The sequence below is a fragment of the Microcaecilia unicolor genome, chromosome 6, assembly GCF_901765095.1.
Source record: "Microcaecilia unicolor chromosome 6, aMicUni1.1, whole genome shotgun sequence".
Lineage (NCBI taxonomy): Eukaryota > Metazoa > Chordata > Amphibia > Gymnophiona > Siphonopidae > Microcaecilia > Microcaecilia unicolor.
The window spans coordinates 315,856,176-316,060,004 of record NC_044036.1 but is presented as its reverse complement, the minus strand read 5'-3'; the positions used below and the strand labels follow the sequence as shown (position 1 = coordinate 316,060,004).

General features: G+C 44.8%; 2 protein-coding genes across 6 annotated transcripts; both read right to left on the bottom strand.

Moving 5' to 3' along the window:
* Positions 1 to 1,426: 1,426 nt before the first annotated feature.
* On the bottom strand, positions 1,427 to 119,503 carry UNC13D (unc-13 homolog D). 4 transcript variants are annotated; one of them, XM_030208244.1, is made up of 33 exons: positions 119,430 to 119,503; positions 86,158 to 86,202; positions 84,526 to 84,618; positions 81,560 to 81,667; positions 79,428 to 79,487; positions 69,903 to 69,969; positions 69,627 to 69,816; positions 67,894 to 67,938; positions 66,643 to 66,711; positions 64,788 to 64,857; positions 61,560 to 61,664; positions 60,932 to 61,021; positions 59,635 to 59,738; positions 58,294 to 58,411; positions 57,315 to 57,439; positions 56,371 to 56,461; positions 53,004 to 53,060; positions 51,483 to 51,580; positions 49,003 to 49,054; positions 44,603 to 44,733; positions 39,915 to 40,035; positions 38,631 to 38,774; positions 38,443 to 38,538; positions 36,529 to 36,735; positions 34,303 to 34,371; positions 28,669 to 28,748; positions 25,993 to 26,098; positions 24,610 to 24,681; positions 23,940 to 24,023; positions 18,406 to 18,526; positions 12,990 to 13,113; positions 9,677 to 9,879; positions 1,427 to 3,971 (listed from the first exon to the last, which is right to left on the bottom strand). In XM_030208244.1, exons 2-33 carry the CDS (start codon positions 86,200 to 86,202, stop codon positions 3,865 to 3,867), a joined length of 3,252 nt encoding a protein of 1,083 aa, XP_030064104.1. In that variant the 5' UTR covers positions 119,430 to 119,503; the 3' UTR covers positions 1,427 to 3,864. The 4 variants fall into 4 exon arrangements, with proteins under 4 accessions (XP_030064104.1, XP_030064105.1, XP_030064102.1 ...); XM_030208245.1 differs by having other exon boundaries at positions 119,444 to 119,489; XM_030208242.1 differs by lacking the exon at positions 119,430 to 119,503 and adding an exon at positions 107,132 to 107,297.
* Positions 119,504 to 131,493: 11,990 nt separating this feature from the next.
* On the bottom strand, positions 131,494 to 168,668 carry WBP2 (WW domain binding protein 2). Of its 2 annotated transcripts, none has more exons than XM_030208240.1 (8): positions 168,562 to 168,668; positions 164,497 to 164,605; positions 157,752 to 157,887; positions 146,245 to 146,337; positions 145,233 to 145,340; positions 142,544 to 142,669; positions 136,069 to 136,145; positions 131,494 to 135,642 (listed from the first exon to the last, which is right to left on the bottom strand). In XM_030208240.1, exons 1-8 carry the CDS (start codon positions 168,618 to 168,620, stop codon positions 135,589 to 135,591), a joined length of 762 nt encoding a protein of 253 aa, XP_030064100.1. In that variant the 5' UTR covers positions 168,621 to 168,668; the 3' UTR covers positions 131,494 to 135,588. The 2 variants fall into 2 exon arrangements, with proteins under 2 accessions (XP_030064100.1, XP_030064101.1); XM_030208241.1 differs by lacking the exon at positions 168,562 to 168,668 and adding an exon at positions 167,089 to 167,130.
* Positions 168,669 to 203,829: the final 35,161 nt, after the last annotated feature.

Below are 203,829 nucleotides of genomic sequence, written 5' to 3'. Positions count from 1 at the left end.
CCAATGGAAATAACCCTTCCCTGGATACATTCAAGGAATTTTCTCAATATTGGGGGTGCTCAAGCACCCACAGAGCCAGCTCCTATGATGGTAATAACCCAAAGATGATACAATCTTAGAAGTTGTCCTTTTAAGCTAGCCAAGGGTTCTTCTATGGAACAGCTTTTTTTTAGTATGCGGGCAAAGACTGATGTTCAAAGAGCCCATGAGGTTGCAGTATATACCATCTGTATGTGTGGCTAATTCTCTCATTGAAAAGTAGCTGGCATCATGTATGCATGTTAAAAGTACCTGTCGGTAGATAAGGTGATAAGGAGGGGAGGAAAGGAAGGATGTTGTTGAAATAGGATTTTCAAATGTATATTTGTTATCTCATTGAACTGGTTTAATCCCCTAACCTAAATACATCCTTAGCAATGCCTCATTTCAACTGGTTTGTGTGCTCTTTGAACCCCAGTGACTGATGGCCACCAGATGGGTAGCCACCTATCTGGTTGGAGTGTGTGTGTGTGTGTTTAGCAGTTATCAGGTCAGTTAAGCCATAGTGGGGACCAGCTAGCCAAGGGACACATGAAGTGCAGGCCAAATCCTCTCCCCCCCCTCCTTATTAGGACCACAGTAGGAGCCATGCCTACTCCATTTCTGACCAAAGATTATGGAGGCTTAGCCAGGCCTGGACCTCTCTCAGCTGGATAGCTGCAGTCTCGCAACACATAGGGAACCCAGCAGGAGTGCAGGCATGGCCTCTTGAATCATGAAAGTGCCTCCCGCCTCACTTGCTCCACCCCTGTAGACACTAGAGCTGCACACATTTCCAGACTGGGAACCTGTTCTGCTTCCTGAAGAGTGAAGAAGACCCAGCATCAACCTCAAGCAAGGATGGAGGAGAACAAGCTTTGGAGAGTAAGTGGACACAAGAACTTGGGGACTGGCAAGAGGAATGCCAGCCTTAAGCAGAGAGTGAAAAATGAGAACGGGCAGAAGAAAAGGCCTGGCTTGGGATAAGATATCAGGAATGTACGGATTAGAGTGAAAAGGAGAGCAAAGACTAGACAATGGTATGGGATGAGAAAGAGATATCTGGGAATGAAAGAGCTAGAACTCGGACCAGGAGTTCAGTTGGGGTATGGAGAAGGGAGTAGGGAGCAGGGAATAAGGAGTTTAGGACTGAGTAGGAGAATGTAATAACATTGGAAAAAGCAGGTAGGGGGCAAATGAGGGGAAAGCAAGGATGCTGTGATTCAGTAGAGCAACACTTCTCAGCAAATACACCTAGCCAGTCAAGTTTTCGAGATCACCACAGTGAATATGCATTAGAAATTTGCATATATTTGAGACCCACTGTAAGCAAATCTCTCTCATGTATATTCATTGCAATATTTCTGAAAACCCAACTGTCTAGGTGTGCCTCCAGGAGGAGAGGCTTGAGACATATTAGAGTAGAGGGCTGAGAAAGCAGGAATTTGGGAGGACAAGGACAAGACTCCTGAGGAAAGTGATATAAAGAGAATATGATTGATAAACAGAAAACAACAATAAAGCAAAGAAATTTATTTTTATTTTATTGATATGTCAACTTTTGGAAATGTTCATCTTTTATGTTTTTGTACGTTGCACAGTAGGAGATCAAACATTACTCCTGGGAGAATTTGGCACCAAAAATGTAACATTTTAATATTATAATAATGCAACATATAAATTGCTACTTGAATAATTTAATTTAAATGCAATACACTAAAAAGGCATTTGTAAAACTGAAGATTATTTTTGTACAGAATTTGCTAAGAGTACTTTATGGATACAACGTAAGGTCATTCCTTGCACTCTTGCCCCCCCCCCCCCCCCCCAGGGGCTTTACTCGGGTCTATTCCTATCTTCACTCTTCCCCTTTACACCTTACCCAGCCATTTCCAACCCACATTTGCAATCACCTCTGTTTCCCAACTCACCCTAGGCCTGATCCCCCTTCATTCTTTTCTTTTTTTGAGATGTAGTTTGTGGTGTTGCTTTTACTGAAGTAACACCAGAATTTGAATATTTTTATTGTATGATAAGGGGAAACATCCTAATTTTGCTCTGTACCTATTTTTGAGAACGTTTCGATAGAGAAGGGGTCCTCAACTCAGTACCTGGGACACACTTAGCCAGTCAGATTTTCAGGATATCCAAAACGAATATTCATGAGATAAATTTGCATGAACTACCTCCATTCAATACAAATCTATACGAGGCATATCCACGCATAGCCACATGTAGCTCGGGCTCTGAAGGGGCCCAGGTCCCTCCACTTTTGCCTCAGGCCCCTCTAATTCCCCCAGGCCAACCAAGGTTAGCACAAATTTCACTATGGTTAGTGGGGATCCCAAAAGTCCCACTAGCAGAAGAGATCCACCTCAAAATGTCCAGCCAGCATGTCACGCATATTAAACAGCAGACAAAAGAAGTGAGGCAACGAGGATAAAATAAAAAATCTTTAACCCTGTCAGCAAATCCAATCACCTAGTATATAACAGACTCGACACGGCCATGTTTCGGCATATGTGCCTGCGTCAGGAGTCATAATACCTGTCACATTCGCCGATGCAATGGAATTTAGTGTGTAAATATTGAATTTACCTATAACATCCGGCGCTTGATAGCGATAGTGCATGAAAACAAGTAGCGTTTAGCCTGCAGGGAAAAACCGGCACGTTGAACCCAACAGGCGTATGTGGAATATAAAAATAGACAGGACTACACTCCACTGACACGTGAAAAAGCATTCTTTTTCCTACTTTATATTAACTACTTATTGAAGGCTTATACTAGCACTATTTCTAAAACTTTGAAAGGAGGTGTGTTTTGTCGAGATCTTTTATGCAAAGCTTGGAAAACCATGGCGAACTTGTGCAAACAGAATCCTAACTGTAGTGATCGCCAACATGCTACGGGATAGTAGCTCTTTGGGTCAGGTGCTGAGGACCCTTGAAAAAGCTGAAGCGAAACGGGTCCGTCGGGACCTCACTGTGCGGAGCACTCAAACGGAGCAGCAGAACACTGAACAGATAAGTGTTGTTGATGAACGTATTGAGGGTAGACGTTTATGAGAGGTTTTTGTGCCAATGATTACTTTTTCACTGTGGGCTTGAAACTTTTTGTTTGTTTTTTTTCCGGTCAAGACAACCGTGTTAAGCCGCAGTAGTATGAGGTTTTTCCTCTCATCTCCACCAACCATTGCATGCGGATAAACGCAGTGGTTTACAAGTGTGTACGATAGGTGTGTCCCAAAGACTTGGTTGAGAAGCCCGGCCATAAATGATTTAACACTACGTACATTTCTTTGGCATCTTGCTGGTGATATCAAATTCATGACCCTTTACCCCTTTTCCTGTACTATCCCTCAGGCACTGAACATGCCAGGTTGTCTCATTTGCAGTTAAATTAGTTGATGGATTCTCATAGGCTGTTTTGTTCTAGCCTAAGGTTGCAGCAGCTCCCAAACCAATTCTATTGACCTTACAGGCTATCTATAATAAATATGCATGTGTTACATTAGCATACATTTTTTTCCTTCTCTAGCCCTACTGTTTATAAATATTTATAGCCCCATACGTGATCTAAAAGCCAGCGCGTATTGCTGCCGTGGGGGTGCTCTTGAAGTTATGAGATCCAACTTTTGAAAATGATTGGAGGTGCTAAACTCAGCACAAATTTCCCTTGCTGAACACTGTGAAGGAGCTTGCTCAATGGGGAGTGTGGGGAGGGGGGGGGGGGTGTTTGAGCCTACGCAAAACTGACTACTATGCTTGAAAGTCAGTTTGCACTAGGGCCCTTGACCATGTAGTTGAAGATACGGCTATCTGAGTGATTTTCCGCTGGCTGCTATCAATGGGCTTCCTTGGACTGTTTAGCTCGCTGTTTGCGTATTTTCACAAAGGCCTGAGCTTCCCTGTCCCCTTTACGACCCTCCAGAAGCTGCAGGAGCTGGTCCCCTGGAAACAAAAAAAGAAGACAAGAGTTAAAAGAAATAGGTAGGAGCGCTCTACCCAAGGGTATCTCAGAGGTAGGTAGGGATTGGATGCAAAACTAGGGCACACCAGGTTAGTCAGTAACAGCCAAATAGAGAATGACGCGGGGACAAAATTTGTCCCTGCCCCATCCCGGTGAGCTCTGTCCCCATCCCTGCCTTGTCCCCATCCCTGCAAGCTCTGTCCCCATATCTGCCCCTTCCCCGCAAGCTCTATCCTTGTCCCTGCCTAGTCCCCGTGAACTCTGTCCCCGTCCCTGCAAGCTCTGTCCCCATCCCTGCCCCGTCCTCGTGAACTCTGTCCCTGTCTCTGCCCCGTCCCCCGTGAACTCTGTCAGATCCCATCTGCACAAGCCTCGTTCTGATTTTATATTTAAATCATTTTATTAAAGTATAAAAAGAAACAATATTCTGTACAACTGTCGTTTCATAAATCACAAACAATACGGGACAAGGGTCAACAAAATCCCTGTCTCCACTCACAAATATCCCCTCCACTATCAGGAAAACTGAACAAGCCAAATTACTACAGAATGCTACATAGAAAATTCATGCTAACAATACCTCGGTCACAAAAACACTGAACACAAATGCCAAATACATAATAGCTGACCAAAAATGATAAACATAGAAACACGACGGCAGATAAAGGCCATATGACCCATCCAGTCCGCCCATCCTCTGTAACCCCTTCCTTTTCCTAAGCGATCCCACATGCTTATCCCATGCCTTTTTAAATTCTAGAACAGTCCTCGACCCCACAACCTCCACCGGGAGGCCATTCCATGCCTCCACCACCCTTTCTGTGAAATAGTACTTCCTTAGGTTACTCCTAAGCCTATTCCCTCTTAACTTTGTCATATTCCCCCTCATTCCAGAGCTCTCCTTCAGCTGAAAAAGGTTCTCTTCCTATACATAAATGCCCTTGAGATATTTAAACATATATTAGCCTAAAACTACAGGAAGCCACACCACAGAAACATTTCCTCCTATACGGTACAAAATATAAAGATCTCACATGCCACAGATGGTGTTAGGGGGGTGCAACTAGGACATCTGCCCCCTGGCCAGAGATAGCCCTAAGCCTATCCCTATCCCCTCCACCTATGTCCCCTCTGTGTCCCTACGCCTCCCCCCACAAGTCCAGCATCTCCCTTCTGCGTTCCTATTTTCCATGATGTCTAGCATTTTCCCTGTGTGCCCATATACCCGCCTCCCATGCCTATCATTGCCCCTCTGTGTCCTTTCCCCTCCCTTTCTCCCCTGCAGGTCCAGCACCTCTCTCCCTTCCCTCCAGCCTTACCTCCCCCCCCCCCCCATGGGTCCAGCACCTCTCTCTCTCTTCCCTACAGCCAGCCCTCCCTCCAATGGCCCAGCACATTTCTCCCTTCTCTCCAGCTCCCCCTTCGGGTCTAACAGCCCCCTACCTTTCCATGGGTCCACTCCAGCAACCCCCTCCCGCATTTCCAGTGCCCCCTCTCTGTGGGTCCCTATTACCAATCCTTCCAAATGACACTCAGATTACAATTTATAGCAAAATATTACTCTACCTATGAGTTCAATTCCCACCTCCGGCACAGGCAGCTCCTTGTGACTCTGGGCAAGTCACTTAACCCTCCATTGCCCCATGTATGCCGCATTGAGCCTGCCATGAGTGGGAAAGCGCAGGGTACAAAATGTAACAAAAATAAAATAGATACTATTGGAGATTCTACATGGAATGTTGCTACTATTGGAGATTCTACATGGAATGTTGCTATTCCACTAGCAACATTCCATGTAGAAGGCTGCGCAGGCTTCTGTTTCTGTGAGTCTGAGGTCCTGCACGTACAACGTGCAGCGACGTCAGACTCAAAAGAAACTTTCGTCGGCGCCAGCTTCAGTGGAAAAATGAAAGGACCAAAGGCAGCCGGCAGCGGCAGGAGGACGCGGACCTCGGCTGGCGGGGGTTGGGGTCCCCCGCCAGCGAAGGTAGGCGAGCAACGGAGGGGGAGGGTTGGCAGCGGTAGGGGGGTCCAGGGCGAAATCTGCGGGGGCCCAGGCCCCTGAGGCCCCACGCAGATACGCCCCTGCGTCAGACTCACAGAAGCAGAAGCCTGCGCGGCCACATTGGTGATCTGCAAAGGCTGACTTCTACATGGAATTGCTAGTGGAATTTTCCATGTAGAATCTCAAATAGTAGCAACAGTGGAGGAGTGGCCTAGTGGTTAGGGTGGTGGACTTTGGTCCTGGGGAACTGAGTTTGATTCCCACTTCAGGCACAGGCAGCTCCGTATGACTCTGGGCAAGTCACTTAACCCTCCATTGCCCCATGTAAGCCGCATTGAGCCTGCCATGAGTGGGAAAGCGCGGGGTACAAATGTAATTAAAATAAAAAATAAAATAAAAGTTATTCCGTTACTATATACTCCCTCTCTGTGTACATCCATAGGCCACACAAGCCGGCATGTTTGAAAATATAAGTGGGATCAAATAAAAATGATACCAACAATAAAGAACGAGCATGTAGAAGAAATAGCTCACGGGTTTGGCTGATTTGTTTTGAGGTTTCCTACTCCCTGTCCCTGTAGTCAGGTATCTGAGCTCTCTCTCCCTTCCCTCGGGTCCGCCAGCTATCTCTCCTGTTTCCAGCAGTGAGCCGCGGCACAGCCAGCGCTGAAGACAGCTGCTTCCGGCTGCCCCAGTCCATCTCGCTGCTTCATCCCACTCACAAAAAGTTGAAAAGGCGGGATGAAGCAGCGACGGTTTACCGCAGATCCCCGTCCCCGTGTCATTCTCTACAGCCAAAGGTGACCTACTGGGATGAAATGGAAACATTACTAGATGTCATGTATTCGTGGGCGTATGCATTCCAATTGAAACTTAATGCAGAAAAAACACAATGTCTCATACTTACTTCACAACATAACACACGTAAAATCACCACTATAACCACACCAAACTTTTCCCTCCCCGTGTCAGACATCCTGAAAATTCTCGGAGTTACCATTGATCGAAATCTTACACTTGAAAGTCACGTGAAGAATACAACTAAGAAGATGTTCCACTCAACGTGGAAACTTAAAAGAGTAAAACCTTTCTTCCCCCGAGGGTCATCGTTCGCAACCTGGTACAATCAATGGTGCTAAGTCACCTTGACTACTGCAATGCACTCTATGCTGGCTGCAAAGAACAAATCATCAAAAAACTTCAAACAGCCCAGAACACTGCAGCCAGACTCGTATTTGGAAAAAACAAAATACGAAAGTGCAAAACCCCTAAGAGAAAAGCTACACTGGCTGCCACTTAAGGAACGTATCACGTTCAAGATCTGCACATTAGTTCATAAAATCATTCACGGAGATGCCCCGGCCTACATGCTAGACCTTGTTGACTTACCACCCAGGAATGCTAAACGGTCAGCCTGCACATTCCTTAATCTACACTTCCCAAGCTGTAAAAAACTGAAATACAGACTAACACACACGTCCAGCTTTTCATACACGAGCACACAGATGTGGAATGCACTACCACGTAATTTAAAAACAATCTATGAACTAACTAAATTTCGTAAATCTCTGAAGACATATCTCTTCAACAAGGCATACCATAACGTTCAATAATTGTGACTGTAACACATCACCACTCTACCTTTATTTTGACTGGTTCCTTCTATGCCTGTCTGCTTATTTTTATCATGTCAACTCTATTCTCTATGTAACACCAACTGTAATTTCGACTCTGAAATGGTGAATGCCATAACGGAACATTGTAAGCCACATTGAGCCTGCAAATAGGTGGGAAAATGTGAGATACAAATGCAACAAATAAATAAATAAATAAAATAAATGTCCTAGTTTTGTTTTCATGAGTTTAAAAAAATAAAGTTTCCCGGCTTTATTAGTATGTAACTCAGTTTATCCAGTTGAAACATACGTGTGTTGCCTTTAACCCAGATCAGGCACTCAAAATGAAGCCTGCATCGGGTAAATGGTTATTCTAGTAGGAATCATTGTAGGACTCCTAAAGGTGTAGTATCATATCTGTGCTTCTATTGGGCATTATCTTACCCTGGATGGCTAACTGGACATAATTATGACAATTCTTTTTTTTTTTGTGCTGTCCAGCATTCCTGGTAAAGTATCTGGGTACTGGCACTGAGTATCTGCAGTGCCCAGATAACTTTCAGATCTGCCTCCTGACTGTTCTAGCACCAACTGGTAAGGGCTATGACACTATCTGGGTAAGTGGTGCTGAATACCTGGGTTTGGCTTGGTCACTGTGATTTAATCAGGCAGGAGCCTCTCCTGCAACCAAGGATCCTTCTGGCTTTTGCAGTCACCTTTTCTAGATGTTTGGTCACCTTAAGATCATCATGTACGATCACCCCCAAGTCTTGTTCTTCTTTCAAACATGGCCCCTGGATTATTTTATCTTAGTTTTGCATTAAATCTTAGTTGCCCATACGCAAGACCAGTGATTCTCAAACCTGTCCTGGAAGATTACCTGCCAGTTGGGTTTTCAGGAAATTCCCAATGAATATGCAGGAGACAGGTTTGAGAACCACTGCTCGGTCTAGAGTATTCTTCAGTTCACTAGATCCCTCCTCATTCTCCATGACACCTATCACAAGGCTATCTTTCTGATAGCCTTTCCCAGGGAAAAATTATACAAATCAAATTACAAAAATAAAGCTTTTCCACAATAACTTTCAAAAAATGTTGAAAACAACTAAACCTAGTGGCACACCACTGGAAACCCCCATTTCCTCATAATGAACATCTAGTGCTCTTTCCTCCTTTTTTGAGCTTCCAACTCAATTTAAACCTTCACCTATAGACAGTGCCGTAGCGAGGGCAGCTGACACCTGGGGCGGGTCGCTGCTGCGCACCCCCCTCCCCTCCGGAGCGTGTACTTACATAGGAAAGCGGCGAAGGACGGGCGGGAGGGCCGAACCGCCCCAAGTGCATGTCGCTGGGAGCTGCGTCAGCTCTGCTGGCTCTCTGCTCTCTCTGCCCCGGAACAGGAAGTAACCTGTTCCGGAGCAGAGGGAGCAGGGAACCAGCGGAGCCGACACCCCCCCAGCGGCGTGCACCCGGGGCAGACCGCCCCACCGCCCCCCCCCCCCTTCCTACACCACTGCCTATAGGGGCTACAGTCCCTAAAGCTCTGGTGGGCAACTACCCAGAATCTTGGTTCCAGATTCTATCTGCCAACAGTTTTTGAGCTAGGAAGCATGGACAAAGGCTTCACAGTCCTCATAATGGTTGGCATTGATGAGCAATGACTGGGCGTATCACAAGGGCTATGAGAGCGCTGCCATACCCTGACTAACCTGATAAGCAAGAGGCAGGAATTAATCATGCAGTTTCCTGCCTGGAGAACTGCTTCTGTGGTCACTGGGCTGGCCTCTTGTTATGAGTATGACATCATGCAAGGCTAGCCGTTACAAAATAAATACGAGTGTATTTTCAGAGTCAGTAAAAGGGAAGGGTGAAAGAGCTGATGAATGTGTCAGACAGCACATCATCATTCTAGCCTGCATGCTGCCCAACTCTTTTAATGCAAATCTTCCACCCCATTGGGCTGACTCCTTGGTACCAGCTCAACTGTTCACTGCCACAGTCATTGGCTTACAGGTGCTGTGTTGGAAGAACTGATAAAGAGAGGAAGGTAAAGAGACATACATACCGCTGGCTTTGGGGTGGATTAATGGGAGTCGGGTCTGCGTGACTCTGTAGAAATCTATCTGATCTTCTTCCTTCAGTCCCGGGAGGTTGTGCAGTGCTACAAATGCTTCTCCTTCCAGGTCGTCAGATCTCAAAGTGTCATAGTCAAATACTGTGAGCAGGAGGCATGCACCCTCTTGTTTACACTGCTCGGGGGAGACCAAACTGAAAGGACACATAAGACCTATTTCAGTAAGAGATGAGAGGGAGAGAGAGCGAAATGAGTGCCTCCGGGGGGGGGGGGGGGGGGGGGGGGAGAGAGAGAAGAAGGGAGTCTAGAGCGAGGGAAGAGAGGACAGGATTGAAAGGATAGGACTATAACTTTCCACCCATTTTCCCCCTCCTGTACCCCAGACATCCTCAGCATGAGTTCAGTGGTAGTGGCACTCTCAGAAAGTTATGCCTAAGCACCTGAAAGGCAATTCTGTAAATTAAACGCTCATGTGTATGGGCACCAGTGCTTTTTTTTGTAGAAAAAAAGGTGCCGGTACTCATTATGGGCGGGGTCACCACCTATGGCTTCACCCCTATTATAGCCACACCCCTTGTACCAGCCATGGCGCATATAAACAGACATCATTGAAAATATTATACTAGTATAGGAGAAAAAAATTAAGTGATTTTTTTTTCATTATAAATAATTTCTGTAAGCTGTTACAGCTCCAGCATACCCAGTGCAAAATAAGACAGCAGATGTCAAATTGGACCTATTTCCAACACTAAAATGAAAATAACATTATTTTTTTCTACCTTTGTTGTCTGGTGACTTTGTTTTTCTATCCATATTGGTCCCAGTCTCTGATTCTGCTGCTCTCTATCTGTTCTCTTAACTCCGTTTCCAGGGCTTCCTTTCCATTTATTTCTTTATTTTCCTCCTTTCTTCTTCATTTCTTGCCCTACATCCATAAGTAAAAGCTGGGTCCTCTTCCATGGAATTGACTGGAGGAGGTATAACGTGGATCCAACTTTTGCCTATTTTCTCCATCTATGTGCAGTTTTTCTCCTCTCTTCCCTTTCCCTCATCTCCATCCATGTGCATCTTCTTCTTTTTTCTTTTCTCCCCTCCATCCATGTCCAGCATTTCTCCTCTCTCTTCCCTCCCCTGTATCCATATAAAGCAATAATTCTCTCTCCTCTCTCATCCATCCAAGTCGAGCATTTCTCCACTCTCCCCGCCAACACCTCCATCCATCCATGTCCAGCAATTCTCCTCTATCTCCTGCTCTCCTCTCCATCCATGTCCAGCACGTCTCTTCTCTCCCCTGCCCTTCCCTCCCATGTCCAGCGATTCTCCTCTATCCCCTGTCCTCCCCTGCCATCCATGTCCAGCAATTCTCCTCTCTCCCCTTCCCTCCCCTCTCATCCATGTCCAACGATTCTCCTCTCTCCCCTGCCCTCCATGTCCAGTGAATCTCTCTTCGCTGACCTCCCCTCCCATCCATGTCCAGTATATCTCCTCTCTCCCCTGCCCTCCCCTCTCATCCATGTGCAGCGATTCTCCTCTGCCCCTGTTCTCCCCTGCCATCCATGTCCAGCGATTCTCCTCTCCCCTGCCCTCCCATCCATGTCCAGCATGTCTCCTCTGCCCTCCCCTCCCATCCATGTCTAGCGATTCTCCTCTCTACCCTGCCCTTCCCTCCCATCCATGTGCAGCAATTCTCTCTTCCCTGCCTTCCCCTCAAATCCATGTCCAGCGATTCTTCTCTCCTCTGCCCTCCCCTCCCGTCCCCTCCACGTCCAGCGATTCGTTCAAACCCCAGCCCCCCCCTGCCGCCCGCCCTCAGCTCCCCAACTTTCCATTCGTGCACCCATGCTCCCTGGCTTGAAATTTTTAATTTACCCGAAGTCATGGCGAAACAGCAGTAAAAGCAGCAGGCAGGCAGGCACTGGCAGGCAGGCTTGCTTCCTCGTTGCTTCCCTTCCCTCTCAGCGCATCCCACCCTCACGGAAAGGAAATTACATCAGAGGAAGGCGGGACACGCTGAGAGGGAAGGGAAGCGATGAGGAGGCGAGCCAGCCTGCTAGTGCCTGCCTGCCTGCTGCTTTTACCTGCTGGTTTGCCGCGACTTCGGGTAAATTAAAGATTTCAAAGCATGGGTGCACAAACAGAAGGGAGCGGGCAGGTGAGCCGGATCTCACAAAAAAGGTGGCGGTATGCTGTACCGGCACGTACCAGCAAAAAAAAAAGCACTGATGGGCACATTATGTGCATAGAGGTTTAGAATACTGGCATGTGTGTGTACAAATGTACATAAAATGCCACAATTCTGCCTAAGTGCTATTCTGCAAATACCTGCTTAACTTACTCTGGGATCCTTTTACTAAGATGTGGGAAAAAGGGCCCTGGGGTAGCAGTGGGGGCCGTTTTTCCCATGCACCAGGGCCCTTTTTTCCACAGGCGGTAAAAGCCACCCCCCCCCAAAACAAAATGGCCATGCGGTGAGATAACTCTTACCGCGTTGCCATGCGACAGGGAACCCTTACTGCCATCCATTGAGGTGGCCATAAGGGCTCTCACACTAACCCACCAGTAACTGGGCAGCGCATGGCAATGCCTGATTACCGTCGGGTTATTGCTGCACTAGCCATTTCCGTGGGTTTTCTTTTCCCCCCAGAAATAGTGTGCGCTCAGGGCGGGCCTACTGCCGGTGGCCACGTTGGGCAGATGGTAGTCCCAGAAGAGCAAGCGGTAAGCCTGCGGTAAGCAGGGCTCCCACTTATGCATGTAACTTAAGTTATGTGCATCCTTGTCGTACTCAGGCACCCATGCTTACTCCAGCTCTATGGCTGACCTAAGGGCAGGTGCACATACGTTAGGCATGGAGATACCAGGTTATGTTAACATTCTAGAATGGAATCTAGGAACAATGGTTCATTTATTCAATAGGCTCCTACTGCACGGCCTCATGATGTTAAATGGAGACACAGAGTTATACAATTGCGCCTTAATTCCAGTGCAGCTCACACAACATGGGTAAGTACACAAGGCTGTAACCAAAAAAAAAAAAGAGTTAGGAGCAAAATTCGAAGTAGAAAAGTTGTTATTGTTTTATTTTGCCTGTTGTCAATGACAAATATAAAACATGTCCTGACCTGGTTTTAGGTCCCGCCCAGGACAGGTTTCCCCTGGCTGAAGATCTCTCTTTCCCCTCAAAATTGTTTTTCCCATGCACTTCGAATTTTTCTTCCCCCAGAGGCAAGCTATCTGTAATTAACACTGGGCAAAATGCCCAGGACTGAGACGCTCCCACTTTCCTGGGCAATCAGTTACGTACAATTCGAAGACTTCATCAAACAGAGGATGGAGGTCCTTCTTCTTGCACTGTGTCGTCCGTGCCTCCACTGCAGGAAACATGTGGCGTGGCTCCAGCGTTAGCTGAATAAATGGGTCACTAGAACCTGGGGGAAGATGAAAAGTAGAAAAAAAGTCAGCATGGAAAAGCCTGCTGGTGAGGATCGGTGCCAGCCAAAAATGAGAAGGTCTTTGATTTTCCTTGGAACATTGGTCACCAGACTCCATAAGGCTTTTCAGTCTACCTAAGCTGAAATCAATCCTCAGTGTGTGAATAGCACTACAGTGTAGCACTTTACATCGTATCAGGAGGAAAAGCTGTGTTGTACTAAAGGCTTACTTTGTGTTTTGGAACAGTCCACTGAGCTGATTCTATTTAAAAAATAACACTAACATGCAGAAAACTATGGACAAAATGCTACTGTTATTTAAAAATTATTTTTATCTTTTGCAGATGGACTGTTGTATGTTATCACACTCTGGGGATAATTTTATATGAAATGTGAGTGTGTACAATGAGCCATTTCCACACACATACATCCATTTATATTTTATGTGAATAAATGGCATTTTTAATTACCCCCATCCAGGGAAATTGCACAACAAAGTGCCCAGGCTGCACCTATTTTGTAAGTGCATCTGAGCGTCTTTTAACAATTACGCCAGGGGACTTAGATACACACATTTACACCTGCTCCAAGGCACATGTAACTATGTGCTGGGAAGGATCAGTGATCATCACATATTTATTTATTACCTTTTTTGAAGAAATTCACCAAAAGAGTACAGCAAGAATAAATCAAACATAACAAAAATAACAATGCAAGGTATGACATTGTTGGGTTTCTGCCAGGTACTTGTGACCTGGCTTGGCCACTGTTTGGAAAACAGGATTCTGGGCTAGATGGACCACTGGTCTGACCCAGTATGGCTACTCTTATGTTCTTATGACATGGAGGGGCATAATCGAACGCGGACGCCCATCTCCATGGGCGACTATCTCCGAGGACGGGTCCGTGAAGGGGCGGGACAGACCGTATTTTCGAAAAAGATGGGCGTCCATCTTTTGTTTCGATAATACGGTTGGTGCCGAGCAAATGCATCGGATTTGGGCGGATTTGAGCTGGGCAGTATTGGTTTTCAGCGATAATGGAAACTGAAGCCGCCCAGCTCAAAAACGAACAACTCCAAGGCATTTGGTCATGGGAGGGGCCAGGATTCGTAGTGCACTGGTCCCCCTCACATGCCAGGACACCAACTGGGCACCCTAGGGGGCACTTGTACAAAGTAAAACAAAAAATTAAAATACCTCCCAAGTCCATAGCGCCCTTACCTTGGGTGCTGATCCCCCCCAAAACCCACTGCCCACAACTCTACACCATTACCATTGCACTTATGGGTGAAGGGGGGCACCTAGATGTGGGTACAGTGGGTTTTGGGGGGCGGTTTGGAGGGCTCCCATTTACCAGCACAAGTGTAACAGGTGGGGGGGGGGGGGGAATGGGCCTGGGTCCACCTGCCTGAAGTCCACTGCACCCACTAACAACTGCTCCACGGACCTGCATACTGCTGTGATGGAGCTGGATATGACACTTGAGGCTGGCATACAGGCTGGGAAAAAAAAAGTTTTTAAAGTTCTTTTTTGTTAGTGGGAGGGGGTTAGTGACCACTGGGGGAGTCAGGGGGAGGTCATCCCTGATTCCCTCCGGTGGTCATCTGGGCAGTTGGGGCACTTTTTGGGGACTTGTTCGTGAAAAAAAAGGGTCCAAAAAAAGCGGCCCAAATTCTCGCTACTGCCGCCCTTCTTTTTTCCATTATCGGCCGAGGGCACCCAGCTGTCCTCGGCTGATAAGCACACCCCAGTCCCGCCTTTACCACGCCTCTGGCACGTCCCCGTCAACTTTGTTCGTTCCTGCGAAAGACTGCAGTTGGAGGCGCCCAAAATCGGCTTTCAATTATACCGATTTGGGCACCCATGAGAGAAAGGCACCCATCTCCCAATTTGGGTCGAAATATGGGCGTCTTTCTCTTTCGAAAATAAGCTGGATAGTGTGCTACATTACAATGTCAACACAATACACAATAAAACATTTTGCTAGCCAGCATAGGGTGTAAGCAAAGATAGAACATCTAGACAGTGTTGATTCTTGTGCCAATCTCGCCCCCGCACTGTCTATTCCCCGCCCCCAGGAATGCATAAGTGTTTATCATGTAGCAGGAGATCTGGCTTCTCTGTGCCTACTTCTGACGTACATATACACAGAAGACAGTCCTTCATCTGCGCCTCAAAAGATCTTTTGAAAAATTTAAAGCCACTCTTAAGACTTTCCTGTTTCAAGACGCTTTTAACTGATGATCTGTGTGTGTCTTGCTTTCTGTTCTCTATAAAAAAAACTGTATTTGCTTTCTCAATTTGATGCTATTATGTTTTAATTACATCACATTATAAAGGGATTTATAACCCACATTTACTCCAATAGTTCAATGTGGATAACAACAAGAACCTTAGGATAAACCTCCAGGAATTACAGACAAAGTGAACATAACAACATATGGTAAATGAATATAACAAAGGCACCCTGAAAAGCCTCTCAAGGGTGATATATTAAATATGAATAAACTTGGAACTATCTTAGGAAAATTAAGAATTCAGAAGTTGCAGGGAAGAAAAACCTTTAACAATAACCTGCAAAGTCTGTGCGGTTCAGTTAACTGTTCAAGCTTCTCAACCTGCAATTTAATGGTAGATAATTCCACTAACTTATTTATTTGTTTGTTTATTTATTTGGCTTTATTTACCGCCTTTTTGAAGGCATTCACTCAAGGCGGTGTACAGAAAGAATAAGTCAAACATAAGCAATAGACAATTACAGCAGTAAAAATATTCAAACAACAGTACAAAGTATGGCATAGTATACTACTTACAATGCCAACACAATACACAATAAAACATTTTAACAGAGGGCATAGGGTGTAAGCAAAGATGGAACATTTAGATGGATAACATAGGAGTAAGATGATAAGGGACTAGTTAAAGAGAGTTCTAAATGAGGTCAGAAAGGTGCCTGATCATTATCTTGCCTAGGGTAGGAGTGGATAAACATGTATTGTATATAATATGTCCAGCTGTTGTCATTTACCTCTTTATTTAGCCTACAGCTGGGTAACCTTACTTCCTAAGGTATTCACATGTGGTAACAAAAGTTTTCCCACGTCAGCAATTGCTTTTCAAATCAAATCAAGAGTAGCCAGTCTTTCCATTGGCTGCTGGAACCAAGCCTTGTTCTTTCTGTTGAGCCATCTCACCAACACTGCTGACTTTGCATCTCCAGCCAGGCACCAGGCTCCCCAGCCTAACAATTAATGTCTGTCCTCTCACCCCAGCATCCTCTGCATTCAAATGCGCTCTGTGCATACGGGTGGGGAGGAGGTGGAGCTCCAGAATTCAAGCTGAGTGTAATATGGGAGCCCAGCAGTCTCTACACACCCTTTTTTTTTTTTGTTACATTTGCACCCCGCGCTTTCCCACTCATGGCAGGCTCAACGTGGCTTACATGGGGCAATGGAGGGTTAACTGACTTGCCCAGAGTCACAAGGAGCTGCCTGTGCCTGAAGTGGGAATCGAACTCAGTTCCTCAGTTCCCCAGAACCAAAGTCCACTACTCTAACCACTAGGTCACTCCTCCACCCTTCCTCATCTGGAAAAGAATATAGTGGGGCTCAGTGGCGTTCTTAGGGGGCGGACACCCGGGGCGGCGCCCCGCCCCCTGGGTGCATCGCCCCCCCCCCCCCGATGCAGCGCGGACCCCCCCCCCTGGCGAAAGACCCCCCCCTTGAAAGAGCCCCCCCGGGTGCATGCTCATTCGCTGCAGCTCCCTCTGCCCCGGAACAGGAAGTAACCTGTTCCGGGGCAGAGGGAGCTGCAGCGAACGAGAGAAGTTAGCAAACTGTCGCAGCAGGCGCGCGCCGCAGCACCCCCCCAGCGGCGTGCACCCAGGACGGACCGCCCCCCCCCCTCTTGGTACGCCACTGGTGGGGCTGTCATCAGATCCAACCACCCAAGCCCAAGGATGGTTAACAAAAGTCTCCATTGGTCCAAAAGGGGCAGTTGAAACAGGCTGAGAAGTACCTGCCTGTTATCTGCTCTTATTTTACCCATTTCTCATAAAGCAGAAAGAGGAAATCTTGCCGACTCAGATGGGTTTAATCTGTTGCTGCTGTCTTGGAACTTTGGTGGGTTAATGTTTAAAGAAAGTATGAGTGTCCTTTCCCTTTGAAAGCTGGAGTCATTTATACACATACTAGTAAAAAAGCCCCGTTTCTGATGCAAATGAAACGGGGGCTAGCAAGGTTTTCTTCTGTGTGCATGTGGGAGTGTGTGTGTCCCTGCCCTCTGCCCTCTCTCCCCTCCCCCCTCTGAGTCCTTCACTGTTACTGAGCGAGCGATTTGATTTCGTGCTCTAAAAAGCCCCGTTTCTGATGCAAATGAAACGGAGGCTAGCAAGGTTTTCTTCTGTGTGCATGTGGGAGTGTGTGTGTTCCTGCCCTTTCTCCCCTCCCCCCTCTGAGTCCTTCATTGTTACAGAGAGAGCGATTTGATTTCCTGCTTTGCTGTTTTCCTTCACTGTGTTAGAGAGAGAGCGAGGGCGGGGCAGACACTCATGGGGAAACCGGATATCTCTCCCCCTTCACACTTCCGGTTGGAGGCTTCATAGAACGTTGGTGTTGCCTTTTATATAGAGAGATTTGCTGCACATGTTAAGCAGTCTGTTACAGAATTAGTCTTCCTACAACCAAAGGAAGTGCATTACCATAAATGTATCAACCTGCCACTTTGTAACTGTTGCTAGTAGACAAAGGCATTAGAACCCTGGGCCCTGCTTAAATGCTGCAGCCTCCCTGGAGGGAATTTGTCCTGCATTGTGAAGGTAATTCTGTAAAGATCACCGAAAGTTAGGCTCAATGGCTGCTATAAATGCTCATGCCTAAATGTAGGCAGTTAGGTGCATTAATGCTAGTATTGTATAATCTGGGCATGCACGCCCGTGACCCACCCATGCCCCTCGCAGATCCATGCCCCCTTGACGTTGCGCACTTTGGATTTTGTGCGCACAGATTACAGAATACCGACTGTTATTGAGTGCCAATTAAGACCAATTACAGCCAATAATTGGTCATTAATGTCAATTAAGCTATTAAGTTACATACGCAACTGCCCTTATTTTATAACGTTCATGCACAACTTAGCACGCTACGTGTAAAATTGGGCGCAAGCTTACAGAATTAAGGGGTGTCTTCCCTTCATCACAGACTGCGCCAGCACAAGCAAGAACTTTGCCCAAAATCTCTTTCTCCTCATGCATTAACCCCTGGGCTGCTGCTCAGAACGCGACACTCACCATTCGAGTCCAGTGGGATGAGGTTGACCGCGTTGAGGACCTCTACTCGGAGTTTCTGTTCCGAATGGTGATAAACGACTTTCACGGTCACAGCCCCATACTTCTCAGTAGTAGTTCCATGCTAGCCAATGGAAAAACAGAAATTAACATGCAATGGCAACTCTAGTACTGAGGGCCCCATGCACAAAAGTCCCCGGAAACAACTGCTTGCTATTTCCACCTCGGTAAAAATTGCTGAGGTGGAAATAGCAAGTGATTCTCAAAAGAGATCGCATGCACGGACTTTTAGAGTGCGGCTCTGTAGGGAAAGTGCCAGGGCATGCACATAGCAGTGGCTTAACTACGTGGGGCCACGGGGGCCTGGGCCCCCCAAATTTACTCTGGGCCCCTGGTTTGGCTGGCGGGGGTTGGGGACCCCCACCAGCTGAGGCCTTCATCCAGCACTGGTCTCCAGCGCCGCCACATTGCCTGCCCTGCTCTCTCTTCCTCTCATGTCCGGCATGTTCCTTTTAGTGAATTTTCTCAGTTTCACTAAAAGGAGCGTGCCAGACATGAGAGGAAGAGAGAGAGAGCAGCACAGGCAATGCAGTGGCATCAGAGACCAGTGCTAGACGAAGGCTTCAGCTGGCGGGGGTTGGGGACCCCCACCAGCCAAGATATGTTAACAGCGACGGCAGTGGGTGGGGAGGAGCAGGGTGATGAGGCAGCGGAGGGGGGGACAGCGAGGCAGAGGATGGGGGTGGTGGCAGGGCTGAGGACCAAAATGTGCCCCCTGACCTTGGGCTCTGGCCCCCTCCCACCTCGAGGTCTGGCTATGCCCCTGGCACATAGCAGTCAATCGGTAAGTGTGGCGGTTAGCTTGGCACAGTTTAAAAAGGGGTTAGACGGTTTCCTAAAGGACAAGTCCATAAACCACTACTAAATGGACTTGGGAAAAATCTACAATTCCAGGAATAACAAGTATACAATGTTTGTACTTTTAGGAAGCTTGCCAGGTGCTCTTGGCCTGGATTGGCCGCTGTCGTGGACAGGATGCTGGGCTTGATGGACCCTTGTTCTTTTCCCAGTGTGGCATTACTTATGTACTTATATGTGCAAGCCCTTGACAGTGTGTGCAGTGGATGTGGCTCCAAAAATGACTTGCAGTGTTATTACCTACTGACCCGCCAGCTACCACTGACCAGAGAGGAAGTAACAGGCAGCTGTTCCTTTCCACATTCTCATTGGCACAGCAACGCTCCCTTAAACTGGAGAGTCTTTTCTTGTGCAGAAAACTCATTTATTTGCCATTTCTACAGCCACGGCGAGGGAGAAAGAAAACACCCTGACTTAGGAAACCTTCCCCCACTGCCCACAGAAGGCAGGGGTATAGGAAACACTCACCAGCTGCAACTCCCATCTCCAGCAGCTATCTTACTCCATGCACTGCGCACTACTGTAACCCCCGCTAACCGAGCCTGCACTACCGGCGTGTCTGCAGCTTGCCCCCTAGTTTCTCTCTAAGTTCAGCATGGAATTTTAAGGAATCCAGTGGGACACACGCATAACACACACGTGTAAACACAAGCAGACTGCTCCGCTGAGAAGCTACTTTCATGCTACGGCTGCTCTAGACCCCCCGTAAAATTTCTCTCAGTAAAGGTAGGCAGGCCTTTCTGTGCATCGCTTGTAAAGGACTGTGCATTCCTTGGAATGCACATTTGAATACTGAATAGCCCATTTAAATAAATTAGCATGTTATTCCCGTTGTCACTGCTGTGAGCATTAAAAAGCAAGCACAGCACCTTTGTGCATCTCCCACTGAATACCATGCTCACTGAACCGGCTGGAACTGGTCAAAAATGCACATTGCTGGTAAGTTTTGCACATCGGGCCCTGAAACTATTAGGATCCTGTTTAGTGGAACCTCAGAAAATGCAACCAAAACTGTAAAGCCCAATTCCTTGCTGCACCTCACGCCTGGAATAGACTTCCCGAGCCCGTGCGTCTAGCCCCGTCCTTAGCCGTTTTCAAGTCCAAACTTAAAGCCCACCTCTTTACCACTGCTTTTGACCCCTAACCACTACTCACTTGCCCTGTCCTTTATCCTCACCTATTTATTCCCTTACCCTTAATCGTTCTGTCTGTTTACATGTCTTATCTAGATTGTAAGCTCTTTGAGCAGGGACTGTCTTCTGTGTATGGTGTACAGTGCTGTGTATGCCTTGTAGCGCTATAGAAATGATAAATAGTAGTAGTAGTAGTAACAAAGTGATATCATTGAAAAGTAGGGGGTGAAAGAAGAGCAAATGCCTACCTTTAAGGGTATCACTCTTGAAATGGGGGGGGGGGGGGGGGGGGGAAGGTCCGAGACAGAGCTGTCAAGTTACCAAACTCCAGGAGGGAGGTTTTAGGCCAGTCCTTGATTTCTGACAACCCTAGCCTGATGCATTATGTGAGCTGCAGCACTGCTTTCAATGGGTAGAATCAGGGACTACAAATACCACACTCAGACCCACCTTGTCTGGCCTCCAAGATAGTTCAACAGTGGCTGCCTCACTCCCCTCTCTCCCTCTCCTCCACCTCCGGATCTGGTATTTACTTCCCGCTTGCAGCTCCACAGCACCTGCCTTCTCTGTTCTACCTCAGCTGCGATGTATGTCTCTGTCACATTTAGATGCTTTCTTTTGCCCTGCCCTCACTTCCTACCTGGCAGGACGTGGCAGAGGGAAGCCTGCGGGGCTGGCCAGGCAGTGGATGTACATTGCTGTTGTCGAAAGTACTGAGGTATGAGGGTAGTTTCAGAGAGGGGAGAGATGCTGGGCCTCGGGGAGCGGGGAATGCAGGATCTGGGAGTGGAGGAGAAAGATGCAGGACAATAGAGGGGGGATTTGAGAAGGTCCACCCATCCAAATTCCGGGCCCACCCAAAATGAAAGGTCTGGCTACGCCCCTGGTCCTGGAACTGGGTAACTTAGCATCTCTGGGGTGAGGGAGAATCTGTGGCACGAGAGGCTGAGAGTCCTAGCTCAGAGGCAGGAGCCTGCTTTTCAAAGGACTGAGGCTTAGCAGTGGCGTACCAAGGGGGGGGGGGGCGGTCCGCCCCGGGTGCACACCGCTGGGGGGGTGCCATGCGCCTGTCGGCTCCGCTCATTCCGTGCTCCCTCTGCCCTGGAACAGGTTACTTCCTGTTCCGGGGCAGAGGGAGCATGGAACGAGCGAAGCCGACAGGCGCGCGGCACCCCCCCCAGCACGTAAAAATGCACCCGGGAGGGGGGGGTGTCCTTTCGCCGGGGGTGGGTGGGGTCACGCTGCACCCGGGGGGGGGGCGCATCGGCGATCCACCCCGGGTGTCAGCCATCCTAGGAACGCCACTGAGGCTTAGCACTATTCTGAAGGAGAAAAGAGCAGCACAGACTGTGGACCTGAAGCTCCCAGGATAAGTAGCAGGCTTGGGGCTTTTTTTTCTGTCTTACAAGTGCCCAAGATGACACAAAAGAAGAGAGCAAAATTAAAATAAATGGAAGATTATAACCCTGAGAGAACTGCTCAACGACAAGAAGATACTATGTAATTAAATATGCTTTCTCTTTGGCACTGGTGGAATGCTCTACATGCACTAACGGTGTTGGAAGCTAAAGAAGCTAAAACGAGTCAGCAAAGGAAAACACAATTTTGGTTAATATGGGAAAGTTATATCCAAAGTCTATCCTCTAAGGTACAAAGTACGGTGACTAATAATTTAGACCTTTCATAAAAGGTTTAATTCAAACCTACTCTTTAGCCCAACTCTATGAGGGGGGGGGGTGGTAGATGGGGTAGGAACGGGGAAAGGGGACTGAATATTACAGGAAGTAATCAAAGCACAAACCTCTCATGTTTGATCATGTGCATTATTGGTTCTGCATAGGGTGGGGGGGGGGGGGGGGAAGGATAAGATTAGGAAGGAAGAAATGGTAGCTATTAGACCCATACAATATAACCAAAGATATACCTTGATTTATTTTTTGATTTTGCTCACACCTTTTCCAGCAGTAGCTCAAGGTGAGTTACATTCAGGTACTCTGGATATTTCTCTGTCCAAGGAGGGCTCACAGTCTAAGTTTGTACCTGAGGTATATGGAGGGTTAAGTGACTTGCCCAAGATCACAAGGAGCAGCAGTGGGATTTGAACCGGCCACCTCTGTATTGCAAGACTGGTGCTTAACCACTATGGATGGAGCTTTATGTCTTGTTAACACAATGGGCTTAATTGGAATGATTGTGGTGAAATGGGGATGGGGGGGGGAGGGAGAGTCTTGATAGAAATATTATTGTCTAGTAGTATGTGCATTTTAAATGTTTAGTTTAGGGGATACCTCTCTCAATTGGGTTAATATATGGTACAAATTATTATTATTATGGGGATGAAAGCATGAGGGTAGGTGAAGGAAAGGAATGTTATATAAAATGTTAAACAAATAGAAGGTTTGATGCCTGTATGTATCTAATTGATCGTTCAATAACAACGTTTGAATCTAAATATGTTTTCTCTAGGACTCCCTGAATCCTGCTGGGGCTCCCCGTGTGACAGAATAAGGTGATCAAAGAGGGGGAACCGGTGATTTGTTTGATTTCTATTGATAACCTTAAGAGTGGACGGCTACCACACTCCTCTAGGTATTATTAGGAAAGGAATGGAAAACAAAAATGAGGACATTATAATGCCTTTGTATCGCTCCACGGTGCAACCGTACCTCAAATATTGTGTTCAATTCTGGTCACCACATCTCAAAAAAGATATAGTGGAATTAGAAAAGGTGCAGAGAAGGGCAACAAAAATGATAAAGGGGATGGGACAACTTCCATATGAGGAAAGGCTAAAGTGGCTAAGGCACCTCAGCTTGGAGAAACGACAGCTGAGGGGAGATATGATAAAGACCTATAAAATAATGAGTGGAGTCGAATGGGTAGATGTGATTCGTTTGTTTACTCTTTCCAAAAATACTAGGACGAGGAGGCACGCAATGAAGCTACAAAGTAGTAAATTTAAAACAAATTGGAGAAAATAGTTCATCACTCAATGTGTAATTAAACTCTGGAATTTGTTGCCAGAGAATGTAGTAAAAGCAGTTAGCTTGGCGGGGTTTACAAAAAAAGGTTTGGATAGCTTCCTAAAAAAGAAGTCCATAAGCTATTATTAAGATGGACGTGGAAAATCCACTGCTTTTTTCTAGGATAAGCAGCATAAAATGTACTGTTTTGGGATCTTGCCAGGTACTTGTAACCTGGATTGGCCACTGTTGGAAACAGGATGCTGACCTTGCTGGAACTTCAGTCTGTTCCAATATGGCAATGCTTATGTTCTTATGTTCTCAGCCGCCTCCATGGTTCACAACAGATTTGCAGTTTTACAGCCACAAGAGAGAAGTGCAAGTCTAGCACTCTCTAGCTGGAAATGTCTTACCATTCTGACCCCAACCACCTGAAGAGTAGGATGCTACATGTAGCCTTGGAGATCTTGTGTATATCAACCCCCAATTACCAGAAACCTCAGCACTCCTGAGGGTCTTTTACCTGCTGCTGAAGCCTCTTGCTGTAGTACTGCTGGATCAGTTTCCGACTGCTGGAGGAGTAGAGTTCCAGCTCACTCTCTAGGACCTGCAGGTGAAGCACAAATATGGGGAGGTGGGTAGCACTGGTTTTGGCTTAAATTTGTTGACATATTTGAATTTTTAACCTTAAAATCAGACTTTTCTTCAGTATATCCCCAACACTGTGAAAGGCTATTAGGACAGATGTTGCATCTTGGACCCTGTGACTACCAATGCATCTATTTTTTTTTGAGGAGGGGAGAGTGCAATCAGCTTCCTCAGATGGAATTGAGAAGGATGTAGGCTAGAGGGACTAGACTCATCTACTGCTTTCATTCTAAGGCAGAAAATGGCAAGTCACCATCAATAAAAAGAGGTTGGAAACCTACTTAGGATAGAGATACTACCTACTACTATCTACTGTAATTGTAATTGATTCCTGTACATTGTAAGCCACTTTGAGTCTGCTTATTGTGGAAAAAAGTGGGTTATAAATGTTCATAAATAAATAAATAAATACAGCCTGACTGCTTATTGCATGCAGCTGATCAGAAGCATAAAATCCTACAAACTAGACTCGACTGCTGTCATCTACCAGTCAGATGTCCCTTGTCTCCATCATTGATGTTACAGTGCTTTGTACAGGTTCTTACAGTGAAAGCTGCAGTGTGAAGGTCTCCCAGTGGCAATCCACATCCCTCTCCATGAAAGCAAACTTCCAGGCTCTGAGGCATGAGAAAATAAAACATTAGTGCATACAAGGGCGACTCAGCCTGCTCCTCACCTTGAGTTATACCTCCAAAATTCATTCCATTTTCTGGGGTGATCTATCGATTCTGTCGTCCTCCCACATGTCCTTAGAAGGGTAATTTGTATTGAGTTTGGCTTCTAAGGAGGAGAAGGAGGATGTAGGGGCTGAAATGAAAGTGCTCTACGGGACACTTCACATTTTGTGCCACAGTTGAGTCGGGGGGAAGTGGGGGGTGTCTCCCTTTATAGCTGGCTCAACCACTAGGCAGATTAGGTGTCTGCCTGGGGCAGCACAATTTTTTTTGGGGGGTGGGGGGAAGATAGTATGTCTACAAAAGGCCTATCGCTGCCAGCATGGGGCCTTGATCCATGAGTGGATGCTGGTGGTGGTGAGTCTTTTAAACATGCTGGTACCTCAGCAGGGCTGCCTCAGGGAAGGGAAGCCATTTCAACACCTTGGGAGGGAGGGAAGATGGAATAGGGAGGAGGGAATAGAAGATGCTGAACACCTAAGTTGTTGGATGGAGGGGAGAGGTGCTGGACATCTTAGGGCAAGGGCAGGAGCAAGGTGGGAGAGAAGGAGAAAGATGCTGGACACTTTAGGGAGAGGAAGTATGGAAGGAGAGAGATGCTGAATACCTGGGGAGGGAGGGAAGAGGAGATGATGGACATGGGGGGGGGGTGAGCTTTGAGGAACTCCTTGGTGGGGGGGAGGGGCACAAAAAGCTGAAGTTTTGCTTATGGAGTCAGATACCCCTGCTTCTCCTCTCCCAAGAATCTTATGATTTGAAGGAAGTCCTCATGATTTAATGGTGAAAAGGGGAACAGGGTAATGCAGGCAGTTTGCCACATACCTCCCTGGCCTCAGTAGTTGCAGCTATAGGAAACAACTTTTCAAAAATATTGAAGGTACTAAACGCAAAACAAATTACCCCTCCCTTGACACAGCGAAGGAGTTTGCTCAATATTTGGGGGTGCTCAAGTACCCATGGCACCTGGGGTTGCAGCTTGAGTTCAAAAAGAGCAGAATTTCCTCAGCCCCATGCAGGCTATATCAGAGGCCTGGTCCCGGCACCACAACTGTGTTGCAAAAGATGGCTCAATGATGTTACACCCTGCTCTCACCTGGAATTGTAGATCAGACCATAGGGTAGGGCCTTTATTGCCATTGGAGGGGCTACCCCAGCGGGGTGTGGCAGTTGCCTGGATTTACCTCCCCTAACGATGGCCCTGATGGGATGCTGACAGCCATTTCCCTCCCAGAGACACTTGTGAAGACAACTCACCTTCAGGGCAAACTGCAGCCTCTTGTTATACGTGGGTGAGGTCCGCTGCTGTTTGCAGACGTCAGTTAACACAGAGAGAACATGGGCCCACAACAATGTAAGGAGGCTGTGGGATATGGGGACAAAGACAGCAATCACCAACACACCTAAGACTCCAGCAAGATGTGTTTAAAATTTCATATCCACCTCATATTTTTAAAAATCTGTTTCACAACAGCAATAACATTTTTAATTGTAGGCATGAAGCAACCAAGATAAGGACTTCAGCTTAATATTCTAACTGAGGGGTTTAATTCCAGTTCCTAATGGATAAATGTTCCCATGACTCAAAAACAATCAGCTCAATCAAACATATAAACGGCAAGTGACCGACTCACCTGCAAATGCGCAGTAGAGACCCCTCTCTGTCCCGCCCTCGCGTCAAGATGTGATGACGTCAGAGGGCGGAACAGAGAGGGAAACAGAGTCGGAGTCACTGTCGGATGCTGCTGCCTGGAAACGAACATCGCGCGCACCAACCTCCACCCTCCCCCCCACCATCCCCGCTCCCACCCTCCTCCGTATTGGGCCCCCTGCAGAGCGATCTGCTGCTGCCTGCAGCGCTTTCACACGGAGGTGAGAGGCACTGTCAGGCGATCTGCTGCTGCCTGCAGCGCTTTCACACGGAGGTGAGAGGCACTGTCAGGTCAGTGCAGGGGGCCCTGCACGGAGGGGGGAGGGAGCGGCGGCGAGGAGGGTAGTTGGAAATCTCGCCAATTTTAACGGGCTTAACGGCTAGTTTGATATAAATTAGAACCATTGTTGGCAGCCAAAGTAGAGAACCTAAAGATTGCACAGGTCTGGAGACTAAATTACCCCTATGGAGTCCTGAAGGATGCTCCCTTTGGCACACTTGAAATACTAACGCAAGCACTAGTGACAAAGTTTGAGATTGAGATCATACCCATATATCCTGGTTGAAGAGTGAGGTTCATTCCTATTATGATATGTGCAAATCTAACCCTTCTGGAGACAACTTCCCTGTGATTCCTCTAGAGCAGGGTTAGGGCACAAAGGCGGAAAAGTGGAGAATACTTGTCCTATGTCCGTGTTCTTCAATACAAGGCCTAGGGGCCAATGGTGGCTCCTGGAGACCTCTGGGTCAACTCTCATCATCATTCTGGCTATTTTTTTCTGCTACTCTCTGCCTCTCTACCCAGTTCATGGAAGAAATGGGGAAGTGGATGGGAGGAAGAGACACTTGCTTGAAGGAAAAGACATTTCTCAACAGATGAAGAGAACATATTTGGAAATGTTCCTCTCCTTGAGGATATGTAATAAAAAGTCTGAAGGCAAGCTGGTGGGGTGGATGTCATTGACACACAGTGATCAGTTGTGTCATTGCCTCTCATGGGAAGATATTTGGTGGCTCTCCTTCAGCTCATTTGGATCCAAAGTGGCCCCAACTTAAAAATTAACAAAGACCATGGTCCTATGTAGTTTCCAGCCCTCTACAAAAATCCTAGCGAAGGCCAGTCTGATCTTATGGGGCACTGTGAAAACCAGAAAGGGAAAATCTCTACTGCATTGATGGTCAAACTGGTCCTTGCTCCTGCTCTCCCAGCTGATCAGACTTTCATGATATCCCTAATATGAATGATATCCATTTGCACACATTGGAGGTAGGAAGAAAACAAGAAAGGCAGAAGATCTGTGAAGCAAGCATGGCAGAACAAACAGCAGACCAATACATGTAGATAAAAGTAGCAAGGATCTTAACTCTACCAAATAAACTTATGCCTGACGTGGCCACGTTTCGCCAAAGGCTGCATCAGAGGCAAAACTAGAAAGGTAAAGTCAAAAGCATACTTCTCGGGTCTCCACTGGCAGGTTCAACTTAAAGAGACTGTGTTTAGTTGCAGCTAAAGATGTCATTACAGCACTTTAGAAGCAGACCACAGGACCCACACAACTGGACTGGTTGGTGCAGGTGGTTCATCTTCGTGATTTAGTAATTCTTACTGATCGCCTTAAGGGGAGATATGATCCGACTATGGAAGAGTGGATTCACTTGGCTCTGTCATTCTCTACCACAGACTCCCTGAGAATATAGTGAGCAAGAGTGGGGAGGTGGGTATTGGAGGGGGAGGGTTCGGTTATATAGGATGGAGTGTTTGCTTCTCATAAGTGATGGGGGAAGGGGTGGAAGTGGTGGTGGGGGGGGGAGTTTACATAAGTTGTATTTGTATGGTCTTGTTGAGCATTGGGTGAGATGGCTCTGTAAGTTTTCTTTCTGTCTTTTGCACACGTCTCTCTAGAGTAACAGTCTAGGTGAATTAACCTTACAGAAAGTCCTCAAGGGTATCTCCAGCTCTAAGGTTAATTCACCTAGACTATTGCTGTAGAGAGAAGTGTGCTTTTGAATCTGCCTCTGTAGTTTTGCCTCTGATGCAGCCCGAGGTGAAATGTGACCACGTCAGGCATAAGTGTATTTATTCCACATTGGAGGTAGTGCATACAAATTTTTCTTATGCACGTTCGTTAGCAAACTAACTGGCTATGTGGAGCTTGAAGACCAGTTTGAGCACCACTGTTGTCTGATGGGTGCCTGAAAGAGAAAAGGCCACCATTCATACCCGCAAGAGTCAACACTTGTCAGCCATACTGAGAGGGGAAAACTCGGGCACTGCAGCTCACCTTTTGAAATTCTCTTGGACCAAGTTCTCATTCATGTACTGCAGCGAGGCCTCCAGAAATGTCATCAAGGGGACAACGCACTGCCAGGAGAGAGTGACAGTGAGACGACAAATGAGGTGTACAGAAAGAGACAGACATACACAAGAGGAAAAGAGGGAGCGATTGGAGACAAGAAACAAATACAGCAATGGAAAGAAAAAGAATTGTAAATAGAATGAGGAAGAGAAAAATGAAGAGACATAGGATGGTGAAATTAACACAGAACACTTTTAGTAACTAGAGCTGGACATAACACAGTACATAGTTATGTATAAACAAAAGATTTAAGAAAGTACACAGCAACTTTCAAACCCCAATTTGGCTGCTCTGTCTTGGCAATGCTTTGTACGTTGCTGTGTACTTTATTCAATCGTTTTTTCGATCTCTTGTGTTTTTTTTACATTCAGAGGACATAGAGGTGAATATTCAGCTGGCGGTGGTGAGCGTTTTGCTGACCACCAGCAGTGTTATTCCAGGATATTCAATGCCAGGCCATTTCTGGGCTAGAGAGCTGCACGGGGACAGAAATTTCATCTGTCCCGCCCATCCCAACTGGAATCCCCTCCATCCCCACCCGTCCCCTGTACTAAAATAACCCGACTTGTGGTAAAATAACTCCTCTTAATAGTAGCCCATGTTGATAACTTCCCCTCTCAGTGCTTGTGGGGATTTCAATGCTATCAACCATATCCATTATTATTTCTTAGTGCTATTATAATTGCCATGGCGCAAGGAAAGGATAGGTAGGCTGGCCTGGCACTAGACTTCCGTGGGAATCCCGCAGGATCTGCATCCATCCCCGCGGGAGTCCCGTGGACCTGGAGGAGATCCCCACAGGAGTTCTGCTGGAACTGCGGGATTCCCGCTAACCCCATTCCTGTGCAGCTCTCTATTCTAGGCTTCAGCATTGAATATCCAGTTTATGCGGAGCCGGCGAACACATAGCTGGTTAAGTCGATACTCAGCACTAAACCAACCATGGGTTTTCACCAGTGGCATAGCCAAGGGTGGGCTGGGGTGGGCCCAGGCCCACCCACTTTAGGTTCAGGCCCACCAACTAGCAGCACACCTATAATGTGGCTGGCAGGGACCCCAAGCCCCACCAGCCAAAAACTCCCAACAACTGTTTGCTGCCGGTGAAAATCTACTATTTAAAAGGTATACGGGGGAGAGGGGATGTTTGAAAGACCATATGGCATGCAGGCGAGAGAGGGAGAAACCAAATCACTTGTAGAAGAAGGTGGAGTTCTGCCCACCTACCTTGGGTCCAGGCCCACCCAAACTTGAGTGTCTGGCTACGCCCCTGGTTTTCACATAAAGACAGGGCTTTTTTTGAGGGGGTACTTGGGGATACTGAGTACCGGCACCTTTTCCATTGTCTGCTAAAATTAACCCACAGAACCCAAGTTTTATTTATTTTATAGCATTTGTATCCCACATTTTCACACCTAATTGCAGGCTCAATGTAGCTTACATAGTTTTGTTAGCATTGTCATTCCCGGACATCAGATACAGTTAGTATTGTGCAGAGATTAAGTAGGGAAGAGAGAAGAAGGAAGGGAGTGATTAGGGTAGTTATAGAAGGTGAGTTTTCATAGTTGAATGGGTTGGTGAGGTGAATTAGTGAGGTTATCGGTTCTCGGTTCTCATTGTAGGCTTTGTTGAAGAAGTATATCTTCAGAGATTTGCGAAAGATAGTTATTTTTAATGATAGAGCTCAGGTTCTAAACACCAATTATGTCTTGTGATTGCAGATTCTGTGACTGGTTGCAGGAGGCCTGGCTATTATGGGGTGGGTCCCTCAGTGATCACCCTACTCCTGAAGGGTGGCCTAGCATTTGAGTACCGGCACCTTTTTTGCTAGAAAAACCACACCGCATAAAGATAAGGACTGTGCTTTATGTGGTCCCATTTATGCGGTTACTCTGGCCGGTTAAGTGCTTAATATTGGCACTTAACTGGCCAACTGCTGACTCTGCCCCCAGAATGCCTCCAAAATGGCCAGTTTTCACTTGGGCACTAACTGCTAAATTTCTGTGGCGAAAACCAATTAAGTACCATTGAAAATGAGCAGATAGCCCGGAACATACAATTTAATCGGTCAGCGGCCGTTCTGGCCTGTTAAATCATTGTGAATATTGACCAGAGAGTGTCTAGGTTAATTGGGCAGGAAGGTGGCTATTTGTCTTTATCAAATGATGGCACAACTCGGGCAGAAATCACACCTACATTCTAAGCATAGAATCTACCCCTGCTCTGGATCCCACCTAAATGTCAGAGCATACTTTATAAAATACACTAGTAAAAAAAGCCCGTTCCTTATTGAAATGAAACGGGCGCTAGCAAGGTAATAATCTTCTGCCATTCAGGTTTTTAACGGAAGTGTTAGGAGAAATGTGCTCTGATGGTAAAGAGAGACAAATCCAATGGGGAGGGGGGCGGAGGGGTGTGTCTGTCAGAGAGAGAAAGAGAGAGAGAGTGATTAAACATTGCTCTCCCCTTCTGTTCTGTCCACTTGCCTCTTCCTTTGATGTCTGTACCTTGGAGTTCAGTGTGTTTTTCGTGGAGCATTTTTCTCCCCTTCCAGAGTTCAAGTTTCTTGAAAGTGAGAGTCCTGTCAGTTGGTTTGTATGCTTCCCGCCACCCTGGTCCTTTGTTCTCTGGTCACGGGCATTACTATGCAGCCTTCCCTTCCCTCCGAGGGCGGGGCAATGAGAGCGAGTGCGATTGCCTGTGGTTGGTCCTTTCTCCTTCTGACGTCGCGTTAACATGCAGCTTTCCCTGCCCTCGGAGAGCGGGGCACTGAGGGCGATTGCGATTGCTTGTGGTTGGTCCCTTCTCCTTCTGACGTCGTGTTTCTTTGCCTGGTAACTACACAGAGTTCCCTCAAGGGCGGGGCAGTGATCGGGAGTGCAATTATGAACCCTACGAACACTACACGGCTTCACTGCCACACTGCCACGGAGCCAGCTTCAGAACGTTGGAGGTGCAAATTATTATATTAGATATGTAGATCACAACTCTGTCCAAGCCCCGCCCCTGAGCACACCTATGGGCTGGCTTGAATTGCCCATGTTTTTAGGGACAACCCAATGTTATAAGAGGCTCTTTCCATTCATAAGTCTTAAGGATGGAATCTATCTACATCTATATATAAGCAGTATAAAATGTTTTGTACATTTTTGGGATCTTGCCGGGTATTTGTGACCTGGATTGGCCACTGTTGGAAACAGGATGCTGGGCTCGATGGACCTTTGGGCTTTCCCAGTATGGTAATACTTATATGTACTTATTTTTTTCCTATTTCATGCATGGCTCTTAGTCACTTATAGTTACTGATCTGACAGACCATTTTGCAATGATGATCATCACTTGATACAAAGGTTGAGGCTGTGCCGGTTCTTATGAGCAGACTCAGATTGGAGGACACGCGCTCAGAGTTTTTAGAAACTGCACCCACACAGATACGGGGTTCTCCTGATACGCTGCTACCCCAATTATTTGTAAGGTTCACTGCTGTGGGTTTATCCAGTGTGCCAGTGTGCTTTAATAAGAAGTGAGACACCCTACTCATAGGCGCCCAATATAAGAGGCTTGGAGAGGCTAACCAGCTTATAATTGAAAAAGAAAAATGCCTATATTGTGACCCAAATCGGGAGATAGACGTTTATCTCACAAAAACGAATAAAGCGGTATAATCGAAAGCCGAATTTGGACGTTTTCAACTGCACTCCGTCGCGGATGCGGACAAAGTTGATGGGGGCGTGTCAAAGGCGTGGTGAAGGCGGAACTGGGGCGTGGTTATCGGCCGATCAGAGATAGGCACCTTTCGCCGATAATGGAAAAAAAATATGCGTTTTTAGCGAGAATTTAGGGCACTTTTCCTGGACCCTGTTTTTCCATGAATAGGGCCCCAAAAAGTGCCCTAAATGACCAGATGACCACTGGAGGGAGTCGGGGATGACCTCCCCTGACTCCCCCAGTGGTCACAAACCCCCTCCCACCACAAAAATATGCCGTTTCACAACCTTTTATGTTCACCCTCAAATGTCATATCCACCTCCCTGGCAGCAGTATGCAGGTCACTGGAGCAGTTATTAGGGGGTGCAGTGGACTTCAGGCAGGTAGACTCAGGCCCATCCCCCCCACCTGTTACACTTGTGCTGGTAAATGGGAGCCCTCCAAACCGCCCCCAAACCCACTGTACCCACATGTAGGTGCCCCCCTTCACCCCTTAGGGCTATAGTAATGGTGTAGACTTGTGGGCGGTGGGTTTTGAGGGGGATTTGGGGGGCTCAACACCCAAGGGAAGGGTGCTATGCACCTGGGAGCTCTTTTACCTTTTTTTTTGTTTTTGTAAAAGTGCCCCCTAGGGTGCCCGGTTGGTGTCCTGGCATGTGAGGAGGACCAGTGCACTACGACTCCTGGCCCCTCCCACAAACAAATGCCTTGGATTTATCCGTTTTTGAGCTGGGCGCTTTCATTTTCCATTATCGCTGAAAAACAAAAATGCCCAGCTCACAAATTGTCGAATAAAACATGGACATCTATTTTTTTCGAAAATACGGTTCGGTCCGCCCCTTCACGGACCCGTTCTCAGAGATAAACGCCCATGGAGATAGACGTTTTCATTCGATTATGCCCCTCTAAGCCTCCCCTGCTGTGCTCTGAGGGGTTTAAATTGTTGATTTACCTCCATCTTCACAGCAGGAGCTGCAGTGAAAGCCCTCTAGCCTTGTGTAACCAGTTGTAGAAATTGGTTTATGGTTTGTTTACCTTACTGCTGGGAGAGCAAGGGGGGTTGGCTGGAGGTGTCTTGGGTTGCCAGGGAGATATTTGACGAGGATGACTTCCTGACCTGCACTGAGGACAGATAGCAGCAGAATTGGATACTGGGCCAGCATGATCAGAAAAAGTCACCAGGCAACAACGGTAGAAAAGATCATTTTATTTTCATTATAGTGTTTGGAATATGTCCACTTTGAGAATCAAGTGCTCAACATTAAAAGTTTATATTTAATTTACTTATTTATGGCATTTTATCCCACATTAAACATGAATTAGGGTGTTTTGTGGCTCTACATGAGAATTGTGATATTATGATCCTTGTTTCATATTGTTGACGGTCTGCATATTCCGTATGGGTGGTATATTGGTGTATTAGGTTCTGCCCAGTGTAATATTTATGGTACAGTAAGGTTCTGAGTGTGTTTTTGCACAAAGTTGTGCATAGTGTTTTGCAGTTGAGCGATTGTGCTTAGAATATGCTTTGAGCAACCACTTTATTCTTTGACATATGATACATATCTAATATCTAAATTTAATAAAAGGTATTAATTGTGATTATTTTATTTTTATTTATTTTTTCTGTGAGCTATCAGACAATTATGGGTTTAAGCTCCACCCCTGGCCCCACCCCTAACCCCGCCCCCTTTAGCCTCCCCAAACAGTTGGGCCACCGACCGCCTATGACCCTACTTCTCCACTAGGCTAAGAGGCAGAGGACAGTGACAGGACAGGAATGGACAGATCACATCAATTATCCAATTCCACAAGAAAAACGAAGCCAAATGCTTCCTTGAAGCCCTTACTTACATCTGCTGGTTCTCTGGAGTCACTGCAGGCAGACAAACCCCGGATGTGTTTGATGATATCAGCCTCCAGCTGTCAGGACAGAGAACATGGTAAAAGGTTTGGCTAGCCTTTACAGCAGAGCTGTTGGACACTTAACAATAATTCATCTAGCCGAGCATGCTTCTCACATGCACCTGCTGCTTCCTGCCTTCCGCTGCATGTAGGGGGAGGTGTTTCTATTTCGGAAACCTCATCTACCTTGCCAATCCCCCTCTTACAAACCTCTTGCTAAGCTGTTTGTCATCAGAAACCTGAGTGATTACCCCAGACTATCCCAAATGTGAAAACAGCAGACATGAATAAATAATTTGGTAAAAATGTTACAGCTTATGTGTTTGGTTTGGCCTTCCCAGATCAGGTGCCTTCTTTTGTGTCATTTGCCAAATTGTCTCTCTGCATGTATCTTTTCTGTTACTACTACTACTACTATTCAGGGGCGTATCTGCTTGGGGCCTCAGGGGCCTGGGCCCCCGCAGATTTCGCCCTGGACACCCCTACCGCTGCCAACCCTCCCCCTCCGTTGCTGTCGCCTACCTTCGCTGGCGGGGGACCCCAACCCCCGCCAGCCAAGCCGAGGTCCTTTCATTTCTTCCACTAAAGCTGGCGCCGAAAGTTTCTTCTGAGTCTGACGTCGCTGCACGTTGTACGTGCAGGACGTCAGACTCAGAAACAGAATGAGCTTCATTCTGTTTCTGAGTCTGACGTCCTGCACGTACAACGTGCAGCAACGTCAGTCAGACTCAGAAGAAACTTTTGGCGCCAGCTTTAGTGGAAGAAATGAAAGGACCACGGCAGCTCGGCTTGGCTGGCGGGGGTTGGGGGTCCCCCGCCACCTGACGGAATTCTTTTACAGGCAGCCGGCAGCAGCAGGAGGACGTGGACCTCGGCTGGCGGGGGCTGGGGTCCCCCGCCAGCGAAGGTAGGCGACAGCAACGGCGGGGGGAGATTGGCAATGGCAGCGGCTGGGGGGAGGGGGATCGGCAATGGCGGCGGCGGGGGGGGGCTATAATGTGCCCCCTCACTCTGGCCCTGGCCCCCCCTACCGCCGCAGTTCAGATACGCCCCTGCTACTATTTAGCATTTCTATAACACTACAAAAGCGTACGCAGCGCTGCACAAACATAGAAGAAAGACAGTCCCTGCTCAAAGAGCTATGTAATAAAAGTGAGCCAAGTATAGGACAATCAAGCCATTGTGACATCACTGATGAGGTTGGCTCTTATTGGTGGCCTGAGGCATTATGACATCACAATATTAGCTCTGGTTACAAGAGACTACTACTACTACTATTTATCACTTCTATAGCGCTACAAGGAGTACGCAGCGCTGCACAAACATAGAAGAAAGACAGTCCCTGCTCAAAGAGCTTACAATCTAATAGACAAAAAATAAAGTAAGCAAATCAAATCAATTAATGTGTACAGGAAGGAGGAGAGGAGGGTAGGTGGAGGCGAGTGGTTACGAGTCAAAACCAATGTTATCTGTTCTGGATAAATATATTTTTGGAATAGTGGGATATAAGAATGCTGAAATAAATAAAATAAACAGAAACAAGCAAACAGTTAGAGAGTAGTTTTTGTACTGTTAAAACTCAACTAATGCGTCTTTTCTAGGGCTCACCCATAATTTCAAAGCTAAAAATAAAACTGTATTCCCAGTGAGAGCTTTTTAAAAAAAAATGCTACAGAAAAGAATCTGAGTGTAGGGAGAAGACTGGCCCTTTATTCTCGTCTGCTTAACAAATCATGGTGCATTTGTGTTTGGAAAGATGAAAAATGAATTCAAAACTGAAAGGTCCCATACCTCGACCGTAACTGCTCAGGTCCCGTGTATAATAGGCAAGGGTGAAGCTATAGAAAGAATACATGCATGTTCTTTAGGGATATCCTGAAACTGACTGGTTCAGTGGAGCTAGAGCAGGGGGGTCTCAACACAGTACTTGGGACACAACTAGCCGTTCAGGTTTTCAGGATATCCACAATGAATATACATGAGACAGATTTGCATACAATGGTGGCAGCGCATGCAAATCCGTCTCATGCACATTCATGGTGGTAATCCTAAAAACCCAACCGGCAAGGGATGCCTCCAGGAAAAGGTTGGCAAGCACTGAGCAAGAGGACCTGTTTGAGCAAATGGGTGATAGTCTTGCTTGTAACAGAAATGAGGGAAGATAAAGAAAGCTACCTTTTGTGCCAGGGCCTGCACCACATCACGGATCTCGTGGTCCAGGCAGGCCACGACGCTGTCCAGCTGATTGTGCAGTGTGTGCTGAAACTGGTCTGGCCCTACCATGTGGGCCACCTTCTGCTCTAAATGCTCCCAGTCCAGCTGGGATGGAAGATTCAGAAGCACCATACGCAGCTGTTCAATGTTATTCACCACCACACAGAGCTGAGGGGGAAAAAAATCATTATAATTCAATGTTCCAACTTTTGGCTAGCTTTGCCTCCCTACTTGTGGGTATAGAAGATCTGAGAAAAGACCACTATACAAACATCTCCTGATTCATCTGTCTGCTAGTGAAATTTCACTTTTCCTGTGGTCTCATCAGCAGACAGTTCTGAAATGAATTTCATGCTTTCATAAGAGAATTATACTTAAGCCAGAACCATTTACTACTACTACTACTTAACATTTCTAGAGCGCTACTAGGGTTACGCAGCGCTGTACAAATTAACGAATAAGGATGGTCCCTGCTCAGAAGAGCTTACAATCTAAAGGACGAAATGTCAAGTTGGGGTAGATGAGATTTCCTGAGAAGAGATGTAGTGATTAGGTGCCGAAGGCGACATTGAAGAGGTGGGCTTTGAGCAATGATTTGAAGATGGGTAGGGAGGGGGCCCGGCATATGGGCTCAGGGAGTTTGTTCCAAGCATGGGGAGAGGCGAGGCAGAAGGGGCGTGTTCTTCCATGCAAGGCCCAAGGGCCAACGGCAGCCCCTGGAGACCTCTGGGTCAGTTCTCATCATCATTCTGGCTTTTTTTTCTGCTACTCTTTGCCTCTGTACCCAAGCTCATGACAGAAAGGAGAAAGTGGCTGGGAGGAAAAGCTTCATGCTTGAAGGACAAGGCAATTCTCAAAGATGGAGAACGCATTTGGTAATGCCCACCTTCTTGAGGATACTCTCAATAAAAGGTTTGAAGACAGGCTGGCGGGGCAGATGTCATTGACAAGCACTGTTCAGCAGTGTCACAGCCTCACATGGGAAAATAGTTGGCAGTTCTCCTTCAGCTCATTTATTTCCAAGGTGGCCCTGACTTCAAAATGAGTGAAGACCACTGATTTAAGGAGAGAAGTTATCAAGGTGAGATTTTATTGCTCCTTGATTTATCATGGGATTCAGAAACTTGTGGTACCTCAGTACTGTAGGTAGTTGAATCCCATTGTAGAATAATGCTGCTTGTGAGCCAGCTCACAAACAGTGTTATTCTATGCAGTGGCGTGCCTAGGGGCGCTGACACCCGGGGCGGATCGCCGATGCGCCCCGCCCCCCCCCCCCGGGTGCAGCGCCCCCCCCCCCTGTGCAGCGCCCCCCCCCCCCCCCGGTGAAAGGACACCCCCCCACCCCAGCGAAAGAACCCCCTCCCCCCTGGGTGCACGCCGCTGGGGGGGTGCCGCACGCCGGTCAGCGTAGTTCGTTTTCATGCTCCCTCTGCCCTGGAACAGGTTACTTCCTGTTCTGGGGCAGAGGGAGCATGGAAACAAACGACGCTGACCGGCGTGCGGCACCCCCCCAGCGGCGTGCACCCGGGGCGGACTGCCCCCACCGCCCCCCCTTGGTACGCCACTGATTCTATGTGCCCGAGAGTGTTAGGCTTCAAAGCTGTGGCTTGATGCTCTCAGGCCACATCTTACAAGAGCCAGCAGAGCTTCCCCACACCCACAGATGCAACTCCCACTCCCTCAATCAAAGCCCCAACCTCCCCCCCTCCCCCAAAGGACCTACCACTTGATGCCCTGGTTGTCCAGTGGTCATTGGACAGGAGCAATCCCCAGTCGCTCCTGCCCTGTTTGATGCCATATCAAAAATGGCGTCCTTAGTGGTGGTCTCACATTACTAACCCCATGATCAAGGAACAACAGTCTATAATCTCTTACCTTGTTGGCGGTGCTACCTTCATCCTCCTGAATCCCTATCTCCTCAGCCCTCTTCTTGATCAGTGCACAGTAAGTGAGAGCAATCCGGCACATGTCCTGCAAATCAAAAGAACAAGGGAAAGGGTGAATGTGGGAAGCAAAAGGCAGACAGCAACCAACACTCCCTGCTCTAGCTCACATGGTCCTACCTCTGTGAACTTCACCATGATCACGAAGGCTTCCTCAGGTTCTGGCCACTCCAGCTGCAGCCACGTTCTGATGATCTGTGTGTAGCATGTGGAGAGGTCCACAGTGGATGAGCTGTGTTTACGCAGCTCTGTCACAGGCTTCAGCTGAGGGGAAAAATACCAGTGAGGGGACGGAAGGAGGTAGAGATGTCAACTGAATAATATAGCACCAACAAGGGCAAATAATTCAAATTGGTTTTTCAAAAGTGGGTTAAAACATTTACAGCCCCATTTTACATAAGAGTGTGTATATATATACATATATATATATATATATGACATTAGAATGCTTTATATTTATATTATATATTTTGAAATTTGTCAACATGAAGAAGAAGGGTTCTGTTCAAAAGCTAATCAAAAAACGTATTGTTAGTTCAATTAAAAAGCTATCATCTTATTTTCTTTTCTCTGTTTTGTTTACCTTTGAAAGTGGCTACCACACTACTTTATTCAAGATAGAATGTAGAAATCGGAATTGAGACATCCAGGTTGGGACATGTCAAATTCCAGTAGCCTGTTAGAAAAGGATCTGCCAATATAAAACCTTTTCTGAAATATATGCACATGCACTGGCTACGTGCGGTGGGAGCAACCATTTTTCAGCTGTCAACGTCTAAAACATCAATGGGGGCAACTCAGCAACCTAAGCATCTACATGTCAGCGTTTACATACGTGTGTGGGTATTTCAGAACATAGACATGAAAGTACTGACATAAATGTATATTGGAAACCTACACATCTAAATACTCCCAATTAAGTACAGACGCTTAATTATTCAGCAATATCAATTTTGGGAGGGAAAAACTCCCCACAGGGAATTAAAAGGGAACTTCCCTAATCTCTCCTGTAGAGCATTGCTCAAAATGAGCACTTTTACAAAACCTAAATTCTGTTATCAGAGACATGCATTCCCCTCAGAATATAGGTCTGTACTCTTTGGCTCCACCCTAGACCCACCCAAACCCCGCCCCATTTCCATATGCATGTATTGTAGATTTACATGTGTGACATCAAGGTTTTCTAAAATTGGAGTTTCAACATTTATTTGACATACATGTGTAAATGCAGCTATTTAAGGGCTTCTGAAATAAGGGCCCCAATGTTTGACTCATTAAATGCCATTAAAATCCCCTATTCTGTATCACTAAGTAACAGGAAGAACTTTTATAAAAACATATATTCTAGAACTATATTGTGGAAGCAACAGAGTCCCCGATGAGAAGCTGGCAGCTTGCAGTTACCTGGTCCATCTGAACAGCTCTCTGGACTCTCTCTAGAGCGGTGCTGTAGGCTTTCTGGAGCCAGCTGGGCAGGGCATCTTTGAACCACTGGTGGTAATCTTCCAAAGCCAAGTGGACATCCCTGAAACACAACAAAAAGCCCATAGCGCTGCCGCTTGTACAAGGAAACTATCATCTGAAAATGAGCTTATTTGAGGCCAGGGGGAAGAGGGAGATGACTCACCACCTGCCAAAGCTCTGTACTCCCCCCCCCCCCTCACCTGAAGACTGGGTGCTTTGTTCCTAGAATGTCCCCCTCACTCTAGAATCTCAGCACCTAAATGTAAGTGCCATTTGCATGCTAAGGTTACAGAATACGAGCACTTGTGCGCATGTATTTGCACGGGGGCTTATATGTGGGCAAGGCAAAGGAGGGGCATAGACAGGTCCCACGTTTACAGAACATCTAGGCGCCTGCATTTGCATCACAGAGTAGGCGTAACATAAACAAGGGGAGATAAGTAGGTACTTTTTCATGTGAAAATGTCGATTAACGCTCTATTCTATAATGGCATCTGGATTATTGAACAGCACATGTAGGACAATTCTATAAATGGCACTCAAAATTGAGTGCATCTTCCTAATTGCTATCCTATAAAGAGGCACACGCAAATCCTTTAGCAACTGAAAAGGGGCGTGGCCATGGGAGGGTCAGGGGCATTCACTACAGATGTGCGTACTAATACAGCGTTCGGGGAATCTGCGCCTAATTTACAGTGGTGGAAATAAGTATTTGATCCCTTGCTGATTTTGTAAGTGTGCCTACTGACAAAGACATGAGCAGCCCATAATTGAAGGGTAGGTTATTGGTAACAGTGAGAGATAGCACATCACAAATTAAATCCGGAAAATCACATTGTGGAAAGTATATGAATTTATTTGCATTCTGCAGAGGGAAATAAGTATTTGATCCCCCACCAACCAGTAAGAGATCTGGCCCCTACAGACCAGGTAGATGCTCCAAATCAACTCGTTACCTGCATGACAGACAGCTGTCGGCAATGGTCACCTGTATGAAAAACACCTGTCCACAGACTCAGTGAATCAGTCAGACTCTAACCTCTACAAAATGGCCAAGAGCAAGGAGCTGTCTAAGGATGTCAGGGACAAGATCATACACCTGCACAAGGCTGGAATGGGCTACAAAACCATCAGTAAGACGCTGGGCGAGAAGGAGACAACTGTTGGTGCCATAGTAAGAAAATGGAAGAAGTACAAAATGACTGTCAATCGACAAAGATCTGGGGCTCCACGCAAAATCTCACCTCGTGGGGTATCCTTGATCATGAGGAAGGTTAGAAATCAGCCTACAACTACAAGGGGGGAACTTGTCAATGATCTCAAGGCAGCTGGGACCACTGTCACCACGAAAACCATTGGTAACACATTACGACATAACGGATTGCAATCCTGCAGTGCCCGCAAGGTCCCCCTGCTCCGGAAGGCACATGTGACGGCCCGTCTGAAGTTTGCCAGTGAACACCTGGATGATGCCGAGAGTGATTGGGAGAAGGTGCTGTGGTCAGATGAGACAAAAATTGAGCTCTTTGGCATGAACTCAACTCGCCGTGTTTGGAGGAAGAGAAATGCTGCCTATGACCCAAAGAACACCGTCCCCACTGTCAAGCATGGAGGTGGAAATGTTATGTTTTGGGGGTGTTTCTCTGCTAAGGGCACAGGACTACTTCACCGCATCAATGGGAGAATGGATGGGGCCATGTACCGTACAATTCTGAGTGACAACCTCCTTCCCTCCGCCAGGGCCTTAAAAATGGGTCGTGGCTGGGTCTTCCAGCACGACAATGACCCAAAACATACAGCCAAGGCAACAAAGGAGTGGCTCAGGAAGAAGCACATTAGGGTCATGGAGTGGCCTAGCCAGTCACCAGACCTTAATCCCATTGAAAACTTATGGAGGGAGCTGAAGCTGCGAGTTGCCAAGCGACAGCCCAGAACTCTTAATGATTTAGAGATGATCTGCAAACAGGAGTGGACCAAAATTCCTCCTGACATGTGTGCAAACCTCATCATCAACTACAGAAGACGTCTGACCGCTGTGCTTGCCAACAAGGGTTTTGCCACCAAGTATTAGGTCTTGTTTGCCAGAGGGATTAAATACTTATTTCCCTCTGCAGAATGCAAATAAATTCATATACTTTCCACAATGTGATTTTCCGGATTTAATTTGTGATGTGCTATCTCTCACTGTTACCAATAACCTACCCTTCAATTATGGGCTGCTCATGTCTTTGTCAGTGGGCACACTTACAAAATCAGCAAGGGATCAAATACTTATTTCCACCACTGTAGGTAATGGGGATTTACACCGGGGTTCAGCTGGCCATGGATACGGTGCCCAACTCAGGACCCCTTTTACCAAGCTGCAGCAAAAGGGGACCTGTTTTTCATGTGTGCAGAGGCCCCCTTTTACCGCAGCTGGTTAAAGGGAAGTCTCGCTTACCTACAAGAAATGACCGTGCGGCAAGTAAAGCACTTGCCGCGCGGCCATTTCGGAGGGGAAGCCCTTACTGCCACCCATTGAGGGGGGCGGTACGGGCTCCCACGATAACCCGGCGGTAACTGGAAAGCACGTGGCACTGCCCCGTTACTGTCGGGTACACTCTGGTGCTACAGAAATAAATAAATGTTTGGAACACCGGAAATGACGGCGCGCTAGGGGTGGGAAGTACCACCGGGCCTCTACTGTAGCCTGGCGGTACTTTGTGTACAGCGAGCGGTAATCCTGTGTTGGGCTTACCACAGCTTAGTAAAAGGAGCCCTCAGAGCACAGTTTATAGAATAGCAGTCAGTCTGATTTTTTTTCAGTGCCCACATTTGGGTGCCATATACTGACTTTAGTCCTTAATGCCCAGCATTTCACGTACACTTTGGCGCTTATCTTTTGGTGCACTATATTGAACTGCGCTCTGTGCACACGCATAGCCATCCTTACTAATTCTAATCATCTGAAAAATTAGGCTATTAAAAAAGGGGGGGGGGCATGGGAAATGCTATTGATACTGATGAAAAGAGCTATAGCCTAAAACAGATCATTCCACTGAATATCCTTACAGACCACCCCAGCACCACATAGATGTGCCCAGGCAGAGCATGGGTGGGGGCCTTGGCAGGGCTGGAATTTATCTGAATCTGGATAACCTAGGACAGCTAAAAGGTTGCCTTAGTTACTCAGATAAGTTATCCAGATAGTGGATTGAATATTGCTAATATCGGGTTAAATTCCGATACTGCCATACAGTGGCTAAGCCATGGGGGGCCTTGGAGGCCTAGGCCCCCTCCAAACCCTGCATCATTCATCCATTAAAAGGATGGCAGGGATGTTGAGGCCTTGACAGTCAAAAAAAAATTCACTGCCAAGTCGTCCCTGTCCTCCTCTTTCTGCTGCAAGAAACAGGAAGTCAGTGGTGTGACTCCAGCCACCAACTCCAGGACTCCCCAAGCATGTCCAGTTCTTGCACAAACTAAGCATGTGTGAGGAGTCCCAGTGTCAGCAGCTGGAGGCATGCCACCGACTTCCCGTTTCCTGCAACAGCAAAAAGGAGGAGCGGAGTGGCTCAGCAGCAAATTTATTTGGCGGATGGGGCCTCGGCATCCCCGCCATAAAAAGTATTTTTAACATGCACACAGGGGGAGGGGAGGGAATGTGCTGGTCCCCCCCCCCCAGTCCACCACTTGTAGGGTTACCATATGTCCGGATTTACCCGGACATGTCCTCTTTTTGAGGACATGTCAGGGTAGCCGGGCGGGTTTTGCCAATCTGCCCGTTTGTCCGGATTTCTGGACAAACAGGCAGGCTGGTGGGCGGACGGCTCGCCCACCAGCCTGCCCGTTTGTCCAGAAATCCAGACAAACGGGCAGATTGCTAGCCTCCCCTCCCCTTACTTACTACTGCCCTGGTGGTCTAGTGACCTCTTCCGCCTTCGGGCCCCTCTTTCCTGCCCGGCACGCTGCCCTGCATGCATCCTTCCTGTTGCTGATCTTGGCGCCGATTCAAATTGGTCACCGAGAGTTGAAGTGACCTCGCGAGACTTCAACTCTTGGTGGCCATTTTGAATCGGCGCTGAGATTAGCAACAGGAAGGATGCATGCAGGGCAGCGCTCCAGGCAGGAAAGAGGGGGCTCTTTCCTGCTCCAAAGAGGTCACTAGACCACCAGGGCAGTAGTAAGGTAAGGGGAGGGGGGGAGTGACGGGGTGTGTGACAGGGGGAAGGGGAAAATGTGACAGGGGATGGAGCGAGGGTGTGAAAGGGGGCGGAGTGAGGGTGTGAAAGGGGGCGGGCAGGGTGTGAAAGGGGGCAGGGCATGTGCTCCTTTGGGGGGGACAAAATATGGTAACGCTAACCACTTGGCCACCCAAACTCAGAGGGCTGGCTTACTCCCTTGCTGCAATAGCGCCATCCATGTTTAGACAGTGGTACTGAATATCCAGATATTTTTTTGTGTGCCATGGCCACTGAAAGATTTTAATTTCCATTTAAGTATTTTCAGATAGGCCACAAATACTAGTCAAATCCCTGGCTGCAGATTCCTGAAACTCCTCTTTCATCAGCTCCCAGGCTCCACCTCTTCTTCCCTGCTGTATCCTAATGAGTAAGGGTCTTGACTAGTAGTGAATGCGTACATGCTACCTGTTGGGCAGGTTGATGCAGAGGTTATAAAGTTCCTTCAGGTCCATGTAGAGTTGGTAAAGATGCTCAGATGTGGTCTGGGACATGCCTCTATCAATCTGCCCCATTTGCTCCATCACATGCTGTGACACCTGCAGAGGGCAACAAAGGGAGGAGAAATAAACTCTGGATATGGTTAGAACGCATGTGGAGAGGCACACTTGAAGACTTCCCGTGGATGACCTGTCAAAGAAGGGACACAGCAGCCTTTGATATATGTTAGGAAATGAAGGTACTTCCAGGCCAGCCCAGTGGCTGTGCTGTGCATTACCATGTGGAAAGTCTGAGGTTTAGTCCTTGAATCAAACCTTCTACTGTTCAAGTCAGCTGAGGATACTGCAAAGCAGGGCAGAATTTATGCTTATTATGACCCCTAAGTTCCTGCATTCTTGTTTCTTTTATTACTCCGATAATACTCAACTTATTTCTCTCCACCAATACTTTGTAATCCCAATTACTATGTAAACTGCATTGAACCTGCTTTGAGTTGGAAAGCGCGGGGTACAAATGTAATAAATAAATAAATAAATAAACATTTAAGAAGCCCCCTTTGATTAAGTAAGAAGTACATTTTGGGTTCAATATTTTCCATGCTAGTGAAGCATGAGGGCTCTTTTACTTATTTATTGTGATTTAATAACCACCTTTATGAAGGGATTCACCCAAGGCAATGTACAGCAGGTACAGTTTAACATACAATTTACAATTTTGTTAACAGCATAACAATAGTAAAATGACCAAGAATAAACATAAATACAATAAATGAAGTAAACTTGAAAACAGTAAATTGAAACCTAATAATAGAACTACAATGAAACAGTATAAAAAAATACACACATTTAACAGCAGTGGAATTCAAATACCAGAGATATAATACAATGTTAGCATAATACTAATGATAAACCTAATAAGAAGCATTAGAACATTCAACTAATATAGATATGATGCTAAAGATTTTCTACAATACGGCTTACCACATAGCTGAGGGACCAAGAGCAGATATATGATGGGATCAAGATGCATGGTTTTATGAGAAAGTGGGATGTTTGACCAAGGCAAAACAAAACCTGGAGAGATGAATCTCAAGAACACTTGTTTATTGAGGAAAACAAGTGTTCTTGAGATTCATCTCTCCAGGTTTTGTTTTGCCTTGGTCAAACATCCCACTTTCTCATATACCTGTGTTCACCCGTGGGGCGTTTGAGTTCTCCGCTTGACTGCGGATTTGTTTGATCAAGATGCATGGTACAGAGTCAGTTGGGATAATTTGATGGTTAGTTAAACTCAAGGCAAGTTCTTGACTTGCAATGTGAGGCTAAAGTTTATGTAGCTTATATATAAATCCAGCCCCATAAGGCAGCATTCACATTCCCAAAGAATCATTGTCATTGCTTACAGTGATACCTGGTGGCCATATTAAGGGTTCTGGAAGGAGCCTTGGTGCACAATTCCCTGAGTCACATTCACTGCTTATAGATACACCTGGAGGGGCATAATCGAAAGGGATGCCCAAGTTTTGTTCAGGACATCCTCGCAAAATGTCCCGATGGAGGGGCAGGGAAACCCGTATTATCGAAAAAGATGGACGTCCATCTTTCATTTCGATAATACGGTTGGGGACACCCAAATCTTGAAATTTAGGTAGTCCCTAGAGATGGTTGTCCCCTAGACTTGGTCGTTTCTGATTTTCGGCGATAATGGAAACCAAGGACACCCATCTCAGAAACAATCAAATGCAAGCCCTTTGGTCATGGAAGGAGCCAGCATTTGTAGTGCACTGGCCCCCTGACATGCCCTAGGGGGCACTGCAGTGGACTTAATAAATTGCTCCCAGGAACATAGCTCCCTTACCTTGTGTGCTGAGCCCCTCAACCCCCCCCCCCCCAAAACCCACTACCCACAACTGTACACCACTACCATAGCCCTTACGAGTGAAGGGGGGGCGCCTAGATGTGGGTACAGTGGGTTTCTGGTGGATTTTGGAGGGCTCGCTGTTTCCTCCACAAACGTAACAGGTAGGGGGGAATGGGCCTGGGTCCACCTGCCTGAAGTGCACTGCACCCACTAAAACTGCTCCAGGGACCTGCATACTGCTGTCACGGACCTGAGTATAACATCTGAGGCTGGCATAGAGGCTGGCAAAAATATTTTGAAAGATATTTTTTGAGGGTGGGAGGGGGTTAGTGACCACTGGGAGAGTAAGGGGAGGTGATCCCCGATTCTCTCTGGTGGTCATCTGGTCAGTTCGGGCACCTTTTTGTGCCTTGGTCATAAGAAAAACAAGACCAGGTAAAGTCGTCCAAGTGCTTGTCAGGGACGCCCTTTTTTTTCCATTATGGGTTGAGGACGTCCATGTGTTAGGCACGCCCAAGTCCCGCCTTCACTACACCTCCAATGCACCCCCTTGAACTTTGGTCATCCCTGCAACGGAAAGCAGTTGGGAACGCCCAAAATCAGCTTTCGATTATACCGATTTGGATGACCCTGTGAGAAGGACGCCCATCTTCCGATTTGTGTCAAAAGATGGGCATCCTTCTCTTTCGAAAATGAGCCTGCTGGTGGCCATATTCAGGATCTTGAAACTTTTTAGATACTTCCAATGCAAATTTACTGTATAGTTTAAGGTTATCCTGTAAGTTCTTACCTATTTTAATAATAGCCAAGAAAATATCCTTTAATGAAATTTCTTGCAAAACTTGAGGAATATCTAGAAATGAATATGAATGAATAGACTAAGTAACAGGAACAGGTATCTTCACCATCTGAGTCCCAGTTGCTCCTTGCAGATTGTCAGGGTTTCCACTCACAATTAACTCCAAAGGAGGAGGCGTCCCGTTCACTTGCTCCAGAGCAGATGCTAACTCTCCTAAAGGTACAGGTTGTGGAGGTGGGGTATGAACCTCCTGCAAAAGGAAGGTCTCAGAAAGACAGAGAGAGAGATGCTGATTGGAGGTTATTGCCAGACACCAAGAATGCCTTCAGATGTTGATCCATGGGCCCCTTCACAACAGTCGGAGTCTCAAATCTCTTCAAATCACTCTCTCTCTCTCTCTCTCTTCCCCATTGGAGCAGGAAGAATGACAAGCTTCTTACTCCTCAGGCTCCAAAGGGGCTCCTAAGGGATGGGATTTGCTTCTTTGGTCATGCCCCTTTGGGCACACTTTAGCCACATACCGTAGTAGGACCATCTTGATATAGTTGGAAGAGGGCCTCCTCTGATGACACCAGGAGCTTGAAGGCATCCAACAGGTTGCATGCACACTCATGCAAAGGTCCGGGTGATTCTCAAAGAACTTTGCGGTAGGACCGCCTTGATATAGATGGAAAGGGGCCTCCCTGATGACACCGGGAGCCTGAAGGCGTCCAACAGGTTGCCAGCACACTCAAGCAAAGGTTCGGGTGACTCCCGAAGAACTTCATGGTAGGACTGTCTTGATATAGATGGAAAAGGGCCTCCCCTGATGATACAGGGAGCCTGAAGGCGTCCAACAGTTTGCCTGCACACTCACACAAAGGTCCGGGTGACTCTTCTGGAAATAATTCTCAAGAGTGTTCACACAAATCTATATTATTTGATAACATTATATGATATAAATTAATATTAGTATTCATTTTATGTCTAGTTATATATTGTTTGTGCAATGAAGGTATGGTAAAGTATTTGTATACAGTTTTTAATTCAGATTTAATAAAGAAATTATATTGAAGTTTTGAGCACATTTAGGTGGTTTTACTGAGATATTGTTATACAATTTACCACTTTACTAATACATTATATACCCATTTATTTTTTATTTAAAGTTACGATGAATATGCATGAGATTCAATTGCATGTACTGCCCCCGTTGTATGCAACATGGATCTTGCACATATTCATTGGGGAAATCCTGAAAACCTGACTGGGCTGCCCACCCCTGCTCTAGAAAGTGTATAAGATATCAGGCAGTAAAACGGAAATAAGGGTAGGCCAGCGTGTTGAATTTGATGAACTAGTTTAAGGACTTTGTTAGGGATACAAAATGAATCAGGTAAGTCAGGTCATGTGATCCCAACATTTTGCACCTGTTATATTTGCGATAAGCTGTAACCATTTTAATTTGGTGAGATGTATCCCCTGAAAATGAGCATTACAATAGTCTAACTGACTAAGAACCAAAGAATGGAGTAGTAGGGTTGTCATGTAAGTCCCCTTGGATATGTACAAAGAAGAGTCAGTGACTGACCTGACGAAGAGGAATAATTCTCTAAAGTTAATCCATTAAAAAGGCACCATCTGATTCCAGAATTCCAACATAATTTAAAGAAATATTTGCATCTGTCTCCTGCATATGTAAGATCTTTAAAGATGAAGATATGCTCACCAGCCGCTGGAGTTCCATATACGTGATCTTGAAAATGTCCACTTTCACAATGCTGCAGGAAAGGAGGAACCAGCATGAGGAATCACAGAGAAATTGTAAGCAGGACAACTTCACCAACTACACCCAGCTTTTAACTCTGGCAGCCGAGTTCCAGAAAATAATCCCACCTGCTGATGAGGAAGAGAACAGGACAAACTGTCCACAGGTTTATGGGCTACTGAGGCAATACAAGTGGCAACAAGACTAACCAGGCAGTGTTACCTGGGAAAGTGGACAACCAGTGATAGCTGAGTACATGGACAGTGTTCTAGCAAGTATTGCGCGAATAACCCTAGAGGCGTAAGTTACACTGTTTCACCGATTTTCTCTTATACCTTAAAAAGCAACAAAAGCAGCTATCCAGTAATTAATACCTTTCTAACTAGTAAAACAGGCCCGTTTCTGACACAAATGAAACGGGCGCTAGCAAGGTTTTCCTCGCAGTGTGTATGTTTGAGAGAGTGTGTGTGAGAGTGACTCTGTGAGAGAGAGTGAATGTGCGAGTGTGTGTGTGTGTGTGACAGAGAGAGAGTGAGACTGGCTGCGAGTGTGTCTGTGAGAGAGAGAGAGTGTGTGTGTGTGAGCATGAGAGTGTGTGCCAGGGCCCCCCCTCCCTTCCAGTTCCAGGGTCCCCCCTCCCTGCCGCCCTCTGAGTTCCAGGGTTGTCCCCCTCTCCCTCCCTCCGAGTTCCAGGGTTGTTGTCCCCCGCTCCCTCCCTCCCTCCCTCTGAGTTCCAGGGTTGTTGTCCCCCTCCCTCCCTCCGAGTTCCAGGGTCGTCCCCTCCCTCCCTCCCTGCCTAAGAGTTCCAGGGTCGTCCCCTCCCTGCCTCCTTCCGAGTTTCAGGGTCCCCTCCCTCCCCTGCATTATGCTCTCTCTCCCCTGCATTCATCCATATGCAGGCAATGTCCTCTGTGCCCTGCCCCCTCCATCCATCCATGTGCAGCATCTCTCCCCTGCCCCCTCCACCTCCCTCCGAGTTCCAGGCCCCCTCCCGAGTTCCAGTGTCCCCCTCCCTCCCATTTCCAGGGTCCCCCCTCCCTCTGTCCCTCCATCCCACCCTCCCAGTTCCAGGGTCCCATGGAACTGGGAGGGAGGGGGGACGGAGAACGTTGGAGGAGTGACGTCAGCAGGTGGTTACGATCCCAGTGAGACACATTGGAATGTTGGAGGAGCAAATTATTATATTAGAAGATGTGCATTCTTCTAAATCTGATCTCACTTTTCTGTTACATAAAATAAGTATTTTTGGGAGAGAGAAAACCAACATACAAATCTTAGCTTGAAACTAGCTGGAGCATCCCTGCTCTACACTTCCAATCCTTACCCAGGGGCAGACTGATAGTGATCTGAGCCCCCAGGCAGTGAGGGTGATCTGGGCCCCCCCTGCCACTGTCTGCCGCCCCCACCACCACCGCTGTGCTGCTTTCCCACCCTACTGCCGCAGCTGCCACCCTCCTCTCACACACCACAGTCCCCCGAGCCTCAGTGGGCTCTTCCAGGGTCCTACCTTGAAGTTCTTTGGTGGTCTAGTGGCTTCTTTGGGAGCAGGAAAGAACCCCACTCTTTCCTGCCCACTACTGCTATTCTGTCCGGCACCACCATGTTTTCAAAATGGCAGCTGAGACTTCCTGCAGTAGTCTCGTGGGTCTCAGGAAGTCTCGGCAACCATTTTTAAAACATGGCGGCACCGGGCAGAATAGTGGCAGCAGGCAGGAAAGAGTGTTGTTCTTTCTTGCCCCCTGCAGAGGCCACTAGACCACCAGGGACCTTCAAGGTAGGACTGAGGGTGGGGGGGGGGGGTTGTAGAGTGCAGCAGCGGGCAACCAGGCAGAGCCTCTGAGTCCTCGGAAACTGCCAGGTTGCTCGAATGGTCAGTCCAGGGCCGCCGAGAGACTGGGCCAGGCCCGGGACAAGGCCGCCCCCGGAGCTCCCCCTCCACCCGCCACCGGGCCCTCTCTCCACCCTGGGCCCTCTGTACTGACCTTAAGCGCCTCACCTTCGAAAGCGCAGCAAGCAGCGGCAGACCACTCCTTCCTTCTGTGTCCCGCCCTCGCGGAAGTTACATCAGGTGAGGGCGGGACACGGAAGGAAGGAGTGGTCTGCCGCTGCTTGCTGCGCTTTCGAAGGTGAGGCGCTTAAGTTCAATGCCAGGGAGCGATAGTGGGCGGGCGGGCCGGACTGCGGCGGCGCCCGCCCAGAGGCCCGGGCCCGTGGAATTTTGTCCCCCCTGTGCCCCCCTCTCGGCGGCCCTGGGTCAGTCTGCCCCTGCCCTTACCACAGAGATTTTGTTTATTATTGTGTGCAAACAATAGTCAGACAGCCAACAGCAACCTTATTGGTTCTATGAAGTGCTGCCAAACCACCATCCAGCTGGGTCAGTAGACAGGAATAATCAAAGGCCAGATTCTGTTAAGGATAGACACGCTGCCCCGGAGTCTTACTTGACAAAGAACTTGTTCCAGGTTTTGATACAGCTCTGAAGGTCTCCATTCACCTCTGACACCAGGGTCACCAGAGACTTTGTGTTCTCCTCCTTGCTCTGCCAAAGCACAAAGAGAATTTGAGTATGTTCATGATATTTGTTTTATGAAGGTCAGGAGGCGGCAAGATGGGAGAAGAATGAACCAAAGGTGTCAACAGAAAAGGTCAAGATATTAGTATAAATATGCTGATATCAGGTCTGCAAGAAATCTGGTTTCAGTATTATACCATTACTCTTATAATTCCTTAAGTCTGTACATGCAAGATATTTCACATACTTCTTATGTTCCTGCTGTAGAGCTGTGTACAGGCAGGTTAAGGAGACTTCCTGAAGGTCACATCATTAGCGGCGGAATTGAAATTGGAGCTGTGATACACGACCAGCTAATGTTAATAGGACCAGTACAATTACAAGGGCAGACAACACTATCTGATTTAACTCTCTCCTTCCCTAATTAATGCACTATACGTACACTGCATTGAGCGGGAAGAGTACACACAAACACACACGTGCAAGCACAGAGGAGGGATGGTCCTGGGTGCAAGAGCAACTGGTGTTTTGGGACAATGCCAAACTGCAGTTATTTAGCAATGGTGCCGCAGACCAGAGGTCACTGAGATGGGTATCAATAAACAAGGACTGGGGGGTCTGCTTAAACTGGACTCTGATTTTTTTATAGATGCTATTAGCTTTTTATTTTTACAGTCTTTTACTAGAACAGCATAAGAATTGCCATACTGTGAGTCCAAAGATCCATCTACGTGTAGCCCAATATCCTACTTCTAACAATGGCCAATCCAGGTCACGAGTACCCAGCAGAATCCCAAAACGTAGCAAGATACCGTGTTACTAGAAGACTTCAGGTTTCTATATGTCTACTCGCAATTTCCAAATTGTGCCAAATTGCTTTTCTAATAAAATATAAGAGAAGAGACGGCTGAGGGGAGACATGATAGAGGTATATAAAATAATGAGTGTAGTGGAACAGGTGGATGTGAAGCGTCTGTTCATGTTTTCCAAAAATACTAGGACTAGGGGGCATGCGATGAAACTACAGTGTAGTAAATTTAAAACAAATCGGAGAAAATGTTTCTTCACCCAACGTATAATTAAACTCTGGAATTCGTTGCCGGAGAACGTGGTGAAGGCGGTTAGCTTGGCAGAGTTTAAAAAGGGGTTAGACGGTTTCCTAAAGGACAAGCCCATTAACCACTGCTAAATGGACTTGGGAAAAATCCACAATTCCAGGAATAACATGTATAGAATGTTTGTACGTTTGGGAAGCTCGCCAGGTGCCCTTGGCCTGGATTGGCCGCTGTCGTGGACAGGATGCTGGGCTTGATGGACCCTTGGTCTTTTCCCAGTGTGGCATTACTTATGTAGTTATAAAAATAATAACAGCCCACCCGATATTCAAAGTGATTAAACTGGGCAGGAGAGGCCGTTGAGTTCTTTGAAATAAAAAGGTGCTGGGTCCCACCTTCACCATGGGCTGCAGGTGCTGTCTCTTCAGGTCAAACCACTCCTCAGTGCCAAGCTGCAAGAGAAGCAGAGAGAAGATGAAAGGAAAGATATCGTCTTGAATGTATCAGGAAACCCGTTCCAGCAGTTCAGAAACAAACACAAAGAGACCCTTTTGCTAAAATGCGTTAAAATCTGGGTTTAATGCGTTTTAATTCGGCAGTTTCCCACACACTAAGCCCAGATTTAACACATTTGTTATTTGTTATATTTGCATCCCACATTTTCCCACCTATTTGCAGGCTCAATGTGGCTTACATAGTACCGGAGATGCGTTCGCAGACTCCGGTGTGAGCAAATACAAAGTGATGTTGTGGCAAAATAAAGTTCATGTGGAGCAGACAGTGGAAGAGTTGTGTTGTGTCCATTACGTACTTTAGTTTTGTTGTGTTGCAGAGATCAGGGATTTAAGGTGGATCGGTAGGGTATGCCTTTTTAAACAGGTTAGTTTTTAGTGATTTCCGGAAGTTTAGGTGGTCGTACGTTGTTTTCAAGGCTTTTGGTAATGCGTTCCACAGTTGTGTGCTTATGTAGGAAAAACTGGATGCGTAAGTTGATTTGTATTTAAGTCCTTTGCAGCTTGGGTAGTGCAGATTTAGATATGATCGTGTTGATTCGGATATGTTTCTGGTTGGTAGGTCAATGAGGTCCGTCATGTAACCCGGGGCTTCGCCGTAGATAATTTTGTGAACCAGGGTACAGATTTTGAAGGCAATACGTTCTTTGATTGAGAGCCGGTGTAGTTTTTCACGGAGGGGTTTTGCGCTTTCAAATCGCGTTTTTCCAAATATAAGCCTGGCTGCCGTGTTTTGAGCGGTCTGAGGTTTCTTTAAGATTTGTTCTTTGCATCCCGCATAAATTCCATTTCAGTAGTCTACGTGGCTTAGTACCATTGGTTGCATCAGGTTGCGAAATGTTTCCCTCGGGAAGAATGGTTTGACGCGTTTGAGTTTCCACATTGAGTGGAACATTTTCTTTGTTGTGGATTTCAATTGGCTAGTGTTAAGTTACGGTCTATTGTAACGCTGAGGATTTTCAGGCTGTCTGAGATAGGGAGGGTGTAATCTGGAGTGTTAATACTTGTGGGGTTGTCCGTGCTGTGTTGGGATGAGAGGATGAGACAGTGTGTTTTTTTATAGACGCTATTAGCTTTTTATTTTTACAGTCTTTTACTAGAACAGCATAAGAACTGCCATACTGTGAGTCCAAAGATCCATCTACCTATAGCCCAATATCCTACTTCTAACAATGACCAATCCAGGTCACAAGTACACAGTATAAATCAGTATTTAGGGCTTTTTAATTAAAAAAAAATTTTTTTTTGCAGGTCCCATGCTAATTTTTCCATTAGTGTGCGGGACTGACAAAAAGCTTAACACCACAGCACTTACCACTTCCTAAATAGGAGGACCTAACTGCTCCTGTGTTAAGCCTGCATGCGCTAATACAAATGTGCCAGCTGGACAATGCTTCCATGCCCATTCTCACCCATAACACGACCCCTCCTGAGAAAACATTTTTAAAAAAAATAAATAATGCGCGATTTAAGTGTGCAAACTGGCAAATTATTGCAAAACACTTTAACATGTATTAGGACTTATTGCCCTTTAGTAAAGGGGTCCCAAAATGAGCTACTGCCCTCTGCAGTCAATAGCTGACATGATCACCTCGAGCTTTCTTTACGCTGCATGTTCACCAAACCAAGTACAGGCTGGGTTCCTGGATTAAAATTACATCTAAGGGCATTTTTCTAGGTCAGCCAATATTCCTGTGCTCGGGTCAATATCTACTATAATAAAACTCACCCTCAACGTTCTGAAGACAACGTTCTGAAGTCACTCAGTCACTCCCTGAAGGGTTCATGGATTCATGGTGGTGAAGCCACAACACTGACCATGTCTCTCTGCCCCGCCCTCGCATGACGGACCAATCAGAAAAAACACCCTCAACATTCTGAAACACAAAGGACCATCACAACACCGTTCCCAGGCAACACTAGGCAACGTAAGACGGACCAATCAGAGGAAACTACGTGACAATAAGGGAGGAGCATTCCCCAGCAGAATGGCTCATTATCTGTGCAGCACGGAGAGCACAGAACCACCGCTGGAACGAGAGAAGAATATTCCTGCTGTGGGTATGTGCAAAAATAGACCGGGGGGGGGGGATTTTTAAATGCATAATGCCAGTACTGAAGAGTGCCAGCACAGACTATATTTGGGATCGCTTGACATGGAGTCAGAGGAGCCGGAAAACAACGTGCCCGTCACCATCTGGGACGTGGGCGAACAGGACAAGCTGCGGCCCAGCTGGAAGGATTACCCGCGACCCAGCCAGCAGCAAACAGCGACCAAGGACAGCACAGCACATCCCCCAACCCCCAAGCAAAAAACAAAACAAAAAAAAGACACACATCAACACACACACACACACAAAATAACTCTGTGACACATACACACACACACAAAAAAAACCACATGCTAGCGCCCGTTTCATTGGTTTCGGAAACCGGCCTTTTTTACTAGTTTTACATATTACACACGATGAAACCTCTCTCTGTCTACATACTGTGGGCCCAATATTAGCTCAGCTAAACGCGTTGTGATTGGCTCAAGGACTTCCAGGTGTCTCAGCTGAGTGAAGCACTGCCAAAAAAGACATTTTTATTATTGCGGGGGTGGGGGGGGATGACGGCCAAAATGGACATTTTTTTTGGGATGGGCGTCCTCAACTGCACTCTCCTCTGGATCGAGCCACATCGGAGGGGGTGAGCAGCGTGGCGTCTTCAGGGGGGGGGGGAATGACGGCCAAAATGGACTTTTTTTTAATGGGCGTCCTCAACTACACTGTTGAGCCACATTGGAGGGGGTGAGCAGTGTGGCGTCTTTGGGTGGCACAGGGAGGCGTATTTGGCATGCTCAGAACAGCCAGCATAATGCTTGGCTGCTCTGCGCATGCTCGACTGGCCGATTGGCCGACTGTTTAACAATGGAATAGAGAATGCAAGTGAGCAGCTCATTTGCATTCCCGTTCTTTAATGCATGCCCGTTCCTTACCGATTCGCTAAGGGAATCGGTAAGGGAAGGGCTCTAACGATTGTTTAGTGCATCTGGCCCAGAGTCAAAGACTTTGCTGAATCCAGCACATGTCCTTGTCACCCAGTGAAAGAAACCAATCAGATTCATTTGGAACAAAATCTCCTCCCACAATTGCTGTTCTATCCTTCACAACTTCTTCAACGTGTGCTGGCTCTGTAGTGAGATCACTGTCTTCACACAATACTACAGAATCTTTCCTATCAAAGTGGAATGTAGCTAAACCTCTACCTGGATAGCATCGGTCACTTTTTGCTGGAGATCAGGGATCAGAGGGCAGAGTTCTCGGAAAGCTTTCATTTTACACATTTGGGTAAGGATTCTGCAGGAGGAAAATAAAATCAGAAAACAGCAGCTCAATGGCAGGAAGGACCAAACACCGAGAACTGCCTACAGGATACAAGAAGCACCTGCTTGTAAAGCTCTGCTCACGATCTATAAGTGCATCCCACATGTTCTGCACAGGGAATGCTCGCATCCTATGGCCTCTATCCTCACAAGCTGCAACGAATGCCCACTTCTTCACCTCTACACACAACACAGCCACAAATATGTACACGTGCATACAAAGAGTGCCACAGTCTGCTCATATGAAGAACACCTAAAAACAGTGACAAATAAAATAGACCTTGATATTGAGATGTAGAGGATATGAGAATCTGGGGGTGTAGTAGATGGACCAGGCTTCTAGTTTCCTAAAGGGCAGGGGTAGGAACAAATTTACATCTGATGCACTCCTAGGTTCAGTATCTTTAGTGTCTGTTACTAGCTCTCCCCCCCTCCCCCCCCCCCCCCCCTCCCACCAATTCCAACTCCCACTACCTGCTCTGTTATTGTCAGTGGGAGGAAAAGAAGGAAGAGAGGATCATATTGGGTTTGGAGCATATAAACATGAGGTCAAAAGTTGGGAGACCCTCAAAAACTTACTACAGATTTACACTTTAACCCCTGGCATGCTATGCAATGCAGCCTAGGCCATAGGAGCCACATCTGTGGGTGTTCGAGCATCCCCAATATTGAACAAACTCCTTGACTTCCATTGGGTTTAGCACCCCCAATCATTTTCAAAACTTGGCTCCTACGGCCTAGGCATAGGCCTGCTGAGCCTAACAATACACCCAGCCGTAGGTGTGGGATATCCTGCATTAAGAGACTCTGTGTGACGGATCACTGACCTGAGCAGGCCCTGAAGCCGCTCTTTAGATTTGGGAGCAGAGAGGGGGAAGATGATCCGGTACTTCTGCAGGAGAGAGAGTCCGTAATCCAGAAGCGCCTCAAAGGACTCAGCCAACTCCTCCTTCTGCAAATCAAGGAAATAAACATCTCTAGATTACAAAACACTTGATCAATATCTCTTTCAACACTCACCTTCACAATCCTCCCTCCCTCGGGTGTTTTTAGGAGCACGGTGTGCTCTCTGGAAAGTATTATCAGGATTTTCCAGCCTCCTTTCTCCCCACCCTCCTCCGCCTGGTCCCATGCAAGGGCAGTTTATCCCTCCTTCTCTAGCATGGGTTTATTATTTATTTATTTATTATTCGGATTTATTTACTGCCTTTTTGAAGGAGTTCACTCAAGGCGGTGTACGGTAAGAATAGATCAAACATGAGCAATAGGCTTAAAAATATTTGAAAACAATACAAAGTATGGCATGGTATACTACTTGCAATGACAACAGAATTATGTACTAGAACATTATAACTGGTATTGAAGGGTAAGGCAAAGTTGTAAGATATAGATGGGTAAGAAAGTAGGAAGAATTAGAAAGTAAGGTGACTGATTTGAAGAAAGTTGCACATGGAGGAGTGGATAAACATGTCCCGCTGCAGTATATGCAGCCTGAGTACTCCTTGTGTGTGTGAGTGAGACTAACAAGTTGGTTAGTTATCAAAGGCATATCCCTCTCCCTAGCAATGGATTCTCAGGATGCATCACTGCCATCCCCAAGAAAGCCTGTCTCAGGGTAACTGAAAAGTGGGTTCTTAGGAATATCTATCCTGCTCACACAGATCTAGGCCATCTTTGGTGACCTCTCCACCCCATTTCCCATTCCCTAAACCATTTCAAGCACACAATTACCAGAGATATCCCCTGCCCCCTTTCCAGCCCTGGGTTTTGGGTAGCCCATAGCAGCAGTGTTCTTTCTTCTTATACCTGTTTGTCCTGCAGCCTGTTCTGAACCCACTGGTATTCGATGCTGGTAATCTGATGGAGCAGGCAACCGCTGTTGAACTCCAAGATCTGATACAGCTTGCTGTATGCCAGCCACTCTCTGTATCAAAGAGAAAGCAGAGATGCAATGAGGGCAGCTGAACACATTGCTGGGGGTATAAGAGGCTTTCAGCAGCCAGTGTCTTGTTCCCAGGTACTATTATTTTCATTTATTTATTAGGATTTATTTACCGCCTTTTTGAAGGAATTCACTCAAGGCGGCGTACGGTAAGAATAGATCAAACATGAGCAATAGGCGATTACAGCAGTAAAAATATTCAAATAACAATACAAAGCATGGCGTAATATACTACTGACAATGTCAACACAATATGTAATAGAACATTTTAATTGATAGTGAAGGGTAAAGCAAAGATGGAACATATAGATGGGTAAGAGAGTAAGAAGAGTTAGAAAGTAAGGTGCCTAATTTAGAGAAAGTTGCACGTGAGGTCAGAGAGATGGTTAAGTATTAAAGTGAAACCTCAGCTATGCCAGCAGCAGCTGAAAATTCTGAAGGCATTTTCAAATCTGGGTTTCAGCAGGCTTAACTGCAGCGTCCAAAGTTACGCGCGGAATCCGCGCTAAGAAGGTATTCAGCTGAATAGCATCTTAGCGCAGATCTTTCGAGTGCTCTTTACTGAACCTAGCCCTATGCACCAGGGCCGCCGAGAGTCGGGGCCGGGCCCGGGCCCGGGACAAGGCCACCCCCGGGCCCCCACCCAAGGTCGCCACCCACCTGAAGTCTCCGGGCCCCCCCCCCCCACCCGCTACCGGGCCCGGACCTAACCTTAAGCCTCCTTCTTTCACTTCGCGCAAGCAGCAGCAGGGCAGACCTCTCCTCCTTACTTCCGTGCCCCGCCCTCGCGGACGTTACGCCAGGCGAAGGCGGGACACGGAAGGAAGGAGTGGCCTGCCCTGCTGCTGCTTGCGCAAGTGAAAGAAGGAGGCTTAAGGTTAGTTCCGGAGCGAGGCAGGCGGCCGGGCCACACTGCAGCGGTGGCGCCGGGCCCCCCCCGGAGGCCCGGGCCCGGGGACTTTTGTCCCCCCTGTCCCCCCCTCTTGGCAGCCCTGCTATGTGCATAAATGGAAACTCCTCTCCAATCCTGCCCCTAGGAACAACATTCAGCCCGAGTAAAGTTACGTATGTACAGGCTGTACCTGCATAACTTTCTCTGCAAACCCCTGTAGCAGGCCTGGCCCTCTATGGGCAAGGGATGCAGGCATTATGGCGGCTTTGTAGAGGGAAAGGAAGGAATTCTGAGCTGTGTGGATGATACTCACGCCATGCCCTGATGGAATTCAGACAGGTCTTTCTGCGTGGCGTGCAGGAACAGGATGGTGCTGGCATGCTTACTGAGCTCCCCATCCCAGGATGTGCTCCCAGTCTTAGGCAAAGGGGGGGAAAGCAGGTCCATTAACCCTTCATATGCCATTAGAAAAACTGAAAAGTAGCACACTTAATCCCTACTCCTCTTACATTGAATTTCTACTACATTGTAACCCAGTTCATGCCGATGTAAATCATAAAATAAATAAATAAATAATTATTATAGATATCTCTCTATCATATATATTTTTTTTGTTTCAACAATTTTTTATTGATGAGGTCACATGGTATACAATTCCTCTCTATCATATTTTATATACCATTTTACTGAAACGTATTCATTCAACATGGTTTACAGGCATAACAAAACAATAAGCTAGAATAAAAATCAAGAACCAAACAGAAAATAATTGCATTAATAAATCCTAAAATACTACCATCGACAGTCAAAACTTAAATTTAAGCACTAAAACTTCAATTGGAGGTCGGGAGGAAGAAAAGTCTTCAATTCCTTACTGAACAACATCAAATTAGTTTCTGCTTTTAATTAATCTGGGAACTTATTGCCATATTCGGGACCTACAACATTAAAACCTTGTGATCTCGAAGGGGGGGAAGAGGGGGGGCAGGATTAGTGAGGGGAGGGGGGCGGAGAGGGGTAAAACCACAAGGGGAAATACATATAAAAGTTTGGCACTCTTATTTTAATGGAACTGTCACTGTAATGGCCATGTGGTCAGTATTCTTTGGTAATAGTATCCTTTCCTGTATAATATTATGCCAACAAAACAGATTAAAAAAAAAACACCTTGTGATCTCCAGGCTACATTAAAAAAAAAAAAACTGTCCAGACCTGGTGTCTTGAAGATTACCTTGTTGAGATATTAACTAACATTTAGGTACATAATCCAGCAAATTAAATGCCACCAAAGTCAGCATGTTAGCAATAACTGTTGGTCTGAGTAGAGCTTACTACAGTCCTTATACATGCTGTGGTGTCAAAATACAGCTACCAATCCCTGCAAAGAAATGTCCTTGTCTTCCTTCTCTGTACCCCTCCCAATTTCTACTCAGTCCAATGGTTTGAATGACCTATACTGGCCAATAAAGTACCCTATGGCCTGCTCAGTATGGAAACCAGTAGTTACAGAGATCCTGAACGCTGCATGGCTTGGTGCAAACTCTGTCCTATGATATAGTACAAGCTCTTTACTCAGTGTCCCAGGTGCTAAGGTGACTAAACAGCTGTACCTGATGGTGAGTGATCTCATGGTGGACAAACTGCTGCAGCAGCTGGCGATGGACGGTGTAACTTGGCTTTTTGCTCTGGGCCGTTGCTCGCTGAAACGTTGAGGGAAATAAAACAGGTGATGATGGCCAAGGCATTGAGAAGAAGGGAAAACTAACCCCAGCCTCTCTTCATGAGGCTCCATGGGAATCAGAACAGGAGGACAGACATGCCCAGTGCAGATCAATGTAATTAATTCAACTTTAATATGGCACCTATATTCTGCATACAAGGTGAACTACAAACAACAGCATCATATCATTCAACTCATACAAAATAACTTACAATAAAAACCTCCCATACCATAATAAAGTACAATCTCCCAATAAACAAACATAAATCACAAATGATAAAATCATTAAATGACCAGGTTTCACGTAGTAGCATAGTAAATTATGCGAGAGATAGATCGCTATGGCCCATTGAGTTTATGCAGGAAGAATGTTGGAGTTGCAGCTGCCGCACAGTGCGGTTTCGTTTTCCCGTGCCTTTGTTTTGGGGATTGTACATAGAGGCAATTTACAAACTTTGCACATTTCAGTGGAACTAACACAGAGTCACAATGAATTTGGCTGACATAGCTCCTCCTACCTTCTTATGCATTAATAAGAACTGCAGGTGGCACTGCCCTCGATCTGGGTATGTCTCTGTCCGAGGCTCTAGATTGTACCACTGATCCTCCTTACAGCGTAAATCCTTCCAGGAACAGAAAACAAAAAGGGGTCAGAATCGATCACAACTTTTCACTGATCGAGTGAGAGTCGTTTGACAGCACTAGCAGTGTAAGATGTTTTCTACCTTAAAAGAATGTTCTAGGGGAATCCCCCTCCCCCAATAAAGACAGGTTGCATATTCTCTAGAAGGACTGTGGTAAGCAAGAGTTCTGTGGGTTGCCTCATACTGCTCTGAAACTGGTGAGATTGGCCTCCCACGGCTAGTGCCACATTCTAACATGTCATAAAGGTGCCACAAGAATTCACGTCTCTTATGCAAATGACATATGGTGATAACGTGTCAACCAAACTCAGGCTTGAAAAAAGAGACAAGACTGAGGAATGGCAAGAAGGAAAGAGAGAAGGGGAGAAAGAAAAGAATGAGAAGTCCCAGTGTGGAGAGAAGAGAAAGGGTGGAGTAGGCTCGAATTAACAAATTTAATGCTTTCTGTTCTAAAAGATCATAATTGGTGAACCATCCCATCTCAGTCCTACAGGTGTAAGTACCCCCTGGTGTTTGCTCATTTTCAGGAGGCTGGTCTGTGCTATTTCCCAGTTGTGAATATGTGAGGACCTTGTGACTCATCCAGTTTATCCCTCTATCCCTACCCACTGTATCACTGCTGACCCCGCTCCTTCTGCTGTTGTGCCTGGATTGTCATTACCACCACCCACCGTATGAGTCATGTCCATGCCTGAAATCTGTCACTTTTTCTAGGGTACATTGTTATAAAACACTGCAGACTTATTTTGCTTGTCGTACTAAGGTATTCCCTTATATCAACTGTACCTGAATGTCTCACCTTGAGCTACTATTGAAAAAAAGGCGCCAGTCAAATCCAAAATCCCTTCCCTTCTCTCCCTGTGCCAATCAGCTTCTATCTCCTAGTGTAGCACAACTCCGAACACTATATGTGCACCCCCCCTACTCCAATGCAGCAGAACTTCAGACCAGGGGCCTAGCCAGACAACAGATTTTGGGTGGGCCTAGGCAAGAAGTGGGTGGGCACCCAGTGTTCTCCCCTTCACTCACCACCAAAAAAAATCTCAGCTGGCGGGAAAACGCTTCTTTCCACCTTAGCAGTCTGCAGCAGGCACGCGCTGAAACTGAAAACTGAGCATGCGCATGTGCTGATATCCTGGAGAATAGCGTTTTCATTACCATCACGGGGAAGTCTTCTGGTGGCGGAGCTTGGGATCCCCACCTGCTACCACTAATACGTGTGCTGTTGTTGGGTGGCACCACTGCTTCAGACATGCCAAGTCTCACTCATTAGGGTGTATCACACTCATTTGAAAGCTCTCTCATCCTCACACTCTTTGATCACTATTTCTGACTCATCAGAGCTTCAGTACCAGTGCACTGATCATGATTACTGCTTTCATGAGAGGCAAACCTTAGAGAAGTAAGCTGAGTGGTCCAACCAGTAGGAAGACATCTGAGCATACCTTCCTGTCTACTACTTCCCTATGCCCTGTCCTTTTTCCTTTTACTGCCAGTACATGTGCTCTGGAACCAATGTACATAATTTTAACTACTGGGTGGAAGACAATTTTCAGCTTAAAATTTTTACTCAAATTGCTCCCCACTTTGTATTTTTTTCAGAGGCTCCAAAGAAAAGCCAATATCCTTTAATGCTGCCTTGATTCATTTGTACTGGCATGGTTTCGAGGGAGCAGGTCTGTCTCGCCTGCTCCTGTGTGCCAGGACCTGGGTAATTGCATTAATGCGATAACCCGGGTCCCGGCACACAGGATCAGGAGACTACAGCTCGAAAATCACGCAAAATCCACTACAAAAAAATGTTCAACATGATGTGGATACTGAAACGCATAAAACCGTATCTCCCCCTGAAAACATTCCGGAACCTGGTGCAATCCATGGTACTTACCCACGCTGACTACTGTAATAGTATCTTCTTAGGCTGCAAGACCCATATCCTGAAAAAAATTCAGACTGCCCAAAATACAGCAGCAAGACTCATTTTTGGCAAACCACAATTTGAATGCGCAACACCTCTTCGACAAAAACTTCACTGGCTCCCTATCCGAGAACAAATCAACTTCAAGGTCCACACATTAATCCACAAGATTATCCACGGTGAATCTCCAGACTATAAGCTCAATCTGATTGACCTTCCCACAAGAAACATGTCTGAAACCTCGCGAATTTACCTCAATCTACATTACCCCAATTGCAAAGGACTCAAGTACAAAACCTACTATGGATCCAACTTCTCCTTCTTAGACAGCCAACTCTGGAATGCCCTCCCCAGACCTATCCGATCAATCAGGAACTATCTACCCTTCCGGAAATCATTAAAAACCCATCTATTCAAGCACGCCTACCCAAATGAACCAAACTAATCCTATGAACCCATTTACCCAACACTTGCACATCTCTACTCACCTATATCTTCTATTATTCTGCTTTACTTAACTTATATTTTCCCTATCAAGTTTCACTATCAACATTCTGTAATCCCTATTACTATGTAAACCGCATTGAACCTGCTTTGAGTGGGAAAGCGCGGGGTACAAATGTAATAATAAAAATAAATAAATAAAAGGGAAGAGCAGACATAGGAAGGTAAAGGGGTGGGGGCCTGAATATTTGTGTGGGGGGGGGGCACAGCAGGGCCCTGCTGTGTCTCTCAGTGGACCTGCTCTCATGCAGTATAATTTCCACCACTGCATACTCTCAACCAGTGCAGCACAATTCCCACTGCTGCATAAGATCTCCCCCTACTATATAGCACAACTCCCACTGCTGCAACCCCCTCCCCCCCCAAACCATTGTATAGCTTTCTTTCCTTCCACCATCCTGTATATCAACACTTCCACTGCTTGTTTTGCTCTTCCCATTCAGCACAACTCTCATCACTGAACCCCACCCCCCCAATGGAGCACAAATCCCTCCTATGCATGCCCCACCCTCATGCAGCATCACTTGTGGCTGCACACCTCCCCCTAGCATATACCACGTCTCCCACTCCCACACATCTATGGGAGAGTAGTGCTTTTGTAGCCAGCTAGGTTGCAGGAATGGACACCTTCACAGCAGGGCTGGGGAAATGCTCTAGTCCCATTTCATCATTGCACTCACCTGCACTCGGACCACAACGTTACCCAGGAAATCATCCTGTCCTTTGTCTTTCCTTGCATCTTTAAAAATCCTGTTTAAAGCGGAGAGTAACCGAGAAAGAGCAAAGAAAAATATTAAATTAACAAATAAGTACCAGCTAAGATAAAAGCCGACAACCTCCAGCCCTGGATGCAGTAAATCACATCAGCAATAGCAGCTGTAAAGGCGGGAGTCTTGGAGAATATGTATTACAATCTGTAATGGAAACACAATGTGTGAAAAGAGCGATGCAGTCTGTCCTGACAGTTGAGGACAATATGTGTATCCAGCATGCCCTGGTTTAAAGATGAGGTTCATTCCTGTGCAAAGCAAATCTATCAGGAGACTCTCCAGCTTATAATTGAAAAAGAAAAACACCTATATTGCGACCCAAATCGGGAGATAGACGTTTATCTCACAAAAACGAATAAAGCGGTATAATCGAAAGCCGAATTTGGACGTTTTCAACTGCACTCCGTCGCGGATGCGGACAAAGTTGATGGGGGCGTGTCAAAGGCGTGGTGAAGGCGGAACTGGGGCGTGGTTATCGGCCGATCAGAGATAGGCGCCTTTCGCCGATAATGGAAAAAAATATGCGTTTTTAGCGAGAATTTAGGGCACTTTTCCGGCCCCAAAAAGTGCCCTAAATGACCAGATGACCACTGGAGGGAGTTGGGGATGACCTCCCCTGACTCCCCCAGTGGTCACAAACCCCCTCCCACCACAAAAATATGCCGTTTCACAACTTTTTATGTTCACCCTCAAATGTCATACCCACCTCCCTGGCAGCAGTATGCAGGTCACTGGAGCAGTTATTAGGGGGTGCAGTGGACGTCAGGCAGGTAGACCCAGGCCCATCCCCCCCCCCCACCTGTTACACTTGTGCTGGTAAATGGGAGCCCACCACACCACCCCCCAAACCCACTGTACCCACATGTAGGTGCCCCCCTTCACCCCTTAGGGCTATAGTAATGGTGTAGACTTGTGGGCGGTGGGTTTTGAGGGGGATTTGGGGGGCTCAACACCCAAGGGAAGGGTGCTATGCACCTGGGAGCTCTTTTACCTTTTTTTTTTTTTTTTTGTAAAAGTGCCCCCTAGGGTGCCCGGTTGGTGTCCTGGCATGTGCACTACGAATCCTGGCCCCTCCCACGAACAAATGCCTTGGATTTATTCGTTTTTGAGCTGGGCGCTTTCATTTTCCATTATCACTGAAAAACAAAAACGCCCAGCTCACAAATTGTCGAATAAAACATGGACATCTATTTTTTTCGAAAATACGGGTCGGTCCGCCCCTTCACGGACCCGTTCTCGGAGATAAACACCCATGGAGATAAACGTTTTTGTTCAATTATGCCCCTCTCTATCTCCTCCGCCACCAAACCTGTCTAGAGACACCACCTCCTCCCCAACCCAAATCTGTCTGGAGACAGCATCTCTTCCCTCACCAAATCTATTGGGATGCAGCGTCTCCTCCGCCACCAAACCTGTCTAGAGACACCACCTCCTTCTCAACCAAATCTGTCTGGAGACACCACCTCCTCCCCAATCAAATCTATTTGGAGGCAGTACTCTCTCCTCCACCAAGAAAGCAAGACAAATTCTTACACCTGTTGCACGTTTATTTTTTATGATTTTGTGTCAGAGATTAAGATGTGTTTTGATAACCATTTCAATCAAACATTTTCACATTTGTTGGTTTATGATACAGAACAATGAACAAAAAATAAAAATATTCTTATGTTATTGAGTGTGGGGATCTAGTCCCAGACCTCCTTTGGCAGGGTATAGTCTGCATTAAGGCTATAGTCACTTGCCTGTCACAGCCTAGGCTACTGACCTTTTCAGGCTGTGGAGGTCTGTTATGTCTCCAAGTTTTTGTCGAACTGATTCTGTGTCATCTGAGTCCCTGTGATATGAACAAAGATGGAGCGTTGGTCACTTTCTTTCACAGGAAGCATGCACTTTCTTATTTTATAAAATATACAGCTCCCTCACAACTCGGCCCAAATGCCACCCCAGGAACGCCTGCACACAGTCCATATAATACTAAGCACAGTCTCGTTATCTTGTGTATTTTTTCAAAAGTATATCCACACACAGTTTTGTAAGAGCCATTTTCTGTGTACGGAACATGCTTTACTTGGGGAAAATGCTCTAAAAAGTAACCTCCTGAAAGTAGAGTGAGCAAGAACGTATTTTTCAGTTTGGTAACTCAGGGGCGTAGCCAGACACCCAATTTTGGGTGGGCCTGGGCCCAAGATGGGTGGGCAGAAGAACTCCACCCTGTTGCACAAGTGATTTGGTCTCTCCCTCTCTCGCCTGCATGCCATATGGTCTCTCAAACATCCCCCTCCCCCACATACCTTTTAAATAGCAGATTTTCACCTTCAGCGAACAGCAACTAATACAAACCGCATGTTGGCCCCACAGCCTTCCCTCTGATGCAACTTCCTGTTTCTGCATAGGTGGGAATACATCACAGAGAAGGCTTTGGGGCTGGTGCGAGCAGTATGTATCAGTCTCTGCTCTCTGCAAGCGAAGATCTGTTATTTACAAAGTATGCAGGAGGGACAGTTGTTGGGAGTTTTCAGCTGGTGGGGCTCGGGGATCCCTGCCAGCCACATCATAGGTGTGCTGCTACTGGGTGGGCCTAAGCCCAAAGTGGGTGGGCCTGGGCCCACTCAGGCCCACCCTTGGCTATGTAACCTCAGAGCAGGTGATAAAACAGCATCCATCATTAGACTGTCAGGCTCATTTTTTATTTTGCTTTACTATCAGGACCTTCTGGATGCCTGAGACAGGCAATTGGAAGAGTAGCCTAGTAGTTAGAGCAGCAGCCTGAAGACCAGGGAAGCCAGGATTCAAATCCTGTTTCTCCCAATGATGCTCCGTCTGACCTTGGGCAAATCATTCCACCATCTACCTTAGATTAATGTCCCCTGGGCAGCGATAATTCTACAGTAGCTGAAGTATAACTCGCTTTGAGCTCAGATCTGACTGAGAAAGGCAAGGAATGAAAGTTGAAATCACATCTTGGCCTTTCCCAGTAAGAGTTGGGATATTAAGTAAAGAATTAAATTTTACTTACCACATGTCCATGTGAAACCTGGCATTGGCAAGATCCTCAACTTCCCTAGAAGAAAAACCATGAAAAAGAAAAAGCATACACTGTCTTTTGTAAGGGCTTCCTGCTTTAAAGGAGCAACACCAACTAAGAAATCTATGATGCTAATCCAAGAATATCAATGAACCAATGTTTTCTTCCCATCTTCAAGGGATTATGGGTACCCTTAACCCAATGTCCTCTCCATGTGCCTCAGTATCATATCTCCTGCTTCCCCTTAAGTACGGGCTAGAACAAGACTGTGGCCTAGTTCCATCCTGGAGGTGAGTTCACTTTCACCTGTGTTGCTAACACGCACTTTTGGCTCTGCCATACTTCTTTCACATACTTTTCCGAGAAAGACCTGACTGTGGGCTTTTGCTTTTCTCTTTTTTTTTTTTTTTTAGAAACATCTTAAATGGAGAGATTAAAACTTGTACAACACGGCAGGATTTACTCAACTGCACTGAGAAGATAACAATATTACAATTGTTATCATAAGAGAAAGATGGTGCTATTTGCATTTGCGTAAAAGGACATAAAACAACGCATTGAACAACAAGGACAACATAAAGCAATGCAAATGATTAAATCTCCTGCTTAAAGTAAATTAGTTCTTGGCTTCTTTTGGGCAACAAACTGAGAAGATTCCCCCCTTCTTGGCCATTTGACTGAGCTCTGCTGCTCGACTCCACTGAGGTGAGGACGTGGTAGCATAATCTCCAGGGGTCATACTAAACTCAGGGCAGTCAGGAAAATGCTGGTCACTTTGGATTTTTCTATATATGGATATTAAGTGCCAGGATGTACCTGGACGGTGCTTAATAGCACCCACTTTATAAACATTTCCCTCTATCGGAGTATTCACCTCTGAAAATCCAGTTATGACCCAGTGAGTGATAATTATTCATGGAGGAGCTTCTTCTTCTCCGGGAGTTCTCAACCCAGTCATGTTTTCAGGATGTCCACAATGAATATGCACAAGCACTGCCTCCATTGTATGCAAATTTATCTCATGTATATTTATTGTGTATCCTGAATATCTGACTGGCTAGATGTGTCCTAAGGGCTGGGTTGAGAGTCGTGTCCTACCCAGATAAGTCCCGCTGAATATTGAGCCCACCGTTATCAAAATAAAAAGGGTCAAATCTTTTGTTAAAAGGAAAAATCCAGAGCACATACTGGTCATATTTCTACTCACTGTCACCACACCTCACTTCAGCTTCTAGCATATGGATAACACAACAGTCTGTCATTTCCAGTGAGATTAATTTATAGGTTAAACAAGATGGGGGGACATCATTAGGGGAGGAGAGGTATGAGATGAGCTGATAGAAAACAAAGCAGAGGAATGAGGGAAAGAAGCCATTTTTGGGACAGAAATGTTGCTAGTGAATATAGTAAAAGCAAGTAGCTTAGCAGGGTTTTAAAATGGTTTGGACAAATTCCTAAAAGAAAAGGCCATAAAGCATTATGGCATTGGGATAAGCAGCATAAAATCTGTTTTACTCTTTTGGGATCCTGCTTTGGCCACTATTGAAAACAGGATACTGGGCTTGATGGAGCTTCGGTCTATTCCAGTATGGCAAAACTTACGGGAATGAGGTTAAAGCAGCTAGCAGAGAAGAGAGGGAAAAGAAAAGAGAAAAGTGTTGCTGGGAAGGGAACAGAAAAATGGACTAGAGATAGAAGAGGAGAAAGCTGTCCTGCACACGTACAGTATGAAAGTTTCATTCCAGACTGGATTGAGAGTTTGAGCCTTTATGTGGGTCCGATGGGTCTGCTCCTCTGGGATTGTGTTTCTAACCACAGCTTTCTGCCGCCGTTTGTCCTGCTGGGGGCTGCTGTCCTGGGACTGGTCCTCCACCCTGAACTCCAGCCCTAGCAGACAATAGGGGTCACTGTAACCTGCCAGCAGCAAAGAGAAAGGAACCTGTCAGCTCGGATCAACAACCCGTGTTTCCACTAAGGAAAGAAAAGTGATGTCTACTCACCACTGACATCTTTACCCAGAATTCCTTTTGCTTCCTTCACAGTAGCCTTCAGGCAAAGAATTGGACGCTGGAATGAAAGCCAGTGGAAAGAAACGTTTTATTCCAGTACCTGTGAGAAAGCCACTCCAGGGCTGCTGAAGTACAAACATAGTAACTTAGTAACATAGTAGATGACGGCAGAAAAAGACCTGCACGGTCCATCCAGTCTGCCCAAGAAGATAAATTCATATGTGCTACTTTTTTTTATTTGTACTGTCCTCTTCAGTGCACAGACCGTATAAGTCTGGCCAGCCCTATCCCCGCCTCCCAACCACCAGCTCTGGCACAGACCGTATAAGTCTGCCCAGCACTATCCCTGCCACCCACCACCAGCTCTGGCACAGACCGTATAAGTCTGCCCAGCACTATCCCCGCCTCCCAACCACCAACCCCGCCTCCCAACCACCAGCTCTGGCACAGACCGTATAAGTCTGCCCAGCACTATCCCTGCCACCCATCACCGGCTCTGGCACAGACCGTATAAGTCTGCCCAGCACTATCCCCGCCGCCCAACCACCAGCCCCGGCACAGACCGTATAAGTCTGCCCAGCACTAGTCCCGCCTCCCAACCACCAGCCCCAGCACAGACCGTATATGTCTGCCCACACTAGCCCCACCTCCCAACCACCAGCTCTGGCACAGACCGTATAAGTCTGCCCAGCACTATCCCTGCCACCCACCACCAGCTCTGGCACAGACCGTATAAGTCTGCCCAGCACTATCCCCGCCTCCCAACCACCAACCCCGCCTCCCAACCACCAGCTCTGGCACAGACCGTATAAGTCTGCCCAGCACTATCCCTGCCACCCACCACCGGCTCTGGCACAGACCGTATAAGTCTGCCCAGCACTATCCCCGCCGCCCAACCACCAGCCCCGGCACAGACCGTATAAGTCTGCCCAGCACTAGTCCCGCCTCCCAACCACCAGCCCCAGCACAGACCGTATATGTCTGCCCACACTAGCCCCACCTCCCAATCACCAGCTCTGCCACCCATTCTAGGCTAAGCTCCTGAGGATCCCTCAGTGGCTGATAATAGCAAACCTGGACTATGTTATGATACCTATCTTGGGTGCAGTGCTGGAGCAAAGTTTTAGGCACCCTAGGCCAGGGGTGCTTAGTGTAAGTCCTCGAGGTCCACAACCCAGTCAGGTTTTCAGGATTTCCACAATGAATATGCATGAAATCTATCTGCATACAATGGAGGCAGTGCGTGCAAATAGATCTCATGCTTATTCATTGGGGAAATCCTGAAAACCCGATGGGGTTGCAGACCTTAAGAACTGACATTGAACACTCCTGCCCTAGGCCAACCCTCAGCCTTGCACCCCCCCCCCCCCCCACATAATTCATTTTCAGTTCCCCAGGACCCCTCCTTCCTGAGATTGTGAGAGTTAAGCTCAACAGTCATGATCACCCCAATACCACCCGTCTCAGAACAATCCTTTAGGGTGAATCTCTTCATAAATACAGTTAATAAATAAATAATTGCATAACTAGGCTATGTGAATATTTCACTTCCTCCCTGTGGGTAAAACAAAATGCTGATGGCTCTTTGAATTTATTTGGCCATGGGAACCTATTGTTTTGCTTTGACTGTAACAGTTCTTTGCTGCCTCATTGTTGCCTTAGGCGACCTCCTAGTTAGCCTAAAGGCTAAACTGACCCTGCTTGGATGACAGCCAAAACAAAGGAGTGGGGGTGGACCAAGGAATCTCGTCAGCCAATGGAGGATTTGAAGTAACTTTATTCAGCACCAGACTTGTATGTGACTCGACACGAACCGTGTTTCGACGGATTTACTGTCTGCCTCAGGGGTCAAACACTTGTGATGAAAATCACAGAATATAGATACAAAAATAAAGAAGAGTAACTGGTAACAATCGCTCTAATGGCGGGCTTCTCAGCATCCGGTGTTTTGGTACTGCTGGGGGTTATTGCAAAAGCCTGTGTTACCACTGAAGCCTGAACACTTATGGGGAAACAGAGACTGCAGTGGTTAGTGGGTTTTTTTTTTAATGCTGGCCTCAGAAATGTAGCCAGGTTGAGGGCAAGGGGGGAGCAGAGAGCGGACCGCCAATGGTGCCGGCGCATATTTTAAATATGACAGATCACATAAAAAATAGGCACTGACTGAAGTCGCTCCCCTGGCGACCTACCTAGCTCTGGCTGGCCACCACAGGTAACAAAAAAAAAAAACTCTGGATATTCAGCAGCAGTGTCCAGGCAGTGGCTGCCAGTGGCGTACCGCCCCGGGTGCACGCCGCTGGGGGGTGCTGCGGCGCGCGCCTGCTCCTCCGAGTTCGCTAAACTTTGTTCGTTCGCTGCAGCTCCCTCTGCCCCGAAACAGGTTAATTCCTGTTCCGGGGCAGAGGGAGCTGCAGCGAACAAACAAAGTTTAGCGAACTCAGAGGAGCAGGCGCGCGCCTTGGCACCCCCCCCCCCAGTGGCATGCACCCCGGGGGGGTGTCATTTCGCCGGAGGGGGAGAGGTGTCAACTAGCGGGGGGGGGGGTGCTGCACCCGGGGGGGGGCGCATCGGCGCTCCGCCCCGGGTGCCATCGAGTCCAGGAACGCCACTGGTGGCTGCTGCTGAATATCTGGATAGAGCAGCTTGGTGCCGACACTATCTGGACAGCAGTAATATTCAGCCACTCTCTGAATATCTGATCAAAAAAGCCTTTAGGACAGCTTTTTGGCTGTCCTACGATTACCTGGATAGTGGTACTGAAAATCGCCACCAAGGGGTCCTTTTACTAAGGTGTACTGAAAAATGGCTTGCAGTAGTGTAGGTGCGTGTTTTGGTCGCGTGCGGGATCATTTTTCAGCGCACCTGAAAAAAATGCCTTTTTTGGGGGGAGGGCTGAAAATTGGCGTGTGTCCATTTTGGGTCTGAGACCTTACCGCCAGCCATTGATTCAGTGGTAAAGTCTCACGCGTTAACCGGGCAGTAACAGTCAACGTGCGTCAAAATGCCGATTACCGCCCGCATGCCAGAAAATAAAAATATTTTCCGATGCACGTATTGGACGCGAGTGAAAAATGAAATTACCGCCTGGGCCACGCGGTAGCCCGGCGGTAACTCAGAATTGGCGTGCGTTGGGTGTGCGTGGGTGCTTACGTGCCTTAGTAAAAGGACCCCCTATCAGAACAAATTGTGTCTCTGCCTCATCTCCTCCGTTCCCTTTCTCCTTCTGCTCGATTTCCTATAAAGAAATAATTGTATCTTAGGTCTCCTTATGTGGTTTACTCCTTTGCCTTTTCATTTTAAGATTTTATTGGAAACTGCTTAGATTTTCTCATTATTTGCGGTATATCAAATAAAGTTGAAGTGTTGAAAATTATCCAGATAATTCCGAGGTGGTCTGTACAGATACCCAGGAGTAGGTACAAACGTAAAAGACGTTTTCTAAAATCCCAGCTGCATGGTGATGAAACGTGATGGCATATAAAGGGGCGGAGTTCATGTGGAGCATGAGAGGAATTCACAAGTACTCGTGTAGATTAAGAAAATGCAAGTATACTCACATACTCTATATGAAAACATTTGCACCTGCTTATGAGCAACTATAAATGTCCCCACCTGCATTCAAAGCTCCATTTCTACTACTTTTTAATATATTTATAAATGATTTAGAGATGGGAGTAACTAGCGAGGTAATTAAATTTGCTGATGACACAAAGTTATTCAAAGTCGTTAAATCGCGACAGGATTGTGAAAAATTACAAGAGGACATTACGAGACTGGGAGACTGGGCGGCTAAATGGCAGATGACGTTTAATGTGAGCAAGTGCAAGGTGATGCATGTGGGAAAAAAGAACCCGAATTATAGCTACGTCATGCAAGGTTCCACGTTAGGAGTTACGGACCAAGAAAGGGATCTGGGTGTCGTCGTCGATAACACACTGAAACCTTCTGCTCAGTGTGCTGCTGCGGCTAAGAAAGCGAATAGAATGTTGGGTATTATTAGGAAAGGTATGGAAAACAGGTGTGAGGATGTTATAATGCCGTTGTATCGCTCCATGGTGCGACCGCACCTTGAGTATTGTGTTCAATTCTGGTCGCCGCATCTCAAGAAAGATATAGTGGAATTGGAGAAGGGCGACTAAAATGATAGCGGGGATGGGACGACTTCCCTATGAAGAAAGACTAAGGAGGCTAGGGCTATACAGCTTGGAGAAGAGACGGCTGAGGGGAGACGTGATAGAGGTATATAAATAATGAGTGGAGTGGAACAGGTGGATGTGAAGCGTCTGTTCACGCTTTCCAAAAATACTAGGACTAGGGGGCATGCGATGAAACTACAGTGTAGTAAATTTAAAACAAATCGGAGAAAATTTTTCTTCACCCAACGTGTAATTAAACTCTGGAATTCGTTGCCGGAGAAAGTGGTGAAGGCGGTTAGCTTAGCAGAGTTTAAAAAGGGGTTGGACGGTTTCCTAAAGGACAAGTCCATAAACCGCTACTAAATGGACTTGAGGAAAATCCACACTTCCAGGAATAACATGTATAGAATGTTTGTACGTTTGGGAAGCTTGCCAGGTGCCCTTGGCCTGGATTGGCTGCTGTCGTGGACAAGATGCTGGGCTCGATGGACCCTTGGTCTTTTCCCAGTATGGCATTACTTATGTACTTATGTCCTCTACTTGGCTCACTTTTATTACATAGAGCAGTGATTTAACCTATTGTGATGTCATAGTGGCTCATTCCACCAATAAGAGCCAACCTCATTAGTGATGTCACAATGGCTTGATTGTATAGAATGTTTGTACGTTTGGGAAGCTCGCCAGGTGCCCTTGGCCTGGATTGGCCGCTGTCGTGGACAGGATGCTGGGCTCGATGGACCCTTGGTCTTTTCCCAGTATGGCATTACTTATGTACTAGTTTTTTTTTTTTAAGACACGCGGAGAGGTACAATCGAACAGGGTGCCCAAGTTTTCCTGAAGGCATCCTCGCAGGATGTCCCCGCTAAGGGGCGGGGAAACCCGTATTATCGAAACAAGATGGGCGTCCATCTTTCGTTTCGATAATACGGGCAGGGACGCCCAAATCTCAACATTTAAGTCAACCTTAGAGATGGTCGACATAAATGTTGAGATGGTCGACCTTAGAGATGTTCGTCCCCGGTTTTCGGCGATAATGGAAACCGAGGACGCCCATCTCAAAAACGACCAAATCCAACTCATTTGGTCATGGGAGGAGCCAGCATTCTTAGTGCACTGGTCCCCCTGACATGCCAGGACACCAACCGGGCACCCTAGGGGGCACTGCAGTGGACTAACTGATGCACTAACTGAACGGAAAAAGCCCTTCCCTTACCTATCCCTTAGCGATTTGGAAAGGAACGGGCATGCATGACGGAAATCACATGCAAATGAGCTGCTCGCTGTTAGCTCATTTGCACACGATTTCCTTCCTAAGGAGGGCAGGGGCGTATCTGAACTGCGGCGGTAGGGGGGGCCAGGGCCAGAGAGGGGGGGCACATTATAGCCCCCCCCCCCGCCGCCGCCATTGCCGATCCCCCTCCCCCCAGCCGCTGCCATTGCTAACCCTCCCCCTCCGTTGCTCGCCTACCTTCGCTGGCGGGGGACCCCAACCCCCGCCAGCCGAGGTCCGCGTCCTCCTGCCGCTGCCGGTTGCCTTTGGTCCTTTCATTCTTCCATTGAAGCTGGCGCCGACGAAAAAGTTTCTTTTGAATCTGACGTCGCTGCACGTTGCACGTTGTACGTGCAGGACGTCAGACTCAGAAACAATTTCTGAGTCTGACGTCCTGCACGTACAACGTGCAGCGACGTCAGACTCAAAAGAAACTTTCGTCGGCGCCAGCTTCAATGGAAGAATTAAAGGACCAAAGGCAGCCGGCAGCGGCAGGAGGACGCGGACCTCGGCTGGCGGGGGTTGGGGTCCCCCGCCAGCGAAGGTAGGCGAGCAACGGAGGGGGAGGGTTGGCAGCGGTAGGGGGGTCCAGGGCGAAATCTGCGGGGGCCCAGGCCCCTGAGGCCCCACGCAGATACGCCCCTGAAGGAGGGGAAGCCAGTGCAGAGCAGCCAAGGCGTTACGCGTGGCTGCTCTGTACATGCCAAAGACGGCTCCATACACGCAGACAAGCTGCGTGTATAATAGCTGTCTACAACTTTTAAAAAAAATGCAAGTCCAGGTGAAAACATCCAAGTGCTCGTCAGGGATGTCTTTTTTTTAGTATGGGTGAAGGATGTCCAAGTGTTGGGCGCCTTTGCTATGCCTCCGTCCCTGTGGCGGGCAGTTGAGGATGTCCAAAATGTGGATGTTTCTGTGAGAAGGACATCCATGCTTTTTCTATCCTCTGACACCCCCTTTATTTATTTATTTATTTGGATTTTGGATCACAAATAGCAGCAGTGGAATTTGAACCAGCCACTTCTGGATTGCAAGACCAGTGCTCTAACCACTAGGCCACCACTCCACTCCACTCCCTTGAAATTTGGCTGTTCCTGTGGGGGGGGGGGGGGCAGTTCAGGACGTCCAAAATGTTTGAAAGAAGGACGTCCACGCCTTCGCTATGCCTCCGCAGACACACACACATCTCCCCCCCCCCCCCCCCCCCCCCCAGGGACTTGCATACTGCTGCAATGGACCTGAGTATGATATTTGAGGCTGGCAAGAAAAGTTTTTAAAGTTGTTTTTTTCAGGGTGGGAGGGGGGAGTCACCACTGGGGGAGTCAGAGCAGGTCATCCCCGATTCCCTCCGGTGGTCATCTGGTCAGTTCAGGCACCTTTTTGAGGCTTGGTCATAAGAAAAAATGGATCAAGTAAAGTCGACCAAGTGCTCGTCAGGGTCGCCCTTCTTTTTTCTATTATCGCTTGAGGACACCCACCTGTTAGGCATGCCCCAGTCCCGCCTTTGCTACGCTTCCGACACGCCCCCGGGAACTTTGGTCATCCCCGCGATGGGAAGCAGTTGGGGACACCCATAATCGGTTTTTGATTATGCCGATTTGGCCGACCCTGAGAGAAGGATGCCCATCTCCCTATTTGTGTCGAAAGATGGGCGACCTTCTCTTTCGAAAATAAGCCTGATAAGTACTACCTGCCCTTTTAAACCAGGTGCCCTGTTATACAATTACCTTCCATGAAGGCAGTTTCCAAAAACCCTTCACCTGGATGAATGGGCCCTTTGAAAGCTGCAAGCTGACGGTTCTTCAGTTTGTCTGCAAATCAGGTCAGAACCTATTCTTTTACTGCAGCTGCAGCTGCTCTTTGTCACTCCCTGGAAGCTGCCGCCCAGGTTGATCTAATCTGCCTAACACTTAAACCAGCCCTGCATGGAGATGAAGTGCAGTGGGAATAGATTCTGGACATTCAGATGAAATGGGTACAGACTGTACTGTGTTAAATCTGACAAATGACATCACGCACACTGCACGCCCCCCTCGGTCTATGTAATGCACGTGTAGAAAATTTTAGCCAACATGGACTAATAAAGTCACTTCTCAGTTGTGTTTTCTCAGGCACTTATATCAACATGGAAGCTTGGAGGGAGCCATGAAGTGACTTTAAAATGTTTAAAAATGAGGATTTTCACTATTTAAAACTCTAATCATAAAGCCATAGATAGAAAGAAACAAGTCTTAAGTACAAACTTCTAGAGTACATTTTTACCTTGACTAGGTAATTATTTCCACAGGTTTAGGTTTAAGTACCCCCAGCATCAAGCAAACTTTCATTGTATCTAGGGAAGAGTAATTTGTGTTGAGTTTGGCATCCCAATCATTTTGAAAAGATGGGTGTTATGATTATTGCTGCACATTAAGTGAGCTTTTAAAGCACTGCTCTAGGCAGAATGGCTGGCTGTCAGTATATGTCAAGTAATCATTAGCTTAGATGAGTTTCTAAATGCAAGTTCACATCTTATTCAGGGTGATCCTGTAATCTGGGGACAGCCTGCACAAAACAGCAAATTCTTACAAAAACAACAACATAATTTTCTTGCTGTTTTAAAACTTTCTCTTTTCAAATTTCTTTGGAGCCAGCAATATTGACGTTTGGAGGGGCATTTTCAAAAGAAACGTCTAAATCAGAATTTGGACGTTTTACAAAGATGTCCAAATTCCAAACAGGAAAGGTCATTTTCGAAAAAGATGGACGTCTATCTTTTGTGTCAAAAAATACTATGGACCTCCTATGATTTGGACGCCCTTTTTTTTTTTTTGGTCCATTTCCAAACAAAAGACTTCCAAATGCAAGATATCCAAAACAGAGGAGGAGTGGTTTAATGGTTACTAGTGCAGCAGGTTTTGATCCTGGCAACATGGGTTCAATTCCCACTGCTGCTCCTCATGACTTTGGGCAAGTCAAATGCACAAGGGGCCTTTTTGGATATGACATCTAAGTCTGAATTTGGACGTTTTTTGTAAAAGGAAAGGTCATTTTCTACAAAACAAAGTCTATCTTTTCCTTTTGAAAGTGTTGCTTGGAAAAATGTTTTGTGATTTGGGGGACTAAGGGGAGGTGATCTCTGAGTCCCTCCAGTGGTCATCTGGTCATTTGGGGCAGCTCTTGTGTGGAGTAGAGGAGTAGCCTAGTGGTTAGTACAGCAGACCTTGATCCTGGGGAAGTGGGTTCAATTCCCACTGCAGCTATTCATTATAAAAACAGGTCTAGCTCAAAACGTCTAAGTTTTAGTCTTGGATGTCTTTGTTTTGTTCCATTATTGGTGAAAGAGGTCCAAGTCTTAGGAACGCCCAAGTCCCACCTTGAACACACCCTTGGCACGCCCCCTTGAGATTTGGACGTCCAAAAGGAGGTTTTGATAATACTGATTTGGACGTTTCTGTGAGATAAACATCCAAATGCTGACTTATGTCACTTTTTGGACTTCTATCTCTTTTGAAAATGAGCCTGGTAGTGTCACAATACTTGAATCTTCCCTTCCTAGGGGCAGTGAATGTCAAAGACTGTAACTTTTAGTAAATTTCTACACCATGCACTCACCATTTTCCATGTCTGTCTCTCTGAACATTCAGGGCTACCAAGTGATCCAGTTTCTGGAGGGAGATTTTGGGGCTGCTCTGGGTTTAGAACTTACATCATCGTATGTTGCAGGGGAGCAAAATCCCTTGCTCCAACTGGGCTGCCAGACTCACATGGGAACTCTACAGAATTGACCCACACTTTCTGGGTTTCCAAGAGGTTTCCCTTGCCTGATTTAATGCACATTATATATAAGTATGTGAACATTGTGATCGCTTTCACTTGAGAGATACTCGATAAGAAACAGACAGCACATCACATCCAGGTGCATTGTGTAATATTAGCCCTTCCTTGCACCATGTGAAAAACAACATTTACATGAAAAGCTGAGATAACCCAGTACTCCTTAAAGAGAAATTGGCATCTCAGTGGATCAGAAAGACTAACGCTTTCCTCATTATCTGTATTTATGTCCCATCATACCACAAAACAGTCTCTGAAAGTTGGGCACCCAAAAAGTGATGGGATGGGATTTACCTCTAATTCTTGCACTCGTCGCAGGATAGCCTTATGTTCACTCTGCTCCATGTTGAAGGCCTGATATAGTAAAGAATTCAGAAAGACCGAGTAAGCAAAGGTCATGGGTTTCATGTTTACATTGCAGATTGGAGTGGTGTTGGGTGGAGAAGCCTCAGGTGATACCACAGGGACAGAGCTTACAAGCAATTACACTGAAGGACTGAGCTCATTTTGTGCAAGTTTCCATGCTGAAGAAGTCATGGAACCATGCTCCTCTAAAATGTTACATTAAATGTTACTTGTGTTGAAATATATATATATATATATATATATATATATATATATATATATATATATATATATATATATATATATTGATTCTAGATTCTATTCTCCACCAATTACCTATAAGCTAATAAGATTTACAATTGCAAGAATAAAGAGGAATTAAATATGATATTTGTTGAATTACATTAACCTGCACTGCAAGGTTTAAGAACATGGGCTCAGACCATATATATTTAACTTTAAAAAGGTTTATTTACAATATAGGCAATGTAATAATGTTACAAATGAGAGGCAGCTTTAAAGGATCTTGGTTACAGGAGAAATTTGCGACAAGACAACAGATCTGAATCATAAGTTAACTTACAAAGTCTTTGTTGCAGAATTGGTTACTGAAGCCTGGAGAGAAGTCTTGTCAGGATGTGGGTAATGTTCAGCAGAGAGAAGCAGGTCCCAAGAGTAGCAGATCCCTTGAGAGCGAGCTGGGCTGTTCCCAGGCTTTTTATAATGTTCCCAGGGGCACTGAGTCCTGGGCATTGTAGCCTGCAGAGGAGCATGGCAGTAGACCTTCCATGCTAATACTGTTGGCTTCCAGTCCAAAAACGTATTCTACAGTAGCTAATATACCTAATGCCTCCATAGCAGAGACAACAAGCTGAAATATGACCCAACTCAGAGGCACTACAAACTCTGTCCTTCAGCACTGAATTACAATATCTTGGGACAAAGTCCTGTAGGTAAGGTCTTCAGCAAGGGACAGAGGAGTTCTGGAGATCAGAAGTTCCCAAGTCATCATAGGTTGTGATGCCTTTTAAATAACTAACAAAAAATATGTGCATGGATTTTTGAGATTCAAAATCCTCTTCTCCAGCTCCAGAGTCACATCTGAAGAGGAAGCCTACAGCATCTTGAAAGCTCATATGCTACACATCATTTCTGTTAAGTTTCCAAAGACCCATAAGGCTACTAGAGCTCTAATACTACAGTGTGTGACAGAAGCAAAGCCAGAATTTGGTGACACTCAGTGTATCACAGAGGAAGCTTCAATGGTTTGATGGTCTTGAGACAATATCTCCAATGTTGAGGTAGATTGCATGCACCTCCCCCCCCCCCCCAGCTCCCTGTATGACTAGTAGAGTAGACCAGTAATTATAAAACATCTTGTCTCAGTGGACAAATCCAGATTCACATTCATCGTTCACCAAAGAAAACAACTGATTCACTGTATAATTATTAAGATGTACCATTCCTGTCGATAAGCAAGAAACAGTAGAGTACTGGAACCTCTTGCAGATTATGTTCAAAAATATCTTTATTAAAAATTTCTTCTAGAACAACGAGGGAGACCACAAATGCAGATACAGCACCTATCACTGCATTTGTGTCTGAGAGTCTTTTGTATCTTCTTTTCTGAGTGACGATCGAGTGGAGAATTTGTCCTTTGACGACTTATCTAGGAACACGTATTGAATGACAATTTCCTAGACCCCTTGATGCAGGCTGGTTAGGCCGAAACACGAATCATGTTGGGTCTCCCTTGTTGTTCTAGAAGAAATTTTTAATAAAGATATTTTTGAACACCATCTGCGAGAGGTTCCAGTGCTCTACTGTTTCTTTATTGGTGCCTTCCCTTCGGTGGAACAATTTGCCTTCTGTTTGTGACTGTCCATTCGTGTCATTCTATCCTTAATTACATTGCATTCACATAAGTTCTGACTGTATATCTAATGCAACTTGGATTGTTGTTCAATGTTCTACTTTACTGTCTGTGAACCGCATTGAACCTGAACTTGCTTGGGATAATGTGGGATACAAATGTCATAAGTAAATAAATCCTATTCTGTGGTCCAGCACCCTGTGCTTACCTTTTGTACATACCGATACAGTTCATCCACACTGGAAACATGATTCGCTTCTGTTTTTCCTGCTCTGTGCAAGATAGTATAAAGGACTTCCTCGTACAGAAGCTCATGCTGTAGAGAGAGGAACAGGAAGTCACAAGTGATAAATCTCTCCCATCCCAAGAGGACTTAGCCAAGGTTCGCAAATAAAATTCCCAGACACATTAGCTTATCAAGTAGTACCCTCCTACTTCGATCTTTGTGCAGTCACCCCATACTTTTGTGCCTGTCAATAAGCTGCAGTCACAATATTGTTGAACTGTGGCTTCAGAACACCTGCAGGTCCTTCTTTGATTGGCTGCCTCTGCGTGTCATTTATTTGTGAGATTGCACAATGCCCCATATCACATTATGGAAGGACAAAAAAGCAGATCAATAAAAAAATGATTTTATTAAATGACAACCAAATATTCAAATCAGCCCAACACTGGCCGTGTTTCACCCAACTGGGCCGCGTCAGGGGCTATAAAACAAATGACATGACATTTAAAAACCTTTATGATAACATCACAATTAAAAATGACATAACATTTAAAAACTTTTATGTCATTTGTTTTATAGCCCCTAACGCAGTCCAGTTGGGCGAAACATGGCCAGTGTCGGGCTGATTTGAATATTTGGTTGTCATTTAATAAAATCATTTTTTTATTGATCTGCTTTTTTGTCCTTCCATCTTGGAGTTTGCAGATAGTTTGCTCTGCTATTTTCTTGGACCATATCATATTATTCCAAGAGTCAAGTGGAGCATGGAGGGGGACAAAGCCAATATGAAGCTGGGGAAGACAAAAGGGCCGCTATTCAGACCACGGGATTTAGACCGGCTAACTCCTGCGGTCAACGCTAAGCTTTGGATAGTCAATGCCGGGCCGTTTCTGGTGACTGGCATTGAATATCCGGTTTATTTTTGGCTGGTTTAAAGATAACTGGCTAAGTCAATATTCAGCACTAGCTGGCCATCTTTAAACTGGCCAAAGATATCTCACGTTCTCACGCAGCCAAATATGGCTGCTAAACTGGCTTTAAAAATTGGCAGCTAGCCGGTTTGATATAACCAGCTATCTGCTAGCTGCTAACCAGCAATATTCAGCAGGAGATAGTCAGTTATTCCCCACTGTATATCACCGAATAGCTGGCTATGTACCATTTAATCGGCCAGGTGCCATTTCTGACCGGTTAAATGGTTTTGAATATCGGAGGGAAAGAGTTCACTTTGCCCAGGCTTTGGTGATCCTTTAGAGAAAGGAAGAACAGAAGTGATGCCTGGGAATGGGCTAATTAGGCCTGCTGTCTCCCTGCAGGGATCCCATAAAGAATGACCCACTAGAGTTGACAGTAAGGCTCCCAAACCTGGCCCTGAAGGCACATCAGTGCATGCACTGCCTCCACTACATGCAAATCTATCTCATGAATATTCATTGTAGATATCCTGAAAACCTGACTGGCTGGGGTGCCTCCAGGACCAGGTTTGGGAACCTGGATAAGTAGATGGCTTGAGTGGCATAGAGAGAAGGTGATTTTTGAGTGGGCCAATGGGTGGAATGAGTGGGCATGAGGAAATATGCCCTCTGCTCCTCACTCCCTGCCCATCCTGCATTTATTTAACAAATTTATAATCTGCACCATCTACCCTGCAATCATAATCATTTCAACATAAAACAACACATACATAATAAAACCAACGTAAAACAAAATAAACTTACAAATGAACACCAGCATTATACTGCAATTAGGTCCATCTATAAGCATTAAACTGTAGCACAGGCTTAGTGAAATGAAAATGCCTTCAACTATTTCTGAAAGAGAAGGAAATATGATTCACTTCTGTTTCCTCCTCCCCCTCCAAACTAAAAAATGAACACCTTGGCTGGTGGGGATCCCAAGCCCTGCCAGATGAAGACATCCTCAGCCCAAATCCCTCGGCCATCAGTACACCAGCACTGGCATCCCGTGCATGCTCAACTCTCACACATGATCTGAGCACACGTGAGAGTTGAATGTGTGTGGCGTCCTGGCATCAACTGCTACCGATTTCCGTGTTCTTTGGACAGTCAGTCTGGGGGTTCAGGCTGAGGATGTCTTGAGCTAGCTGGCTTGGGAATCCCTAGTAGCTACAGTGATGGTGCACTGGGTGGTGGGTGGGCCTAAGCCAAAAGTAAATAGGCCCACCTGTGGCTATGCCTCTGCTTGTGGATTACAGCTAAACCCAAGTTCTCTGTTTCCAGCATTTAACTCTTGAATCTCTGATCTCATCACCACACCCCGGAGATGGAAGGGACATCCCTTTGTACACCTTAGCTGAACTCTGCGTGTTCATTATCATCTACTGTATATGTTCATGCGTGTATATTATTCAGCCTATTTATTAGTATAAATATATACCCTCGAGGGTTATAGTGAGCACACTGGGAACTTAAAGGTATACCAGGCCTTGGTACCAGTAAATGTATGGTTCCACATTATTTATAATTTATTGCCCTATGGGCATTGCATATAGACATTCATACGAGTCTATGCTTAACCTTTTATATGCAGCTCTCTCACTGAAATCCTGATTCCTGAAATACACATTCACCTCAGCATTGGTTCACAGGTAAAGGAATAGGGTGCCCTATTAGATTACTGATTTCAGGGAGAGCTCCTCTCAGAGGCCTAGCACAGAGGTGGAGTCCACCATTATAGGCCACACCCCTGAGTGGGGCTACAGTCATAATTCATGAATAGACTCCCTTTACAGAAGTTCTGCTCTAACTTTAAAGCAGAAATTCTAGTTACATAATTGTGTCATTAATTATGACAGAGCTTATTAGGAATTACCCTTTTAGCCTGCTTTCCAAAAGGAAGAACGCTTATGAGATAAGCAGCCCTGTTTTAGACACTACACAGTATACACAGAGGTGGAAGACTTGTCTGGAGTTTCATTTGCCCCTCACCTGTATGGAAGATGAAACCTCCTGAGATGGACTCGAGTCTTTGCTAGAATTCTGATGAACAGCTCGTGATGGGGCCGTTCGCCTGTACCTAGCCTGCAAAGAGAAAGAAAGCACAAACATCAAGAAAATGCCTGGAGCTCATCGTGCTCTAAGGGGTCCTTTTACAAAGGCACGCTAGCGTTTTTAGCATACGCTAAAAATAAGCACACGCTAAATGCTAGAGACACCATAGGAATATACGGGTGTCTCTAGTGTTTAGCACGTGCTAAAAACACTAGTGCGCCTTTGTAAAAGACTCCCTAAGTGAACTAGTCCAATTATTTTGTAGCAGGGGAGTAGCCAGTATGGGGCCACGGGGGCCTGGGCCCCCGTAGATTTGCCCCTGGACCCCCCTGACGACGACCTGACGACCCCCCCTCCCGCTGCCGCCTACCTTTGCTGGCGGGGGACCAACCGCCAGCAGAGCCGAGGTCCTCTTCTTCCCAAACCCGTGCAAGGCTTCGTTCTACGTCAGACTAAAATGAAGCCTTGCGCGGGATTGGGAAGAAGAGGACCTCGGCTCGGCTGGCGGGGGTTGGGGTCCCCCGCCAGCAAAGGTAGGTGGCAGCGGGAGGGGGGTCGTCGGGTCGTCGGCAGGGGGGGGTCGGCAATGGCGGGGGGGGTCAAAGTTGGTGGTGGGGGGTTAGCAATGGCGGGGGGGTTGGCAGTGCCGGGGGGGGGCTAAAATGTGCCCCTTACCTCGGGCTCTGGACCCCCCTCCCGCCGAAGTCTGGCTACGCCCCTGTTTTGTAGGATAGTTTCAGGGGGAAATGATTCCAACCTAGCAGTTTATTTGCATCGCAAACATTCTGGGACTCTGATAGTAATAAAATCCCCAAATGCTGTGAGAAATCAAAACTGGTTTCTGGCAGAAAATGGTATGTAGGAGATTGAGAGATGTTAGAAATTGGCATGTTTCTGTTCCAAAAAAGAAGGTTGTAAAAGCACCCAGTGTGCCTGAATGTAACTCATTTTGTGCTACTACTGAAAGAGATGAGCAAAATTCAAAATAAATAAGTACAGATCTATATCAGCTTTCAGTCTGTCATATTTGAAAGGACAAATTGCTTAATAGACCTGGCCTGAACACTGAGATCTCAGAATAAAATACAGCTTTTTCCCTGGTATAGTTTTGTATTGAAATTTGCTGTTTATGATTTTATGGAGGGGGGTGCCTTTGGGAGCGAGGATGGTGTGTACTAAAGGCGCCCCCCATGCGTGGAAGTAAGAGGAGGACATGCAGTGAAAGCCTCCGGCCAGTGTAAGGGAAAAGAAGAGGGTGTGTGTGCTGTAAAGGGCACCCACCCACCCAGACATAAAAGGAAGAAGAGGGTATGCAGTGCCAGGCTTCCCACGTGTGTGAGAGTGAGGAGGGTGTGCACTGCAATCTCCCTGTGCTTTGAAAGTACACACCATCCTCGCTCTTACACGTTGGGGGGGGGACTTTCACTACATGCATACCTTGCTCCCATATATGGGGGGGGGGGTGGCACTCACTGTGCACTCTTTTCTTACTTACACACCAAAAGGGGGTTTTGAAAGTTTGATATTCATAGCTTTTACCATCAGAAATAAAACAGATGTAGCCATTACCTCTCGCCTGGTAAAACGGTGACCAGCAGATGAAGGTGGTTCCATCTGGTGACAGAAAACAAGACAAAGAAAGACTATGACATTTTGGACTCTTGGGAGCTTCTCTTGCTAAGGTACTGTGCACTCCTCCCAGGACGGGCCTGTTTGTCACACCTGCACCAGGCGCAGAAAGTTTTAAAGCAAGCCAGGCTGCAGATTGTAACCTGTGGAGTCTCATATGCGGCAGAACAGCTGCTGGGACTTAGGGTGCTAGAAATTTCAAGGGGATGTTTCAAGCAGTCCACATGGTTACACAGAGTGTGGATGTGTCACTTATCCTTTATAGAATACTAGTGTAACAGGGTATATATGTGAGTATGCACCAAAGTGCAAGCACTTATGTCAACCATAGAGCTGAATGCCTAAGTTCCAGTGTTCTACAAGTAATGTGTGCGACAGTTGCTCCGCCCAGAGTCTGCAAATTGCACACTCACCTGTAACTAGTGTGCAAAGGTCAGAGTTATCCTCTTGTCCCCGGATTCTATATAAAGCGCGGCGAGTAGCATGCATTAATTTGTGTGTGCGGCCAATTTATGTGTTCTTCTCAATTGAGTAATGAGCCAATTAGTCACGATACTTGGCCGATAATCAATTATCATTATTAATTGCCAATAATTGGAATTTGCATGCACTTTTTATTTATTTATTTATTGAATTTGTATCCCACATTTTCCCACCTATTTGCAGGCTCAATGTGGCTTACATGGTACCGTAGTGGCGATCGCCAATTCCGGTAAGAGGAATACAGAGTGGTCTTGCGTTAGAGTTCATAAGTGACAGAGCGGATTGGGTGTTCAGTGAAAAAGAGTTGATTTTAGTCCTGTTCTGGTTTGAGTTTCGATTGTGTTGCAGGGTTCAGATGTTTAGGTTGGATCCTTCTGGTATGCCTTTTTGAACAGGTTGGTTTTTAGTGATTTCCGGAAGTTTGTTATTGTTATAATAACTATGGAAGTGCATTCCATAGTTGTGTGCTTATATAAGAGAAGCTGGATGCATATGTTGATTTATATTTTAGTCCTTTGCAGCTGGGGTAATGTAGATTTAGGTGTGAGCGTGTAGACCTTTTTGTGTTCCTGGTTGGTAAGTCTATAAGGTCTGCCATGTATTGTGGGGCCTCGCCATGAATAATTTTATGTACCAGGGTGCAGATTTTGAACGTAATTCGCTCTTTGATTGGGAGCCAATGTAGTTTTTCTCGTAAGGGTTTGGCACTTTCGTATTTCGTTTTTCCAAATATAAGTCTGGCCGCGGTGTTTTGGGCAGTTTGGAGTTTCTTAATGATTTGTTTTTTGCATCCGGCATAAATTGCATTGCAGTAGTCTAGGTGGCTTAAAACCATTGATTGTACCAGGCTGCGGAATATTTCCCTCAGGGGAAAAAAGGTTTTACTCGTTTGAGTTTCCACATTGAGTGGAGAGGTGTGGTAGCCGTGTTAGTCCACTCTTAAAGGTTATCAATAGAAATCAAACAAAATAAAACATGGAAAAGAAAATAAGATTATGTCCAATAAAAAAGGTATCACTTAATACATTTCTTGATTAACTTTCGAAGGTTGCCCTTCTTCGTCAGATCGGAAATAAGCAAATGTGTTAGCAGATAGTATATATAAGAGAAACATCAAAGCATTACTTTGACAGTCTGACAGAGTGGGAGGGTGGGGGTATGCATGGGGACATCAAAGCATTTCATTGATCTGGGTTTTCTAACCCATTATAAACCATAAAGCTGTATTTCTCTGTTTATTACCCTCCTCTCACCTACCAACACCCATTCTGTTAGAATATCAATGAAATGCTTTGATGTCCCCATGCATACCCCCACCCTCCCACTCTGTCAGACTGTCAAAGTAATGCTTTGATGTTTCTCTTATATATACTATCTGCTACCACATTTGCTTATTTCTGATCTGACAAAGAAGGGCAACCTTGGAAAGCTAATCAAGAAATGTATTAAGTTATGTCCAATAAAAAAGGTTATCATCTTATTTTCTTTTCCATGTTTTATTTTGTTTGATTTCTATTGATACACATTGAGTGGAACATTTTCTTAGTTGTATTTTTATTCTAAAAAGAGGAGTGTGTCAATTCCAACGCACATAGCTGAAAAGGAGGAGTGTAGGCATGTTAAGATGTCAATCACATGGATGCACATTGTTAAAAAATTTGGGGAAATGTGCGTGCATTTAGGCGTGGCTATTTACACCAGGTTTTCAGTGACGTAAATGGCTGTACCCAACTGTACGCACGTTCCCCTGGCCTATGCGCTATTCTTTAAATTATGTCTTACTGTAGACATGGTTTATAGAATAGCGCTATTAGCATTATTCCGATTCACCTACATTTAGGATGCCTTATATAGGATCTGGCCCTTAGTGTGCATCCTTGATGCTATTTTACAAAAAGAAAATATGTGGGCTATTTAAGATATGCCTAGGTAGCTTCTCTTTAAAAATTAGAAAAAAAAAAGAGAATACAGCATATTACAAGTGAGTGAGGGGTCACAGAGAATAATATTAAAATGGCATGCATACTTCTGCAAATGTCACGTCCATGCATTATTTTCCTTCTGACCTAAACATGTCTCCAGGAATTCTTCGCCGTCCTGCTAAAAACACGTAGGCTATGGAAACCCAGGAGCACTTTCAGGTAGGCTGAAGGCATTCTATGCTCATGAATCCAGTTTAATGCAACTAGGTTGCTCTGAAAATAAAAGGGCAATTTTCAAACTGGCCGTATCATGGCTGCAAAGTCCTTTACCAGCAGCCTTTACACCAAAGCTTCAAAGTGAAAGTAGACAGATGTTTTCACTTTTAACCTTCCTACTGGTACAAAGTACCTGCACACACTGCCCCCTTTGTCTACTTGAAAATTTAATATATGAGGACATGAAAGTGCATCAATCCTAATTATGATTTTAATTCTTAATTTATAATGTTTTTATGGATGATTGTGAATCTCGTTGATTGAGTTCATTTCCTGTTATGTTTATCATGTAAACTGTACACTGCTTTGACCCCTACAAAGTAAAGGCAGTATATCAAGTCCCATCTATGCATGCAGCACTCCCCCCTCCCCCTGCACCATTCAGCATTGCCAATGTATCTCTGTCTCCCCAATGCAAATTGTCCTGTTTCTTTCTCTTCTCCATCTAGCATGTTCTCATCTCCCCCCCCCCCCCCCCATGCAGTACTGCCTTTCTCTCTCTTCTGCCCACCAAGCAGCATTGCTTGTGTGGGTGTCTCTCTCCCCATGCCATCCTACATTGCCCAGCTTGTCCGTCTCTCCTTCCCTCCCTCCCAATTCAGCATTGCCCCTGCTTCTTCCCCTCACCAATTGTGCTCTTGTCTCTCTTTTTGCCCCCGCCTGCTCCTGTCTCTCTCTTTCTCTCTGCCCCCCACACTGCTCCCATCTCTCTTCCCCTTGAGCCACCCACCTGCAGTTGGCAGTTTTTGTTCCTTTCTTCCTTACCATCTCTGCCAGTCCTGTGGTAATAATTACACCACAAAGCTGCATGAGACCACAGCTCTGTGTACACTGTGGCTGCTTTTTCCAGGCAGTACCTGCCTCCCCTGATAGAACTTCCTTTTTTGAAGGAGGCAGAGCAGGCCCAGAAGCAGCAGCCCCAGTGTGCACAGAGTTGTGGTCCCACGCAGCTCTGCTGTGTAATAAATACTGTGGGCCTTGCATAGATGGTAAGAAGGAAAGGGAAATGGGACTTGATATACCACCTTTCTGTGGTATTTTGCAACTACATTCAAAGTGGTTTAATATATATACAGGTACTTATTTTGTACCTGGGGCAATGGAGGTTTAAGTGACTTGCCCACAGTCACAAGGAGCTGCAGCGGGAATTGAACTCAGTTCCCCAGGATCAAAGTCCACTGCACTAACCGCTAGGCTACTCCTCCACAAAATCTGTGGAATGCCAGCAGGCAGCTTGGGGGGGGGGGGGGGAAGAGAAAGAAAGAGGCAATGCCGGAAAGGCAGCAGCGGGGAAGTTGCAGTTTGGGTTGGGGAGGCTTATCCTCTCCAAGCCTCTTATACCGGGTGCCTATGCTTTGCTGGCATGGATGCCCAAACCCTGCAAAAGAGATCTGCTGCCCAAGCTGACTGAGCAATGAGGAAGTCAGTAACATGCTTCAAACACCAACACTGGCACTCCAGCGCCTGCTCAGTTCATGCATATGAACTGAGCATGCGCTGGATCACCTGCATCGGTGACTGAAGCATGCTGCTGACTTCCTCACTATTCAGGCGAGGAAGTCAGCAGCAGACCTCTTTGACTGGTGGGGTTTGGGCATCTCTGCAAGCAAGGATATGATTTTTAAATGTGGGGGGGGGGGGGGGGGGGGGGGGAGAAGAGCTGAGAGGAAATTAAATACATAAGTGCATAAGTATTGCCATACTAGGACAGACCGAACGTCCATCATGCCCAGCATCCTATTTCCAACAGTGGCCAAAGCAGGTTACAAGTACCTGGCAAGATCCTAAAACAGTACAATTACAGGGGCGTAGCCAGACACCCAATTTTGGGTGGGCCTGGGCCCAAGATGGGTGGGCAGAAGAACCCCACTTCATCCCACAGATGATGTGGTCTCTCCTTCTCTCACCTGCATGCCATATGGTTTCTCAAATATCCTCCCTCTCCTGCATACCTTTTAAATAGCAGATTTTCACCAGCAACGGGCAACAACTAATACACACTGCTGATGTTGGCTCCATACCCTTCCCTCTGATGCAATTTCCTGTTACCGCCTAGGCAAGAATACATCAGAGCGAAGGCTGTGTGGCCGGTGCGAGCAGTATGCATCAGTCACTGCTCACTACAAGCGAAGATCTGCTATTTACAAGGTATGCAGGAGGGACAGTTGTTGGGAGTTTTCGGCTGGTGGGACTTGGGGATCCCTGCCAGCCACATTATAGCTATGCTGGTACTGGGTGGGCCTGAACCCAAAGTGGGTGGGCCTGGGCCCACCTAAGCCCACCCCTGGCTACGCCACTGGTACAATACATTTTATGCGGCTTATTCTAGAAATAAGCAGTGGATTTTCCCCAAGCCCATTTTAATAATGGTCTATGGACTTTTCCTTTGGGAAGCCATCCAAACCTTTTATAAACCCCACTAAACTAACTCCTTTTACTACATTCTCTAGCAACGAAGTCCAGAGTTTAATTACACGTTGAGTGAAGAAATATTTTCGCCGATTCGTTTTAAATTTGCTACTTTGTAGCTTCGTTGTGTGCCCCTTAGTCCTAGTATTTTTGGAAAGAGTAAACAAGAGATTCACATCTACCCATTCCACTCAACTAATTATTTTATAGACCTTTATCATATCCATCCCTGGGCCTCCCCCTCCCTAAAAATGGGCTTCTGGCTATGCCCCTGATGTACACTCCCTGCAGAACAGAAAACAGCATAACGCAAATAAACATATAAATCCTGCTTTTTTTGTGCACTTACATGTGCAAGATGCACATGTAAACTACATACACCCAGTTATATAACTTCCTTTCACAATTGTAACCCTTCGGGGACAGGAAAATACCTACTGTAACTTGGCTTGAGCTACAACTGACAAAAGGGCATGAGCTAAATCCAAAGCCTTTTACCCTCTTTAAAATATCTGAATATTTATTTACATTTGAGTATGTCTCTCTTGGGAAACTCAAGGCAGGCGCCATCATATTCAAATGTGAAAACAGGTAAATGAGTTTAGTACCACATAGAACTATAATAGGACAGAAAACCCGTCCATTTCCCTTAGTTCTTCAAATACCCTCATTCAAAAGCCAGGGTGAACAGCCTCTGGCACAGTGTTCGTTGTTTAACCATTCTCGGGTCCTGTGGTGTAGCATTCCAAAGCAAATGCCCCGTGTGTGAAAAGGTCAGAATAATAACTGATTCTAAAGCTAATAAGAACATACGAATAGCCATAATGAGTCAGACCAATGGTCCATCTAGCCCAGTATCCTGCTTCCAGCAGTGGCCAATCCAGGTCACAAATACTTGGCAGAAACCCAGTTAGTAGCAACATTCCATGCCACCAATCCTAGGGCAAGCAGTGGTTTCCCCCATGTCCATCTCAATAACAGACTATAGACTTTTCCTCCAGGAACGTGTTCAAACCTTTTTAAAATCCAGATACGTTAACAGCTGTTACTAAATCCTCCAGAAACAAGTTCCAGAGTTTAACTGAGTGAAAAAATATTTCCTCATATTTATTTTAGTATTTCTATGTAATTTCATTGAGTGTCCCCTAGTATTTGTACTTTTTGAAAGAGTAAAAAACCGATTCACTTTTACCCGTTCTACATCACTCAGGATTTTGTAGACCTCAATCATATCCCCCCTCAGACGTCTCTTTTCCTAGCTGAAGAGTCCTAACCTCTTTAGCCTTTCCTCATACGAGAGGAGTTCCATCCCCTTTATCATTTTGGTCGCTCTTCTTTGAACCTTTTCTAATTCCACTATATCTTTTTGAGATACGGCGACCAGAACGGAACGCAATACTCAAGGCTTGACATCAAATAGTGTATAGTGATGAAAAGTTGAACTGGGATTAAATCATCCGTTTATGATTTAACCAACCATAAACAGCCGCTGACCGGTTAAATCGCTTGCTTGGGGCTTATCCACCAATTTTCAGCAACACGTAACCAGTTATCGCTGCTGAAATTTAGTGGTTAGCGCCTACATCAAAGCCAGCTATTTTAGGGGCATTCCGGAGGCAGAGCCAGCTCTTGGCTAGTTAAGAGCCAGTATTCAGCACTTAACCAGCCAGGGTAACCGCATAAAAAACACAGTCCTATCTTTATGCGGCAACCATTGGCCAGTGAAGTTCTGAATATCGACTTAACCAGTTATGTGTCAGTCAGAGCAGCATAAAGGATATTCAGTGTCGAAGCCCGGACATGGCCCAGCACTGAATATCCGGGAATAATGCTGATGGCAGTCAAAAGCGCACCGCTGCCGCCAGCTGAATATTCACCACCTTAAAAACTATCAACTGTCTTGGTGGTGTTTTGCCTCCTCTGGTTCTTAATCCTAAATCTCACTATGGACAGCTGCAGCAGATTGTGACCCACCCAGGCCAGGCCTGTAGTTTCACAGCCTGCTGAGCCAGAGATGAGCCCCACTATGACCTCTCTGTGCTCTCACTACACCATCCACTAAAGCAACACTTCCCCCCTCCATTCAGTAATGGAGCCTAGTCAGCACTCCATCTCTGACACCCCCCCCCCCCAGCTCTACCATTCTGAGTGCTTGAGCTGGGGCAAACAGATATTTGCGCTCCCCAGTCGTGAGTCCCCAAAACTTACCTCTTCTTCCATTGCAAGATTAGCCTTTGCTCGCAGCTGTCTCCTGTACTAAAGCTCCAGCTTCAAAAACAAAATTATGCCAGACACAACAAGATAGGAAGACAGACAGGTTCTCACATGCACATGCGCTGCTGGGACACTTCCTGACAAGTTTCTGGAGCTGATGGAGGTGCTGCTTTAAGCACGGCTGCCTACGTCCAAGAGGCTTTACCACGTTCTTACATGGCCTCTTCTCTTTGTAGCCCTGGGTGACTCGAATGGGGTCAAATGACCCGCACACTGCTGAAAGCTGCAAGCAGGAATTTATTTTATTGAAGGAATAGAGCAACAAAGAGTATCAGTAACCCAAAATTCACATCAAAGGTTAGAAATACCTGAGAAAGCAGTTTTTGATAACATCTTAAACAGTATTCCTTTTTAGAACGCCCTCTCTCACTTCATTCCAGTCGTCCCCACCCCCCCCATCCCAGTTCAATCCCCAAAGAGAGAAAAACATTATTCTATTATTTACAATTCATAAGTACATAAGTACATAAGTAATGCCATACTGGGAAAAGACCAAGGGTCCATCGAGCCCAGCATCCTGTCCACGACAGCGGCCAATCCAGGCCAGGGGCACCTGGCAAGCTTCCCAAACGTACACACATTCTATACATGTTATTCCCAGAATTGTGGATTTTTCCCAAGTCCATTTACTGGCTCATTGATTATCAAACTCCATACTGTCGCAGGCAGGGTCCGAATGTAAATTTCCCAGACGGTCCAGAACAGTTGTTTTCTTTTTAGAGTGAATCAGGCATCCCTGACCTCACACTGCATCAGGGGTGTAGCCAGACAGCAGATTTTGGGTGGGCCTAGTCAAGAAGTGGTGGGCACCAAGTGTTCTCCTCCCCCCCCCCCCCCCCCAATGTGATGAGGCCAGTATCAGCAGCTTAGGCAGCTTAGACTGCTGAAGTGGAAAGCAGTGTTTTCAGCACCATCAGGGGGAGGTCTTCAGCTGGCGGACCTTGGGATCCCCACTAGCTAGCACTAAATATGTGCTGCTGTTGGGTGGGCCTGAGCCCTAAGTGGATGGGCCAAGGCCCACCCAGGCCTACCTGTGGCTACGCCACTGCACTGCACGAGAGAGAAAAAGACATTCCTCCAGTGCCAATGAGAAGAGGGGGGGGGGGGGGGGGTCCCATGTCCAGCATTACAAAATACGTTGTTTTGCTTAAGAGCAGTCTCTCCCCCCTGTGTAAAGGTCCATACAGGTCAGTGCGGTCCAACTTTAGCTCTAAAAGGGACACTGTTATATGTTTCCCCAACAGGGCTTCCAGATAGCGGAGGACTGACACCCAGCAATGTATTTTCGGGCAGGACCACAAAACATGGGAAAATGTAGTTCCCCTTTCTATTTAGAACTTAATTAGCTCCTGTTAGAAGCAAGAGTACAATTTAAGCTACATACTGTAATTTTGAAAAAATGTTTAGGGGGAATTGCCTGCCACAATGTTTTTTCAGTAATTAAATAGAATTTAATTTTGTCACTTATATAGGCTGTTACTTATCAAAATTTGTTTATTTCTGATCTGACAAAGAAGGGCTACCTTCAAAAGCTAATCAAAAAATGTATGAAGTTAGTCCAATAAAAAAGGTATCATCTTATTTTCTTTTCTCTGTTTTATTTTATTCCATTTCTATTGATTACCTTTTAAAGTGGACTAACCTCTCTACTCAGTAATTAAATAGAAATAAGTTTCATAACACCAGAAATCAAATGTTACTTATTTTCCTAATGTAACCTTAGTGGAAACTTAAAAGAGTAAAACCTTTCTTCCCGAGATACATCTTCCGTACCCTGGTACAATCAATGGTAATAAGTCATCTGGACTACTGCAATGCACTATATGCCGGGTGCAAAGAACAGACAATCAAAAAACTCCAAACTGACCAGAATACAGCCGCCAGACTCGTATTTGGAAAAACCAAATATGAAAGCGCAAAACCCCTAAGAGAGAAACTTCACTGGCTTCCACTCAAGGAGCGCATTGCGTTCAAGATCTGCACGATTGTACACAAAATCATTCATGCAGACGCCCCAATCTATATGCTAAACCTTGTGGACCTACCTCCCAGAAATGCCACAAGATCATCCCGCAAATTTCTCAACCTGCACTACCCCAGCTGCAAAGGACTTAAATACAAGCTGATGCACACCACTACCTTCTCTTACAAGAGCACGCAGATATGGAATACATTACCTACAGACCTGAAAGCAATCAAAGAAACAACTATGTTTCGAAAATCTCTGAAAACATTCTTCTTCAACAAGGCCTACAATGAAAACCTATAACTTCACTAAGTCCACTCAACTATGAACGCACACCTTCTATAACTACCTTAACAACTCTCTTACTTCTTCCCTCTCCGCTTCCTTAATCACTACACATAGCTAACTGTATCTGATATCCAGCTATGACAATGTTATCAAAGCTATGTAAGCCACATTGAGCCTGCAAATAAGTGGTGGAATGTGGGATACAAATGCAATAAATAAATAAATAAACCTCATTGAAAATACTTCAATCTTCGCTAATCTATCAGGCAGCTTTAGCATGGAATTCACTTTGAGTTTCTATAAGACTAACAAATGATTATCTCTTTTTTTAGGAGATTATTGAAAACTTTCTTATTTTGGAAATTTTTAAACTTTTAATTTTTATGACTTGATTTGGTTATATTTAATGTAATTCCTGGAGTATGCTCTGGTTTCCTCTATGTAACCCACATTGAATTTTTTGTATATGGGGGTAATATGGCCGCCGAGACCTCCTGTGGCAGTCATCTTAAAGCAGCAGCGCCAATGGGCAGAGCAGCGGGCAGGAAAGAATGGGATTCTTTCCTGCCCCCAAAGAGGCCACTAGACCACCAGAGCTTATTAAGGTAGGTCTGGGGAGGGCCTACTGATGCTTGGGGGGACAGCGGTGGCAGCCTGCGGGAATCCTTCTCCATCAAGGAGGGGGGGTATGTGGGGCCGCATCTTCTGCTGGAGGGGTGGGGGGCAGGCACGACTTTTCGGTTTCTGCTTCGGGTCCAGCCAAAACTGAGATGTAGATTTCAGCCGGAACCAAAACCACCGGTTTCGATCAGCCTCTACTCCACATTGCTACACTTAAGACAGATTCCACTTCCAGTAAGAGCACACCCACCTCTGTGGGCCTGGTGGAAATGAAAACAGTAACAGAATTCAAACATGCGTGGGATAAACATAAAGGAATCCTGTACAGAAGGAATGGATCCTCAGGAGCTTAGCCAAGATTGGGTGGCAGAGCCGGTGGTGGGATGCGGGGCTGGTGGTTGGGAGGCGGGGATAGTGCTGGGCAGACTTATACGGTCTATGCCAGAACCGGTGGTGGGAGGCAGGGATAGTGCTGGGCAAACGTATACGGTCTGTGCCCTGAAGAGGACAGGTACAAATCAAGGTAGGGTATACACAAAAAGTAGCACATATGAGTTTATCTTGTTGGGCAGACTGGATGGACCGTGCAGGTCTTTTTCTGCCGTCATCTACTATGTTACTTGTGAAAAGTATGCTCTTGTAATAGAGCAAAAGTGATAATCCCTCAAGGTTGCACTACACACTATTGATGGGGTCTGTTGAATCAACTGAATGAACTCTGTATTGATTATTCTAATAAAAACTGAATATAAAACACTGGATCCTATTCACTAAAATATTCACAAGTACAGCTTTAAAACTAAATAGTGAACATGATGAAACTTGAAAAACTTTTTTTTGGTTGTTGTATATAATCAAAAAATAGCAGGAAAAGACCTCATCAAACTGGCACAAAATCTATCAGTTACACAAACCTGACTTATGATTACTTTTTGAACTGGCTGCAGTCAAGAGTGAGACACTCATACAGGTTCATGTAACTGATAGATTTTGCGCTAGTTTGATAAGGTCTTTTTCTTCTATTTTTTGATTATATACAAAAAAACGGTTTTCAAGTTCCATCATATTCACTGTTTAGTTTTAAGGCTGTAGTTTTGATTATTCTAATGCCCAGCTCCTTAGTCCATGCCTGAAAAGTAAAGGTATAATATTTGGAAGGGGGGGGGGGGGGGTAGAAGAGTACATTGTGCCTTATGAATACGATAGACATAGATTATGGAGAGCCAGCCCTAAAAAAAAAAAAAATCAGAAATTTTCACAGCAGCTCCTAGGAAATAATTCATTTTACGCAGTGAGAGAGTTGCCAGTATGTGGTCTCTCAAAGGTCTCATGGTTCCTTCATCTGTTAATACCTGATGTAGAAACCTTAGTCCACTTGTAGCCCATCATATAAAGACTGCATAATCCAGGCCTGGCAATAAGTCTGTTTCCTGTAATAGGGAGCAAATCACTGCTATGTGGGTTCTGACCCCAATAACGTATTAAGCTCTCCAAGCCTCTCTCTCAGGGCAGGAAGAAGGAAGGACATGTGTTTTCAAGTGGCATAGGAGTGAGACTCCACATGAAGGAAGCAATTAATGTGGAGGGGGTTCCAAGTACCTGCTCAACAGATAAAGGAGTGAAGTTCTCAGACCCCAGAACCCGATCTTGTAGATACCTCAGCTAACAGACTCGATTATATATCTGCAGATTTGGTAAGACCAACCCCCCCCCCCCCCCCCCCAATTGCCAAGTTCCATATATCTGCCCATAATTTGGATGTCTTATTCTCCCAACAAAATTTGGTGACCAATCTGTTAAGAATGCAAAGGTAGGTTTTGGAGCAGATACAATCACTTTGGAAATAGGGTCATACGGAATAGACTGATTCTCCCACTAAGTGTTAGAGGCAGTATTTTCCATGTTGCCAAATGGGTTTTTATAAACTGAGTGGAGGAGTGGCCTAGTGGTTAGGGTGGTGGACTTTGGTCCTGGGGAACTAAGGAACTGAGTTCAATTCCCACTTCAGGCACAGGCAGCTCCTTGTGACTCTGGGCAAGTCACTTAACCCTCCATTGCCCCATGTAAGCCGCATTGAGCCTGCCATGAGTGGGAAAGCACGGGGTACAAATGTAACAAAAAATAAATCAATCAATCATATAGGGGATATTTGAAACATAACATTGATTTGGGTAAGCTGATAATTGGATACCTCAGTATCTAAAATGGTCCTTAGCCCAACAGAGTGGGAAGGCATAATGAAGCATCAGTGGCCAAGGCCTCCAATTTCAAGTATTTAGCATGAAGCTAGAAAAATCCCCAAACTCTGCATAGCCTGTCTGGGCTCCATTAGAAGCACAAGCAGGTCATCTGTGAATGTTGAGATCTTAAATTCTTCCTCTTCCAGCCTGACTCCTTTAATTTCTGGGTTTACATTGATCTCGAATCAAGGCTGTAGGATGAGCACAAATGGGAGAGGGGACAGCGGACAACCTTGATGAGTTCCTCTCTGTATATGGAAAAATTTGCCACTCATCCCATTAACCATGATATAGGCTACTGGGTCTTGATAATGGGTGCTGAAGAAAATTCCCTGCAATGTCATATTTCCCAAGGACCCCCATACATGAACCCCAGTATAAGCTGTTGAATTTATTTATTTATTACATTTGTAGCCCACATTTTCCCACCTATTTGCAGGCTTAATGTGGCTTACAGAGTTTGGTTATGACATAATCATTCCATGATATCAGATACAATTAGTGATGTACAAATATTGAGTAACGGAAGAGAGAAGGAAGGTGTTAGACAGGATAGAAGGTGGACTTTAGTGATTGGGTGGATTGGTGAGGTAGTTGTGTAAGGCTATGGGTTCTCTTTGTAGGCCTTGTTGAAGAGATGTGTCTTCAAAGATTTGCGGAAGTTAGTTATTTCATCGATCGCTTTCAGGGTTGTAGGTAATGCATTCCACAACTGCGTGCTCATGTAAGAAAAGGTGGTGGCATGTATCAGCTTGTATTTCAGTCCTTTACAGCTTGGGAAGTGCAGATTGAGAAATTTGTGGGATGACCTTTTGGCGTTTCTGGGAGGCAAGTCCACAAGGTTTAGCATGTAGATTGGGGTGTCTGCGTGAATGATTTTGTGTATAATCGTGCAGACCTTGAACGCAATGCGTTCCTTGAGTGGGAGCCAGTGAAGTTTCTCTCTTAGGGTTTTAGCACTTTCATATTTAGTTTTTCCAAATATGAGTCTGGCAGCAGTATTCTGGGCTGTCTGGAGTTTTTTGATAGTCTGTTCTTTGCAGCCAGCATACAATGCGTTACAGTAGTCCAGGTGACTTATTACCATTGACTGTACCAGGGTACGGAAGATAATATCTCGGGAAGAAAGGTTTTACTCTTTTGAGTTTCCACATGGAGTGTAACATCTTTTTTGTTGTGTTCTTCACGTGAGCATCGAGTGTGAGATTTCGGTCAATGGTAACTCCAAGAATTTTTAGATTTTGTGCAACAGGGAGAGAACAGTATGGTGTGGTTATGGTGGAGTAGTTGTTTTTGTTGTGTTGTGAGGTGAGTACAAGACATTGTGTTTTTTTCTGCGCTGAGTTTTAGCTGGAATGCATCCGCCCAGGAGTGCATGATTTGGAGACTTTGGTTGATCTCGTTGGTTATTTCATTTAGATCATGTTTGAATGGAATGTAAATCGTAACATCGTCTGCACCAAAACTGATCAGCAGAGAATGCATTGCTGGTCTCTTGATCTCCTCCAAAGTGGCCAGGAATTTCCTGATGTTTCACACTACGTATCAATAGCAGATGAACTCTGTCTGCAGATCAGTGACAAGTCTTGGTAGCACCTGTGCTAGCCGGTTCGCAATGATTTTCACTAAAAGCTTAGTTTCATAACATAACTATGAGATAGGCCTATAACTTGTTTCAGTGTATCCATCAGGGTTTGAGTACATATCAAGGCATTAAACAGATATGAGTTTGTAAAATTCTGCCCGATAGCCATCAGGTCTCAGGGCTTTCCCGAGAAAGCTTTGCTGTATAGCTCCTGAAAGTTCCTCCACTCTAACAAGTGCGTTAAGTATGAATTGATCTTTCTCAGGCAAGATTGGTAGGTCCAAACCAGACAAATATTCATCATTATCCAGTGTGCTGGTAGTGTCTTTCGCATATAAATTAGCATAGAAACTTTTAAAATTGTCTCCAATATCTGCATCAGTCCTTACTATCCCCCCTTGCTGATCTCTCAAAAACACCCTTGAGGATCCAAGTCATGTTTTAACTAAAATTAGCAAGTAGTTTCTGTTTTTATTTCCAAAACAGTATAACTGGTAAGAGTAGTATTTGACCAACTTTTTCACGCGTTGGTGTCAGAGATCATTGACAGCCACCTGCATCACCAAAAGCCGGGTTCTATTCTGAGGAGGGGGAGACACCTCATTCCACTGCTGCTCTGTTTTTCGCTTCCCCTCCAAGGGGAGGATTTCACAATCCCTAACTTTTTTTTTTTTTAAACTAGAATAGGCTATAACCCTCTCCCAACACCGCCTTTGCAGGCAGGAATTTAAATCTCAGAAGAGCCTCCAAGTACAACAGTCAAAACCCACTGATGTTCTAGGCTTAGAACATAAAAAACAAACAAGTGTACAAGCTATAATTTGGTAGGCCATGCCACCTGAAAGCCACGCCAAGCCATGCACTGCACCAACAGAGGACACGGAGCACCCCATACACACACTCGTCCCTCTTGTTTCCTGCTCCTGAGAAGATGCTTCCAACACTAAAATAAGGAATGACTTTATAAAGAGGGACACTTTCTACTGCTTCTGAAGAGCACTGAGAACGGACGTTTTCTTGCTAATATTTCAGATCGTATGATGTGCCATGCTGGGTCAGACCAGTGGTCCAGTGAGCCCAACAGTGGCCAGTTCAAGTGACCTGGAAGAACCCAGCAAATAATAAAAGTCTATGCCATGATGCCATGTTGCTCACTCTTAGAAGTAAGAGGTAGACGCCCAAGCGTGTCTGCCTAATAAGGGTTAATGGACCTGCTCTGCAGAAATGTATCCAAATCTTTCTTAAATCCATCAATACTATTGACCTTGATGACACTCTCCGAGAATAAATAGCATAGCTTACCTGTAAAACGAGTGAAAAAAATACTTTCTTAAAATTTGTTTTAAATCTGCTACTACTAAGCTTATGGAGCATTTCTTAGTCCTAGTATGAGCTGAAAGGGGAATTAAGCAATTTCCAGTACTCTGTTCCACCCTACTCCCCCCCCCCCCCCCATTATAGGGCCCTAACTCGTTTAATCTTTAATATGTTTAAGCTTTCTTTACAAAGGAACCTTCCCCCACCCCCACACTCCCCTTATTAATTCTATCCCTGTTCTCTGCATTTTGTCATGACCTTTTCCTCAGGGATGGTGTTAGGCTTTGTGGCCCCTCCCCAGTTTCTGTCCATGGCCCCTCCATGTCTATCTTCTGGCTATGCCATCTTCAGATGGAGGCAGGCTTGGGGCCCCTTGTGGTAAGGGAGCCCATTGCAATTGTCTTGGTTGTCACCCCCCCTTGACGCCAACCCTGCTTTCTCCCAGGCTGCATTTCTTTAGTGTGAGCAATGTCTTTGGCTGATACACTCATAGGATGCAAGCTCATTCATTTTGAATTGGAAATGGGAGTGGGTGAGACAGGATAGAAAATGAGTGTGAGAGAAGAGAAAGCGGTCATTTTCTCCTTGCAAAGGTGCACACAGCTCTATGCTTTCGGAAACATATCACACTGCTGGAGCTGAATGGGCAAAAATGTATGCCACTTATCTAGCATTACAGTGTCCTGTTCCAAGGTTGGCATTTTTGTTTGAATCCTTTTATTACAGAAGAATAGAAGTATCAAAAAAAGGTCCACAGTCTGGCTTTTAAAATTCTCCCTAACTCTGCTTTTGCTTGGTTAATGTTTTCTTACCGAAAACCGTGTCAAAAGCTTTGCTAAAATTCAAGAACACCACATCTAGCGCCCCTTCCATATCCAACTGTTTGGTCACCCAGTCAATAAAATTAATCAGATATGTCTGGCAAGACCTGCCTCAGGTCCTGCAGTCCATTTGATTTTAGAAGCCTCAAACATCCTCTGCTTTAGAAGTATTTCCACTGCGCTGCGTAACCCTGGTAGCGCTTTAGAAATGTTAAATAGTAGTAAATGGTAGTAGGTTTACTCACCACTGAGGTCAGACTAACAAGCCTGTAATTCCCAACCTCCTTGCGGAAACAGGAAATGAGGGCGGGACCAGAAGCAAAACTGAGAGCAACGAGAAGGGAAGGCAGGCTGAAGCGCCGACTCGCCGAGCCTGCTTGTGCTCACCTTTCACTACTGCTGCCGCCGGGACCCCGGTAAGATGACTTAAGTTATGGGCGGCATGCAGGAAGGCGAGGGGCAGGCGAAGGACTGTTGTGGGAGTGGGAGAAGAGGTCGGGCAGCGGGCTGGCTCCTGGGGAACTTCCGGTTCTGGCGGGGAAATATTGGGGGTGCTCGAGCACCCACGGAGTCGACGCCAATGGCTGGTACTGATGCTCTAAAATCACAGGGAGAGTCAAAACAGAAAGGAGCTGAACTCCTAGTGGTCAGTTTTCAGACTGGAACAAAAACTCATGGGTACCTTTTATCCACAGACGTTAAATGAGTTTCCAATAGAAAGCATGCACCAAGAGCAGGTCTATTAATGGACCAGCTGGCACCCCAGGAAGTCCTGTAGGAAGTGTCTTCTGCCATAGAAGAGGGTTCAGACCTCTGAGGTTCCAGCCAGACCCCATGCAACAATGCAAATGCAGTCAGGTAAGCGCTAAGCAAAACATCTACTGCTACTGTAGCAGCAGTGGTGACATGAGGCACATTGGCATCCCAGGTAGTTGCCCATCTCACCTGTGTTTTCCAATGGCCCTGTCAACTATACTGTTTGTGCAGATAGTTTTCCTGCAGAAAACGTGTAAACTTGAAATACCATATGTACATGTTACTTCCTATATCCTACCCAAAACACCTTCCTCCCAGAAACGTGTCCCCTGGATGCAGCTACATGTATTTTCAAGCAACGTGCAGACTTTAGACGGTTCGAGTGAGGATCGGGGGGCCGACTCAGGAATAATGTCAGGAAATACTTTTTCACAGAGAGGGTGGTAGATACCTGGAATGCCCTCCTATGGGCGGTGGTGGAGAGGAATACGGTAGCGGAATTCAATAATGTGTGGGATAAAGGCGTGGAACCAAACAAGCTTAGTGGTGATTGGATAGCAATTCCAGTAATTGAGAAGCAAAGCCAGTACTGGGCAGATTTCTACGGTCCGTGCCCTGATTGTGCCTGGACAGACTTGGATGGATTGGAGTGGGGCTTTAAAAACAACTTAAAAATTAGAGAACAAGGCCAGTGCTGGGCAGACTTCTATGGTTGGTGCCCTGGAAATGGCAAGGACAAATCAAGTATGCATATGTAGTATCACATCATAACTTTTGCTGCGAGTTTACCTTGTTGAACAGCCTGGATGGACTGTACAGGTCTTTATCTGCCTTCATCTACTATGTTACTATCCTGCTTATTTTCGAAGGAGAAGGGCGGCCATCTTCCGACACAAATCGGGAGATGGCCGCCCTTCTCTCAGGTGGTGCCAAATCGGCATAATCGAAAGCCGATTTTGGCCGCCCTCAACTGCTTTCCATCGCAGGGCCGGCAAAAGTTTAAGGGGGTGTGTCGGAGGCGTAGCGAAGGCGGGATGGGGCGTGGTTAACACTTGGCCGCCCTCAGCTGATAATGGAAAAAAGAAGGGCGACCCTGACAAGCTTTTGGCCGACTTTACTTGGTCCATTTATTTTCAGGACCAAGCTTTAAAAAAGGTGTCCAAACTGACCAGATGACCATCAAAGGGAATCAGGGATGACCTCCCTGTACTCCCCCAGTGGTCACCAACTCCTTCCCACCCTTAAAAAAAAAAAATTAAAAACATTTATTTGCCAGCCTGAAATGTCATACCCAGCTCCATGATAGCAGTATGCACATCCCTGGAGCAGTTTTAGTGGGTGCAGTGCACTTCAGGCAGGTGGACCCAGGTCCATCTCCCCCCCTACCTGTTACACTTGTGGTGGTAAGTGTTGAGCCCTCCAAATCCCCCCCCCAAACCCACTGTACCCACATGTAGGTGCCCCCTTCACCCATAAGGGCTATGATAGTGGTTTACAATTGTGGGTAGTGGGTTTTGGGGGGGGGGGATTTGGGGGGCTCAGCACCCAAGGGAAGGGAGCTATGTACCTGGGATCAATTAATAAAGTCCACTGCAGTGCCCCCTAGGGTGCCCATTTGGTGTCCTGGCATGTGAGGGGGACCAGTGCACTACAAATGCTGGCTCCTCCCACGACCAAATGCCTTTGATTTGGCTGGGTTTGAGATGGCCGGCCTCGGTTTCCATTATCGGCGAAAACCAAAGCCATCTCTAAGTCCGGCGATCTCAACATTTAGGGTCAACCACCTCTAAGGTTGACCTAAATGTTGAGATTTGGCCGGCCCCAACTGTATTATCGAAACGAAAGATGGCCGCCCATCTTGTTCAATAATACGGTTGGCTCCACCCTTCCTGGGGCCGTCCCTGGAGATGGCCGCCCTTATAGATGGGCGGCCCCGTTCGATTATGCCCCTCCACGTTATGCAGATACTATGTTACACAGAGATCACTATTTACCAGCATATATGGCTGTGAAAATAGTTCTGCCCGTGTGTGTCTTGAACTAAGGAAATGTTAAATGTATAGCATCCTGGTCATATACAATCCTTCCATTGAAAAAATAAGTATTGATTAATTTTCTATAGCGTCTCACAGTCACTGCAGAACAAAATTTCATCATATAATAATCCAGATACAAATTTTAGAAATTCACTTCATGGCCCATAAGTAATCCAATAACCTTACATTTTTTACAATGCAGAAAATATCTATTTAGCTTCAGCTCCTCTGGGAGTATAATCCAACATGCCGGACCCATATGTGAGGAAAAAGTGCTTCCTGAATTCGCTCAGTTTCATATCTGAGGAATCTACTGTAAGTTGTTTTGGGATAAACAAAAGGATCTTGCCAGTCCGTAACTCTGAATGTTTACTGCCAAATTTTAAAGTGCCAGATCATACAAAATCTTAAAAACTTGAAAAGTAAATTCCACTACCAGAACTAAAAACATGCTTTAAGCAGAGTATGCAAAATTGTGTAGCCTTCAGCCAGCCATTACGCTGTCTGTATTCTTCCTGACAGACTGCCTTTGTCGTTGTGGCACCCTACTTACCTCTGCATTTGCATTTGGAAACTACATTTAAAATGTTACTGCTAAATTAAAAATGTTTTACTCTGAGCCCTTCTGAGGCCTTTTTCCTCCCTTGCAGGATATCACTTTGCATCTAGTATTTTGTCCAAGAGAGACCCAAGGAACCTTTAGGTTTTGTTTGTGTTACTATTTGCTCACAAACCACTTTGATAATATTTGATTAGCGGAATATCAAATAAACAAACTTTTGTTATCAGCCGAAGATCTTCTCAATTGCCCACATACAAAGAATTATTACAATAATCTAAATGAGGCCTAAATGCTCAGTAAGGGACAGATCTACCTCCTGCTGCTGCCAGGTAGTGCACGCTTAAATCGGACTGGCACTCCAAGCAGTTTTAAAATACATGGAATGAGAGGGTAAGTACCACATTGGAGGAGTGGCCTAGTGGTTAGGGTGGTGGACTTTGGTTCTGAGGAACTGAGTTCAATTCCCACTTCAGGCACAGGCAGCTCCTTGTGACTCTGGGCAAGTCATTTAACCCTCCATTGCCCCATGTAAGCCACATTGAGCCTGCCATGAGTGGGAAAGTGTGGGGTACAAATGTAACAAAAATAAAATAGATACTATTGGAGATTCTACATGGAATGTTGCTACTAGGAGATTCTACAAGGAATGTTGCTACTATTGGAGATTCTACATGGAATGTTAATGTTGCTATTCCACTAGCAACATTCCATGTAGAAGGCTGCGCAGGCTTCTGTTTCTGTGAGTCTGACGTCCTGCATGTATGCACAGGCAGCTCCTTATGACTCTGGGCAAGTCACTTAACCCTCCATTGCCCCATGTAAGCCGCATTAAGCCTGCCATGAGTGGGAAAGTGCGGGGTACAAATGTAACAAAAATAAAAAAAAATTTATAACCCATCATGACAGTTCAGTAAACCTGAAAGCCACAGGAAATTAAAAAAAAAAAAAAGCACCAATGAATAAGAAGTTAGAACATGTTTGTAAAAAGGTGCCAGCATAACTTTATTGCAAGAACTCCTGCTTTAGAGCATAAACTGTCAAGTAAACATTGTTGTATTAAAGAATTTATTGACTTCAACAGAACAAGCATGGACTGGAAAAGAGTCATTCTGAAAGAGGAAGGACCTCCAGCAGTTAAATGAGGTCCCTTCCTGCCAGGCCCCGTTTACTTTTTCACTTCAGGGTGAGAATCATTTAACATTATAGCCCAAGGCGCTTCTCAATCACTTTCCAAATATTGCCTCAGCAGCCCCTGAATATTTCTGTGAGTCAGTGCATGGTCCTTCCTAGCTTCTACTGTTTGCACCCAGCCAGACATTCACAGTTAAAGCAGACACAAAGAAAGAAGCTTGTCATACTTCATCGCTGTCTCCTGAGGATGGGGAACTGGCCTCATAGGGTAGGGAAATGTCGCTGTCCTCTCCTGGGATCTCAGTGCTGGCTTCCATGTCTCCTGATCAGGCAAGTGCTGGGCAAAGCTGGGCTTGTAGCCGTGGGTACAAAATATTCAGCGCAAAGTGCATTATGGATCTCAGCCCTTCTTTTTTTAATCGTCATCTTTGCAAAGATATACCCCTCCCATTTGTCATTTTTACATGCAGAGAGGAAACCACAAAACTCTTATCTCACTATTTTCACAGTGAGCAGATGTGCTTGGACTCTCACTCTGCACAGCTTTTTTGGGTGAGCTGAAATAGTGGGCTGAGCTTCAATGACATGTCACTTCTTTAGCATTTCTTCACACATGCGTGCAAGAGATAATTAAATAACTCATCTTTGGTCTGTTGTCTATGAGGGTAAGAACAATGGGCTGAGAATCAGGTTCCCTTGGTTCAAGTTTCACAGTGGATCCTTGTGATCTTGGGCAAATTAGTTAACCCTCCACTGCCTCACAGGGGCGTAGCCAGTCAACAGATTTTGGGTGGGCCTAGGCAAGAAGTGGGTGGGCACCAAGTGTTCTTCCCCATCCCAACCACCACCAAAAATATACCTCAGCTGGCTGGGAAATGCTTCTTTCCACCTTGGCAGTCTGCAGCAGGCATGTACTGAAAACAGAGCATGCGCAGGTGCCAGTATCATGGAGAGTAGTGTTTTCATTACCATCAGGGGGAAGTCTTCAGCTGGCCGAGCTTGGGATCACCACCAGCTACCGCTAAACGCGTGCTACTGTTGGGTGGGCCCGAGCCCTAAATGGGTGGGCCCCGGCCCACCCATGCCCACCTGTGGCTACGTCACTGCTGCCTCAGGCATAAACTAAGACAGTGTGAACCCCCAGGGACAAAAAAAACAAAAATATCTACTGTACCTGAATGTTCACCACTTTAAAAGCTTTTGTGTTTGCAAGTGGTATATAAAGAAATAGAATGAAATCCAAGTGTAAGCTATGAACCATGAACTGGCTGGTTAGGACTGAACTTTTAGCTCAGACTGATAACCTGTACAATAGAGGTGTTAATGCCTTGGCATCAAAGGCAGTTATTATTTCTCCAAAGCAGGAGGATTAAACCTCATGCTTTAAAAAAAAAAAAAAATAAAGAAAAAAGCAACAGCCCCCTCCCCCCTTCTCTTCTCTAGGTCTTCTTCATTGAGGGTGGAAAACAGAAAGTGGTTTTGTCTTTCTATACTCTGCTTCCTGAAGACCCCTATCCTCAATTTCTAATCACTGAGGCACCATACCTGAAAATTTAATTGATTTATTAGCAAAAAGGTTATAAGGAATCTTTTTTTAACTCATGTGGTTTTAAAGGATATATTATATTTAGTGCTGCTAAACAGATAGTCAGCAGTGCTCCATCTATGTATTTGCCGCTTATCACTAATCATTATCCATATAGCGGTGATATAAGTGAACATTTACCTTAGGCCTGATGTATGGACAATTTATAGTTCCACCCTTGCTCAGCTCTAAAACTGCCCCAATCCGACATGGATAGTGGTGGAGTGGTTAAAGACAGATTTTCATCTTGCCCTTGTGTATATATGAGCTGAAAATCTATAGCAGCAGATTTAAACAGATACCAGCTGCCGGTATCTCTATAAATCCTTTTGAAAATGTATTTATTTATTGCACTTGTATCCCACATTTTCCCACCTATTTGCAGGCTCAATGTGGCTTACAGAGCACTGTCATGGCATAGCCATGTCAGGTTACATCTCACAATTGGTGTTACAAGAAGTTAAAGAAGGCAAAAGGATTTGTTCAGGCATTAGTAGGAAAGTATATTCTGAGTAAAGTTGTAAAGGTGTTATAGCATAGTTGGATAGGTGTTGTATTTTAGCTAGTTAAAGGTTCTCATGGTAGGCTTTGTTAAAGAGGTAAGTATTCAAGGCTTTGCAGAAGTTTGTTAATTCGTTGATCTTTCTCAGGTGAATTGGGAGTGAATTCAGTGGCATACCAAGGGGGGGCAGTGGGGGGCGGTCCGCCCCGGGTGCACGCCGCTGGGGGGTGCCGCGCGCCTCTCGGCTCTTCGTTTTCATGCTCCCTCTGCCCCGGAACAGGTTACTTCCTGTTCCGGGGCAGAGGGAGCATGGAAACGAAGAGCCAACAGGCGCGCGGCACCCCCCCCCCCAGTGGCGTGCACCTGGGGGGGGGTTCTTTCACCAGGGGGTCGCGCTGCACCTGGGGGATTCTTTCGCCAGGGGGCGGGGCGCTGCACCCGGGGGGGGCGTGGCGCATCGGCGATCCGCCCCGGGTGTCAGCGCCCCTAGGAACGCCACTGAGTGAATTCCATAGCTGCGTGCTCAAGTAGGAGAAGCAGGTCGAGTGAGTTAATTTGTATTTTAGACCTGTGCAGCTGGGGAAGTGTAGGCTGAGATAGGTGCGGGATGATTTCTTAGCATTTCTTGGTGGCAGGTCAATGAGGTCTAGCATGTAGGTCGGGGCATATATTTATAGATTTCACAATATTTTATTTCTTTTTATTTCCTGCATTTGTACCCCACATTTTCCATCCTGATGGTAGGTTCAATGTGGCTTACAATTAACTAGGTGAAAACTTGTTACATGTTAAGGAGCCATGGCTGTGATTATGGCAGGGGTCAGGTCACTTCAAGTTCAGATCAAATTCTAGTTCATGATTATATTGGCTCTATAGCCCCTATACTTTGGAATTCTCTTCCATGGTCCCTGATAGGAGCCTTTTAGGTAATAAACCATAAGAGACCTACAAGAAAAAGTCATGGATGTTATTCTAGGTGAACAGGCTACCGAAACAACCATGTTTTAAAACCTGTCTTAAATGTCTGATAACTTGGCTGTTTAGGCAGACTTTCCACCTAGAATAACATCAATTACTTTTCCTTTTAGATCTCTAATGGCTAATTATCTAAACTAGACCAAATAGTGAGATGTTTTTCCCTTTCTATTTTTGTTGAATGTTTTTGTTTTTTCAGTCCTAGGTTCAATTATTCATAATATTCTACACACCACTTTGAGAATGACCTTGAAAGGTGGTATAATAAAATAATTTGAAATAATGACAGCTTATCTGCAACAATCTTGGGATCCCTGCACCCCCCCCCCCCCCTAATAAAATAATTTGAAATAATGACAACTTATCTGCAACAATCTTGGGATCCCTGCACACACCCCCTAATAAAATAGTTTGAAATAATGACAACTTATCTGCAACAATCTTGAGATCCCTGCACCCCCCCCCCCCCCCCCCCCCAGCATTTCAGAACCAGGAGAAGGGCTCCTCCCTTGCTCAGTATAGTCTTTGACAAGGACTCCTCCCAAGCACTCTGGCTGAAATGTTCAGTGTGGTCCTTCTTGTAAAAGGTTTGGGGACCCTCACTCTACATCTCGTCCTTTAGATTGTAAGCTCCTTTGCGCAGGGACTGTCCTGCTTTGTTAAACTGTACAGCGCTGCGTAACCCTAGTAGCGCTCTAGGAATGTTAAGTAGTAGTAGTAGTATCTTTGCCCTCCAAGATCTAAAAGAGAATGTAGGCAGAGGGAGGAGTGGAGTCCAGAGACCATGTTAATCTATCATTTCTAAATAATTTTGCAATCTTATGTTCACAATATGTTCTTGATCAGATACTGTGACCCCGGATGTTAACCGCTGTCAGCCTTCTTGCTCACTATCTGGATATAAATTTCCCCTGTAAACTGCCAGTAATAATTGTTATGTAATGAAGCCATTTGGTGTATCAGCTGCACTCTAATGTGAATTCCTCTTCAACAGCAACACACCCAGTCATCCACAATAAGCATTCATTTACTATTTGCTCATTTTTAAATAAATAAGTGCCATATGTAATCTGACAGAATGGAATTGGTTACTTGTAATGGGAGTTCAACTTTTTTCTCACAGGTAAGAAGAGAGAGAGTGTGTGACTGAGATGAGAGTTACTGGTGCAGTGCAAGCTCAGGCGGCCATGTTGGGCTTTCCTGAGTTGTAGGAGAGCAGTTATACAATGGGAGTCGCCAAGAATGACATCACCCATTCATGTGACAGCATATTCCCTTATTATCCATAAAGAACTATAATCATGCCATAAATCTTTTTCTCCTGGTGCTTGATTTGTAGATATTATGAAGGGATTACGTAAACTATAGGATTGTCTCTATAATGCAATGTTTTGGAGAAATGGGCTCAGGATTTTGGCACTTATACTATAGAGGACCTTCAAAGGAGCTTACGGACTGGGGTTTCGTCTTAGCAGTGCCGAAGTTTGTGAGCTCCATTATAAGTTTCTTCTATAAATGTATATCCACCTTTCTAGAGCACAAACAATGGGGTACCCCACTGATGGGAACTATCTTAAATGTAAGGAAACAAAAGACACCCTTAAACATTGCATATTGGAGTGTCCAGTGATCCAAGACTTTTGGAACACTATCCCCCAAATTCTATTAAAATCGTGCATGCAAATTTGGGCACATGCCAAATTTACATGTGTTAATTATATGAGCCAATTAGTGCCAATGATTGGCTTTTTAACAATCAGTTATTTGCACTACTTAGATTTAATTAGAACTTATGTGCCTAAATTTTACATGTGGCTGAAGAAAGGGGGCATAGAAATGGGAGGGTCATGAGCATTTCGGGGCAGATTGGGGGTGTGGTTTTCAGTTTCATGCATAATTGTAGAAAATGGGGGCTCTGTACATAAATTTAAGTGTGGGCGTTTGCACCACATTTTCATTTGTGCCACTCCTGGGCATAAGCACTATTCTATAAACCGTGCCTAATTTAAGCATAGTTTATAGAATAGCGTTTTCGGCATATAGAATCTAGCCCTATATGGTCACCTTTGGGCCATACGTATGGCTGACCTTTACAGTTATGCCTCACAGAAGCTTGCTAGACATAACAGATGACAACGTAGAAGGCAGATGGGTGTCCTCCTTATTTCTACGTAAAACCTGCTTAGTGGCTAAATGTTGCACTTTGTCGCAGTGGATATAGGACTTGTCCCCACCTTTATAGCAATGGCATATACAAATGCATGAACTGATGTGCATGGAAAGACTTTCTGTTGATGTGACTAGCATGTGCTCTTAAAAAACCCAAAACATTTTTTTTGAAGCTCTGGTGCCCTTATTTGAGTACCTTATTGAGGCAAGTATGCTCCTCGATGTTACATGATTTGGAGATACGATTTTTTTGAACATTTTGGGGGGGATATTGAAGCAGGATTTTGAGTAGTTTTCCAAAAGGGGTGGGGAGTATACCCCACCTAGGGGGGGTGGGGAGATGATGGGATGGGAGGGAAGGGATTATACCAGTGGTTCTGAATGCTGGAGGCACCCCAGACAGATTTTCAGGATATCCACAATGAATATTCATGAGAGAAATTTGCATACTAAGGAGGCAGTGCCTGTAAATCTCTCTCATGAGTATTCACTGTGGATACCATGGAAACCTGACTGGCTGGGGTGCCTCCAGGATCAGGTTTGGTAACCATTGGATTATACAGTTAAATATTTTTAAGTTGCTTCTAAATTGTATATTGTAGTGATGCCAGTCATAAGATATACTCTTTTGCTATATTTTGCCTGTTTATTGTGCCCATGTATGACTGAATAAATTTTCAGCTTGTGCCACTTCAGCTTCTTATTACTGGGTGCTTTGAATTGCCCCCCCCCCCCCGAATTCTAAACACTCCCTGGGACTAATAGTGACCCATAGTCACAACCCCCTATTCACAGATAAACATAGGCTGCAGTTTAGCATACATTAAATGAAAAGAAATAATTTGTATAAACTGGGCACTAAATCATATTAGCCTTTATTAAATGTTTTTTGTTTGTGCAATAAAAAATATAGGGGCCCTTTTACTAGAGCTGTACAGAATAGCATATTTTACTATTTAGCTGAATACAAATACTGAATATGAATAATAGGCACTGAGCTTTAACATAACAAATAATAAATGAAGCAACATGAAATCAGAGGTCAAGTGTTTATTTCAGTAGGATTTAGCATCGTAGGTCTCTGGCTTATTCATATTTGAATTTAAATCACTATTCAGCTGAATAAACAAATAATGTATTCAGTTCAGGGCCAAATCAAATCAGTACAGCCCTACCTTTTACTAAACTTTAGTGTACCATAAAACAAACAAAACAGAAACAAAATGCAGAGAAGAAAAGAAATAAGAAAAAGCAATTGTACAAACTGAAAAACAAAACAAATGTTTTGGCTGTATATCCCTAGCATTTGTCTGAAGCCAGTGTTGGCTGGGTTGTGACCAAGCATCACAATAAGAACCACAAGAAACTGGAAGAAATGACAAAAGATTTTTCACCACTTTGATTCTGCTTTGACAACATGTGCCAACTGAGGGCTAGACGCAAAGATCTCAGGCTCTGCGGTCTGTTTAAAGGTGGAGCTCTGCTCAGGGACATCAGTCTCAACAGAAATAGAGCACTGTTACATAGTAACATAGTAGATGACGGCAGAAAAAGACCTGCATGGTCCATCCAGTCTGCCCAACAAGATAAACTCATATGTGCTACTTTTTGTGTATACCCTACTTTGATTTGTACATGTCCTCTTCAGGGCACAGACCATATAAGTCTGCCCAGCACTATCCCCACCTCCCAACCACCAGCCCTGCCTCCCACCATCGGCTCTGGCACAGACCGTATAAGTCTGCCCAGCACTATCCCCGTCTCCCAACCACCGGCTCTGGCACAGACCGTATAAGTCTGCCCAGCACTATCCCTGCCTCCCACCACTGGCTCTGGCACAGACTGTATAAGTCTGCCCAGCACTATCCCCGCCTCCCACCACCGGCTCTTCCTGTTTAGATTGCTCTGTGCAGGACAGTGTGGTCCCATCCCAGACCCAGCTCCTGTTTCTTAGGCCATCGGGGGCTCAGGATGCTAATATGAAGGTACTTGTTCACTATATTTGGAAGGAAGACCCAAACATGATATCTACCACTTCGGTCAGGTTCAAGTGGCATGTGTTCTGGAAGTCAGGTCTGTGGCTCTTGGCCAAAACAGTGAAAGAGAAAAGAAATAACTGTTAAAATAAAAAGTGGATAGTGTCTGATTGAATGGAAGCTAGAGATACCATGCCTCAAACATTCAAATGAAATTTATTGTATTTGTATCCCACATTATCCCACCTCTTTGCAGGCTCAATGTGGCTTACAATTCATCATGGATACTGGAAATAGAAGTGAATATATATTTGGTTTACAGAGGGTTTTGTGTTACATGGTGGTGAAATACATGATGGTGTTAAAGCAAAAGACATTATAAGACAGTTCTGGAAGTTTTAAAGATTATACAGTTACACATGTTGATCTTTGTGATATATCTTGTCGAAGAGATAGGTTTTCAATAGTTTGCGGAAATTGGTCAATTCATAGACCGTTTTCAGGTTACGTGGCAACGCGTTCCAGAGCTGCGTGCTCGTATAGGAAAAGGTAGATGCATGCATTAATTTGTATTTCAGACCCCTTACACTTGGGAGGATGAAGATTAAGGAATATGCGAGAAGATTTCTTTGCATTCCTGGGTGGTAGTTCTATTAAGGTCTGACATGTAGGCTGGGGCGTTACCATGGATGATTTTATGGACTAGGGTGCAAAGTTTGAACGTCATGCATTCTTTTAGTGGGAGCCAGTGTAGTTTTTCTCGTAGGGGTTTCACGCTTTCGTATTTTGATGTGCCGAATATTAGTCTGGCTGCCATATTCTGGGCTGTCTGGAGTTTTTTTTTAAGTATTTGCTCTTTGCAGCCAGCTTAGAGTGAGTTACAATAGTCCAGATGACTGAGTACCAATGATTGTACCAGATTGCGGAAGACAGTCCTTGGAAAAAAATGGTCAAACTCTTTTTAGTTTCCACATTGAATGAAACATCTTTTTAGTTATGTTTTTTGCATGGTTCTCAAGTGTTAGGTGTCAATCAATGGTGACTCCAAGGATTTTTAGGGTGTCCGAAACTGGTAGATTTAGTTTAGGTGTGTTGGATGGTGTTAAATTTATTCGTGTTGTATTGCAAGGTGAGTACCAGGCATTGGGTTTTCTCTGCATTGAGTTTCAGCTGAAATGCATCTGCCCAGGAATTCATAATATGTAGGCTTTGCTTGATTTCATTGGAGATTTCCCTTAGATCTTGTTTCAATGGGATGAAGATCGTTACATCATCAGCGTATATATATATATGGGTTTAGGTTCTGATTCGATAGTAGTTTGGCCAAGGGTGTCATCATTAGGTTGAATATGGTCGGTGAGAGGGGGAAATATAAGCTCCCTTTTCTGTTGAAAGAACTTGGGCACGTTCATGTACCTACCATTTACATTCACTTTACTGCAACCATGGCAGGCAGAGAAACGGCTAAGAAGAATATGCAGAAGGAAATACATGGATTACACAACCCAGCAACTTTTGGCTGGTGATTATTGTTATCAGCACAGACTTATGCAGCACATGCTCAGGCACTGAGGGGTGGGAAACAGGTGAAATAAAAGAGAAAAACAACGTTGCTCCCCACAGTCAGCATTAGAGGAGTGCAAACAGTGCAATTGCTCCTATCCGACAGAGCTAACCCCAAGCTAAAGAAGGCACAGTCTGCTAGACGGCTTTGGGCTCCAAGTAAGATGTCTAACACCAGCCCAGTCCTGCTGCTTCTTCTATCTCATGCTTTCTAGGGTTTTAAAACAATGAAGGAGTAGCCTGGTGGTTAGAGCAGGGGCTACAAACCAGGATTCACAACCTACTTATATTCCCTATGCCCTTGAGGAAGTCATTTTAACCTTCCATTGCCACAGGCATAAAATTAGATTATAGTTCCTCCAGGGATAGGGAAATACCTACTGAACCTGAATGTAACTCATCTTCAACTAATCCTGAAAAGGTATAAACTAATACTAATCCTTCCTGCCTCCGAACATATCGCCATCTGACGAAACCACATTGCTTCCTTTTTCCCCATAGTGTGCCCTGGTATTTATTTAGTAACAGACTTTTATTCCACTTATAAAACTAAGCAATCACAAATAAAACATACATAATTTTAAAATATCTAAACACACAAAATACATTTATAAAACTTTATCATGCTGATATACTACCTTTCCTTATAAAGGACCAAAGGTTTGACAACACACTTTCAATGCTTATAGTCCCCAGAATTTATGTCTTTATAGGACTGCATTGATTTATTGATTGAACTAGCCGTTAAGCCCGTTAAAACGGGCGAGATTTGTGTTTTGCAAAATGTAATAATTCTCACCTCCATCCATCCATGTCCAGCAAACCTCCTCTCTCCCCTGCCCTCCCCTCCCCCAATCCATGTCCAGCAACCCTGCTCTCTCCCCTGCCCTCCCCCCCCCCCCCCCGATGTCCAGCAGCCCTCCTGTATCCCCTGGCCTCCCCCCGTCCACCAACCATCCTCTCGCCCCTGCCCTCCCCCCATATCCAGCAACCCTCCTCTTTCCCTTGGCCTCCCCTCCCTCGTCCACCAACCCTGCTCTCTCCTATGCCCTCCTCCCATGTCCAGCAACCCTCCTCTCTCCCCTGCCCTCCCCTCCATCGATCCATGTCAAAGCAGTTTACAATTACTAAATAAATTCTCAATACACTAAATGTACAATTACACTATATATATCCAAATATATTTCCATCATACAAAATAGAAAATATCTGTATCACTAGAGAGATATAACAGGGCCCCAGACTCAGACCTTGTCTTAAAAAAGTCATAGTATCACAGTTCTCAGTTAAATCCAGCTCTAACGTTTTATACATGAAACATTTGGGGGCCATTTTACTAAGCTGCAGTAAAACTGGCCTTAATGTGCTTTTGCACGAGTTTTTCCTGCGCGTAAAGGCCATTTTTACTGCAGCAGTAAAATGGTTGTTTCCATTTTTTGAATTAATGACCATGCGCTAATGTTGCCATTAGCATGCACTATTTTAAAAAAAGCATCACATAAGTACTTACCGCTACCTATTTTATAGGCGGTAAGGAGTCACACGGCAATCCTGTGCTAATTAGCACACGGTAATGTAGATGTGCTGATTAGCACAGGACACATGGAGGGGCACAATCGAACGGGGACGACCATCTCTAAGGGCGCCCATCTCTAAGGACATCTCGGGAAAGGCGCGGGGAAACCACTATTATCGAAACAAGATGGGCGTCCATCTTCTGTTTCGATAATACAGTTGGGGACGCCCAAATCTCAACATTTAGGTCGACCTTAGACTACTACTACTTATCATTTCTAAAGCGCTACTAGACGTTCGCAGCGCTGTACACTTGAACATGAAAAGACAGTCCCTGTTCAACAGAGCTTACAATCTAATTAGGACAAACAAGAGATAGTTGTCCCCGGTTTTCGGTGATAATGGAAACTGAGGACGCCCATCTCAAAAACAACCAAATCCAAGGCGTTTGATCGTGGAAGGAGCCAGCATTCGTAGTGCACTGGTCCCCCTCACGTGCCAGGACACCAACCGGGCACCCTAGGGGGCACTGCAGTGGATTTCAGAAATTGCTCCCAGGTGCATAGCTCCCTTACCTTCGGTGCTGAGCCCCCCAACCCCCCCCCCCAAACCCACTCCACACAACTGTACACCAGTATCATAGCCCTAAGGGGTGAAGGAGGGCACCTAGATGTGAGTACAGTGGGTTTGTGGTGGGTTTTGGAGGGCTCACATTTACCAGCACAAGTGTAACAGGTGGGGGGGGGGGGGATGGGCCTGGGTCCGCCTGCCTGGTGCACTGCAGCTACTAAAACTGCTCCAGTGACCTGCATACTGCTGTCAGGGAGCTGGGTATGACATTTGAGGCAGGCAAAAAAAAATTCTTAAGTTTTTTTTTTTGGGTGGGAGGGGGTTGGTGACCACTGGGAGAGTAAGGGGAGGTCATCCCCAATTCCCTCCGGTGGTCATCTGGTCAGTTTGGGCACCTTTTTGAGACTTGGTCGTGAAAACAAATGGACCAAGTAAAGTTGACCAAATGCTCGTCAGGGACGCCCTTCTTTTTTCCATTATTGGCCGAGGACGCCCATCTCAACCACGCCCCGTCCCGCCTTCGGTACGCTGCCGACACGCCCCCGGGAACTTTGGTCGTCCCTGCAACGGAAAGCAGTTGAGGGCACCCAAAATCGGCTTTCTATTATGCCGATTTGAGCGACCCTGAGAGAATGACGCCCATCTCCCAATTTGTGTCAAAAGATGGGCGCCCTTCTCTTTTGAAAATGCCCCTGATACTCTCCACCCCCCCCCCCCCAGACATGCTCCCTCCATGAAAAAAATTAAAATCCTTTTAGTGTGTGGTTAGTGTACACTAATCAGGCAGTTACAACAGGATGCCTGAGAGCAGCCTGTGATATGCCATTTTAAGTTGTGATAAGCCCACTGTAGCTCGTACTGCAGCTTAGTAAAAGGGCCCCTTGATTTCTTGTTGCCATAAGTTAAGAAATTTTAAAAATATATAAACTTCTAAAACAGAAATACTATTCCAAGGAATAAATCTGGTACCTGAATAGAGAGTGGAGGAGTGGCCTAGTGGTTAGGGTGGTGGACTTTGGTCCTGGGAAACTGAGGAACTGAGTTCAATTCCCACTTCAGGCACAGGCAGCTCCTTGTGACTCTGGGCAAGTCACTTAACCCTCCATTGCCCCATATATGCTGCATTGAGCCTGCCATGAGTGGGAAAGCGCAGGGTACAAATGTAACAAAAATAAAATAGATACTATTGGAGATTCTACATGGAATGTTGCTGCTATTGGAGATTATACAAGCCGCATTGAGCCTGCCATGAGTGGGAAAGCGCGGGGTACAAATGTAACAAAAATAAATTATTTGCACAACCTCTCAACCCCTGCTCCCTTAAAATTTATAAAGCAATGGCAGCCACACACAAAGAAGACTTTTAAGACAATTTGTTCCGAAGCAATAGAATCATTTAGGGTATCTTTTAGCAAGGTGCACACACTAACCACTTAGTCACCCTAAAGTATTCCTAAAATGTTAGTACACCTTTGTAAAAGGGGCCTTTAGTAAGTACTTAGCTTCATTTACAGCGAAGTTAATTTGTTAAAAAATCATGTTCCACTAAAATCTGATAGAGCCTCCTGGAATGGAAACACATCGTATATGTACAGAGAACCTCTCTGCCTGCTGAATATGTTTCATGTAATAAACACTAATACGTCACCGGAAGTTTAGAAGTCTCTTACCTGGCATCACCCACCTCTTTGCCCACTTGTGTATCTTGATCTTTTCACCACGGATAACAAAGTAACAAGCTTTAAAAATTTCAACACCAGTTAAAAAAAAAAAAAAGACGACTTCTCTTTTTTTAAACCTTCGGGGAGTGGAAGATTGGGTCAGATGACTATGCAAACCCTCCTTAGGAAACTAAGCTCACATGCTATTAAAAAGATAATGTTGTATAAGACATTCAAGAGACACGCCCTCCTGTCTCTCTCACAACTTTCCCGAGATCTAGGAATAAATACACTGCTTCCCCCCTTATAGGAGTTGCTCTTAAAACACCCATTCAATGCACTGCAGTCCTTTATGGGGGCAATTTGCAAACTGTACGTATTGGGATTAAGAGCACAAACATTTTTTTTTTAACTTCTGCCGGCTCTGCACCAATTTTCAACCGACAGGATGAATGCGCCTTCATTTTAAAAGCGCCCATACTTTCAATCTGCTTTTTCTGTGCACATGAAGGTTTGAAACTAGTGTGTGTGTGTGATTTTCTCCTCCTAATCTAACAACGTGCCCACGAACGTCTCTTCTCACTGCCACTACAAATACATACGTTGAGCAACACAAACTTAAAATCTGTGCTCAGGCAGCAGATTAAAACGATATTTTTTAGTTCCACATGTGGGTAAAGCAGCAAGTGTTCTGATTATTTTTCGTGTGCAATTTCATTCATTGCAATTTTTGAATAGTAAATACATCGGAGCAAGGAATCGTAGTGGCAACTTGTACCCTGGTGCTTACTCTGACTTTAGTAGGTCAAGTCACTCCATCGTTTCCACTTTAATCAACTGACTCAGCCTAATCGGAAAACGAACGCTAGGCAGAAGTGGGCAGATGGAAAATGAGACACTTGTTCACAGTGGAATTATGACTTTGTACAAATAAACCACCGTGAGCAACACTCTCAGAGACACCAGTACCTTCCCCCTCCCCCCCCCCCCCCCCCCCCCCCCTTATTTTGTTGAGCATAATATTCGGAGAACCACTTTGGAAACCTGCTATCCATAAGAGGCTATGATTTGAAATCCAATGTTTTAAAATTCTGTCCTTTAAAGTTTTTTTTTTTTTAAATTGCAGTAATAGGAACTTGGTTTCTAATGTTACTAGAAGACTTTGTCCTTCCTTCTAAGTTTGAGAAGAGGCTGAACATGTGCGCACAGCCACTGAAGCCCACTTTTGTGCATCCGGAAAAGAAAAAGTCTAAAAATAATAACAACTTACCAGGGACAGCTGGTGCATACTAAGTTGCTGAAATAGTGTCTCCGGCAGCAACTCACAATTTTCAACTGGACTCTGCTCCCCGGCCAGGGGGTTTCTAATTGTTTGCTAAAGGCAGAGGTTCCAGTGGTGTTAAATACCACATATCACATGTTCCCCACCCCCCCCCCTTCCCCCAATGAAACACAGACGATTCCTTCCCCTACTTGCAAACTATATATCAAGGAAAGCTCTGCACTGCAGGATTGACAATAAAGAGCTCTATATATTCAAAGCCAATTTAACTGGGCAGGTGAGGCTCCTGCTAGTTAAATCACAGTGGCTTCTTATGCCAAGTACAACCAAACAGTGACACTGAATATTACTACTGATGACCACAGCACTATCTGGTTAGTGTCAGGACCAAAGGGAAAAAAAACCCGCTACAGCCAACAGCAACAATGTCAAAGAGGAGGGGTGAACCAATGAAGACCTTCCAGCCTTCTCTGCTCATATTCAGCAGATTGCCAAAACCTGTCGTTTCTTTCTCTATAATATTAACAAAATTCACCCTTTCCTCTCCGAGGACGCTACCAGAACCCTTACCCACACCCTTATCACCTCTCGCCTAAACTACTGCAATTTGCTTCTCGCTGGTCTCCCGCTCAGCCATCTCTCTCCTCTTCAATCTGTCCAAAACTCTGCAGCGCATCTTATATTCCGCCAGAGTCGCTATACTCACGTTAGCCCTCTCCTCAAGTCGCTTCACTGGCTCCCTATCCGCTTCCGCATACGGTTCAAACTTCTCCTTTTGACCTACAAGTGCATCCACTCCGCAGCTCCTCAGTACCTTTCCGCTCTCATCTCTCCCTACACTCCTCCCCGTGAACTCCATTCGCTGGGTAAATGTCTCCTGTCGTCCCCCTTCTCCCCCACTGCTAACTCCCGGCTCCGTTCCTTCTATCTCGCTGCTCCCTATGCCTGGAATAGACTCCCTGAGCCAGTACGTCAGGCTCAGTCTCTGGCTGTCTTCAAGTCTAGGCTTAAAGCCCACCTCTTTGCTACTGCTTTCGACTCCTAACCATGACTCTCTTACTCAACACCCTCACTTATCACCCCTACCACTGCAATTTCCCCACCCCTAGCTGTCTGTTCGTCTGTCCAGTTTAGATTGTAAGCTCTGTTGAGCAGGGACTGTCTTTTCATGTTAATTTGTACAGCGCTGCGTTAAGTCTAGTAGCGCTATAGAAATGTTTAATAGTAATAGTAGCCAAATGATGAGCAAACTAGTGATACAAATGTTCATGTGATATATTTTTGTGTGTTACTTGACAGGATAGGAGATCAGGATTTGTCCCATGCCCTAAAAACTGACTGCTAACAGATAATATATAAATCAAGAGAGCAGCTGCTAAAATCCCTGAGAGAGCAGCAGAGGGTGGTAACACTCCTTCAGTCCAGTCAGTAAAGGAGTGTAAGAGATGAAAGATAACAGAGAAATAGAAAAGAGAGCATACTTCAGAAGGGGCTCATTTTCACAACAGAAAAATGCTCAAAAACAACACAAAGTGGCAGGTGGATGTTTTTTCACCAAAAGTCCAAATAGCTATTTTCGAAGCTCATTTTTAAGATGTTTTTCTATGCAGTTTGTCTAAATCTCAAAGGGGCCTGTTTTGGGCAGGACTAGGGTGGGCTTACAGTCGGGATATTTTTCTGCAATAACGGAACATTGCAAAAATGTCCAAAGCAAAAAAACAAAACAAAAAGCCATTGTTGAAGCAGGTCTAGCCAAAAAGGTGCCCAAACTGACCAGATGACCACTGAAAGGATAAAGGCATGACCCTCTCTTTAATCCCCAATGGTCACTGATCTCCTCCCATCCCCTAAGAGGTGAAAGTGACAGTGCATACCAGGCTCCATGACAGCTGCAGATATAATGGCCAGTCCTCTTAGAGCAGCAGGCAGGTCCCTGGAGTAGCCCAATGTTGGTGCAGTGGACTGTAGAGAAGGGGACCCAGGCCTATATCGTACTCCAACTGGTACACTGGCGGTGGAAAGTGTGAGTGCCCCAAAAAAACACAAAATACCTACTGAACTCACACATAGGTCGCAAATTGTATTTCCATCACTCATATCATATTGTAAGCCACACTGAGCCCGCAAAAAGGTGGGAAAATGTGGGATATAAATGCAATAAATAAAAAATAAAATAAAAATCTGCAGGCACAAGGGCTGTTGTACTGGTGGATAGTAGGATACAGTATATTGTATAGCGAAGAAACTTACCTGTAGCAGGTATTCTCAGAGGATAGCAGGCTTTATATTCTCACGTGTGGGTGACACCAATCCGCATCACCCAGTCTGGCATTTACCATAGCTTAAAAAAAAAAAAAAAGCTTTTCATCGCACGTGAGTGCCTTCCTTCCCGTCGCACGGACATGGTCTCTTCAATTTAACACTATAGCAAAAAATAAAAGTAAAAATAACAAAGGAGAGAACTCCAAGGGGTGGTGGGAGGAATTGTGAGAATATAAAGCCTGCTGTCCTCAGAGTACTGCTACAGGTAAGTATCTTTGCTTTTTCTGAGGACAAGCAGGCTTCTGTATTCTCACAAGTGGGGCATCCCTATTATCCAGGCTCACCAAAAGCAAACATTGGTCAAGTCGGCCTCACAATGACGAGGACATAATACAGATTAACCTGAAACTATATACAATCTGAATGAGAGAGAAGCCTGGAACAGAATAAAACAGGCCTAGGAGGGTAGAGTTCGATTATAGACCCCAGATTCTGCAACACTGTCTGCCCGAACCGATTGTCGCATCTGCTCAAGGCAGTGTGATGTGAATGTGTGGACTGAAGACCACATCACAGCCTTGCAAATTTCTTCTGTGGAAGATGACCTCAAATGGGCTACCGACATGGCCATGGCTCTGACTTTATGAGCTGCAACATGACCTTCCAAGGCCAGCCCAGCCTGGGCATAAGTGAAGGAAATGCAATCTGCCAGCCAAATTGAAATGGTGCATTTCCCTATGGCAACTCCCATCCTGTTGGAATCAAAAGAAACAAAAAGCTGGGTGGACTATTTGTGGGGCCTTGTCTGCTCCATGTAGTAGACCAATGCTCTCTTGCAATCAAAGGTGTGCAAGTTGCTTTCGCCAGGATGGGCACGAGGTCAGGGAAAGAATGTAGGAAAGATAATCGACTGGTTCAGATGAAACTCTGACACCACCTTGGTAGGAACTTAGGGTGTGTGCAGAGGACTACGCTATTGTGATGAAGCTTAGTATAAGGTGCATCCACCACTAAGGCCTGAAGCTCACTGACTCTACGAGTTGAAGTAACAGCCACCAAGAAAAAGACCTTCCAGATCAAGTACGATAGCAGGAATTCAGTGGCTCAAAAGCTTTCATCAGCTGGGTAAGAACAACGTTGAAATCCCATGACACTGGTGGAGGTGTGACAGGGGGCTTTGAGAAAAACAAACCTCTCATGAAGCAAACTAGAGGCTGTCCAGAGATGGGCTTACCTTCTACATGATAAGCACTAATTGCACTAAGGTGAACCCTTACGGAGTTGGTCTCGAGACCAGACTCTGATAAATGTAGAAGGTATTCAAGCAGGGTCTGTGTAGGGCAAGTAAGGGGATCTAGGACCTTGCTCTCACACCAGACGGCAAATCTCCTCCATTTAAAAGAGTAGCACCTCTTAGTGCAATCTTTCCTGGAAGCCAGCAAGACTCGGAAGTCACCCTCCAAAAGACCCAAGGAAGCGAATTCTAGGATTTCAACATCCAGGTTGCGAGATCCAGAGACTGGCGGTTGGGATGTAGAAGTGACCCTTTGTTCTGTGTGATGAGGGTCAGAAAACACTCCAATCTCCATGGTTCTTCAGAGCATAATTCCAGAAAAAGAGGGAACCATATCTGCTGTGGCCAGTACAGCATGAACAGAATCATGGTTCCGTGCTCTTGCTTAAGTTTCAACAAAGTTTTTCCCACTAGAGGTATAGTAGGATATGCATACAAAGACCTGTCCCCCAACTGAGGAGTAAAGCATCTGACACGTCTGTCATGGGCCTGAAGCATGGGAGCTTGTGATCTGAGTGGAAAAAGATCCACCGAGGGGGTGCCCCACGCTCGGAAGACCTTGCGGACTATGCCCATATTGAGAAACCACTCATGAGGTTGCATTATCCTGCTCAGTCTGTTGGCCAGGGTATTGTTTTCATCCACCAGGTAAGTGGTTCTAAGGAACATGCCAGGTTGGCGAGCCCAATGCCACATTCGGACAGACTCCTGACACAGAGGGTGTGATCTGGTGCCCCCCCTCCCCCCCCCCCACTTAATGGTGTAATACATTGCAAGCTGATTATCTGTTTGAATGAGAACAATTTGGTGAGAGAGCCAATCTCTGAAAGCCTTTAGAGCAATCCAGATCACCTGAAGCTCCAGGAGGTTGATCTGAAGATTCGTTTCCTGGGAGGGCCAAGCACCTGGAGTGTGAATTCCATCTACATGAGCTTCCCATCCCAGGAGAGATGCATCCATCAGCACTTTTTCTGGCTGAGGAATTTGGAATGGAAGTCCCAGAGTCAAATTGGATGGACCTGTCCACCACTGAAGACAGCGTACAAACTCTGGGGACACTTGGATGACATCTTCCAGACTCTCCTTGGTTTGATACTACTGAGAAGCCAGGGTCCATTGAGCTGATCTCATGTGAACACATGTCATGGGTGTAACGTACACTGTGGAAGCCATATGGCCCAACAATCTCAACATCTGCTGAGCTGTGACCCGCGGAGAGGCATGAACCTTGGACGCAAGTGAGACAAGATTGTCCACTCTCATCTCCAGGACATAGGCTCAAACTGCCTGTGTGCTCCTATGAACTCCAATCGCTGACCAGGGCGGAGATGGGACTTTGGGTACTTGAGCTACTAGGGTTTGTTTTAAACTACTCCAATAGTCATCCGTGTGGACTCCTGAGCAGCCTCCTCCAAGGTGCTCTTTACCAGACAATCTTAGTGATACTGGAACACATGGACTCCCAGTCTGTGTAGCGATGTTGCAACTACCATTATACACTTGGTGAAGACCCTGGGAGCTGATGAGAGGCCAAAAGGCAATACGCGGTACTGAAAGTGATGTGTTCCTATCCAAAATCGAAGTATCTGGATGTGAGTATATGCATCCTTTAAGTCCAGAGAGCATAGCCAATCATTTTTCTGAATCAATGGGAGAAGGGTACCCACAGAACCCATCCTGAACTTTTCTCAAACTAGGAATTTGTTTAGGGCCCTTAGATGGGATATATCCCCCTCCCCCTTCTTCTGCACAAGGAAGTACCTAAAATAGAATCGCCGCCCTTTTCCCCCTGGTGGAATGGGTTTGATCGTATGGACCTTCAGAAGGGTGGCGAGTTCCTCTGCAAGTATCTGCCTGTGCTGAGAGCTGAATGAGCGAGCTCTCGGTGAGTAATTTGGAAGTTTTAGATGCCAATTGAGGGTGTATCCGAGATGGACTATTTGAAGAACCCACCGTTTGGAGGTTATAAGAGGCTACCTTTGGTGAAACAATTTTAGCATCCTCCCGACTGGCAAGTCTTCCGGGACGGACACTTTTACTGCGGCTCTGCTCTGCTGAAGCCAGTCAAAAGCTCGTCCCTTGCTTTGACTGGGGAGCAGCAGGGGCCTTAGGTACATGCTGTTGACGTGAATGAGCATGCTGGGGCTGAGCCTGAGAAGGCTGGCGAGCCGAAGAGTGGTACCTACGCCTAGGATAATAGGATCTGCTCCTTGGCTTGCCAAAAGTCCTCTTACCTGAGGAGGTTGATGCAGAAGGTGCCCGGTGAGAGAGAGAGAAGAGATGGCATCAGTGTGTTTTGATTTGGGTAGCAACCTCCTCAACCTTCTCTCCAAAAGGGTTATCCCCCCAGCAAGGGGCATCTGTCAACCTCTGCTGAACAGAATGTTCCAAGTCAGAAACATGCAGCCATGAGAGTCTGCGCATTGCTATACTTTGAGCACAGATCCTGGATGCCACATCAAAAGTGTCGTAAATGTCCCTGGCCAAAAACTTTCGACAAGGCTTCTGTTGCTTGACCAACTGACAAAAAGGCTTGGCCTGCTCTGGAAGAAACGTCTCAACCAAATCAGACAGCTAACGCACCAAGTTTCGCAAGTAGACACTCGTGAAGAGCTGGTAAGATTGTATACAGGAAATGAGAATTGAAGCCTGGTATACCTTCCTCCCAAAAGAATCCACGGTTTGAGCTTCCCTGTCTGGGGGTGCAGAGACATAGTCCCTGGAATTCCTGGCTCTCTTGACAGCGGACTCCACCACCATGGAATTGTGAGGCAACCAAGGCTTATCAAAACCAGGTGCACTGTGGAGTTGGTATTGGGTGTCAATCTTCTTGGGCATGACAGGGACCGACAGAAGGGACTCCCAGTTCCTGCCGAGGCCTTCCTGGAGTACCTCGTGGAGAGATGCAATCACAGCCTCCTTAGGAGGCTATGTGTAGTCCAGGATCTCGAGCATCTTGGCCCTGGGCTCATCCTCCACTTCCAAAGGAAATGGAATGGCATCAGCCATTTCTTTTACAAAAGATAGAAATGAAAGGCTCTCCAGAGACTTTCTCCTTTCAGGTGGAGGGGAGGGTTGAGAGGGAATACTATAAGACTCGCCCGAGGAAAAGTATCTGAGATTGTCCTCTGAATTCTATTTTATTGGAGAAAAGCCCTTAGAAACCAAAGGGCTGCAATCCTTGGTTGAACACAGTTTCATTTATCAACCAGTGTATAGTTTCTATCATCGGGCTAAAACTCCATATTTTTTTTGTCTTATCAGTTATGGTGCAACAAATTCCTAACATAGCGCCATTTTGAAGTGAAAGTTTTGCAAATGAAAATAATTTCATGTTGACATTTTGCAGCACTTGTTCCTGAAGAAGCCTGACAGGGGTGAAACGGTGGCCCTGTAGAACAATCAAAGTTAAGTGCTGTTCTAACAATGTTCTCAGTGTGAAAAAGTTTGAAATAAGCTGCATTTGAGATTTGGACACTAATTCATAATTAATAGTTAGGAATTTGTTGCTCCATAAGAGGTAACACAAAAAAATATGGAGTTTTAGCCCGATGATAGAAACTAAACACTGGTAAATAAAAGAAATAGTGTTCAACCAAGGATTGCAGCCCTTTGGTTTCTGAGAGCTTTTCTCCAATAAAATAGAATTACAGCTTTCTTTGAATGTTTCATACTAGTGCAATTTGTTGTTAGTATTAGCTTACTCAAATTAAGCATTAGCAATTAGTGCATTTCTCTGGTTTTGTAAGAAAACCTCCTCTGAATCCCATGAGCGCTCTTCTTCAGTGTCAAGACAGTATCTCCCGATGGGATTGTTGAGACTGAACCTGCCTCCGTGCTGAGGAACTATGTCCGTGAGATTGGCATCAAGAAGTCGACTGGCAAAAATTTCTCCACCGTTGTCAAGGGAGTGCCGGCTTGGGTGGTAGTGGCTGCAAGCAGCGCTGGCAGAGGCCGCACCTCAGGTCAAGAACCAGGGGAGGGGCGCAACTGGAGGCAGGGCTAGCACCCCCAATGCACACTGTTGCATAAGGCCATCCAGCAGCTCAGGGAGCAAGGCCCAGATGTGCTCATTGAGGGCAGACACCGGGAAAAGTTGGGGTCGACATGGGAGCTTGATCTCAGCTGCTAGGAGACAGGTGAATTGGTACCTCCTTTATGGAGGGGGAGTGGTCTTCCCGGCGCCGATGCTTCTCGGTGCCGAATTGTGCTATGTTAAAACTGTACCTGCTGTATACTGCCTTGTGTGACTCTCTTCATAAAGGTGATTAATAAATCCCAATAAATAAATAAATATAAGGTGGTTATGATGTGATGTGTATGTGGAACCTTTCATATGAAGTTCACTGCAGCGCCATCTAGGCTGTCCCACTGCTCTGTTGGAATGGTCTGTGTGGCCAGTTTAGTAAAACTGCTGGGCTGCCAGACATCCCAAAGGTCTGTTTTTGTGCATTTTTCCTTTGGATGCTTTGCGTTTGAAAATGGTCCTTAAAGAAAGGTACACCAAGTACAAAAACGTCTAAAACAGGGCAATTTTCAACCCAAAAACTTTTTTCTCGTTCAAAATGACCATGTTTGGCACTGGATTTTTGGATATTTTTTTGCAAAACATCCAAAAATGGATTTGGACTTCATATCGAAAATGCCCAAGTACTGTTAACCCTTTGAACATTTTTGATACGTTTTGCAACTACCTTACCTTGTTTTTATGGACTTTCTGCCTCATCATTTTAACAGTCTGGGAGAGCCTAACGAGAGTTTTATATTATCGCTCAGGTTCCCTCTCATTCTTCAGTGTGACTTTATTGTGCCTGCTCAGATACTAACCGCTCCTTATATAGACAGCCATCATGGGATCCTTATTCTAGTCTGTGTGCTTGGGGGAAGGATTTTGCTAGACACCACTGCCTCTGGGATCACCCTCAACCCCGAGCTGAGAAATCTGTTACACATGCTATAAAGATTTGAAAAACTGAGTAGCTTCACAGTGTAACATGGTGTCAGAATTATTGAGCAGATTGTGCTGAATCAGATACAAATATATATATATATATATATATATATATATATATATATATATATATAGCAATACAAAATTACAGCTTTAAAAATATTTGAAGATGCAACTGGCTTTCATTCCAAAGCCCTCTTCCCCCTCCCTTTGGGAACATTTAAAAGACAAAAGGTACTGCTGCAAGGACCTCACCTCCCCCTTTTCTCCCTCTTTAACAAAAGACTTCTCAAGTAAGAGACTTCCTCAAGGTTAAATTGACTCTCTTCCTCTGATCAAAAAGCCTGGCTGATCAACACAACAAATATCAAAGGTAACCAGTAGAGGCAAGGAGACAGGCAGGTGGGAAAGGTGTGAAATCCAGCTACTAAAGACAAAGGACACCTGCTGGCCACCCCAGACAAATCTTATCAGAGTATCTATCACAGAGATTCAAGCAGGAAACCTTGCACTACATAAACCATTTGTCAGCAAAATCCAGACAGCAAGTCTTGTGATGTCATAAGACATGAGACCAAAATACCACAATGCTTTGCAACTACTCCGGGTCGTGTGCAAACCAGGAAACCAAGACAGAGATTCACGTGGAATGGCTTCCTGCAGCTTGCAAGATATAAAAGATACAAGCTGTTCCAGACAGGCAGATGCTTCCCTTCAACTGCAACACAGATTCTTCTCTGCAGATGCTTCTCTTCAACTGCAACTCATCCATCACTGCAGAAGCCCTGCTCCTGACCAGTGCTCATCACTCTGCTGAATAATAGAACTTTTCCAAAGACTTTCTCTCAGCTTCAACAATCCTACAACAAAGACTGTTCTGTAAGTTATAACTTTTGATCTAGATTTGCTACCTTAAGTACAGATTATCTGTAAAGATCTCTTAAAAGAACTCTCTCTCATTTGTAACCTTATTTATATGATTGCATTAATCATATTATAGCTTAATAAACCTTTTTGAAGTTTATAGTCTCTTTGTTTCCTGGGTGCATAACTTTAAATCTGAAAACGCAGGACACTGCATTTCAACAGAGATAATATTTAATTCATTACAATTGTGATTACTGTTGCTTTAATCAGCAACTGGTGGAGAATATACATATATATTAAAAATTGTAAACATTAGCGAGTGCTCTAGAGCTCTTTCCCCCAAGATAAATCATTTCTTGTAACAACAGTACACATATACACAAACAGTCATGTACGTATACACAGGAGACCAAGATATTAAAGCTCACTGACTTTTAATTCACAGTTCCAGTACATAGTATGCATCCAAGTACTAATTATGTCACATTAACAAATAAAATTAACTTCTTTAAAATAATCTGTTCAAAAGCGTATTTTATATTACTGTAGTTTAAATGACAAATGAGTGCACAGAAGCAAAAATTCTGAAGTAATCAGAAGAAAGGAGGGACCTGGAGTGAATTTCATTATGTGCTAGTAGGCTGCAAGTCACAAGTATCCTCGCCATGCTACAGTACAAAGCTCAAGTCCAGGGAGTGGCACAATAGGCATCCTGGGAAAAGAAACTGCACCCTTACAATGCCTTTGAATTGTCATTAAATAGCTCAGCTGCCATTAAGAGCTAGAAACAACAAAATAATGAAAATCAGAAATCTGAGCAATGAAGGAAAACTTTCAGAATCTGAGGAAATTTGTCCATGTACACTTTCAATCATCAGAAAAAAAAAGTACAATTCATTCAATAAATAACCCATTACAAACTGCAACAATACAGTAACCTCCCATAAGGAATGTTCTCTGAAGTCTTAGCATACCACTTCCAACTTGGGGGGGGGGGGGGTAACAATGAAAAAAACTAACACAGGTAACATCTCATTTTTACCATGAGGTGTATGCAAGCCTGCAATGCAGGAATAAGTTGGCCGCAAAAGTTAGCTTCTGGGGTGTCCATTGGCATACACCATAAATAAATGGTAAACAGGATATCAGCCAGTGGCATACCAAAGGGGGGCGGAGGGGGCGGTCCGCCTCGGGTGCACGCCGCTGGGGGGTGCCGCGGCGCGCGCCTGCTCCTCCGAGTTCGCTAAACTTCGTTCGTTCACTGCAGCTCCCTCTGCCCCGGAACAGGAAGTAACCTGTTCCGGGGCAGAGGGAGCTGCAGCGAACGAACGAAGTTTAGCGAACTCGGAGGAGCAGGCGCGCGCCGCGGCGTGCACCCGGGGGGGGGGTGTCATTTCGCCAGGGGGGGGGGGGGCGCATCGGCACTCTGCCCCGGGTGCCATCCAGGCCAGGAACGCCACCGATATCAGCTAATCTGAACCAATGTAGAAAGGTTTTGAAAGGAGCATGTTAGCACAACACGAGAAAATTACCAGCATAGAAGGGTTGGCTCCCCCTCTGCATGGGCCAGAAAAGCTAATATCTCAGCCCTATCCTCCAAAAAAACATCCCTGATAGTCTGGTGGCCTCCCTCCCTCCAACCCACTCCCCCTGCTCCAGATTAAAAAAAAAAAAAAAAAAGAAATCAGAAATCCCTGGTGTCTAGTGACATCCCTCCCCTGAGAATAAAGAAAAAAAAAATCAGTGTCTAACAGAACCTCCCACCCCAACATCTCCCCTAGACTCTCCAGATCCCCATACCTTTGAAAGAGGCAGGTGGAATGGGCACATGTTTGAAAATGGAAACACTAGACTCCATGAAGTACCAAGTGGAGTAAGTCTGCGAAATAGGAGAATTTTACCTCTATTTAGTAGTGTGGGCACCACCTTTTTATTTTTGGGGGTAAAAGGGGGTGGGTGCCATTAGACACCAGGGGAATCTATTTTGTGGGAGGGGGGATGGAGGAGGGGGATGCCAAGGGAATTTTTTTTATATATGGGGGGCCTGATACAGAATGCCCATGGTATGCTTTTTTCTCTCTCTTTTAAATGTCACCATGTCACCGTCAGTGCTTGAGCCAACCACTGCCCACACACTTACAGGAAGCGTGACATTTTGCAATGGAGATGCAGATTACTGCTGCATTTTTAATGCAGCAGTGATTTACATGCTTATTGCACACCATGGTATTTTTTTCTCGTTAATTTACCACGTGTATTTCTGCATTGAACCTGAAGTGATATTGCTACTGTGCAACTCTCTCAGATCTCCCTTCTCAGCATGTAACTCTGGGCATCTGGCCCTTTTCCACTCCCCTCTGCCCCCCAGCCTGAAACTGTTTGCACTTATTGGGGAAATGGGGGACCTTCAATGACCGCCCCCCCCTTGGGCAGGCCTCCAAAATGGCCCTTGGATCCAAAAATTTGCCTATCCTATATTGCCTTGGAGTCCTCAAAATAGATAAAATCAACTTCAGCAATACCAATGTAATTTTGTTATGTAAATGTTTTAAACATAACCTAGAAGCTGCAACCCAAGTGGAAAAATCTAATTCTGATCATGTTTTGCAGATGTAGGAAAATGCGTTTCAGAATAAGTTTTGTTTTGAATGATGTTTTGGCTCTAAGGCTCATCTTCACTAATGTGTGATAACATACACATTACCTGCATTAACATGAGTTATTTAGTGAATAGGCATCACTGGATAAAATGAGACCTGTGTCCCCTTCAGTAAGGTTATTGTGGGTTACGGCATGTTAGTGAATAAAGGGTCAACAACACGATTAGCTCAGACTGCAGAAGTTTTTTCCTTCCTTTGAGTTACTACTAAAAATCCCAAACGTGGAACCAGTTGAAATCTGATAAACTATGCAAATATGGGAAAGGAAGCATAGTTCAAATCTTACCACTAAAATAAACAGGATTCTAGAAAGATCCACTGGAATCCCATCAATTAAAAGCAGCCCTGCAGTTACTGTTGCAAGACAAGTACATAACTACAGATTCATACCTTGCTGCAGACCTTTACACAGAGAATCTAAGAATAAAGTATCATCAGGTAGTAAGGGGGTAATCAAGGGTATGCATGCACCAAAAGGGCAATGGTGCAAATGATCTTCAGTGCATGTTTCATTGCTTAAACCAGCAGCGCTTATTAGCTGCTAAGACTCTGAAGAGGGCAATTTTAAAAGCTTTTTACCAGCACTAAGCGGAGGGCATTCGCAGGGTGGAGAATGCAACATGTGTAGATTTAAAATAAATACCTGCAGAAATATCTCTGGATACCTTTTCCCCAAATAATATTCAAATCCAAGAGCACACATGTACATATTTTCCTATGTAAAAAAAGTATGCAGGGACATCACCCACAGACCTTTAGAAGCTGGCTCCTCGATGTATGTGCTTCAATTCTTTTGCTTTTAATTGAAAGCTTCCTTTTTTTATCCTAGCATATTTTGTCACATTTTACAAATTTTCAAATAAAACACATACCTTTCATGCCTCCACATCCAGTGGATGGGATCAGTTGTTTAACTACTCTATCAAAAACCAGTGGAACTATATGGACTGATTAACGAGACATGACTTTAAAGGACAAGAGTCCACTTTGTCAGATTCCAACATTTCTTCGTTGTTTTTGTATTAAATGAGGGTGTGAAATATGTATTCGTTTTAAATCAGCTAGGAGCTCTGAAAAATTAAGCACCAACCTCCTGAGTAATCAAAGCCAAAATAAAAAATAATCCTCTTTTTACTAGCTACATTATCTTATTTTGAAGATGTACTTCCAAGATCACATTTCCCTGTGGTGCTCACCAACACCATATAACCACCGCTCTCTATCATCTGTATGACAAGAGACCACAAGTCTCACCAAAGTGTTGGAAATGAGAACTAAAATTTTCTAAGACAGTGAGCTAGCCTGTGGCATCTACCTGCATCAGGAATGTGAACACTTTAGCATAAGCTAAACCCAAATCTGGTTACTATCAAAATAACTCCTATTTCAGTCAATCAAGTGATCCAATAGTCTTGATGTTCTGTACCTTCCAATTAAAAAGAAAAAGAGGACACTTCAAGTGATGTAGTGGTTCTATCACAATTTTGTTCCACCACAACGTTAGCAGCAAAGACATTTCTAGTAGTTAAAATGAACAAAAATACTTCAATCTGAGAATGTCACAAAAAATGCATACCGACACCTGCAAACCATATGCAGAACAATGATGCCAAATCTCCTCATCTCACCACCCAAAAGGATTCTCTTTCCTCCTCCCACCTGAGCATTTCTAGTCCTTCTCATACCCATAAGTGTTCAAGCTTTTAGCCACCTTTCTGCAGTCCCGAGAGAACCTCTAATTCTGTGGCCTAAGTATACCTCCTTCTGTTTCTGGTCCTGTAGTCCCCAGCATTACAAAGCATACGGATGTGACAGAACACCACACCCTCATGTGGCCAGAGCTGCACTAGCATGGGCCCAACAGTTCTGGTTTCTACAGATAGATCACCATTTTCCTGCAGTAGTGTAGCAAGAAGTCCATTTCTGGGTGGGACCACACCAACTATGTGCGCCGCTGCTGGGTGGGCCTAGACCCAAAGTGGATGGGCCCCTGCTTTGTCATGGCTACAGCACTGATTTCCTGTTTTCTGGTTAGAATGCAGTTCACAAACCAGTCACAATGCATGCTATAATTGAGTTCTATGGACCCTTGCAAAGTGTTGTGTGTATAAAAAATGCTTATTTTACAAAAGCAACATAGGAATCTATGCGCCTTTATAAAACGGGATTCTAAGAAGTATCCGAAATAGCACACAAATTTACACCTGCTCAAAGCAGGTATAAATGTGTTCATTTTATAAAGCACATGTGCACATGCTTAAAGCATGCATGCACACTGAAACCCTGTTCTAACTCCATCAAATTACACAACCCAGGAACACCTATGCATAGACTGCAGAAGTAGCCACTATCTTCTGATGTACCTACTCCCGAGCAATTTATAATAACCATTTCCTGCATTTAATACTTCTTTTACCCATAGCAAATGCTTTATAAACTTACCTCCAATGTGTGCATCTTTATGCTATATTTCACTCCTTGAACAATGTCCCCTGCCACTACATTGCTAGACAATGTAAACCTCTACTACAAGTACTTCCAAGCAGATCTTAGTACAGGGAAAATGAGGACAGAAATTGTCTGGACTAGAAGAAAGTTCTCTGTCAATCAATTCAAACAGTTAAGTGTCCATTCTATGATCAGCAGGAAAGGGAGATTATAATGGTATTGTAGGATCTTATAACATGAAAAGGAAGGAGGTGTGTCAGCTCCAACAGGTGGTGATGGAAACAGCAGGAATATCCAAAAACGAATGTCCAAATGGTAACTCAGGAAATGAAAACCAGCTGTAGATCATTCTGTATTCATCCAAGGGAGAATGAGCCATGCCATGGAGGGCACTTTCTCTCAGTTTATTGGGTTTTCTTGTCTTCTGGTGGGAAGTAAGGAGGGGGAGGAGGCTGGCTCTAAAAAGCAGAAAACAAAAGCAAGTTTGTGTCTATGCATTAGCAGTGTCCAACAGCATAGCAATAGCCAAGACCTCTAAATATAATCCTTGCTATTTTTCAGTCTGTGAATGAGAACACACCGTGTCTAGTTAAGCTTGGAAGGGTATATTTCTTTGTGCTTTCTTCTGCATATACAAAAATAACAGTCAAGAAGGAAAGGCACCCAGTTCATTAATAGACAGACAGGTGGAAGACGATCAGTGTGGAGACTCCATCCATTCACAGTCTTCTGCCATCCTAAGACCTTGTAAACTACAGATTCAGCTCATCTGAAACTATCCCTAGTCAACAAACAATAACATAAAAAAAACATAAAAAGCAACCAAGAGTACAGAGCATATTGCACTGCACAGAAAATCAAATCACACAAAATAGTAAACTTACTGTAGGCATGTAGACATTATGAGGGTTAGCTGGGCTGTAATAAGCGCTGGCAGCAGCTTCAGCAGCCTTTGCTTCAGCTATAGATAAAAAAAATAACAAAAAACAAACAAACAGATCACATCCAGCGATGCTGGAACAGAGAGCCATGATCACCCTACTTTATATCACAAAAATAATAATCATCATAGTGATAAAATACAAACCTAACCACCACACCTCTACCCAGGAAATCTAGACTGCCCCAACTTGACATTTCGTTCTTTAGATTGCAAGCTCCTTTGAGCAGGGACCGTCCTTCTTTGTTTAATTTGTACAGCGCTGCGTAACCCTAGTAGCGCTCTAGAAATGTTAAGTAGTAGTAGTAGTAAAAAAGGATGACAGATACCAAAGTTATGCAATGAAGAGCCCTGTGGGTGTGGCACAAAAAAGAGCATGTTAATTCAGCCAGTGTGCCTGCAATCAGATATCCTGATTGCAGGCACACCACATAGGACTATGTGTCTACCACATAGGACATATGGCTTGTATGTGCATGTAAAGTTTAATTAATTCTCGCATTTACTGCTTTCTGGCCACTGCAGAGCTTTGTAACCAGAGGGGATGGACAAGTGATATGACCTTAGGGGCATGATACTGGTCCCTGACTGGGCCATCTAGTCTTAGAAGTCCTCCCCATCCCACCTCCATTTTTTTTTGTAAACAAAGATTTCAGCCTCTTTGAGCACATCAAGCAACATATTTCACAAGTTAATAGCTGGTAACTGGTGCATTCTTTTCAAGGAGTGTCAGTAATGGCTATCTTGGAAAATACTGCACCAGCACCATCCCCCAACCCTCCCTTTGCACATACATTCTTTAAATAGGCCATGAAATCTTGGCACCAGACACAAAAGTAAGGCTTAGACACATCTGGCTTTTCTGTGTGAAAATATAAAAATAGTTGTATTTGCAAAAATACCAGAATCATATTAAGAACCAATAAAAAAATGCTGTTGTAATACAAGAATTTTTGAGAACTCACAGGCCTTTTCTTCAGGATGTTATTGGTATAACAATCTAATGCGATACCCAATATTATCCGTGACCAATATATTTGACCATCTCTGGTAAAAGATAACTAAAATCATCAGAAGCAGAAAAATGAGGTTTTAAAATTCTTTTAGAGCAAACAATCTGTAATACAACAGTCCAAACACCATCCTTTTATGTGGATAAAAAAGTTAAAGGTCAAACATGTCACGTTTGCAGACATGAAAAATCATCCTGTTTCAACATTTCGGATGAGAGACTTTAGTCACGTCTTCCCCAGAGATGGTTACGTATCTAACAGTATATCTGGGTTTAAAAAAGGTTTGGACAAATTCCTAGAGGAAAAGTCCATAGCCTGCTATTGAGACAGACATGGTGAAGTCACTGCTTGCCCTGGGATTGGTAGCATGGAATGTTGCTACTAATCCGATTTCTGTCAGGTACTTGTGACCTGGCTTGGCCACGGTTGGAAACAGGGCCACTGGTCTGTCTCACTATGTTCCAACATAAAATCATTACAATGTTTTTATACGTTAGAACATTGTAAACGGTCAAACTTACAACACAGGGATGCAGTGTGCGGTAACTAACTCATTTGTAGATGTAATAAAACCATCACCCTGAAAGAAATACATCTCTCAAAAAAACTATTTGTACAACTTGGATGTACAAAAGAATCATCATCACACCAAGCTGTAAATACTACTTTATAGTTGTGATTTAAAGAATAGGATTTCCTTAATACAGTGTGATAGAGCTAAGGGTTCATATTTGACCACTTCTGATGCTTGGGTACACCTTGCATTACTACACTTTGTAAGAGTCTGCACGCATCAGATCTCAAACTCACAATGAATACATAAACCAGCCTGAACCAAAGCCAAACAACACAAGTAAATGCACATTTCTTTCATGCAGGATGTGTGGGAGACTAAAAATCTACTGATATAATACTTCCTATTTTCTGCACATTCCTGTCAGTTTGATACAACCCCCTTTTTTTGAGTCTCCCATCACATTAATTTGTACAGTTGGTGTTATCAGGATCTGGCCAGCTCTATTTCCTGCACTGAATGATATTTTGGCATCAATGTATAATACAAGGCTAATGGAATGGATAGAAGATATGGTCAACCTAAAATCCTGTAATTCATAATTTTCATTCAGAAGATGAATATCACCACTATCTCCACCAAGCCATGACACCTCCTATCAGAAGGCAGCCCATCAAATTCTCCTTTCCTCCATCCAGAAAGACTCCCCATCCAATGCTCACCATTCATTTATAAGGCCACCTCATTATCTAAGCTTAATAATTGTATGTCTTATTTTTAAAATGATAGTGTGGTTTTTGCTATAATGGATTCTTTATGTCTTTCTAAACTACTTGAAACCATGGTGATTGGGAAGGATATAACATCTAAAAGTACTGTGACCCAGAGTTCCATGACCATATAGCTGCAAACTTTGACAGCTAATTTTTGCCAGTAGATTTTGCAAACTGAAAGTACGAGTAGTTTCACTGAGAACTTCCTAAAGAAAAAAAAAATTATTTGTATATATCTGTGCTTCCATTTTCTTTGAGTACCTATGTGGACTGGAATAGAACAGGTACTTTTGAAAATACAACCCTTCTTCCTGCAGGAAAGTGTACATGTGCACTTATACCCACATCCAGGGAGGACAATTTTCAAAGAGTCCAGTTCCTGTGGAAACAGTTTTAAAAAATTGTCCACCCCATAAAAATGAAGGCAGAAATACTATGCAGTTGATGGAGACACTTGTTGCATAAGTCTTAAAACAAAAAACACTGAAGCACTTAAACAGGTAACTTTAGCTGTTTAGTCACTAAATGGTAGAAATTATCAATTTAAAACTGGAATAGGATTTGGGGTGGACCAGAGTGGGGCTTTACGTAATCCATTCAGCAGTAAAATAGCCAACTTATGCGTTTTGGTTTGCTGAAAATCAGAATGATTTATCCATTTATTATTTTTTTAATTTTTATTTGTGAATTTATAATCTTTACAAGCGTATTCATCTTGAACAGGAAAATTCAGACAGGAATAATTCTAAACATTAATCCAGTTTAAGCAAATAATATACATCTTGTATTAGACCACCAATAGTAGAGGGGGGGAGCCCAACTCAGGCGATGAGATTTAAAGAAAAAAATCCATAATATAATAGGAAAAGGCTTAACACGATTATCCACTAATATTTAACAAACATCCTCTAATCATGGGTCAAACACATATAAAACCCCGCGGATCTCATAATTTCTTTTGATCAACAAATTGTTTCAAATGTTCTGGAAGAAAGAAAACATATTTAGTTCCCAGATACTTAATATTACATTTGCAGGGATAATTTAAATTAAATGTTGCACCTAAAGCAATAGTCTCCATTCTTAATGCAAGGAAAGCTTTTCTTCTCTCCTGCGTTTGCTTGGTCACGTCTGGGAAAACCCATATTTTCTCTCCATAAAAAGGAGTTTGTAAATTCTTTAAAGCTTGTCTTCTCACTGCCTCAAGATCTTGATCAAAGATAAATGATACCAGTAACGTTTGTCTCTCAGTAACTGAGGTTGTAAATTCTTTAAAGCTAGTCTTCTCACTGCCTCAAGATCTTGATCAAAGATAAATGATACCAGTAACGTTTGTCTCTCAGTAACTGAGGTTAAAGATGTTTCCAGAATATCAGAGATATTCAATTCTCCTTGAGCTTGAGGTAAAGCTCGTAAAACCTCTTTATTCCTTTTATTAGGCAAATAATAAATCTTGTTCAACGGCGGAATGGTTTCAGCGGTAAATTTCAAATTTTCAATTAAGTATCGTTTAAATATTTCAAGAGGGGTATAAACTGGTGTTCGAGGAAAGTTCAACAATCGGAGATTTAACCTACGATTATAGTTTTCAAATTGTTCTATCTTTCGATGTAACAAGGTATTATCCTTAAATCAGTTGTACAGAAGTTTTTCAACTTATTAACATCAGTATTCAGAAGATTTATTTTTTCATTTATTTCTGTTTTCATCGTTACTAGCATTGTAGATAGATCTTGTATGGTACTCACTAAAGTCTCTATTTGGCCCGCGGAGTTCATCACAGTCTGATCCATTTGCTGGCGTTTATGCCAGACAGACTCCAGTGTAACCTCTGTAGTTGTTGGTTTCATCACGGGGAACAACGTTCGCCGGGACTCAGTTAGTTCACCGGCCTCAGGCCCCCGATGTGGTTGACTTCCTTCTCCTTTCTGGGTGGAAGTCCCGCCTCGCTGGTCGGGTCCGATTGGCTGCGGCGGTGGAGAATGAGTCGGAGGGGATAATGTTGTATCCAGTCACAGGGTCTCAGCGTCTCCTTGCGCTAGGGACTCAGCGGGAGATTCTCCGGCTTCTAGTATAGTGGATTGACTCTTTACGTATCTCTCCATGCTTGACTGCGCCGGCAATGAAGTTCTGGCCCACGGGGGACCGACCTTCACGGATCCCTTTCTTTTAGTATGAGGCATAATGTAAATCGAGGAAACAAGTAAGAATATTCCTTGAAAATGCAGTAAGCACAGACAGAACCTTCACGAGGGACTCAAGGTGCCGCCATCTTGCTCCCTTTTTGTCTACAAGCCTGATTTATCCATTTAAACTATACTTTGGCATGATGTATGCAAGTTCTTATTCCAGCTGACAATAAGTAGTAATACATTTTTTGTGTAGAAGAAAACTCAATAGTTAAAGGATCCTTTTACTACACTGCAGTATAAAGTGACCTTAGCACGCCCTTACGCAAGTTTTTCCTACTGCAGCAATCAAATGACCAATTTTCAAATTTGTTCAAAGTTCAAGTTCTGCTTTTTTATTTGATATACTGCCACAGTGTCATGCCATCAAGGTGGTTTACAATTCATAAAATGAAATAACAAAACACACAATAGAAAAGAAATCACAATCTTATAAGAAAAATATAGTACTATAGACAAAACAGTTACTACATAGGTACATACCGTTTATTGATTTATATACTGCTTACCTCACTGACAAATCGAGATGTTAGACTTATACCAACATATTTTGCTTTTAGAAAGGCCTTAAAGATATTTCTGTTTGAGTTACAATCTATCTGAAAATGTCTGAAACAATTTAGAGATGATAGCTTGTAATATACACTTTCTTTATATGTTGTAAGCACATTCTGTTTGTAAACTGCTCTGAATCCTTAGGGAGAGTTGGCCGTATATAAAACACGAATAGAAGTAGAATTTACTAAAAACTTGGAAAAAAAATACATAGGAAAGAAACGCCATTACATAAGACAAGAACAGGCACACAGAGACCATACACCAACACCACAGTGTTCTAAAATTAATCCTTTCATATCAACTATACAGAACATAAGAAGTAAATCAGTCAAACCTAGAGGCAATCTCCCTCCACAGGAACAGACTGCTATCGTCCCAAAAGAAAGTTCAAAAAGGTGAGTCTTCAGGGCTCTACGAAAGGAGGAATAGGAGGTGTCCAGCCAGAGGATGTTGATACCAGAAGCATAGCCAGGTTGTGATGCCAGGGGAAGCGCTGCGCGCACTGTGTAAGCACAACAGACTTCCTAAACAATAGGTGCCAGCGCAAGTCCATTTGGGAGAGCGGTTGCTCCCCTGGTACCCCACCTAGCTACACCTCTGGACTGTAAAGTCACAGGCAGTCATCAGTTTCTCTCAATCTTAATGGGCCTTAACCAAACACTTGTTACAATAAGCGTGTTCCAAGGGATTTGTTCCATTAATGGCATGTGCTAATGTTGTCAATAGCAGGCCACCATTAAAAAAACAAAAACCAGTTACCATGGCAGCACTTACTGACACCTATTTTGTAGGTGGTAAGGGCTCCCATGGTAATCCTATGCTAATCAGTTAGTGCGTGGTTATATGAACATGATAACTGATTAGCACAAAAACGCCCACTCTGCCCCCCGATATGCCCCCTCCATGATAAAATATTTGTTAGCACGTGGACAGCATGTGCAGATTGAGAACTTATTGCAGGACACCTGAGCACATCCTGTGGTAAACCCTTTTAAGCTGAGGTAAGCACACGCTAGTGCTTACTGCAGCTTACAAAAAAGGACCCCTAAATGATCTAATTACATAGATCTTACATTCCTTTGCCTTTTACTTGTGAAGGCAGCTTCATGTTACGTATTCTTAATTAATGAGTTACAATCCAATTCTTAACCTGTTCTTACCCTTTCAAAACGAGAGCCCAAGCTGCTTTTACTAAAGACAGAATAGCTTATGAACAAGAATGTGAGATTTGTGAGGAAAGATCCTGGCTAAGGCAGGTACTTCACTACAGTCTCCAAAGTGATAAAAAGAATGAATATATTACTAAAATGATTCCTTAAACATTTTTGACAAGGCAAACACCCCTTCAGTAATGCCAGAGATGGAAGCTGACCTGCAAGTGTGGAAGGCAGGTCTGGGGCGACGACTGGAGGAGGTTCCATGGGCCCAGGATAGGGAGGTGGTGGAGGGTGTATGTAACCCACAGCACCATTGACCATAGGTGGACCTGGGTAAAAATCTGCGAAAAAAGAAAAGGAACCTATCAGATTTTTAACAATTCAGAGGCAACTCTGGTAGGCACATTAGTAAGACTTATATGGTGTAAAACGTTATACAGTACTGCAGGGGCGTAGCCAGACCTCATGGTGGAAGGGGGCCAGTGCCCGAAGTTGGGGGGGGGGGCACATTTTGAGTGCTGCCCCGCAGCCACGCCTCGCTCCCCCCCTCACACCGCTTCCCCTCACAAATACCTTTGCTGGCGGGGGTCCTCAACCCCCACCAGCTGAAGCTTTCTTCAGTGCCAGTTTCCGGCGCAGCCACGTTCGCTCCCTGCCCCCTGCTCTTCTTGCTCCTCCTGTGCACGCTGAAGCTCAGCGTCAGTTTGCCCAGGAGGAGCAAGAAGAAAGAAGAGCAGGGGGCAGGCAGCGAAAGCGGCTTAGGCTGGCAGGGGTTGGGGATCCCCGCCAGCCAAACCAGGAGCCTGGACGAAATTTGTAGGGTCCCAGGCCCCCGTGGCCCCCCATAGCTACGCCCTTGCAGTACTGGCTAGGAGTCTCTAAAAGCACAACACAAGACAGTAGGAGGGAAGCCTAGTGGTTAGGAGCCAGGGCTCAAATCCCACCGATTATCTATTACGTTAGCTAAATCATTTAAGCCTCCATTTCCTCAGGTACAAATGTGAAAAGCAATTCTATAACGGGGCACACATGTGCAGTTATGTGCAACTTGCAAGAATAATTGCGCACCAAATAGTGTCACTTATGTGACCAAATGCACTATATGCTCTTCTACAAGGTGGCGCTTAAGTGTGAGGGAGCATACACATGGGTGGAGCGTAAGTGTGCCATGGTGTGACAGAGAATACCATAAGATCTTAAACCGACATGATGTTATACAATTGGCACTCAGTGCGCAGCATCAAGGTACTTAACGAGGCACCAAGATATAGAATTGCCCTTTTAGTGTTTGCTTAGTAGACCGACTGCCTAGAGAATGAGGTACCACCATTTTGAATGACAGCAGTGCTGGAGTCAGGAGTGGGTGGGCATTGCTCCCACCTTTTGTTTTTCTGGGTGGGACGGGAATGGAGATCCAGCATGATTTTTTTTTTTAAATGTCCCCAATCCTGTTACTGTATAATCCCAGTGGCGTAGCCACTGGTGGTGGGCAGGGCCCACCCACTTTCACTTCAGGCCCGCTCAGTGGCGACACACATCATTAGTGTAGCTGAAAAGTCCTTTCTAGAGTCCCTGAGCAGTCTCAACCCCACAGCAGTCAGCAGCATGTTTCCAGCTGCTGACGCTGGCACTCCCCCCACCTCCCACACATGCTCAGTTCAATTGGCATCCTTGTGCATGCATGATGGGGACATGCTGGTTGAACAGAGCATGCATTGGGGGGGGGGGGGGGGGTGATGTTGGTGGCTGGAAACACGCTGCTGATTGCCATGGGGATGAGAGCTCTGGAAAGGATTCTTCAGCTGGCAAGGTCTGGGGATCCCTGTCAGCCAAGGTATTCAACTTTACTGCCGGGGAGGGGGGGAGGGTAAGAGAGGAATGCAAGGGTCATGCTCACCTACTCCACCCCCAAGCCCACCCAAAAATTGAGGTCTGGCTAGGCTACTGTTCTGCTCATGCATCGACAGGAAGGGGACATTTTAGCAATAAACCGCAAATTACTGTGGTGGTTTGCGCAGTTTTTTTCCCACGACAGTGCACGCTTTTTATGCAGCAGCATCAGGGTGCTAAACTTTTGCGCTATACTCGACCATTAGCGCATGGTCTAATGCAAGCTTGCTGCATCAAACCCTTAGACTGTAAACCTCTGACACAGGGAAACGCCTACTGTACCTGGATGTAACACGCTTTGAATTATTACTGAAAAGGTGTGAGCTAAATCCAAATAAATAAGAAATCCTATAAACTGACCAAATATTTCTCATTATTAACAAAAATCCCTATAAGCTGTATTGCTGCAATTCACTACCCAAATAAAGAGCAGCACAGCTACATTTGAAAATCAGTTAATAGGTAATTGTAGCGTCTTTGCTTGGTCAATTGGCAGTATTCAGTGACACTGAACACACCACTATTATTATTAAAAAATCTTTTTATTGAATTATTAAAAAAACATAAGTAACAAAATTATACATAACTGAATGGAAGCGTACACATTCTTTCCCCTCTCCTTGGGCAGTACCTAACTGATGTATTATAAAGTCAGAATGTTAGTCTGGGGTCTTTGCTATTATGACTCCCCTCACAAACTAGTGTCATTAAACCAGAACAATTAAACCCCACTCCTCCTCCCCAACCCCAGGAGATCAATGAGTATCAGACATCTTATTTACCTCCTGTAACTGATTCAATACTTGACTATGGGGGGCCTTGGGGGATATCTTTTGTATATACGGATCCCATACAGATAAAAATCCTTTTTAGAGAGAATCTGGCCTCATAAGCTGCACAGCACTCTTTTAAAGTCTGTGAGTGCTGGGTTTCGGGTCTAAGCTGGCCCACAAACAAAGGCCAGACATTACGTTAAATATCCATTATCATTAAAAAAAAATCATAACCACTTACCAGTAGGGGGAAGTGGATATGGTTGGCCAACAGGAGGAGGAAAGGCATAGGCTCCATTTGGTACATAGGGGTAACCATAAGCACCATCAGGAATTTCACCTCTGGAGGCTACATAAAAAGATAAAGACAAGCATTTGAGATCAGATTCTACATTTCAAACATACAGTTGAGATCAATTCTTTTGATCCCCCACCCCACCTCCACTTTATCCCCACTGCAGGCAGTAAGAAAGACTTCCATCAACTATGAAAATTTATTTATCAGTTCTCAGGGTGGTTAATGGGAAAAGGAAATTAAAAATACAGGCAATAGTCAATAGTATTTCATGCTTACATTGGAAACATCAAGTGCAGGTCAGCAACTTTTAAGGAGACAATTCAGCAGGTTAGAGCAGTTTCCCAAACCTGTCCTAGTGACCCCAATGTCAAGTCATCTGATCAAAATATCCCCAATGAATAGGCATTCCTAATTAACATTTCAATGGGCTATTAGACATATACAATGCTCTACATATATACAAATGTATTCTTTGTAGAAATGATCTATTCAAGACTGGACAAATCATAGAATTAAGGAATTTCATATATTATGGGAAAAGGTTAAAAACATCAGAATGAAGAGGAGAAATTCAACAGAAGCCTCAAAAAGGTTGCTTTTTAACCTGGACTTGACTAGATTTGTATTCCAGGAGTATGGCACAGTAAAGTGGAAAGAATGGAGTCCTGAGATGGCGGTAAAAGTGATTTACCTAGTGAGTGGAGTTTATTTTAAAAAAAAAAAAGGAGGGGTGTAGGGAGAGGTAAAAGAAGAAGTAACAAGGAACTGCAGGAGGAACACATTTGTAGGCAGGTAGGCAAGAGAAACCAGAACTACATACAGGAAGTCAATGCACAAGATAAATTAGCATATGTGTAGATGCGTCTCATGTATAATAACAGATACCCTGAAAACCCAAATAGCTGTGGAAATACTAGGACAGTTTGGGATATCTAAGGTTAAAACACCAGAATACCTTGTGATGCTACTTGCATCATACGCTGGCCAAACTCAATAGCTCCTCCCGTCGTGAAGGTTATTTTAAATACTGCAGATGATTCCCACCCACCTGCGAGAGAAGAACCAACCAATTAAGGATAAGCCTTGCTGCAGTCTATGTTCTAAATATCATTTTCTTTAGTTTACCTTAAGATTTATTAGACCACTCTTGCACATCAATAAATATACATCATTGAAGATAAAGCAAATTGTCCAAGGCACGATTATATTACAATTAGATTACTGCAAATGTTTTGCATTTGGGTATTATAAGACTTAACTTCGGAATACTGCTGCCAAATTGATAACTGATGGAAACAAATAGCACATAGCAACTATTACAAAAAAGTACACTGGTTGCTAATATATGCATGTATTTTGTATAAGGTCTTATGTTTTTCTTTTAAAAATTTTGTTTGGGATGGCTTCAGCTTACATGGTTGGGAACTTACACTTTCATCTCCAAAAGTTGAATGTCATAAAGTTAGCTATGACCAGATTTTTATATGTACAGCTCCTCATTGTTGGAACGCACTTACTACTACTACTACTACTACTATTTAGCATTTCTATAGCGCTACAAGGCATACGCAGCGCTGTACAAACATAGAAGAAAGACAGTCCCTGCTCAAAGAGCTTACAATCTAATAGACAAAAAATAAATAAAGTAAGCAAATCAAATCAATTAATGTGAACGGGAAGGAAGAGAGGAGGGGGTAGGTGGAGGCGAGTGGTTACAAGTGGTTACGAGTCAAAAGCAATGTCAAAGAGGTGGGTTTTCAGTCTAGATTTAAAGGTGGCCAAGGATGGGGCAAGACGTAGGGGCTCAGGAAGTTTATTCCAGGCGTAGGGTGCAGCGAGACAGAAGGCGCGAAGTCTGGAGTTGGCAGTAGTGGAGAAGGGAACAGATAAGAAGGATTTATCCATGGAGCGGAGTGCACGGGAAGGGGTGTAGGGAAGGACGAGTGTGGAGAGATACTGGGGAGCAGCAGAGTGAGTACATTTATAGGTTAGTAGAAGAAGTTTGAACAGGATGCGAAAACGGATAGGGAGCCAGTGAAGGGTCTTGAGGAGAGGGGTAGTATGAGTAAAGCGACCCTGGCGGAAGATGAGACGGGCAGCAGAGTTTTGAACTGACTGGAGAGGGGAGAGGTGACTAAGTGGGAGGCCAGCAAGAAGCAGATTGCAGTAGTCTAAACGAGAGGTGACAAGGGTGTGGATGAGGGTTTTGGTAGAGTGCTCGGAAAGAAAGGGGCGGATTTTACGGATGTTGTAAAGAAAGAAACGACAGGTCTTGGCGGTCTGCTGGATATGAGCAGAGAAGGAGAGAGAAGAGTCAAAGATGACCCCAAGGTTTCGAGCTGAGGAGACAGGGAGAATGAGAGAGCCATCAACAGAAATAGAAAATGGGGGGAGCGGGGAGGTGGGTTTGGGGGGGAAAATGAGAAGCTCGGTTTTGGTCATATTTAATTTCAGGTGGCGTTGAGACATCCAGGCAGCAATGTCAGACAAGCACGCTGAAACTTTGGTTTGGATGCAAGGTGAGATATCAGGGGTAGAAAGGTAGATTTGGGAGTCATCAGCATAGAGGTGGTAGGAAAAGCCATGGGATGAGATTAATGAACCAAGGGAAGAAGTGTAGATAGAAAAGAGGAGGGGACCAAGAACAGAACCCTGGGGTACGCCGACAGGCAGAGGGATAGAAGTAGAAGAGGATCCACCAGAGTGAACACTAAAGGTGCGGAGGGAGAGGTAGGAAGAGAACCAGGAAAGGACAGAGCCCTGGAATCCAAGTGAGGACAGGGTATCGAGAAGTATGCTGTGATCGACAGTGTCAAAAGCAGCGGAAAGATCAAGAAGAATGAGGATGGAATATTGACCTCTGGATTTAGCCAGTAATAGGTCATTGGAGACTTTAGTAAGCGCAGTTTCGGTTGAGTGGAGAGGGCGAAAACCAGATTGTAATGGGTCAAGAATAGCATGTGAGGAGAGAAAATCAAGGCAGCGGCGGTGAACAGCACGCTCAAGTAATTTGGAGAGAAAAGGAAGGAGGGAGATGGGTCGGTAATTAGAGGGACAAGTAGGGTCAAGTGAAGGCTTCTTAAGGAGAGGTGTGACCACAGCATGTTTAAAGGCAGCAGGGACAGTCGCAGTGGAAAGTGAGAGGTTGAGAATGTGACAGATAAAAGGAATAAGAGTAGGAGAGATGGCATTAAGAAGGTGGGTGGGAATGGGATCAGAGGAACAGGTGGTACATTTTGAGGAAGAAAGGAGAAGTGAAGTTTCCTCAATAGTAACTTCAGGAAAGGAGGAAAGGGAATGAGGGGAAGGAGAGAGAGGGGAACGGACTAGTGGAGGGAGAGCTGGTGAGGTAGAGAAAGCAAGGTTTATCTTTTGAACCTTGTTGTGAAAGAATTCAGCAAGGGTCTGAGGAGATAGTGAAGGGGGAGTTGGGGGAGGGGGCACCTTGAGGAGAGAGTTCAATGTGGTGAAGAGAAGTCGAGGATTAGAGCCAAGAGAGTTGGTCAGTTGGATATAATAATCCTGTTTGGCACGTAAAAGAGCAGATTGGAAGGAGGTCAGCATGAACTTAAAGTGTAAGAAATCAGCAAGGGCCCGAGATTTCCGCCAGAGGCGTTCGGCGGAGCGGGTACAGGAACGTAGGTAGCGGATATTAGAAGTCAGCCAAGGTTGGGGTTTTGTACGCCTTACAGGGCGGGTCATCAAAGGTGCAAGAGTGTCTAAGGCAGAGGATAGAGTATTGTTGTAAGAAGAAACAGCCTCGTTGACAGACGTGGATGGTGCCACAGTAGAGAGGATAATATCTGTATTCTATCTAACTATGTGAAATTTTGCTAAATTGTGAAGACTTAGCTGTTGGAGCACACTTTATAATTTATGGGGTGTTGATTTTTGATTGAGTATTCTTGAGATCATTGTTGATATATGTAATATTGGGGCTCATTTTCAAAACAAGAGAAACGTCCAAAAAGCAGCACATAGCAACAGATAGACACTTTTTTTTTTGCCAATGTCCAAATTGTTATTTTCAAAACCCATTTTTAAGATGGCTTTCTATGCAGTTCGTGTGTAGTTCATCTAAATCTCAAGAGGGTGTGTTTTGGGCTGGCTTACGATGTAGACATTTTCCTGCAATAATGGAACATTGTAAAAATGTCCAGGGCAAAAAATAGGTTTTAGGCTGGACCTGTTTCAATAAAAACTAAGCACCAAAAAGGTGCCCGAACTGACCAGATAACTGCTAGAGGAACAAAGGAATGACCCCACCCCCCCTTAATCCTTCAGTGGTTACTAACCCCCTCCCACTTCCATAAGAGTTGAACGTGACAGTACATGCCAGACTCTATGACAGCTGTACATGTGATGGCCATTCCTCTTAGAGCAAGCAGGTCCCTGGAGTAGCCTAGTGGTTGGTGCTGTTGACTGTAGAGGAGAGCTAGGCCCATATCCAATTGGTACACTTGTGGTAGAAAGTGTGAGCCCTCCAAAAACCACAAAATACCTACTGTATATACATATAGGTGACACATGCAGGCTTAAAGGTATTGTAGTGGTGTACAGATGGGTATACTACATTTTTTTGCTATTCCTGGAGGGCTCACCATACAATGTAAAGGGGTTATGGGTGGGGGGGGGGGGGGATGTGTCACTGGGACCTTGTGTGTGACGTTCACTACAGTGCTCCCCTAGGCAGTCCCACTGCTATGCTGGGATGTCTGTGTGGCCAGTCCTTTAAGAATCATGGCCCCCGAACATCCTAATGGGTTATTTTTGTGCATTTTCCCCTAGGACATTTTTTTTTTACTACTACTACTTATCATTTCTATAGCGCTACTAGACAGTACACTTGAACATGAAGAGACAGTCCCTGCTCGACAGAGCTTACAATCTAATTAGGACAGACAAACAGGACAAACAAGAGATAAGGGAATATTAAGGTGAGGATGATAAAATAATGATATGAAAAGAGACACACTCAGCACAAAAACATCTAGAAAACAGCAATTTTCGAAATAAAAAGAGACGTCTTTATGGTTTGAAAAATCACAATGTTTGCCACTCGATTTTTGGAAGTTTTCAGCAAAACGTCCAAAATTGGACTTCGACGTCATATCGAAAATATATTGATTGATTGTAATTTGTTCTAAATCATTTTGACTTGTTTAGTGCCTTTGGTATTGTGTATTTTAAATGTTTTTATTGTATAATTATGACAATCAATGCATTTAAAGATTATGCAGTCTTTGAATTAAACTGGTAAAGCAGACAATAAGGGGACAATTCTATAAACTGGCACCACGATAGTATGTGCCGAGTGCTAGTTCCGTAAAATGGCATCTTAGCACATCCAAGCCATAATAAAAGACAATACTGTAGACCAGTGGTTCCCTGGTCCTGGAGGCACCCCAGCCAGCAAGATTTTCAGGATATCCACCATGAATATTCATGAGAGATTTGTATGCAGTCGAGGCAGTGCATGCAAATCTCTCTCATGAATATTCATGGTGGATATCCTGAAAACCTGACTCGGGGCCCATGTGGCCCATCAATCTAAACATTTGCTGAGCTGTGACTTGCTTGCTGCTTCATACCTGCGAGGCAAGTGCATTAAAGTCTCTGCTCATGTGTGGAAGAAAAGCTGAGCCTGTAAAGTATCAAGCAGGGCTCCTATATATTCCAGTTACTGGACGGAGAAGGTGGGACTTTGGGTAGTGTAGTTTATGATGAACCCTAGTAACTCCAACATCGGAATAGTTAGGGGCACTGACTGTTGCTCCCTCCTGCGATGTGCCCTTGATCAGCCAATAGTCCAGATAAGGAAACACATATACTCCCAGTCTGCACAAATATGCTGCAACTACTGCTAGAGGTGTGACCAGCAGAAGAAAGGAGGTTTTAATGCCCCTGTATAAGACGTTGGTGAGACCCCACCTGGAGTATTGTGTTCAGTTTTGGAGGCCGTACCTTGCGAAGGATGTCAAAAAAATGGAAGCGGTGCAAAGAAAAGCTACGAGAATGGTATGGGATTTGCGTTCCAAGATGTATGAGGAGAGACTTGCTGACCTGAACATGTATACCCTGCTAAATAGTAGTAGTAGTAGTAGTAGGAAAGGAGTAACAGGGGTGATATGATACAGACGTTCAAATATTTGAAATGTATTAATCCGCAAACAAATCTTTTCCGGAGATGGGAAGGCGGTAGAACGAGAGGACATGAAATGAGATTGAAGGGGGGCAGACTCAGGAAAGATGTCAGGAAGTATTTTTTCACGGAGAGGGTGGTGGATGCTTGGAATGCCCTCCCGCGGGAGGTGGTGGAGATGAAAACGGTAACGGAATTCAAACATGCGTGGGATATGCATAAAGGAATCCTGTGCAGAAGAAATGGATCCTCAGAAGCTTAGCTAAAATTGGGTGGCGGATCAGGTGGGGGGAAGAGGGGTTGGTGGTTCGGAGGCGAGAATAGGGGAGGGCAGACTTGTATGGTCTGTGCCAGAGCCGGTGATGGGAGGCGGGACAGGTGGTTGGGAGGCGGGAAAAACTGCTGGGCAGACTTGTATGGTCTGGGCCCTGGGAGAGACAGGTGCAAATCAAGGTAAGGTATACACATGAGTTTGTCTTGGGCAGACTGGATGGACCATGCAGGTCTTTTTCTGCCGTCATCTACTATGTTACCTTGGGAGCTGACATCAGGCCAAATGGCAAAATGCAATACTGGAAGAGGTGTTTCCCTATTCTGAATCTGAGATATTTTCTGTGACTGAGAAGTATCAAAATGTGGGCAGAGGCATCCTTTAAGTCCAGAGAGAATAGCCAATCTTTTTCCTGAATCATGGGGAAAAAGGTGACCAGGGAAATCGTTCTTAACTTTTCTTTGATCAGGAATTTGTTCAGGGTCCTTAGGTCCAGGATGGGGTTGAAATCCTCCATCTTTTGGGTACAAGGAAGTACCTGGAATAGAATCCCTTCCCTTCTTCCCCTGGTGGCATGGGTTTGATTGCATTGGCCTGTAGAAGGGCAGAGATTTCTTCTACAAGTACCTGCTTGTGCCGAGAGCTGATGAACGATGCTCTCAGTAGGAAATTTGGTGGTCTTTGACGCCAATGCAGGGCGTAACCGAGATGGACTATTTGAAGAACTCACTGGTTGGAGGTTACAAGAGGCCACCTATGGTGGAAAAAGATTTAGACATCTGTCTACCAGTAGGCCATCCGGGATGGTTACTTCGAATGCAGCTATGCTCTCCTGGAGCCAGTCAAAAGCTTGTCCCTTGCTTTGACTAGGGAGCCAGATGGGGCTTCTGAGTCGGGACTGGTGAGGCCGAGAACGTTGGAACTGGGGGTTCTGGGCAGAGGCAGAGCAAGGTGGTGGTGGTGGAAACCTAAACCTTTGAGAGTAGTAAGGTCACCGCTGCCTAGGCCCACTTGGCCATGAGTCTGTGCATCTCTACACCCTACACTGCAAGTAGGCCCTGGGATTGGTCAGCATCCCACAGGAACAGGCCACAGAGCTTCGCCAGTTGATCAGTAAGCAGCTGGAGTATAGGAAGTATCTGGCCAAGGGCGCGTATGATTCTTTTGACATTGTATCCAGTGTCTGACATCGAAAGAGGTGGAGATCTTCTCAATGCTGGCTGGTGCATTCCCAGTGATAGTTAAGTCTTAGCAGCCATCGAAGTTGATGCTTCCGGTGCCAATGTTGATGTATCGTCCTCCTGCTGGATGTGCTGCTCTGTATCCTCAACTGCATTTGCAAACAGAGAGAACAAAAGTTAAGCTCATGATCAGACCCAAGTCACCCATGCACCAAGAGTGCGGGTCTGTGATGGAAAGCCCTTAATTATATTAGGCACAACTTTTGAAGCCACGTAGAGGTCTTCTTGGACATGATGAAAAGAACTGTGGCCAAATTAAACTCCTCAATTGTGAACAGTAAAAAAGGGGGCAGCGTTCAAATTGTTCCGGCCTAAACAGGCCTAGAAACGTGCGAAAAAGAAAGGAAACAGCCCAATACACTATAAAAATTAAAGGGAAACAAAATTAAATAAAGAGGAAGGGAAAATAACCACAAGAGGGACAAAAATACCCATATGGGAAGGCACTGCAAATTAGAGAAAATATGCAGAAAATTAGAGAAGAGAACACAATGACTATCCTCCCTGCTCCGCGGGAAAATGAAGACTGAGGGAGTCACGTTCACGCATTGGACGGGAAGGCACCAGCGCCTGCGCAGTGGGACACTGCTATAAGTTATATTAATCTTGACTCTATCAGAAGATGTCACCCAGCTGTGAGAATATAACTGGTGTGTTTGTCCTCGGAGAAAGCACTAAACCACAAATAAATAATCACTTTAAATTATTTGATATATTAACCCACCCCAAGTGCATTATTGCAGGAAGGAGGAAAATAAAATGAACTAAATAACTTGATTATGGATTTTGCCAAACTGAGAAACTGATTCTTATAAGTACAAAGCGATGCACCTAAGGAAAATACTAACTATATGTACATAATGTTTGGTTCAATAGCTTTAAAAAATTGCTCTACCCAGGACACACCACCCAAGACACAGACTTTGCAGCCACTATGGATGATACTGAATGCGGCTATCAAAAAACAAAATAGAATCTTAGGAGCTATTAGGAAAGGAAGGGAGAATATATATCTTTCTACCTCTCTACAGGCCAATGGTGCAACTGCACCTAGAAGTATTATGTGCAGTTCTGTAGCCCTCCCCCTCCATCTCAAAAAAAAAAAAAAAAAAAGACATTTTGAAATTAGCAAAGGGTTATCATTGAGGGACTTATGACCACAAACTATATGACTGAAATGAATCTCTGGAAGATTCTATATTATATAGAGAATTAGACAGATAAGTACACCTTTTAAAGGATTGCTGACATTTAATACATTTTGTCGGCAAAGTGAGGAAGGCTTTTATGCCAATGATGCCAGTTTCAACTCCGAAGGGTTTACATTACCTGGAGCTCAATTGAGGCTTTTTCCTTCCATTTTTTTGCTCGTTTTCTATATTAGATGTAACTACTTTTGATATTATTACGGGGAAAGGTGTTTAAATGTCCTGAAATTAGGAAAGGTACCGAAAAGGGCCACAAAAACGATAAAGGGGATGGAACAGTTCCCTATGAAAAAATAGCATGGAGAGACAACCTAAAGGTAGAATGTAGAGTGGAATATGTATTTACCCTTTCAAACAGTACTAAGACTAGGGGCACTTTATGAAATTAACAGGTAATGAACGGGGTTAAAACAAATGGAAACGTTGTCATTATTGTTGACTTTGTGCTGTTGGATGTATTCAAGACATCTAGCATATCTGGGTTTAAAAGGATTTGGACAATTTCGTAAAGGAAAAGTCCATAAACAATTATTTCCTGACATGGGCTAAGTCAGTACTTATCACTGGGAGTGGTCAACAAGTAGTTTATGTACAATTTCAGATCTGCAAGGTACTTCTTAGTGACTGGCCACCCTCAGAGACAGGATACTGGGCTTGATAGACCTTTGGTCTGATACCACACAATATGTCTTTTGTTTCAGTTCAAATTCAAAACTGTATGTTATTATACAGTCCTTACTATATCTGATAACCAAACTTCCCATTACTTCCTTATCTCATACACACTTTTGTTTCATAGACTGATAGTGTACAAATAAATGCTTGAATTAAGCCCCAATCTATAATTGTCAAAAAACACTGACACTACAAAAAGTTCAAGAATTACCATGGAAATTCATCTTTTCATCGTAAATGTATTGCTATTTTTTTCTCTCCTCTCTACCCTTTTCAGAAACCGTCATGGAAGGGGCCCTGCTGGTACAGTGACAAGCGGCAATCCACCACTGCCACTTGCCTTGCAACAGCTCATCATAACTATAATCCCAGAGTTAACCGCTGCCCATTAGTATTAGTGTATAGATGTGCAAATGAACCAAAATGTATTTAACTCATTTAGAGGGATAAAAAAAAACAAATTCTACTGCCTCTTTGGAAACAGTATTAGGTTAAAAAATAAAAAAAAGTCTATGCACATGAAAAGCAATATCCAAAAGAATGAAAATCCCCATCAGTATCAAATAACCCTGGGCCATCAAAGAGATCCAGGTTTCCCTAATTAAACAAAGAATGGCCAGATGGAAATGATGCTGCAATCCTATACTAAACAGTGGTAGGAACAAGGAGTCTTCTCCGCTAATTAGACTTCTTCTTGACTAGCAGGCCTACTTTCCTCCTTCCCCTGTTAGAAACAGGTTCAATGGCAACTTGAGATTTATTCTATAACAAAAGTATTTCAATTCTATGGCACATTTACATTTCAGCACATAAAACTATTTTACATTATACAAAAAAAAGTACTTTTACAACATTTCTGATGTGTCCGATATTTTATCCTTCTTGCCTTTTATTCTTTTCTCTACTTTAGTTTTCACATTAAAAAAACAAAAACAACTTTTCATTGCTTCCTTCCTGTGCTGTAACTATCTTGTTCTTTTCTGAAGGTGTCTTGTCATCTGTCTCCTCCTATTATTCTTTTCTCTCTTCTCTATCCTCCTTCTCCACCACTGCCAACTCCAGGCTCCGCTCATTCTGCCTTGCCTCACCCTATGCCTGGAACAATCTTCCTTTACCCATACGCCATGCCCCCTCCCTACCTATCTTCAAATCTCTGCTTAAAACTCACCTCTTCAATGCTGCCTTCAGCGCCTAACCACTTGAGAAATATAGAATGCCCCAATCTATCCACCCTATCAGATTAACTGTTCACTCGTCCTCTAGATTGTTCACTTGTCTTTAGATTGTTCTCTTGTCTTTTAGATTGTAAGCTCTTTGAGCAGGGACTGTCTTTCTATGTTTAAATTGTACAGCGCTGCGTAACCCTAGTAGTGCTTTAGAAATGTTAGTTAGTAGTAGTAGTAGTAGTGGTTTCTAATCCATATCTCCCAGGTCCACCCAGTGTTTCTTCTCATGAAGCTTCACTACTCAAACTTTGTATCCCTGGTATATTTTCCATTTTCTGCCCTCATCCCTACAAAACCTTTCCTTTTCTCTTTCCCCACTCAATCTCCAATTGTCTTTTCCCCTCCCCATACTCACCATCACCCCAGGCTAATCCCACTGCCCTCCCTTTCTCTCAGGTCAATTCTCTGTCTCTTTTCATCAACCCTTCTAACCCCCCTCCTATTCCTCCAAACTTTCTTCCCCTCCCCAGCAGCTCAGTCCACTTATTAGTCACCTTCCCACCCAGGTCAATTGCAGGAGGAGGAGCAGTGGTGCTTCATACCATATCTGCTTTTTCCTGCTGCTGATTTGCAGTTTTGCCAACTGGGACACTCTAGTGCAGTGGTTCCCAAGCCTGGTCTTGGAGGCACTCCAGCCAGTCAGGTTTTCAGGATATCCACAATGAATATTTACGAGAGAGATTTGCATGCAATGGAGTCAGTGCATGCAAATATCTATCATGAATATTCACTGTGGATTTCCTGAAAGCCTGACTGGCTGGGGTGCCTCCAGGACCTGGTTTAGGAACCACTGCTCTAGTGCCATATAGTTCAAACTGCTAGTTGCACTTGGGCTGTGGGAGGAAGTAGGTGCAGCATGAAGTGCTACTATCATCCTTCACTTCCTACATACATTGATTAACCCTTACCACACCTTGTGTCCCATGATTCCACAGGGATTCCTCTCAGAAAGGGGCATTTCATTGCAAAGGCAAGATTTTGCAGCCCTTACTGTAGAATCATGGGCGACACAAGACCCGTTATAATACTTGCTCTAACCATATGCTGTGGAAAAACAGTTGAACAATTCCACTGTCACACACTTTAGAAGAAAATAATATTGTGATAAGAACAGGGGGAGGGGAGTGGTGGGATCAGATGTTGAGCTGTTAAACATGTTAAGAATAGGGGGGGGGGGGGGGATGGTTATGAGGCTGTTCTTTTACTGTTAAAATATATACTAACTTTCCTAAATGTAAATATTGATGTATTTTATTTCTTCAGTGCACAGTATCAATTACAACAGTGCACATTACATGCTGTATTACTTATTGCAGTTGTTAAATGCTGAGAATATGTCTCTTACAGTAGAAGAGTGTTATTGTTCACATTTACCTTAACATGCTCATATTGCAAAGGCTTCAACATATCTTGCAGTCTAACAACAAGATTCCAACCCAGATTTACCTTCCATTGAACTCAAAACAGAGGAATGTTTATGGCGATTTGAAAAAGGTAGTTTAGAACTATTATATTTGATTTTTTTCACTGCTGTGCACAGCACACACTTTTGAACATAGGCATAAAACATACTTATTCTTGAATAATTCACAAGGATTGTGTCATTTTCACATCATACAAACAGATTGCTAGAAAAAAAGTGGATGCATTAATGTCACAGCTGCCCTGGGTTCTTTTTGCAGCGTTGAAGTATACATACCACCTGGTTCTGCCTTCACAGCGCCCTTGATGTAGTTTGCACCAAAGACAGGTTGTTTAATCTCACAGTCTTTCATTAGATAAAATGGCATCATAAAAGACTGCATGAAATCCTTTCCTTTGGACACAAAAATAATCTGCAGGTAATTGGAATGAAAAAAATTCCATTAAGAGATCAACTATTTGCCATCTTTTATCACTCCTACAACTCTAAAATCAATCAACATAACTGCAAAATAACAATGGTATATGAAGTATAATGTGCAAGAATTATTTTACTATAAATAATTATGGTGGTAGCGCTTTCATAAATGTAAATAATTGCCACCCTTTTCAGAGAGCACTTCTTAAACAGACACAGGAAGTGAACTGAAAAGTGTTTGTATTCATTTTCAAACATAGCCTTCTTTCACCTTGTAACTAGACATGTAAATCTCCTGGAAATTATAAAGTGAGAAGCAAAAAGAAGAACACAAGACATAGAAAAGTGAGAAAATTATTATGCTTGAGCATCAATAGTCTGCATGCTATTGATGACCTTTCAGTGTCCCTGGATTTTCTCAAACCTTCTCCACTTTCCCACTGTCATTTGTAGATCACTCCTTTACCATTGCTGCTACCAGGAACCTGAGCTCACTTTCTATTCCATTTTCCTTCAGATCTTTTCTTTTACTTACCCACCTCTTTATTTTACATTTCAGTGCTTTTGTGTTTCATCCCCTCTACCACCTCCTGTTCATCTTCATTCCTGTGCTTTTCCCAAATGACGTCAGAAGAAGGCGGAACACAGCGAAGGGAAGGCTAGAGACGTCGGAAGCGCCGCCTCCTTCACTGACACTGCGCTGCTGGACCGCCACGGAGGTAAATTTAAAAAGAAAAAAAAGAAAAGGGATGTTGGTGGGAGAGAAGAGGGCGAGCAGTTGAACAATGGGAGCGGGAGGGCAGGGGAGAGACAAGCATGGATGCGAAGGGGGAGGGGAGAAGAGGGCGGGCCAGGCCAACTGGGACATGATGGGAGTGGGAGGACAGAGAAGAGAGGAGCATGGATGCAAGGGGGGGTCATGGAAGGGAGAGAGGGGAATTGCTGGATAGGGATTAATGGAGGGTGACAGAGGAGCATGGATGGGAGGGGCAGGGCTCAGGGAGAGAGGGGAATTGCTGGATAGGGAATTAGGGATGAATGGAGGGGACAGAGGAGCATGGATGGGAGGGCAGGGCTCAGGGAGAGAGGGGAATTGCTGAATAGGGATTAATGGAGGGGGACAGAGGAACATGGATGGGAGGGCAGGGCTCAAGGAGAGGTGAATTGCTGGATAGAGAATTAGGGATGAATGGAGGGGACAGAGGGGAATTGTTGAATAGGGATGAATGGAGGGGACAGAGGAGCATGGATGGGAGGGGAGGGCAGGGCTCAGGGAGAGAGGGGAATTGCTGGACAGGAATGAATGGAGGAGGCAGGGGACAGAGGAGCATGGATGGGAGGGCAGGGCTCAGGGAGAGAGGAGAAATTGCTGGACATAGAGGGGAGGGAAGAGAGATGAAGGAGATGAAATGAGGGAAAAGGAAGAGAGGAGAAAAACTGCACATGGATGAAGAAAATAGGCAGAAGCTGAGGACCAGAAATGAAGAAAGGAGGAAAGGAAAGAAATAAATGGAAAGGAAGCCCTGGAAATAGAGTTAAGAGGACAGATAGCAGCAGAATCAGATACTGGGCCAGCATGATCAGAAAAAGAAAGTCACCAAACAAAGGTAGAAAAAATCATTTTATTTTCATTTTAGTGTTTGGAATATGCCCACTTTGAGAATTTACATCTGCTATCTTATTTTGCAATGTATAGCAATTTGTTTCTAAGAATATTGCTGACAATTCCTGTCAGTGTGGCAAGTGGTGAGCGATCATTTTCACTGGGGGGGGGGGGGGGTGGGGGGAGAGAGGGAGGGCCACCGCCGCCAACTGATAGTCTGCAGGGGGGCGCCAGAGACCCTAGGCACGGCCCTGGCCAGCATGGTAAAACTTCCATGCTATTTAGCATGGGTCAGAGACAGAGGGGACGTGGACAGCTTGACATGGTCAAGGATGCCGGGTACATTGATCATGTGTTAAATATCTGCCTTGTCTGGTAAATGCAGTGTAGATGCTAGCTATGACCCTAACATATACCACACAGGCACTCTGGGATGCACTGGGCAGGGATAAATACCATATAAGGAGTTCTTTCTTTTTCTTATATGGTGCTTAGCCTACCCAGTACATTCCAGAAAGCACTAGGCAGGGTCTGGATACCACCATTTTGTTCCAGGCGGGCCAAAGGCAGGAGGTGTTGCTCCTGCCCTCTTGCCTCCATCTTGTAAAGGTACAGGGAGAGGTGGTCAGGACCGGGGGGGGGGGGGGTGTGGCGGGGGGGGGGGGGGGGGAAAGAGGAGGAAGGAATCTGGTTTACTGGACCACCAGGGATATTTTTTTTAATTTTTTTTTTTTTTTTGGGGGGGGGGGCCTCATAGTAGAGCTCAGCTGGGAGGATCCTGGGAGATGAGAGGTAGGAAGCACAAACTGGCAGCCTTTGCAGCTGCTGGCTTGTGTTTCCCTCCTCCAACAGCTCCAGAGCAGCCGTAAAATTTAAATGCGAGGTGAACAAATTACACTATATAGTTTGAGTCTTTATGAATTTTAAATTTTATATTAAAAATTTGCTTATTAAATTACAACTGTTCTGGAGCTGTGCATCCCCCGGAATGCTCATTAGAGTAGTAATGAGCTCATTGTAACACATTTTCATGGGCTTCTCAGTGGCTGCTGATGGCACACGTTAAAGCCATGAAAACCTCTTTGTGCATTACTAGAAAATAATCACTTGCTTTAGACTGCAAACGTTAACACATTAAGATTGTGCATCTGGCCCTAGGTCTGGCCAATGGTTGGCAGCTGGATAGGCTCATGCTGCTCACTTAAGTTAACTGAAAAAAGCAGATGGTAGATACAGAGATAAATGTTGGGGAAAAGCAACAGAATTGTGGAGGTAAGGAGTAAGAAAGGGAAAAGCACAGGAATGAAGATCAACAGGAGGTGGTAGAGGGGATGAAACACAAAAGCACTGAAATGTAAAATAAAGAGGTGGGTAAGTAAAAGAAAAGATATGAAGGGAAATGGAATAGAAAGTGAGCTCAGGTTCCTGTAGCAGCAATGGTAAAGGAGTGATCTACAAATGACAGTGGGAAAGTGGAGAAGGCTTGAGAAAATCCAGGGACACTGAAAGGTCATCAATAGCAAAACCTCTTTATTGCTTACACTTGCAATAACATGTGATACCCAAGGAGTGATCTAACCATTGTTCCAATATAATAAGATAAATAAATCCCTACCAAAACAAATGCATCCTAAGAATATTCATAAAAATATTACAGGTATTTCTGATTCTGAAGCTATATTACTCATTTAAAGAAACTAGAGCAATATATACCGAGTATTTTGATATTTAAAGAACAGTTTCACACATATATATCAACAGTCACATTTTTTCCAGCCTATGTATTCCCTCCTCATAATTTTTTCACTTCTTTATACCCTATCATATAACATACTCACCTACGCACACTGCAAAATTAAATGAATGCAAGACAATTAATATATAGGGTATTCTTGGTGTTTTGGCTGAGTAAGATATAGGGTGAAGATATAAAATAAAAGGAAAAATTTGGTCTTACCTGCCAATTTTCTTTCCTCGAGTCCTACTAGACCAGTCTAGATGAATGGGTTATATCCTCCTATCAGCAGATGAAAACAGAGAACAAATGCTCCTGAACCCTGCATAGGGCACTGCACAACTAGCCTCACTTCGATTTTAATCTACAACAAAGCAAAATGTGGACCTTCCCTAAATATATTTTAGCTGGTGGTGGGGGTGAGGGGTCCAATGGCTTCCACTCCAGTTGGAAACCCCAAAGACCCCTAAATCAAACTGCAAAACACTAAACCAAACAGAACTAACCAGGGTGCGACTCTGAACTGGTCTGACAGGACTCACAGAAAGAATTAACAGGCAAGACCAATTTTTTCCTTACTTATCCACCAAACTGGTCCAGATAAATGAGGATCTACATAGAATAGAATCATGAAAAACATGCTCTTAAGTATGCCAGACCCAAAGGAGGCCTTTTTGTCTGGAAAAAAATGTGATCTATAATGTTTAAGAAAGAATAAAGCTGACCATATAATCAGCCCTACATATCTGAGGGAGACAATGTTACAATACAAACTATTGCACATGAAACTGCTGCACTTCATGTCAACTGAACTCTCAGTTGCTTGAGCACCGACTACCCTTGAAGTACCCTAGGTGAGAGATCAACTTCTTGAGCAAGCATGCTATCTATTTCTATGTGACCCCCCCCCCCACACCTTTCTTTGCCCCTCCATGCAGGAGGGCCAATATGCCCTATGCACATCCAGTGAAGAATTCAAAATTGCTCTCTGCAATCTCCCCCCCCCATATACCTCATCATGATTCTGGGATGGTCTGCAAAGCTACCACCAAAAACCACTCTGGAACAAAAGCAAGAGCAATCAAGGAAGCTAGGGTCTCCTTAGAGACTGATCCCCACAAATGGCCAGCAACCCAGCCCTTTCCTGGGACACTGAAGGACAGCCTAGGAGTCAAAACCCCAGCTTCCCAGGCCTGACTCCTACGACTGCCAAGCAACACTAAAAAAATGATACACCACCTTCCCCCCTCCTCCCCAGATTAGCGCTGCCTGGTCCTCAGGCCTGAAGCTAATCCAGAGCAGATTCATCAGAACTACCCTTCACTCACATGGTGCCACCACTGCAAGCATGTGTGCTTCTTCCCTCTTCGATATTACTGCCACTACACCACTGCTGCTCAAATTTGGCACACCACAACTCCCTTCAGTACTTATAACATATGTTTCCTATGGCTTAACAGCTCCCGGCTCTCTCTTTCTTTTCCAAACTGGCTGGAATGGACTTGCTGCAGCCAGCACATCTGCTTCCCACAGGGCTTCAAACACAACAGCTGCTCACAACCTCATTGCAGCCTTCTGGTTATTCCGCTTACTTTTTTTTCATGAGGCTAAGGTACTCTTTTTAGAAGCTGTATTCATGCTTTGGATGTCTGAAAACTGGCATTTAGACAGCATCGCATGGACATTCAAATGCGGATTTTATAAAGCCAGAACATAAGTAATGCCACACTGGGAAAAGACCAAAGGTCCATCGAGCCCAGCATCCTGTCCACGACAGCGGCCAATCCAGGCCAAGGGCACCTGGCGAGCTTCCCAAACGTACAAACATTCTATACATGTTATTCCTGGAATTGTAGATTTTTCCCAAGTCCATTTAGTAGTGGTTTATGGACTTGTCCTTTAGGAAACCATCTAGCCCCGTTTTAAACTCTGCTAAGCTAACCGCCTTCACTACATTCTCCGGCAACGAATTCCAGAGTTTAATTATGCGTTGGGTGAAGAAAAGTTTTCTCTGATTTGTTTTAAATTTACTACACTGTAGTTTCATCGCATGCCCCCTAGTCCTAGTATTTTTGGAAAGCGTGAACAGATGCTTCACATCCACCTGTTCCATTCCACTCAATATTTTATATACCTCTATCATGTCTCCCCTCAGCCGTCTCTTCTCCAAGATGAAAAGCCCTAGCCTCCTTAGTCTTTCTTCATGGACATCTAAAATTACTGTATGTCCAAGGGAGTGTGGTCTGAGCATGTTTTGGGATGGGCTGGGCTAGAGAAGGGCCAGAAGATGGTCATCCAGCTCCAACTACAGAAGGGGAAGGGATGTCCATGTTCAAAAAGATGGATGTTCGTAGTTAGACCTGGTACTTGGCATGTCCAGGTTACAGAAAGGTGCTCCGTTTGAGCATTTCTCTATTGAATGGAGTAAGAGAAATCACAGATATTTTCCGGTTTCTGGAGGGTCCAAAATTTATACAAAAACAACAACAAATAAAAGATTAGAAAAAGCTGCAGCAGAACTAGCAACCTCTGGATCTCCGCCCTTGTTCTCAGCTGGCTGCTCTAACCATTAGGCTATTCCTTCACATGGATGTTTTAGTGGATGTCTGCTAAGACATCCAGGTCCCTCATTTTGCCCCATTCATAGTTGGACGTTTCAGTCTGTACAATGGTTGCTCATGTTGGACATAGCCAGAACTTGGACATTTCTTTTCATGTATTTTAGAACAGGCTGTATGTCAGCAGGTCCAGTTCTAAAATGCATGAGACATGGACACCCATATCTGATGTACAGACTTGGACGCCCTTTCTGAAATTCTACTCCATATGTAAGGGGAAAAGGAAGGAATGGAAAGAGGAAACAGATGAACTGGGGCAACTCAGGAGTGGAGAGGGACCTGGAGTCCTCTAGGTTAATTATCCCTGGAGTTCAGTAGCAGAGCCAAAGGCCCAGAACATTGCCTATCCAGATCTTCAAATGGGTCCAGAAGTAAACCCCAGCACCAATCCAATCTTGCATTAGTGATGCCAATCTACCATGGGCTGCAGACAAGGAATAACTAAAAACAGATTGGCTGCACATCGCCCTCAATAGGGAGGGGTTCACAAGTATTTGTTTTCTGTCTTCATCTGCTGCTGAGGGGTATAACTCACTTATCTGGACTGGTCTGGTAGGTGAGGAGAAATGTTACAATTGTCAAAGCAGGGTGCTTAAACTATTAGAAAATAAATAAATCTACAACCAAGGTTGTGTCATTTCCACTTACTCTGTAAGGTGTAAGAAAAATGCTTCCTTTTTTGGTCCCTCTGAAAGCATCTTGTGTGATTTCCATATCACTGAATGTGATCTCAACATGGTCATATGTCATGAGAAGGCTTGAAGAAACAAAATATTTTTTATCAAGTAGTTGCCCCAAATAGTAAATTGCATAAAATGAGACAGATGTGTTGGAAGCAGCAGATGAAAGGAAAACAGGCTCCAGTATGTATGACATTAGTGCTAAACATCGACTGTAGAGCTATGTTGCACATCCCACAAAAAGGTGACAAAACTGTTCTCAAAACATCAACAGGATTACTCCAAAAGGAAAGCTATAATACCAGTCTAAACACACATGCAATGCAAAGGAGGTCCAAACTTTCAAAGATCTAGGATGGCACAAAAGCATTGTTTTCTTTCTGATCTTTCCTGATCTGATGTGAAAACTTTATACCTGTATATACATAAACATGCAAGCAGAACTCACAGAAATTAGACCAATAGTCATCCAGGGTTAAACAAAACCTACTGATTCTGTTTGTGTGATTCTAAACTGATCTTACATTAAAATAAGCCATTATAAGGGCATGCAAAAGGTTTTCCACTAAGTAAAAGTAAGCATTACAAAAGTGAACAGAGATGAAACATTCCTAGAGGAAAACAGAAATTAAACAGGATGCCAGGGGCTTTAAGACAAAGTCTACAGTACATTTTTGTTTATTGAACAATTACTACTGTACATCAAACTATACAATAATTTTTTTTAAGGCAATCAGTTATTTGAAACTGCTTTTGTTAACTGGAGTTGGGACGTGATGAGCTTGTACTGGAGAGTATTACGTTACGATTCATACTCTGTGTTGTTTCTTTTTATACTGTACTCTGTGGACAGTACTTTATTTGTACACTGCTTTGTTGCAATTGTGAAGCTGCTTAGCTGCCTTTTGACCAAAATAAACTAGATTTTGTTAAGTCAGCAGATAATCAAAATAAACTAGTTCTTTTAAAACTGTAATCAGTATTTTTGTTTGGGACACATTAGACAGCCCCCCCCCCCCCCCTCCTCCCAAATACTAAGCATTTTCCCAGACCTCCCCCCCAACCCAAGAAAGTTTTCAGTATAAGGGTATTCAAGTTTTTCCACTGGTGGGCTGTATGATCAGAAATCTGAGTGTGCAGGCTGCAGCCATGGAACTAACACAGCCCCTGTGGGTTTGTTTTTGTTTTGGCCTTTTTCTGGAAATGCAGCAGGGTCAGGGCAAAGTAGAGAGAAATACTAGACCCAGGTCAGCTGCTTGCCTGCCTTGCACTATTTGTGTGGTTGACTACTATCCTGTCCTGCTCTGCTGGAAGGCCCTGCACAAGACAGAATTGTGGGACTACACCAAAACTACAGAGCACTGTGGATTCAAATTCATTGGTTCTCCATACTTGATTCATGCAGTAGTGTTGAGCTGTATGGATTATGAAAACTCCTTTTACAATGGGCTCAACTTCATACATTAAAAAAGGCTTCAAATTGTTCAGAATACAGCCATAAAACTCCTAACTCATTCCTATGTCTGACCATGTTGACACTAATTCTTGCTCAAAATATTGGCTTCCTATCAAATCAAGTTCAAAATTCTAATTATGGTTCATAAAGTGTTTTGACTCTTGCATACCAGAAATATTCAGTCCAAATGCTTATTCCATACATACCTGCCAAATCCCTTCATTACCAGAATGAGAAGCTGTTATCTTTTATCATTTAGACTTGCTATACAAGTCAAAGTGGTTTACAATCATATTCAAATCAATAACTACATAAATAAACTAGGGCAGAAGACAGTTCATTTAGGACATGACCACACACACACTAAATTCCAATCACAGCTCTCTTCATCTCAAATTTTATATCCTACTCATTGGTTGCATCAAGTTTTAACGTTCCACTCCCTCATTAAAAGCCATCTCCAACAGATAAGTTTTAAGGGCTGACTGGAATTTGCTGTAAGAGTTTTCTTAATGTAAACACAAAGGTAGATTATTCCATGTAAATGGAGCAACAAAAAAAGCAGCGCTATTTCTGGTAGATTCGCCACATCAACGGTTACTCAGTATTCCTTTCCCTTTATCTGTGCTCAGAGTTATTTTCTCAATTTAAAGTAGGACTTAAAACAGACTTCTACAATCACACCTACACTGGACCCTGAACTAGTAGGGATTAGCAGGCTGCTTGTGTCTTGTATTTCCACTGTCTCTCTTATACAACCTATGCCATTATCTATTTTATCATTTATGTATTAATAGGATGGTATATAAGATATTGGAATAAACTAAATTGTTAAGCAGGTGCACTTCCCACACATCACTGAACTACTGCTGGCACACAAAGCTGCAACACATTGAAACCAGAGGACATAGAGGAGTGTGCCCATAATTCTCAGGTGGGCTGCATCCCAAGCTTGGTAAACCACATGTTGGATGCTCAGGCTTTACGGGCTCCACGTGATGTTGCCCAATTACCTCCAGATAACCCCCTGCGGTAATATTTTTCTGGAATTTCCAATAGTGCAGGAAATGCCAAGCGCTGGGGGGGGGGGGGGTGAACTATCACCTGCATTAGGCTTGCAGTAGTTCCAATTTACCATGCAGCAACCCTTTAGTAAAAGGACCCCTTTGTCTTTCCAAGTGTTCTAAAACTTGTAGATGCCTGGATTGAGGTGGGCAAGGAAACATCACACATCTGCAATACAATATGAAGAAATCAAAAAGTGGCATAGGTGCCAACATTTCATAATAATTGAGCACGCAAAATACAATATTGGGCAAACTAAACTTCCCTGGGCACAGTATTAGGGGTACTAAACACCTACTGAACTAGACTCTACACTCAATGCTACATCAACAATAACTGCAATGTAGCAGAGAGAGAAAACAGGAGGGAAAAATCCTGCAGCTTCCACTGGGTCACTACAAACTAGTAATACCTACTAACACTGACCGTTGTATATGTAAAGAGGGTCCATAGGTTTCACCAGTTTCCTAAGGTACGGGCAACCCCCTGAATTTAATAAAATGTGATATACCACTCAATCAGATCACATCTAAGCGCTTTACAAACAATAAAAGTAGAGAGGTGTGGTAGCCGCGTTAGTCCACTCTTAAAGGTTATCAATAGAAATCAAACAAAATAAAACATGGAAAAGAAAATAAGATGATACCTTTTTTATTGGACATAACTTAATGCATTTCTTGATTAGCTTTTGAAGGTTGCCCTTATAAACCATAAAGCTGTATTTCTCTGTTTATTACCCTCCTCTCACCTACCAACACCCATTCTGTTAGAATATCAATGAAATGCTTTGATGTCCCCATGCATACCCCCACCCTCCCACTCTATCAGACTGTCAAAGTAATGCTTTGATGTTTCTCTCATATATACTATCTGCTACCACATTTGCTTATTTCCGATCTGACGAAGAAGGGCGACCTTCGAAAGCTAATCAAGAAATGTATTAAGTTATGTCCAATAAAAAAGGTATCATCTTATTTTCTTTTCCATGTTTTATTTTGTTTGACTTCTATTGACAAACAATAAAATAAATACTCGAACGCCATACAGAAAATAGCAGTCATATATACACACACAAAAAAAACTATGTAGCGCTGATTTTTCAAACAGATAAAGTGCAGCTCTCTTTCTTGCAGAAACTATCCGCTCCAATTCTACGAGGTTCCCAGACGCGCGCTCTTGTAAATCGGCGAGAGGCGTGGCACATGCTCCGACAGGACCGGCGCGCGCGCACCCACACAACCCTAAAGGAAATGATAGCGGGCAGACTAAACCGTTAATCATCACACCAACCGCTGCTACGCAAAAAGATGCCGCACGAGCGTAACGTTCGGTAGCCAGCGCAGACAGCTGCGATGTTTATCAGACGCGTTTATGCGACATGGGAGGATGAGTCAGAAAGCAAGAGTATGACAGGCATTCGGAGCAGTCCGGTCCCCCACTTTCCCTCTGGAAGAGATATAAGCAGACCCCGGGAAGGCAGCGTAGGAAATTCAACATACTGAGGGCTCTCACCTTTCGCTATTATTCAAAATGACTCCACCACCCTCCGAGTGATTCTTGTTTAACGCCATCCCAGTTAATGCTCAGCCGCCGCTAGGTTCAGAGTTCGACCAGCCGCATTTCCCACCCACCGTATGTCTAACCTCCAATCGGAAGTAATAGAGGCATCACGTGATAGCACGAGACAAACAATGTAAACACGAATGACGCAGGACCTCTGTGCTCCTGTGTCGTTGTATGCAAGGAGGTTTAATAAACAGGAGTGAAAGCTAGCCTATCTAGTCCATTGTAAGCAAGAAAGCCAATTAGGACAATCTGAGTTTTCCCTTCCCAGCGCAGCCCTCATCCCAAAGCAAGCAAACGTATGAGTTGCTGGATCCACATTGTCGGGGTTTTTTTTGTTGTTGTTGGTCCATCTGTAACAAGTCTAAAGCTGTTTCAATTGGATAGGCAGTGCCTTAAAAGGTGGAGGACAAAAGTACATAAGTACATAAGTACATAAGTAGTGCCATACTGGGAAAGACCAAAGGTCCATCTAGCCCAGCATCCTGTCACCGACAGTGGCCAATCCAGGTCAAGGGCACCTGGCACGCTCCCCAAACGTAAAAACATTCCAGACAAGTTATACCTAAAAATGCGGAATTTTTCCAAGTCCATTTAATAGCGGTCTATGGACTTGTCCTTTAGGAATCTATCTAACCCCTTTTTAAACTCCGTCAAGCTAACCGCCCGTACCACGTTCTCCGGCAACGAATTCCAGAGTCTAATTACACGTTGGGTGAAGAAAAATTTTCTCCGATTCGTTTTAAATTTACCACACTGTAGCTTCAACTCATGCCCTCTAGTCCTAGTATTTTTGGATAGCGTGAACAGTCGCTTCACATCCACCCGATCCATTCCACTCATTATTTTATACACTTCTATCATATCTCCCCTCAGCCGTCTCTTCTCCAAGCTGAAAAGCCCTAGCCTTCTCAGCCTCTCTTCATAGGAAAGTCGTCCCATCCCCACTATCATTTTCGTCGCCCTTCGCTGTACCTTTTCCAATTCTACTATATCTTTTTTGAGATACGGAGACCAGTAATGAACACAATACTCCAGGTGCGGTCGCACCATGGAGCGATACAACGGCATTATAACATCCGCACACCTGGACTCCATACCCTTCCTAATAACACCCAACATTCTATTCGCTTTCCTAGCCGCAGCAGCACACTGAGCAGAAGGTTTCAGCGTATCATCGACGACGACACCCAGATCCCTTTCTTGATCCGTAACTCCTAACGCGGAACCTTGCAAGACGTAGCTATAATTCGGGTTCCTCTTACCCACATGCATCACTTTGCACTTGTCAACATTGAACTTCATCTGCCACTTGCACGCCCATTCTCCCAGTCTCGCAAGGTCCTCCTGTAATCGTTCACATTCCTCCTGCGACTTGACGACCCTGAATAATTTTGTGTCATCGGCGAATTTAATTACCTCACTAGTTATTCCCATCTCTAGGTCATTTATAAATACATTAAAAAGCAACGGACCCAGCACAGACCCCTGCGGGACCCCACTAACTACCCTCCTCCACTGAGAATACTGGCCACGCAATCCTACTCTCTGCTTCCTATCTTTCAACCAGTTCTTAATCCATAATAATACCCTACCTCCGATTCCATGACTCTGCAATTTCTTCAGGAGTCTTTCGTGCGGCACTTTGTCAAACGCCTTCTGAAAATCCAGATATACAATATCAACCGGCTCCCCATTGTCCACATGTTTGCTTACCCCCTCAAAAAAATGCATTAGATTGGTGAGGCAAGACTTCCCTTCACTAAATCCGTGCTGACTTTGTCTCATCAGTCCATGTTTTTGTATATGCTCTGCAATTTTATTCTTAATAATAGCCTCCACCATCTTGCCCGGCACCGACGTCAGACTCACCGGTCTATAATTTCCCGGATCTCCTCTGGAACCCTTCTTAAAAATCGGAGTAACATTGGCTACCCTCCAGTCTTCCGGTACTACACTCGATTTTAGGGACAGATTGCATATTTCTAACAGTAGCTCCGCAAGTTCATTTTTTAGTTCTATTAATACTCTGGGATGAATACCATCAGGTCCCGGTGATTTACTACTCTTCAGCTTGCTGAACTGACCCATTACATCCTCCAAGGTTACAGAGAATTTGTTTAGTTTCTCCGACTCCCCCGCTTCAAATATTCTTTCCGGCACCGGTGTCCCCCCCAAATCCTCCTCGGTGAAGACCGAAGCAAAGAATTCATTTAATTTCTCCGCTATGGCTTTGTCCTCCTTGATCGCCCCTTTAACACCATTTTCGTCCAGCGGCCCAACCGACTCTTTGGCCGGTTTCCTGCTTTTAATGTATCTAAAAAAATTTTTACTATGTATTTTTGCTTCCAACGCTAATTTCTTCTCAAAGTCCTTTTTTGCCCTCCTTATCTCCGCTTTGCATTTGGCTTGGCATTCCTTATGATCTATCCTGTTACTTTCAGTTGGTTCTCTTCTCCACTTTCTGAAGGATTGTTTTTTGGCTCTAATGATTTCCTTTATCTTACTGTTTAGCCACGCCGGCTGCCGTTTAGTCTTTTTTCCCTTTTTTCTAATACGTGGAATATATTTGTCCTGAACCTCCAGGATGGTGTTTTTAAACAGCATCCACGCCTGATGCAAGTTTTTTACTCTGCGAGCTGCTCCTTTCAGTCTTTTTTTCACCATTTTTCTCATTTTGTCGTAATCACCTTTTCTATAGTTAAACGCTAGCGTACTTGATTTCCTAGTTTCACTTCCTTCAATGCCAATATCAAAACCGATCATATTATGATCACTGTTATCAAGCGGCCCTCGTATCGTTACCCCCTGCACTAGATCATGAGCACCACTAAGGACTAAGTCTAGTATTTTTCCTTCTCTTGTCGGCTCCTGAACTAGCTGTTCCATGAAGCTGTCCTTGATTTCATCAAGAAATCTTATGTCCCTTGCGTGTACAGATGTTACATTAACCCAGTCTATATGCGGGTAATTGAAATCCCCCATTATTATTGTGTTGCCCAGTTTGTTTGCGTCCCTGATTTCCTTTAACATTTCCGCATCCGTCTGTTCGTCCTGGCCAGGCGGACGGTAGTACACTCCTATCACTATCCTTTTCCCCTTTGCACATGGAATTTCAATCCACAGTGATTCCAAGGAGTGTTTTGTTTCCTGCAGAATTTTCAATCTATTTGATTCAAGGCTCTCGTTAATATACAATGCTACCCCTCCACCAATCCGATTCACCCTATCACTACGATATAATTTGTACCCCGGTATGACAGTGTCCCACTGGTTATCCTCCTTCCACCAGGTCTCAGAGATGCCTATTATATCTAATTTTTCATTTAGTGCAATATATTCCAACTCCCCCATCTTATTTCTTAGGCTCCTGGCATTCGCATATAGACATTTCAAACTATGTTTGTTGTTCCTAAGTACATCATGCTTAGTACTTGACAGTTTGTTTGTATTTTCTTATTTGACAGCTTTTTTAATTTATTTGAAAGCTTCCCATATGTAGATATAAATATCATGAAATAACAATTGAATATCACTAAAACAGCTTAAAAAATTGTTATAGCTGGTAGCAACAGCAATTTTAAACTCTATATTTTGTGCTCATTTTTCTACACTACAAAAATAAACACACTATACAATACAGATGGCCAAATTTCAGTGAGGATATCCTGTTTCCTGATGGGTTCATCTTAAATGTTGTAATCTGCCTTGGGAAGCATGGTGTTATAAAGATGATGGAATATATTGAAATTAAATGGAAGTAGAATTAAACTCTCCTTTCGTTGGGGCACATGTAATCACATCTTCATCTGATTTGTAGAACTTTACCTTTTAGATACACAAATGGATTATTCTGTTGTTTGAGCATGTTTCAGGGACAAGTGATTTATAAGTCAAAATAATAAAAAATATTTTCTGTCAAACAGATCTTTCATTTGTGGAAACATAACTAAATGGGCTATAAGCCCCTAATGCAGCTCATTAAGTACATAAGCATTGCCATGCTGGGACAGACCGAGGGTCCATCTAGCCCAGCACCCTGTCACCGACAGCAGCCAAAAGAACAAGCAATTTGTCCCGCCCATCCTAGAAATAGGATGGGCGACCCTCAGGGGGAGGAATGCTGGCTTCAGCCTAACCCCTGGTAAGCCTTTCCTCAGCTGAGAGGTGCCCAGCTCTACCACCGGCTGCCTTTCAGGTGCTGTGGAGGACTTGCAGCTCATCTGCATATTCTTACAGCCTTCTCCGGGGTGACATCCAGGTCCACTCCGATCCACTCAGGGCCTCCGCTCTAGGTGCCGCGCGCCGGGCATTTTTCTCTTTACATCTAATCTTCTTCCCAGTTGCTAAAGTACCTCAGTCGTTTATGGCCCCTATTCACATTCTCTTCCTAGCCCTGTCCCTTCCTAATCTTTTCTCTCACCCCCTACCTCTCTCCGCTACAGGAACTCACTGCCCATCCATTGACTTCATCACCTCACCTTCTCTCCTACCCTCTTCCTCCCTCTTGGCTTTTAATCTCCGTCTCTTTCTTCCCTCCATTTTGCCTTCCCCATTCCACTTAAATACCTCTCGCCTTCGACGCCTTCGTGGCCACACCTCTCCTACTCTCCTCCGCTCTCTTTTACTCCTTCTCTTACTCGCAGCCGGTGACATCAATCCCAATCCTGGCCCTCCTCACCAACTATTATCCCAACTCTACAGATCTCACTGTGACCTCTCTAACCTCATCTCTATTCCTCTACTCCCCTCCTCTCCTCTTCTCTGCCCTTCTCTTGCACCCTATGGAATGCCCGCTCTATCTGTAACAAACTCCCCTATATCCAGGACCTCTTTATTTCGCGTCACCTCCATCTGCTCGCCATAACAGAAACCTGCCTCTGTTCTGATGACTCTGCTTCAGTCGCAGCCCTCTGCCATAGTGGTTATCTTTTTTCACATACTCCTCGCCCTGCTGGTCGCGGGGGCGGTGTTGGACTACTTCTCTCTCCCTCCTCCAGATTTCAACCCCTTCTTCCACCTCAATCTCACTGTTTTTCCTCCTTTGAAGTCCACTCTATCCACCTTTTCTCTCCTCTGCCTCTTCGAATAGCAGTCATTTATCATCCCCCTGATGTCCCTTTCATCCTTTCTCAGTGACTTTGATGCCTGGCTTGCCTTCTTCCATGATCCTTCCTCCCCCTCTCTCATCCTTGGTGACTTTAATATTCCTGCTAATGATCCTTCCAACTCTTATATTTCCAAGTTACTCACTTTAACATCCTCCTTTAATCTCCAACTATGCTCCACCTCCCCCACTCATCAAAATGGTCACTGTCTTGATCTCATCTTCTCATCCAACTGTTCACCCTCTAGTTTCCTTGCCTCTGATCTTCCCCTCTCTGATCACCATCTTATAACTTTCACACTTAAATCTCCTCCCTCCCAGTCCCGTCCTATCTTATTTAATTTATCTAGGAATCTTCACGCTATTGACCCTTCATCTCTATCCTCCCATGTTTCAAACCTCCTCTCTACTATGGCACCATCCACGTCTGTCAACGAGGCTGTTTCTTCTTACAACAATACTCTATCCTCTGCCTTAGACACTCTTGCACCTTTGATGACCCGCCCTATAAGGCATACAAAGCCCCAGCCTTGGCTGACTTCTAATATCCGCTACCTACGTTCCTATACCTGCTCTACCGAACGCCTCTGGCGGAAATCTCGAGCCCTTGCTGATTTCTTACACTTTAAGTTCATGCTGACCTCCTTCCAATCTGCTCTTTTAAGCACCAACCAGGATTATTATATCCAACTGACCAACTCTCTTGGCTCTAACCCTTGACTTCTCTTCACCACATTGAACTCTCTCCTCAAGGTGCCCCCTCCCCCAACTCCCCCTTCATTATCTCCTCAGACGCTTGCTGAATTCTTTCACGAAAGGTTCAAAAGATAAACCTTGAATTCCTCCATTCCTGAAGTTACTATAGAGGAAACTACACTTCTCCTTTCTTCCTCAAACTGTACCACCAGTTCCTCTGATCCCATTCCCACCCACCTTCTAAATGCCATCTCACCTGCTCTTATTCCTTTTATCTGTCACATTCTCAACCTCTCACGTTCCACTGCAACTGTCCCTACTGCCTTTAAACATGCTGTGGTCACACCTCTCCTTAAGAAGCCTTCACTCGACCCTACTTGTCCCTCTAATTACCGACCCATCTCCCTCCTCCCTTTTCTCTCCAAATTACTTGAGCATGCTGTTCACCGCTGCCTTGATTTTCTCTCCTCACATGCTATTCTTGACCCACTACAATCTGGTTTTCGCCCTCTCCACTCAACCGAAACTGCGCTTACTAAAGTCTCCAATGACCTACCGTGTTTCCCCGAAAATAAGACACTGTCTTATATTAAATTTTGCTCCCCAAGACCTGCTAGGTCTTATTTTCAGGGGAGGCCTTATTTTTCGGGGAAACATCGGTGTCACCCCCCCCCCCCCCCCGAGATCGCCGGCTCCCCCCCTCGATCGGCGGCTCCCCCTGCCCTCAGTCGCTCCCGGAAGTAACTAACCTCTTAAATGCTTCCTTTCACCATTCATCTTCGCACTCGCCGCAAGCAGCAGGGCAGGCCACTCCTTCCTTCCGTGTCCCGCCCTCGCCTGACGTAACGTAACGTCAGACGAGGGCGGGACACGGAAAGAAGGAGTGGCCAGCCCTGCTGCTTGCGGCGAGTGCGAAGGTGAAAGGAAGCGGTTAAGAGGTTAGTTCCGGGAGCGACTGAGGGCGGGGGGAGCCGCAGATCAAGGGGGCTAGCCGGCGATCTCGGGTGGGGGGGTGACCCCGATGTTTCCCCGAAAAATAAGGCCTCCCCTGCTAGGTCTTATTTTCGGGGGAGGCCTTATATTTTCAAATTTAAGCAAGACCTCTACTAGGTCTTACTTTCGGAGGATGTCCTATTTTCGGGGAAACACGGTATTACTGGCTAAATCCAGAGGTCTCTATTCCATCCTCATTCTTCTTGATCTTTCCGCTGCTTTTGACACTGTCGATCACAGCATACTCCTCGATACCCTGTCCTCACTTGGATTCCAGGGCTCTGTCCTTTCCTGGTTCTCTTCCTACCTCTCCCTCCGCACCTTGTATTCATTCTGGTGGATCCTCTTCTACTTCTATCCCTCTGCCTGTCGGCGTACCTCAGGGTTCTGTTCTTGGTCCCCTCCTCTTTTCTATCTACACTTCTTCCCTTGGTTCATTAATCTCATCCCATGGCTTTGCCTACCACCTCTATGCTGATGACTCCCAAATTTGCCTTTCTACCCCTGATCTCTCACCTTGCATCCAAACCAAAGTTTCAGCGTGCTTGTCTGACATTGCAGTCTGGATGTCTCAATGCCACCTGAAATTATACATGACCAAAACCGAGCTTCTCATTTTTCCCCCCAAACCCACCTCCCCACTCCCCCCGTTTTCTATTTCTGTTGATGGCTCTCTCATTCTCTCTGTCTCCTCAGCTCGAAACCTTGGGGTCATCTTTGACTCTTCTCTCTCCTTCTCTGCTCATATCCAGCAGATCGCCAAGACCCGTCGTTTCTTTTTTTTCCAAGCTTTATTTTTTATTTCAAGTAAACCTCTCAATAGAATATTCAATATCAAACGACAATACAAACAATCCGCTATAACTCTTCTATTACAGGTTATTTTTAAATTTCACATGTGAAACAGATCTTATCCCTCCTGCCCACTTCCCTCTCCCGCCTCCCTCCAGCATTGGAGTTATGGTAAGTTTTGTTTGACAGACTCGTAAGTTTGCCAAATTTTGTGATAGATATGCAGCTGACCTTTCCTCACCGCCGTCAGTTTAGACATCATGTGTAAATAGTCAACTCTAGCCAACACCTCTTTAATGGTGGGCATTGTCGTCCTCTTCCAGGCCTTCGCCAATGCCATTTTTGCTGCAACCAGAAACTGGATCTCCAATTTATGTCCATACTTCTTGCTGCCCGGAGGCCTGGAATGTAGTAAGCATGTTTCTGCCTGACGTGGGTATTCCACTTGTACAATCTTTTTCACTAATTCAATGATTTGTGACCAGTATATCTGAGCTTTTGGGCATTCCCACCAGATGTGAAGAAATGTGCCACACCCTCCGCATTCTCTCCAACAATCTGCTGAGACTCAAGGGTAGATCTTATGCAACCTCTCCGGTGTGTAATACCACCAATATAATATTTTATATCCGTTTTCGATTGTGGCTTGGGCGATGTAGGGCTTTAGCAACTGTCTATAACTAACCTCCCACCACTCCGGGGAAAATCTCTTCTGTAGGGACCCTTCCCATTTCTCGGTATAGTGATCTTGTGGTTTAGTGAGGAGTTGCAGTGCTTTATAAAGCCGTGTAATACTACCTTTTTTACCTCCTCCCCTCATAGCCCTTTCGAGCCTTGTTTCTGAGAGTTCTAACTCATCCTTCGCCCTTCGTGTGATGTCATTCCTTAAACAATGATAGTACACTAAATCCCTACTTTCCAGCTCATACTCTTCATGTAGTGTTTCGAAGGTTTTTATGTCCCCATTTTGCCACACTTGGTCTAGTTTATATAGTCCTTTGAGCGCCCACTGTTGATAATTTTTTCTGACTCACCTAACGGGAACCCCGGGGCTTCTCTGATCGCCATTTGCAAAAAATACCTCCTTTCCGGGAAGATCTTTTTACGCAGCTGTAACCAAGTGCGCAACAAGTGTCCTACTCCTATGGGGGTTCTATGCTGTGCTCCCATTATTTCTTTTTCTGATTTCCATAATATATCCCCCAGGAAGCGAGTGCTCATCCACGCCCGTTCCGTGTAGCCATTTCTTTGTACTAATCAGGTCCCAGTCCGCTAGTATACGCAACTGAGCTGCCTGATAGTAGAGGTAAAAGTTGGGTACTCCCATCCCTCCTTGAGCTAGGGCTTGAAACATCACTGACCTGCATACCCTATGTGGACGTTTGTTCCAGATGTATGCAAACACTCTTCTATTCAGGTGTTGGAAAAAGGTGCGAGGGATCGGCACTGGTATAGCCATAAACATATATAAAAGCTTAGGCAATAGCATCATTTTTATGGCATGAACTCTTCCCAGCCATGATAGATTCAAGCCCTCCCATCTGTCCAGTTCTGCAAATAATTCTTTTACTTTCTGTGGGTAGTTTGCCTGGTAGATGTGATCTATTTTCGGGGTAATCGTCACTCCTAGATATCTAATGCCCTTGGTAACCCACTTAAAGGGATATTCTTTCTGGAGCTGCTGGATCTCTGGCAGGGGTGTTGTGAGGTTAAGGAGTTCAGATTTAGTAGCATTAATTTTAAATCCTGATTTCACGCCGTATTGTGTTATTGTATGCATAACGACCTGTCGTTTCTTTCTTTACAACATTTGTAAAATCCACCCCTTTCTTTCCGAGCACTCTACCAAAACCCTCATCCACACCCTTGTCACCTCTCGTTTAGACTACTGCAATCTGCTTCTTGCTGGCCTCCCACTTAGTCACCTCTCCCCTCTCCAATCGGTTCAAAACTCTGCTGCCCATCTTGTCTTCCGCCAGGGTCGCTTTACTCATACTACCCCTCTCCTCAAGTCGCTTCACTGGCTCCCTATCCGTTTTCGCATCCTGTTCAAACTTCTTCTACTAACCTATAAATGTACTCACTCTGCTGCTCCCCAGTATCTCTCCACACTCATCCTTCCCTACACCCCTTCCCGTGCACACCGCTCCATGGATAAATCCTTCTTATCTGTTCCCTTCTCCACTACTGCCAACTCTAGACTTCGCGCCTTCTGTCTCGCTGCACCCTACGCCTGGAATAAACTTTCTGAGCCCCTACGTCTTGCCCCATCCTTGGCCACCTTTAAATCTAGACTGAAAGCCCACCTCTTTAACATTGCTTTTGACTCATAACCACTTGTAACCACTCACCTCCACTTACCCTCCTCTCCTCCTTCCTGTACACATTGATTTGATTACTTTATTTTTTGTCTATTAGATTGTAAGCTCTTTGAGCAGGGACTGTCTTTCTTCTATATTTGTGCAGCGCTGCGTACGCCTTGTAGCGCTATAGAAATGCTAAATAGTAGTAGTAGTAGTAGTAAATACTGTATTCCCATTCAATAACATTCTATGGCTTTTTCCTCCAGGATGTTCTTGTGATGGCTCATACTGTGGCCAAAACTGGAAATACAGTGAGACAGACTAATAAAATTCAGTAACATCCAAAACTTATTTTTTAATGTTTTAATCTTTATTAAAAGCAAAACATGTTGGTTGATAAGCTTCATACAGAACAAGAAAAAAACAGTAAACCATCCAACATGGCACAATAAAACCTTTTACTTTTACCCCAAGAACTAAAGAGGTATTTACCTGAGCTCTCACCTTTGCGGGTCTTGGCCTATACAAGCCTGAACCATTCTTCTAACAATATGGATTCTAAAGCCTTGTGACCTGAATTCATCTGTAACTATCAGAATTCAGCTTGTTTGCAAAGGAAAAGTACTGCTGAGCATTGCAAGGTTACTTCATACAAGGACATATTCTTTGTTGCAAGCTGGCCCCCATTATCTCCCTGGGAAGCTTGGAGGAGAATAACACCCATGGCTGAAAGAATGGAATCACACAGGGAGTTTGTCTGACATTGATAACCGCTTCATGGCTATAACAAAGGCTTCTTCATGACTATGCTGGACATTATGTCATTGTGTGTGATTGGTCCACAGGTATCATCTGACCCTTGGATACCTAAGGTTTGGACTGAAGAAAGTTTAGTTAGAGAGAAGACCAGAAAGAGGAAATACCTGAAGAAACACCGGAGGAGTTGGCAGGTGAACAGAATGCTTGGAACAGCAAGAGACTGATTTTCCTGACACCAGTGAACTGCGTGCCTTGTAACCAACTGACAAGGCCTGCTCAGCTATAACATCAGGCCTTATCTAAGACTGTACCATTTTGTATCCAGAGTTCAGCACTTGGACCTTATTCCTGGACTGAGGCTCAGCTAGAGACTCTGAGGAAAGAATCCGCTTCTCTAACATTGGGAGTCTGTGCCAGACAGCAAAAGTGAGATAACAGGATATATTTACCTAAGGTTGGGAATAATTAGTCCTTAGTTGTCTGATACAGATAGGTTTTACGTCAGGATTCCTGGTCTGTGTAATCAGCTAATCACTGTATTTTGCATAAAACGTGTGATAAGTTCTTATAATAATCATTAGGAATTCAGGGGTAGATGCATCAAGCAAACGTAAAAAAATCAAAATCGTTAAAGGCCCTAACGATTTTTAAAAAACGAAGAATGCACCAAAAAAAAAAGTCACACATGCTCAGATCGGTATAGAAACGTACAATGTATCAAACAATCACAATACACATCGTTAATCGGCCCCCAAATCATGCGCAGAGCAGCCAAGCGTTATGTTAGCTGCTCTGCGCATGCCACAAACAGTCAAACACAAGCACATGGCTCCCAAATCAAAACAAAAAAACAAAACAAAAAAAAAAAGGGTCGGGAGGGGGCAAGGGCGCTCATCAGGAGCGTCCTGTACGGACGGCCTTGCCCCCCCCCCCCCCGCTGCTCCCCACTTTCCGCCGGTCCCCCCACCCCGAAAAAGCAAAATTCAAGCAGCCCCTGCCCCCCTCCCTTCCTCACTACTCTCTCACCTCAGCTCCGCCTCCCGACATCCCCCGTTCTGTGCCCCGCCCCCTTTTGGGGTCGTCGCCGCCATTCCCCTCTTCCATCGGGCCCCCCTCCCTCTTACCGGGCCCGTGCAGCGCCTCTCTCCTCTGTCCGAAGGCGCTGCACGGGCAAGAAGAAAGCTGAATCAGCTGATGCCTGCCTTCGCGATGGCGCGTCTTTCTCCTGCTGCGCCCGCCCCTGTCTGACGTCAGTAACCTACGTAGGTTACTGACGTCAGACAGGGGCGGGCCCAGGAGGAGAAAGACGCTCTATCGAAGCTAGGCGAAGGCAGGCATCAGCTGATTCAGCTTTCTTCTTGCCCGTGCAGCGCCTTCGGACAGAGGAGAGAGGCGCTGCACGGGCCCGGTAAGAGGAAGGGGGGCCCGATGGAGGAGGGGAATGGCGGCGACGACCCCAAAAGGGGGCGGGGCACGGACGGAGGATGTCGGGAGGCGGAGCTGAGGTGAGAGAGTAGTGAGGAAGGGAGGGGGGCAGGGGCTTCTAGAAGTTTGCTTTTTCGGGGTGGGGGGAGCGGCGGAAAGTGGGGAGCAGCGGGGGGGGGGGGGCAAGGCCGTCCGTACAGGACGCTCCTGATGAGCGCCCTTGCCCCCTCCCGATCCTTTTTTTATTTTTATTTTTTTATGTGTTTTCTGAGGTCCTTTGGACCAATCACAGCGCTTTTAGCTCTGCTAATGCGCTGGGATTGGCTCAAAGTTTGTTTATTTTTTCACTTAACACTTTTTCCTGGCACAGAGCTGTCCTAACGAGAGGTCCAGACCTCTCGTTAGTTTTCCTGCCTTTTTCCTGCGTAAAGGCAATCGGAAAAGGTTAGTGCATGTCGTTTCAATGGGGTTTTCACACTAATTGCTCATCTCCATTCCGTTTTCGTTAGCTGCTACTACCGTCGAAAAATAGGCTTTAGTGCATAGAAAGGATCGGAAATTCTTCCTTAAGGGCTCATTTAACGATGAAAAACGTTTAGTGCATCTGGGCCTCAGTTGTGATTGGTATAATCACTCTCTTTAGTTAGTCTGTTAGGATAATCAGATTGTATTATCTATTCTGGTGATAATCTACTTTTATAGCAAGTTATTTTTTTGTATTTTGCTTGGCAGTTTGCTTCAGGATTATTTATTTATATATTTTCTTTACCTAATAAATTAATATATTTCATCTGTGCCTATGGTTTCCTTATTCCAGCACTGCTAGCTTGTTTAGTAGGCATTAGAAGTATATCTCCCTAGACCAGAGTCCAGGATAACTGTTTAGCAGTGTTCTAAGTCATATATAATTACCTCTAGTATTTACCTACAGAACCCTTCCCCTCCCGTACTCCCAACCACCAAAATAACACAACACATGTACAGATCAGTAGGACTCAAAGCATTTCACAACAAGTAAAGTCATAAACAACAGAGTTTATACCAAATTATTTAACCACACTTTGGTTTTGCCTTCGGGTTTAATAAGCAATACCATGTGCATGTAAGGCCTAGATAAACAAATGTAAACAATCTATGTTTACGGCATGTGCCCTAAATATGTAATACTTGATAGCAATAATTAAACAGTGATGGAATATTCACATAGCAAACAGCCAACAGATTTATTTTCCACTGAAGATAATTAACTTTGTATAAACTTGGCAACTAATATTGTGCTGCTTGCTATTTTGTATTTTGGCGGTGTATTGTTTGCCTGCATAATAAAATCGCACTTTCAAATATTTTTCTGACACAGCTTTAATTAACAAAAGCTACCATAAGAAGCAGACACGGTCATATAATTAACATTATAATTGTATTTGTATTTGGGTAATGACTGAGAAAAATGCTATTAAAAATGATATTACAAAGCATGAAGTTGACTTAGTTAACTTCTGCTGTATATCAACCAGTAGTAAATAATAGTAATAAAAAATATTAAATGCATTTTTATAATATACCACTGCATTCTTCAAAACAGATTCTCACTAACCATCTAGGCGCAGTTAAAAAAAAAAGCTTTCAAATGCTCCCAGGTTTCAACCTAATACATGTTAAATGTGGGCTATGAATGTCATAAATAAATAAATAGATAGAAACTCTGAATATTAAGCACCTGATTCTTATAACATGATGTCTGTTTTAGTGGCCCATTACCAGGAGAAAAAGAAATCTCTGCACAAATATAACACATGCTAGGGTGTCCCTGTAACCAGCCCCTCCAACTGACCACTGATTAAGATTTATAACAAATTACTACTCTACCTATGAAAAGTTATCCCGTTTTTAAGCTTCCTCTGTGTACATTCCTATGCTGCACAAGCTGACATGTTTGAAAATATAAGTGAGATTAAATAAAAATGCTACCAACAATAAAGAATGACAACGTAGATGCAGCAGCTCATAGGTTTGCTTGCTATCTTTTGAGTATATGGGGATGACGGCTGCATGGGGAAGGGAAAACTCAGATTGACCTAATTGGTTTCAGAGTTTTGACATCACTTCATCTCCTGTCTATTAAACCTCTTTGGATTGAAGAAAACAGGAGACTGGATGATGTCAAAAAGTTGAAGCCACTTAGGTTAGTCTTTGTTTCCTCTTCCCTGCTCAGCTGTCATCTAGTACACTCAAAGCAAAGCAAGCAAACCTATGAGCTACTGCATCCTTCTTGGAACCTGTTACCTGCATCTCTGTAGCGCTACCAGCACAAGTTAAGTTTGGAGGACCATGGGGCGAGAGGAGTGAGAGATGGTGGGCTGGGGAAGTAGTGCAAGGAAACTAAAGAGGGAAATGTCAAATTGCAGGCAGAGAGCCAATGCCAGAGATCAAAGCAGATAGGGTATGTGAGGTGCAGAAGGGACCTAATGTGTGTGACTTGGCATGACTTTGTTCACAGGGGCTTGGGAGCCATGCCCACAGCATACAGGGGCCAATGCAGCAGCAGAAAGCCTCCCGGGAGAGCCGGCTTAGCACATAGCTTCTACCACAAAACTAGTGACCAAAAATACTGCAGCATGCTGTAAGCAATGAGCATGCAAATTACTGCCACTTTAAAATCACATCAGTAATCCATAGCTCAGTGCAAAATGTCATCCTTCGTGTCAATTAGATTGTAAGCTCTGTCGAGCAGGGACTGTCTCTTCATGTTCAAGTGTACAGCGCTGCGTACGTCTAGTAGCGCTATAGAAATGATAAGTAGTAGTAGTCTTTGGGATTCCGGAATCTTGCTACTCTTTGGAATTCTGGAATCTTGTTACTCTTTGGGATTCCGGAATTTTGCTACTCCTTAGGATTCCACACAGAATCTTCCTACTCTTATTCCTTATTTGTCCTGTTTATCTGTCCTAATTAGATTGTAAGCTCTGTCAAGCAGGGACTGTCTCTTCTACAGCGCTGCGTACGTCTAGTACTGCTATAGAAATGATAAGTAGTAGTAGTAGTTCATGAGTGGTGACTGGCTCTTGTACCGACAGGTGTGGTGACATTTATTTAAAAAAAAAATCAAGCCACTGGCATTCTGAATCAGCCTCCTAATACCCTGACAATGGGCACCTCCCAAACTGATTCCGCAAGCCAACCCACCCCTGACTGAAAAAAACAAATTTGCTAATAGTCTAGTGGCCGATTCCCCTTGACTTCAAACACAATTCCCCTGGTGTCTAGTAGCACCCCACCCCTCTCCCAGTGGTATGTCTTAAAAGAGGCAAGAGCAGTGTGCACTGCCATCTTGAAAAATCAGGGTATGTTGTACATAAGTATTGCCATACTGGGAAAGACCAAAGGTCCGTCAAGCCCAGCATCCTGTTTCCAACAGTGGCCAATCCAGGTCACAAATCCGGTGATCCGGTGGTGGGAGGCGGGACTGGTGGTTGGGAGGCAGGGAAAGGTGCTGGGCAGACTTATACGGTCTGTGACCTGAAAAAGACAGGTACAAATCAAGGTAAGGTATACACATGAGTTCAGCTTGTTGGCAGACTGGATGGACCGTGCAAGTCTTTTTCTGCCGTCATCTACTATGTTACTATCCAGCTTATAATCAAAACTTTTCGCCGGTGATTTTCCGACATAAATCGGGATATCGCCGGCGATTTCACAAAAGCGGCGAAAAGCGTATAATCGAAAGCTGCCTTTTTAACAGCATCGCCGCTTTCCCTTCGCAACGCCGGCGAAAGTTCAAGGGGGCGTGTCGGTTGCGAAGCAAAGGCGGGACATGGGCGGGCATGGGCGTGGCTACCAGATGGCCGGTTTTCGGCGATAATGAAAAGAAAAAAAGCGGCGTTAAGCAGTATTTGGCCGGGTTTACTTGGTCCTTTTATTTTCACAACTAAGTCTCAAAAAGGTGCCCCAACTGACCACCGGATGGAATGGGGAATGACCTCCCCTTACTCCCCCAGTGGTCACCAACCCCCTCCCATACTACAAAAGTTAAAATGAAAACCTTTTTTGCCAGCCTGTATGCCAGCCTCAAATCCCATACCCACCTCCATGACAGCAGAATGGGTTGTATCGTCTAACAGCCTTTCCGTGGTTGCGATGTGGCTCTCGGGTGAGTGTGACACCTTTTCTGTTAGGTGCCCTGCAGAGTCACATCAGCAATGCATTGTGGTGGGTGTAGGGTACTGGGCTCTACTCCCATGGTGCTTTTCCCCCCTGCTAACTGGGTCAGCGTGTGCCCTGTTTTGTTTCCGGTAGTCCATGAGGTAGTGGCCATTTTTGTAAGCCAGTTTTAGATCCCTTTCATGTGTTACCCACGTTAGAAAATGTTATTACCTTGAATGTTGCTGAAAGAGGGCATTGCACAGCATTCTGCCAGCTCTGACCTACTGCTAATCTCAGTACCAGGGAGCCTCTTTGCCACTGGGGCACAACCTCTGATCTGCAGTTAACTGTGAGTAAACGTGCTTATTCAAATAAAGGACTTTTTCAAAGACATTAGTCTTCAGGTGTCAACTGTTGTGCCAAGGTTATACAGCAGAAACAAGTCCTAGAGGCTTAAGTGTGTGCAGGTCCCTGGAGCACTTTTAGTGGGTGCACATTTGTGGGTAGGGGGTTTGGGGGGCTCAGCACCCACAGTAAGGGAGCTATGCATGTCGGAGCTGTTTCTGAAGTCCACCGCACTGACCCCTAGGGTGCCCAGTTGGTGTACTGGCATGTAAGGGGGACCAGTGCACTAGAAATGCTGGCTCCTCCCACGACCAAATGCCTTGGATGTCGCCGGGTTGGAGATGGCCGGCATTTTTTTCCATTATCGCTGAAAAACAAAACCGGCCATCTCAAACCCAGCGACATCCAAGGCATTTGGCCGGGCTCAACCATATTATCGAAAAAAAAAGATGGCCGGCCACCTTTTTCGAAAATACAGTTCCGGCCAGCTGTTGCACCGCCGCCAGAATAGATTGCCGGCGATCTATTTCGCTGGCGACATTCAATTATTCCCCTCCATGTCACAAATACCTGGCAAGATCCCAAAAAAGTACAAAACATTTTATACTGCTTATCCCAGAAATAGTGGATTTTCCCCAAGTCCATTTAATAATAGTGGAGTGGCCTAGTGGTTAGGGTGGTGGACTTTGGTCCTGGGGAACTGAGGAACTGAGTTCGATTCCCGGCATAGGCAGCTCCTTGTGACTCTGGGCAAGTCACTTAACCCTCTATTGCCCGCCGCATTGAGCCTGCCATGAGTGGGAAAGCGCGGGGTACAAATGTAACAAAAAAATAATGGTCTATGGACTTTTCCTTTAGGAAGCCGTCCAAACCTTTTTAAAACTCCGCTAAGCTAACTGCCTTTACCACATTCTCTGGCAACGAATTTCAGAGTTTAATTACACATTGAGTGAAGAAACATTTTCTCAGATTTGTTTTAAATTTACTATATTGTAGCTTCATTGTATGCCCCCTAGTGCTAGTATTTTTGGAAAGCGTAAACCGATGCTTCACATCTACTCGTTCAACTCCACTCATTATTTTATAGACCTCTATCATATCTCCCCTCAGCCGCCTTTTCTCCAAGCTGAAGAGCCCTAGCCGCTTTAGCCTTTCCTCTTAGGGAAGTCGTCCCATCCCCTTTATCATTTTCGTCACCCTTCTCTGCACCTTTTCTAATTCCACTATATCTTTTTTGAGATACAGCGACCAGAATTGAACACAATATTCGAGATGCGGTCGCACCATGGAGCAATACAAAGGCATTATAACATCCTCATTTTTGTTTTCCATTCCTTTCCTAATAATACCTAACATTTTATTTGCTTTCTTAGCCGCAGAAGCACACTGAGCAGAAGGTTTCAACGTATCATCAATGATGACACCTAGATCCGTTTCTTGGTCTGACTTCTAACGTGGAGCCTTGCACGACATAGCTATAATTCGGGTTCCTCTTTCCCACATGCATCACTTTGCACTTGCTCACATTAAATGCCATTTAGACGCCGTCTCGTAAGGTCCTCTTGTAATTTTTCACAATCCTCCCGCGATTTAGCAACTTTGAATAACTTTGTGTCATCAGCAAATTTAATTGCTTCACTAGTTACTCTCATCTCTAGGTCATTTATAAATATGTTAAAAAGCAGCGGTCCCAGCACAGATCCCTGGGGAACCCCACTAACTACTCTTCTCCATTGAAAATACTGACCATTTAATCCTACTCTCTTTTTTTCTATCTTTTAACCAGTTTTTAATCCACAATAGAACACTACCTCCTATCCCATGACTCTCCAATTTCCTCTTGAGTCTTTCATGAGGTACTTTGTCAAATGCCTTCTGAAAATCCAGATACACAATATCAACTGGCTCACCTTTAACCACATTTGTTCACCCCTTCAAAGAAATGTAGTAGATTGGTGAGGCAAGATTTACCTTCACTAAATCCATGTTGACTTTGTCTCACTAATCCATGCTTTTGAATATGCGCTGTAATTTTGTTCTTAATAACAGTCTCTACCATTTTGCTCGGCACCAACCTCAGACTCACCGGTCTATAATTTTAAAAATCTGCGTTACATTGGCCACCCTCCAATCTTCTGGTACCTCCCTAGCGTGCCCCGATGTTACATTTACTCAGTCAATATCGGGGTAATTGAAATCACCCATTATTATTGTGTTGCCCAGTTTGTTTGCATCCCTAATTTCCTTTAACATTTCTGCATCCGTCTGTTCATCCTGGCCAGGGGTGGACGGTAGTACACTCCTATCACTATCCTTTTCCCCTTTACACATGGAATTTCAATCTACAGTGATTCCAAGAAGTGTTTTGTTTCCTGCAGAATTTTCAATCTATTTGATTCAAGGCTCTCGTTAATATACAATGCTATCCCTCCACCAATTCGATCCACCGTATCACTGCGATATAATTTGTACCCCGGTATGACAGTGTCCCACTGGTTAGCCTCCTCCCACCAGGTCTCAGAGATGCCTATTATATCTATTTTTCATTTAATGCAATATATTCTAACTCTCCCATCTTATTTCTTAGGCTCCTGGCATTCGCATATAGACATTTCAAACTGTATTTGTAGCTCTTATTTACATCAGGCTTAGTACTTGACAGTACTAATTTGCAATCCTTTGTCTGATTTTTATTTAAGGACATCTGATCTACTACAGTCTCTTTTGCAACCTCACTATCGGGATACTCTATCTTCCCTGTTTTAGTGATATCTATGAAACATACTTTATCCCGAACCATGCGCTTTGAGTGACTGTCGGCCTTCCCCCCGTTTCTAGTTTAAAAGCTGCTCTATCTCCTTTTTAAATGCCGATGCCAGCAGCCTGGTCCCACCCTGGTTAAGGTGGAGCCCATCCTTTCGAAATAGGCTCCCCCTTCCCCAGAATGTTGCCCAGTTCCTAACAAATCTAAAACCCTCCTCCCTGCACAGTCTCATCCACGCACTGCGACTCCGGAGCTCTTGCTGCCTCTTGGGCCCTGCGCATGGAACGGGTAGCATTTCAGAAAATGCTACCCTAGAGGATCTGGATTTGAGCTTTCTAAAAAGACAGGTACAAATCAAGGTAAGGTATACACATGAGTTCATCTTGTTGGGCAGACTGGCTGGACCGTGCAGGTCTTTTTCTGCCATCATCTACTATGTTACTGTGTTACCTAAGAGCCTAAATTTGGCTTCCAGAACCTCTCTCCCACATTTTCCTATGCCATTGGTACCCACATGTACCAAGACAGCCGGCTCCTCCCCAGCACTATCTAAAATCCTAGTAGCTGTAGTTGGAGCCAGGGGAAAAAACTGGGCGTTAGGTAGACCAAATTCAATCTGAAGTGTGTGGAAAGCTTTGAAATGATTCTGTCCTAGGTTGATTCAAAAACCTTGAGGCCCTTTTACTAAGCCATGTAGGCACCTATGCGTGTCAATTTTGAACTACTGCCCAGCTACCGTGTGGCCTGGGTGGTAATTTCATTTTTTACACACGTCCACTAAGCTCGCCGGATATGTTATTTTCCGGCAAGCAGCACTAACCAGGCAGTAATCGGCATTGTACGCACGTAGACCATTCCGTGTTAACATGTGAGATCTTACCACTAGGTCAATGGGTGGCGGTAAGGTCTCAGGCCCAAAATGGATGCATGCCAATTTTTATTTTGCCGCACATCCATTTTCGGGTGCCCTGAAAAATGGACCTGCGCGCATCCAATACACACGTCTACACCAGCGCAGGCCACTTTTCGGCGCACCTTAGTAAAAGGACCTCCTTATTTGTTTATTCTGCCAAATAGTCCAATTAATTGTTTTTTTTTTTTATTAATGAAGATTTTGGGGTTATTCCATATTATCATATTGGAATTATTTTTACTGGATTTAAGTTGGATACAAGTTTCTGAAATACTGTAATGGTGGCAATTACAATGGAATGAGATTTTTTTGTTAGGATGATGCTCTGTAGCAGGGAGTAGATGTAATGGAATAGGGCGAGATAGAGTTACTTCTAGATTTAACCAAGAGGGTCCATGATGATCAGAAAATGAGTGAAACCATTTACTACCTATACTTAGAATAAAGGAGTGATGATAGTTAACAGTCTGATATGTTTACTCTACCTCTACTCTGTTTTGTTTTAGAAAGTTGTTGGCTATATGTGGAGGTTTATTATTCTAAAGGAATTTAATCATAAATGCTTTCTACATTTTTGTAAAAAAAGAATTTGGAAGAGGAATAGGTAAATCTATTCAAACAAGCCTACCCAAAAGACCCAGATTAAACACTTGAACCCATCTACCTTACATATACTGAAGAGAAGACAACATTGACCCAGACTCTATCTCCCACCTTACCTTCCTCTATCACCTGTCTCTACCTACCTATCCATCCTATTATTATGTGCTACTTAATTTCCTACTTTACATAACAAAATTCTGTGTTACCTATTACTATGTAAGCCGCATTGAGCCTGCTTTTAGTGGGACAGTGCGGGATACAAATGTAATAAATAAATAAACATGCTTAGTATATAATTGACTTTGGGTGTGAAGTCATCTTAATTGTTTCTAATCTTCCCCACCAACTTAAATTGAGAAGAGACCAGCGTTATGTCTTTTAAAGCAGACAGGAGGTGGCCCATTTTTTTCCCCTAGTTTTTGTAATGGAACCAGATTTATCCCAATTTATTTATTTGCTACATTTGTACCCCACATTTTCCCTCCTATTTGCATGCTCAATGTGGCTTACATTATATTGCAAAAGATATAGTTATGAACAGAGTAAGAGGTTTGTTCTAAATTAACATATTACTATGTAAGAATTAAGGAAGATATGTCTGTGGAATAATTTACATAACATAATGAAAAAGAAAAAAATATGATAATATGGCTAATATAATCAGTTTAGAGGGATTAGTAGGTGGTTGGTTTAGATATAGAATAATCAAGTTCTAAGGAGGATTCTTATTGTAAGTCTTTTCAAACAAGTGTGTTTTCAGTAATTTCCTGAAGTTTGTTAAGTTACGTGTTATTTTTATAGTGTTTGGTAGTTTGTTCCATGCTTTTGTGCAGAGGTATGTGAAGGTAGATGCATGTATTGATTTGTATTTGAGTCTTCTACAATTAGGGTAGTGGAGGTTCAGGAAGGTACGCGACGAACTGTTGATGTTTCGTGCCGGTAAGTCAATTAGGTCTGACATGTATGAAGGAGTTTCTCCATGGATGATTTTATGGGTCAAGGTGCAAATTTTGAAGGCAATACGATCCTTTAGTGGAAGCCAATGCAATTTTTCTCTAAGGGGTTTGGCGCTCTCATATTTCACCTTACCGAGTATGAGTCTAGTTGCGGTATTCTGTGCAGTCTGAAGTTTCTTAATAGCTTTTTCCTTGCATCCTACGAAAATGGAGTTACAATAATCCAGGTGGCTTAATAGCAATGATTGCACCAGCGTACAAAATACTTCCCTTGGGAAAAAAAGGTTTCACTCTTTTCAGCTTCCACATTGCAAAAAACATTTTCTTTGTCACATTGTTCACATGGTTGTCAAGGGTGAGATCAATTAATTAATTAATTAATTTTGTAACCAGATATGGAGAACTATTCTATGAGGTTTAAAGTGATTGGGATGGAAGGAAGTGTGATATATAACATTAGGTCATCTGCATAGAGAGATAGAGAGTTTAATGTCTAATTGGTAAATTTGAAATCTTGAATTTGGAGATTTTGATGTATTGCTATGGGTTCTATGGATAAATTCAATAAAAGGGATGACAAAGGGCAACCCTCTCTAGTTCCTTTGGATACAGCGAAGGCCTATGACAATATTGCAGGAATGAAAATAGTGTGTCTGTTCCACCCTCACCCCATGTTCTGATGTCACTGCAGGGAGCAACATAGCCCTACCTAATGCTCGGGGCCCTGGCACAACCATAGGCTCAGCGATGAAAGCTGTGCTATACACCATACTGACAGAATTGTCATCAGGAGCAATTTCTTAATCAGCACTTCACTTCAGATGACCTGTGATCCCCAGTAACCCATGTAGACCCCCAACCCTGCCCAATTGGTAGGGCACCGACCTCTAAACATTGGAAGGCAGGAGCAATGTCCATTCTTTGGTTTTGCCACTGCCATTTTAGATGCTCTGATTATTTTGTGCTGTTGTTTTTGCTCTTTTACCCCCCTGTTTACAAAGCTGCGCTAGCAGCTGTCGGTGCTGTAATGCCAACACAGCCCGTTCACTTTGAATAGGCTGTGTTGGCATTACTGTGCAGCTTTGGAAACAGTGGGGGGGGGGGGGGGTTAGTTGTTTCGTGTTGCTTTGGCAAGGATGGAGATCTGTCCTGTTAACAATTGGTATTCTTTTCCTCCTTTAATTAATTTTGGAATTGTACACCACCTTTATCAAGCTACTGCCTCCTATGCTTAAAAAAAAGGCAGTCTTCACAGTAACATAGTAGATGACGGCAGAAAAAGACCTGCATGGTCCATCCAGTCTGCCCAACAAGATAAACTCATATGTGCTACTTCTTGTGTATACCTTACATTGATTTGCATCTGCCATTTTCAGGACACAGACCATAGAAGTCTTGCCCAGCACTAGCCCCACCTCCCAAACACCAGCCCCGCCTCCCAATCTCAGCTAAACTTCTGAGGATCCATTCCTTCCGAACAGGATTCCTTTATGTTTATCCCATGCATGTTTGAATTCCGTTACCGTTTTCATCTCCACCACCTCCCGCGGGAGGGGCATTCCAAGCATCCACCACTCTCTCTGTGAAAAAATACTTCCTGACATTTTTCCTGAGTCTGCCCCCCTTCAATCTCATATCATGTTCTACCACCTTCCCATCTACGGCAAAAGGTTCATTTGCGGATTAATACCTTTCAAATATTTGAACATCTGTATCATATCACCCCTGTTTCTCCTTTCCTCCAGGGTATACAAAACAAAAAACCCCAGCCTGTTAGCTGCATAATGTGGAATTTGGCAGAAGATTGGCTGGCACTGCACACTGATTATCATGACTGCCAATAACGCAGCTGAACTTACTGCAACCTGAAGAGGAGGTGGCGAGTGCAGCTGTGCTACCTGCAGTCTGATAAAGCATGGCTGCCAAAAAGTAAAGTACTAGTGCAACCCACCTCCTGGCCTCTCAATCCCACCCCCACTCCACCCATCCCATTCCTGACACAAGAACCCCACACTTGATGCAACTTACACCTTGTCCCACTTAGCCTTTTCCTTCCCCCCCTTGACCTCCTGAGGGTTAGTCAAAATGCTGCAGTGGGTCGAGATCAGCCGCAATCTCCCGCTGCTGCCATTCATGGCAGAATACTATAAGGATGAACCCTAGTGGTTGTACCACAAGACTACTGCTAGGGGTCTGGTGCTAACCCAGGTGGCAGCAGCGGGGGGCTCACTGCAGCCCAGGACCTATTCAACCACTGATGCTGACCCCTGGGTAGTTCTTGAAGAGGTTGAGGGGTAGGGCTTATGTTTGGAAAGCAAGGGTTGGAGTTGGGATTGGGGTCTGGTGTTGGTGCTGAGGAGAGAATGCAACCAGATCAGGTGGTTCCATTGTGAGAAGTTGTCCTTTAAAGGGTAAAACCTGGTGTTACATGCCTGGGCTGATAAAGAGGAGGACCTGCGTTACTAGCCCACACATGTAACATGGTGGCCATGAGTTAACTGTGTGCCCTGTGTGCTAATGCAGGGCAGATTCAGGGCACACCCCCTGCATTTACCACACAACTTTTGCAGTTAATATTTGCTTTAAATGTGCATAAGAGGAAGTGACATTATCAAGCAGAATGGCTAGCTCTGTGCAGCCCCAAGCAAGAACTAGCTAATATACAGTGATCCAGTGCCATCAGCAATACTAAATCATTACTTCAGCTTCATTTAATACGCTCATGTATGCAGGGATGAGCCACAAGCAATGACAAGTACATCTTGTTGAGTTTGCTTACACGGGAGGCTCCGTGCTGAGCTGCATGCAAAGCCCAGATCTGGCAGCCCCCTCAGATATGCAACATCATGAGCTATCCCCACCAGACTTGTTTGGCCTGGGGATCCGCTGGCAGAGAAATATCAGAACCCACTGGGAGAAATTTGAATATGGCTACAAGAAATTAAGGCTATCTCAAAGCGGTTCACAGCAAGCTTGCTAACCTGGGGGCCGACCTTCATGGTAAAATCAGCGAGTCTGGCCACAGGGTTGAAGATACAGGGTTGAGAGACTTGATGAGCATGCTGAAGTGTTGGAGACTATGGATAAATAGGTGAGAGAAGTCCAGGAGGGTACCCAATAAATTCTTGATAAGAGGATCTTGAGAATAGGAGCCAGCGCCAGAACCTCCGCCTCCGTGGCATACTGGACACTCCAACTTATGCGGACAGAGAATCAGTAGTCCAAAAAATAATTGCCGCTTTATCACATGGTCAATACACTGTGAATCCAGCCACTACAATGATTGAGAGGGCACACAGAGCTTTGGGAAGCCCAAGACAACAGGCCAAAGGACATTGTAGCCTGCTTCTGTGACTACAAAATTAAGGAGAAGGCACTCTAGGCAGCCAGGATCACAGAGAATTGCCATTAGGATTCCTACCATGTTGAGGAAAATCGCTGGAATGGAAGTGAGGAAAAGGTGGGGAGGGGGAGGTCTGGGGATTGGGGTAGTAGCCGAGAGACACAGCAAGGAAGCATGTGGGAAACAAATTTCAGGTTGCTCCATCGAAGGCAGCTAATTGAAATCAACAAGCAACATCAAAAAGCCCACCTTTTTGATGTGGCTTTTAACTCCTAACCCTTACTCACTTGTTCCGTATCCATGTTTTATCATTCCAACCTTAGTAATTCCTTTGTCCCTTATTTGTCCTGCTTGTCTGTCCTAATTAGATTGTAAGCTCTGTCGAGCAGGGACTGTCTCTTCATGTCCAGTGTACAGCGCTGTGTATGTCTAATAGCGTAATAGAAATGATAAGTATTTGTAAAAAAAAAAAAAAAGAAACAGTATATTGCTTCACTGACACCATTAAAATTAATTAAAAAGGCAATACTACACATGAAAAAAAAAGAGTCAATACACTGCTATCTATACTTTAAACATTCAAACTAATTTTATTTGAAAACATTTTTCTTGAATTTATACAATTACAACTTCCAACAGCAATGACATCAACCTTAGTAAACCCACTCTCCCACCTTCATTCTATGAAACAATGTCACCTGTCAGTATCAGCACAGACCATGGTTCTTTGGCCTGCGCAGACTTCCTTACATAAACACCCCTACCCAACAAATCCTCCCCCACCCCACAGAACAATGCTAACAATCCATGCGCACCCATAATGAGTCAGGTCCACCAATTCCCAACTATTGACAGACCATTCAGGACTAGACTTCAACCCTTAGAAAACATTATAGCCAAGTAACAATTCCATGTCTATATTTTTTTTACGTTTGGGGGAGCATCTAGCTTCCCTTGCTTCTCATACTAACAGTTGATGTACTTGAGTCCTCCATTTCCAAAAGTTGGGATGGTCAGGAGCAATCCATACTTGTAGAATACATTTTCTTGCTACTAAGCAAAGTTTTTGGAGCAGTAGGTACCTCCCTTATCTCAGCTCCTACATGCCCCAGATCTATCTGGTAGAAGTTGTTTGGGCGAATCAACATTAACATTATCAAACATTAATGAGAAGTAACGGGCTACAGCTCTCCAGTAGGTTCTAATTTGAGGGCAGCTTCAAAACGAGAGATATAAAGTGTTCTCGACTTGCTTACACTTAAGACAAGAGTGGTGAGATTATTCCATTCACTCTATGTAGCTGCACTTGTGTGAAATAAGCCCTGTGCAAGTGACAGCTTTTATTTCGGAAGCTGATCCACTTGAAGGTTGATGTGGCCCTAAATCAGCAAACACATCTTTAGCCCTCTCGTAAACGATTATGCATCAATAAGAAATACGCCTCTCTTTATTTTGCTTCCAACCATGCTAACACAAAAACTAGAGGCAGGTGAAAAAGCTGATTCAGGACAAGGCGGGGCGATATCTCCTATTAGTTTTGACGATTGATACTACATTGTATACTTTAGTAAATGTATATATGCCAAATGCAAAATATGAGGAGTTTTTGGGGCAACTTAATCAGCTCTTGCTGTGCCATGGTGAGGATATTTTGCTGTTGGGTGGGGACTTCAACCTCACACTGAATCCTAGATTAGAAAATTCAACCTCAGCAATTCTGCTGCATATGGAAAAAACACCCTCCCAGGGTGAAACACACTATGTTATATCACTCTAGGCAGAGGGGTGGCATGGAGTCCCACGTTTTTTGCTCTATTATCAAGCAGCCCACCTTCAAATCTTGGTAGAATGGCTTAACAACTCTGGAAAGGCATGGTTGGAAATACAGCAACGTTGGTTACAGTGGGGGAAATAAGTATTTGATCCCTTGCTGATTTTGTAAGTTTGCCCACTGACAAAGACATGAGCAGCCCATAATTGAAGGGTAGGTTATTGGTAACAGTGAGAGATAGCACATCACAAATTAAATCCGGAAAATCACATTGTGGAAAGTATATGAATTTATTTGCATTCTGCAGAGGGAAATAAGTATTTGATCCCCCACCAACCAGTAAGAGATCTGGCCCCTACAGACCAGGTAGATGCTCCAAATCAACTCGTTACCTGCATGACAGACAGCTGTCGGCAATGGTCACCTGTATGAAAGACACCTGTCCACAGACTCAGTGAATCAGTCAGACTCTAACCTCTACAAAATGGCCAAGAGCAAGGAGCTGTCTAAGGATGTCAGGGACAAGATCATACACCTGCACAAGGCTGGAATGGGCTACAAAACCATCAGTAAGACGCTGGGCGAGAAGGAGACAACTGTTGGTGCCATAGTAAGAAAATGGAAGAAGTACAAAATGACTGTCAATCGACAAAGATCTGGGGCTCCACGCAAAATCTCACCTCGTGGGGTATCCTTGATCATGAGGAAGGTTAGAAATCAGCCTACAACTACAAGGGGGGAACTTGTCAATGATCTCAAGGCAGCTGGGACCACTGTCACCACGAAAACCATTGGTAACACATTACGACATAACGGATTGCAATCCTGCAGTGCCCGCAAGGTCCCCCTGCTCCGGAAGGCACATGTGACGGCCCGTCTGAAGTTTGCCAGTGAACACCTGGATGATGCCGAGAGTGATTGGGAGAAGGTGCTGTGGTCAGATGAGACAAAAATTGAGCTCTTTGGCATGAACTCAACTCGCCGTGTTTGGAGGAAGAGAAATGCTGCCTATGACCCAAAGAACACCGTCCCCACTGTCAAGCATGGAGGTGGAAATGTTATGTTTTGGGGGTGTTTCTCTGCTAAGGGCACAGGACTACTTCACCGCATCAATGGGAGAATGGATGGGGCCATGTACCGTACAATTCTGAGTGACAACCTCCTTCCCTCCGCCAGGGCCTTAAAAATGGGTCGTGGCTGGGTCTTCCAGCACAACAATGACCCAAAACATACAGCCAAGGCAACAAAGGAGTGGCTCAGGAAGAAGCACATTAGGGTCATGGAGTGGCCTAGCCAGTCACCAGACCTTAATCCCATTGAAAACTTATGGAGGGAGCTGAAGATGCGAGTTGCCAAGCGACAGCCCAGAACTCTTAATGATTTAGAGATGATCTGCAAAGAGGAGTGGACCAAAATTCCTCCTGACATGTGTGCAAACCTCATCATCAACTACAGAAGACGTCTGACCGCTGTGCTTGCCAACAAGGGTTTTGCCACCAAGTATTAGGTCTTGTTTGCCAGAGGGATTAAATACTTATTTCCCTCTGCAGAATGCAAATAAATTCATATACTTTCCACAATGTGATTTTCCGGATTTAATTTGTGATGTGCTATCTCTCACTGTTACCAATAACCTACCCTTCAATTATGGGCTGCTCATGTCTTTGTCAGTGGGCAAACTTACAAAATCAGCAAGGGATCAAATACTTATTTCCCCCACTGTAGATCCTAAACCACTTTGGGCTATTGTGTGGCTATGAGAGGTGATCCCAAAGCTTTCCCCCTGGTGATTAAAAACCTCCTGCAAACCTGGGGTAACCTGAGAGAGAAATTTTTCCCAGGGAGTTTTTTTTTTTTTTTACAAATGGCAATTCATGGAGGTCACGTGATGCGGTGGAAGCAGTAACAGCGTTTTTGTGCTGCTCCGAGTGCCCTGCTCGCCCCCGACCGAAACCGCCGAAGAAAAAACCCCAAAAAACCGATCGGACTTTGTAAACGAACGGAGGAAGGTGCATGGAACAATATCTCGTTCCTATGCCGCCCGGAAGCACAAGAAAAAGCTCAAAAAGCGAAAAAGAAAAGCTGCTCGCGGCAAACAGCGATTCCAAGATGGCGACCGCATCCCCGCGAGGCGAGGCTGAATTTACCGCCCGACAGCTGGCACAGTTGGTAACAGCGGTAGGAACCGCATTGGAACCCCGTTTTACAGCATTAGAGAGCCGATTGGGGAAAATAGATGGCACATTAGCGGAAATAACAAGAAAAACGGCGGAGGTTGAAAAACGAGTATCAGACTTAGAGGACACATGGCAGCAACGCGAGCTGGATATAGCTAACTTAAAGCAACAACTAACAATCCAAGCAGAGAAGCTAGATGAACTAGAGAACAGAACTAGGCGATGCAACCTCAGACTGGTGGGCCTACCTGAAACCATACCAGACAAAAATCTAAGCACAGTGCTGGAAACATGGCTCTCTAAAGAATTTGCCATATCAGACAGCAGAGGCCATCTTTGCATTGAACGGGCCCACAGACTGGGGAGACCAGGTCAACCGGGGTCTAGACCCAGAGTGGTCATAATAAAAGTTCTCAATTATCTCCATAAAGAAGAGATTCTACAGGGGTACCGGCAGAAAAGAGACAATTTAAGATATGCGGACAGCCAAATAAGAATATTCCAGGACTATTCAGCTAGTGTACAGGAGAGGAGACGAAAATTCCATCCAATTTGCTCCTCACTTATTGATAAAAATACTCGGTTTATGCTCCTGTACCCAGCGACGTTGAAAATCATGAAAGATGGAAAATGGATATCCTTCACCTCAGAACAATCAGCGACACAATTTATTAACCAGGAGCTGCAAACACCTGCAACACCAACATGAACTTGCTCCAAAAACTGTGGTGAGCAGATTCTGTACTTGATAAGATCACTCTGCCAGATCTGATGACACTTTCTGAGAACTCAAATTGCCTAAGGTTAAAGGTAAAATGATATGTCTGGGGGGGAGTGGGGCACTCAGCACATTGTGACTAGGCCTTGATGGGAAAAGCCCTTTCAAGGCACCTTTTGGGAGAAGGGGAATGGGAAGAATGGGTAGATATGAGGATAAGGGGAGGGATAGGGGTGGGGGACGATATAATAAAGGGAACAAATGGAAAGATAATTAGTGGGGTAAAGGGAGAGGATATTACTGGTACCTATGATTACATGAGAGCTAATTTGAATCTTGGTCTCCAAATACAGCAGGTATGCTCCTGGGGAGAGGCTGGGCCCCCGGGGGTAAGTCAGGAAATACTACTGATAGTATCCCCAAAGCTAGAGAGTCATTAATCACTCTGGAGTAAAGATCTTGTCATGGAATGTTTCAGGCATCACATCGCCAGTGAAGAGATATAAGATCCTATCTTTGCATGTTTGCAAGAAACAAAATTATCAGATAATGAACATGGAAAACTTTGTCAACAGTGGGTGGGTGAGAGCCATTTCTCCTCCTCGGGCAACAGGAAGAGTGGGGTTGCAATACTAGTACGTAAAGGGTTACCTTGCACCAACACCCTAATATACAAAGACTCAGAGGGACGTATAGTGCTAATTCGAGTTAATTATCAAGGTCAGAGCTTTTATTTGTGTGCGATATATGCTCCAAATTCCTATGACCCAAGATTCTTCCAGTCCTTAATAGCACTAGGGCTGCAATACACTGATGCTCCCTGGGTGTGGGCGGGAGATTTCAATCAGGTGCAGGACCCGTCCCTGGATAGGTCATCACCCGTGGCTGTACCAGGGGTGGGCAAGGGGAAGGGGATATCCGCACTCTGTAAACATTTGCATTTAACTGACCCGTGGCGCTCCCTCCACCCTACTACAAAAGACTATACCCATCAGTCAAAAGCCCACCAATCCTGGTCTAGAATCGACTATATTCTCATATCACAATCTTGGTTCTTTAAAGTTCAACAGGCAGTTATTGGCCCTATGGAAATTTCAGACCATAGTATGATATGGGTAGAACTCGACCTAAGGGAGAGAGGGAGAACAACCAACCACTGGAGATTCCCTGCTTACCTTTACAGTGACAAACAATTTCTAGACCACCTAATGGGGAAATGGAAACTGTATGAGGACACGAATTACCCTACATGCGACTCGCCTATATTATTCTGGGAAGCGTCCAAAGCGGTTATGAGAGGGGAAGTAATAGCGTTTCAGAGTGCTAGGAAAAAACGATTAGCAGCGGGCATTTTGCGCCTAGAAGCAGACTATAGGAAAGCAAAGAGGAAATACATAACTCACCCCACTCCAGATAACAGGGACTCCATGTCAGCAACCCTGGTAGCACTCAACTCACTTATTCACGAACAAGCCACGAAGCAATTAATGGCTCGACGGCTGAACTTCCAACGCTTTGGGAATAAATCAGGAAAACTATTAGCTAGAGTGGCTAAAACACAAACCTCCCAAAGGTTTATCTCAATGATAACGAATTCCAAGGGGGATAAGCTAACTAAATTACAAGATATAGTTAATACATTCCAGGAACACTTTAAGGAAACATATAGTGCCAAAGATAGGGTGCGGGGTCCCCTGACCCGAGACTACCTAGAAGATGCAAAAATGCCCCAACTAACAGAAATAGCCCGCCAAGCACTGCTAGCCCCTCTTGAAGCACAAGAGGTTTTTAAAGTATTGAAAACCCTAAATCCGGGCTCCGCCCCAGGTCTCGATGGCTTCTCTAATGAGTACTATAGGATGCTAGCCCCTCAATTGTGTGGAGCCTTGGTAGATTATTTTGAGGCAGTGGTGACTAGGGGATCCTTTTCATCAAGGGAGAACGAAGCCTTAATAACATTAATCCCCAAACCGGGTAAACCAAAAGATCTAGTAGAATCCTATAGACCCATTTCCGTCATCAATGTAGATGTTAAGATCTTATCTAGAGTGCTCACAAACAGACTGACAGCTCACATTCCACACCTAATAGGAGAACACCAAGTGGGATTTGTTAAAGGCCGACAAGCGGTAAGACAAGTTCGGAAAGCACTACTCACAGTGGCTTATGGACAGGTTACGGGTGACCCCCTCTTGTTAGTTAGCCTAGACGCGGCTAAAGCTTTTGATAAAGTTAATGGAGAATACCTGTTTCAAGTACTCGAGTATATTGGGCTGAGTGGTTGGTTTCTGAAAGCAATCCAGACACTCTATAATAACACCACAGCACAAATATTGATTAATGGCACTAGATCTATGCCCTTCCGAGTAGAACGGGGCACAAGGCAGGGATGTCCATTATCCCCCATACTGTTCCTTCTCTACCTGGAACCACTTCTACGTACGATTTTGCTAGACCAAGATATACGGGGAGTAACACTTCATGGGCAACTGATAAAAGTGCTAGCTTTTGCAGACGACATGTTTCTTACACTTACACAACCGAGAACCTCAGTCTCACGGTTGCTTGAAGTCATAGAGGAATTTGGGTTCTATTCAGGATTACAATTAAACCTACATAAATCATTAGCCCTCCCGATTCAAGAGGAGGTGAAGGAGGGGTGGGATGACCCATTCCCCTTCCAGTGGGCTGAAGACAACCTTAAGTATTTGGGGGTCTTCATTCCAAAAGATTTAGCGAACTTATATAAAGAGAACATAGGCCCATTGAAAAATAGAACAAAGGAAACACTACATGGTTGGCAAGGTCTACCCTTATCCCTGAAAGGGAGAATCGCAATGTATAATATGTTCATCTTTCCGAGGTGGACGTACATCTTCCAGATGATCCCAGTCTCGCTGGGATACAGAGAGGAGAGATGGCTCAATAAAACCCTCACTGTATTCCTGTGGCAGGGCAAACGGGCACGCACAGGTTTGAAAAATCTTATGAAGCCCTGCTCGGGAGGGGGACTAGGACTGCTTGATTTAAAACTCATAACGATAGCATGTGGCCTGAGGCATCTATCAGATTGGTTTCGAGCAAAAGAGTTTTTCTCTTGCACAAGTGTAGAAACCACATTGATAGCCCCAATGGATTTTGCTTACTGGCTCCACGCTCCAGCAAAGGAACTCCTACCGTTGGGTCAGTACGGGTACATTTTAAATCCCCTGCGTAAAACATGGAAATGGCTGGGTAAGATGTACAAATGGAATAAAGCAGCAACTCCACTGCTCCCTATTAAAGGTAATTTAGCATTCCCGGAGGGGGGAGGCTCCGCCTTGTTTAAAAAATGGGAGAATTGTGGCATCAAATATTTGTTTCAAGTGGTATCAGAAGATGGGAATATTAAATCCTTTAGAGCCCTGTGTGAAGAATTCGGACTGGGACAGAAAGACCACTTTCAGTACCTACAACTTAAACACTATGTTAGGTCATTACCTGCAACAGACTTTACACAGCAAATATGGGACTCTATGAATGATCTACTAGGCCTAGAGGCCCAATTAAAAGTACCCCTCCGTTACTTCCATCGCCACCTTCGAGACTCGCAGGGGACTTCAGATTACACAAGCGTCTCACAGCAGTGGCACCAAGAACTGAGATGGAAACCCAATTCCGAGCAAATAAAACTGTGCCTGACAGGTGTACACCAGACGACAGAGAACGCGGCATGGCAGGAAATGCAATACAAATTTATTTTACGGCTTTATATCTCACCACATAGAGCCTTTAAAGCGACCATCAGAACTACAGATGATTGCCCAAAGTGTGGACAAGTGGGAGCCTCCTTGGGACATATGTTTTGGTTCTGCACAATGGTGTTTCAATTCTGGAAAACGCTGGGACATCATGTGTCTCAGATGTGGAAAGTACAATGGCACCCATCACCAGGCCAACTCTTTGAAGTTTACAATATCCGAGGAAAGTCACCCGAGGGACTAAAAGCCTTTTTGAAAAGGGCGACCTGGATGGGCAAGCGGACAATTACACAATTATGGTTACAACCAGAGCCCCCAGGAGTCCCGCAATGGAGAGGAGCTATGATGCAATGTTGCATGCTGGAAAAGAAAAGAGTGGGAGACTTGGCTTCAAAAAGGGGAGACCAATTTTGTAAAACATGGTCCCCGTTTTGGGACACCCTCACATCAGTTGGAAGAAGCAGGATTCTAAACTGTTAATAGGTCCAGTAGGGGAGGGTGGAGGGAGGGAGGATAGGGGGGGGAGGGGGAATATAAAGGAAACACATATGTTCACTGTATGATATTAATATAAAAGTTTACTATGTATAGCTACAAGTTGACCACTGTAAAGTGGGTCCTGTTCTTCTGTGTCACATAATTGTTGTAATGGGAGCAGGAAAGACTAGACATTATGAAGTAAGTAAATAGATGAAGGTGAGGATGCTAACCGGGGGGGAGGGGAGAAAAAGGGCGTCAAAAATATTGATGATACAAATGGCAATTCATTAAGCCTCAGGGTTTAAACCAGGGAGGGTGGACCCTAAATACCATCTGTGGGAATAACAGGGACTCCGGACACTGGTCCACGTTTGGGAGGAAGAGGGGGGATCCTGCCCTTTTCAGACTTCCCGGAGGAATATGAGATTCCCTCACAACATGAGTACCAATATAGACAAATTAGAGCTCAAGGAGAACTGGAATTGGACGACACACTCTTAGAATGAGCAGCGTGTGGGCGTAGTGGGAGGAGCTGCATATCTTCCCTCTATACTGCATTACTATCCTATAATATGCCAATATTGCATTATACTGGTAAATGGCAGCAAGACTTAGGGGCCACATACGAGTAGAAAACAAATGGGAAAAGTGTCTTAAGTATTTGCTTAGCTGTCAATCTATTAGAAAGTGGTTATAAACTACTCTACAGAAGGTACTATACCCTGATACCATGACACCTATTGCTCAAATGTTGGACATGGCACAGGACATTGTTGGAGGAACTGTGGAGCCACAGGCGACATGCATCATATACGGTGGTCCTGCCCTAAGGGGCAATTATTTTGGAAAGAAGCTTCAGGTATATCCAGTTAAGGTGAAACACTGTTTGCTACATTTTAAGGCTTTTGGTGTGAAGGGAGAGCTCCACAAGATGGCGCAAACATATCTGTAGCTAGTAAAATAGCTTTGGCAGGAGCCTGGAAACAGCCCAGTGTGCCACGCTTCACAAGTTGGACTACATTTATTAGATTACAAAAATGACAGCAATACTGAATGGTTGCTTAATTAGGTTTCATAGAATATGGAATATATACCATTCCTGACAATTTACAGCAGAGGTAAAGACTGAAGGAACGTGAGAACCAAACAGGCAGTAAACCCTGGTTCCATCATCAGGGATGTTGACTGCATG

Coding starts and splice junctions, on each gene's coding strand:
- UNC13D (XM_030208242.1), bottom strand. CDS start 107,221: ATGGAAGCCAGCACTGAGATCCCAGGAGAGGACAGCGACATTTCCCTA. Junction 67,939..69,626: donor TGGAATGAAACTTTCATACT/GTACGTGTGCAG, acceptor TTTTTCTTCTAG/GGAAGTTGAGGATCTTGCCA. Junction 61,022..61,559: donor TCTTATTAATGCATAAGAAG/GTAGGAGGAGCT, acceptor TCAACGTTTCAG/CGAGCAACGGCCCAGAGCAA.
- WBP2 (XM_030208240.1), bottom strand. CDS start 168,620: ATGGCGTTAAACAAGAATCACTCGGAGGGTGGTGGAGTCATTTTGAAT. Junction 136,146..142,543: donor CCTGCCTTCCACACTTGCAG/GTCAGCTTCCAT, acceptor TTTTATCTATAG/CTGAAGCAAAGGCTGCTGAA. Junction 135,643..136,068: donor ATAATGTCTACATGCCTACA/GTAAGTTTACTA, acceptor TCTGCTTTTTAG/AGCCAGCCTCCTCCCCCTCC.